The 254,716-nt window shown below is 49.5% G+C and overlaps 5 protein-coding genes and 1 non-coding gene across 11 annotated transcripts; 2 read left to right on the forward strand and 4 right to left on the reverse strand.

Moving 5' to 3' along the window:
* Positions 1–5,113: 5,113 nt before the first annotated feature.
* USP48 (ubiquitin specific peptidase 48) lies at positions 5,114–75,823 on the reverse strand. Of its 3 annotated transcripts, none has more exons than XM_037500660.1 (27): positions 75,489–75,823; positions 59,503–59,623; positions 57,867–58,023; positions 54,096–54,223; positions 53,632–53,756; positions 53,026–53,134; positions 50,841–50,974; positions 50,168–50,250; positions 44,310–44,489; positions 40,323–40,451; positions 39,264–39,413; positions 34,982–35,179; positions 33,712–33,826; positions 32,043–32,173; positions 29,007–29,078; positions 24,662–24,786; positions 24,391–24,513; positions 23,834–23,895; positions 23,425–23,535; positions 22,008–22,138; positions 21,692–21,798; positions 18,330–18,434; positions 13,977–14,132; positions 9,951–10,076; positions 8,439–8,487; positions 6,362–6,388; positions 5,114–5,334 (listed from the first exon to the last, which is right to left on the reverse strand). In XM_037500660.1, the coding sequence occupies exons 1-27, from the start codon at positions 75,620–75,622 to the stop codon at positions 5,312–5,314; spliced, it is 3,111 nt and encodes a 1,036-aa protein (XP_037356557.1). In that variant the 5' UTR covers positions 75,623–75,823; the 3' UTR covers positions 5,114–5,311. The 3 variants fall into 3 exon arrangements, with proteins under 3 accessions (XP_037356557.1, XP_037356558.1, XP_054546857.1); XM_037500661.1 differs by having other exon boundaries at positions 40,323–40,448; positions 75,489–75,809; XM_054690882.1 differs by lacking the exon at positions 44,310–44,489 and having other exon boundaries at positions 75,489–75,675.
* A 12,943-nt stretch (positions 75,824–88,766) lies between these two features.
* Positions 88,767–88,832, reverse strand: LOC119237350 (small nucleolar RNA SNORD104). The gene has a single exon (XR_005123287.1). It is a non-coding gene; the product is annotated as a small nucleolar RNA SNORD104 (small nucleolar RNA).
* Positions 88,833–91,467: 2,635 nt separating this feature from the next.
* On the forward strand, positions 91,468–101,197 carry LDLRAD2 (low density lipoprotein receptor class A domain containing 2). The gene is made up of 7 exons (XM_037499697.1): positions 91,468–91,549; positions 94,968–95,173; positions 95,206–95,425; positions 97,016–97,147; positions 100,399–100,560; positions 100,667–100,742; positions 101,176–101,197. Exons 1-7 carry the CDS (start codon positions 91,468–91,470, stop codon positions 101,195–101,197), a joined length of 900 nt encoding a protein of 299 aa, XP_037355594.1.
* HSPG2 (heparan sulfate proteoglycan 2) lies at positions 99,346–196,052 on the reverse strand. Of its 3 annotated transcripts, none has more exons than XM_037498667.2 (97): positions 195,962–196,052; positions 161,849–161,990; positions 161,290–161,334; positions 154,733–154,842; positions 154,576–154,634; positions 154,118–154,278; positions 152,179–152,307; positions 151,724–151,966; positions 151,516–151,635; positions 149,634–149,765; positions 149,376–149,520; positions 149,141–149,292; positions 148,902–149,048; positions 148,265–148,428; positions 147,611–147,790; positions 147,329–147,525; positions 147,074–147,221; positions 146,251–146,378; positions 145,806–145,892; positions 145,654–145,712; positions 145,428–145,495; positions 144,381–144,521; positions 144,107–144,283; positions 143,773–143,952; positions 143,512–143,630; positions 142,864–142,975; positions 142,580–142,693; positions 142,371–142,498; positions 141,934–142,020; positions 141,400–141,449; positions 140,996–141,090; positions 140,591–140,731; positions 140,043–140,234; positions 135,282–135,374; positions 134,865–134,945; positions 134,448–134,678; positions 133,062–133,175; positions 131,766–131,893; positions 131,545–131,631; positions 130,263–130,321; positions 129,884–130,051; positions 129,653–129,763; positions 127,938–128,038; positions 127,668–127,848; positions 126,663–126,788; positions 126,362–126,514; positions 126,126–126,268; positions 125,707–125,842; positions 125,469–125,623; positions 125,150–125,282; positions 124,340–124,485; positions 124,120–124,255; positions 123,506–123,657; positions 123,194–123,329; positions 122,952–123,103; positions 122,126–122,261; positions 121,831–121,982; positions 121,335–121,473; positions 121,090–121,241; positions 120,371–120,506; positions 120,098–120,249; positions 119,725–119,863; positions 118,981–119,132; positions 118,650–118,797; positions 117,535–117,686; positions 116,993–117,128; positions 116,520–116,671; positions 116,056–116,197; positions 115,820–115,960; positions 115,365–115,499; positions 114,946–115,127; positions 114,330–114,525; positions 113,910–114,089; positions 113,359–113,619; positions 112,072–112,270; positions 111,479–111,576; positions 110,824–111,090; positions 110,080–110,189; positions 109,752–109,899; positions 109,553–109,669; positions 108,768–108,879; positions 108,340–108,484; positions 108,159–108,258; positions 107,898–108,007; positions 107,668–107,776; positions 107,202–107,300; positions 106,640–106,861; positions 106,120–106,364; positions 105,593–105,764; positions 105,368–105,490; positions 105,217–105,270; positions 103,670–103,745; positions 103,510–103,588; positions 103,293–103,363; positions 103,034–103,117; positions 102,506–102,609; positions 99,346–102,356 (listed from the first exon to the last, which is right to left on the reverse strand). In XM_037498667.2, the coding sequence occupies exons 1-97, from the start codon at positions 196,025–196,027 to the stop codon at positions 102,184–102,186; spliced, it is 13,140 nt and encodes a 4,379-aa protein (XP_037354564.1). In that variant the 5' UTR covers positions 196,028–196,052; the 3' UTR covers positions 99,346–102,183. The 3 variants fall into 3 exon arrangements, with proteins under 3 accessions (XP_037354564.1, XP_037354565.1, XP_037354563.1); XM_037498668.2 differs by lacking the exon at positions 195,962–196,052 and adding an exon at positions 170,902–171,843; XM_037498666.2 differs by lacking the exon at positions 195,962–196,052 and adding an exon at positions 170,758–170,895.
* Positions 196,053–206,797: 10,745 nt separating this feature from the next.
* LOC119236258 (uncharacterized) lies at positions 206,798–209,130 on the reverse strand. Of its 2 annotated transcripts, none has more exons than XM_037499998.2 (2): positions 209,054–209,130; positions 206,798–207,809 (listed from the first exon to the last, which is right to left on the reverse strand). In XM_037499998.2, exon 2 carries the CDS (start codon positions 207,735–207,737, stop codon positions 206,907–206,909), a length of 831 nt encoding a protein of 276 aa, XP_037355895.1. In that variant the 5' UTR covers positions 207,738–207,809; positions 209,054–209,130; the 3' UTR covers positions 206,798–206,906. The 2 variants fall into 2 exon arrangements, with proteins under 2 accessions (XP_037355895.1, XP_037355896.1); XM_037499999.2 differs by lacking the exon at positions 209,054–209,130 and adding an exon at positions 208,761–208,943.
* A 16,583-nt stretch (positions 209,131–225,713) lies between these two features.
* On the forward strand, positions 225,714–233,335 carry LOC119236073 (proproteinase E-like). Its single transcript, XM_037499700.1, has 8 exons — positions 225,714–225,753; positions 226,697–226,782; positions 228,075–228,172; positions 228,289–228,423; positions 229,579–229,715; positions 230,033–230,175; positions 230,791–230,982; positions 233,288–233,335. Exons 1-8 carry the CDS (start codon positions 225,714–225,716, stop codon positions 233,333–233,335), a joined length of 879 nt encoding a protein of 292 aa, XP_037355597.1.
* Positions 233,336–254,716: the final 21,381 nt, after the last annotated feature.

Here is a 254,716-nt window from a genome sequence, read left to right on the forward strand (position 1 = left end):
AGCCTTGGTCACAGCAAAGTAATAGTGCTCTCCCCGGGGCTCTGCTGCCACAGAAGAGGGGCTGCTAGTGTTCATTTTCCTTAGGGGAACCTAGCACGGGGCACCGCAGGGAAACACCGGCCAGATCCGCTGCCTCGGGGAGTGGGAACACGCTAGCACTAATAAGGGTGATTTATATTCTGGGATCTGCGCAGTTTTAGGTAGACATAAGATCCAGCCCAGCCCGAGCTCTGGCTCCCACTAAGACAAAAATAAAGAATAAACTCGAATTCTCAACAGCCTAGCATGGCTGGGACCCTCTTCATGCAGAGAATCAGTGACCTGATACAGATGGGAAGAGCGGAAGCTGCAAACCAAGCAGACGACTCACAGAAGCGGATCAAAGTCCTTGCAGGCAGTTCAGCCGGGCGACTTTCCAAAGGCTGATGCCTTGAGTGCTTCCTCGGGGGAATGGGTGGGTGTGGGTGTGGGTGTGGAGCCGAGACGCAGTCCTACTGTCTCCTACCTAGTACATGTTTGACAACTGCTACGCACCCAACTTCCTTTTAGAGTGAACACTGGGGCCCAAAGGGGAACGCACTCGCCCATCATAAAGCGGTGGCAGTGGCTGAGCGCCCCCTCAGTTACACCAGAAAAGGGGGAGGGGAGTGCGAGGTGGCCGAGATACAAGAATGCAGAGGCCAATGTGCAGGTAGCTCAAGTCTACCCAAGCCTAACCCTGCTGGCTTTTCTGGGGCCTGTTCCCCACTTCCTGGCTACTTCCTCAGGCCCAGGGCCTGCCTGGCCTGGCAACGCTAGTGCAGACCTGACATTCAGGCTGCCAATCGAGTCGCTGCTAGGCGGCTGGCCCTCTCCCTGACCAAGAACAATTTCACTTCAAAGGCAATGGTGGAGGCAGGCTCAGCCAAGTCCTTGAAAGCAGAGCTTTTTTCCCCCCACCGCTCCCTGCAAGCTTGTTGGGGCGGGGGGAGGAGAATGAGGGTGGAACAGATGTGCCTTCTATTTGAGATCAATACAGTAATTACGTTGGACAAGCTCTTAGGACGAACTTCAGGGGATATTTAGACGATCTCTTGAATGAGAAAGTGTGAAGACAGTGGGGGAAGAGCCAGCATGTCACTTGTGCTGTGGGATGGAGGCCATTTGGCAGCGGGATCCATGGTCCTGCCTCTGCTGGATGGGACACAGCAAAAGGTCAGCACAGCGAAGAGCTGCTCCAGTCGCAGTTCTAAAGGCAGGCCAGTGTCGCCTAGAAGAGGCACGATGAGACGAGTCCCGCATCCCTTCTCCCCACCATCGAGTGGGGCGCAGGAGAGATGCTTACATCCTACCATATGAAGAAATGTCACCAACTTGCCTGCAACATATGCATTAAAAAAAAAAGCGCTGAATGTACATCAGTTAGAAGTCCGTGTACTTCATCAAGCTGGTCCTGTGGTTTACTTGTTAAGGGAGGGCCAGCACTGATGGTGCCTGTTTCATGTACTCTACTTTCGTGCATCATTATTCATTGGGTCTCAAGAAGTAAACAACGAGAAACAACAGTTCTCAGCTCAGGGTGGGGCCCTCTGCACTGATTCTTGGTGCTGCCGAGCCTATACAGCCCTGTATCCCAGGCTCGTGGCGCCTGGCCCTATGGCTCTTGCTAATGACAAAACACTGGAAGATGCCCCTCTGGGGTTAGGAACTGCCTGTCACAAAGACATTAATCTTCAGAGTTTTGAATATGTTTCACTGTGGCCCTGCAAACAGTCAAGGTGGTTTACTGTTGGGCCATTAGCTTCTATTTCCTTAGAGGTTGATAGGAAAGACTTACTAGAGAACAGAATGATTGGACACCAGCTTAGTCATCACTTTAGCTCTAAGGGCTTCCAGCTTAAGGTTAGTTCCAAAGCTCTCAGTTAAGGGGCTCCAGGTAGCTTAGCTATGTGGTTGGAAGACTTCTCTAAGGACTTGCACAAGACTGCAAGGCATTTCTTCACAAAGGTCAGTCTCTCTAATGACAAAGCGGTTTTACAAACCACGTATCCCAACTACTAATGGATCCTCAGTGCAGCATGGTAAGCAAGGCAGCAAATACTGCCCTGTTTTAAAGGGTAAGGAAATGAAGACAACGCTAAGGAACTTTCCTTGGTTACAAGGTAAATGGTGAAGTTATCTGGAACACAGGGGATCAAACTTCGAAAATTTGCCCTTCGAAATAGCTACTTGTGTAAATATGTGTGACCTGCACAGCCAGCAAGCCAGTTAACTCAACAGCCAGACCTGAAACATCCCTGCAAAGGTGGGGGATGTATGAGATGGAGAGGTTTTCTGTCTCCCTGCTGCGCCCGGCCCTTCCCTGGCACATGGCTGTTGTGCAGTGATTATCTGTCAAACAAAGTGGTACCATTTCACACGTTTATAATTTGCCTTTTAATGATTAAAGAGCCCAACAGTGTTGATAATCAAACCCCAGCTAATATCAGTGTCCATACAATGCCTGGGGGCTGGGATCAGCAAACTGCTAATTCTTTCAGAATTAGAATTTTAGCTGTTGAAAAAAACCCTAGACCTTATGGGGGATGGAATAGGGGCTGGCAAAGGGGTGAGAATCTCCTTAAAATGAAAAGCCTGGCTTTTCATCAGACTATGAACTCTGTTCACAATCCCCTGTAACCCTGAACAAACTGGGCATTTAAAGGCCAAAGACAAAGGATTTGATTCTGCTCCATGATTCCGTAACAGGAAAGACAGGCTTTAATGCTCATTTCACTCCAGCAGTTTGTTTAGACAGAGACAAATCATCCCTTGGGTATTTAAAACAGGTTATTCAATCCCAGCAGTAGCTTCAAATATTAACCAGGGTCTGATCAACAAGTCCATCACTATACAGATAAACCAATGGACATTAAAATAACAGATACACTCTGGATTATGACTGCATGGAAATAAAGGGACACTCATTTCTTTTTAATTTGGCAGAAAGGTATTGGTAATTCTAAACAACAGAGTTCATTATACACAGAAAGATACTTACTCCCCCAGGAAATAAAGACAGCCAAATGACCACAACTTGTACCAGGGTGGTATGCTGGACACATTAATTTGGGAGTAAGAAATGGTCAGAAATTAAATGGGGAAAACTGCAGGCTTCATAATACCTTCTACAGAAGACTGGACTGATTTAAAAAGCACATGCGCACCAACACAGAGCTCAGTGTGGGGAGGAGTCGGGGGACTCTGTGCTTAAGTGCCGCAGTCCAAAGACCACCAGTCTCCATCATTTGTAAATACAAACAAAATAAGAATTGAGGTTTAGGTCACAACTTGTACCGGTTTTCCCTGGACATATCAAAGACAGATATTGGTAAGCAGGTTGTATCTCTGAAGAATTACTTGTTCAGAGCAGGACGTTGTCCCATCCACTGTGACACAAATCCTCCATGGACCACTGCATCTGGTAGGAAGCTTAAAGCAAGGAAATCTAACAGAACTCTCTTCCCTCCCAGGATTATGGTGAGGGACGCAGTACTGAGACAAGTTTATCAGCCTGAGACCTGCAGAAGGCTGGCATTCTGTGCCATTGGGAAGGGAAAAAGACTCAAGTGACAAATCTTAAAACTCTTATTAACAGTAAATTGGAAAAAATAAATCAGATTCCTGGGGGTCATGAGCCTGTTTATTATCAATCCTGAGCAAGAACCTCCTATGGTCAAACAGTTTCTCTGTAGGGGCAGAGTAAGTGGCGCAGTGAGTTATTACTTTTCCACTCCAGCTTCCATTCTTAGAAGAGCAATAGAAGACTGAGTTCTGAAAATCAGGGTTCACAATATCCAACAACCTCAACTTTGAGTTCTTTCCCTGTCCCTGCCGCTGGCTGCTGTTTACCAGGATCCCAGGGGCAGCTCTCACGTTATCTACAGGTTCCTCAACCACCCCCATCTCCTCAATGGGCACAGTCTGATACTGTAGACAGAAAAACACAATCGAAACATAATTTAACCAAACACATGTAAATATTCTAATAAAGGGCCATTCAGAAGAGATGCCGCCAAGGTTACTACTGAAATTGGTATTATCTTGTCCCATCCCAATCCATTATTTGAGTTTAAATTTTCAGAAGAAAAAAAGAACCTTAGCACAAACCCAAGGCTAAACAAGTGTTACTAAGAGCAGTGCCTGAGCCAGTATCTCTGCCCCAAACAGAAAGCAATGGAACAAACACCAGTCTTAAGTTCCATTTAAAAATGCTTCAATACTCTTAAGAATATTGCTTCGGTTATTTGTTGCTAATAACAATAATCCTGAGTTGGATAAAGCAGTGTACCCATCCATCACTTTATACACAGTGATCTAAAAAATCCTTTTTGGGCATTTTGGAAGAAAGCTTTCCAAAGGAGAAGAAAGATCCAAGAAATGGTGAAGTTGGAAGGATGGAAATAAATTTTACAAAACCTTGTGTTATCCAAATGTACTTCAGTCCACTTTACTCTTCTGATAAGGTGGCCAGATTTTTCAAAGTGCAAGGTGTATGTGACTTCCCACTTCTGAATAACAACAAAAACTGGAGGAAGGTACTATCACAGGTAATAAAAACATTCGTCATCCTTTCTGAAACTCATAAAAGCAAACAGGCCTTTGAAGCCAAATATGAGAAACCATCCCTTGCTCACTGTAGGAGACATGCAGGTGCCCCCTCCTTTACCCAACACCGAGACAGAGCAGCAGGCAGCGTGGGGGGCAGGTGCACTGTAGCCAACACGGAGGAGTCTAATCTGAAGACACTTTTCCACAATTATGCCAAGTTCTTCACTTTCATGCTTTATTGAAAGTAAAATATGAATCAAAGACAGATATTGGTAAGCAGATTATGTCTCTAAAGAATTACTTTACTTCAGAGCAGGACGTTGTCCCATCTACTATGATACAAATCCTCCACGGACCACTGCATCTGGTAGGAAGCTTGAGCAAGGAAATATAACAGAACTTTCTTCCCTTCCAGGACTATAAATCTCATATGTAAACATGATTTACTGGTAACTGCTGCTAAGCTTGTTCAATCTTTACTTGCCCCATCCCTCCCAACACCCCACCCCCCCTTAAATATAAAATTTGAAACATTTCCTTCAAGTCTGATGTCCTTCAGTGCAATCTGCTTTATTTGACATAAGGCATTTGGGACAGTCGCTTTTGAATGATTATTCTGCCTTTTGGAAGAGTCATGTAATGCTTTCATTCTTAAATCCACCTTTTTGTTAATGCCCTAACATGTCAAACTCCTCTTCCCTTCTGGTCATTTCTTAGCAGTCAGCAAAAGCTGGTCAAAAGCTTAATGTCCAAGTAGACCAGTACCTGGGAAAAGAAACACACGTGGAGGTACAGTTGTGAACTAAAAATTATAGAGTTCAATGTATTCCTTTTGCCAAGAATGCGTATCAACAGGGAGTATCCAGTTTAATAAATGGGCACACCAGCCCCTCGATGTTGAAGGACAGAAAGGTATCAGCAGACTCCAGGCTTTCAGCTAAATCACATTTCGGCTAAAAGCCATGTGTTTCCTGTGCGTATTTTCACACAAGTTAATCAGATTTTATTGGTGCTTTCATTTGATGGCCATTTTTAACAAAGGAATTTTTGCTGTTTTGTTTTGCTTTAACCACATCAGGAGTTTCTTGTAGTGGTAACATATAACAACAGAGAGGCATTGAGAGGGAGGTTTGATTAGGCCAATAGCTTTGCTCACTCATTTGGCTGAGCAAAGAACCCCTGGAATTTGATTCACACTCACTCTGGCAAAATTACATTCTGCTATAAACCTCTGGAGCAGGTCACAAAGGATTAAAATGGCAACAGTTACATCTGCAAATGTCAAAGGTTTGCACTGATGAATTAATGGACGGTATATGAGAGCACACTGGAGCGGCCCAGAGGTAGAACATGGCATGGCCATATCACCGTCTAACCAAGAAATGCCTTGATTCTAAATAGTCTGATAAAATTCAGCAAATTTTTCTGTAATTCTCATCAGTCACACACAATTCTTTTGCTTTAAGATGGGACTGATAGGAGGAATAGGGAAAAGGTTAATGTAAATCTCAAAATGTTAGTGGCCAAACCTAGCGCCCCCCCACCCAAAAAAAGAGGAAATGGAATGAACATCTAGAGATAGACACTACAGGCCCTATACGAGGCCTGAGCTGAAAAAGATAACGAAGATGGTTGAGTTATTTAAAAAAAAATGCATTTAACAAAAGCTAATTTTAGTTATGAGAATCAGATTGAATTAAAATTTTAAAATCAAATGATAGCCCTCACTTTAATAGAAAATTAGAGTATGACTCTTGACATTCATGAACAAAACATGACAAATGTAACTTACCTTTAAACCCTTCTTCTGGCATACACACTGAGGGGAAAAAAAAGAATCCCAAATTGAAAAGACTATCAGGACAGACAGTAATAAGATCATTGCACTGCCTCAAGACCAAGGTGAAAGTGTCAAAACACTTTTAATTACCTTGCTCACCCATGATGAATTTTGAAGTTATTAACCAGTTATTAACCAGATGATCATCTTTGTTTTCAATTTTGTCAAAGCAGTGCACACTCATCACTTAGAACAAGGGCTGGAACTGGGGCCAACTTTTTGCATGAGCCCGGGAAAGCCTGATGGCCGTGGTGTCTCCCCTCTCCTGCTCCTGTTCCAGCTCTCTAAAAGGAACCTCCTGGACCCAAGCAGCAGTTTCCTCTGGCATTTTTCTCTCCCAATAACATTATATTGCTATTTCATAATTTTAATGTTAGTGACATCCATTAGCGTCAATGCAGATACATCTACCACTGCATACAAAAATTAACTTTTGTAACACCCAATCTCCTGACCAGTGACAGCTTTTGTTGTTAAACCAATCTCCAGTGTTCTCGTTTTTGACTCCATCAACATTTATCAAGTGGAGCCCTTTGGCCACCCTGGCCATGGTTCCTGGCTGCTCTGGTTTTTTAAGTCCTTTTGGGGCTGGTAAGGACTTCATATTTTTGTTTTTTTCCCTCTGCACCATTTCCAATTCAAGTGTAAACTCTTCAAGACTTAAATCTCCTAAAGACAGTCATGTATCATGTCTCCTTTCACTGGTGACATCCTTTGCCTTGGCCTGTATCCCACTGCGCCCATCTAGACAGGGTACTCCACTGCCTGCTGTGGAATTTCTGATCTGGAATTTCCCTTCACTGCCTTCTAAGACAGCTTGTTCCTGTGTTGGATGCCTGTTTCCTCATCTCATTGTTGACTTCATTCTCTGTTTACTCTCGTTTATGAAGAGCACATTCTCCCATAATATCTTTGCACATGAGAAATTTTCAGACCTGACGTGCTCAGCCATCAAGCGTGGGGATATCTACTAAGAGAACTCTCAACTGGAACTTGCTTCCCTCAGACTCCTGTGAGCATCATCCCATTAGTATGAAGTCTCATCCTTTGACTGTGACCATCCCACCCATACCCCCACCCCAAACTCCCTGTGTCTAGATGCTTCTAGAAATCCTCCAGCATTTCACCTACTATATCTGGCCCTTGGTGCAATAATTTTTTATTTTCATGAATTCTGTTCTCTGAATATTGGTTTTATATAGAGCCTAACTATTACTGCTTATTCTATTAGTCATAATTACATTTTTTTCATTATAAATTTTTAAGCTTTCTTAAGCTCTCTGTATTGCCTATTTCTTCTGCCAATGAGAACCTAATGCCAGGTTCTCATTCCTCAAATGTCTGGTTATCTTTGGATACCTCTTTCTCACTGTGTAAATGTCAGGTACCCAAAAAGAAGATAAACCTGAAGGTTCTGTTCAGTGAGTCTTGCTAGACTTCCCTGAAGGGCAGCTAGGAGATACATCAACACGGTGGCTTTTGTCTGTTTTGTTTTTAAATTGTTAGGGGAAGTCTCCCTAGCTGGTAGGAAACAGGTATTCTTACCTTTCTTGTTTAATGTCATCAAAGAGCTGAACACAGACTCTAGCTGTGCATCTTAGGTACAGATGTCAAAGAGGTAGTAGAATGGACATAAAAGGAGGGTGGTGTGGGGGCCTATGAGGCAGGGACTCATCTAATTGCTTCATATACACTTTTCAACCAAGTGCCCCATTTCTTAGGCTCATCTCTCACTCCCAGGAAGCTGCGGCTCTGGTTCCGCCATGCCTGCATGTATGAGGCTCTGCCACTTGAATCAGCTTTTGCTTCTTGCTCACCTCTCCCATTTGAGGCCTTATTTCTGTTTGTTTCTTCAAGTGAGCTAAAATACTGGCCTCTCTGCTTTGGATTTCCAAATTTTTTTGGAATCCTTTCAGATAAGAGTCTATTATAACAGATGTAGAAACTTTTTTCAAGGTTAAAAAGTTCAATATCTATCACCGTCTTCTAACAAGTTAATCAACATAATCCTAAAATGAATTGTCTTTACCTTGCATGACATCATCCATTGCAGCATAATCTGCAATTGGTTCATCAGCCTAGAAAACAAATGAAGACAAATCAAGACCATGGGGAGTGGGAGCCAGGAGGAGCAGCATTCCAGATCTCAGCACATGCAAGTCAAGCCCAAATAATTTAGCTACTAAGTTGCCACAATACACAAATATGTGGTGGCTTAAGCAGCAGCCAGGTATCTAAGATTAACAAAGGATGTCCTGCCACAGGTGTGACTTAATCCCTCCCCTCCCCAACCCACATGTTGATGTGGCATTGCTGTCTTGCTCCTAAAAACACCAGGAGAAATGAAACTGTTCAGACACCCAAGATACTAACATTGATTTAATCGACGTGTGTCAAGATACTGGTGAGGGCAACATGAGTTATGCACAAATAATCAGACTGGTCCGTGAAAATACCCAGTGGGCTAAAACACATATTGTCTCTCCTCATCACCAATAGCAAAATACCCAGTTCCTTTTTAGGGCAGAAGCCAACACTGGGTCTGAGCTCCTGGTAGGATGAGCTGCCAGGGCAGAGGGGCCAAGGCCAGCCAGCAGCTTACTCTGCTGCCATGGAAGGTATAAACCCTATCCATACTGGCTGTTTCTAGATCTTAGACAGGGTCCCTAGGATTCAGCAACTCGACAGCTTCTCAAAAGCACTCCACAGAAGCTAGCTGCAAGAAAAGTAAAAAAAAAAAACAAACAGAGCAGGAACGTGACAGGACGAGGGATGTGTGTGTCTAGGAGTAGTAAAGGGGCTGCTTCCTCACCTCCAAGACCTAACTTTAGCTCATCAAAACTGAAGTGCTAGGGTATGAAAAGCAAATATTTCACATTTCAAAAACCTAGCAATTATTCTACCAAAAGATGCAGTGGTGTGTGGCACAGAGTAGATCCTTCTAGCCACAGAGACATAAAAGAGGAAAAGGGTGGTGACTAATATTAGGCCCTTAGGCAAGGTAGAACTGGGTTAATGAGGCTGGTAAAATGATCCCTTGTGTTTGAAACTTTTCAGAATCTCCTCCCTTCCAAAACACCTTCTACTCTCCTAAATCCATTCAATTCAAAGCATATTTCTGTGACCTGGACAAGAATCCCATTGAGCCAACCAAATGTTACTTTGACTGCTGTGGCTGAGCCTGTCTTACATTTCTTTCCTAGCTTGCCTGGCTAGCACTTTTAAATCAACAAAGAAGGGGACACTTTAATAGTAGAAGTGGGGTTACATAATTCTACTGATTCAGAAATTAGGGAGATATAAAGGAGGAGGGTGAATCTACATCTGCTATTTTGAACAAAAATTATCAAGACCTCCTGTAAGTCTCCTGTCATGCAGCCAGAGCTGGAGAACCCAGTACAGCCAAAGCTCAGGGAAGCTGCCATATTACCACATACTGCCAAAGCCCTGGGGCCACTTGAACCACCATCTCACACAGTTTATACATTGTGATCATGATGAGGACCTTCTAGACTTCCTCAGGCAGGAAGCCGTTACCTACCTTCAACAAAATTACAGATTCAGGAATGACGCCCAACGTGCCGAGGGTGGCACAATCATCATTTAAAATCTTTCCATCAATTGAGAGATTCTGGTCAAAAGGAGCAACTGAAAACGCATGCATGATCTGTGCCAATATAAAACAAACAAGTTTGTATAAAGCAAAATACTGAGACTCATACCCTGTTTGAATAATGCACGGATTCTTTTAAAAAAGGCCCAGTATACAAAATATAATACTGGTTTGCAGTTAGCCCACTTGCCACATTCCTATGAGACTATAATCATAATATATCTAGAAACATCCTTAGGAGGTTTAGTAGGGAATCAGGAAATGATTATATCCAAAGATCTTTTTGTTCTACACCAAGGGTGGGAATGTGGGAAAATCGAAGGAGAAAGTGGGGATGGGCTGACAGGTGCTTGGTTAATAGGGAAAGGCCATCATTGTCACTCCTGCCAGGTCCAGGTCCTACGTCCTTAATAAACAAGTCCAAATTGTTTTAAGAGCATTTTTAAACCAACCTGTAGACTATATGGATTATACTTCTTTCTGTCTTAATCCCCTTAGTAAGCAGTCAGGATGACATAATTTAACTTTTGGGACTACCTATATCTTGAACTGAGTTCTTTGTTCTCTAGAAACAAAAACACGAATTTCCTGAAAGTAAGGATCACGAGCCCCACCCCAGTTTCTGGCCAAGTGTTAAAAAAATTAGATAAAAAAAAAAAAATTAAAAAAAAAAAATTAGATACACTCAGAAAGACTGTTGTGCATAATACTTAAACATAAAACTTAACTTTTGAGTTTCTAGGTAGTAATTATTCGCGGGGTCAGAAAGTAGTGGGTGCAGAGAGGCACATATGGTACCTTCAGTGTTCTAATCCTCCCCTCAGAGGGCCAGTTCAAGAGTACTCGTTTTGTTATGCTCCACAACGTAGTTACATATATGCATTGATCATATTCCACTAAATGTATCTTTGTACCAATATCCATGACATTATGAGAAAACATGCTACCTTACTATGCATATACTCTTTTTTTTTTTTTTTGAAGATTTATTTATTTATACAAGAACTGGGGTTACAGGTCAGAGGCACGGAGGGTGAGAGAATTCACCAGAGAGAGAGTGGGAAGCAGAACAAGCAGACCGACTGAAGACAATGCTGAGGGGAGCAGTGGGCGAGGCAGGAGAGGTCTGCCACGCCATGTTGGTTTCTCCTTGGCCGGCCGGGAATCGAACCCACGCTGCAGAGGCTGCGGGAAGCTTCACAGCGCAGCGCTCAATTCAACGTGCCACTGGGGAGGCCCTGCACTATACTCTTTGAATCTAAAAACACACAAAGAGCCTAGCAACAGTCCTGAACCAACTGTGTGTATAATAGTACCCAAGAGTTTTCCAAGATGGAAAGATTGTGACCAGGTAAGTGATTTTAACAATGGCACAAGGATTAACAACACTGGCCTTTCTAACTGTTGAGCCAGAATCTTATCTGGACTTCTCAAAAGGACATCAGGCCAAGAAGCAAGCGGTAACTGATTAGATATGGAGCTGAGTGCTCAGGTGCAATGATATCATCAATGGTCTGCTTGGGGAGCATAAGCCTTTTTCTGTGAGTGCGAAGGAGCCACCATGTGTCAGGGACTGTGCGGGGTGCTAGAAATATGAATAGTGAATAATCCTACCCTGGAGAGTCTCACAGGAGTGAGGGCAAACAAAGTGGTGAAAACACATAGAAGGTAAGTGCAAGATCTAGGGGGACAGAGAGGAGGTCTTCCGTTCTACGAGGGAAGCCAGGTTGCAGAAGAGGTGCTATGAGCAATGAGCACAATGTTCACAAGGGAGAGGAGGACATTTCAGAATGAAGGAACCAGCCAGCGCCATGGAGGCCTACGGTTCAACAACTCATAAACTCAGAGAATGTGTGGGTGCAACTGACATCACAGGGGTCTGTTCAACACGTGGGCGTGGAATTCCTGATCCACGGAACACGGCGGGAAGATGAACATGGTGTTCTTGAAGGTGAGTGCTCCTGCTACTGGCTGCAGCAGGTGGGGCTGAAATAAGGAGCTACAGAAGTAACTGGATTCTGCTGCTTGACATTTCACCTCTACGCCAAAATTTCTTCCTTTCTAAGGCAGGCAGTACCACCCACTCAACACCTATCTTTGGGAAAATGAAATAATATAATTAACAGTGAGCATCCTCTGAGAAAGGAGATGAATAAATTGTACTTCATGGAATCATGAATTAATAGCCAGGCAAAGCAAATTTCCTAACCATAAGTGGATTATGTCTAGAATAAAACATTCACAGTTTTACAAAGGATGCCATCCCATTAGCTTGGAAATGTAGTATCCCTGCAGGAAAGGTTCTATCAAACATAAAAAATGCATTATATGCCTTTGAGAAAAAAAAAAAAAGGAAAAAAAATCATCCACCACTGACTGAGGACCACAGGGAGGGTCCAGCACAAACTCCAATGTTATTTCACTGTCATGCAGAAAGGTCACCTCTAGTAGAAGTTTTCAAAAGGCCCACTGAGCAGTGAGGGGATACCGCATCTCATTGCCCTTTCTTTTGGCTCTGCTGGGATCCCAGAGATCCAGACAGTAAGAGTGGGAGGCCACTGTAAGGACTCCGCAGAGGAATCATCTGAGAAGTGCACCCTGGGGGGTTTCCTCCAAAAAGCTGCTGTCTTCTCTAACGACACATTTGTGCAAGTAACATGCTCCTAGATAGAGAGGTTATTTCTGCTGACTTTGATGTATTCTTTAAAAATGGTAGTCCACAATAAAGCAGTACAGGCTTTTAGATGTCTTTATCCACAGGGGCTCTTTTTTATATAAAGGTTTTGAATGTTCGAGGTTTACCACTGGCAGGCAGAAAACCACTGATAGAAACAAATTTTCTCTGATGTAAAAGGTACAATAACAGAGTAAAGATATTATGCCAACACATTTATTTTCAGAGCCGTGGGTTCAACCAAGGGAAATAACTGTTCTCAGGACAATCTGGAACATATAACACCCTCAAAGGAAGCCTGTACTTTTGCCTCAATTACAATGATAAATATCAGCAACAAGAAAAAAATGCACAACCAGTAAACAATGCCACATGAAAGCAGTGAAGAGGGGAAAGCTGGTCAATTTTTGGAATATATGTCAGTGACAAACACATTACGGGCCAGATTTTTTTGATGGACATCTTGAATTTATCAATTTCTTTCTGCTTATGTTTTCAAATACAACACTGAAATACTCATCTATAATCCTTCAGTATTGATACCAAGAAATAATGATATCATGAAACATTTTCACAAAGCCTCCATTACACATTCACTGGATTGATTTGCAAGACAATGTGAACTTACTGGCGGTAGGGGAGGCGGGGGATGGATGGACAACCTAAAATGAACCTTTATAAAACAATTTGGAAATACCACTCTATAAAGACAAGAAAAGGTAACTTAAAAAGTTCTATCAGAGACTTCTCTAACACGAAAAACACTGTGAGAAAAAAAAATTCTGACTCATGCAAATGAATAAACAGTCAAATGGTTGCCTTTTATCTCCCCTTAAATTTCGTATCTTGGTAACTGGCTCACATACCTATTAAATGGGCAAAGAAAAACATACAGCACAATAAAGTGAGAACAATTATCCTGAAACAGCCTCAACAAGTGGCAAGTGGTCTTCAATGATTCTCATTATTGGAAAGTACTCAAACCTTGCTCAAGTTTCCAGAATCCAAAATACGCTTTCATTTTCACAGAAAGAATCTTGGCTGTTTTGAAAACTTTTTAAACAAAAAGTTATTTTGAGCAGTCTTTTTAAAGAAAGAATTATTTTGAGGTCTTATGGGTTTTATTTTGATATCAAAAAAACTCATCTCCCAATGGCTTAAAACTGTGAACAGAGATGTTTAAAAGAGAAAGGAAACAGATAAACACAGTAGAAACCAAGAATCCACAGCAGCCCTCTGAAATCCAGAGCATACTTAAACAAATGTTATATTTTCCTCACCTGAATTTTTAATTCCTTTAATGTCTGATTAGCAGATACAAGAAGTGCTTTCTCACCACGAACTTTTCTATGTCGCATACTTCGTCGAATAACTTGCTTTTGATAGGCTATATAATTCTGATGGGATATCTTTTGTCGCTTTGTTCCTCCATTGCTCTATAATAAAGACAGGAAACAAAGAACTGAAATTATCCAGTGTGCCCCATACTCAGAAAATTCATGAGGCCAGCTAAAAGCAATTTACTTCTTGATCACTTAACCATTTCAAATTCAATGTAAGCAATGAGTGAAAACTCCTGAGCGGTTCTCAGTAGACTCATATGAGATTGTTTAAGATGGGAACGGATGAGTCATCTACATGCCTCTAAGTGCACATAAGTGCCAGAATTTTTTAAAATTAATATATAAAGGATTAAAAAAAAAAAGATTTATTTATTTATTTATGCAAGAACCGGGTACAGTCAGAAGCATGGGAGGGTGAGAGAATTCACCAGAGCCAGAGCAGGGAGCAGAGCAGGCAGAAGGACTGAAGTACACTGCTGAGGGGAGCAGCGGGCGGCAGGAGAGGTCTGCGCGCCATGTGGGACCCTCCTCTGGTGGCCGGGGAGCAGCCGGGGATCGAACCAGTGCTGCAGAGGCTGAGGGCAGTTTCGCAACCCGGCACTCAACCGCTGCGCCACCGGGGAGGCCCTAAAGGATATTTAAAAGCAAAATGTGTGACCTTAAGTCAGAAAAACACAAATCCTAAACTAAAAAAATTAAGATAACTAAGTTTAAGCCATAAATAACCTGAATTATATATTTTTAAACATTTTCTTCTCATTTCTGAGTCACAGAAGCTAAGTATTAATTGCCAAGAACTTTAAATTGAAAGATAGAACCGTAACCAAAGTTTAGCTAAAAACAGGTTGAGAGACTGTGTCTCATGACATGATCATGTATGTTAAACCTAGACATAGTGATATGAGGAGCTAATCAGCTGAATCCAGAACATGAAACAATCTACAACAAATCAGAACTGATCTCTAAGTCCACGTCAAAGGGGAAAAGACTGGTAACAGTCAAAGTGATACAAAACAATGCACTCTTTGATTGTATATTAGTTTGAGGGGGGGAATTAAGTTTAAATTATATTTGGGATTGCTAGATAAAATCTGTATATGAGTATCAGGTCACTGTCTTATACCTAGTGAACTCTCACGAGTTCACAATTTACCTAGAGATGGTTCAGCAAAAAGTCCAGATGTGCACGTGTAAGATGATATGTACTGTATTGTTTTAAGAAAATACAACAGATAAGAACCAAGCATCTTTACAATACTCCTACAAATAAATGCGTTGTCAGAAAGTTAACAACACATTATTCCTCTGCTATTCAGGTCAGGCGATGAAAGAAACATGATTCTAATATACCTATCTTTCCCCTGGTTTAATTAAATCTACATGAGGTGACCCCAAGGCAATGGCTCCAGTTACCACAGTGGTCCCGAGTGTCAGGCGCACAGAGGCACGGCACTCTAGGGTCACTATGGACAGATACCACATATTCATCACTGACAGAGATTTAGAGATTTACAAAGCAGAACAGAAAAGGGATGCAAACACAGGAGAGCATTTCTTCTGGGTGATATCAATGGGCTAAGCACAATACTAGTCCAGGTTCATCTCTAGCTGACTCTAAAATAATACATAGGTGATTCCGAAATCTGTAAAAGTTAAGTGAACATAGGAGTCTGGGAGGAGAGGGGAGAATTAAGGCTGATAAAATATCTTTCTCAACCTCAACTGTTTAAAGGTGAAACTGAATCTAATAATCAGGAATAGAAGGAAAAACATCTACAACACTGGAAATATAAAATATAACCAAATAACAACGTCCTGACGATTACGCAATATATATTTTTCAATGACTGATTTTAAAAGGGTCTAAAAGCTTTTTCCAGACTTCTTCCCCCCCCCCAGAATTAATTCTTTTCCCAAAAAAAAAAAAAAAAAAAAAAAAAAAGCCTTGGAATTTAAATACAACTTAGCCAACAAAAACCAGCTCACTGATTTTAGAAGGCTTTCAATTACCTAAGTGATAACCAGTACTGGGTGCATTATTAACCTAAATGGTAGATAAGGTCAAAGTCAAAGGAACTGGGCTGATACAGCTTAGAGAAAAGAGAAAAGGGGATTTGTGCATCTCCATTAAGGGCAAGCAGAAATGCATTTTTTATTATAGGGATTTAAAACAGCAACTACAGAAGCTATGATTGAGCTATGCTAACATATTACAAAGAAGAGGCTTGAGAAGTCTTGCATTCTGAAAAGGCTTGACATTTCTGGGACCATCTCCTCTTTTCTAAAAGAGATCCCACAAAAGAGGGATCTAAATAAGGGAGGTTACACTTGAGATTTTTTTGTGGGACAAAAATATTTAAAACATTCTGGAGCATTATAGCATCCAAACCAAGAGAAAGATACAAGAAAATTATAAAGTTAAAAAAATTACAGCATAAAAAAGCAATGTTTCCCAACATTCTTGATTATGTTTGTAAATGTAAAATCTGTTCTCATCCACAACTGAGGAAAGAAATTCCACATCCACTTTTTACAAACTGCTGTGGTTATGACCACAGTGAATAAAACATTCAAAAAGTTAGCTTCCTCCAAATCTAAAGATTTGAAAATGTAAAGAATTCTTTAAATAACTAGGGTACAAATGCAAACTTTGAAACAACAGAAACTGAGGAACAAGAACATCCATATTAAGCTTAGCAAACTAATTTACAAGGTTTACCAAAACACTATACTCCCAAGTGATTAACTCATTTTCTCAGGAGAAAATAACTTAAATATGGTACAGTCAGCCAAGCAAATGAAGAGAATGAAATCCTAAATCAGAATGGATATGTTCACTCAGACACATGTGTTTTTAATGCATAGACTGAAAAAGCAAGCTAAACTAGTTTGTAAATCTTGAGTAGATGGATGGAACATACAAGACAACAGGGACATGAAAAGGCATTGACAATGAACAAATTAGAAGGCAGCAAAGAGATGCTGGCACATGCCTATCAAGAGACACTGACTCAGCAATCGCTAAAAACCACCCCAAGAACAAAAGGGATATACATACAAAGATTTTATTTATGAAGGACAATATCCCCTCCAAGCTAAATATCTGCATTCCCATAAAATGTACAGATTTGGTTAACAATGATGCAAAAGGGGCCTCCAATACTGACAGACTAAAATACACACATGGAAGGACAACTCAAATACAAGTATGATCGCTGTCAGCAGGGTGTGCGCAAAGTACATGGTTTAGTTCTTTCATAGATGTTTTAAAGTTCACATTTTATGAGATCCAACAAGCCATGGAAAACAAATGCTGACAACTCTTTGTATAGGCCAGGAAACTACAAGTAACATTTACCTCAGGAGATCAAGATTCAAGTTAAGAGGGCTTTTTCAGACTCTTAATCATTGTTGAAAATGAAGTAACAGTGTCAGTATGTACAGACAGGCCAACAAGCCAGATTATCTCTGCTTCCTAACAGAGACGGCACATGGCCATTATAACCCGCTTACTCCTTCAGGGAGCAAGCTAACCACAATTTGACTGCCCTGTATTACACAAGTATAGAATGAAAACAATTATCTCATTTGTTAAAAACAAGCTTTAAGGCAGAACTGCATGAATTTTAAGATATTTAATGGAATGCCATGGAACACAGTGATCTTCTGAGAAACTGAAACTTCACTATTACCATACATTAACTAAAGATGCTCCCATGTTATTTGCCATCCTTTAGATAATTTTTCTCCCTATCACTATGAAGATGCAGACTATAATCAAACCAACAATTAACAGGTACAAAATCATAAAAGAACATACAAAAATCCGGAAATTTTAACAGAACAGTTTAAAATTCCATACAATGGAAAATGAAAGGCTAACGCTGATGCTGACTAGCACTGACTAACACCTCAGCGGCCTGAAACTCTATTAAAGCTATGACTCATACTGTGTCTAATGAGTGAAAAGTTGAGTTAAATGGTTATTTTCATACTTAAAGACTCCATGTTTCTTGCTAAGAAACAAATCAAGACACGGGTCCTGTCTCCCCTACCAGCTAAAAATTCAGGCTTTCTTACTTAATAGCAAGAAATATATTAATTTAGGAATAATGTAGCCCATAACTTTTTGTGAGAAATTAGGACAATGAGCATGCCATCACAAAACTAAGAAGAAAAAAAAAGACAGAAAGGGAGGTGAGAACAAACATCCCATACAGGGTCTAGAGGTGTCCAGGGCTACATCTCAGGACAAAAGGTATAATAATGAAAAGCAGCTTCCAAACGTACTTGATTAAAATCTGGATCTTTTTCTCCATCCGGTTTAGCTTCTTCCTTATCCTCCTCTGTTTCAGAACTACTCACATTCAGCTCTGGAGCAGAATCCTTCATCACCTGAATGTACCAGGAAAAGAGAAAAGTGGGTGAAACCCTAGGAAGGAATGCAAAAGCATGTTGTGTGGGTGGGGGCTTATATCCACAGGAGGGACGCCCATCCCTAGGATGGGATAACAAGTGGACAGTGAATCAAGACTTAAGGGCTCTCTGCTAGTCTGTGTTGTATGTTATTTTAAGAAGGTAGTTTCTACCCCATGACTTATTCTTGTATTTAGTGTGGTGACCATAATAAAGAGTCTCTACAGAAGTTACTGAGCTTTTACATGTTATTTTGCAGAACTTCAAACATGCTCTACATTTCTCCAGGGACATTGACTGTCATATTTTCAAGTTCTTAAGAAGTTCAGTGCTCATTAGGAAGGAGAAAGTGAAGGGTGGAGAAAGTGCTTTTTGTGGGCCTCCCTGGTGGCGCAGCGGTTGAGTGCTGGGTTGCAAAGCTGCCCGCAGCCTCTGCAGCGCTGGTTTGATCCCCGGCCGCTCCATGGCCACCAGACGAGGGTCCCACATGGTGCGCAGACCTCTCCTGCCGCCCTCTGCTCCCCTCAGCAGTGTACTTCGGTCCTTCTGCCTGCTCTGCTCCCTGCTCTGGCTCTGGCGAATTCTCTCACCCTCCCGCACTTCTGACTGTACCCAGTGCTTGTATAAATAAATAAGGCTTAAAAACAAACAAACAAATAAATAAATAAATCTTTAAAAAAAAAAGTGCTTTTTGTACTATGAAATACTCCCATCACACTCAAAATAATGAAATTCTACCAAACTGGACACTGTTTATACAGATAGCAATACATATACATGCCCTAATAGGTATAAAGAAGAAAATCTTAGGGGAAAAATTGAGACTAACTTCATTTTCTCAGCAAATTAGGAAGGAAAAGAGGGCCTCAATTTGACTTGCATGGCACAATACCCCAGACCTTTAGAGTGTGATTTGCATGTTTCTCTAGTAAAGCCATGGAAACAGATGAGCAAGATGTCCAGAGATCTGGGTGAGAATAATAAGTGCTCTGCTCCGTAAACCTACCCAAACCTTTCACCCTCACGTACCCTTGTGAATGAAGGAAAGGCCTCTAACTGGCCTTTTTATTCCTAGCAGGCCCGCCCTCACCAATTCCAACACAATGACCAAGGGGACCTTTCAAAGCATAGATCAGACAATACCATGACCAGACCTGAAATTCTCCAGTGCTTTTCACTTATACTTAGAACAAAATCCCAAATTCTGACTGAAATTAAAGAATTTGGTTCCTCATTCCATATCACTATCCCTCCTTGAAGATAATTCACCCTAGACCAGTGCTGTTTACTATGCGACCAGTGGCCACATGTGACTATTTAAATTGAAAAGAACTTAAAAATCCAGTTCAGGACCTCCCAGGTGGCCAGGGGTTAAGTCTCATTGCTATCACTGATATGGTCTGAGTCTGATCCCCAGCCAGGGAGCTAACCCACATATGGCATTAGCAGACCTCTCCTATCTCGCCCCATACTCCCCGCCTTAGCAGTGTATTTCAGTAATCTGCCTGTTCTGCTCCTTACTTTCTCTGGTGAGTCCTCTCACCCCCACACCTCCAGCCCACACCCCAGATTTTCTTGCAAAAATAATTAAATAAAATATTGTTAGTTTAGTCATATGCCAAGTGCCTTACAGTCACATGTGGCTTGTGGTTACCAGTTTACTGGGTAAATACAGAACATGTCTATCACTGCAGAGTGCTGCTGGACAGAAGTACCCTAGACACAATGATTTACCCTACTGCATGAGGATATTAGGTTTACCCTTTTCCTTAGATTCTAATTGCCTAGACCCCAGAGAGTTAATACTCAGATAAAACAACTTCTTTAAGAAGCCTGCAATACTGTGATTTATAGGAAAAATATACCATTGATCATTTAGTTGATCAAAATATACTTCTCATATGTACTTGGTCTTTATCCACAGTTTCTAAGAGCTCCCTAAAACTTGAAATTGCCTAAGTTTAGAGAGTGATAAAGGTGTCTCATTCTGTTGATGACGTGATTCTGGAAGCACCTAAAGATAAGGGCTGGTTGCTGGGAGAACCAAGCCTGATTAGAAGGTTGGAGCTGCCAGTCCCACCCTCTGACCTCCAAAGAGGGGAGAGGTTGAAATTTGAGTTCAATTGCCAATGGTGAATGAGTTAATCATGCCTGTATAATGAAACCTCCATAAAATTCCCAAAGGAGAGGGTTTTGAGAGCTTCCTGGTGAACAGATGAATTTTAGGGAAAGAATGGCATGCCAGAGAGGGCATGGAAACTACATTTTCCCAGACCTTGCCCTGTGCATGTCTTCCATTTGGCTACTCCTGAGTTGGAGCCTTTGTAATATATCAAATCTGAAGAAGGTATCCCGGGAAACTCTGATTCATAGCCAGTTAATCAGAAGCACAGGTAACCACCTCGGATTCGTGACTCACATCTGAAGAGGAAGAGGAAAATGGACTTGAGACTGAGCAAACCCTTAACCTGTGGAATCTGACACCATCTCCTGGCGGTAAGCTTCAGAATGGAGTTAAGTTCTTGGACATCCTACTGGTGGCTGAGAATTGCTTGTCACTATGGGGGAAGCCTCCATATACACTCGTTGGAGTACAGTCCAGGAAGCCAAAACTGACCTTTGACTATCTCTCTTCCTGATCAAATACTTCCACATCCACCTGTCAGTCTTTCACTTTACCCTACTCAATTTCCTTCCAAATACACCTTCCTGTATGAAATCATCTTATGAATTTATCCGTTTATTCTGTTTTTTAAAGACTTATTTATTTATTTATGCATGCAAGTACTAGGGAGTAAGTCAGAGGTGCGGGCGGTGAGATGATTCATCAGAGACAGAGTGGGGAGCAGAACAGGTGGATCCATTGACATACACTGCTGAGGGGAGCAGCAGAGGAGACATGGGAGGTCTGTTGTGCCACGTGGGTTAGCTCCCTGGCAGGGGATCAAATTCAGGTTGCAGTGGCTGGTGATAGCTTGAGAGCACTGAGACTTTAACTCCTATTGGTTTATTCTTGATCTTCCCCATTAGCCAACAACGTTCTTGAGGGCAGATTTGTCTTTTTCAACATATACCCAGCACCAAGATCACTCTCAGCAGACATTCAGTAAATATCTGTATATGAAGTTAGCTCTTAGGAAACAAAAATGTGATCCCCATCAGTCCTCAGTGAATGTCCAACAAGTTAAAAAGTGGGCTTGAACATTACTAGTCATGGCCACAAGAGGGACAAGTACCTTTTTATTATCCACAACTTTGTGGACATAGATGGTGGCTTGAGCGTATTCACGCAGGTCCCTCTGCTGCTGACACAGCAAGCCTTCTCTGCATTCCGGACAGAGTTCTTTAAAAAAGTAAAAATAGAAATGGCTGGGGAATTACTGTCAAAGAACCAAGGATCTAAAAGCATATATCAAATTTAGCAGTGAGTCTTCATTATTCTTTATTTTCCACCAATTGTTGCACTCTGCTGTATGCAAAAATAAGGAAATCTATTTACTAACAATAAATAAGTATTGAAAATAATGAGGTGATTCATGATAGAAAACTTACTAGGCTCAGAAATATACTGAGTTTCTGAAGGGTTCACATCTCCAACTTCAGTCCTCGTGATTTTAATCACATGATCCACTACAAAGAGCTTTTGAATCATTTGCCATTCAGTGGGCCATATGAGAGCTATACTGTGCAAAAAAACACAACATGCCTTAGGACACATGGAAATTAAAAGAACATAATCCATTAGTCTCCTAAACCCAAGTCATCAAAACCAGTACTTAATATGAAGGAATTAGAGCAACAGATAGATCACTGCGAAAAGTGAATAGTAGTTTCTCATACAAAGAAATGCTTTAATGACAGTGAAACTTAATGGACTGGAGTTACATGAATCAAGAAACCATCTCAAAAAGGCTAAATTAAATAAAACCTAGTTAGTTGCAGAGGATAAATATAGTATGATGCTATTTATAAAAAGTTGTTACAAATATGCAAAACACTACCACATATGTATTTATTTGTAAAAGGAATACTTTCTGAGACTGATAAACCTCAAATACAGGGAAGTGTTTGAGAAAGGGAGAAAAAGCTTAAGTACTAAGGGGCCACACCTTTGATTATATTTGAAATGTTGAACTTGTAAGCTGATAAATGGTATACATCTGTTTTATTGGGAGACAAGAGAGATGGGGAAAAAGGGCTGGGAAAAGAATCTAAAAGAAAGCATCTATTAACTCTAAGTCTCCTTAAATGACATGAAAGATTCAATACATGAACACTAAATTCCCTAACTTTAGCTTAGTCCCATTTTTCTTCCCTTAGTCCCAGCTTTTCTGTTTCAGTTTTCATCTTTTACAGATAATCTCAGAGATAGTCAATCTTCTTTGGTATAGCTATAAAAAAATTATTTCGAAACATAAAATGGCACCACCAGGGTGAATTTCATAGATGAGGCTTCCTGAGGTACTTGGAGAATGGAACAGAATTTTGATTTTAAGATCCTAAGAGTTGCAGATGACAGGCCCAGTGCCTCTGCTCTGGTGCCATGCTGCCTTCCACCACCTCCTCTACTTACTGAAGTATGGTGGCTGCAGAAGAAAAAAAAAAAAAAAAGCAAAAGCAAAACTATACACAAGACCCTATGCTATTGCTTATAAGATTCTGGAAAAGACATCCATCAAGCACACTGTATTGCTAACCAGCAGACTGGAAGGAGAAATCGGGGCACCAGGAAGAAGAAACCAAGAGCAAAGCAGGTTTAGGCAGCCTGCTGCCTTCTATGAAGAAACAGCCTTTCTCTTTAATAAAGACATGTGCTCACGCTAGTCTAGTGGTGGATATAAAAGGAACAACACAGTTCAGCAAAGAACTAGGTTCTTAAAATAGAATGTTTATGTCAGATAAGAAATCTCCTATACCTATCTTATTAATCATCAGAAGCAGAAAAACTACACTAAGAGAAGAAACTCACAGTTTAGAATCTTCTTTGGTCATGGAAGCGAATGTAAACATGAGTCCCCCGTGGGGACACAGGAGAGCGCTATTTCCCACCGATGACACAGGGCTACACCTCGCAGGTTTCCTACTCAGATGAAACAAGGAGGGATCAGTCTACTTCACCACTGCATGGCTAACAAGAATACTTTCAAGATAATCAGCTTCAAATTGAAATATTTAAAAGGCTATCAGTACTAAAATGAGTTTGAGGAATATTCATTTAACTCAACAGACAACTCCCAGTATATGCTACTAAAGGTAACTAAGAAAGGTACCATACATTCTTAAAAAGAAAGGTACCATACATTCTTAAAGAGTCCATACATTCTTAAAAAATACCCAAACCAACCAAAATTTGAAAATAGGAAATTTTTGGCTTCTACCTAACGAATTTTCTCCATTCTTCTACAAAAAATTGTGACACGATGTAGAGGACATCCGTATCCTAGAAGGAAAAAAAACACATGAAAGTTAACTACTGATTTACTATATTCTTTTTTAAAAAAAAATTATACATTTTTTACATCATTGTTCATTCTTTTTTATTACAGTGTTTGCTTTCTTTTCTCAGGTGTAGTCCCCGTAGAATTCCCACCACCAACCACCATAGTCCCTTGTGCTCCTCCCACCCCCACCTCAATCCTTCCACCTCCCCCTCCCCTGCAGAATGTCTCTGATTTATAGGATTCACTGTATTCTTAACCTATAGGGAAAACATTCTTCCTTTAGGGAAAGGTTTTCCTTTTCCAAGTTTTATATGTAAAATGGAAACACGGCCCTCTACCAAGAAATAGCAAGGTAGACCAAATCCCCCTGTGAGAAAGCTGAACAAGTGAGAATTAAGAGAAGCTTCTAGGCTGTTCTGAAACAGTTTATCAAGAATTGGGCATGAGCCTTAGGAAGGTAAGATAAATTCCACACTTTGTGGGGATCATTATACCTCTGGCCAGTTACTAAGACAAGGTCTGTTTTTGTCCTGGAACAAATTCGGAAGAGAAGTCTTTTGCTCATTTGCAATCATCTTATGTAAGGCTTCATTTTCTTCCCCTTCTCTTTCTAAAATCTGAAAGAGAATGAAGCAATCAACCATCTCCTGCTGACAGCAGACTTGCCCCCTCCCTACACCCCCATTATAAGTACAATGTTAACTCTGTGGAGAAGACAACTTGGGGAGGCGGGGGTCTCAGAGGTGTCAGAACAGCACTCAGTACCTTGCACTGTGAACAGCATTCTTTGTGACTTGGAAACTCAGGAGCCTTTGGGAAGTACTGCTGCAGTTTGCTCCAAGCCTCTTTTGAAACAAGTCTTCTGTCATTTTCAGATATGCACAACTCTCCTGAGTTAAAAAAAAAAATTACATATGAAAAAACTAGCTTTAGAAAAAGCCAATATACAGCCTCCCAAAACCCATTTCCTATTATTTAAAATTAAGATCTCCTTCCTTAGTTTCCAAAGACTAAGTTTAAATTTATTTAATTCTAAAGAACTTAGTCATTTCTTTATATCCGTAACCTAGGCGTATGGTTAGAAAATCAAGATAAAAACAAATGTATGGATCTAGAGGCGTTCATTTTCCGTCTGCTGGGTGTAGAGAATAAGGGGGCATCCAAGGCTGCCGCACCTCTATTCCATGGCAGGGATGATCTAACCCCATTCCACGTTCACCGACACGCTAAAACTACAATTCCCTGCGAACTTTACTTTCTGTCATTTGCATATGATACTTCTCTGAAATCATCCTGAATTGAGATGTATTTTCAAGGTTGTGTCTAGCTTTCTCAACCATCTTCTCTTAAATTATGGACTCAGAGTTATGGAGTAAAGCAATCTACTTTCCACTCAAAAGGCAATCTCCAGTCAAGACCCAGGTCATGCGGTACTACCCCATCACTCCATCCTGAGTCTAAATACCCGAAAGAGGATGAGACTAGTAGTCTCGCCAAGGAATGCCCAGAGGCAGCGGAGGCCCCCTCATGTCTGCTTACACATCTACATCTCACTGACCAGGACTTGTTTCAGCTGTTCCCAACTGAAAATCAGTGGACTGCATTTATGTACCAACATGTAATTTTTTTTAAAGGTTTATTTATTTATACAACAACTGGGGTGCAGACCAGATGTGCAGGAGGGTGAGAAGATTCACAAGAGACAGAGCGGGGAACAGAACAGGTAGACTGGCTGAAATACACTGCTGAGGGGAGCAGCGGGCACGACAGGAGAGGTCTGCTGTGCCATGTGGGACCCTCGCCGGCTGGCTGGCCAGGAACAAACCAGTGCTGCAGAGGCTGTGGACAGCTTCATAGAGCGGTGCTCAACTGCCTGCGCCAGCAGGGGAGGCCCCAACATGGATCTTTACCAAGAAAGTCATTTGTTTATTTCTGCACTCACAGACAAAGTTTATGTTTCTGTCAGGGTATCAAAGTCACTGGCTTCTTAAATTCAGTATCAACATTCTTTGCGTTACATGTTTTACATAACGAACTGAAAATGAGAGAAATTAATATACTCAGTCACCACAGCTGGTGAATGAAGATGGACTGTGAACCCAATTGGTCTCATTCAAACGCCATTCTAAAGGCTCACAAAACATCTTAACCTCTACCTTTCACCTCTTCTTGAGCTTTCAATAATACCAAGAAAAGATTACTTTGCTTTTTAATAAATCTATTACCAGAGAAAATAGGCCACAATATAAAAATTAACTTTGTAAACAGGCTGTTAACTTCAATTTCCTTCAATACTACAAAAACTTATTCCAATGATGCCTATCTCATCTCCTCAGACACAATTAGGAAACTTTTTTTTGGGGGGGGAGGGGAGGAGTGAGGCATTAATTTCATTATCAAACCATAACTTAGTATGTCTATATGATGAAATATAACAGCCATAAAGAAGTTTAAGGTATATTTCTAGGACCTGACCAAGAAAGACTCTCAAGGCAATTAAACTGCTTTCTTTGTTTCACTTTTCTTACATTTTGAAAGGACAAGTTTGTTAGGACAAGGAAAGGAGAAGACACAATGACACAAGACAATGACACCGAAGGAGCTGCTGCTGCTGCTTTGTGAAGGGAAAAGGCTGGTGAAAAGAAACACCTGCACAGCCACAGGCTGGAAAGAGAGCGGTTGTTTTCTTTTTTTAAAAAAACAGGAACGTCTCTAGGTATGTGGTATAACCAAATCTGGTCCAGAAAAGGAGACTGAAGGAAATACAAACTACACATCACATTTTTTTTCCAAGATTTATTTATGCATACAAGAACTGAGGTGTAGGCCAGAGGTGCAGGGGGGGAGAGGATTCACCAGAGACAGAGTGGGAAGCAGAACAGATCAATCTACGAAATACACTGATGAGGGGAGCAGCGGATGAGACAGGTGAGGTCTGCTGCTCAATGTGGGTCAGCTCCTTGGCTAGGGATTGAACTCATGCTGCAGTGGCTGGCGATAGCTTGACAGTGCTGAGACTTTAACCCCTGCACCACCAACGAGGCCCCCACATCACATTTTTAAATAGGATTCACAGATACTATCACAACACCATCAACACATCTTAGGAACAAGTTTTAATGTAAGCCTAAGAAGTCAAGTGGGTTTCTAAGTGAGGTTCAATATCCTGCACCCCGTGGATACAACAACCAATAGCTGGTATCCACAAAAACAACAGTGAGCATTATTCTCTTAAAATACTAAATGACAAGGCATGGCACCAAAATGCCACCAAGCTGCAACTCAAACTAAAGACATAGAAAAAAAAATTAGCTCTTATTGTACAATTTCTTAGAGACTGAGAAGTGCAGGATGAGTCCTGAAATCGCATTCAGTTCTGTTATGGCTTCTGGTCAAAACTGTAGTAGGGAAATGACAGGAGGAGATGGGAAGTGGAAGGATAGAGCTAAAGCCAGCAAGCTACATGATTAAGATGACAACCAGCACTCTGACACTGTTTCAACCAGCTGGGTGGCACAACAAGCATCTAACTTAGAATTTTTCTACAGGCTTCTGAACTTTTGAAATGATCCTACGCCCACACCTTGCTGTGAAGGTAAAGTAAAAGTGTTGTTATGAAAGCACAAGAGAAAAAAATCTACATTTGGCTCCTCATTTCACCTTCCAGGTTGACTCAACCTGTTTACCTTTCAAAAGGTCATGTCTTCTCTTCCACTGAGTGCCTACTGTGTACCACTAGCACAGGGCAGATGAACTTGGAGGCAGGGTTATGTGATGGGAAGGACAGGTGTACTTGGGATCCAGAGATCTGAGTCTGCATCCAAACATGAAACCCCCTTCCCAGTTGTATGGCCAGCAAATGAAAATACAACAGGGCTGGTAAGATAGAATGATGTGAGATAATGTCTGGCACTGACACAAGGACCCTTAAGTGACAACGATTATCACTAGTGTGATCAAGGATATAAAAGCACTAGTATGTGTGGTTAAGTCTCAGACATTATTCAATGGTTCATAACGAACCAAATGATGTAAGCACCAAATCAGAGCAACAAGAACTCTGAGTTAGCACTATTTTCACAAGAAATGCACAGATGTGGATTAAGAGCACTGATCACAGACACCCCAAATTCTCAGGGTACAGTTTTACTCAGGATAGAGTTTTAAAAAACAGGGCAGGGTAGGTTTGCACGGGCTTTAAAAATAGACAACTAGGGGCCTCCCTGCTCCCTGGTGGCCTAGGGTTAAGTCTCAGTGCTAAGTCTCCCACCACAACAGCCCTCCAAAGCATCCTGAGTTCAATACCTGGTCAGGGAGGTAACCCACATGGCACACGCAGTACGCCTCTCCTGTTCCACCTGCTGCTCCCCTTAGTAGTGTATTTCAGTAGATCTACCTCTTCTGCTCCCCACTCTGTCTCTGGTGAATCCTCTCACCCCTGCACCTATGGCCTAGACCCCAGTTCTTGTATACAAAAATAAATATTTTTAAAAAAATAATTAAAAGTAGACAATTATTTGACTTTCAGCATCTAATAAGAGTGCTAACAGAATGGAAAATCCTGACTCATGCCATGAGTCTCTTATAATAAAAAAAAAAATCACTTATTAGAAATGAGCACTAAAACCTAGTAAGAAATGCATAAATATGGAGGATTAATAAGGATTTGGAAATTATTGTTAAGAGTATATAATATGCAGGGCCTCCCTGGTGGTGCAGCGGTTGAGTGCTGGGCTGCAAAGATGCCCGCAGCATCTGCAGCGCAGGTTCAATCCCTGGCTGCCACATGGCACAGCAGACCTCTCCTGCCGCCCGCTGCTCCCCTCAGCAGTTCATTGTGTTAGTCTGCCTGTTCTGTTCCCCACTCTGGCTCTGGTGAATTCTCTCACCCTCCTGCGCTTCTGACTGTGCCCAGTGCTTATATAAATCTTTTTTTTTTTTTAAAGCAGGTAATAGAAGCTAACAGTTAAAATGGGTAAAAAACAGTAAAATTGAGAAAACCAGTTACTCCACAAAGGTGACCATTTCAGGGCCTAATCCCTAAAGAGAAAGTACAAGAAAGCAAATGCTAAATCAAACAAACAAGGGAAGATTCACATTCGTAGCTTACCATGTGGACAGAGAATGTCTTCGTTAAAATTTAGTTCCTCCTCCTCTTCTTTCCTTTCTTCCTTTGATTCATCTGATCAAAAGAAATATAGGTAATAATTTCTCTGGCAGCTGTAGTTAATGTTTAAAGTAGCAGAGATACTACTCTGCACAATTTGGAACAAAGAAAACTTTTAAGACATTCTAAAAATTAAAACCAAGTGATTCCTACACAGTTCTTCTGCTGTTATAGTTCTTTTCCTTAAAAGGAAAGAAAAATATCTGAATGGCAGTTTTAAAGATTTATGTCATGCGAGAAAAAGTATCTTTTTTTCAAATTAAAAATAATTTACATATCCTCTCATTAATTCTAGTCAAGGCATTGAGAGCATTGTTCATAAACCAAGTTAATCATCTACATGTCATGTCATTTTCACTTACCTGTTCTTTTTAGGAGTTGAACAAAAAGCTTTAGAAGCAAATGAAGTAAGGACTTAATATTTAACGCCAAACATATAATAAGAACTTAGTTTTCCTATGAACATTTGTCTTCCTATATCTACTTTTCTTACTTGTCTACACTGTATCACTACCAATTTGTAGTTGGGTATACCATGAACATGATCAAATAAAAGATGACTTAATTACCAGATTAAAATAGTTATCTATGGTTTCCTGGTTAAGTACACAATTTTTAATGCATTTATTATCTATAAATATTTACTAATCATTACAAAGTCCAAATAAAGAAACGGACAGAGGAAAGACATGATTAGGGAACTGTCTCCTCTCTGTCTCCACTGTCTTTCTTTTTTACTGTCATACACAAATACAAGAAACTTCCTAAATAAATGACAATGGTCAAACTCAAAGATTATTTTTAAAATGTAAGCCTTGAAACTGGCAACTCATTTTTCATATATCACACTAACAAAATTTAGTGACTCATGTACACTTCATATTTACAAAAGCATATCGAAACAAGCCCCAAATATAATTTCTGGAGGAATAATACCATGGTGTAGTGCATGTGACAATTATAAATTGGTATAGTCCACTAATCCATTAACTTTTAGGGATTTATTTCTCAGAAAGAAAAATATGCAAAGATGTAGGGTAAGGACACATAAGGAAGCTCAATGCATTTGTTTCTATTAGTAAAACTATAAAATACTGCAACTGATTTATTAAAGTTATGCATTCGCACAATGAAATGCAGTCACTAAATAAAAAGAAGTGTTTCTCATGTACCGCACTGAACTACGCCTGTATGGGTGCCATTCTGGAAAGCCACACTGACAATGATTATAGCTGATGAAAGGGCTCTCCCATTTGTTACTTATGAACTGATTCAAGTTTTTAAGACCTTTGAACAAAGGAAGGGGGAGAAGGCATATTACTCTATAAAGGCAGCATGAAAAATTTTCAAGTGAGGCCAACATCAAGGCACTTTCTATCATGGCATCCAACCTGACTTAATATGAAGGGTCACGCAGAAAAGAACACTAAATGTATACTGGATCATATGACACCACTAATATGGTTTTCATATGAGGTTAAAAAAATTTAAATGTTAAGTTCATTAAGTTATATAAAAATATTTTAACCAAAAGGAAATAAACTCTCCAAATGTGAAAATCTGATTATTTACTATCACAGCTTAAAACTAATAAATGGGGCCTCCCTGGTGGCGCACAGGGGTTGACACAACCTATGAAGCTATCCGTAGCCACTGCAGCACCGGTTTGATCCCTGGCCAGGGAGCTGCCCACATGGCGTAGCAGCCCTCTCCTGACTCGCCCGCTGTTCCCCTCAGCATTGCATTTCAGTCACTCTGCCTGTTCTGCTCCCCACTCTGTCAGTGGTAAATCCTCTCACGCCCTGCACCTCTGGCTGTTTCCCAGCTCTTGTATGCATAAATAAATATTTTAAAAAACTAACAATGGCCTTGATTTTTTTCCCCTCCCAAAGTAAGGTAGTTACACGGGGAGAGTCACACCAAAAAGTTAAAATATATAAAATATATAAATGCAGGAGATACAAACTATTTAAAGTAAAAGGCAGTAAGTATGAAGATAATAAAAATTATACAAAGATTGTGAAATACCATTGCTTCAATATAACATCGATAAGAAAAAAACAAAACAACAAAGTGACATTATTGGACACCTGCTTTTGTTATAAGCCATTCATATGTTTAAAGTCACGGTTTCTAAGACACTGCTGACATGAGAACTTACTGTTTATGTATGTAAATACTAACAAGTGTAGACAGGAAAGTAAAGTGAAACATTTACTTAAGAATCACATCTTGTATCTGAGTGAGTCAACTGATCAAGCCACTGGTTTCCATTTTAAATCTAAAGATAACTTTAAAAGCCAAATTAATTTCCCTTTGCTTGAGATTAACTAGACACCCTAAGCCCAAAGCAAACCAAGTTATAAAGAACCCCTCCTGTGAGCTGCTGAGCCCTAGGCTCAAAATCTCTCACTGTTTTGAGACATTCTGGAGAGCTTTAGGTTTAATAAAAAATGCATTTAAATTACACGGATAGGAATTAATGTGGTATAATTCACATCCACGAAAGTTTTAACACATTACCTTTTTTTTTTTTGTTATTGCATCCAATAGGTTTTTATTCCGTGTCTGTCTTATTCTTTTTTTTTTATTAGATAATAAATTTTATTGTTATATTCCCCATACAATTGCAGCGCCCCCATTCTGACCCCAATCCCTCCCCTCCCGCCCCTGCCCCCCTAAAAGTGTCTCTGGTTCATAGTTTTTTGTTGATTTTGATTTTCACTTTCTTATAGTTATTCATTTTCCTGGTCCCTTATTTAAGTTTTCTAGATTCCTGCTATGAGTGAGACCATCCGGTATTTTTCTTTTTCTTTTTGGCTTATTTCGCTGAGCAGGATCCCTTCCAGCGCCATCCATGTTGCTGCAAATTGCATGTGTTTATCTTTTTTGAATGCTGAGTAATATTCCATGGTATATATGTACCACATCTTCTTGATCCAGTCATCTATTTTTGGGCATTTGGGTTTAACACATTACCTTTATTCAAGGTATTGCCGTTCATCTTCCCATTGCTTTGGTCCGCTTCCCCATCTTGCTCATCTAGTTGTTCAAGAGCAAGCTGGCGCCAACTCCGCAAGGAGGACTTTCCCACCCAAAACCCGTCGTTGCTGTGGAACAGAAAATGTAAAATCAGGCAAGTTTCCTGCTGTCTGCCTCCCTTCCTTCCTTAGGTCACAACTAAAATGAATTAAACATTCAAATTCTCTTGTGCATATTTTTTTTTAAATTTTTTTTTTATTTTGCATACAAGAACTGGGGTACAGGCCAAAGGTGTGTGTGTGTGTGTGTGTGTGTGTGTGTGAGAGAGAGAGAGAGAGAGAGAAAGAGAGAGAGACAGGATTCACCAGAGACAGAGTGGGGAACAAAACAGGCAGGCAGACTGAAATACACTGCTGAGGGGAGCAGCGGGTGAGACAGGAAAGGTCTGCTGCGCCAGGTGGGCAGGTCCCTGGCCGGGGATCGAACTCGTGCTGCAGTGGCTGTGGATAGCTTCATAGTCTGTGTATTAACCCCTTGTGCTAGCAGGAAGGTCCTGTGCATATTTTTTAAGCTATTTAATATTTTTTTCCATCCTAAATCTTATCCTACCTTTCCTAACCCTCATTAAGATTCATGTCAATCACACTGATCAACTGGCCACTTTTCTTTCACTTGTTTACTACTTACAGCTGTGCTGAACTACTTACAGCTGTGCTGTTAAACACACACATAGGCACTTCCATACATACATCCATGTGTAGACAAACACACACACTCTTTTTTTTTTTTTTTTTTTAATTTTCTAGAGGCATGTCTTATTTATTTATTTATTTATTATTTGTTTGTTTGGTTGGTTTATACATGCACTGGGTACAGTCAGAAGCATGGGAGGGTGAGAGAATTCACCAGAGCCAGAGCAGGGAGCAGAGCAGGCAGAAGGACCGAAGTACACTGCTGAGGGGAGCAGCGGGCGGCAGGAGAGGTCTGCGCGCCATGTGGGACCCTCCTCCGGTGGCCGGGGAGCAGCCGGGGATCGAACCAGCTGCAGAGGCTGCAGTCAGCTTCGCAACCCAGCGCTCAACCGCTGCGCCACTGGGGAGGCCCAAACACACACACTCTTAAGGGATGCATTAGGCTATTAGGAGTGACCTCAATGGTTAACTAAATTAAACTTTGGAAAGTATTCAACTTTAACACAGACTTAATTTATCATCCATTAACCATCTGAATCTCTTGGTTCCTGAGAGTGGAGGTACTCTACGGAGTGGGGCTGGCCATCCTCCAAGTACCCTAGATGTTTCTGACGAGGATGCTCCACTGAATACTATTTGTTAACATCAGTTTCTCCAAGGGGACCTCCCCCTATATATGCTTTCTGTAATTCCATGCCAGTTCACAAGGTAACACTCTGCCTTCACATGGACGGACTCAGGCCCACATCTCTTCTACGTTTTAATGATGCAACAGTGACAAAAGCTATGTGACTCAGCTTACTTTATCGTTGCCACTATGGCAACCTTTGAAAAATGTAATCTGGCTCCATCATCCACTTCATCAACCTTTCCTCTAAAACTGCAAACATTGCATATATATATATATAATAAACTATTTGGTTATTACCTCTAAAGAAGTTTAGTTTATCATAAACGATATAGTGCTAACATACCCTTTAACTGTAGCTTTTAGCAGATTATTAACAGTTTTATAATCTTCATTTAGTTGGTTCTTCAAACGCAACACGCGACAACGTTCTACTACACATTCCTTACACAGGGCTTTCACTAGAGAAAGAGAATGAAAAGACATGTTCGTATACAGATATCCTGTAAGGAAATGTAAGACCTTCATAAAACAGAAGAATTCTAAACCAAAGTCAAAAATTCTGACAAAACAGCTAATTGGTATATATCCTAACTTTTTTGGTTATTATCAAGACACAATATTGTTAACTGCAGGAACAATGAGACAAAATGCTATAAATATGCTGATACAATCTATACCATTGGTTCGATACTTAATAAGGTTTAGAAGGAAATTTTCTAAGACCATAAATGAGGGGATTGACAAATCATCTGATAACTATAGATGTGTTGTTAATTGAGAGCTTCATGTAGGTATTATATACTGGAACACTTCAAAGCAGGGAAAAGAAAATCAAGGGCTCAACACAGTTCTGGGAGGTACATCACATGGGACAGCAAAAGATCCACTTGCTGCTGAGTTCATAGAATGTGAGTCCACAACAAAAACAAAAACTCTACATGTGTAGGAAAGGCCTGCAATGTAACAAAATGTGTTTGTATGTTCTAGCTTACATGCACTCAGAAAAAGAACACTTAATTTAGGGGGAAAAGTACATGGCAGGGGTGGTCATGCAATTTCATATATTAGACACTCACCTATAGATTGGGGGTGGAAGTTGAGGGCTGTATTGCCATTTCCCCCATTAAAAAGAGAGCTGTTTCAAAGAAAGCCAACCAGAATGAAAGTCTGTGGATACTAGGTGGTCATGGATAGCGCAACAGTCAAAGCAGAATCAGGCAGCCTCCATCCATAAGCTGTTACAAGCTACAAATCTCATGTGTTAAGTCACCTTTGCAGGGACTTAATAGGGGCAAGGACCTGAATCAAGGATTTTGATGAGTATTATGTGAAGTAACAGAATGCCACCAGATGGGTGTCTCAGAAGTGTCCTAATTTTGTCTAACTTGACAAGGAGGGCGAAACACAGTGAGCAGCTATCAGTTTCTTTTCTAATATTATGAATATGCCACGTATAGTGTTATTTAACTTCACCATATTTAGCAAATCCTTCTTGCAAAGTGTAAGGAACATTTATTTGGTCTACCATAATTTGGATCAAGTGATCATAAAGGTCCTATAATGATGACTTAAAGCAGGACTCCTTTGAAAACAGAGAAGACATCTCAAGTTACCAGTTAGTCTTGGTCCTCCTCCGTATCTACTGTAGAAAATGTCAGCCGCATATTCAGATATTCTCTTCATAATCGATATTTTATCAGGATGAAGTTTGTCATGGGAACATAGGCAGGCATGGTTATCAATAGGTTTGGTAGGTGTTGATTCATCCAACCACTTTTGTAGCCACTCAAGAGAGACAAATTCATATGGCTCTGAAGAAAGTAAGGGAAAGAGACTATGTATTTTTACAGCTTTGTGACTGATACATTCATTTTCCTCAAAACACAAAGCAAACTCTGTCCAAAATTAACAGAATCAAAAGAATCATTGTTTGGGGAAGACGTTGGATGAGAACCATACAAAGCTCCATTTAGATCTCACTCTTCTGAGGTCAAGGAGCTATACACGACCAGGACAAGTCTGCACAGTGCCCTATGAGATCGGCTGGTATTATTAACCACATTCTACAAAAGATGTATCCACAGAGAGAAGTGTCTTGCTTGACAGCAGAGCAGAGCTTTGGTCAGGACACCCATGGCTGTGGACTATAAGCCATGCTCCGTGATGGCTCACAAATCACATAACCTCATCCCCCACTACTTTCATAAACACTTTTCATTGACATGTGATAGACATCTGGAGATTTAAGCAAGAAGCCTTACTGGTTCTAAAGCTAGACATTAACCTCATCAGGTGTAATGGTACTTTTACAAGTGCGTTTCAACCACTGAACTTTTCTTCATCCATGATGATACCGATATTGAGCAAAAGGTATTTCATTTCCCCATCTACATCCGTATCATGATGTAGTAATCACATCATTAGGTATTTCAAGTAAGAAAGCTACTTGAAATCAATTTTAGGAAGCACACTGATGTGAATTATTAATTTTGAAGCTGCAAAAACCAGACACCTGAAAATGACTTTGTTTGGGAAAACAGAGTCCCAGAGTCCCTAAAAAGCCAAAATTAAGGATAAAGGGCCAGCTTTGATTACTTACAAAGATCTCCAGTGAGTCCCAGCATAAAACATAGAAGAAAACATACAGAGGTTGAATTTATTTATTTGTATTACGTACTACTTCTGATGAGATCTGAGGGATAGACAATTCAACTCAAAGTCCATTTTGACCAATTTTACACTTCCTTGAGAGATACAAGTCTAGAAAACTCCCATTTAACTTTAGTGTAGACATTTCAAGTTTTATAAAAACAAACTTTAAAATTATCAGTCCCTTATTTGTGCTATAACTTTTACATCATAAAATGAGAGCCTTCTGCTTGGTCAGCTTAGTGCAGCTGCAGAGGAGGAGTTCCTGGGCTGCAAATTGAGGCCCAGGTCTAATCCAACTTCTGCCACCAAGACACTGAACTTGAGCAAGTCACTTAAACTCTCTATGCTCAGGTCTTTTATTTGTAAAATGAAGGTAATAATACCTGCCTTCTACCTACCTCACAGGGATGTTGTTGAATGTTAAAGATAAGATATGTGAAGCATTTTGAGCTTTTTGGAAGAAAAGAGATATAGAAAAGTTAATTATACATTCACACAATATATAAAAGAGGAAACCTTAAGATTCAGTATAGGTAACATGGTTGTGGCATTTTACAACACATAAAGATATGATTAAATTCAAAATACCTCCCAGATTTGCCATTCATTAAATTGAATCAGCCAGGGACAGTTTACAGTGGGTATCTTAAGAATGCAAAGATAAATGATCCCTATCTAAAAGAGCAAAATAAAAATCCTAGCATCGCTAATCTTTCTATAAGGACAGTCACATAGATTAAATTATTTTTTGTAATTTCAAGGCTATCAAAGGAAGAGAAATAGGATTGTGACACACAGTAACGTGCAAGGCTAATTCACCCAGATGGCCTAGCCTCCCAGGCAGCTGGGGAGGGCTGAACAGGTAACACCTGCTATTGATAACGAAACAATAAGCCATTAAGAATCCTGACCTTTACCAGGAGTCTAGGAAAACTACAAGTGCTCAAAGGACTCCATGCCAAGGGGGGTTGTGTTGGCACTCAAACTCAGGGTGACTGTAACCCTGAGCCATGTAACAATGGATGTGACTCAAAGGCACCAAATTCAAGGGGGCACTTTTCAATCCCCTACTAGAGTTCCACAGAAATCTTCCCAAGGGAAGATTATTGTTTTGGTTTTGAGTAATTTGATACGAATGAATGTGAGACAGGATGATTAGAAGTATTGTGTACAATTTATATCCAAAGAAGAGAGCAGAGAATATAACTCTAGTTCTGATATATCTTAGTTATTAACTCAGCCAGTTGTCCAGATTTGGGGTGCCAGTTTTAGTGTGATGGGGACTTAGGGGAGGAAGAGGAACTGAGGACAAAGAACTAACTTTCTTTCCTTTTCCAATTGCATCATTATAAAAAGTTGCATCAATGTATCATAAGACCAGCCCTGACTTCAGGATGTAGCACAAGTCTCAACAATTAAGGCAGATTCTGCTTGTAGCAAAGTTTTACACCACAGATATTTCTGCACAAGAGAAAGACTCCTGGCAGGTTCTCAGAGATATTTTCTGCTATTTATAATCCAGAAGCCTCCTAAAGGCATGTGTTATCAATTACCAAATGGCATCAAGTGCTCTAAATAATTATTAAGTTGCAGATAAGCTGTATAAAATCTGCACTTTTGGCAAACCAGAAAAGCAAAGGAGAATGCACATTTTGGCTTTATGAATTTTTAAAATGCCTGGATTTTGAACAAGGAACTTTCTTTTGAAAAGATATTAGTTCCAGAAAGATCATAGAATCAAAAATATTTCAAATATACTTTACCTAGAGATAATTTAAGATTCGAGGTAATTTATCTTAATTTAAAGAAAAAGGGCCAAAAGGGTTCATGTTCACAGTGAGGCTTATATTTTACACTAAGCGATCCTTCTTTAAAAAGTATGGTCACAAACAAGGATAAGATATAGAAAATGTATAACAAAAAGACTTCTGTTGGCAAACAAAACAGGTCACTAGCATTGAAATACTACAACATTTCAGGACAACAAGGACTTTCTATTATGTAAATTCACTTCAAGTAGGAAAACTCATAAACCTCTAATGGGTGAAAGTATTAATACTATAAAGACAAAAAAAATAAAAGTAATATAAAGACAAATTCTAAGAAGCAGCACATGTTTGTATAGACTGAGTGAAAATAGCTGAGAAAAGCAGTGATAGAACACCTTTGAACCAGGCAGTCTTAAAGAGTGGTTCAAAATAGCATTTTACTTTGGACTCATTAAGCCGCCTCCTCACAGGAAACAATGAATAAAGTTCAGAAAATGAATTTCTAGGTCCCAATGCCTTTGAAAAATATTTACAGATTTGAATCATATGTTCATTTCCAGTAAAAGTAAGGTCAGCTTAATTTTAAATCCCAATCCTTGGGACAGAGTAATAACAGGTTACAAAGAAAGGTCAGATTCAAATTGAGTAGTACTTCAGACAGAACTTTTAGCAGCTATTCTTACATATTTAGCAATTTATCTTCATCTTATGTTTGAAGTTATACCAGTAATGGAAAACTAAGATATCAAAAAGACAAAGCCACAAGTACAATTAAGTATTTATTTTCTAAAATTATGATTAAATTGCCTCTCTTCTTTAGTAGGAGTCAGGTATAGGGAACTCAAGTCTATGAAATGACAAAGACAACATATTATAACAAATGGCATGCCAGCCTTAAAAAGTTGAAGTTTCCTTTTTGAGGCACTCAGAAAACTTGAATAAATATATACAATAAAGGGATGAGCTAGAGTATGTGGGATAATTCTTAAAAAATTAGGGGTCAGCAAAAAGCTTTCCTAGTCTTAATTTTTGATATTAAATTTGGAATCAAAAAATAGTATCATAATCAAGAGCACTCACATAAAATATGCCTATTACTGCATTAAGTGCTGTTATGACAAAGTATGCAAGGAAATTGGCATGTTGCTTCCACAACAGTAACCCAATTGGACTTTATGAACAAGTCATTATCTCAAAATATAGAAAAATCTACAGGAGTCATATATGCAGAGTGCTGACCTAAACCTTATAATTTATTAAGAGCTTCCCATTTTAAAAAGTACATGATAATGAAACTGATTTGGAATGCTACACATCAGGTTATTGTTTGTTTACATCGTGATTTTATAGTGCATAAGTTGGCATTAGTGGGTTATCGGAATGGGTGGGGGAAAATTTATTCATATACATTTGTGAACATAAGAGAAACAAGGCACTTAATGGCAACAGTGCTGTCCCAGAATATCTTACAGACCAGCTCCAGCAGGTAACCTTTGGTACAGCTCCTTAACCTCTTCGTGTTTTGCTTTTCCTTTATCCACACTTTGCTTACGCATCTCAGCCATTTCAATACACCATTCCTCAAACTTGGAATTATCCCGTTCAACCAGCTCTTGCAGAAAAGCTATTCAAAACAGAGAGACAAAGTAACTTTTTCAAAGGCATAAAACCATGTTGAACTCTGCATTATATCAATACTGGCTAAGAATTTCATGGCATCTTCCTACTGTGGTCTGTTAGAGACCTCCAACCTGAAAGCAGAAGAAAAATTGAAGACGGTCACTAGAATAAAACTAGGCGATTATCCCCACGCCTGGCTTCCCATGGCATCATCAGTCAATTGGAACCATCAAATGGCTAAGAAACACCACTTCAAAATAGATTTACTTATGCATACAAGAACTGGGGTACAGGCCAGAGGTGTGGGAGGGTGAGAGGATTTACCAGAGGCAGAGCGGGGAGCAGTACAGGCAGATGACCGAAATACACTGCTGAGGGGAGCTGTGGGCGAAACAGGAGAGGTCTGCCACGCCATGTGGGAATTTCTCTGGCCTACTGGGACTCAAACCTGTGCTGCAGAGACTGTGGACAGCTTCTTAGCACTGCACTCAACCCTCTGCACCACTGGGGAGGCCCGTGATCACACCTACTTTCAAAAGACATTTACCATTCACAACCAACCTCTCATAATAAACAAGTGGGCCTCCCTGGTGGTGCAGAGGTTAAAGTCTCAGCACTATCAAACTATCTATAGCATGAGTTTGATCCCCAGCTAGGTAGCTGACCCACATGGCGCAGTAGACCTCTCCTGTCTCACCCACTGCTACCCTCAGCAGTGTATTTCAGTAGCTCCGCCTGTTCTGCTCCCTGCTCTGTCTGTTGAATCCTCTTGCCCCCCTCACCTCTGACCTACACCCCAAATCTTATATGCATAAGTAAATCTTTAAAATAAACACACAAAAGCTACCTTTTCTTGTCTTTGACCATGATGTTCTAAAATATGAGCCTAATGTAATCCTGAAAAATCACTTACCTGGTACCTGAACAGTTGTGTTGGGTTTTTCTTGAGTTTGAAGTCTATAAACCAACATATACGCATTTCGAGAGCAGTGAGTTCTTTTGCCACACTTGGGTTTACGTGTCTGGGACTTAGAAGGTTCTGCTGAGGTATAGAAATGACTAAATTAGAATGCCTGTACTTCACTTAACATAGAACTAACACATTAAAAGGCACTACAAATTTATTAGGGTCACTAGAGTTCTGAATATATAAACAATTATACAACCCTTCAACTTTTGCATATTGTATTCCATTTTTAATAGATGAAAACTAAGTACTATTTTTCATGAGGACAAATCTAGAAAAAAAAGTATTACTACAATGAGTTCATTTTAATGTTGGTCTTAAATTATAAATATAAATTCACAGAATTTAATTATCCAAAGAAAATGGCACAGTCAAGAGATGAAGTGAAATGCTAACAGGCAGAGAGATTAGCCACTAATCTTTGTGAATTCAGTAGCAACAAGAAAATCTTATTAAGTGTTTTATATGGAAGTATCCCAGGGTAACCATCTAAGAGTTATGAGGTCATCAATAACTCTGAAGAAATCACTGAACAGGTCCTCAGTTCACTACATACTTTTCTACTCAATCTGCCTCTAAGTGAAGGTTTCAACTCTCCCGAGTTGTCCGTCTTCCACTTTACAAAAGGAAAATCTAACCTGTCACCCCATGACCAAAAAGTCTCATCTCATTAAAAGGGGTATTTACAATAAAATTATATTTTGTTTTCAATAAAACTTATAGCTTACTTAATATTGGTTTGATCAGTGTAGTGATATTTCTCATTTCCTTTATTGCTCAATCCAGAACAAATTTATCAGTATTTAGAACTTCACGATAAAGAAAAACCTATTATGTCATTAGACAAAATTCAGTAGGGTCAGTGTAATGATAAATCTTGTACAAGAGAAAAGGTAATGTTGAAAATATCATACCATTAAAAGAAAACCATGACCTGTTCACATGTCTTTGAAAATGACCTGGGTATCAAATCTCTATGTTATATAAGCTGGTACTCTTCAAATAGTGACATTGCAGTTTAAGTATACATATTGATAACTTGCCAGAAATTACATGATTTGGAGCTAAATTTATGATAAAAATCTGTATTTTAAAATTTGTGAAAATGTACAAAGTTGTTCTATAATCCTATGGGGCAAAAACAAAAAGACCTTAAGACCATGGTCTTAGGAAATTAAAACTCTCAGGGAACATGTTCAGGAAAAAGAAGGTGCATCATTTCTAGTTTAAAAAGTATATGGGGTCTCCCTGGTGGCAGGGGTTAAGACGCAACCTATGAAGCTGTCCGCAGCCTCTGCAGCACGAGTTTGGGCCCCCCGCCAGCCACGAAGCAACCCACATGGCGCAGCAGAGCTCTCCTGCTCGCCTACTGCTCCCCTCAGCAGTGTACTTCAGTCAATCTGCCTGTTCTGTTCCCCATTCTGTCTCTGGTGACTCCTCTCACCCCCACGCCCCTGGCCTGTACCCCAGCTCTTGTATGCATAAAATAAATCTTAAAAAAAAAATATATGGTGGGCCTCCCTGGCTAAAGACACAATGCTATCAAGCTATCACCACTGCAGTATGAGTTTGATCCCAGGTCAGGGAACTAACTAACACATACGGTGCAGCAGATCTCTACTGTCTCGCCTGCTCCTCCCCTCAGCAGTGTATTTCAGTGGATCCACCTGTTCTTCTCCCTGTGTCTCTAGTGAATCCTCTCATCCCCTACACCTCTGGCCTACATTCCAGTTCTTGTATGCATAAATAAGTAATAAATCTTTAAAAAGAATTAAAACAAAAAACCAAAAATGTTTATTTAAAAAAAGTCTGGGACCTCCCCGGTGGCACAGAGGGTTGAGCGCCTCGCTGTGAACTGTCCACAGCCTCTGCAGTGCAGGTTAGATTCCTGGCCGGCCAGGGAGACACCCACATGGCGCAGCAAACCTCTCCTGACTCGCCCGCTGTTCCCTTCAGCGGTGTCTTTGGTTTGTCTGCCTCTTCTGCTCCCAGCTCTGTCTCTGGTGAATTCTCTCACCCTCCCATGCCTCTGAATGACTAAAGAAATTTCATAAACAAGTATTTTCTGATTTTGATTAAAATAGATGAAAGTTGCAATGTAAAGTGCATATAACAATGAGAGGTATTAAAACACTGGATGAGATCCTGATTGGTATGGAGTCTCCTAAACCATTTTAAATTTTATGACTACCTATATACAGAAGACAGCAGCAGATTTAATGCTGCTTTTAATCCTACAATTATCTAAAATGAAGACAGATAAAAAAATCTCAATAAAGAATAGTAAGTAAAACTAATAGTTCTTGACAATTTAAAGGTACAACTCAGGGCCTCCCCTGGTGACACACGGGGTTTAGATGCAAGCTATGAAGCTGTCTGCAGCCACTGCTGCACAAGTTTGATCCCCGGCCAGGGAGTGACCCACATGGCACAGCAGACCTCTCCCTGCCTCGCCCGCTGCTCCCCTCAGCAGTGCATTTCAGTCAGTCTACCTGTTCTGTTCCCCACTCTGTCTCTGGTGAATTCTCACTCACACACACCCCCACACCTCTGGCCTGTACCCCAGTTCTTGTATGCATAAATAAACCTTTAAAAAAATAAAAATAAACGTACAACTCAACTGTGTTCCTAGTAAGAATATAGCAAGAAGAAAAAATAAGTAAATGTTAAGAATTTGAGTATTCCCGGGCCTCCCCGGTGGCGCAGCGGTTGAGCGCTGGGTTGCGAAGCTGCGCGCGGCCTCTGCGGCGCCGGTTCGATCCCCGGCTGCTCCCCGGCCACCAGAGGAGGGTCCCACATGGCGCGCAGACCTCTCCTGCCGCCCGCTGCTCCCCTCAGCAGTGTACTTCGGTCCTTCTGCCTGCTCTGCTCCCCACTCTGGCTCTGGTGAATTCTCTCGCCCTCCCGCGCTTCTGACTGTACCCAGTGCATGTATAAACAAAACAAACAAACAAACCAGCAAACAAATAAATAAAGCATGCCTCTGTAAAAAAAAAAAAAAAAAAAAAAAAAAAAATTTGAGTATTCCCACTTAAGTGGGAACAAGATGGCTGAATGTCTATAAATATCTAAATGTTACCTAAAAATAGAAAATACTTCTCTAAATGACAAGATTATAATCACATGATTACCCATGTGCCTTGAAAGCCAACACCAACTGCCATGCTCCCTCCCTGTCCAATGACCTTGGAAAAGTGGGTCTCACCCATTGAAAGAAATAGGGACAGGAGAAATACCCCTATTCCCATTCCTTTTCTCATCATTAGATGCAATAGTCTAAATCTCACCCCAAAGTAACGGGGTTAAAAAGTGAGATGGCGCTACTTGGAAGAACGGCTCCCTCATTCAAGGAATAATTAAGAATTCTGGTCTAAGAAAATTGAAGTGATGAGAGTTACATACCAGGATACTTATTTCCCAAAGTGCTTGTAATGGTAGACCTCATTACTACAGAAGAGCAAGCAGTTTGCTACCCCTACTCGGGCACTGCTCACCCTCCAAAGATGGGATAAGTGGGGAGGAGTACAGTTCTCAGAGCAAAGTTCCCCTGCTGGAATTATTTCCCAAAACTGAATTTCTAACTTAGAGAAAAGGACTATAAATCCTACTATATTAAATCTACAATTCATCATGGTAACATCCTACCATACTATCTGCTCCCTACTCCCAATAACCTAGTTATTCAAAATATTTGTCTTCAAACTACTGAAAACATGACCTTATAGAAACATCTCTGCAGAGAACAAAAACCCAACATTTTTTTTTAATTAAGACACTGCTAATGAAAGATGTTCAGATTTCATCTGTGTTCAAGGAATAGTAATATCTTTGATAGTCCATAATAACTATGGGTGATCATAACTTATCACAAATATTTCCAGTAAAAAAAAAAATTTATATTTTAAAAGGGCACTCACAACTTAAAGGTTTTACCTAGATCTTCCTCAATCCCTAGTTGTAATTTCTTCCCCTCCATCTTTTCTATGTCTTCATCATTAAACTTATACCATTCACCGGACTGTGGATCTTTCACATGGGCAATGTAGTGGCCAGAATAAGCACTCACTCCTCTGTGTATGAGGACTGCACTGAGTTCATACACATAGGACCCATCTAGAAAAAGGAGAAAGGAAAAGAAATTTTAGACAAAAATATCCTGAGACTGAATAGTATAAACTGCAATTCTTTATGTATTTGGTAGAATCAACATATCTTAGATACAAGATTTTAAAAAATTAATCTTACAAAATAACGTAGCTGACATTGTGTTAACCAGTTCACCTTGACTACCCATTCCTTCTACAAAACATACAGAAAGCAAGCTACGGCATTCTGTACAAAGCTCCAATACAATCTACCTTGCTCCTCTGTATAAACTGGCATATGCTCATGAAGAATCAGCTATTTATATGCTCCAAAAATTAATTACACAAACTAATGAGTGTGTGCTGTAATTTCCAAACATCTTACTTATATGTCCTTTGAAAGCACTTTTTCTTATATCACTTGCCTCAAATTTTTTCTGAAACTTTTTTCTAGAAACAATTGTTTGAAACCTATTTTCTTTTTTGATTTTTTTTTTACATTTATTTATTTATTTATTTATACAAGCACTGGGTACAGTCAGAAGTGCGGGAGGGTGAAAGAATTCACCAGAGCCAGAGCGGGGAACAGAACAGGCAGAAGGACCGAAGTACACCGCTGAGGGGAGCAGCGGGCGGCAGGAGAGGTCTGCGCGCCATGTGGGACCCTCCTCTGGTGGCCGGGGAGCAGCCGGGGATTGAACCGGCGCTGCAGAGGCTGTGGGCAGCTTCGCAACCCAGCGCTCAACAGCTGCGCCACCGGGGAGGCCCTTGAAACCTATTTTCTAACAAATATACTATTAACATTGTAAATATTCTTCTAAAATCTGCTCCTTGTGATGATGCGTAACAATTGTTAGTTTCTAGAAAAAAGTTTCAGAAGAAATTTGAGTCAAGTGATATGATATAAGAAAAAGTGCTTTCAGGGCCTTCCCTGGTGGCACGGCGGTTGAGTGCTGGGCTGTGAAAATGCCCGCAGCCTCTACAGCCGGTTCGATCCCCACCCGTTGAGGGTCCCGGTGAGGGTCTGGCGCGACAGACCTCTCCTGCCATGCCCGCCGCTCCCCTCAGCAGTGTATTTCCTCACTCTGCCTGTTAGGTTCCCCGCTCTGGCTCTGGTGAATTCTCTCACCCTCCCGCGCTTCTGACTGTACCCAGTGCTTGTATAAATAAATAATCTTAAAAAAAGAAAAAGTGCTTTCAAGGACATATAAGTAGTAAGATGTTTGGAAATTACAGGGGACAAAATTTAAAAAAATTAATTAAAACATTAAAAATTAATTCTGCATTCAAGATTTCCCCTAAGTATTCTAAGTTCCTATTCCACTTCAGTAAAATAAACAAAACCTACAAATCAGCTATATAGTACCAACGTGGTTTATGCAAGATAATACTACTCACAAACCAAAATATCAGCAAATGAATGAGCATTTACATTTTTTAGATAAAACAAACTTTGAAAAAAATCCTTTAAAGGGCCTCCCTGGTGGTGTAAGGAGTTAAGATGCAACCTATGAAGCTATCACCAGCCAGCTACTGCAGCACGAGTTCCATCCCCGGCCAAGGAGCTACCCACACAGGCGCAGCAGACCGCTCTTGACTCACCCGCTGCTCCCTCAGCAGTGTATTTCAGTTAATCTGCCTGTTCTGTTCCCCACTCTGTCTCTGGTGAATCCTCTCACCCTCACACCTCTAGCCTGTACCCCAGCTCTTGTATGCATAAATAAATAAATCTTTTAAAAAAAATCCTTTAAAGATTCTAAACTTACCAATTATAGAGGAGAAATTGTGTGTTGAAAAGACCACTTCTATTGCCCATCATATTGTTTAAACAAAAGATTAACAATCCCTGGTGGCGCAAGGGCTTAAGAAGCAACCTATGAAGCTATTCGCAGCCACTGCAACACAGGTCCGATCCCCGGCCAGGGAGCAACCCACATGGCACAGCAGACCTCTCCCGAATCACCCACTGTTCCCCTCATCAGTGTATATCAGTCTGCCTATTCTCTTCCCCACTGTCTCTGGTGAATCCTCACCCCCCCCGCATCTCTGGCCTGTACCCCAGCTCTTGTATGCATAAATAAATAAATCTTTTTTAAAAAAAGATTAACAATTCCATGCTACAGATAATATAACCACTTTTTTATTTTTTTTTCCTTTTTTTTTTTTTTTATTTTTATTTATTTTTTTTTAATAGAGGCATGCTTTATTTATTTGTTTGCTGGTTTGTTTGTTTGTTCTGTTCATACATGCACTGGGTACAGTCAGAAGCGCGGGAGGGTGAGAGAATTCACCAGAGCCAGAGTGGGGAGCAGAGCAGGCAGAAGGACCAAAGTACACTGCTGAGGGGAGCAGCGGGCGGCAGGAGAGGTCTGCACGCCATGTGGGACCCTCCTCTGGTGGCCGGGGAGCAGCCGGGGATCGAACCGGCGCCGCAGAGGCCGCGTGCAGCTTCGCAACCCAGCGCTCAACCGCTGCGCCACCGGGGAGGCCCCTATAACCACTTTTTTAAATGGAATTCTCCCCCCCACTAAAAAAAAAAAATATATATATATTATTTATTTATTTATTTATATAAGCACTGGGTACAGTCAGAAGCGCGGGAGGGTGAGAGAATTCACCAGAGCCAGAGCGGGGAGCAGAGCAGGCAGAAGGACCGAAGTACACTGCTGAGGGGAGCAGTGGGCGAGACAGGAGAGGTCTACTGCGCCCTGTGGGTAGGTAGCAACCTGGCCGGGGATCGAACTCGTACTGCAGTGGCTGGTGATGGCTTCACAGGCTGCATCTTAACCCCTTGCTCCACCAGTGAGGTCCACTAGTAACATTTAATATTCTTCTAAAAATGCTCCTAGTGATGACCCATAAGTACCACAATAATGTGAAGCACTCCTATATATTTGGACATTCAAACTGGTAATATTTTAGGGACATTATAAATAATTATTCTTGTAGTAAAAATCTTTGCCTGTATTTCAAACCATTTCATCTACAATAAACTATAATTTATTATAAATTTATTATATATAAATTATTATATAACATCCTTAACTGCAAGGAGTGAGTCAGAGTATGTATAGTCAATCACTCTTAAATCATGGACACTTGGCCAATGTTTTAGGCAGAGATAAGCAAGCTGACTGAAAGGACCAAGTCCCTGTACTCTTGTAGTTCAGTGAGACACGGTAATGCAAAACGACACTGGGACCAAAACCTACCTTAACTCGTCCCAGGTGAAACAAAATCAGTTATCGGATAAGATAAAAACATTTTAAGGGTCTCCCTGGTGGCACAGGCAGTTGAGCGCCACACTGTGAGGCTATCCGCAGCTACTGCAGCACGGGTTCAATCCTGGCCAGCCAACGAGAATCCCACATGGTGAAGCAGACCTCTCCAGTCTCGCCCACTGCTCCCCTCGGCAGTATTTCGTCAGTCTGCCTGTTCTGTTCCCCGCTCTATCTCTGGTGAATGCTCTCAACCTCACGCATCTGGCCTGAACCCCGGTTCTTGTATAAATAAATCTTTTTTAAAAAAAAAAAAACCACAACAAATTTTTAAGCTCTTTATGATGCACTGATTTGCTGGCAAGAATATAAAATAATTCTCAGGGCCTCCCTGATGGCGCAGGTGGTTGAGCACTGTGCTGTGAAGCTGTCCGCAGCCTCTGCAGTGCTGGTTTGATCCCCGCCGGCCTCGGAGCAACCCACATGGCAAGCAGACCTCTCCTGTCTTACCCACTGCTCCCCACAGCAGTGTACTTCGTCAGTCTGCCTGTTCTGTTCCCCGCTCTGCCTCTGGTGAAACCTCTCACCCTTCCGCACATCTGGCCTGTGCCCCAGCTCTTGTATATATAAAATAAATCTTTAAAATAATAATTCTCAGAAGCCAAATACTATATGAAAGCAAGAAGCTAGGGAAATGAAGACAGTGAAAACAATCTTCTAAAAGTATAAAATTGAACCATGAACTTAGTTTTTTTTCCCACATGTTAAGAGGCGTATAGAATCAGAGATTAAAGGAAGGTCTATGAGGGTGAGAAGTCTAGCTAGAGACCTCCCACCATTCAACTAGGGTTCTTCAGAAATAAGGAGAAATGCCTGTACATGAAACAGTAGGGAAAAGTTATCTGCCTTCTACCTACTTTGACAATTGTAATGAGAAATACATCCTTCCAAGTTCTTAAGAAGCTATCCCTCATGAATATTTCTGCCAAGAATTCACACTATGAAGTCGGAAAAACCTCAAGCCCAAAATTTAGCATGATGTCGTCCTGAGATGAATTATAATTTAGAGAAAGGGGGCCTCCCTGGTGTCCTACTGGTTAAGTCTCAGTGCTATCACTGCCACAGCCTGAGTTCAATCCCCAGCCAAGGAGCTAACACACATATGGCATAGCAGATCTCTCCTGTCTCACCCACTGCTCCCCTTAGCAATGTAAAATCCACATGTTTTGCTACCCATCTGTCTCTGGTGAATCCTCTCATCCTCTGCACCTCTGGCCTATACCCCAGTTCTACTGGGGGGTGGACTTAAGAGAAAAGGCCTATTGATATCAGAAATTTGATTTAGCAGAAATATCAGTCATTACATTAAGTGTAAATGGACTGGCTAGTCCATAGTCCAGTTAAAAGCTCAAGATTGGATTTTTCCTAGAAGATTTATTTATTTATGCATACAAGAGCTGGGGTACAGGCCAGAGATACGGGGGTGGGGGTGAAAGGATTCACCACAGAGAGTGGAGAACAGAACAGGCAGACTGACTGAAATACACTGCTGAGGGGAACAGAGGGCAAGGCAGGAGAGGTCCGCTGTGCCATGCGGGTTGCTCCCTGGCCGGCCGGGAATCGAACTCGTTCTGCAGAGGCTGCGGATTGTTTCATAGTGTGGTGCTTAACTCCTTGAGCCACCAGGGAGGCCCAAGATTGGATTAGTTTTGCATAAATTTGAAATTCTCCAAAATAAAGTTTGAGAGACAGATACCCATGGTGGTTTTTTTTCTCCAACTACCATCATCAACTGCCCAGACAGAGGAACAGGACGCAGAGAGGAAAATTTGATCTTGGGTTAGGTTTCCCCTGACAATTTCCCAGGAAGAAAAGGGTAAACTAAACCAGGTTTAACTCACAACATTATGTATTAAATACAATATTTTAATATAGAAATCAGAAGATTAATCTTTAAAGAGAAGTAAAACAGTCTTTCCAGTTGGGCAAGAGAAACAAAAGGGCAAGTTGCATGTTTTCTCTAACAAGAATCATCCTCTTGGTAAAGACGACCAAAAGAAATCAGCAGTAAATTACTTCTATGATGAGCATCTCAGAACTTCTCGGTGGTAACAAATAAAATTATAGCATAAACAATGAAATACCATGCTAACCAATGTTTTTGATATATACTTTTTTAAGTGAATGGGGGCAGCTCAGAATATTTTATGACGAATCACAGAAATAGTACTGAGACTAAGTATGGGTTCAGGAAGAAAAAAATACCTTTTTCACTATTTTATACTCTTAGTTAGATATTAATAAACCATCTGGTCTCTGCTATGTACTTACTCAAAGAAAACAGAAGTAACATCAGATCACCTCAAAAGCCTTAGTTCAGAGATTAGAAAATAAGATTTAGTAGTAAACTGCCATTCTGTAGGCATCACAAGTAGATCATCGTCTCTAAGCATAATAAAAAATTATCATTGCTCAGTAAAAATGTTACCTTTGTGTTCCACATAAGGCTCCATATCCAAAATTTCTGAGAAGCCAATGTAGGTGTTCAGTTTTTTCTTATGTCCAGTTTGCCTAACCAAAAGGAAAGTTTCATTTATTACTCATTGTATATTGACTGTATTGGTATTTACAGTCATGAAACTACAAAAGCTCTACTAGCTAATTTAATAGACTCAATGGTAACTAACTAGATTTCATTTAGCATGAGGGTGGGAAGTACTGTATTGAGTAGAAAAGGTACTTTATTTCTAGTTTTGTTCTAATTTATTCTAGCTCTAGTTCTTATTTTGAGAATGTCAAGGTAATTGATTTCCTCCCCAAATATCTTGCCTTTACCATGCAGTCTTTAATATTTCTTAGAATAAAAAACTGTCTACAATTCTAGTTCTCAACTACATCTGGCTGGCTTCTTTATGAAGTTGGTGATTACAAAACATAAGATAAAGACATTTCAAAATGACACCCTCCTCTTTTAACTTTCATTCTCAAATGTAGTTTCAAATTATCAGCATAAATTTGAAATTCTCTAAAATAAAGTCTGAGAGAGAGACACACACACCTATGATGGTGTTTTTCTCTAACTACCATCATCAACTGTAATTATTGTGTCTGTGTAAAGTCTGCACACACAATGAGCAACAGTACTCCTCACACACATTTACCTGTCAAAGACAAAGCGCATTAGCTGTAAATTTAAAGTGCAAGGAAGGCTAAGGAGTCGAATCTTCCTTGTTGCATTCTGTTTGCTTTGACAGTTTTCACAAAAGTATCGATTGTCTCCTTCTAATTTTTCTTCCTAAGCAGAAGGAAAAAGATATATTAGTTTAAAAAAATTAAAAGATGGAAAGATATTTTTAAGGTGATCAAATCTGGTGAAAAGCACCACTTTATTTTAATTAATATCTCCCATTCAAGGTGTTTCAAATCAAGCTACTAGGAATAATGAAAGATATATAAGGTAAAAAGCAATGCTTAGCAGCAGTATTAATTTCTACACAATGACATTTAAAATTAGTGTGGCTCTCTCCAAAATGTACTATTTAAAAATAAGCCTACTTCTGGGAATTCTAAGGAAGTTTAAGAAAGAAATACCATGATACAAAATTAATTGAAAAATGGGTGGAAACATATGGAGTATGTTTGAGTAAGTACATATGGACACCAGAATACAAAGTTTTACACACACGCACACACACGCACAATTTACACACACAGACAGACACACACAGTTCAAATTACTGAACCAGACGCATGAGAAAAAGCTGAAAGAGAAGCATGCGGAAATTCAACATTAAAGTTAATGGTAATTTCTCTTAAATTTTCCCTTTCATCTCCATAGCTTCCAGATAGATACAATTCTGACACCATCACCTTATTTGCTTCACTTAGCATCACCTTATTCGCTTCACTTAGGTACGACTATTTGCTTTTAACTCACTGACCAGTCTCCTCGCATCCTTCGTCAGCTATTCCCATCTCCCTCTTCTCTTAACGTTTGCATCCCAGGGATCAGTCTTGGTTTCTTCACTCCCTTGGTGATTTTATCCAATCCTGACTTCTCCCCTGAGCTCTACCTCTCAAATACAAAAGGCCCTAGGAGCAAATTCCTAATTGCGCTCAAACCTGTTCCTCCCAGTCTTTCCCATCCCAGGAAAAGCGAGGCCATTCTCCTAGTTACTCAGACCAAAACTTCAGTGATCACTGATACTTCACTTCTCTCCTTCTCCAACCCACACATTTTGGCAGATCTACTTTGAAAAAATATATATACAATCCAAACACTACTTTATAGCCTCTTCAGCTAACTCTCAGTCCAAGCCACCATCAACTCCTGTCTATCATACCCACCTTGAGCCTTCTCAAGATGGTACCGCTTACCCTGTTAAGACAGATTCTATCACTCCTGTGCTTACAACCTTTCAGTGGCATTGCATCCCACTCAAGGTGAAAGGCAAACCTCTGAAAAGGATGGCCAGGCCCTTCCTGATATAGCTTTAAGTTACCTCAAACTACATCTGCTGTCGTTCTCCCCTTGCTTATTCATTTCAGTCACACTGACTTCCTTGCTGTTCTTTACACAGTCAGGGATACACTCCTCTCAGATTCTGCTCCTGTTAGCCATCTCCCCAGACCACTATTCTCCCTGACTCTTACATGCCTCACTCCATCTTCAAATATTTTATCTGACCAACATCACTCTTGTACCCCTCTCCTTGCTTCATTTCTGTCTATAGCACTTTAATTATAGTTTAAATGCTATATATTTTACTGCCTTTCCACTGCACTAAAAGCTCCCTACAGGCAAAATACTGTTTTCACTCACTACTGTTATTCCCAACTTGAAAGAGTGTCTGATACTAGCTGACTAGATTCAATAGATGTGTACTTTAAGCAGGTAAATGGTTGTTGTGCTAAAGGAGTAGGAAAAGAACAAAAATATTTTAAGGTGGCTGAATAATAAGCTCAAAAGTTTCCTCATAGCTGCTCTTCACCCCAAACAAAAGGGATCCACTTCCTTATCTCTATATAACTCTAAAAAGACTGGAGAATGACCAATGACCATGCTGATATTAAAAATTTTGCATTCTTCAACACATTCTAGTTATCTAATGCAGAAAGTAAATTTATACATATGTAAGTTTACATATGAAATAACCAAAAATTATTTTAAGACACAGTTGGCTTCAATATTTTCTGATTTACAAAGTTTCTCTATATTGCTACAGAAACAGATACTTCTTGGGCAAGAAAGACTTAAGTAATGAATTTATCCATTAAATCAAAATACCATTCAGAATATTATCTAAATGTTAACAACCAGAAATAGATCCAACAAAATTTGAATACCTTCAAAAATTCTGAGATACAATCTGTTAACTGTTTGTGGCCTTGGATATTTAACTCCAGTTCATAAAACTTTGATAAAAGCTTGGACTCTCTGCCACACTGATTGCAACTATAATAAAACAGAGTGATAAAATTAAGATCAGAGTGGGAAAAGGCAATGGTCCTATAGCATTAATCCTAGAAGTAGAGAAAGAAACACTACTTTAGTTCTCTTCAACAGAAATTATTTACACCAAGTATACAGAAAACAAAACACAAAGTGATTGGTGAGGCTATATATTTTATGATTAGGAAAAATGTTTAAGTGTTTTACATTTCCTCTTGGAATTGCAGTGTGCTCCAATCTTACTCTTTCAGCTCATACCACAGAGCCATAGATGGAGTAAATGGCAAGTGCTCAACCACAATTCCCAATACCTGGTTGAGTTCAACTGCAAGTAACAAGTCAGTTGTTTACATGTTCCCATGGAAATAAATTTCTATAAATATTCCAGGTCCCATGATAACTCACTAAAGCTGTAACTTGGACTAGAACTAAAAATTAGGTAACAAATGAGCAGCAGTCTTGGAATAAAATGTACCACGAAAAAGCTGAAACACACTTACACAGTTACATAAGCATATTCTCCACAGAACTGCTGCTGAACAATGTTCCGCACATCTGGGTTCTTTTGTTTAGACAAAGTATCTTCCAAAAGAGACATAAAGAGCTTTGAAAACTCTTGGGCATCCTACAACAAAAGGCTGAATTAATTAAAAGAAAAATCATACCTCCTTTTCAACTTCTGACACAAATTGTAATAAAATATCTTAGAAATTATCTGTACTTTAAACTTAGGGTTCTCAAGCAAGGACTAGAGCTGTGTTGATCTCATCTGTGCCCACCTTTGAATTTTCAGAAATGGGATCAATTATTACATGTAATATACTGGACAGTAAATAAATGCTCCAATTAAAAACAGAAAAAAAATTTGATAAAGCATTTCACCTCATTTCTTTTAACAAACATCCAAGGACCATCTGATTATGTTCTTATATTTTAAAAAATAGATAAATAAAAGGTTTTTTACCTGCTGTTGTCCTGTGTCCAAGCCCAAGGCTTTAACAAATCCAGAGGGATCAATGTATCTCCTGTTACTATTTTGCAACAAGGCAAACAAGTACTGGAGATGCTCACAAATTGTTTGAGGTTCATAGTCTATTAAAAAGAAAAATATTTTTCAAAGTGCTGTTTTAAATATACTTTCTCTTCACCTGAGGATGTAATTAAAACACACTAACATCCAAGCTATAGCAATGTTTTATATTGTTCTAAAGCTTAAAAACAAACCAATTAGTCATCATGTCTTTTGTTAGTAATGAGGCAGTCATTCATATATATAACCTAAAGACAAGAGGCTAGCAATCATGACTACAGTTTCCAGAGTGTCAAGTCACCTGGAACATCAATTCCAGTAACAAAAGCCACACACTATATTTATCATTCGCATAAGATGGCCAAATGCTTTATTTCACTAATGTAGTCTTGCCACAAATAGAGCAAGTGACAGGAATCTCAACATAGCAATTAACTTCAGTGAAAAATACGACAACGCACTATTAAAATTCTAGAATTTTAGAACTGTAAGTTTTAATGAGTGGGTGGAATAAAGAAAGTGGGGGGGAGAGAAAACAGGAAGCATGGACCTCAAGAGCCAATTATTTTATTGCCTCTTAAGTCCAAATCCACCCCTCTTTGCCTACTCTATGACAGAGATGAGCTCTGTAACTCAGCTTTGTAGCTAAGGCAAGGTTAAGTCTTACCAGTAGAGGGCAGTGGAGGGCTCAGTTTTACCATCCTCATCAGTCTCCTAAGTGGGTGCAGCTTTCTCCAGGATCCCAGGTTATCGCAAGCTGAGCAGCTCCTGGGCTCAGTGAAATGCCTCTAGAGAGGCAATTCCTCTAACATGACCTGCTGGACTTGGTAGGGAGTTCTGAGGCTCCCTGTGTACCGGAGGGCCTCCCCGTGCTCCATTTGCAGCAGAGACCCTCATGAGGCATCCCAGCACCTTTTTTGCCATTCAGTGAACCCAGGCAGCACATACTCCAGAGAGGTCTAGAATGCAGCCTGGGCGGGAGAGTGAGAGGCTCTTCCTTGGGTGCACCCTTTCTGCTCTAGGGGAAGTGGCTGTACCCTTTATCTACTATTCTTTCATATCCTCTTCAATTCTTATTAGCCAATTCCCCCATTACTCCAATTTCCTGCTAATATTTCTTTATTCATTCTCTGTTCAAATTATTGTATGGTTTCTGTCTCCTGCAACTGACTGCCTTTTCACCTTATTTGCATGCAAGGACTTTGTAGACTATTAAAAGCTGTTCAATTAAGTGTTATCTACTCCAACTTCCTTCTATTTTAAATATTCTGTAAGATCAAAACAATTTATATTATGCTGGTCTTCCTACCGTTAAAATAAGGGAATGGCTGAGCTGGGAACAGAACTCAGATCCCATCATATTTCTAATATGGTTCCTTTCCACTCCGCTGTATTATTCGCTTATCAGAAAACAAGGTGAAAAACTTTGGTGAAATATAAACATTTCTGTGTTTAAGGTGAATCTTTACGATATACATTCAAGTCATAATATTGGCACATTATTTTATAAAATAGAAATTTAGTTTTCACTTGTTATCCAGCTGTCTACTCATCAGTGAACTTACATTTCAGGAAACAATGCTAAAAATTAAAAATAATCTTTTACATTACTCATCCTTTACATATACTATAACATTAAAAAATGTATGTTTTTAATCTAGATTTAAGTATTCAAAACTATAGAAATAAAGCTTTGAGGAGACAATCTTAAGAATTTTTAAGCACTGTGTCTTGAAGCAAAGCTTACTATTAATAAAACTGAGATTCTGGGGCCTCCCCAGTGGCGCAGCGGTTGAGCGCTGGGTTACAAAGCTGCCCGCAGCCTCTGCAGTGCCAGTTCAATCCCCAGCTGCTCCCCGGCCACCGGAGGAGGGTCCCGCATGGCGCGCAGACCTCTCCTGCCGCCCGCTGCTCCCGGTGTACTTCGGTCCTTCTGCCTGTATTCTGGCTCTGGTCTCTTCTGCTTCTGACTGTTGCTGTTCCCATTTCTATGCTCTGCCTGTTTTGTTCCCCATTCTGGCTCTGGTGAATTCTCTCACCCTCCCGTGCTTCTGACTGTACCCAGTGCTTGTATAAATAAATAAATAAAATCTTTAAAAAAATAAAATAAAATAAAACTGAGATTCTAAAGTACTGCATTTCTAGAGGGCCACAAGAACCTGTGGGGTTTACAAACCCTATCTTTTCTCTCTCAGAGCCAAAGTCGGGAGCCATTTGCAAAAAATAAAATCATGTTAAAGACAGCACACCAGGGGCCTCCCCTGGTGGCGCAGTGGTTGAGCGCTGGGCTGCAAGGCTGCCTGCTGGGCTGTTCATTCCCTGGCCAGCAGCGAGGGTCCCACAAAAAAAAATAAATAAAAATAAAAACCAGCATACCAGGAACCTCCCTGGTAGCACAAGGGGTTAAGACGCAACCTATGAAGCTATCTGCAGCCATTGAAGCACCAATTCAATACCTGTCCAGGGAGCTACCCACATGACACAGCAGACCTCTCCTGACTCACCTGCTGCTCCCCTCAGCAGTGTGTTTCAGTCAATCTGCCTGTTCAGTTCCCCATTCTGTCTCTGGTGAATCCTCTCACCTCCCACACCTGTGGTCTGTACCCCAATTCTTGTATGCATAAATAAATAAATCTTAAAAAAGACAGTACACCATACAGATGGGAGCAAGAGTGCATACAAAGTAACCCACTTGAAGCCCCCAAACCTATATAATCTTAAGACACTGAACTCCCCGTAGAGTTCAGCCCCAGTTCAGCTCCAGTTTGAGAAAAATCTTTTGTTTAGTCAAATTTTCACCTCAAAGTGAATATCTCTAAAATACAAAGTAATGTCAGTTAGAAACAATCCATAGTACACATGAAAAAAAAAAAAAAAGTACTATTCCAATAGGAATAGTGTGAAACTGAATCTCTGAATTTGCAATGAGTGTGCTGATTAAACCAAGGCTAGCGAGCGTAACCTTAATTTTAGATAGTATCAATTTAAGTCAGCTTATTTGGGATTCAGGACAAAAGACTGTCCTGTCTGTGGTTATACTTAAGTATTTATAAAGTCTCTCAAACTAGGCAAAAGTTACCTTTTCTGCTCTCTTGGACTGATTTCTATCAATCACTAAAATTAAGGGACTACAATTAAAATATTATTACAGGGCCTCCCCGGTGGCGCAGCGGTTGAGCGCTGGGTTGCGAAGCTGCCGGCGACCTCTGCAGCGCAGCGGTTCGATCCCCGGCTGCTCCCCGGCCACCGGAGGAGGGTCCCACATGGCGCGCAGACCTCTCCTGCCGCCTGCTGCTCCCCTCAGCAGTGTACTTCAGTCCTTCTGCCTGCTCTGCTCCCCGCTCTGGCTCTGGTGAATTCTCTCGCCCTCCCGCGCTTCTGACTGTACCCAGTGCACGTATAAACAAAACAAACAAACAAATAAATAAATAAATTAAACATGCCTCTATAAAAAAAAAAAAATATTATTACATATAGATTTTGTAAATACATGTGAATAATCAGATATACTTTTTCACTTGAATTAGTAAGTCATTTTGGTGCCTACATGATAAATATAAAGAAAAGGGGGGAAAGAGTTTTAAATTCTGATAACATTTATAAAGGACCTAGTGCCAGGCCAGCAGGCCCAGCACAGAAGCAACACTGGCAAGTTGCTTTCCCCTTGCTGGCTGGCACACCCTCCCAGCTCCCGTCCCCACTAACCTTTATCTTCTTGGATACCATCTCCCATCCTGTAGTCGCTACAGGTACTTGGACATAAGTACAGTGCCTGCCGAAGCTCCAAGTTGAGAAACCACACTTGAAGAAATGTATTGACGTAACAAGTAGCTCCAAGGTTTGTCAGGCCCACAAATGAGTTCTATAAACATATAAAATTTACACTTTTTAACATCAATTTCCCTTTAAACAAACAAAAATACATAGGGAGGATTTTTTAAATTACAGGTTAAAGATCTATTTGAACTTTCTCAACCAACATATAGCCTTAAGACACTTTTGGTCAGGGATTGTGCATACTTTTTTTTTTTTAACAATTTTTAAATTTATTTTATTTTTGCATAGAAGAGTTAGGGTGTAGACCAAAGGTGGGGAGAGGGGGCGAGAGGATTCACCAGAGACAGTGCGCAGAGCACAGGAGGCGGATTTACTGAAATACACTAAGGGGAGCAGTGGGCGAGACAGGAGGTCTGCTGCGCCATATGTGGATTAGCTCCCTGGTTGGGAATCAAACTCAGGCCATTGAGGTGATAGCACTGGGACTTAATCCCAGGCCACCCGGCGGCCTGATAGTGCATAATTTTCATGAAAGCACCAATCTGGGTAGACTAGAGTAGTAGGGAAGACTTAGCTTATCTCTAATCTTCTAGTCATCTTCCAGTCTTCTCCAGTCACTTAAGTCTAAAATTAGAACTGTGGCTCTAGGAAAGATAAGTTTGGAACATACATACATAGATAGGTGTTTTGTTTGCTATATGCTACACTATCTAACAACAAAGTAAACTTCCAGGAAAATTCCCTTTTATGTCCTGTGTATCTAGGAGACGGGTGGCAGAGGAAACTGGCTGCAATTTTTTCTAAAACTAGGTTAAGAATTCCTGAACTTACAAAGAATCATTCTTCATTTAGAGAAAGTATCCACACAGGTGACTATTTTGTAAAGGTGAGGCTTTATATTTAGAAAATACTAACATGCAATTAAAAAAAAACTTTTAATACCACTATTATATATAAAAATACAAACCAAAAAGAATCAAAGCAAAAATATTATGGGAGCTTATTTCCTTTATTTACCACTTCCTTTAAAAACATTCAATGTTGGGCCTCCCCGATGGCGCAGCGGATTGAGCGCAGCGCTGTGAAGCTGTCCGCAGCCTCTGCAGTGCAGGTTCGATTCCCAGACGGCCAGGAAGCAACCCACATGGCGCAGCAGACCTCTCCTCTCTCGCCCGCTGCTCCCCTCAGCAGTGTCTTCGGTCCCTCTGCCTGTTCTGTTCTCCCACTCTGTCTCTGGTGAATTCTCTCACCCTCCCGCACCTCTGTCCTATACCCCAGCTCTGGTATAAATAAAATAAATCTTACCAAAAATTCAATATTAAAACAATAATACAATTAGCAGTTAAACTATTATTTAAAGGCTTACTGGATTACATAACTACCTGCTTTAAAGCACACCATTAAGAACTATTCCAATTCAAGAGGTTTAGAGTTTTATGTTCCACTATTTATCTAAAAGTGGCATAGATTCCCTGGAATCAGCATCAGTTTCTGATCATAAGCACAAAACAAAAGCACATAAAAAAACACACACAGAGCAATCACTAGAAAAATGATAGCTTACCTTTTTTCTCCTCTCACAGTTGGGATCATCAATGTTATGAAAACTATTTTCATCTATTTCTCCTAACCAAATATGCTCACCAATGCCAACCAAGCAGTTGGGATTTCCTTTGCAGTTTCGTCTATAAAAAATATTATAGTTTAAATTTAAAATACCACAGTTCCATGACAAGAAATATGCAGATTAAAACTGTAACAATACACCATTTTACATCCATTTCTCTCTGTAAGATTAGCAAAACTGAGAAACCATAATGCCAGACTGTGAGGTTGTGAGGAAAACAGGTAACTTGAAGTTCTGCTGGGGGTGCAAATTGGGAAGACTTACATGGAGAGGAATTTTGTGAGTGTTCAACAAAAGATATATACATATATAGAAATATATAGATATATAGAGCAATCTGTAGATCTATATATCTATAGATAGCTCTACAACTATATATCTATCTATGTATCTATATATCTATAGATAGATCTATATCTATATATATACTTTTTGACAGAGAAATTTATAAGAACCCACTCTGAAAATCACCTCCTAATTCAAAAACACATGCACTAGGTTATTCATTACAGCATGTGTGTAATTGCAAAATATGGAAACAACCCAAATAAGCAAGCATAGGAAATATAGTATGTCCACATAATGGAGTACTACGTAACTGTCAAACAACAACAAAAATACACAATCTCTGTGAACTGGTATTATTTCCAGGATATATTATAGATTTATTTTTTTAGAGGCCTCCCTGGTAGCGCAAGGGATTAAGTCTCAGCACTATGAAGTTAACCGCAGCCACTGATGCACAAGTTTTGTCCCCGGCCAGGGAGCTACCCACATGGCGCAGCAGACCTCTCCTGTCTCGCCCACTGCTCCCCTCAGCAGTCAGTCTGCCTGTTCTGTTCCCCACTGTTTCTGGTGAGTTCTCTTTTTTTTTAAGTTTTTAAAAAAGATTTATTTATTTATGCATACATACATACATACATACAAGCTCTGGGTACAGTCAGAAGCGCAGGAGGGTGAGAGAATTCACCAGAGCCAGAGCAGGCAGCAGAGCAGTCAGAAGGACCAAAGCACACTGCTGAGGGGAGCAGCGGGCGGCAGGAGAGGTCTGCGCGCCATGTGGGACCCTCCGCTGTGGCCAGGGAGCAGCTGGGGATCAAACCAGCGCTGCAGAGGCTGCGGGCAGCTTCACAACCCAGCGCTCAACCGCTGCGCCACCGGGGAGGCCCTCTGGTGAATTCTCTTACCGTCCCTCCCCTCCCCCCCCCCCCCCCCCCCCGCACCTCTGGTCTGTACCCCAGTTCTTGTATGCATAAGCTCTTTGTAAGCCAACCTAAGCAGCATAGTATAGAAGCCTAGATAGAATCCCTCTGTAGAGGAAGAAAATCTCTCCCGTTCAGTTTCCAAAATCCCTAAACTCCATGTTAACACCTTTAGAAGTAGGGCACTGGTGTCAAATATCACCTACCATTCTTGTACCAATTATCTCACAGTAGAAAAAATATTTCTGCAACTCTCCTGCCTACCTATGACTATGCAGGTACCTCTCTTTTTCTCCTTTTCCAAATAAACACACCCCTTTAAAATATAAGAAAAAGAAAAGATATTTCTGCATACTTGTTTCTATCAATAGGTAATAAGAGATCAAAAAATGAGACAGGGACACATGTTTACATGGAAAAATATACCTGTTTAATGAATGAATACGCTCAATACCTTAACTCAGCATCTCAACTTGCTAACTTAGAAATCTAATAACTTTCAAGGTCACAAGTAGCCCCAATTTAATCTAGGTGAGTAGCATCTATTTCTTCTATGAATAGAAATTTCCTACAACCTTGTAACCGCACCTCCCCACCTGCCCACTCCCCACAGGTTTTCTTCCCAGAAATCCCTCATGCTGCCTACAGGGGATTCAGAGAAGAAAAACCAAATCATAAACAAAAGGTCTGAGGAGCCGTGGACCTGGGAGCTGCTGGCACACCTACTCGTGCAGGTCTCCAATGTGCACAGGTCGGTTGGCTTTTTTAAAAATAGGTTTTTGTTGGGCCTCCCCTGGTGGTGTAGCGGTTCAGCGCTGGGCTGCGAGGCTGCCCGCAGCCTCTGCAGCGCCGCCTGAGAGGGTCCCACAAAAAAAAAAGAAAAAAAAAGTTTTTGTTGCGATCGAGTTTTCAAGAATTTTCCCAGAGGCCTCCCTGGTGGCACAAGGGTTATTAAAGACAGGGCTACCAAGCTATCGTCAGCCACTGCAGCAAGAGTTTCATCCCTGGCCCCGGCCAGTCAGGGAGCAACCCACATGGTGCAGCAGACCTCTCCTGCCTTGCCTGCTGCTCCCCTCAGCAGTGTATTTCAGTACATCTGCCTGTTCTGCTCCTCACTCTCTTGGTGAATCTTCTCAGTCCCCCCCCCGCCCCCTGCACCTCTGGCTTACACCCCAGTTTTTGTATGCATAAATAAATCTTTAAAAAAAATTCTCCCAGGAGTCACCACATTTTCTCTTCCCCTGACTAGCCTTAAGAGATCTCTGAAAATGATACTCATTTGACCCTGAAACTCCTACAAAGTCATGCAAATCAGAGGCACAAGTCTTTGGGTTCACTTTAAGAACACTCCTGAAAATGCCTAGGCCATGGGGTGTGCATATCTGATGAGTCACCAAGCGTCTGAGGATGTCACTCTACAGAGCAGTGCCTGTGCCACTCTGCTGTCACAATGAAGGAGCAGGTAGGTGTGCCCAGGCCAAACACTGGGGCTGGACTGAGAGTTGGGGGCCCCAAAAGTGCTGAATTTTTACTGCACGTGCTTAAAAATGCAGAGGAATGCTGAACGTAAGGCTTTAGATGTGAAATCTCCGGTCAATGAGCACATCCACATGAACCAACCCCTTTCCCCCCTCCCCCCTGCATCTCCCCTTTCTTTTGGGAGATTGCCCAAAAGAAAAAGACTGCCCTAAAGAAACTGAAAAAATGAAAACTGACAGCTCAGGAATAAATTCAGCATAAAATAAATAAAAGTAAAGGCAGACACACAAAAAAAGGTTTTTGCTCTGTATACCAGATGCCTATTACTACAGGTACACATACCTACCCCCTGCTCCAGCCTTTTTTCCTCAGAAAAACAAGCTGTTCTTTCAGTTCCTGGTTCTAGCAGGAGCTGCTGAGAGGTGCTCCAAGCCCATTCACCTAAAACCCAAAATCTCTCAAGACATTTCAAATGGGAAGAAAGGGAAGGAAAAACAACCACAACACATCTTCAAGGGCAGACACTTCTGAAGGTTGGACCTGGGAAAAGGAAGTCAGCGAGCTGATCTGCATGAGAAGCAGGACTGGACAGAGGTTCAGACATTGTTGGCTACCACGTCCTCGCCAAACCCCCACATCCATGGTTTATCGCTCCAAAACTTCTCTGAATTCAACAACAACAACAAACCCTGGCTAGTCTCACAATGCCATGAGCTGTATCTGGGAAACCTAACTAGTAAATGTGAATTTGATAAAACTTTTTCTTTTATTAACATTCCTGGAGCCAACAATCTGAGTCTCTCTGACAGATCTACTTCTTGTATATGGTTTTGCCTCGTTCCCTCTGAAGTTTCTTTTAAGACCGGTTAGTACAGGGGGAACATTCAACACCAGAGAAATGCAAATTTAAAACAGCCATGAAAGATGTTTTCATTTATCCAATCAGCAAAAGTTTTCAGCAGTGAAACAGGGTAAAGCGAATCACTGTTTATTCATTATTAACAGCAGTAACTCAACAACCCTTTTGAAAAAACTTGACAAACTGTCTCAAAATGTTAAATGACATCAACAGTTTGTTTCAGTAAGTCTGCTTCTGGGCACATGTCCACAGACTATGAGAGGACACTGTGGGAATGAAACAGAATAATAAAAATTTTAATAGATACTCTTTCTAGGACTGAGTGATGTAAGAACACCAAGTGTCTAAAGCAGTACGCAGAGGACAGGCTTGAAAATGTCTGATATGACAAGCTAAGCATCTGTGATGTATTACATGCTACAATTTCATACCAACAAAACACCTTGGCAGCAGTATAAATGACTGAAACTGAACAAAGCCCGAGACAGCAATTTTCCTTGTAGAAGAAGATGAAATCCTAACCCAATTCAGGGGCAACGGGAATGGAGGAAAACTGAATTCAAGCCTATCGATGAAATGAAATCAACAGGACTTGGGGACAGATCAGATAGGGTAGGAACACAAGAGAAGGTCTCCATGCCTTCATTTTAAAACAAAGGGGACTAGTAAGTTGGGTGACCACTATACTTTTCTATTATAATTTCTCTGTAATTTGGATCCCCTTGGAAACTCAAGCACTTGAGTACATGCGAAACAGTGAGACCATTCATTCCGCTTGCTTAACCTCTAGTGAAAGCAGATTATGAAAACAGAGTGGAGGTGGTCCTAGGGAAGAGTCGGATTGTGACCAGCCTGGGTTATTGATGCTCAGTGTTACTGTGTGGTCACTTTCAAATTGCCATCAATAAATGTTGGCAGCATTAGCCCTCCACTAGATATGTCACAATGCACACATAAACAGAGTCACTATGTATAAATAAACCTAACATCTAGCACCTAGACTTTACGGCTTCACACTGTCAAACAGAGATTACTAGATTAGAATTACAGGATCCAAACAATACCAAAATTAAAGACAAAGCCCTGGGTATCAAAGAAGTATTCTCACAGTCAATGAGCACTTCAATCATGAATTAAACAGTTACAGGAAACCAGAAGTGATGTGGTGGCATTAAGCACAGGATGGCGCAGTAGAAATCTACAGGAGGGGAGGAAGTATTACCACTTGAGTCTCCACTGGCACACAGGAATTCACTAAGTGTGTGTGTTGGGGGGGAGGGGGTGCAAAAGAGCATTCTATGCAGGAGAGCACATGGCAAGACGGGAGAAGTAAGTCAGAGGAAGATCGGAAGATTGATAAAGACTTACAAGGCTCACAGGTCACGCTAAGGAAACCTTCCTGTGTACAATTCCACATAGCTGGAGCATTTGGGGAGTGAACTTGGAAGGCAAAAGAAGCTACAGAGTAGTCAAAGACTAAATGGATCATAGCAGACCTCACATACTACTGAAAGAGTATGGACTTTCTCTGATAAGCAACACGCAGCCACTATTAAGGTTTTAAGAATTGGATTTGAATTTTAGAATGTTCTTCTAATTAAGCTTCTCAGTCAGAATTGTCAAATTACCTGAAGAATTCATAATTTTGCTCTTTCAATGAGTGGCATTCTTATAAGCTTCTCCTGCTTTTTTTTTAATATTTATTTATTTTTATTTATACAAGCACTGGGTACAGTCAGAAGCGCGGGAGGGTGAGAGGATTCACCAGAGCCAGAGCGGGGAGCAGAGCAGGCAGAAGGACCGAAGTACACTGCTGAGGGGAGCAGCGGGCGGCAGGAGAGGTCTGCGCGCCAAGTGGGACCCTCCTCGGTGGCCGGGGAGCAGCCGGGGATCGAACTGGTGCCACAGAGGCTGCGGGCAGCTTCGCAACCCAGCGCTCAACCGCTGCACCACCGGGGAGGCCCTCCTCCTGCTTCTTAATAAGACAAGTTTTAAGCTTCTGAGTTTTTGTTTTTAAATGGGAGATTTTCCAAGTATAAACCCTGGCTGGCTCTTCTTCCAGACTTTTTTTTTGTGGGGGAATGGAGGTGGGGAGAGCATAAAGAAATTTTTTTTTAAAGATTTATTTATTTATTTATACAAGCACTGGGTACAGTCAGAAGCGCAGGAGGGTGAGAGAATCCACCAGAGCCAGAGCAGGGAGCAGAGCAGGCAGAAGGACTGAAGTACACTGCTGAGGGGGGCAGCGGGCGGCAGGAGAGGTCTGCGCGCCATGTGGGACCCTCCTCCGGTGGCCGGGGAGCAGCCGGGGATTGAACTGGTACTGCAGAGGCTGCAGGCAGCTTCGCAACCAAGTGCTCAACCGCTGCACCACCAGGGAAGCCCGAGAAAGAAATTTAAAGAGCATGCTGTTATAATAAAAGAGATGAGAAATGAGAATCTAAAGTGTAGAATAGTACAAGAAATTTTCGAGTTCAAATCAATACTACCTGTGGACTTTTTTTGTGGGGAGTAAGGGGAAAAGGTAAGAAAAAGAGGGTTTCATTTAAAATCTTGTACTTAAGGGGCCTCCCTGGTGGCGCAAGGGTTAAGACTCAACCTATGAGTTTGATTCCAGGCCAGCCAGGGAGCAACCCACAGGGCGCAGCAGACCTCTCCTGGCTCACCTGCTGCTCCCCTCAGCAGTGTACTTTGGTCAATCTGCCTGTTCTGTTCCCTGGTCTGTCTGGTGAATCCTCTCAACCCCCGCACCTCTGGCCTGTACCCCAGCTCTTGTATGTATAAATAAATAAATCTTTAGATAAAAAACAAAATAAAATCTTGTACTTAACAAAAGATGGGGATCTCCAAAGACAATGCTTTGCCAAGTCACATAGAGAAATTCACCAAAGGGAGGGGCCTCCCTGGTGGTACAAGAGGTTAAGACACAACCTATGAAGCTATTCACAGCCACTATAGGATGAGTTCAATCTCCAGCCAGGGAGCAACCCACATGACGCAGCAGACCTCTCCTGACTCACCCGCTGCTCCCCTCAGCAGTGTGTTTCAGTCAATCTGCCTGTTCTGCTCCCCACCCTCTCTAGTGAATCCTCTCACCCCCACCATCTCTGGCCTATGCCCCAGTTCTTGTATGCATAAATAAATAAATCTTTAAATATATATAAAAAAGACACAGCACTATGAAGCTATCTGCAGCCACTGCAGCACGAGTTGGATCCCAGACCAAGGAGGTGACCCACATGGCACAAAGGACCTCTCCTGTCTCGCCTGCTGCTCCCCTCAGCAGTGTATTTCAGTAGATCCACCTGTTCTGATCCCCACTCTGTCTCTGGTGAATCCTCTCACTACTCTTCCCCCCCCCCAACACTGGCCTATACCCCAGTTCTTGGATGCATAAATAAATCTTTAAAAAAAAAAATCAAGCAGGACAGAACACACATTTTATTTTTTTTATATATTTTAAAAAACATTACTTATTTATTTATTTATACAAGCACTGGATACAGTCAGAAGCACAGGAGGGTGAGAGAATTCACCAGAGCCAAAGCGAGGAACAGAACAGGCAGAGTGACAAAATACACTGCTGAGGGGAGCAGCGAGCATGGCAGGAGAGGTCTGCGCGCCATGTGGGACCCTTGCCAGTGGCTGGGGATCCAACCAGTGCTGCAGAGGCTGCAGGCAGCTTCGCAGCCCAGCGCTCAACCGCTGCGCCACCGGAGAGGCCCAGAACACACATTTTAAAGTAAAACTCCTGGGGGCCTCCGTGGTGGCGCAAGGGGTTAAGACCCAACCTATGAAGCTCACTGCAGCCACTACAGCATAAGTTCAATCCCCAGCCAGGGAGGTGACCCACATGGAGCAGCAACTTCTCCTGATTCACCCGCTGCTCCCCGTAGTGGTGTGCTATGGTCAATCTGCCTGTTCTGTTCCCCACTCTGTCTCTGGTGAATCCTCTCACCCCCCAAAACTCTGGCCTGTACCCTGGTTCTTGTATGTATAAATAAACAAATCTTAAAAAAAAAATTTTAAATAAAACTCCTGGACCTCCCTGGTGGTGCAGGGGTTAAAGACAGTGCTATCAAGCTATCTCCAGTCACTGCAGCATGAGTTTGATCCCCAGCCGGCCAGGAAACAACCCATATGGCACAGCAGACCTCTCCTGCCTTGCCCACTGCTCCCCTCAGCAGTGTATTTCAGTAGGTCCTCCTGTTCTGCTCCCCACTCTCTCAGTGAATTCTCATTCCCCCCCCACACACACACACCTCTAGCTTATGCAAAAATAAATCTTTTAAAAAACTAAAATAAAAAATAAAACTCCTAATACAATTAGAAGGGATTAAGGCCCACCAACTCTTAAATCATAAAGTTCCAAAAGTTAAAACAGTATGCTAGAATAAAAAGTTCAGAAACATAAGCACGTGGTGATTTAGCATGGAATAAAAGGCATGCAAGTCAAAGATAATAAGTGATGGTTGTGACAACCAGGCAGTGAGCTGGAAAAAGATAAAGTTGGACTCACACTTTACAGTATACTTAACTACAAATTCCAAATGGATCAAAGATTTAATTGTGAAATGAAACTTTAAGAGTACATCAGCAAATTTATTTTCATTGGCACGAAAAAGGACTTCCTATAATTCAAAAGTTAGACGATGAAATGGGATATGGCACAAAGGAAACCTGGACACCGGGGCTAACAAGAAGCAGGTTTATTGCACCGTTTCTGACTCAGCAGATTCGCATCCAAAGGCTGAGCCCTGTCTGCAGGAAGTCAGGGGCTTATATACACTTTCAGTTTCTACAAGGTTCCAGGTTGGTTTACATTGGCAGCTGTACATGGTCAGATATGAAGTGGCTACATACCAAGAGGTGAGTTGTATGGTGGCATACCAAGGAGTGAGTAAAGGGTCAGTAGTCATGATAACCCCCGCCCCCTAGGTCCATTCTGCCTCATGGCAGTACATGGTCTAACATGAAGCAGGATTTATACCAGGAACTGAGCAAAAAAAGGTTATTACTAAGATCCCCAGGCTGCTTATCTCAGGTAGCCATGCTTCAATAAGATCCATTAATTTAATTTCAAAAATGTCTGCATGGCAAGAACTCCATAAGCAAAGTCAAGAAAGAATATCATACTAAAAAAAATTTCATGCAAGGGCCTCCCTGGTGGCACAGGTGATAAAGTTTCAGTACTCTCAAGCTATTGCCAGCCATTGCAGCATGAGTTCAATTCCTAGTCAAGGAGCTGACCCACGTGGCACAGACCTCTCCTGTCTTGCCTGCTGCTCCCCTCAGTGTATTTCAATAGATCCACCTGTTCTTCTTTCTCCCCACTGTCTCTGGTGAATCCTCTCACCCCCTGCACCTCTGGCATACAACCCAGTTCTTATGCATACAAGAACTGGGGTACAGGCCAGAGGTGTGGGGGGGGCGGTGAGAGGATTTACCAGAGACAGAGGAGGGAACAGAACAGGCAGAATGACTTAAGTACACTGCTAAGGGGAGCAGCAGGCGAGTCAGGAGAGGGCCACTGCACCATGTGGGTAGCTCACTGGCCGGAGATTGAACTTGTGCTGCAGTGGCTGCAGTAAGCCTCAGAGTTGCATCCTAACCCCTTGCGCCACCAGGGAGGCCCTAAAAATTTTTTACATGCAACTCTTGTGACAGAAATAATCTTAGTACATAAAGAATTCCTGAGTTACATGAAAAAGTAATAGCAAAATAAAAAACAAGCAGAGGACACATAACAATTCAAAAAGAAATGCAAATGACCCTTACGTATGAAAAGCTATATACAATATGAGGAAAGCAAAGTGAAACTAAACAGACACCTTATGTGGTAGGTGCAGCTTATCAATTATTGCTCTCTCCTAGCTACTTCTTGGACACATGGAATCACAAAACAAACTCTAATCAATGAGTTATATTAGAAAAGATGGTTGTAATTCTAAAGCAAGAACTTGAGACCTGGAATTTAAATCCCTCCACCATTTCAAATGGGGGCTGCCACATTGGGATTCTACTGACTAGGACAAGCCAGCCTCCCCCAACTTCACTCACTCCTGACTCCCACCCCAACCTTCTTGTAGCTTAAGCCATATATAAACCTAAGTTGTTTTAAACCATTTAAATATTTGGGATTTATTTGTCACACAACACAATCTAATTCAGCATGCCTGACATATTTTGTCCTGTCTATCAGATTGACAAAAACATCAAAAAAGGCACTGGGGGAAAAAAGCAATCTCTCGCAATATACTGCTAGTTAGGCTAAAAAGCAGAATGATCTCTTTGGAGGCTCATTTCCATTATCTATCAAAACTACTAATGCATTATCCATAATACCCTGCAATCCCACAAGGGTCTTTATTCTACAGATTTCTACATGTTAAACTAACTTAGAATTAATGTTATTTATTGAAGGAAGGATAGAAAAAGACTGAATATAAATTCAAATCAATTTACAAGCAACTGGTTAAATAAAACAATAAATTCATGACAGCATACAATGTTACTATACATAAGACTGAGCATCCAAAGGAAAAATGCATGAAAATAACCAAAGACTACACATGAAAATTGAAAGCAACTTTTACACACAACTGTCAAAAGGGGTAAATAATCCAAATAGCCATCAATAAACAAATCCTACCATAGATTACTTACTCCCCTCAAAAAAACCGCTGCTACATCCAATATGATTCTCAAAACCATGATGTTGAGCAAAAGAATCCAAACACGAAAGTGCCTGCGTTTTAGCTCATCCCTGCTTCTCAAATTAAGAGTGCACATGGTGATATCAGACACCAGGTACCAGAAAACCCATGTATCATTACTGGAACCTAAACTTCAATTCCTTTTACTTAGAGGGGAATTTGTTCATGACACACAAAAACACACGAACTTATCTGTCAGATATATGAAAACCACAATGATACCATGACACATCATCTTCAAAATGACTAGATACTATCAGTGATGTAGCACATCAACTCACATAATGCTCATGAATGGTACAATCACTTTGGAACTAATTTGGTATTATCTACTGTGAAGTTAAATAAAAACTTCTGACCCAGCGATACCTGTCATCAAAAATGTGTACATCCCCAGAAGATACACACAAGAATGTAGACTGCAGCTTTATTCAAATACTGGAAAAATTCCAAATGACAATACCATTGGGAAAGATAGGGAAAGATAAAGTATATAAAAAGCCACCCAAAGGGGGAGATCCCATACCTCTAGATCACAATGTTGTAAACCAATGTTACCTCAATAAAAAAAAAAAGTAAAGTATATGAAAGGCATGGAATACTGCATAGCACTGAAAAGGAACACAGGAAGGCTTCCCACAATGTGGATGAACCTCACCCAGAGCAGCAAAAACCAGACACAAAAGGAATTACAGGGGCCTCCCTGGTGGCGCAAGGGGTTAAGCACAGCACTAAGAAGCAATCCGCAGCAGCACAAGTTCAGTTCCCCGCTGGCCAGGGAGCGCGACTCACATGGCGCAGTGGACCTCTCAGCAGTGTATTTCATTCAATCCTCCTGTTCTGTTCTCCACTCTGTCTCTGGTGAATCCTCTCACCCCTGCACCTCTGACCTGTACCCCAGCTCTTGTATGCACAAATAAATCTTTTTTTTTAAAAAAAAAAAAAAGGCCAAGGGAACAACAATGTATACAACTGTATACAAAGTTCAAAACAAGAAAAATAATATGATTTCCACCCTAAGGTAGTGGTTACTTTTGAGGAGCAGGGAGGAGAAAGTGATCAGTAAGAGGCAGAAAAGGAGACTGGGGAGCAGGGGAATGCTAGTAACATTTTTGTATCTGTAGTAGATACAATGTTCCCTTTGTGATAAGGCCTCCAGTGTAATCCCTATAATTTATGTGCTTTTCTATATGAAAAATAGCTTTTAATTAAATAAGAATCATTAGAAAATTCTTAAGAGAAATAAGAAGGGTCTTGCCTTATCAGGTATTTTAAAAATAATCCCAAATAATAGAACTATGGTCGTAGGACTGGGACATTGAGCCAAATCAATGGGAGAGATGATGGCTAAGAAATAAACCCAAAGACATAAGAATTTATCATATAAGTGACTTTTTTAACTAGTGGAAGGAAATGCTATATTATTCAATAGATGACTAAGAAAACTCAGTAGCTATTTGTACAAAGAAAAATAAAGTAAGGATAGATTCCCCTCTCTCATTCCCTTAATCAAATTCTAAAAGGACAAAGACTGAATGCATAAAATGGAACAATTAGTACTAAAATAATTATGTTGTTTGCTTATATCCCTCATCTTCTAAAATATATGACAGGGCCTCCCTGGGGGTGAAAGGGGTTAAGAGGCAACCTATGAAACTATCCGCAAGCCACTGCAGCACAAGTTCGATCCTCGGCCAGGGAGATACCCACATGGCCCAGCAGACCTCACCTCTCCTGTCTCGCCAGCTGCTCCCCTCAGCAGTGTATTTCAGTAGATCAGACTGTTCTGCTCCCCACTGTCTCTGGTGAATCCTCTCACCACCTCCACCCCTGCACCTCTGGCCTACACCCCAGCTCTTGTATGTATAAATAAATAAATCTTCAAAAAAATATTATTTTTTAGTTTAAAAAAATTGGACTTGAGGGCCTCCCCTGGTGGTGCAGCGGTTGAGCGCTGGGCCCAACGAGGGTCCCACATGGCGTGCAGACCTCTCCTGCTGCGCCCGTTGTTCCCCTCAGCAGTGTACTTCAGTCCTTCTGCCTGTTCTGCTCTCCGCTCTGGTGAATCCTCTCACCCTCCCAGTGCTTGTATAAATAAATAAATAAATAAATAAATAAATAAATAAATAAATAAATGTTTTAAAAAAATTGGACTTGATCTGTCAAAGTTAGCAAGGCGAAAGGTGGCAACAATGTGAGGGAAGCAGGACGGGTTCACCTAGTCTTTGAATATGGCTAAACACACCTTCAGTGCTGGCATCTTTTAACATAGTGTACACTATGAAAAAATGGATGTTATTAATTTGCTTCTTCTAAGAGTCAGGGGAAATTTATAAACTAAAGAGAAAGCAGGAATAAGTAGCCTTTGAGATTTAAATAAAAATTGCTTGGACCTCACAGTAGGCATGGTTTCAAAATCAGACTTAAGAAAGCTAAATTGGACTACATCAAAGCTAAAAACTTTTGAGCTGAAAAGACAATCCCTAACAGAATGAGAAAAGATTTGCAAACATGAGGCACTTGTATCCAAAATGTGAGAACTCTTACAGTTCAATAAAAATAAAAGACAACCCACTTTTTTAAATGGCCAAAGGAATTGGAATTATTCTAAAATAAATAAATAAATGGGTGGATGGATGGATGGATGGACATATTGAATGGGCAATAAACATGAAAAGATGCTCAACATTACTGGTCACCAAGGAAATGCAAGTCTAAACCACAGGAGAATCCACTTCACACAGTCAGGATGGCTACAAGTATAAAGAGAAACAAAAACAAGTGCAAGGCTGTGGAGAAATTGTAATCTCCATACACTGTATGTTAAATAGTACAATTTGGGAAAATAATTAGTTACTCAAAATGTCCAACATGATGTTATCATTATGCCCCAACAATTCCAATCCTACGAATCTACCCTAGAAAAATCAAAACATACCCCACAACATGCAAACTAAGAGTCACAGGAGCATTATTTACAGCAGCTAAAAAGTGGAAACAACCCAAATGGCCATCCATTAATAAGTATCTAAAAATGAGGTAGATACACAGAACGGAATATTATTCAGCAATAAACAGAAATTAGTTATTAGGAAAATGCAATCAAAACCACAATGAGATGTCAATGCAAACCCACCGGCTGGCAATTAACCAGAACTTAAATGTCAGGAGAAACTGGGCCTTCACACACTGCAGGTGGGAAGGTAAAGCGGCACGCAGCTGTGGAAACAGAATGGTGGCTCCACAGTTAAACACAATTACCACACGAACCAGGAACCCCACTAGTAGGTGCACAGCCCCCAGATCTAAAACCAGGTGTTCTAACAAAAACTTGTACATAAATGTTCATAGCAGCACTAATCTTATGGCCAAAAAGTGGCAACAACCAAAACGTCTATTAACTAGGTGAAGTGATGGATTTGTTAATTATCTTGGGCTTGGCAACCATTTTATAGTGTACATCAAATCACCACATTGTACACTTTAAATATATACAATTATATTTTTCAATTATTCCTGGGGAATGTTGAAGGAAATTTTTTAAGTCCTTCAACTTGAACAGATAAAGAAAATGTGGTATATCCAAACAATGGACTATTATTCAGCCATAAAGAGAGTTCAAATATTAATACACAATACTACAGCAAGATCCTAGAAAACATTATGCTAAATGAAAGCCAGACCCCAAAAAAAAACCGCCAGGAGCTGTGTAATTCCATTTATATGAAATACATAGATTAGAGAAGTGCTTGGAGACAGGGAGTTTCCTGGTTGCCTGGGGCTGGGCGGAAGGGGAAATGCGAAGTGCCTATTTAATGTAAATAAAGCTTCCTTTTAGAATGAAAAAAGTTCTAGATCCAACAATGGTGAGGTTTGCACAACATTGTAAATGTACTTAATGCTCCCATTATATACTTAAAATGTTAACTTCTGCACATTTTATTTATGCATACAAGAGCTTGGGTACAGGCCAGGTGAGTGGGGTGAGAGGATTCACCAGAGACAGAGTGGGGCTCAGAACAGGTGGATCTACTAAAAGATTGACCAAAGTATACTGCTGAGGGGAGCAGTGGGCGAGTCAGGAGAGGTCTGCCGTGCCATGTGGGTTGTGTCTTAAACCCTTGCGCCACCAGGGAGGCCCTACACACTTTTAAAAAAGATTTTTTAAAAATAAAATATTGACACATGTTACAACACAGATAATCCTTGAAACATGCCAAGTGAAATAAATAAGTCCATACATGAAATGTCCAGAATGGGCAAATTTAGAGGCAGAAAGTATATAGTTGGGTGCTGCTTGGAACTGGAGGGGGCAATGCACAGGGGTGAACTAAGAAATAACCTATTGATAAGTGTCATGGCTTTTTATTGTGGGAGGGGGTTGAGGGGGAGATGTCCTAAAAACAGATGGCTAAACCACCTTGAGAATATACAAATAACGAAAAAACACTGCATGGTACATCTTGAGTGGGTGAATCACAGGATATGCGAATGATATCTCAATACAGTTTTTAAGCTGCAGCTTAAAATTCACCTTTATGATATTCCCCTGATGGTGAGCTCAGCCTATTTCTACAGTTAAAGTCAGAACTATTCCTGTAAAGGTTTACATTTTTTGATTACTCTGGAACCTAATTAAGAAGCTGGCTGAAACTTAGCACTTTTTATTCTACACGGACTTCTGTCACTCCAATACTTACTACTGCTAGAGTGAGATTTGCCCTCTTCGCCAACTAGACGTGTGCCCGGCACCTGAATCATCCGTTTGTTTGCCAGTTTCCTGACTTGTTTCATGCTTCCAACTAGATCTTTTTCAAGTCCCACGATGGGACACTGACTTCCATTCCTGCCGAATCTCCCCCCCAGCGGAATGAAAAAACTCCAGAAAACCTTTACTAAAAACGCCGCTAAAAGGTTACTGAGCATGCCCGGCTTGGTCAAGTCAACCTAACAAGGTTCGGGAACAAAAACTATAGTTCCCGCGTTAAAAGCTGGAAAAACAGAAGAGACAAGCACAATGCCTGAGAATGCAAAGGCAAGGCAAGGTTTGAGGGCTAAGCAGCAGTGAAGGTCAGCACTTGCACAGCTCAAACTTGGTTCTCAGCAAGCGTGGCGGAGGGTCAGAAAGGCCACAACAAAACCAAGAAAAAAAAAAAAAAAAAAGCTTACAAATACTACAAAGCGAGGGGAGGTCAACTGGGGGGCGAAGGGTACCGATGACGTCGGCTAACCATACATTTTTCCAAAGCAGCCCTGGCCAAAATGATGAAAATGACCAAGCCTTCAGCGCCAACAGTAATGCAAGACATGCTGGGAGCAGCTCCCTTCCAAGAAGTTCCTTTTCCCAGTCGAAAAAGCCACGCCGTGGCCAAGATACACCAACCACCAGTGTTTGCTAAGCTCGCAGATCCTGCCTGTAGCCATCGCCACCGCCATCTTCTGAGATACGAACCCAGAACCCTTCCTCCGGGGCGTCCGGCAGCATCACCTCCGTGCAGAGCCCGGGAGGCTGCGCGCCGCAGCTCGCCGAGCCGGCGGGAGGGATGCAGCTCCCTGCGCCCCTCGGCGCCCGCGGGGTGCGCGCAGCCGGCTCCCCGACCCCAGCCCCGAGCCCCGCTCTCCAAGGGGCGGCGCGAGGGGGGCGCCAGGCCGGGGCGCGGGCCTCACCTGCACACGCCGCGGATGCAGGGCTCCAGCCAGATGCGGTAGGCGGTCTCGATGTGCTCCTGCGACACCTCCTCGGGCCGCACCGTCTCCGCCCAGCGCCAGGCCGCCTTCTCCAGCTGCAGCCGCGGAGCCATGGCCTCGGCCCAAGGAGCGCCTCCCGAGCCCGGCCGCCGCTGCCGTCGCTGCCGCCGCCCAAATAAGCTCCGCCACCTGCCAGCGAGGAGGACCGGGCGCTCCCTCAGCCAGCTGGCCAGTCAATCACCTGTGCGCGCCACTGCCGCCGCGCCCGCCCGCCCGCGCCCTGCCCGCACGACCGGCCGCAAAGCGCCGCCGCGGGCACCCGACACCCCCCGCGCCCGCGGACGTTGGAGGTGGACGCCCCGTCGCGCACGGCGCATGCGCCGCCCCAGCAGCCTTTGCACCTCCCGCGCCTCAGGCCCGGCCGGCGGAGGAAGGGGAAGCGGCCGTCGGCACCGTCTTGCCACGTCCTCAGCGGCGCTGCTGGGGAGCGGCGCGTCAGCACCTGTGCCCGGGAGCGGCCTGCGCGCCACCACGCTCACGGGCCCGCGCCGCGAGGGCGGAACGCTGTCGGCTCGCGCCCCCCGCCGCTGCCCCTTTAACTGTGGGCGGCTACTCTCACGCGAGAGGCTGCTCGACGCACACCATAGGTCCGCCGGGCTGCGGGGTGGGGCCTGACCCTGGGTCACCAAAGGAAAAAGGGTCGGGTCTCTGGGGGAAGATTTAACTTCACCAGAACCGGTTCCGACGCCTATCCCGCGCCCACCTGACGTCATGGGACGGTCCTGGCTTTTCCTGGGTTTGGAACTGGACTACGTGTCCCGGCATGCACTTCGTGCTGCCACTCACTGGGTGCGAGGGATGCTGGGATTTGTAGTCCTCGAAAGGCGGGGGGCGAGTTGGGCGGGAAGGTGGGAGATGCGGGACCCACGCGGGTGCCCCGGTTGGAGTTCTTTGATAGGCAAGGTCTTCCTGCAGCTGGTTGACCTCCGCGCTGTTGTTCTCCAAATGCTGATTTCCTAGTTCTTTGGAGAAATTCCTCTCTAGCTCCCGGGTGTAAAAACATTTCCTTTTTGCAACTCTGCCCTAGGGTATAAAGATTTGACTAATCAGAATGGTTTACAAACTGTAAAAGGCATTGCTATAGTGAGGATTTAAGGGCTTTGCATTTGAATGAGAGCACTACAGGGGTTCAAGCACTAATTTCTGACTCATCCGTTTACCTCTGGGTAACCTTGGACTCCGTGCTTAACGTGTGTTAAGACGACTAACGTTCACTGAAGGCTTGAAAATAAGATGTGGCGCTAACGTGGATGAGTTGAGGGCGGCACAAACACAAGATCCCCTTGCTAGCCTTGAAGTGAGTACTGGGAAGAGGCTTCCCAGAAGTGGTAACTTTTACGCCTAACCCTTAAAAGATAGAACACACCCTTCCAGACAAAGGGAACTACAAGGAGAAACTTCTAGATGTGAGGCCAGAATTCTGAGACTGGGAGAATTGAAAGTTAGGGCTTGAGAGGCTCCCCCACATTTGCCTTTATTTGAGAAAGTCAATGAAAGTTTTAAAGAGGGTGAGTAAACGTTTGTATTTTGTAGAACTTTCTCGATCTGGGTCAAGAGCAGAGCCAGAAAGACCTCTTAAAAGATTATAGACTAGGGAAAACAAAGGCCTGAACTGGGCCGTGTAGTAAGTATGGAGCAAGGAGACAAATTTCAAAGATATTTAGGACGTGGAATTGCTACAGCTTGCTGTCAGACTTATCAGTGTCTTTATCTTCCTCTCGTTTGACCTTCAAGCCTGGGTCATTGTCCTTGGTGCTTGGACTCCTTGTGTCAGCCATTGCCTCACTTAGCACGTGATAAAACTGTGAATGTTTTTCACCATCTTACTGCTACATGCCTGTTTTCTAACTTGGGTAATTAAATGAAACTTCTACCAAGTGAGATAAAAACTAGAAAAGCAGGCTTAGAAGGGGGTATGATTGCAGTTCTTAATAAGTTGCATTTCAGGTGCAACTTACTCAGACATGAGTGACTCTTGAGGGCTATATTGCTCTTGCATCCTGAATTCTTTAACCTTTACTGGAGCATTTTCATTAACATCCCAACTATACTGTAATTTCTCCCAAATTTAACAAACCCTTTCTTGACTCCCACATCCCACCTCCAGCTACTGTCCCATTTCTCTGCTCCCCTTTGTAACATAACTCCTGGAAAGACTTGTCTACATACTCCTCTTCAGTTCTCTTCCTCCTATTCTCCCTTCAATTCACTCCAAATCAGGCTCTTGACTTTGTTACCCCCAAAACCACTCATATGGTCACCAACTTTCTGCTCACAACCATTTGCTTGACCTGACTTCAGCATCAGACCCTCTCTCTTGCAAGCATTTTTTTTTAGAAGTTTTTTTTTAATATTTATTTATTTATGCATACAAGAACTGGGGTACAGGCCAGAGGTGTGGGGGGTGAGAGGATTTACCAGAGACAGAGTAGGGAACAGAACAGGCAGATTGACTGAAATACGCTGCTGAGGGGAGCAGTGGGCGAGTCAGGAGAGGTCTGCTGCACCATGTGGGATAGGACTCGTGCTGCAGTGGCTCCGGAAAGCTTCCTAGGTTGTGTCTTAACCCCTTGAGCCAGCAGGGAGGCCTGCAAGCACTTTCTTAACTTGCAGGACACCATTCTCTCCTGGGGTTCCCATCACTCCAGCCATTCTTTCTTGGTGTCCTTGCTGATTCTGTGTTACCGCTCTACCTATAAACTTGAGTGGCTCAGGGTCCTCCTTGGGCTTCTCCTCTAACTACATTTTCTCCCTTGGTGAGCTGATCTCCTGTGGCTTTCATTACATTACAGTTGTGTGATGACTCCCAAATTCATCTCTCTAGACCTCACCTTGCTCCTAAAATCCCAGATCTTTATATCTTGCTGCATCTTTGACATCTCCCAAGTGCAGTAGGTGTTTCCCACTTCAGAGGTCCAAAACATTTCCTTATTCTATTTCCAGCCCTTCTCCCCAAATATTCTTCTGCAGTCTTTCCCATCTCAGCAGGTGACAGCTTCATTCTCCTACAAACCTTAGAGATGGCTTGAATGTCTTTTTCTTATATCCCCATCTAGGCCTTCCACAATCCTGTCAGCTGTGCCTGCAAAATATACACAGAATGCAACCACTGTTAAAAAAAAAACAAAATTCAACCCAATAAATTTAGAAATCTAATTGGTTTTGTTAAAGGGACTCAAGAATTCAGCAGCATCTCAAACAGCTAGTACAAAGTGGAAAGTTTTTCAGTAGGGCAAAAAGAGGGTGGGATTATTTAGCAAAAGAAAGGATTGGTATAGGCACCAAGCCACCTTCCCTTGAGGCAAGGGAGGGACCCCTAGGCAGATGTCTGGCTATTGTTGGCCCAGACTGATCAGCATTACTTCCCGGGAGGGGTTGAAACGACAATTACAATAGACATTAAATCTTGTTTGGCGACATGGGTTTAGCACAAGTGTCTCCATTTTGGGCCAGTTTCTTTTTGTTTTTAATACACTACAGTTACCATTGCCACCCTGGTCTCACCCAGGGTTATTGCAAAATCTTCCTAACTGGTCTTCCTTGTCTTTACCTCTGACAGTTCTTGGCATGTAAGCCAGATGGACATTCCTCTACTCAAAAACCTCCAAAAACTTCCTCCCTCAGAATAAATAACAAATGCCCTCTCCTCTGTGCCTTGCTGCCCAGTACTCGTTGCCTACTGCTTTTCCTTCCCCCAGCTTTGTTCTGACAATGCTGTGGTCCTCCTTCAGGCCACAGAACTACTCAAGTAGCCTCCTGCCTCAGGGCCTCTCCTGTTTCTTTGGTCTAAAACACTTGCCCTGCACAGCCACTTGACAGGCTCCTTCACCTAACAAGTTTCAGGAGCAAAGGGAGGATCCTGGAAAGAAGGTCCAGAATGACTAATATTTAGATATAAAGAGAAGCAGAAAAATTGAATATGGAGAAAAGTTTCACGTCAATGGGGAGTCCCTTTTTTTCCTCTCCATTCTGAAAAACTTTCCCTTCATAGAAAAAATTTTGAAACAATTATCTACAACCAGCACTACCCAACAGAAACATATGAACCACTTACGTCATTTTAAATTTTCTATTAGCCATGTTTTTTAAAAAGATATTTATGCATACAAGAGCTGGAGTGTAGGCCAGAGGTATGCAGAGATGAGAGGATTCACCAGAGACACAGTGGGGAGCAGAATAGGCGGATCTGCTGAAATACACTGCTGAGGGGAGCAGCAGGCAAGACAGGAGAGGTCTGCTGCGCCATGTGTGTCAGCTCCCTGGCCAGGGATTGAACTCGTGCTGCAGTGGTTGCCGACAGCTTCATAGAGCTAAGACTTATGAACCCCTTGTGCCACCAGGGAGGCCCCTCTAGTAGCCATGTTTTAAAAGAGTAAAAAGCAGATGAAATTGATTTGAATAATACATGTAACCTAATATGTCCAAAATCTTTACATTCCTACATGAACTTGATATTTTTACTATATTAATGAGATTTCAACTTTTTTTCACATTTTGGAAATTAATGTACATTTTACACCTACAGCCCATCTCAATTCAAACTTGACACATCCAAGTGCTGACAGCCACAAGTGCTGTGTTGATGGTAGCAGGCAGCAAGGGTCTCTACCCTCCTGACTTCATCACCTTCTCACTCTTCATCTAGCTCCAACCTGGCTTATACTCATATCACTGCTGCTTTTATTGACTTCATGGTACCAGACCAGGGATCCCTTCTGGCCTTAGCAGCCACTAGCACAGATGACCACTCATACCGTCTTGAGAGGTCCTCCTCTTGGCTTCTGGGCAGTATCTCTGGGTTTTCTATCTCCCTCAGTGACTGCTCATCAGTGGACTTTGCTGCCTCTTCCCTCTGTACTGTCAGTGCAAAGGAGAATCTCATTTTCTGTGTGTGTCTACTCTGTACTCCACTACCTCACTTCTGACACCAGATGTGTGGGTTTTCCACACATCAAACAATTCTGCAACACCGGCTAGGTGTCTAACTCAGTTTTGACACTAATCGACCTGGAGATAGCATCAGAGCAAACAGGGTTCAGTTACTGACCTCAAACAAAAGGAATTTGTTATTCCAACAACACAGTAGGGTTTATTAGGAAACAACAGAGTAGATTGTAGAATATGTTCCCAGTGAGGCCCAAGTGGACTTCCTGGAATCCAAGACTAAGACTATCAATCCCTCATGTAACCACTACAGAACCGCTCGCTGTGTCCCTTTAGCAGAAATAACATCACCTGGGGTGAGGAAGCTGAAAGGTGTGCTGGGTCCATGGCCTGCTGGTTTGCACATGCCTAGGCACACTCCAGCATCTTGATCTCATTTAAATCAAGTTCTGAAGAATAAAGATCACAGGTCCCATAAGACTGCACACGTAGGGCTTCCCTGATGGCCTTGGGCTTCAGTGACAGCACTATCCCCACAATGGCCCACCACAGTGGCTGGCCTGAGTTCAATCTCTGGCCAGGACGCTGACTCACATGGCACAGCAGACCTCTCCTGTCTCACCCGCTGCTCCCCTCAGCAGTGTATTTCAGTCAGTCTGCCTGTTCTGTTCCCCACTCTGTCTCTGGTGAATCCTCTCACCACCACCCCCCCACCACCCCGCACCTCTGGCCTACACCCCGGTTCTTCTATGCATAAATAAATAAATCTTTAACAACAACAACAAAAAACCTGCACACAGACCCCTCCAGACACCAACTGACCAACTGCAAGGCCAGGTTCTCAGTTGAGCTTCTGACCATCTGGCTATATATCAGGGGTTTTCATGCCTCCTCTACTCCTTGGGTTTGATTAATTTGCTAGAAAGGCTGACAGAAATCAGGAAAACATTTCACCTATTAGTCATTTTACCTATTGCCTACTGGATATAACAGCCAGATGGAAGAGATGGATGGGACAAGAGCTTCTATGCCCTCCCCAGATATACCACCCTCTCAGCACCAGCTCTGCTCACCACCCAGAAGCTCTCTGAAACTTTTTGATTTTTACATTCATTATATAGCCATGGGTGATTAAATCATTGGCCTTTGGGAGCCTCCCTGGTGGCGCAGGGATTTTTAAATCTCAGCACTATCAAGCAGCATGAGTTCGATCCCCAGGCAGGGAAGACCTCTCCTGTGTTGCCTGCCGCTCCCCTCAGCAGTGTACTTCAGTAGATCTGCCTGTTCTGCTCCGCACTCTGTCTCTGATGAATCCTCTCACCTGCCCCTGCACCTCTGGCCTGTACCCCAGTTCTTGTATGCATAATGGCAACTGGGAGCAGAACAGGCGAATTGACTGAAACACGCTGCTGAGGAGAGCAGCGAGCGAGACAGGTGAGGTCTCCTGCACCATGTGGGTGCTCCCTGGCCAGGGATCGAACTCATGCTACAGTGACTATGGATATCTTCATAGGTTGCATCTTAACCCCTTGCGCCACCAGGAAGGCCCCATAAATAAATCTTTTTTAAAAAAATAAATAAATCATTGGCCTTTGGTGATTGAGTTCAATCTAAATAAAACCCTTCAGTGTCCCTTTCCTAGAGTAGAGGGGGGCTAATAGTTCCAGCTCTCTAGTCACGGTTTATTCCCCTAGCAACCAGTGCTTGTCCCTAGGTTACTTCCGAAGGGCTTGCCAAACTTCAACTCATTAATAAGTAAGTGTGCTTGAAAAGGGCTTGTTGGGAACAACAAAAGACACCTTCATCACTTATCACTTAGGGAAGCCCAAGAGCATTAGGAGCGCTGTGCCAGGAATAGAGTAAGACCAAATCTGTATTTCTTCATATGAATCACAGTGTCACAGCTGGAGTTTTTCTAACCCATATCTTGGGCCCTCTCCTAAATCAATAAAAAGAAAAGAATTAAGTATAAACATAAATCAGATCATGCTGTTAGAGGGCAGGGAGAGGGGCACCCCAGACCCCACAAACCTGACTGCTCTAAATAGGTTCTGCCATCTGCCACCATCTGCCACATCAATACAAAACATATGAGAAACTTTCATGGGAAGGAACTTTAATACAATTAGGAAACAATACAGGAAAGGCAAAGAATCTAGTTTCTAAATCAACCACCCAAAGTTACCCGTCCCCTCGTGGGTAAAAGTCCATCCAAATGGGATTGGCCCAGAGCAAGGCCCCAAAGCCTGCCCCAAGTCTAAAGCATCTTCCAGTGGGGACCCACAGAAAAGGGTCACAAACAACCAGACAAGTCTGGGAGGAAAAGAGCAAAATCAAAATCAAGACAAAAACCGCCATGGTTACCTCCCCACGGGTCTCTCACCCACATCTGTGTCACCCAGTCCACGACCAAAAGACAAGCGCAGTTTCTTCACATGTCTCTTGGCTCCATGTGCCTCCTCCAGGCCTCCTTCTGGCTCTCCATCCTGCTTCCTTCCTTCCTCAGTCCCCTCTGCAGCTTCTTCTCTCTCTGCTCAGCTCCACCCTCCCTTGGGTGGGGCAGGAACCTGGAACCTCCCCCTTTCCTGGGGACCACCCTGTTACAACGCCACTCTGTTTTGGCATTCCTTTGCACTTTTGTTTTTTTTAAGATTTATTTATTTACACATGCAAGAGCTGGGGCATAGGCCAGAGGTGTGGGGGGTGAGAAGATTCACTAGAGACAGAATAGAGAGCAGAACAGGTGGATCTACTGAAATACACTGCTGAGGGGAGTAGCAGGCAAGACAGGAGAGATCTGCAGCACTATGTGGGTAGCTCCCCGACCAGGGATCAAACATGTGCTGCAGTGACTGCCGATAGCTTCATGGTGCTGACGCTTAACCCCTTGCGCCACCAGGGAGACCCTCCTTTGTGCTTTTAATAAAATCTATTTTTTTATAATTTATAGGACTGCAATAGGCAGAATAACAGCCTCCACAAAGATTGTATACTGACTGCTTGTGTCCTCACCAGTCATATGTTAAATCCTAAGACCCAGTGTAATAGTTTTGGAGGTGTGCTTTTGGGGATTAGGTCATGAGAGTTAATTGAAATAATCCCCTCTCTGAAATGAATTCAAAATTTAAAAGTTTAGTGGCCTCCCTGGTGGTGCAGGGGTTAAGACAGCACCATCAAGCTATCGCCAGCCACTGCAGCTTGAGTTTGATTCCCAGTGGGCCAGGGAGCTACCCACATGGCACAGCAGACCTCTCCTGTCTCTCCCGCTGCTCCCCTCAGCAGTGTATTTCAGTAGGTCTGCCTGTTCTGCTCCCCACTCTCTCTAGTGAATCCTCTCACGCCCCACACCTCTGGCTTACACCCCAGTTCTTGCATGCATAAATAAATAAATCTTTAAAAAAAATTTTTAAAGTTCATTAAAGAGGTTGTTCAGAGCCCAGGAGGACCCAGACTTGGGGACAGTCAACAGATTTTTCTGAGTCACTGACCTGCACTCAGCTTTGTCTCAATTTAAAGTTATTTGTACAGAAAGAATATGTAATTGTTCTTTAGAAGGCATCTAGTTAAGGGGCCTCCCCAGTGGCGCAGTGTGTTGAGAGCTGTGAAGCTGTCCACAGCTTCTGCAGCACAGGTTCGATTCCCGGCTGGCCAGGGAGATTCCCACATGGCGTGGCAGACCTCTCCTGTCGTGCCCGCTGCTACCCTCAGCAGTGTGTTTCGGTCAGTCTGCCTGTTCTGTTCCCCACCCTGTCTCTGGTGAATCCTCTCACCCATGCCTCTGGCCTGTAGCCCAGCTCTTGTATAAAAATAAATATATCTTAAAAAAAAAAAAAAACTCTGTAGTTTCAAAAAAAAAAAAAAAAAGAAGGCATCTAGTTAATTTCTAACATTTTCTGTTAACGAAAGGTTGACTTCTAATTTTCTTAGTTAATGATAAAAGAGAAGCATAACTCATAACTTCAAAATGATCCCTTCATTTTATAAAGTCAATTCGGAGCTATTGTTAGTGTATGACCAAGTGGTCTCCCAGGACACCAAACTGTTAAGGGGTACACGCACTAAAAGGGGTCCAGCCATCTGCTACAGAAAAGCAAAGGAAGCAGACCCTTAGAGTGAAAGATCTTTAGTTTAGTGTGCATAGAAAGAGAAGAAAAAGGGGGCCTCCCTGGTGGCGCAAGGGGTTAAGATGCAACCTATGAAGCTGTCCACAGCCACTGCAGCATGAGTTTGATTCCTAGACAGGGAGTTACCCACATGGTGCAGCAGACCTCTCCTGACTTGCCCACTGCTCCCCTCAGCAGTGCATTTCAGTCAATCTGCCTGTTCTGTTCCCCACTCTGTCTCTGGTGAGTCCTCTCACCCCCACACCTCTGGCCTTTACCCCAGTTCTTGTGTGCATAAATAAATAAATCCTTAAAAAAAAAAAAGAAAGAGAAGAAAGAATATTCCTACTAATAGTTTCCCAATAAAACCCCAAAACAACTCATCCCCTTTTGGGCAAATGCCCAGTCAAATAGGGTTGGTCCAGAGCGGGACCACAGAGGCCCAAAAGCTTTCCATAATTCTACAGTAACATCTGGTGGGGAACCCCAAGAAAGGTGTTAGGCAGGTACAAGAGAGCTGGAACAGGACAGGCTCAAATTTCAAAATAGAGTAAAAATCAAGAGAATGGCCACCATTGTCTCTGCCAAGGACAGCCTCTCACGTGTCTCTCCCAAGTACCTCTTCCAAGTGTTTCTACATGCCTCTCCTCCAGGTGTCTTCTCCAAGTTTCCTTCCCAGCACTATAAGGGTGCAAGTAGAGCTACAGAAGCAAGAAAGCAGACTTGCCTGCCTTCCGCGTTATGTAGGTCCATCTGGCCACCCCTCATTCCCAGTAGCTCCCCCAGCAGGAAAGTCCAGTTCATGGCATACTGCCACTTTTAGTCCAAGGAGCTGCACATAAGTAGGGGCAGGGAAAATGGCACCTCCCCTTGACAGAGGCATATCTGTAACACTATCTGTGTCAGAAACAAATACACAGGCCCTTCATCACCTGACTACTTCTAACTCCAACTTCTGGTTTTGTCTTCATTCACTGTGCTTTAGCCCTCAGTATCCGAGTACTCTCCTGCCCAGGGCCTCTGCCTGTAATGTTCCTTCCTTGCTCTTAACTTTCAGCTGAAATGTCACCTCCACAGAGAAGGCCTCCCAGACCTGCTGGAGACCCCTAAGGTGTAAAGTGCTGAAGCAAGGAAAGTCTGAAGGTCATGACTGGAAGTCTGGTCAACATGGGCTGGGAAGACTGGCCCGTGTCCAGACTGTGATGTCCTTCCTTGTATCAGCAAAGCTAAGTTTAAAGGAGAAACAGGTGTGGGAATACAACAACCTGATAACGCAGAACCTTGGTGGTGAATGTGTGCCAGATTAATGCTCAATACCAAGAGAAAAAAATCATTGTCTTGTAACTAACCTAAAGGGGAGGGGGGCATTTTGTCTCAATAAAAATGAGTTGCACTGGCACTTGGGGCGCTTGAGCTTGGACTGCGAAGCCTTGTGTCCCCTGGGTCCTGCTTCTCTTAAACCCTATTTTGTGTCTGTTATTTCTTTGTTTCTCAGTTCTTTCAGATTCCTCTCCTCAACCCTGTTCACTGGAACAGGCCTCCGGCACTGATCAGCCTGTTAAGAATAGATAGTCCTGGGCCTCCCCGGTGGCGCAGCGGTTGAGCGCTGGGTTGCGAAGCTGCCCGCGGCCTCTGCGGCGCCGGTTCGATCCCCGCCCCCCGGCCACCGGAGGAGGATCCCACATGGTGCGCAGACCTCTCCTGCCACCCGCTGCTCCCCTCAGCAGTGTACTTCAGTCCTTCTGCCTGCTCTGCTCCCCGCTCTGGCTCTGGTGAATTCTCTCACCCTCCCGCGCTTCTGACTGTACCCAGTGCATGTATAAACAAAACAAACAAATATAATAAATAAATAAATAAAAACATGCCTCTATAAAAAAAAAAAAAAAAAAAAAAAAAGAATAGATAGTCCTGGGCCTCCCTGGTGGTGCAAGGCGTTAAGATGCAACCTATGAAGCTGTCTGCAACCTCTGCAGCACGAATTCGATTCCCGGCCTGCCAGGGAGTAACCCACATGGCGCAGCAGACCTCTCCTGACTCACCCCCTGCTCCCCTCAGCAGTATACTTCAATCAGTCTGCCTGTTCTGGTCCCCACTCTGTCTCTGGTGACTCCTCTCACCCCCGCACCTCTGGCCTACACCCCAGTTCTTGTATGCATACATCAATAAATCTTTGAAAAAAAAAATCATGTTTCAGTTTCAAGTAGTTTTTTTTCCTTGATGAGGGAGACTTGAATACTAAATGTTGTTAACAATTATTACTCATTTCACTAATACTTGTTAATTAGATTTCTCTCTTGGCATCTCTGCTCCAGAAGAGGCGGGTTCCCATGCTCTGTTCCCACGGCTCTGGCTCTTGCAACGCAGACTTGTACTTTTGTTTTGCTTGTCTTCTAGGCTCTGAGCTGCTTAAGGACAGACATGTCCTTACTGCTACCTCCCGCCCCCCCCCCCCAGCTCCTAGTGCAGGCCCAGGCACTTTAGAACTAGAACTAAGGTCAAAGTGGGATGATGTAATAAAAATGGGATCCAAAGCGCCTCAGACTCTAAGCTCCTGGACTCTGATAGGCAGCCAGTTCTAGCTGTGTCTCCCAATTCCTGGGCTCCTTTGAACAAATCTGAATCCCAAAATCAGTCTGGCCTTTTTTTTTTTTTTTTTTTTTTTTTGTGGGACCCTCGCCGGTGGCTGGGGAACGAACCGGCGCTGTAGAGGCTGCGGGCAGCCTGGCAGTCCAGTGCTCAACCGCTGCACCACCAGGGGAGGCCCAAATCAGTCTGGACTTTGACTTCCGCCTTCAGGAAAGGAGATGGTTACACTTGCCTCGGGGCTTGCAGTCCAAGCTCTGGGCCTGGAATTGGCATCAATGAGTATTTACTAATAGCTGATCAAACTCTAAATTGCATAAAAGAATGTGACAGATGAAATGTATGAGCCCATATCCAAGACTCAAGGGGGATGGAGAGGAAATTCCCTTAGGGATGACCCCACTGTACAGAATAAGGCACATTCATTGGGTGGGACAATTGTCCTTTCCGTCCCTAGTCAACTTAACTTGGGGAAGAAACCTTGAGATACTAAGCCCTTTCTTCTTAGCGAGCTGCCACCACCCCGGGCCTGTAAGCGAAGGGGTGTCCTGTAGCCTCGCAGCAGCAACTGTTTCAACAATGCAGCGAAACCCCAGTTGCGAAACCCCAGTTGGGGCTTGTTTTGCAAAAGGTGGTCAAAACTTTTTTGCAAAAGATTTGCCTCCTGACTCCCATTTTGCTTTTGTGGAAACCCCTCCCACTTATCTTACAGACGCAGCAGGCTTGACCAGAGAAAACCAGTTGGAATAGGAATGAACCTACTTTTGAAAGTGGGCTTCTGGGCACAAGCACAAGCGCCAAGGACACTGCGCTAGAGTGACCCTGTGATGTCTGAACCTTCCAAATCCCCCAAGGATAAATGTTAACCATCCCCATGCCCTCACCCCCAGAAGCACACGATCAGCCTGCGCGCTTGCCAACCATGAACTTTCTGTTTCCCTTTTCCCTTGACCTACCATTATTTCTCCCTGCCTTCCATCTACTTTTAAAAACCTGAGGGCATCCCCGGTGGCGCAGCGGTTGAGCGCTTGGTTGCGAAGCTGCCCGCGCCCTCTGCGACGCAGGTTCGATCCCCGGCTGCTCCCCGGCCACCGGAGGAGGGTCCCACATGGCGCGCAGACCTCTCCTGCCGCCCGCTGCTCCCCTCAGCAGTGTACTTCGGTCCTTCTGCCTGCTCTGCTCCCCGCTCTGGCTCTGGTGAATTCTCTCACCCTCCCGCGCTTCTGACTGTACCCAGTGCATGTATAAACAAACAAACAAACAAACAAACAAATAAATAAATAAAACATGCCTCTATTTAAAAAAAAAAAAAAAACCTGAGCCCCGTAACAGGACAGGCAGACAGACCTGAATACACTCCTACTCTTGCTTGGCCTCCCGATAAGTGCTTTCCACACTTGCAAAAGCGGGTCACAGAGTTTGGCTTACTGAGCGCAGCCGCCCACTTTCAGTTACTGCAGAGCAAGGAGCCTCCCCTGGAGTTGACCTTGACTGCCCCCTAGGGACAGGCTTTTCTCCAGAACGGAGAGGGCCCGCGGAATTCCCCAGGAGGGGGTTAGGACGCTGTGTAAGCCTGTGGTCCTCTCTCTCTCTCTCTCTCTCTCTCTCTCTCTCTTTTTTTTTTTTTGCTCAGACTCCAGCTCACATCACCCTCATCAGCAGTCTAATGCGTGGTGTAGAAAGTCATCACCGCGGGTACCCGCCGCTCGGCTACCAGAACCCAAATCCCGAGGGCAAACCTCCACTGCCCACCGTACACGGAGCCTCACCTCCGCAGCGGCAGAAAGCCAGCCATGGTCCTCTTTCATGTTCACTCCCTGGCAGTCTCACCTGTCTTATAACTTTACATACCACCCATGCGCTGACTACTCCCAACAATTAAACCCCCAGTCCGTGCTTCCCCCCCCCCCCCCCCCCCCCCCGGGCAGACCTGGAGATCCAAACACTACTTGTCATTATAGGGGTGCCAGGGAAAGTCTTCTACCCCTCTGGGTTCTTCTAGCAAACAATCAAATGAACATTAGACAGATGAACAAGAAAACCAGGACCTCCCTGGTGGCACAGAGGTTAAGTCATAGTGCTATCAAGCCAGCCACTGCAGTATGAGTTCGACCCCCAGCCAAGGTGCTGACCCACATGTGCAGCAGACCTCTCCTGACTCGCCTGCTGCTCCCCTCAGCAGTGTATTTCAGTAGATCCGCCTGTCCTGCTCCCCACTCTGTCTCTGGTGAATCTTCCCACCCCCTGCACCTCTGGCCTGTATGTACCCCAGTTCTTATATGCATAAATAAATCTTTTTTTTTAAGATTTATTTTTCTTAAAGATTGATTTATTTTACACAAGAACCAGGGTACAGGCCAGATGCAAGGGAGGGTGAGAGGATCCACCAGAGACAGAGTGGGGAGCGGGGAGCAGAACAGGTAGACTGATGAAATGTACTGCTGAGGGGAGCAGCGGGTAAGGCAGGAGAGGTTTGCTGCGCCATGTGGGTTGCTCCCTGGCCGGGGATTGAACTCATGTTGCAGAGGCTGCAGATAGCTTCATAGGTTGCATCAGTGGAATTATTTTTGTTAATTTGTTTCTTATTGTATATATGGTCCATTGGCCCCTGCTAAAATTGAGTTCCATGAATGACCTGTTGATCTCTGAACCCCTAAATCATAGCACAGTGCCTGGCCCAGAGCAGGCATCCAAAAGCTAAGAATGAAAGTGTGATGTTGAGCCAATAATCTTTTTTCTTTATTTCCCTATGTGTAAAAGAAAGGCCCTGGACCATCTCAGCCTTTTTCAAAACTTGCTACTGGCGCCTTCACCTATAAAACTAAAAATTTTCAAGCCTCAGTTCTTTCTTCTATAATATAGGAAAATAAGAGTTTCAACCTCGGGCCTCCCTGGTGGTGCAGGTGGTTGAGCACAGTGCTGTGAAGCTGTCCGCAGCCTCTGCAGTGCTGGTTCGATCCCCGCTGGCCATGGAGCAACCCACATGGCGGGGCAGACCTCTCCTGTCTCGCCTGCTGCTCCCCTCAGCAGTGTATATCGGTTGTTCTGCCGGTTCTGTTCCCCACTCTGTCCCTGGTGGATCCTCTCACCCTCCCGCGCATCTGGCTTGTACCCCGGTTCTTGTATAAATTAGAATAAATCTTAAAAAAAAAAAAAAGAGTTTCAACCTCACAGGTATTTTGTAAGGATTAATAACTTAATATAATGCGGGTACTTGGAATCCTGTCTGCCCAGTGCACGTTATGCTGGATGAAGCTATGGATGTCATCATTGTGTACCTTGAGGTAACCATGTTTCCAGAAGGCCCCAGCAACCCGTAAGACACCACCTCACAGTCTGGGACCCTATGGGAAGGTTAAACCCCATTGCTATCTAAAGGTTCTCTTCTAGGACTGACATTTGCCGCTCCCTTGACATCCTATGCATGTGAGGTCCAAGGCTAGGCCTGGGGGGCTCCATGAGGACACATGGTCTAAAAGATCTGCCATGGAGCTCAGGAAGCTGAAGTTTCAAAACCTGTCATTTGCACAGGAGAGGTCTGCCGTGCCCTGTGGGACCCTCGCCGGCCAGCCGGGATTGAACAGGTGCTGTAGAGGCTGCGGACAGCTTCATAGCTTAACGCTCAACTGAGTGTTGGGATCATTTGGGGAGATGTGATTGAGTGAGAGGGAGGGAAAGTGCTGACCCAGACTAGGTAATCAGCAAGTGCGATTTGAGAAGCGACTTGTAAGCTGAGACCAGAAAGACCTGAAGAAGGCAGCCATGGAAGGAGGGGTATGGGAGAGCACTGGGAGCGAGCTGGGAGTGCAAAGGCCCTGAGGCAGGAACACTTTGTTGCTAATAGAGCCAAAGGCTGGTCCAGAATTCTTTCACCATGTGCTGCTTCTGTAGGCCCTCACAGAGGCTCCTTGGAGTCCTGGGCCTCCTTTACGTCCTACGATGCCCACTTACCCAGGAAGGTAGCAGCTCTCTGAAGCCGTGCTCCCCCTCTCCCCAACAGCCCTGCTGCTGAACAGGATCTGAGTTTCCTGGTTCCTTTTCCCCAAGGAGTGAGCAGACAACCTCCCCCATCATCTCTCCAAGCTCCAGCCCAGGCCCCAAATCTCCCAGGCAACCCTGGACACAATCCTGATCTGAAGGAGGATCTGCAACTGAGAGCACATACATCAGTGTAAAGACACCCAGGAGCTGGGGGACCTGCCTCCCCTTGTTCCTGGTGACCTGCTGGCCTCTTGGCTAACTCGCAGGTCCCCGCATCCTGGTCTCCCCCAAGACCCCAGGTGAAGAGTCCACAGGTCTGCCTCGTTACTGGGCATAGCAGGACCTGGATGGAGGCTTGTCTGCTACAGTTGCCCCTCAGGCTGCTCCTGTTGGGGGCCGCTGTTCTGATTGTGTCTGCTCTGGACACAGGTGAGTATGAGGGGGGTCCATTGGGGTGGGCGGGAAGTTTGGGCCCCACCACCCTTAGAGGCTGGATTTCCCCAATCAGTCCTCACCTATATGGGCTGGGATCCCTTGAGTTGGGGGAGGTGGGGAAACCTTTTGCTTTATCTTGCCAGGCACCCCCTAAGTTCACCTCAAGCCCCTCTGGAAGGCTTGAGGTGACCCAGAAACAGGGACCTGGCAGTGTAAGGGACAGTTTTTGAGGTTTGGCAATGGAAAATATCATGGGCTTTGGAGTCAGAATCACTCACACCATTTCTTTCTACTCGAGATCATTGCTTCAACTCCCTGAGCCTTAGTGTCTTCAACAGTAAAATGGGAATAACAACAAGCCGTTGCTCTGTAAGAGATTATTATTGTGCATATGAAGATCTTGCAAGACACTTAGTGCCGGGCACACAGAAGGCACTACCTTTACCCACTCTCTGACCTCCCCCCATCTGTATGCCAGGGCTGACTCTGACTTTTTTTTTAAAGATTTATGCATAGGGCCTCCCCAGTGGTGCAGCAGTTGAGTGCTGGGTTGCGAAGCTGCCCGCGGGCCTCTGCGGTGCCGGTTCGATCCCCGGCTGCTCCCCGGCCACCAGAGGAGGGTCCCACAAGGCGCACAGACCTCTCCTGCCGCCCGCTGCTCCCCTCAGCAGTGTACTTCGGTCCTTCTGCCTGCTCTGCCTGCTCTGCTCCCGGCCCTGGCTCTGGTGAATTCTCTCACCCTCCCGCACTTCTGACTGTACCCAGTGCTTGTATAAATAAATAAATAAATAAATCTTTAAAAAAAAAAAAAAAAAAAAGTAGGTCAAACTTTAAAAAAAAAAAAATTAAATAAAAATAAAAATAAAGATTTATGCATACAAGAACTGGGATACAGGACAGATGTGTGTGTGTGGGGGGGGGGATGGTGGTGAGAGGAGTCACCAGAGACAGAGTGGGGAACAGTACAGGCACATTGACCGAAATACACTGTTGAGGGGAGCAGCGGGCGAGATGGGAGAGGTCTGCTGCGCCATGTGGGTCACCTCCCTGACTGGGGATCTAATTCATGCCTGTAGTAGCTGCTGATAGCTCCATAGTGCTGCATCTTAACCCCTTGCACCACTAGGGAGGCACCTGACTCTGACTTTCATAGGCCCACACAGATGCAGGAAAGTGCTCTCACATTCTGAGTCCTGATGGAAAATTTCTTCCCTGAAGCTTCACACCCAGGCTGGTCCTCAGGCACCTATCACACACCAAAAAAGTCACCTACTCTTCTCCCTCTAACCATAGGACACTTATTTCACTTAAGAAGAGCTCTTCGAGCATGGGCCTCCCTGGTGGCACAGGGGTTAAGTCTCAGCACTGTCAAGCTGTTGCCAGCCACTGCAGCACGAGTTCAATCCCCAGCCATGGAGCTACCCACATGGCATGACAGACCTCTCCTGTCTCACCCACTGCTTCCCTCAGCAGGTATTTCAGTCAAGCTGCCTGTTCTGTTCCCCACTCTGTCTCTGGTGAATCCTCTCAACAAACCCCCCCGCCCCCGCCTTTCTGCCCTACACCCCAGCTTTTGTATGCATAAATAAATCTTTAAAAAACAAAACAAGAGTGGGCACAGGTTGAGTCAGAGATGTTCATTCAGTAGTTTGAGTTGGAGCTTCCCCATCATGCTCATGACCTCATCCTGGCAGAATGGTTGCTAAGGCCCTGGGCATCACATCCACAGAACAGCTTTCAAAAGCAGGAAGAGGGCCTCCCCTGGTGGCGCAGCAGTTGAGCGCTGGGCTGCAAAGCTGCCCGCAGCCTCTGCAGAGCCGGTTCGATCCCTGGCCGCTGGTGAGGGTCCCACATAGTGCGACAGACCTTTCCTGCCGTGCCCGCTGTTCCCCTCAGCAGTGTACTTCATCAGTCTGCCTGTTCTGTTCCCTGCTCTGGCTCTGGTGAATTCTCTCACCTTCCCGCGCTTCTGACTGTACCCAGTGCTTGTATAAATAAATAAATCTTTAAAAAAAAAAAAAGGGCAGGAAGAACCTTCTTACCACACAGTTCTCCCTCTTTAAACAAACAAACAAACAAATAAATAAAACAACCAGGAACCTCTAATCCCAGGATCCTCCAGCAAACTTCTCCTTAAATCGCACTGGCCTGAACCAGGTCCCAAGCCAATCCCTAAAACTGGTGAAGTGAGTGAGAATTACAAGGCTTGGTTTAGGCCCGTCACGTGGGGTGCTGACATGCTGGTCCTTGACAGCTGAAGGAAATCAGGGTTCATTTAGCAAGGAGACACAGGGAATGGCTGCTGGATGGGTGGGTGTTAATCCACACCCCCTGCCCTCCTCCATTCTCATACTCTCTAACACTCATTCACCTCCAGGCACTGTCAGGACATGAACACATGTCCACAATCCTTTAGTTTCAAGTCCAGAATACAAACGCTTCTGCAAAGCAAATTTGCTCTTCAATAATTTACTGGCAGTGAGGCCTCCCTGGTGGCGCAGCAGTTGAGCGCTGGGTTGCGAGGCTGCCCGCAGCCTCTGCGGCGCCGGTTCGATCCCCGGCTGCTCCCCGGCCACCGGAGGAGGGTCCCACATGGCGGGCAGACCGCCCGCTGCTCCCCTCAGCAGTGTACCTCGGTCCTTCTGCCTGCTCTGCTCCCTGCTCTGGCTCTGGTGAATTCTCTCCCCCTCCCGCGCTTCTGACTGTACCCAGTGCATGTATAACCAAACAAACAAACAAAGAAACAAATAAATAAATAAATAAAGCATGCCTCTATTAAAAAAAAAAAAAACTTATAAAAAAAAATAATTTACTGGCAGCACCTGACCTGAACTGACAGGGTGCTGTTCATGTCATTATTTGCCCTCGAAAATAAGAGGGCTGCTGCAGAAGCCATTTGGGGTGCAACATAAAAAACCTTACATACATCATATTATCTTTCTAAAATCTGGAAAATTCTGAAGCACATCTTATCGTTTTGGGGTGTGTGTGTGTGTGTGTGTGTGTGTGAGAGAGAGAGCGAGAGAGAGAGGATCCACCAGAGACAGAGTGGGGAACAGAACAGGCAGAGTGACCAAAGTACACTGCTGAGGGGAGCAGCGGGTGAGTCAGGAGAGGTCTGCCTCGCCATGTGGGTTTCTCCCTGGTCGCCCGGGAATCGAACCGGAGCTGCAGAGGCTGTGGATTGCTTCATTGTGCCGTGCTTAACCCCTTGCGCCACCAGGGAGAACCGAGAACTTACATTATTTAATCCTCACAAAATTTTGACATTGCTTAATCACCCCCATTTTACCCATGAGGCAACTGAGGCTCCGAGAAGGCGAGTGACTTACTTGGGGTCACACAGCGAGCAGGGGCAGGGCCAGGCTGGGAACCTGGACGCGTGGTTCCAGGGTCCGTGCTTTTCGCGCAGCCGACCTGGTGGACCTCTGCGGGCAGACGCGGCAGGGGCCCGGGCTGCTGCTGCGCTCGCACTCCGCATCCCGCAGGTTCTACTTCGTGGCCCCCGACACCGACTGCGCGCTCTGGGTACGCGCGGCGGCCCCCGACGACAGCATCCGCTTCCAGTTCCGCTTCTTCCTGGTGTACAGCCTGACCCCCGCGCCCCCCGCGCCCCCCGCGCCCCGGGCGCCCCCGGCGGCCAACGCCAGCGCGTCTTCCCCGGAGCCGCCCGACCGTGCTTCCCGGGCTCCTACCTGCAGTTCTACGAGGGCCCTTCGGGGGCGCCCCGACCCCTGGGGGACCCGCTCTGCGGCCTGACCATCCCCGCCCCGGTGGCGTCCTCCGGACCCTTCCTGGGCCTGCGCCTGGTCACCAGAGGCCGCCAGCCCCGCGTGGACTTCGTGGGAGAAGTCACCTCTTTCCGTTTGGGTGGGTTGGGGCTGTTGTCCAAGACTGGGTCCTCTAGGCTGGGGTAGCTGCTCCCTGGAGCCACCACGGGGGCTCTTGGAACAGCAGAAGATGGAGGGGGCTGGGTCCTAAGAGGGTGAGCAGGTGGTGGCTGATTCCTGCCTTAGGGCGTCGCAGGACGGGACATTCCAGACCCAAAGAACCAATTCCACTATGTGTTCCGTGGATGTGGACAGCAGACACCTGCCAGCACCTGACCCTCACTCAGCCTGCACTCACAATTCCCACTCCCATGTACTTACACACCTCACACTCGAACTCCACACACTGCACGTGTTCGTCACATACACACAGCCCACAACCGAGCATATTTAGACGCCTTACACTCTACAACACACAGCCCATACATACGTGTCACGCCGCACACATGCACAGCTAACATCACACACACAGTGCCACCTTGCACACTTCCACACAACTCATCTAATGTTCTCACTCTGGCACCTCTGTCCTGGGCCAGCCCTTCTGATGTTTGACTAATTAGGGCTCTGGTGATTGTGACAGAGACCCACTTAAGCAAGGAAAGGAACTGATGTTAATAACCACGTGGGAAACAGTGCCTTCGGCTTTTGCATGGCTGATTTCATCCATTCCTCACAAACTCTCCTCTGCTGAGACTCTTACCCTCCTATTCACAGATGGGAAACAGCCTTGGGGAGATTAAGTGCCCAAGGCCTCCCTACTCTGACGTGAAAGAGCTGGCCTGTAACTGCTGGCGTCCCTCAAGCCGAGTTCAAGGCCTCAGCACAGTCAGTCCCTCAAGGATTAGACACAACCCGCTGATGTCACAGCAGAGGCTGTGTCCAGTGATGGAGAACAGATGAGCTGCCCAAGCCCAGGAGACTCCAAAACCTTGGAGAAGCTTTATAGCCCCTTAAAATATCCAGACTAGACAATTAAACATGGGATCGTGGAACTTCAGGACAAGAACACGGAGGTCTCCGAGATCCAGCACAGGTACACCAAGAACTAGCCCTTGCCCTCCAGGTCCTGGACAGTCCTTTAACACTGAGTTGGAAAATGTCCCCAGGTGTCTCTTCAGTCAAGTCCCACTTTTCTTTCTTCTACCCTGGGGTTGTGCATAGTGTGAATTTTTTTTATATTTATTAGAAGATTTGGGGTATAGGCCAGAGGTGTGGGGGGACTGAATTCCCTCTCTGCTGCTTAGATTCAAGCTGTGTAGTCTTGATCAAGGGACCCAACCTTCCTGTGCCTTCTCCTTCTCATTTCTAAAAAGTAGGGCTAATAGCAACATTTATCCCCCAGGACTATTGTGAGAACTTAATGAGCTGAGATGTGAATGAAGTGTTTACAAGGGCGCCTGGCATGGAATAGGGACTCAAAAACTGTCATCACCACCACCACCACCACCAATATCATCACACTCGTGATCACATACTTCTCTCCCATGAAAAGCTCATCCACACTGCCATCCACACGCACCTGGAAACAGCCCTCTTTGCTCACACCTCCCACATTTGCTCATTGCAGGGCCTTCTGTGTCATGGGAGACCCAACATACTCACCTCATGTGTCCCCTCTCCGTCCCAGGATCCTGCGGTGCCTACTTCCAGTGTCAGAACGGCGTGTGCATTCCCCCGAGCCTGGTGTGTGACCCCTGGGACATGGACAACTGTGGCGATGGCAGTGACCAGGCTTCCTGGCCGCCAGCCAGCTGCAGAGGTCAGTGGTGGGCACGCTCTGTGCCCTGCTGAGCCGTGAGGAGGGAAGTCCGGCTCTAATTTCCCTTCCCTGGGTCAGGGCTCCTGTGGGAAAGCTGGAGGCAGGGATAGCAGAGAATCCGGGGAAGCACACGGGGGAATGGATTTAGACCAGACTACCTGAGGATCAGAGCAATTTAGAGCAGGAACGATGCTAGAGACATCTACGCCAGCTGCTTCCAAATGATACTTAAGTGGTGGAAACTTTTCCTAAATGGAACTTTGCATCTCTCCTTAAAAGGAGAGATGTTTTATTTAAGTGAACTTGGGGGTGTTGATGTTCCACCAAGGAACCTGAACTTGACCCTCCACTAACCTTGAAAGCCCTTGATCTAGTTGGACTTCCACATTTTATAGACAGGGAAACTGAGGCCTTGGGAGGAGAAATGACTTGCCCCAGGTCATAGCTTATGAGTGGCCAAACTATGAGCATTCTTGGTTATGGATGGGGGACCAGGTCACCCAGGAAGATCCTTCCTGGAGATATGGAAATGCCCACCTCCTGATCAGGGCTGCCATGTACGATGAACAGGTTATTTAAGGTAAAAAAAGCACCTGGCTGAGTAGTGAATCCAGCTTCGGAGCACGCCACACCCTTACCTCTCAAGCCACACCTCAGAATCCTTTGTCGGAGGCTCCTTGTTCTCTCCCTGACACTTTGTGCTGTGAACACGGCTCCTCCATCCTCTCTTCCATCCCCTTCCGCCCACATGCTCAGTGGTGTCCTTTCTCTCGCCAGCTGGACTGTCTTTGAACTCCTGTTGCATAACTGCCTCCCTCCTTGGCATCACACGGATGTGCAGGCAGCCTCTCCCACCTGACTCGCCCCCAACTGAACTCCTGATCCGCAGCCCCAGCCCCCAATCCTGCTCCTCACCAGCTTCCCCTTCTTCCAAGCTGTTGAGTCACCTGCACCATCAGCATTTCCCTGATGTTTTTTTCCTAAGACCAGGGCTGTGGGTCAGACTGCAGAGGTCAAGGGCCATCCCACCGCATCACACCCAACCAAGGCAGTCACCGTGATCGTGATCCGTGACCGCTGATGCTAGCCTTGGCCTCGGGGGTGAGGTCATGTTTGTTAGGTTTCTCCACTGTTACTCTCTCTGCCTCCTCCTTCCACACCGTTGCCTTTGGAAGGAAGTCATTAGGTGCAGCCCACACTTATGGTGGAGCAGGGAGGCTTTTAAACTCTAAGTGACATCATGACTCCTGCTCAGCACCCTCCAGAGGCCTTGTCTCACTCAGCAAAAGCACAGCCTGCAGGGCCCACAGGCCTGGAGTCACCGCCCATGTCACCGCCCACGCTGCCTGCTCACTCCCTCGGCTCTTGTGCTGCTCTGGGCTCCGCCTGGAAGGCTCTCAGCGATTTCCATGCGGGTTCCTTTGTCCCCTGCAGGTCTCCGCTCAACACTCACCCACAGAGAGTGCTCATTGAAAAACAGGAGTCCTGTGTCCACCCACACATGAACCAACAAAATGCACATGTACACACGATGGAATATTATTCGGTCCTAAAAAGGAAGGGAATTCTGACACACATTATTATGTGGGTGGACCTGGAGGACATTATGCTGGGTGAAATAAGGGTCACCAACAGGGCAGTCTGCATGATTTCACTTTTCTCAGGTGCCTAGAACAGTCAGAGGCAGAAAGTAGGATGCTGCCAGGGGCTGTATGGAGGAGCGATGGGAGAGGTTCAATGGGTGAGTTTTAGTTTTGCAAGATGAAAATAATTCCGGCGATGACTGTACAATAGGAATATAGTTTATGCCGCTGACTGTCCACTTAAAAAAGTTAAGATGGTAAATTTTGTTTGGTATATTTTACTATAATAGAAAAAAACCAGGGCCTCCCTGGTGGTGCAAAGGGTTAAGCACAGCACTGTGAAGCAATCTGCAGCCTCTGCAACATGAGTTGGATCCCCCGCCAGCCAGGGAGCAGCCCACATGGTGCAGCAGACCTCTCCTGTCTCACCCGCTGCTCCCCTCAGCAGTGTATTTCAGTTAGTCTGCCTGTTCTGCTCCCCACTCTGTCTCTGGTGAATCCTCTCACCCCCCTGCACCTCTGGCCTGTACCCCAGTTCTTATATGTATAAATAAATCTTTAAAAAAATTTAAAAAATAGAAAGAAAACCAGCAACCCCGCCCCTAGCCCAACGCTCTACCCCTTTACCCTGCTTAATTTTTCTCCATAGCACCTGTCTCCATTTGACCTGAGCTTTCTGTATTGTGAACTTCCCACCCTAAAATGCCAATTCCAGAGATGACATTTTTGTGTATTTAGCTCATGGTCACATTTCCCAGTTCCTAGAGCAATGCCTGGGGTAGAGTAGTTGCAGAAATACTGGTCAAGTGAGTGGATGAATGGACCTCTCCATGTCTGTCTCCTTGTCTGTAAGGTGGGGTGATAAACCCAAGCTTTCAGAGTTGTCAGAAACTTTTTCTTTTTAAGATTTATTCATTTATACAAGAACCGGGGTACAGGCCAGAGGCGCGGGAGAGTGAGAGGATTCACTAGAGACAGAGTGGGGAACAGAACAGGCAGACTGATGAAATACACTGCTGAGGGGAGCAGCGGGTGCGACAGGAGAGGTCTGCTGCACCATGTGGGACCCTCGCCGCTTGGCCGGGATCGAAATGGCGCTGCAGAGGCTGCGGACAGCTTCCCAGTGCGGAGCTCACCTGCCTGCGCCATCGGGGAGGCCCGAGTTGTCAGAAACCTTAAGTGAATCGCCATAAGGGCTGGCCCTAGCGTGGTGCTCGGTACACAGAGAAGTCCTCCCACACTCCTGACTCTCCCCCCAGCTCTGGGGTCTGCGGGCACCCTCCGCACTGCGGCCAACAGGAGTCCCATCACAGACCTGGACCCCAAACAACCAGGCACAACTTGGGAAGGTCAGTGGCACTTGCTTTCCTTTCTTCCGCCAAGATCACGTGGTCCCTCTCCAGAGGATGTGAGCCCAGGCGAGGCCCGAGAGCTCTCCCTTTCCCAGGCCTTCACAGACACAGGCCTGGAGCAGGCAGCTGTGTGCAGGGCCCCCCAGCACTCCCTGTTCTGGAACCTGGGCAAGTGACTTAACCTCGCTGTGTCTCTCTCCCCTTATCTGTAAAGTGGAACCACTGATATTCAGAGAGGTCTGGGGACGGTTAAACTGGGCCTAGTCACGCCCGAGAAGGGGTAACGTCAGCATGTGGGCTCTCGTCTCCACTACAGGCCCCTCTCTGGTGCCCAGTCAAGCAGGGAGTATGCACGGTGATGCCGCCACGCTCCCGACTCTCCCACCAGCTCTGGGGTCTGCAGGCACCCTCCACACTGTGGCCGACAGGAGTCCCATTGCAGACCCGGACCCCAAACAACCAGGCATAACTCGGGAAGGTCAGTGGCACTTGCTTCCCCTCCTTCCACCAAGATCACGCAGTCCCCTCTCCAGAGGACACGAGCCCAGGCCAGACTCCAGTGCTCTCTCCCTTTCCTTCTACAGGTCCCCGACTGCAGGGGGTGGTGCTGGCCTCCTTGCTGATCCTGGCCTCCACCGGCCTCCTCGTGGGCCTCCTCTGGTGCTGCTGCTCCTCCAGTCGGCTGGCCTGCTGGGCTGGTGCCCGTGGCCTCAGTCTTGGCTGTACCATCTGTTACCTGAGTCCTGGTCGCGTGGCTCCAGGAGGGCTGCGGCCGCGTGGGCCAGCCTCCCAGGGTCAGGAAGGCCATCTCTAGAGAGGCTGCAGGCATTAGAGGCAGAAGGGTGGGCTCTGGGGTCAGACAGACCCCCACCCCACCCAAGGCCGTCGGCTTTTGGGCCTGACTCGTCTGCTCTCCTGGAGAGTGGGGGCTCCTGCCTCACAGGGTGATGTGATGGTCACAGGAGGTGAGGACCTGACCGCAGCTGGCATGAGGGCTGGCCCTCTGCTAGATGGGCCAAGAGCAGGGAGTGGGGTCCTCGCTCACTTCCAGACCGAACCGGCCCAGTTTTGCCCCATCCCTGTTCATCCTCAGGTCCCGCCCAACCAAGCCCTAGACCCAGGAGACGGCCCTGGCGGGGATAGCACCGTTTATTAAGAAAGATCAAGACAAAGACCACAGGAGGGTCCCTTCTAGCACACAAGAGGCCAGGTGTCCTGACCCCACAGTCTGGGGCTGCTGGTGGGGAGGGCGCTGTCTCCAGTTGGGCCCTCGGGCTCCCACAGATGGGGCAGGTCTGTCATGGCCCCTTCCGGCTCCTCCCAGTCACGAGTCCCCGCATCCCCTACTCAAGGCACTAACTTTTTTGATCACCAACACTCCCTCCCCCCATGTCCCCTGGGCCTTCACTTCCAGATCAGTGGGGGGATATGGCCTGGTGTGGGCGGGGGCCCTCTCAGTGCTGGGCTCTGCCTGTAGCAGCTCCTGGTAAGGGTGGGGGTGGTTTCCCTAGCAGCCCCAGAGGGCAGGGGTCCTAGGTGGCCATGGGGGTGGGGTGGGATGGGACGATGCAGGCCAGGAAGATTTGGCAGGAGGGGGCAGCTGGGACATGGGCTGGGTGGGGGCTGCCTGCTCATGGGTGAGCTGACTTTTGCTCCACAGCTGGCACTGAAGAGCTTTCCCAACCCAGAAGAGGGTGGCAAAGGCCCTGCCATGCCCTGCTCCAGGCTGGACGCAGAGGGTGGCTCTTGTAGGAACAAGGGCTGCTCAAGAGCTGCAGAGTGGGTGGCCCGGCTCTACCTTGGGGGCTCCATGGAGGGACAGTGGCGCAGTTCTGAGCCCACTCAGCCACCATGCCTGAGCCTAAGTCCGGGCGGCCCTCTGAGGCACTCGCTTCCATCCAACTGCCTTGCCTGCCGGCCTGTGGCTTGCCCAGGGATGTGAGTGGGGGTGACCCACCCCTCAGTCCAGCCCAGGGCAGTAGCAGCAAGCGTGGCATTGCCTCAGTTTCTTACAAAATATTCATAATAATATTAATAATAATATACTCGACATTGTGGGGCTGGGGCGCTGCCCGGGAGTCCATGTGGGTCAGGCCAGTGCCTACGAGGGGCAGGGGCGTGTGTTGGCCCCCTCCCGGGCGCTGTGCTGTAGGTCCAGTGGCTGTGGGGGCGGGGCGCCGGGCCGGGCACAGTGCAGCACCAGGTTCTTGATACAGCCCGTGATGCCCGAGGTGAACCTGCCCCCGGTCAGTGTGGCCACATTGGGGGCTCCACCTGTGGGGAAGGGAGAGGACCGGCCCATCAGCTCCAGGGGTCCCGTGTGAGGCACCAGGGCCATGTGCTGTAGCTCTGCAGGAGTCCCGCTTCCCTCCTGGCCCCAGGAGGGGCCTGATGCCTGCACAAGGCCTGAGCCCAGAACTTACCGATGTAGATGCTGCCCTTGGTGTTGACCGCCACGTTGGGGCCCGGGGACTGGCCGGTGACCAGCTCCTCGCCGTCCACCTGGATGGAGCCTCTCCGGCCCTTGCTGCGGTGGAATGGGGTCAGGTGTCTGAGCACCTACCCCTACCCTCCTGTGTCGGTCCCTTCCCTCCACCACTGACTCCAGACGGAGAAGTCGGCCCCACTGACCCCTGAGATCTTTTCTCCCTCCACTGGCGTGAGCTGGCTCCACAAATGCTGCTTCCAGGTCCCCCTCCCAGGTTTCTTCCATCCCCGAGTTGCTCACTCGCCTCCCCCCCATGGAGTGATGGTCCCGGGCGGGGGCAGGGGGGGTGAGGGAAGGACTTGACTGCTGTGCTGCCCCGGGGGGGGGGGTCTATGCTCTGCCTGGTGGGCTCTCCCGGACCCTGGCTTCAAGTTCTTATTTCCCAGAGCTCATGCCCGCCTCTCTGCAGTCCCCCTCTAGAATGCTGGGCCCCTCTCCGCAGTGCCTGGGTGGGTTCCCTTACCGCAGTGCCGTCACCCGATGCCACTCGCCGTCATTGATGGGGTCCTCAGAGACAAGATGCGCCTCCCCACTGCCCAGCTGGTAGCTGCAGTCACATAGGCCCAGAAAGTATGAGCTGGGGCAGGACTGCAGCACGGGTGGGAAGGCTGTGGTGGTGTGTGACTGGGACACTGGGAGCTATAGCTTCCCATAGAGGAGCCAGGGGACTGAGTAAAGGTGGCTGAGGGGGTGCCAGGGAAGGGTCAGGTGCCAGGACCCACCTGAAGACAAGGTGCCCATCCTGAAGCCCGAGACTGATGAAGTCCTGGCCTCGGCCAACCTCTCCCAGCTCCTGCCAGGGTAGCACAGGGTTTTTGGGGTGCTCAGCCTGGAGAACTGAGGTCCCCAGTGGCTGTGGTCACAGCCTTCTTCTTTCCCACTGCCCTGGCCACCAGGAGGCTGGAAGCGTGAGGTACTGGGCTGGATGTCCACACTTACCACGCCCTGCCAGAGCAGGAGGCCGCTGGGCGTGCTGCTCCGAACCTCCAGCTCGATGGTCTCGGGCACCTCGGGCAGGCTGTGGGGGAGCAGCAGGTGAGCACCTAACCTGCCACCCTCCTCCCCTGCAATCCACAAGCCCTTCCAACACCTTTCTCACCTCCTGGAGAAGACGCTGTTGGGGAGGGCTAGGAAGCCGTCATCATGGAAATAGGCTCCATACTGCCCAGGGGCATCTGCAGGGGAACGGGACGGTGAGACACCTGCTCGCCTGTATTGAGCATCCATCTCACCTCGGTTCCCCCGACCCCCACCTCTAGCCTGACGTGTACCTCCAAGAGGGCGATGACCCACAGTCCCTGGATACCCGGGAGGGCTGTGAACTTGGATGGAAAAACATCACAACTCACTGAAATTGAGCTGTCCCCAGTGATGTTGGGAGCCAGTGAACCAAGGGGCAGCAGCAAAACTGTGGCTTTGTCACTAGCAGGTGATGCTGTATCACGTTAGCAGGTGCAAATATTTTAAAACAATGTTCATGCTTGTTGACGCTAATTGGTAGCTGTTAGGCCTCTCATTGGATCTTATTATTTAATATGATAATAAAGCAGCACATATTGCAAATCAGAAACATTTAAGTATTTTGATGACCTTATGGAAGCATACTTTATTTATTTATTTATTTGTATTAATGATGTACCTTTATTTTTATTTAAGTATAATTGGCCCCCTTGGAATCCTATATATTTTAATTTATGAAGTGAGTAGGGTCCAGGTAGGGCAACCCCCATTTACCAAGTTTGACCCTGGGTTTAGCTCTGAAAGTGCCACATCTGGAGAAACCCATCAGGCCTGAGCAAACTAGGAGAGCTGGCCACCTAGGCCTATACGCATAAGAGGTCCAGAGCCCTTGTGCTTCCTCCATCACCCAGAGAGAGACTAGGTTCAGGGGGTGAAGGACTTGCCCAGGAGGTCAGGAGCCTGGATGGCAACCTGGGCCTTCATGTCCCATCTGCTCATACCCATCCAAGGCCAGTGCTGGCTACTGTGGGCCTGGTAGCTACAGGGGCAGGGGTAACAGCTAACATTTCCCAAGCTCCTACTGCATGCTAGAAACTGTGCAGGGTACAAACACCATTTCATTTAACTGAATCCGTATAATAATCCCATGACTTAGATATACTGTTAACAAGAGCTAACATTCTATACCCAATCTCTACCCACTAGATATTTTTCTAAGCATTTAAATATACTAAATAGATTTTTCTCTCACATAACATTTTATGTAAAATATTGTGGAAGGATGTTATTTCTTTCTATTTTATACATGAGAAAAGCAATGAACAGAGAGGTTAAGTGACTGATCAAAAGTCACACAGTTGGCAAATGTAAGTATAAGGTAAATAAGGCAGGACCCTCATTCTCACAGGTTCTACAGTCTTACTGCTCTCAGGGCGAGGATGGGCACACAGATGTTTGCTGATGGAAAGCATGAAGGCAGAGGAGGAGACCAGTCAGAGTGGTTCAAGGGGCTGCCCAAGGTGGCCTAGCCAGTATGGACAGGCAGGACCCAGCTCCTTTATTTTGCCAATCTGTGCCCAGCAGATTCCCACTTGGGCCCGTTGTAGTGGGAGAGGGGGCGGAAAGCCCGAAGCCAGGGAGGAGACAGCCCACTCGGCCTCTCTGGCTGCTAGAGCAAGTACGTACCGTTGCCCCCGCTGCCTTCGAGATGCCAGTCGGACTCTCTGCCATGTCCAGGGCCTATGGGGAAGACAGGGTTCAGTTGGTGGGCACAGATACCCATGAGTACCGGGTCCAGGGCCCCAAGAGGGCAGTGAAGAGAAGCGAGGGGTGTTACCTTGTTGGCAGCGTAGGCCAGAGAAGCCGGGGGGACAGAGGCAGCGGGTGCCCTGGCAGGTGCCCCCATGCAGGCAGGGTTCACGGAGTCGGCAGGGGTTCTCTTCGTGCTCACAGAGGTCTCCTGTGGGCCAGCGCAGGAATGAGGGAGCGGGCTGGAGGGGCGCTGACCCCCGGTACCACTCCCTCCCAGGGAGGTCCTCTGAGGACCCAGGCCGGCACACACCTTTGTAGCCATCTCGACACAGGCACTGGAACTCGTACTCTCCGGCGGGCATGCACGTGGCGCCGTGCTGGCAGGGCTGGCGCTCGCACGGGGAGCTGTCATAGCACTGCCCGATGCCCCGGCTGCCCAGGAAGCTGTAGGTGAGGTCCAGCCGCTTTCCATTCACTGACACCTGTGGGCACAGTGACATTGCGGGACTCAAGGGCTGCAGGAGGCAAAGGCACAGCTAGGCCAGCGGGGAGGAGGCAGCACAGAGCAGCTGGGAACCCAAGTTGGAACTGGTTGAGATTCTAGGGCAGGGGAGGGGGGACATGACACACATCCCTGCTGTGTGCCGGCACCATCCATCAGTGCAGTCAATCCTCAGTACAACCTTTCCAAGCAGGTATTGGTAGCCCCCTTTTTATAGAGGAAGAAACAGAGGCTCAGGGTGAGGGGTCTGATCCCCAGGACCCTGAGCTGGCTGTGGGTGGAGGGGCCCAGTCAGTACCCTCTCACCCACCCATGCTCCCGAGACTGTTCCTCACCTCGCCCACACAGCCCCGGAAGTGAGTGCTGACGTTGGCAGCTGGGGGCAGCTGCACGGAGGGCTCCACGCCACCCAGGTAGAGGAAGGTGTGCAGGTTGAGGCCCTGGCTCTTGCCCGGAGAGGAGCGCAGCACGGGGCGGCCGCCGTTCACCTGCAGTTTCCCATCCTTGTTGAGGCGCTCGGCAAACACGCGGTGCCAGCGGCCCAGGGCCAGCGGCTCGGGGCTCCGCAGGATGGCCAGCCCTGGGGAGGAAAATGGGTTGGGCTGGGCACGCAGATCACCCTGCCCTGCCCCGCCCTTGAGTGCTGAGCAGACAGAGGACTTTCTACTGTGTCCCGGTGTTGCAGGTCTAGGGACTTATCTTCCGTCACACCATGAGAGAAGGACGAGAAGGAACAGGGGGCACTTGGGGGGCTGACTTCCGAATTTATTCCTGTAAGCCTTCGTCAGACATGGAGCCGAGGGAGGCACAAAGCTTGACACCCAGAACCATGGGCATTTGGTGCCTGGTGCTCACCTGACCCCAGCTCGTAGCGGAACTCCAGGTGGCTGTCCACCAGCGCCAGGGACACGAAGTCCTCCACGGGCCCACTCTTCCCCCCACTGAACAGCAGGAGCCCATCTGGGGCCAGTGGCTTGAACTCCACATCCAGGTGCAGCTCGTGGTGCGTGTTGGTGAGAGCAGGCAGCGTCAGGTAGGAGCCAGTGCCCGACATGGAGGGGGTGGTCACTGTCACACCTGTAGCAGCCACAGCTCAGCTGGTCAGCGGGGATACCGCAACCCCTGACCACCCCGCTGTCCCTCCCAGAGGTGCAGGACAAGCTGAGCAACAGCAGCAGCAGGCAGAAGTCCCAGGCCCCGGCCCTGCCCACTAGCCTTGGAGGGGCCCAGTAACACGGGGCGCCCTTTGTGGATCTTCATGTGAAGAGTTCAGGCATAGCTCGAGCAGCTGACTTTGAGGCCCTCTAGATCTGAACAGTTTTACCATCCATAGGGCACATCATGCCCAGAGCGGCGCTGCCCAGCTACCCCGCCTGCCTGTCTGGGCTCCCAGGGGTTCAGGCCTGGCTCCACTTACCTTCCTCACACCTCAACCCCGAACGGCCCAGGTGACAGCGGCAGGTGTAGCCTTGGCCGTCAGGTCGGTTTACACAGGTGGCGTCGGGTCCACAGGCCTCTGGGGGGTCACAAGAGGCAGGGGAGGCATGGAGATGACTCAGGAGAAGGTGGGACCCTGCTCATCACACCCTGGGGGCTTGGCTAGTCAGGGAGGGTGGGGAGGTGGCTGGGTGGAGCCTTGGGCTGTCCAGAAGACTGAAGTGGCAGGTGGACTAGAGCAAAAGTGGAGGCTAGGGAAGAGGAGGGCATGGGGGGAAGGGAACAGGTGACCCCGTGGGGTGCTCTTGAAAGACCATCTGGACAGCATATGGGGTGGCAGGGATTGGGGTGAGCACCAGTTGCAGCTGGGGTGTGGGTGAATATGAAGGGGCAGCAAATGACAGAGGCAGGTCCTGGGGTGGCAGGGATGGGGACAGGGCACACACCTGGGTGGCAGTGCAGGGCCTGCGAGTGCTCACAGCGGCTGCCAGTGAAGCCGGCCTGGCAGATGCACACGTAGCTGCTGCTCTCTGAGTCCTGGCACTGGCCGCCGTTCTGCAAGGCAGCCCCCCAAAGTCGGGCCCAGAATGCTCTGGCCTCCCACACTCCCATGAAGCCAGCCAGGGTAAGGCCAGTGACCAGGGGCAGCCAGGTGATGTGGGCAGTGTGGGGTTACCTGGCAGGGCCGATCCCGACAGGTGGGGCAGTGGGAAATGCCGTGCGCTGTGAGGTTGAGGTCGTGGAAGACGATCTCTTCACCCTGGATGCGCAGCTCCCGGACACAACCTGGGCCGGGGGTGCAGGATGAGCAAGGATGGGGCCCTGGGCGGCCTGCCCAGCCCCAGCCCACACCTGGCAGTACCTCCCCAGCTCCCAAGGGCTCTGCCAGCCAGTCAGGTGAGGCATGGCCAGGGCTGGAGGGCGGAAGGGCGCTCACCTACAAAGCCGCTGCTCAGCCCCACCTTGGGGATGGCTCTGTAGTCGGGGTAGCCCCCCAGGTAGAGTTCCTCATTCAGGTCCAGGCCCTGGAACTTGCCCTGGGGAGTGGGGGGGGGTCAGGAATGGCAGGCAGAGGTTCAGGTGAGGGGGCTGGAAATAGGGGATGGGCCTGCTCTTACCTGGGAGGTCCCGTTGACAGGGGCCAGGTTGCCCACAATCAGGGAGCCGTGGGTGAGGCTTCGCAGCAGGGTCACAGTGTGGAATTGGCCCAGCGCCAGCGGAGTGGGGTGGCGGATGGTAGCCATGCCTGAGCCTGCATCAAACCTGCTCCGTGGGATGGGGGAGGGCAGGAAAGCGTAGATAGGGGTTGAGTAAGGGGCCAGCCTGGGCATTTTCTGTAGTCCCTGCCCTGCTTCCTTCTCACCTAATACCTGCCCCTTCCCTGCCCCTCCAGGCCTTCTCTTTCTGTGCACCCCTGCCCTGGGGCTTGTTCAGAGCAGCACCCCAGCCCAGGTCTTTGCACAACTCAACCCAGGGTGGGACATGCCTGTCTAAAGCTCCCCCCATCCGGCCCCCTCTCCGTGAATGGGGAGGCTGAGGTTCTCACCGGAACTCGGGCCTTCCGCCCACAAGGCCGAATGAAATGAAGTCAGGCTGCCTGTTGGCCAGGCTGGTGGGGCTCCCTGGGATCCGCTTCTGCCCATTGTACAGCAGCATCCCTGGGTGGGCAAGGTGGTGTGAGGCCCCCCAGCCACCACAGGCTTCCTGTCCCTCCTGCCCCAAGAAGAGCCACCCCAGCTAGTGAGCCTTTCCAGCCCTCGGCTCCTGCCCATCACCCGGCACAGCGAGGGCCGGGGGCAGTCAGGGAAGCCCCGCCGTGGCCCAGGATGGTGCCCCGAGGAGAAGGGCCTCGCCTAGAGCCCCTGGAGAGAAATGGAATCTGCCCCAGTCACACCGCGGGGTCTACCTGAAGGAGCAGAGGGAGGCAGACTCACCCGAGAAGAGGAGGAGGCCTGGACAGTGAAAGTCAGAGACCCGGAAGAGACGGAAGAGACAGAGAAACAGATGAGACAAAGAGAGGAGAGGGGGAGGGATGGGAGGACATGGAGGGGGTGGAAAGAACAGAGCCAGGGTGGGGAGAAGGGGCGGGACTGGGTGCTGATGCTCCCAGGCCAGGGGGACCATGGGGAAGCTCAAGAGGGGAGTATGGGGGGGGGGTGTGGGAGGCATGAGAGATGGCCCAGAGCGACTGCCCAGCAGCCTGGGGGCCCTGGGACAGGGAGGGCCACGGGAGGTGGTGAGACTGGGGCAGCCAGGGCTCATTGTGAGGGCAGTTACTCCAGGCCATCCCCTGCCCTGAGCCCCTCCAAATCAGCATCTCTCCCTGCTCACCATCAGCTGAGTCAGGCCGGAAAGTGATCTTGATCTCAAACTTCCTGTAGGCATCCTTGATGGTGGGCAGTGGCAGGAAGGAGCGGGGGGTCTGTGTGAAGTAGGGCACCACCCGCTCTGCAGCAGAGAGCACAGTTAGACGATGCCCAGCAGGGAGTGGGCACTGACAGTTCTGGAGGGGTGGTGGTTACTGTCTCACCTGGCACCTGCAAGTGGGCGAAGGCTTTGACCTTGCCCTGGCGGTTTGTGGCAGTACAGACGTAGGTGCCTGCGTCCTGGGGTCGCACCGAGGGCAGCACTAGCATGTTTTTCTCCAGGCGGCTGTCAGGTGGCAGGTTACCATCCAGCTGCAAACACACCCATACTTTGGACCCTGGCACCTCCACGGGGCCTCCTCCCATCTCTACCTCAGGGCTGCCCTCAAATGCTCAGCAAGTGCTCTGGGCCAAGCTTGGGCGATGACCTGGGGGCCTGAGATGGTGAAGACATGGCCCCTGCCCCTCAGGCTGGCCCCTGCTAGTATTTACCTTGCTCCAGGAGATATCAGGAGTGGGATAGCCAGAGGCCATGCAGGGGAAGACAGCGGTAGAACCAGCAGGCACGCGGACCTCTGGCGGCGTGGAAATCAGGGGCAGGGCTGTGGGAAGGGGAGGAGATACAGGCCATCAACCTGGTGACAGCCATCATGTGTGAGCCCGGTCTGTGCCCATGTCCCCATTTCACAGATGAGGCTTAGAGGGAAAGGTGGCTGTCCTGGTGAGAAGTGACAGTCAGGGCTCAGGGACAGGAACATTTGACTGCACCATTCGAGAAATTTCAACACACCTGGGCGGAATTGTGCAGTCCTCTGGGGACCTAGGATGGTACCAGGATGGTGTGGGTCAGTAGACTTGGAAGCAAGTCATATGTTTGGGGTAAAAAGGAATTGCCTCTAAAGAAAACACAGATTTGTGTTCACTCCTAGCTGTTTTATGTCTGTCGATGTCTCTGCCAATGAGGGGCTGCAGAGCAGGCACTCCTGTAGGTGAGGCCGTATCCACTTTCCTCCTGATCCCCCATGGCTTGCTTTTGCCTGCAAGTTCCAAGCTGCCCTAGGGTAACACTTTTATCTCCTGCAGACACCGTTCATTATGAACCTGCTCCTTTAAATGTACAACATAGAACATTCCCTGGGGAGCAGGAAGGAAGAAAAAAGCAGGCAAAGCAGGAGACAGCAGCAGGGGAGTCCCGCCGCACTCCTGGTTCCTTCCGAGAGCCCCACCAGCCCTCACCTTGTACCAGGAGTAGCACGTGGGACTGGGTGGACCCAGCGGGGTTGGTGGCGGTACAGCGGTACTGCCCCGCATCGGCCAGCTCCACCTGGGCGATCCTGATGATGCCTCCGTTCTGTACAATGCCAGGCCGCAGGCGCCCTCCAATTTTGCTCCATGTCACCTGAGGCTTGGGGTCACCCAGCGCCAGGCACTCAAACTCCACCGCGTGTCCAACCACCACAGTGTGCACGGAGGTCCGGATGTTGATCAGCACGGAGGGCAAGGCTGGGGGAGGAGGGAGGCAGAGGCAGAGTGAGGCCAGCTCGAGGCAGGAGAGACGGAGGCCAGCAAGAGACGGAGACTGCAGACGCCCCAGAAAAGGTGAGCCCTGGAGCCTAGGCGTTCACTCATTGTTGCATTCTCTTTTTCACACATTCACCTATTAACACCCTCACGTGTTTACTCCGTTTGCTTACTCGCTCGTGTATGCACCGAGTCAGCCCTCACTGGTTTGTCTGCGTACCCACTCACTCCACCCATCTCCCTTGCCATGTCAAACTCCCTGACTCTCTGCTAGACACAAGATAGAACTGGATAATTCTCTTTAGGGTCCAGGTCTGGGGCCCCTCTCCTGGCCCCTGGTCTCAGCAGAGGCCTGCAGCCACTCTCCTACCTTGGACAATCAACTGGGCACTGGCCTGGGCCCGTCCCCACGGTCCTTGGGCCTGGCAAATATACGTCCCTTGGCAGCTCTGGTCCAGGTTCTGGATTCTGTAGAGAAAAAAATAAGACAGTAGGGAGAAAAAATAACTAATGAGAGTGCTTTGCAATTTCGAGGGCGGTGACAGCGCCGCATAAACTAGTCCCCCAAGGGCCAGGCAACACGGACAGGGCGGGTGGATGTCACCGCCAAAGCCTTATGGTCTAGAGCTCAAGATCACAGTTATCAAGTAGCAGAGCTGAGATGGAGTCGTTTGTATCTATCTGGCCTCAGAGCCTGTCTTCTATCCTCTGAATAATAATCACAACAACAGTAATCACATCCATTTGGGCCACTGTTTACATAGGCCACCCCTGTGCTAAGCCTGTGTTGTATGAGACAGATAATCTCATTTCAGTGTTCTATGCCCACTGCACAGCTCAGAGCACTGAGGCCCAGGGGAGGCGAAGAGCTTCCCCGAGGATACCCTAAAAGTTAGTCTACCTCAGCCCTCCTGTGCAACTTGGGTTGGGGTGCCCATACAGTCCCTCCCCACCCCCACTCACCGGAGCACTCCATCCTGCACGCTGTGGTTAGGGGGCAACTGACCCCCTTCCTTGATCCAGCGGAGCTGGGTGCCCCTGTCACTGGGCACGGCACAGTGGAACTCGACACTCGCCCCAATGCTCTTGGTCTCTATCTGAGGTGTGATCTGAATGGTGGCCGTGGACCCGGCTGGGCTGGCGGGATGGGAGCCGGAAGGGCCTGTGGGAACACGTTCAGGTTGTGTGTGTGTGTGTGTGTGTGTGTGTCTGTGTGTGTGTGTGTTGCATGCACATTTGTGATATCCCTAAGGTCCCCAGGACCCAGGAAGTTTCCAAACATTCAAAGGCCATTTCCCGGCAGCCTCTCTGACCGGTCACTTGTACAGTCATTCAGCCAAGACATCTAAGAGCCTGAGGAGCACCAGGTTCTGTGCACCCACAAAATCCTGGCCTTTGGGAGGGGAGGGCAGCCTATAACAAGAGTGGGAGGGGCTGGTCTTGGGAAGATTTAGACACTGTAAGGAAGGGCAGTGGACGCGTCCAGCTATAGCCTAAAATAAGAGGATCCGTGATGAAGGCACATGCGTGTGCAAGGGCTGGGCGCAGATGCATGTTACCCTGTGTGAGGGGCCTGCTATCGCCACGGGCTTTATGTAAATGTATCTAAGTCAGTCTACGTGCCGGACCTGTTCTCCCCACTTTACAGGTGAAGAAACTAAGGCTTGGAGAGGGTTACTGACTTGGCCCAGGTCACATAACTAGCAAGGACCAAGCCATGAACTAAACCCAGACTCTTGGCCACTGGGCTACATGCTTTTTCTGCTTCTAGAATGTGGGCCCCCACAGCACTCGTTTGGCCTTGTGTCATTGACAGAGGAGACCATGGAGATGCTGGATTCTTTGGTCCACTAAATCCCCAGGGACATCGGGGGTGGGTGCTGCCCTGCCCTACACTCACTGTCTCCACTGTCCAATCACCCCCGTCTGTTCTGGGTCCTGTGGTGGAAAGATAAGGGGCTGCTGGAGATGACGGGCTCCGGGCTCTGCCTTGGGCATTTTCAGCCTGGCAGGTGAGGCAGGCTGGGGCACAAGGGTCAACAACAGCCACTGGCAATGCAAAGTCAATGTCAAGGGAAGGGGTACAGCAATGAGAGCAAGAGTTGCTGAGAACAGTATGGAGACCACAGGCCTGGAGGAGGCAGGCCTACCTCAGGCCTTGGGGAACTGGGGAGAGGAGGGCATTGTGGGGTAACAGAGGAGGGCATTTTTGCCCCAAGTGCAGGTCCCCACATGCCTGTAGCTGCTCACCTTGGACAAGCACCTGGGCGAAGGCCTCGGCAGTGCCCACCCTATTGGTGACCTGGCAGCGGTAGCGGCCTGAGTCCTCAGGAGACGCAGGCTCAAAGCGAAGTAGCTCGTTCCTGGTGATGGCTCTTGCGGGGAGGCTGCCGCCCACCCGGCTCCACTGGAAGGTGAGCGGGGGTGTCCCGTGCGCCACGCAGTGGAGCTGCACCATCTCCCCTGCCTGCACTGAGATGTGCTCTGGGATTGTGGTGGCATATGGTGGACCTGGGGTGGGGGATGCAGAAGTCAGGATGGGAGCAGGTGTCCAGCCCTGGTGACTTGCCAAAGGCCCAGAGAGGCTGAACGGTAAGTCCATAGGATTGGGGATGTGGGCAGCAGAGGTGCTAGAAGGGGGTGTGGGTGTTGGGGTAGGGTAGGCTCTGGGGACCAGAGATGCACAGGGCTCTGGATGGGTGTCCTGATGTTCTATCCAAGTGGAGCCTGGTGGGGAGTGGGGGCTCAGACCTCCATGCAGTACAGAGAATGGGGCCCAAGGAGGGAAAATGAGTCCTTACTCTCCACGTGCAGGGCGATGGTGGCTTCAGCATGCCCGGTAGGGCTGGTGGCGTTGCAGATGTACTGGCCCGAGTCTTGCTGGGCCACCCGGGGGATGATCAGTGTGTCACCTTCCAGCCGGTGCTGCCAGGGCAGCGGGGAGCGTAATTTGGACCAGTGGATGGTGGGCGTGGGGCTGCCTGTGGAGTGGAAGACAACAGAGGTTGCTGGGATGCTCAGGACCAGCTGGGGGTGGGGGTGGCAAGGAAGGACCCCGGGTGATCCTGCCCTTTCATGGGGGCACTAAGGCATTGGTGGGAGATGCCCAAACAGAGTCCCCTCCCTAAGCCTGTATCCTCCTATCCTCCACAGCTCTCTCATGTTTACAATTCAGGTCCCAAGGCGCCTGCTTTGCCCTGTGTGCCAGACCCAGTCCACACCTGTGGCTGAACAGCGCAGGGTAGCTGTGTGTCCAGCCTCCACGGTCAGCTCAACCTCTTCAACCTGGACCTGGGGGGCGCCTGGGGCCACGGCACCTGTATCCACAATCACCTCTACCCGCTTCTGGGCTGTGCCCAGTGCATTCTGAGCGAGGCACACGTAGGTGCCTGCATCTGATGGTTTAGCTGATGAAATCTGGAAGAAAGCAAGGAGGCAGGTTATGTGGGGGAGGGGGAACAGAGCTTGGCATCAGCCCCTAGTTCTGGCTTGGTTTTATTTCTTCCCTGTTTTTGCTCTCTTCTTTGGTTGGCTTCCAGAGAACTCACATATAAGACACCGTATTAGACCATCTGTCCCCTTGTTCATCATCTCACCCACCTGTCCCATCCACCCACCCAGCCAGCCATCTACCCACCTCCCACCTAACCACCTATCCACCACCCATCTACCCATTTCTCACCATCCACCGTGACCATCCCCCCTTTTCTCTCCATCCATTCTCACCCCCACCCACACACCACTCTTTCCTGAAAGCATCTGGTCAAGGATGGATCCTGGAGACAGCGTCAAACCCACAGAACAGCCTTGGCTTCTGGCCGGGGGGAGCCGCCTCACCTGCAGCATCGTGTGGCCGTCCATGAGCCCGTATGTCTGCTGTTCCAGGGTGGCAGAGGTGCCGATGCGGGTCCAGCGAGCAGAAGAGCGGGGTTCCCCAGCACTGACACACTCCAGGGTGATAGCCTTGCCCACTTTCACCCGCACAGGGCCCTCGGGGAGCACAGACACCACCGGGGGTCCTGCCCAGAGGAACAACACCACTGAGGCATGTGCAGGGCTCAATGGCCACTGGCAGTCGCAGCCCCCTCCTGAGTAACTGCCAGGTGGGCACTGGTCTCCCCCCTGCACCCATGTGGAAACTGAGGCTCAGAGAGGGAGAATGCACAAGAGAGGAGCAATGCAGGGGGCAGAATTTAAACTGGAGGTTCTGAGCTCAGAATCGGGAAGGCAGAGCTCACATGGCTGATGCCCCTCACCGTGCACGCTGAGGCTCACGACGCTCTGGGCCACGCCGTAGGCATTGGAGGCCACGCAACGGTAGGTGCCCTGGTTGCTGGGCCGGGTGCCCACGATGGTGATGATGGAGCCGTTGGGGCTGATGTGGACATTGTCTGTGGGATTGGCATGGGGGAGCTGATGGTCAGGGGGGTTGACCTCATGTGTTGGTGATATCAACAGATGCCCTTCCACGCCCTGCCCCTGACACCTCCAGTCTGCGTGTGTCCAGCTCAGCCACAGGTGACAGAGGAAAGAGCCCTTGGAGACTCCTGGGTCTAGCCCCCTCACCACACAGATGGAGACACCAAGGCCCCAGAGGGAAAGGGCCTTGCATAGGGTCACAGGGTGAGCCTGGTGCCATCGCGGCCTAGCCCTGCCCGCAGAGGGGAGCACCACGCACTCATGCCTCCAGCCCCACCATCCCGCCGCTCACCCTCCAGCTCTTGGTTCCGGGTCTTCCATTCAAGGCTGATGGGGGCCGCCCCGTCGTGGATGAGGCACTTGAAGCTGGCGTCTTGGCCCTGCTGCACAGTGCTGCTGGGTGGGTCAATGGAGATGACAGGGCTCCTGAGGCCTGGGGTGGGGGACAGAGGGCTGGCTCAGCAGGGCTGGGTGGGCTCCGCCCCCGGCCCCAGCCCCTCTTCTCCCCGAGTGACATGTGCCACTCACGGTAGGAGGACCCAGCACTCGGCGGGACGGTGACCGTGAAGGAGGCCTCCTGCTCGGGCCCCGAGCTGCCGACCACGCGGCACACGTATTCTCCGGAGTCCGCGGGGGACACGTGGTGGATGCGCAGCCGGGAGCCGTGGGCCTGTCAGAGTGGGGAGGGGCAGCCATCAGGCCGGAGCGCTCAGGACAGGGCACGTCTCTGAGTTCTCACGGGGCCTCAGGCTCCAGCTGGTGGGGAGGAAGCTTCATCTTTGGAGCCCTAGAAGTCCCACCCGCCCACTTTATAGAGCAAAGGGGTCAGGAAAGTCAGCAGCAGTCAGCAGAGACGCGCCAGGTCTCTTGACTCCCAGGCTGGCGAGCGCTTCCCCCCAATGTATTTTATTTATCCCCTGGGGTCCCCGAGCAGACTTGGGAGAGCAGGTGGGCTCTCTGCCCTGGACCCCTCCCACTGCTGGACGTTGTACCTGGTGCCGGGCGGGAAGGCTGCCCCCGCGCTTGAGCCATGTGACTTGGGCATGGGCCTGCCCAGGCACCACGCAGTTCAGGTCCAGAGTCTGCCCCTCGGCCACATGGGAGGAGGTGCCCTCAATGTAGATGGGCTGGGCCAGTCCTGGGGCTGCGGGCAGAGGGTGGGTGAGAGAGGGAGGCAAGGCTCCTGGGGCTGGAAGAGGGACTCTGTGGTGGGGGCAGGTACAAGCTGGTCCTCTGGGAGGGGCAGCAGTTTCAGAGGATGGACAAGGCTATGCTCCACAGACCTAAGAAGGGTCTGTGTTCCCTGGGCGTCCAGGTGCCAGCCATACCAAAGCCCAAGGCTGGTGAGCCCCAGTGGGTGGGGGAGGGGCTGGCGGCCGGTCCTGGAGGGGAGAGCCAGAGCTTGCTGGGGTAACTGGGAGGAGCAAGGCCAGGCCCCAGCAATGCTCCAGTGCCGGTCACTCACCAGGAATGGGGCTTGGGTTAGCGGCCTCGATGGTGACCAGGACAGAAGCCTTCAGGGAGCTGCCAGTCACCTGGCACGAGTACTCGCCAGAGTCAGCCGGGGACACCTGGTTCAGCCTCAGCAGGGGGCCGTGGACCTGGCAGACGAGAGTGGGGAGAGTGAGCTGGGGGACCCTTGGCCAGGGCCTTTAGATGCCCAGACCCTCTGGCCTTGCCCCCAGGGCAGTCCTGTACCCGTATGTAGGCATCCTGTCCAAGGTGACCCCCTCAACACTGTAACCCATGTTTACTATGACTTTTTTTTTTCTGGCAGGAGGAAGTCCAGGATCTCGAGGAAAAGGTGTCCTTTCCTAATTGGCACCAAGGTGGCACCAGGGGTGGCCCTGCCTTGCCCAGCCTGTTCTTGGCCTCCTGACTCCAAGTCAGCTCCTGACACAATTTCCCCGAAGTTCCAGATATTGAGGCCACCTTCTCACATTCAGGCAGGGATGCTGGGACAGGGGGTCGGGACTGCCCACGTTCTGCTTTCTGTAGCCCTCATACCTGGTGCCGGGCAGGGAGGTTGTCTCCACGCCTGTGCCATGTGATCTGGGCATGGGCCTGCCCGGGAACCACGCACTTCAGGTCCAGGGTCTGCCCTTCAGCCACGTGGGAGGAGGAGGTCTCGATGTGGATGGCTGGGGCTCCGCCAGGGGCTGGGGCACAGAGAGGTCGGTGAGTGAGCTGGCACTCCTACTCCTGTGCCCTCAGCCCTGCCCCTGCGTTCCCAGATGTTCAGACCAGAGGTCATCTGCAGAGGAGGCCTCAATGCCCCCCTTCCCAGGCCCCTGAGGCCCAGAGCAGGTGGGCTAGCCTGGTGGGTAAAGGCACCACATTCTCCTGGAGCCACCCCAGGTAATGGCCCCAACTCCTCCTTCTCCTGTGCTCCCAGCAAAATGGTAGCTCAGCTTGGGCCCAGGTATCTGGGCACAGATCACTAATGTTTCCCAGACTCAAGTAGTGTGGGGCTATGAACCTAGACTCCAGGCTGACTACCTGGGTTCAAAACCAAGCTCTGCCACTTATTAACTATCTGACTTCAGAAAGCTACTTCACTGCTCTGGGCCTCAGTGTCCCCACCTATAAAATGGAGAGCACATTCACACTTATCTCAGAGGAGGAAATGAACAGACAGGCAAAAACACAAGAGGGCCCAGCTCCTAGCAAGTGCTATATCAGTCACATCTGTCACTGATTCACGCACTGCTACCCTGATTTAGCCGTGTGCTCCCTGTGATAATCATTTTATGTTTTCCTTTTAATTGAGCCACTGAAAAAGTCTTAAATACTGGGTCCCATGTACAGGTAACAATATCCATGAAGCCATCACAAGTTTGATGGGTGGCTATGCTTTCCCCCTTACATGCCACTATCTATATAAATGATGTTTAACAGAGCACCACCAGCCTCACATCTGCCCAGAAGTGCAGTTCCAGGTGTAGGGAACTCATGGGATGGTGGTAAGAGGAGGAAAGTGGAACTGGGAGAGGCAATGTCCCTAGGGTGACATCCACGCCAATGCTCTCAGGCCCTACAGATGAACCCCACTTGACCTAGCTCCCCATCTCTGCCTACTGGTGTCCCTCTCAGCCTCCCAGTCCCACCACAGGGACCCTCACCAGGGGCAGGAACAGCGCTAGAGCCAGAGGCCTCGATGGTGACCAGGACAGAGGCCTCCAGAGAGCCGGAGCCACCCACCACGCGGCACACGTACTCGCCCGAGTCAGCTGGGGACACCTGGTGCAGCCGCAGCAACGAGCCATGCGCCTGAGCAGGGACAGGACGGGAGACAGGGCAGCAGAGTGAGATGGGCTCCTTGAAGGCCTGCAGTCAGGATCTCACCACTATGCACCCCACAGGGTTCCCAGCCTCCTTCCCGGGCAAAGCTTGAGGGTAGATTCCTAGCCAGGGCCTATATCCAGCCTCCCTCCCCCCATCCAGTGCCAGTACCTGGTGGCGAGCAGGGAGGCTGCCCCCTCGCTTATGCCAAGTGACCTGGGCGTGGGCCTGTCCAGCAACCACACAGTTCAGATCCAGGGTCTGCCCTTCAGCCACATGTGAAGAAGATGACTCAATTCTGATGGGCACGGCACTGCCAGGGACTGAGAGCACAGAAAGAGCAAGTTGGGGCTTTGACTATAGTCAGATTTGGGAACAACTGAGTTGGTGGGAGACTCCACAGTAGAAACCCCCATCCCTCAAGGCAATAATTAACAAAAGTTGGCAAGAGCTGACAAGTTAACACTTATTAGGCAGTTGCAGCTTGCCGGGTTCTGTTCTAAGCACGTCATATATATTACCTTATTTCATTATTACAAAGTCTGTAAACTTTGTGTCATAACAGAAATGTCCTATTATCTGCATTGTCCAATACAGTGGCCACCAGCTATACGAGGCTACCGAGCAATTGAAATGTGAGCATGTGCAGCTTAAAAGTGAACAGTTAAATTTGAAATAATTTAAAGTACCATAGGTGGTTAGTGGCCACCACACTGACAGCTTGACAGGGCTGGAATGGTTCATATCACCATTTCGCTAAGGAAACTGAAGCTGAGAGTAACTCCAAGTTCCTTAGTGGTGTAGGCAGGACTTGAACCCAGGCATCTTCTGCAGCGCCGTCTGTGGGCTCTGATTCCAGAGCTCTTTCTCCCCAGCGAGTCTCCCTGCCCCCTCCTGGTTCTTGGTTAAACTCACTGGAGGGGCTGCCAGCAGTGGGGGAGACCGAAACCATGATGGAGGTCTCCTGGGCATCGATGTTGTTGTTAGCTCGGCACACGTACTCGCCGGAGTCAGCCACGGACAGCTGGTACAGTCGCAGGCGGGAGCCATGGGCCTGGGAGCAGCAGGGGGAGAGAGGCCAGCCAGTCACTGGCTGGCTCAGGCCTCCTTTTTGGTCTCCCTCATCAGACCAGATCAGGAGGCTACTGTCTGTCTCCCAAGAGTGGGAAAAAGAATGTCCCAGGATTTCCAGTTAAGGCTTCAGGCACTTTTGCCCCGGGGCTTCCTGAGCACTGCCCACCCCATGAAGCAGCAGCTCTATTCCCAGGGCGAGGGCACCACATTGTACCTGGTGGCGGGAAGGAAGGCTTCCCCCACGCTTGTACCATGTGATGGTGGCCTGGGGCTGCCCAGCGACCACGCAGTTCAGTTCCAAGTTCTGTCCTTCAACCACTGTGGGGGATGAGGACTCGATCCTCATTGGTGGGGAGACGCTGGGCACTGGGGAGACAGTAAGAGAGACCACACAGGCCGAGTCAGACAAGGGTGTCACAGAGCAGGGACCTCTCTGCCTCCCCTGTACCCACTTGTGCGAGCCCCCCGCTCTATGCACTGCTCTCACCGTGGGAGGAGCCACTGCCCTGGATGGTGACAACGAGCGAGGTCTCCTGGGAGCCGGCACCGTTACTGACATGACACACATACTCGCCCGAGTCAGCAGGGGTCACCTGGGGGATCCGCAGCCGGGAGCCCACGATCTGAGGGAGAGAGGGTGTCGGTGGGTGGGGGAAGCACCTCTGTGCCTTGGAACTGAGCAGCCTCCCAACCCACATTTCCAGTGCCTCCCTGTCTTGCCTGGGGCCAGCTGCCAGCTCCTTCAGAACTCCCTCAGTGGCCTTCCTGAGGCTCCAGGCTGGGGTGGACTGCGGTCACCCCTGCAGAAAGCCCCCTGGGCCCTGCCTGGGTTCTCCAGTGCTCTGTGGCTACTATTATACTATCTGCATCGTCATTTCTGTCTCACCCTCTAGTCCACGAACACCCCCAGGGCAGGGACCTTTCTCAACTCATTTGGAATCCTCAGTGCCAGGCCAGGATCTTGGCCTGGAGTAGGTTCTCAGGGAAACTTAATGAGTGAGTAAATCAATGAATGCTCTGTTAAAATATAGGGTCCAACTAAGGGCAGGGGGACTTATCTCTGTATCCTCAGCATGAGTCCAAGGCACATCCAGCAAGAAGGTCAATGTTTGCTGAGTGACTAAATGAGCAATGTGGAGCTGAGTCCCAACTGCTGTCAGGGCTGGTGTGCCCTGCTTTAGCTCTCCCTGCCTGCTGTCTCCATACCTGGTGCCGGCTGGGCAGGCTGCCTCCACGCTTGTACCAGGTGATGGTGTGGGGGGCCTGACTGGCCACCAGGCAGTTGAGTTCCAGCATGTGTCCATTGGCTAGGGACGCTGAGGAGGACTCGATGCGGACGGGGTACACCACGCTCTGGGCTAGAGGCAGGCAGGAGCAGGGTGTGTTTGTGGCTAAGGGTGAAGTTGGGCCACTAACAGCCCCTCTCATTTGCTATGACCCCAGATACTCACTGTGGGAGGGGCCAAGGCGCTTTTGGATGGTGACAAGGACTGAGGCTTCCTGGATGCCTGAGCTGCTCACCACGCGACATACATACTCCCCAGAGTCTGCTGGGGTCACCTGGGGTAGCCGGAGCCTGGAGCCATGCACCTGGGAGAAGCAGGGTTGGGGGGTGCAGGCTCAGAGCCAGCACTGGGGCTTGTGGCAGACCCCTGCTCTCTTCCTGGGCTCCTCCCAGGCTGGCCCAGCTGGTGCTCTCGTGGAAGATCTCTGGGAGAACCACCATTCATGATCTTTCAATTCCCCTGGGAAGAAGTGGGAGACCCTGTCCACCAAGCAGTGTGAGCCCACTTGACAGATGAGGACACAGCATCAAAGAAGGCCTGAAACAGGCAAATAGCTGAACGGCCTCTAACTCGAACATGCCGGAATTCACAGCTCCTGCTACTTTCTCTGCAGTTACAAGGGTCTTCCAGCAGCCCTCCTGCTTTGGCTCCTGCCTCCTACCTGGTGCTGGGCAGGGAGGCTGCCACCACGCTTGTGCCATGTGACTTGGGCATGGGCCTGTCCAGAAACTAGGCAGTTGAGATCCAGAGTCTGCCCTTCAGCCACGTGTGAGGAGGAGGACTCAATCCGGACTGGTGGGGTGACCCCCAGTGCTGGGGACAAAGGACACAGAGTCAACCCCCTGCTGGGAGGGGACCTAGTGGAGGTAGGGGCTGTTGATCTCATAGGATCCTGCCGCTGCTGGAAGGGAGAGCCTGGCTGGGCCACTGCTCTTCCCTCCACCAGCACCACTCACCAGGCACAGAGCTTGCAGGCTCGATGGAGACTAGGACGGAGGCCTCCAGGGGCACAGAGCCCCCCACTACTCGGCACACATACTCGCCTGAGTCAGCCGGGGTCACCTGGTTTAGCCTCAGCAGTGAGCCGTGGGTCTGGCCAGAAGAGAGGTGAGGTCAGAGGGGGCCCCTGTGAGACTCTGGCACCTGCCCCTCTCTGGCCCACCCAGGCCTGACCAGAGCAGGATCCTGCTCAGGGATGGGGACATGAATGTCTTGCTCCAGGAGGGGGGCGCAGACAGGAAGAGCCACAGGGAGCTGGGCAGGCACTAATACCACTTTCCCCCAGTTCTAAGAGACTCTCTCAGGTGTCTGAAGTCAAGATGCATATTACAGTGAATAATCCCACAATTACAAGTGGCAGCTTTTCCCTTAGAGACCCAGAAAAATCATGCAATCAGTGGCATCCTAAATTCTATAATATACAATAATAATAGGTAAAGGGGTTATGGTAATAATTACAGCTCAGAGCACTTTCTAAGCGTCAGAGTTCTGAGCACATTGCATACATGTAATTCACTTTAACCAAAAAGAATTCTACAGGGCAGGTCCTATTACCAGTTTACAGATGCTGATGCTGTAAAATGTAACTTGCTTAGGGGCACGACTAACAAGCAGCAAAATCAGGATTCGTACCCAGGCTGGCCAGTCCTGAAGCTGCACACACCTTGTGCAGTGGGGTCCAGGTGTCCTGTCTCAGAGGAACCTCTAGTCCTCCCCATCCTTGACCTACACCCTTTCCCAACACTCAGTGTCCCCCTCCTGTTCTTGGCTCATTCACTGTACCTGGTGCCGGGCAGGGAGGCTGCCCCCACGCTTGTGCCATGTGATCTGGGCATGGGCCTGCCCGGGCACCACGCAGTTCAGGTCCAGGGTCTGCCCCTCTGCCACATGGGAGGAGGAGGACTCGATGCGGATGGGCTGGGAGCCACCAGGAGCTACGGTTAGAGTCACTGGTCATTGCAGCTCTTGGCAGCTGTCACCCTACTCCCCTTCTCTGTTCCAGCCCAGCCTGGGGCTCCACTCACGGTAGGCGAAGTTGGCCCCTTGGGTCCCTGCTACTGTGACCCTGAAGGAGGCCTCCACACCATTGCTGGCCCGGCAGACGTACTCGCCCGCGTCAGCTGGTGAAGCTTGGAAGATGTACAGACGGGAGCCACGGACCTGGCAGCCGTAAGCAGGGGTTTGAGTGGGAGTTGCATGGAGCCCAGGGAATGCCCCTATGCTGCTCCTCTGTCCAGGGAACTGCCAGTCCCTCACCGAGGGGCTGGGAACCCCATGGCCCACAGCCCATAGCTTAGCCCTGGGTAGCCCCCTGCCACCTCCTTGCCTCTGTGTACCTGGTGCCGGGCGGGGAGGCTGCCCCCGCGCTTGTACCAAGTGACCTGGGCGTGGGCCTGCCCTGCTACCACACAGTTCAGGTCCAGGGTCTGCCCCTCGGCCACAGTGGGGGATGAAGACTCAATCCTGACGGGAGGGACAGGTCCTGGGGCTGGGGAACAGAGGCAAAGATCATAGGTGTACCCCTAAGAAAGGGCAAGAACTGTCCACCCTGGAGCCAGCCCAGCCTTGTCTTCTGAGGCCAGGCCTATACTCTTTGGGGCCTGGTGGTGTAAGCTGGTGGTCCTCAGCTGAGCAAGCCAGAAGAGGAGAGACAGGCAGGAGGCAAGTTTTACAGAGGGGAAGAGGATATATGAGGTTGCGAGAGAGAGAGAGGATGAGGAGGCAGCACAAAGACAAAACAAAATAAAAAAAAAACCGTGGTGTGGCCAGAGAGAAGTGATGGGAAGATGGTGGATTGCTGAGAGCACTGAAGTCAGCTGGGCCTGGGCCAGCTCCAAGGTTGGTCCCCCCCTGCCCCTCCCCGCCTCCGCCCCCGTCAGCAAGAGAAGTCCCGAGGACCTCAGCGCCTGGCAAGACTCCCTGCTCCATCCCACCATGGGCAGTCACTCACCAGAGAGGGAGCCGGCAGGCTCAATGGAGACTAGCACAGAGGTCTCCTGGGGCCGAGAGCCAAGGACTACTCGGCAGAAGTACTCGCCCGAGTCAGCAGGGGACACCTGGTACAGTCGCAGCAACGAGCCATGGGTCTGAGTGTGAACAGGGGGGTTAGGAAGGGGCCAGAGTGGCCCTCTCCAACCCCTTCCACAGGCTGGTCCTGGGGGCTGCTGTACCTGGTGCCGGGCAGGGAGGCTGCCCCCACGCCTGTGCCAGGTGACCTGGGCGTGGGCCTGCCCGGGCACCACGCAGTTCAGATCCAGGGTCTGCCCTTCGGCCACGTGGGAGGAGGAGGGCTCGATGCGGATGGGCTGGGTGTTGCCTGGAAATGGGGTACAGAGGGGCTGGTCAAAGGCCTGGGCTTCTGCGCTCCAGCCCTGCAGTTGTGAGGCAGGAGGCCTTGGAACATGACCAGGTCCTCCTGGGCAGGCTGGCGGGAGTCCTTCCTGGGGCTGGGACCATGCTCAACATGGCCAGTCAGACTCTTCCCCAAAAGCGAGCTTGAGTCCCTTTGTCTACCCACGACCTCTGGCTCTGTAACGAGGTGCTCTGGCCTAAGGGAACCAAAGTCCTCTAGCGCCTAGGCTGGTGTCAGGATACGGACAATATCCTACCATCCCCTCTAAAATGCGAGTGCCAGGAGCTGACACCACATGGTGGTGGTACTGACTCCATTTCACAGATGAGCAAACTGAGGACCCAAAAGGAAAATTAAGCAGTTCCAGGCAGATGAGGGGCTGAGTCACCCAGATTAGCCTGACTCCCAACCCGGTGTTCAGCCCTGCCTCTGTGGCTCCCTGAGGAATTCTGAAAACAGAATGCTCACCATGGGGCCCAGGAAACCTCATCCACACGCTCAGTCTGTACCACTCTGAGCGGGAGTAGAGGGCCAAAGCCTGCCTAGCGTCCCCTCTTGTCCTGATGTCACTGAAGAGACCACAGGTCCCTTCCCTGGGGACACTGGGAGATGCCCTGCCCAGCCCCACCTGGCTCCTGGGAGCCGTGAACAGAGATGATGACGGAGGCCTCCTTGGGTCCCGACCCGTTCTCCACGCGGCACACGTATTCCCCAGAATCAGCTGGCGACACCTGGGGGAGTCGCAGGCGGGAGCCATGGACCTGGGCAGGGGGACAAAGGCATGATGATGTTGTCATCACTTCTGGGCCTCAGTGAGTCACTGCGCTCACTAGAGGCTCCACTCTGAGCTGCCCCATGAAAGCTGGGGATGGGGGGACAGGGCCACCGCCTGGCCATGTGAACCTCAGCCTCTGCCCAGGGCACTCCCAGGTCAGGGCCCCTCATACCTGGGTGCGGGGAGGCAGGCTGCCCTCTCGCTTGTACCACGTGACCTGGGCCTGGGTCTGTCCTGCCACCACACAGCTGAGGTCCAGCGTCTGCCCTTCAGTCATAGAAGGTGATGAAGTCTCGATCCTGACTGGGTGGGAGCTGGAACCGGAGGCTGCGGTGGGAGAACAGTGAGTAGGCCTCTGGGGAGCCCTGAATAGCTATTCCCACTTCCTCAGCCCCCAGGGGCCCCCGCACCTGCAAGGACGATCACTTCGATGCGGGCCTGGGCAGTGCCCGCGGGGCTGGTGGCCACACAGAGGTAGAAGCCAGCGTCGGCGGCCGTGATGGCTGGGATGAGCAGCGTGGCGATGTCGTTGCTTTCAGACCGGGCCTACCACACAAGAGGGGTTAGCCATCAAGGGGATGGAGGTGGCTGCAGGGGCTGCCAGTGCGGGCAGGTGAGGGGCCAGGCAGGCACAGAGTCAAGAGTACAACCAAGCACAGGCCCTGGCCAGGCACCATGGAGGGCAATGCCAGGCAGCAGAGCAGGGAGCTGAGAGCAGGCAGGATGCACCGCAGGCTGTCTGAGCAGGCTGCCATCTTGGTGACAGAAGCGAAGGGAGAAGAGGATTGGCGGGGGCCATGGGCAGAGTGGCCTGGCTATATTGCCTCACCTGCAGAGGGAGGCTGCCTCCTTCCTTCCTCCAGGTGATGGTGGCACTGGGGACACCCGTGGCCCTGCAGTACAGCCTGACAGTGTGGCCTTCCTGAACCTGGGTGCTCTCTGGGCTCACCTGGACCCTGGGCCCGCTGCCCCCTGCAGACAGAGCCCCATGAGAACCCCTGTCTGGGTTGCCCATGTGCTCTCACTCTGTCCCCACCAGACCCCGCCCATGCCCTGTCCTCTCACCATGCACGTGGAGCACGGCCCTGGCCATGTGCTGCCCAGCACTGCTGTGGGCTCGGCACAAGTACTGGGCCTGATCGGCGGGCTCAGTGGCTGGTAGGCGCAGGATGCCACCGTGGATTTGTGCCTTCTGCGGGAGCTGGCCGCCAGGGCCCCCTGGTGTGGAGAAGCAGGGTCAGCGCCCACTGGGACTGGCACTTCTTGGGCCCCTAGGGGCTGTAGACCTCACAGCCTAGATTCCTGGTGCAGGCCTCCCAGGCCAAGGGCAGCCAGGGCCCCAGAGTCATTCCTGCTGCGGTCTCACCTGACCACTCAATGGTGGGCGTGGGGTGCCCTGTGGCGCTGCAGCGGAACTCAGCCAGCTGCCCGGGCTGTACCGTGAGCTGCGGCGGGTGGATGGAGACCACAGGGGCAGACTGGGTGCCCGAGGCTGAGGAGAAAGAATACGAGGGGCGTGTTGCCTGACCAAAGGCTGCAACCTCCTGCTTCCATTCTTAGCCCTCCAGGCCATTTTCCATAGAGCACCCAGAGGGAGCTCTTAAAACAGTCATGGGATCTTGTTACTTCTCCACTTAAGAACTGTCTGTGGCTCTCTACAGCTTTTAGAATAAAACCCAAAGTCCTGCCGTGGCCCACCACATTCTGCGTGCACTCAACTCTGCCCACACAGTCAAGTTCCTCACCCACCCTCCCTTCCAGAGCTCCAGCCATGCTGGCCTTGCTGTTCTTCCTACCTCAGGGCCTGTGTACATGCTACTTCCTCTACCAGTTCTTTTTCTTTTTCTTTCTTTTTTTTTTTGTGGGATCGTCGCCGGCGGCCGGGGAACGAACCGGCGCTGCAGAGGCTGCGGGTAGCCTTGCAGCCCAGCGCTCAACCGCTGCACCACCAGGGGAGGCCCCTCTACCAGTTCTTTAAGCAGTCCAATACCTCCTCCCGCAGGTCTCAGCACAGATGTCCCCTCCTCCTGGAGGTCCTCCCTGACAACCCCACGTAGAAGTTCATTTTCTTCCCCTCATTTCTTACTCTCCCATTCCTATTTCTTCCTATCCTGGCACTCATTGCCAGGTGCAGTCATGTTGCTTTTTTCATTTGCTCCCATGCTTACTGTCTCCCTATGAGTACATGCATTGCGGGAGGGCAGAAGTTGTTTGTCTTTATCTCCCGCATTGTATCAGAGTCTAGGCCAGGGCCTGGCTCCTATACTGCAGATGCTCCAAGTGTCAGTTGAATGAAAAAATGGTTGTGAGTCTTGTGGGGTGTGGGGAAGGTTGGGCTCGGTGGGTCAGGTCTGGGAATAAGCCAACGTACCTTGCACATGCAGTGTGGCTGTGCCCTGGTCCATGGCGAACATGTTGGAGCCGGTGCACACGTAGGTGCCCGCGTCGCTCGGCTGCACATTGCGAATGGTCAAGATGCCATTGAAGTCCATGGCGCGGGCTGGCAGTTTCCCATTGTGCAGGCGGGTCCACACCAGGGTGTAAGCTGGAGACTGCAGGGAGGGCGAGGTGGTGGGGAATCAGCGTGGAGACTTGGAGACCCCAGAAGACAGGTGCTCCCTGATGACCCTCCCCTGCCCACCTTGCTCTTGGCTGTGCAGATGAAGGTGACGTCAGCTCCGGGGCGAACACTCTGGCTCCGCTGCTCCTCCACTGTCACTGTGATGGGCTTGCTCGGGGCCTCTGTGGGGATGGCAGCCCCGCTCCTGTGAGTGGGGTGCTAGCCCGGCCTGGTCTATGGCTACTCTCTCTCCATCCGTTCACCTGGGTATCACCTCTGTCCCAGGCGAATTTAGATTCCATCCCCCACCCTGGCACCACGCTCCCCAATGTCTACTTTCTTCCTGTTGGCACCAAGAGGCCAGCAGAGCCAGGGAATGATGGAGAACATCACACCCTGCCTCTTGGCTCCATTTCATGACCACAGACCGCAAATGAGCTCTGAGCACTTCACACTTCACTCCAACTGGGCTTCTCTGTCTGGTTCGAGTTTCTGCCTTCCCAAACAACTATTCACCTCCGCCCATTGCCTCCCCAACACCCCCTCCACTTTTACAGTTAATGGCTTCAACTCACCCTTGTTGAGAAAATTGAAACTACCAGTCTGGATTTTGCCCAACTTCCCAAAGGAACCCACCTTCCACCTTCCTGGTCCCCGGGGATAAGATTCTCCCCACCCCAGACACTCTATGTTGCAGGTGCAGGATCTCCCTGCCCAGGACTTCCTCCTTCTCTGGCTCCATCAGTCTCTTTCCTCCCTTCCCCACTGGATCATTCTGCTCCACAGACAAATGTGTTCTAGAATTCCAGCTCTGGAAAATGCACCTTGGCCCCATGTTCTCCCAGGTACTGCTCCATTTATTCACCTCCCTTGAGAGCCAAGACTCTTGAGAAATGTTTTCCACCTGTTCTTTGCCTCACTTCAGTTTGGTTTCTATCCCTTCCCTCACCGAAGATGTTGCTCCTAGCAGGGGTCCCAGTCAATGATCAGCAGGGCTCATTGGGGGATATGTGTACCCCACCTCTTTTGACCCTGGGGTAGGGTGACTCCAAAAGGCTTGTTTTATTCTGGGGTTTCCCTTGGCTTTTTTTTTTTTTTTTTTAAGATTTATCCATTTTTATACAAGAGCTGGGCTACCGGCCAGATGCGCGGGAGGGCAAGAGGACCCACCAGAGACAGAGTGGGGAACAGAACAGGCAGACTGACTGAAATATACTGCCAAGGGGAGCAGCAGGCGAGACAGGAGAGGTCTGCTTCGCCATGTTGGATTCTTGCCGGCTGGCCGGGATCAAACCCGCGCTGCAGAGGCTACGAACAGCTTCACAGTGTGGCGCTCAACCGTCTGTGCCACCAGGGAGGCCCTCCCTTGGCTTTATCAAGCAATAAGTCCTCACTGGGGAACCAGCTCCACAACACATGCTTTATTGGATGCCTCCCGATCTCTCCCAGTCTCACTTCACCTCTCAGACAAACTACTGTCACAATCTTGTCTCAGCTTCTGCTTCGGAGAGCCCGTAGGAAGACACTGCTATTGGGGCCTCTCTCCTCTAAGTAAGCGGCACCCCATTTGCCCAGCTGCTAGGACCAGACCCGCTGGGCATCCACCTAAACTTTTCTTTCCCTGAATGTCCACAATCAAGTCCTGTCAATTCTGCCTCAGAAACCAGCCTGGCCATCTCCACGGACAGTGCCCTGGTCTAGGCAACCACCCTCCCTCTGGCAGATGAGCGCACCAGCTGCTGGGTCTGAAGCCAGTCCAGGACAGGTGGCCTGGGGAAGGAGGTGGAGGGACTCACCAGTGACCAGCAGCTCTGCCCGGCTGGTATTGGCAAGATGGAGGTTACGGCAGGTGCAAATGTAGACTCCCGCATCTGAGGGCTGGATGCTGGGGAAATGGAGTTCGGAGCCTGGTGGGGAGGGGATGGGAGCTCATCAGTGCAGATGCACCCCCTGCCCCTGCCGTGTGTAGGGATGTGACCCTGGTAGGGAAGGGACTCCCCCTCCCACTGCAGGGTGGCTTGCATCACCTTGATGTCGCTGTTGGGTGCTGCTGGGCACTGGCTGTCCATCTTCACGAGACCAGTAGAAGTAGTGGGGTGGGGTCCCGCTGACCTGGCACCGCAGGGAGTGGGAGCCACCTTGGGGTACTATGCTCCGAGGAGGATGGACCCGGACCACCAGAGAGGCATGGTCAGCTGGGGGAGGGACAGGAGAGGCCATTCAGGCAGAGGTCCCCAGACCGCGGCCTTGTCTCAGAAATCTGCCCTGTTAAGCACTGGTGTGCTGCCCCCGCCCTTCCCCCACCTGCATCCCTCTGGTGCTGTTCTCCAGACTTAGTATTTCTCAAAACTCCCTGGACTCCCTGCCTTGCTCATCATCCTGACCCAAGGCCACAGTCCTACTTACCCTGTGGCAGACACCGGCTTCCCCGCACATTGGGGTTGCCCACATAACCTGGGGCACACCTGTAAGGAAGAACAAAAACCAGCTCTGTGAGTGCCAAGGGACCCAGGGGACTTGGGGAGTCAGAGGTCAGCCTGCTGCCAGGGTTGGGGAGGAGTCTCAGAGCTCTGGAATGACTTCAGAGACACAGAGGCCCAAGACAAGGTCTCAGTGACCTGAGCAAGGGGTGTATCAGAGAATGTCAGCAGGTTGGGTAATGTGGGTCTTTATTCCCTAGGGAAACAATCCTTCAACAAATGTTTACTGAGCAATTGCTCTGCTAGGTCATGGGAATACGCCAGTGACCACAATGGAGTCCCTGCTCCCAAAGAACTCACTATGAGAGCGAGGACACATGTGAGGTGGTGCAGGCATGGGGCACGGAGGCACTAACAGCTCTGGGCATCAGGAGGCTTCCTAAGGAAGGGGACTGCTGAGCTGGAATATTACTGTGGCACAGACTTCTCTTTAGAGAACTACCATGGTTTATAACTTCATATTTGCATGGTGGCTTGTCTCCCATTTAGGTGGTTTACTCCCTAAAGGCTGTGACCAGATGGACTTTGTTCACTACTTCATCTCCAACAGCCTGGCACACTGTAGGCGTTCAATAAAAAATTGCTGCATGAGGGCCTCACTGGTGACGCAGGCGTTACAGTCTCAGCTTTATTAAGCTATTGCCAGCCACTGCAGCATGAGTTCAATCCCCGGGCAGGAAGCTGACCCACATGGCACAGCAGACCTCTCCTGACTCACCCGCTGCTCCCCTCAGCAGTGTATTTCAGTAGATCTGCCTGTTCTGCTCCCCACTCTGTCTCTGGTGAATCCTCTCACCCCCTGTACCTCTGGCCTACACCCCAGTTCTTGTATGCATAAATAAATAAATCTTTTTAAAAAATTGCTGAATGAGTGAATGAAGCTGAGCCTTGAAGACTAAACAGAGTGAGACAAGAAGTGGAGGTCTGGGGGTGAAGAATGTTCTGTGCAGAGGGAACAGCACTTTCAAGACCTGGACATCAAGAAGTCAAGCCCAGCGAGAGTCCAGAGTTGGGTGCCAGAGTGCAACGGGACAGAAGCAAAAGGTTGCCTGAGGTGCCTGGACTTAAAGGAAGGACAAGGGGCACCTTGGAAGGGTTTTGGGCACGGGAGCGGCATGGTCCTGAGCAACTCCATCGGGGGCTTTCACCCAGGAGTGGATCAGATGCCCGCTCCCACCACCACCACTGCCTCCTATTTGCAAACTTACTGCTCGCAGTACTGGCCGGTGTAGCCAGGCTCACAGGCCGTGCAGCGGTACCCACCAGCTTCCAGACTCTCACAGGTGCGGGAGAACCTGGGATAGAGGTGGCAAAGGTCAGATCCTGGGGTGCCCATACCCCACCCTACTCCCTTCTGCCCCGAAAGCCAATGCAGTGCCCTCCACGCCCAGGTGGGCGTTCTCCTCTGGGCCTTGAGCAGGAGACCCACATGTTCTCTGGGTTGGTCAGTGGGCAGGCACAGGGCTGGCAGTCCTCGGGTGTCCCGGCTGTGGCATCTCCGTAGTAGCCAGGCGCACACAGCTGGCAGAACTCCCCGGCGGTGTTGTGCTGGCACTGCTGCAAGGCGAGGGGATGTCAGCCACATGCCACTTGGCAACACCTACCAAAAGCCTTACAACTCTGCATTCCCTTGACTTGGAAATCCCAAGCTTGTGAGCTTATCTTAAAGAAATAATCACAGAGGAGCATAAAGGTTTCACTGTAGAATGTTCAGTTTGGTGGTGTCTATAAAAGTGAAAGCTTGGAAGCAAACCTCATATCCATGAACAGGGAACTGGATATATTAAAAAAATATCCACCCAAATAGCTATCAAAAAGATGACGGTCATTGTATTTCTTACATTTTCCTATAAAAATACCTAGAATAGGACCTCCCCTGGTGGCGCAGTGGTTGAGCGCTGGGCTGCAAGGCTGCCTGCAGCCTCTGCAGCGCCGGTTCATTCCCCGGCCACCGGCGAGGGCCCCACCAAAAAAAAAAAAACAAAACCCTAGAATATCACAAGAAAGTAAAGATGTGTTCTCCGGGTCTTTGGGGGCAGAATTTTGAAAATACTGTTACATCATCATAACATGTGGATTTTACATTCTCCTCCAAGGAGATGCACATTTGTTTCATTAACTCAGCACATTCCTTGCCCGTGTGTGGTTTGTGGTTCTGTCAAACATCTGGTCCTGACCATATACCCTGAAGGGCTGGACACACACTATTCAGAAAAGTTCTGATGTAAAAATATAGTAAATGATATGGAACGATGTTCATGAATTTGTAAGTGAAAAAAGTTGATTACCCATGTTCATTTGTAAATCAGAAAGGATATGAAGCTGTGTAAATGTTTGCCACTAAAAAGAAGCCAAAAGCTCTATTCTACCCTTGACAGGGATTACCTCTAGGTGGGAGGCTTATAGGGAATTTTCACTTTCTTTTCTTTTGGGGTTCTCTCTCTAGTCTGGCTCTTTTACAAAGAACAGGTGTTACTTTGGGGATCAGAGACAGTAGCAACCAATGCGTCCTTTATAAAGAAGGATCTTATTCCATAGTTCTTGGCAACCCACCAGTCCTGCAGCCCCTTGGAGATCGGACGCTAGGGTGCATCACCCCACAGGCCAGGCCCTATGATCCTGCCCTAGACCCAGGTCTACTTGACAGAGCCCCTCCCTATCTGGCAGCCTGTGCTGGCGCCCCACCAGCCCCAGGCCGGCTGCCCCGGCCTTGCTTGTATCTTACCGAGCAGGCCCCGGTCTCTGGGTGGCACAGGTCCGAGTGGCCATTGCACTCACACAGCTCACATTGGCCGAGGTAGAGCCCACTCCCCGTGCGGGTGTAGCCCGAGGCACAGTCCTGGGGGGCGGGGGCCAGAGAGAATTGGTCTCCATCCTCAACAGGTTCCCATCTAGAGCCAACAGACCCCTCTCCCTTCATCCCCAACCCACCATCCAGACTCCATAGGCCCTTGGAGGCAACAGCCTCCGCCCCAGCCTCCCTTTCAACATCCCTCTTCCCATCACTGTCTTCATTTTATTGACACTCCAGAGCTGGGGTAGTTCCCGGCCCCCTCCTGCCTGGCATCTTCTGCCTCTCTGAATTTACTGAAATAATACATCATCCTTAATGGAGAACACTCCTCCACCCCCAGGATGTTGTCCAGGAAATTCTTCTGGCAGAATCTGTGCTGAAAACTTAACCCCTAGATGGACAAAGAGGGTTTAGGAGCCCTAGATCTGCAACAATCTTTATAGCTTGCTGATATTCACCAAATAAAGTGAAAAGGGCAGCACAGGCACAGTCAACGAGGCCTTTGCACATCCTGAATGAATCACCATGGGTTCTGTGAACAATGAATTTCTATTCACCAGCCCTTTGAAATCTCTCCAGGCCTCCCCTCTCCTACCATTTCAAAGGGATGTTTATAAATGGTTTGCTTTACTGCAGAAAACATGCACCAAGGATTTTGCTTTCCCTAGAGGTTCTCCTTTAAAATGTGTTAGATTTTATAACTTCTAGGATGTGAAGTTCAGCTCTCTGGCCCTGAAGGCTCTTGCGGCCACAGAAGCAAAGCTGCAGAGATGTGGTTTTCCCATGGGGAGTCCCTGAGTTGGGGCATTTATGTTCCACAACCTTCAAGCCCAGCACCTGGCTGAGCAGCCCCACCCTCTGCACTCTGTGATCTTCCTTCCCCAGCTCCTCACTGATGGATCATAAGCCTGGGATTTGGGGCGGTGGGGTGGGGGGCGGGTGCAGTCAGCTCAGGCCCTGCCCTCATGGACTTCAAAGTCTCCAGTGAAACCCTACAGATGCTCTCAGATGCTTCAACTGACAGCCCTGGCTCCCCTCCTCCCCCATGTCCCTGCCACTAAATGGGACTCTTCCGCTCCTGTCTCTGCCCCATTGCCTGGCAGAGGAACAGTCCTGGGTCCCAGCTGCCATCCTGCAGCACCCCCTCACAGTCTGGTACTCCCCACTTGACAGAGCCTCAGGGCTGTTGGGAGGAATAAATGAGGTAATGCAGAGTATGTGAAAGTTACGACAGCAGTCATGGGCCATGGAAATGGAGGTTGGTCAGTTACTGCCGAACTGTGCCCGAGCAGCGGTGTCTGGGCCGGCCACACTCACCTGGCAGGACAGACCGACATAGCCCGGGGGGCAGCGGCACTCCTCCACCTCGAGGGCCCGGGGTCCGTTTGAGGGCCCAGGCTGGGCTACCTCCAGGCTGACGGCGCTGATGCTGGCCGCCACCGGCACGGAGGAGAAGGTGGCCCGAACCAGCAGCTCGTCCAGGTCAGCCAACGCCATCAGGAGGTGCTCGCGTGTGGCCGGCTGCCCGTCAGGCCGTTGCCAGAATTCCTAGGGTAGGGGAATGATGGCAAGTGTGGGCACGGGGTGTTAGGGTTTGTGTACCCCTTCTGCAGCCCACCCTCACCCCAACTCCTGCCATCTGGGTGCTGGCCCAGGACTTTGGGGTGAGGCTGGAGGAGCAAGAGGCACGGCAGCTAGCGTTAAAGCAGGGCACATTGTGGCCAAGAGGCTCACCTCGTGGAACATGATCTCGTAGCTCTTCCTCTCTGGGCCCTGCGGTGCCGGTTGGGAGGCCACCAGCATGATGTTGTTGCCCTGGGGAAACCGCAGCTGGTTAGGAGAACTGAGGGGTTCTTGGCACAGAGGGCTCCCCCGCCAGTCCCAGCCTATTGCACCAGCCTCCATCCATCCTATATTCCAAGTTCTATGCCCAAAGGGATCAAGCACATGCTGCTGCCCTCTCTGCCAGCAGCTGGGCCTTTGCCTGGGTAGCATCCAACCAGGCCGTGGGCAGCAGCGAGGTAGCATCCAACCAACCCGGCAGCCTATGTCAGGCCGACGGTGGGCTGGCCTCGAAGGACAGAAACAGTGAGAGTGCCCCCTGGCTCCCACCGTCCACTCTGCCTGCCTAGGTGTAGTCTACGTGCTCACCGTGATCTGGACGTCAGGGTCTGAGAGCTGGCTGCCCTGCGGCCCCGCTGTGTAGGAGAGGGTGTAGCGCAGTCTCCCGCCATAAGCTGCTACCTGCAAGAAGGCAAGCCCTGGAGTCACAGCCTGACCTTGCCCTTCTCTGGGGGCAGGGGGTGAACATGTGTGCAGGTGGTGGGGCAGAGCCTCTGGAGCTTTTTTCACTGTGTGCACCAACCAGAGGCTGGTTGCATGGCCTGTGGGCTCCTGGGAGACAGGATTTCTCTCAGTTCTTTCCGGGGGCAATGACCCCAAGTAGCCACATTTCTGTTTTGGGAGTGTTCCTCATTGCCTTGACAATCCCAGCAAACAGCTCCAAGTCCCTTTCCATTGGAAGAAACTGCCCATAAAGCTCACAGGGGGAAGAACAGTGGCCACCATGGGGAGGAGCCGAAGGGTCTCAAGTTCTCAGCTGTACTCAGAAGCCATTTCCCTTCCTTTTGAAAACTGCAGTCCTGATTCCTTACTTTTTAAAAAAATTTTGAAGTAATTACTACATTAAATACAAAAATCCAAAGAGAAGTGATTAACTTGATAACAGAAGCTATGAAATGAGCTCTGACTTCCTTTCAAGGAAATTGTCCTATGTGCAGGCCTTGTGGTTTGTGGCCTGGTCCCCAGCCAGGCCTGGCCAACCTGCATATTCCACTGCTCCCCTCTGCCCCACCAGGGATGGACCTGGTACTGATGCTCCTTCTACTGGACCAGAGGAACTCCCTTTACTAGTCAGATTGGAGGCTGGAGAATGCCAACCGAGACAAAGAACTAATGAGCCCCTGGAGCCAACCATGCCTGAAACCACTGTGCTTGTATTGGCTTACATGAGCCAATATACTCAGTTACATGAGCCAGTAGATTCTTTGTTGCAGACAAACCGCTGGACTTGGGTTTTTTGTTGCTCACATTGGAGAAGCCCCCATGTTTGCCACAGGGGCCCCAGCAGGGCTTTCTTTCTCTTCTCTGTCACCACACGGGGTCAGATCTACCCTGTGTGTTTGTTCCATTGATGAGCATTTATTAAAAACCTACTGACTACATGCCAGGCTTTGGGCTATATAGGCCCTGAGGATGTTCTCCATAAGCTCGGGGTGGGGTAACGACACAACCATGGGACAACTGGCTTCCCATTACCTTTAGATGCCAGCAAGTTCACAGCAATGTCAAGGATCAGTCTGTAGGGTGACTACGAGAGCAGACTCTGTAGTCAGACCAAGGTTCAAATCCAGCTCTAAGGGTTGGGAAGCCTTGGACAAGTTACTTAACCTCTCTGAACACTACTTTCCTCCCATGAAAATGGAAGTAAGACTATGCCAACCTTGAAGGGTGTCTTGAGGATCAAGTTACATGGGCACATAAATACTGCCCCTGAGCTCGGAGACCTCACCCAGCCTCCTCTCCAGTACACCCAGCTCCGCTCTCAGCGTCAGTAGAGCTTTCCTGTCTTCACTTCCCTCCAACCTGGCTGCTTCTTTGAATATTTTATTGCATGTTCTGTGTATTATTAAGAGCATTCTAGATTGTTTTTTGGAACAATATGGAGGCCAGGCTCTTCTGCCTCCACACAATACCATGGAGAGTACATACTTAATGTGTGTGAATGAATGGATGTCGTGCCAAGAGCTAGGTCAGCGAACTGGGTACAGAGTAAAGGAAGCCCAAAGAAGGGGTGCTGATCTGTTAGGTGAGTCAGTCCCTCTGTGAGGGGCTGGTGGTTCACAGGATTCAATTTCAACCCTCTCTGGCCCTAATGTGGGACCCCAACAAAACCCTTCCCTGCCTGGGTCAACCCATTTGTATCATAAAGGACCCTCTGACATGGTCAGATTCTGTGATACCCTGCTCCCCCCCAACTTCTTGTTACCTTGTTCCCCAGGAAGGCTTTGGGCAGCTGCCAGTAATAGAGGCTTCCAGGAAGCAGAGAGAAGCCTTCATAGGAGAGAGAGAACTAGAACAGAAGCAAAGGCTGTGAGTGCTGAGGGAGCAGGTGGGGGTCAAGGGGAAGATGGTCCTGACGAGGGCGGGATGAACCCTGGAGGGGGATTGAGCAGGGCAGAAAGAGGGACCCCCAACACTCAGGTCCCAGCCTGCTGTTTGGATGACTTGTTCCCTCATCTGACTCAGATACCCGCCTACTCTCGCTGGTTGTGGTTTGGGTTGGTGTCTGCTTGTATCTGGTGTGTACCTTTTGTGAACCCCAAGATGGCTTATGCTGCATGCCAGAAAACATTTTTAGATTTAGGGGTGACTTTAGTGTACGTTAAAAACACAGCTAGCATAACTGTGCACAGGAGACTGCAGAAATGGCAGGATTTGTGGAGTTGGTGTAGAAACAACTGGAGCTGGGAAAACATGCTGAGCGGGGCCCCTTGGAGGGTGCCCTCACATACCTGGGAGCCTGCTGAGGAAGCCAGAGTAGCTGAGGAGGAGGAGGAAGAAGAGAGTGGGGCTGCTCGAAGAGCAGCTGCAGGCTGGGGATGGGGCACAAGTCCCCAGGGAGTGGGGTGGGGGTGGGCAGCAAAGCTGGAGAGGAGCTGCCAGATCTTGGCATCTATCCGCCTCTGGGCCTCGTCCACCTGGGGGGCCAGGAGAGGAAGGACGGAGGAGGGAGCGGAGGGACAGCAAGGACACTGTGAGCCTCTGCACCCCCTGGCCTCACCCAGCCCTAGCCAGCCAGCTGCTTCAGTGCCATAATGCTCTCTTGCTTCTCGGGACCCTGGCAGGATGATCCTGGATGGGCCAGCTGACTGTGAGCCATGATGATGGGGAGAAACCCCATGGGGTACCCAGCAAGAGAGGGGCAGACAGCTGTAGTGGCAGTTGTGGTGGGAGCGCTGTCCCTCAGACCCCCTCTCTATGTGTGACCATGATGCCCAAGCCACTCACGGCTGTGCAAGGTTTCTCACAGGCAACACTGGAATGAACTGGGCATCAGGCTGTGGCCAGGATAACAGCCAGAAAAGCCAGGGCCTCGGTTCAAGGCTCCGGCTTGGACTACGCTCTCTGGCCTCCTCCCTAGGGGCCCAGACATGGCCAGTCCCAATCAGGCCCTGAGTTACCTGTGAGAGCCTCTGCACCCAGCCCCTGCCCTCTGGGGGCCCCGAGATCCTCCCAGCTGTCATAGCTGTCCGCAGCTGATCCTCTGAGAGGGATGTGTGGTTCTGGTAGGTGGAGGGTGCAGGCTGGCTCAGATCTCCCAGAATCCAGAGCTGGAGCCCTGGGGAGTGCCCCCTCCCCGTACATATGGTGGTGAGAATGGCCCACACTGACTGGAGAGAAAACGCATGCTCCCTCTCTAGGCTGTCAGAGCATGATTAACTCCAGGCTGCTGGAGGGACATTTGCACACGGGGGTTGATGGAGGCTCCTTGGGAAGCAGTGCTGGAGTAACCTGGGGGGCAGGTGAGTTATGGGTTTAGCATCGAGTTAGTTTCCCCACCACTTTGGCCACCACTGCCCACAGCTGGCTGGTACCAGTACCAGTCCATGAGGCGTATAAGCTCACACTCCTCCTGGCCCTGAGTCCTGGCCAGGCAGGTCTGAGGCATGACAGTGCTCTCACAGGCTGTTGGGCACTGCCTGGGTTCATGCAGACCCACTGGGACCTGGGGCATCTCCCATGCAGGACTGAGAGCATCTAAGCACACACCATGCCCACGTCAGATAGACTTCACACCCCTCATATCTTGGGCCTACCTGGTGAGCCCGGCGCATCCGAGCAAAATATGCCTCCCTCTGTGGGGCACCATGAACACCAGAAAATGGAATAAGAGAGAAAGGTCTGAGAGTGCAGCACAGAAGGGAGGCAGAGAGACCAGGAGGAGGAAGAAGGGAGAAGGCACCAAAAGGCAGGCAGCCTGGAAGGGGGCTGGGATACTTGGGTCAGTGCATAGCACTCAACAGCATGGCCTCAGGACTCCCCTCCTCCGAGCCCCTGACCTTCCTGGGACCCTGGCCCTGAGCACTGGCCTCAGTTAGCAGGGGACTCCTATACTAAGAACCCCTTCCCTGGGTGCCTGCTCCAGGTACACATTTGAGCAGGCTGCCCCGGAGTCCGCCCCTTAGACCCTGCCCCCCACAATGTTGCCATCACCATTACCTGCCCACATGACCCTGGAGTGGAAGAGACAAGTTCACTGCTGACTAGTATAGTCTTTGAGGGTAGTCTGACCTGGGCTGGGATCCCAGCACACCCACCTACTGGCTGCAGGTGCTCAGGCAAGTTCCCTAACCTCCCTCCCCTGCGTTTCCTCATCTGTGGGATAGGACAGTAGCAGTCTCCAGCGAAAGTGCCTGTCGCAGAGTACCTGACCTAGAGTAAGAGTTCTTAGCACACCCAACAGCTGCACAGTGCCAACCAGCGGACGAGTGAACTTTGAGCGAGAAAATGAACGAAACGGAAATTGTGTCTCATCTGTCCTAGTGTTTGGAAGGCCTCAGCCGGGACCCGTGCTGACCAACTGCCTGAAAGCTAATAATCATTAGCGGGTGAGTACCATTTATGTGCCAGGTGTGAAGAGCCCCAGGCCTCCCGCCACCCAGAGCTGAGGTTTATCAAAAAACAACGAGTGGGAAGTGGCAGAGCTGGGTTCACACTGAGGCCTAGCTGGCTCCAAAGGTCACAAGCCTAACTACAACGTGGCCGAGGCACCTCTGAAGTCAACTCATGTCTGAGTTGGGCTCAGAGCTGGCAGGAGGGTGGCCTGTCAGCCCCTGCTGCGCTTCATACCTTGTCTCCCTGGTACGTCTCTGGCAGCTGCCAGTAGAAGGACTCGTGGCCGAGGTGGGCGAAGTTGCTGAAGGATAGCTGGGCCCCCTCGGGCACGGGCTCCACGGTAAAACCCCCCGTCAGGTGGCTGTTCCTTTGTGGGTTCACCAGAGCAAAGCCTTGGAAATCCCCGGGGGCAAAGTGGGTAGAGATCTGCCAGCAGAAGGAGAATGGGATGTCATCTTGGGCAGTGGGGCAGGCATTTGGGGGGGCATTAGAGTGGGTAAGGGGGGTTGCTGAGCTCAGGACTGGGACAAAAATAATGGGGGAATAGGGTGGACAATGGGGGGGACTGGCTCAGGGCTGAGAATGATAATGAGGTTGTGGAGAGGATACTGGGGTAGGGGCAAGGGTTGCCAGGATCTGTGCTCACATGGGAATAATAGAGGCATGGAGTGGGTATCCTCATAGGCAATAGAGACAATGCAGGGTCAGGCTTCTTGCCCTGAGGGCAAGTCAGGAGGAGGCAGGGGCCAGCCCCAGGGTGGGGGCAACTCACAGGCTCTTACCAGGTGGCGGGTGTAAGAGGAGCTGGCGCACTGCTGGGTGACGCCCATGCAGAAGCAGGTCAGGCAGCCATCAGGGTTCCTGGCACTCAGGTGGAAGTGGTGGGGTCGACAGTGGCTACAGGTGAGGCCTTCTACTTGGGCCTGGGTGGGCGAGATAGGAAGGGTGGGACTCTTGCACTCCTAACAGCAGCTTCTGAGGTCAGCCTTTGCAGACATTGCTGGTAGTCAAGGTGAACACCTGTTGCCCCCATGTCTGGACCCCAGTTCTTGTCAGATGTTGCCTGACTTCCCACCAGGTACCCAGCAATGGGGCAGAGACGGGCCCTCTAGGTAAGGAGGTGGGGGTTTGCAGAGATAGCCGTAGGGGGAGTTAGGGCCTCTGCAGGGGGCCAGCGCAGGACTCACCTTGCACTGGCACTGGCCAGCAGCGTCACACTGGCTGCCGATGCTGCCCTGGGGGTCGCAGCCACAGCCGTTCAGGTCTGGTATTTGGCCATCTCCTGAGACAGGGAGGCCACAGCTGGGATCCCAAGCCCACCACCCAAGACCCCCTTCCCACCGCCCTCTGGTCACCTGACTCACCACTGAGAGGGAATGCTTATTTCTGAACACCCCGCATGTTCACAGCAGGCTTCTGGGGTGGGCGGACATATTACTAACCCCATTCCCCAGACAAAGCAGCCGAGGCCCAGAAGGGTCAGGTCAGGCTGACCCTTGGCCCAGGCTGGCGGAAAACAAAGGCTCTGCCCTCGCTTAGCCCTGGGGGGAGACTGGGTAGCCCACCCCAAGGGCCTCCGGAGCCTACTCACTTCTGCATGGCTGGCCTTGGCTGGGATTGCCATAGTAACCGGGGGCACACCTAGGAAGAGAGCAAGCATTTGATGAATGGGGGCAGAAGCAGAGACTTGCGGGGAGCCTGCTGCACCGGGAGTGGGCCAGGCGGCCTCTACTGAACTCAGTGACCTCCCAGGTTGGGAGCAACAATCAGCCTGACTCACCCCATCACAGCCGGGGACAGGCGGGAAAAAGGCAGGGATATGTCCCAGGTCCCCGGGCCCCCAACCTAGCACCTCCAGCAAGAATGAGGGATTTTGTGGGGAGACTTTGCCCTCACTGAGCAGGGGTGCTGGGGGTTGGCGGTGGACTGCAGACTGGAATCTGAAGGCCTTGAATGTGGGCTATGGGGGGAGGCTTTCAGGGAGAGGAGCTGATTATCTCCTGGGGTCTGTGTGAGGTGAGACGGAGGCTCTGGTCCCTCTGGTCAGGAGGGCAGGGGCCAGCCTGAGGACTCCAGAGATAGTTCCTCCTGCACGACCCCCCACTTTGCCCACCCTGCACCTCACCTCTCACAGTGACGCCCACTGTGGCCTGGGGAGCACGCATCACAGGTGGGGTGGCCGTCTGTGTCCAGAAAGCAAGTGTGGGTGGCCCTGAGGGTGTGGAGGGCAAATTTCCAGTGAGAAGGGGGGCAGCCCTTCGTCCAGGGCAGGAGGTGGGGAGTGGGCATGGGAACTATGTGATGTGAGTGCCAGCTCCATGCCAGTTCTGTCCTGAGTTTATGTCCATCACCTCAATTGATGGGGCATTGGGGTGGGGCATCTCTGTCCCCAAATCACAGAGGAGGAAGCCAAGGCCAGGAGGGAAGTGCATCTCATGCCAAATTACACATGAGGAAGGGCAAGGGCAGGATTCAACCACTGCCTCTCAGAGGGGCCTGCTGGGAGGAAGATTCGGGAAAGGGGCAGGTGGACATCTCAGGAAAGGGCAGGGATGGACGCACTGGCCACTGGCGGGGGCTCCATAGCACGGGCACGGTTGGCAGTCCAGCGGCGTCCCCCTCTGGGCGTCCCCGTAGTACCCGGGCTGGCACTGCTCACACCGAGGACCCTCCGTGTGATGCTGGCAGCCCTGGAGGAGTAGAGATGGGTTAAGGCCAGGCTCCCAATGGCCACAGATCCCTGGGGTGGGAAGGAAGGCGGCGGGGCTCACCTGGCAGGCTCCTGTTTCGGGCTCACAGGCCTCCGAGTGACCATGGCAGCTGCATCGTTCACAGGTACCCAGGTAGAGGCCGCTGGGCATGCGTGTGTAGCCGGTGTCACAGTCCTGGGGGGCAGGAAGATGACAGTGAGGGGCTTCCCTGTCAGACTCAGAAGGGGGCAGGGACACTGGGTGGCCGGGCAGGGCGGGACTAGGGCGGTGGGGAGAGTGACAGAAGGCAGGGCCAGGGAGTACCAGGGAGGGAGCGGGCTGGATGGGTCAGGGTCAGGGCTCACCTGGCAGGAGGGGCCGCGGTACCCAGGTGGGCAGGTACACTGCTCCACCTCCAGGGCAGGATCCTGGCCCGTGTGCTCGGGCACAGCCACGTCCATGGTGATGCCAGAGACCCTGGAGTGACAGGCCCCCTGTGAATGTGCACTCCTTGGGGCCAGGCCTCTGTTTATCCCCAAATGCCCTGTCTTGGTGCTACTGGGGCCCCATACTGCCCAGCTGCTGACAGGGCTCCATGAATGGCTCACACAACTGCTTTCCCCAGGGCAATGAGCCTTCCTTGCCAGGTAGGTGAACTACCTGCTTCCCTGGAGTGACCAATGACAGACTGCCCAGGGTGCAAAAGCCCCTTTGTCTCAAAGCACGATGACCCTCAGAGCTCCGTGGGTGAAGCTGAGGCTAGAGGCCTCTTCCTCTCCCTCTCCCCACTCCAAGGTTCACCTTGCTTTGCTTTGAGGGAACCTGACCTAAGCCAAGCCCTGTGAGGGAAGCACTGTTATCATCTCCATTTTACAGAGGAGGAAAGGGAAGCAAAAGAGGGCCATGCGGCCAGTGTGTGGCAGAGCTGGCAGCCTGGCTCTTCCGCATCACCCCGCTTAAACTGGAGCCACAGTGCCATGCCCCCTCTGTCCTCCCGCCCGGGCCCCAGGCACCTGCTCTCAGCTGGCCGCTGGGTATAGGATGCCTGGATCAGGAGGGCATCAATACCCGCCAGCGCCATCAACAGGTGCTCCCGTGTGGCCGGCTGCCCGTCGGGCCGCTGCCAGGCTTGCTGCCAAGGAAATGATACAAGTGCTGCAAATCCGACATCCTGGCACACTGACACCCTTGAGTGAGGAGCAGGGGGCCTAACAGCCCCGGCCCTCCCAGCCCCACACCCCAGCCATGGAAGGTTCTGGGAGTGGCATGCTCACCTCCCGGAACGGCACGGTGAAGGTGCTGGGTTGGCCAGGAATAAGGTCCTGGGAGGTGTGATGCTCCAAGACGATGCCGTTGCCCTGGAGCACCACCAGGGGCTGCCGGTGTAGGGGCAGGGCGCCAGGGTGGGGCCGCTGGGTCACCGTGAAGCGCAACTCTCCTCCATAGGAGGTGACCTGGGGCACAGGGTGGACGGTGCTCAGCTGCACCCCGCCAGCGCTCCAGCCACCCTTCTCGGCTCCCAAGGCACCAGGCCTCTCCTGCTCCCAAGCCTTTGCTGTACTGGTCCTGCTGCCTGGAATTCCCCTTCTCTTCCCACCTGCTGCCTACCTTGTCCCCACGGAAGCGCAAAGGGAGGCTCCAGAAGTAGGGTCCGGTTAGGAGGTTGTGGAAGGAGGAAAAGACCAGTTCCCCGGGTGAGGGGGATGAGATGTCCTCGCTGGTGGTGTGGGTGCCTGCAGCGTTGGTCAGGCTGAACTGAGTGGGCTCCTCAGAGGTCCCGTGCACCTGGAGGGGAGAATAAGCCAGGATGGGGGCTGTGGGGTGGGAGACTGGGGCTCAGTGGTCCCACCTGTGTGCCCGCCCTCCTGCCGTGCATCAGTACCTGGTCTCGGCTCCAGGAGGAGCTGGTGCACTGGCGACTGACACCCATGCAGAAGCACTTGAGGCAGCCATCGGGGTTGTGGTTACTCAGGTGGAAAGAGCCAGCCACACACTCGTTGCACAGGCGCCCCACCACGTTGTTCTGCAGGCACAGAGCTGGGAGCTGCAGGGTGGCCCACGGTGGGGCTTCCTGGAGCTTCCTGGCTAATTCGCTCACATTCTACATGGGGACCCAAGGCCAAAGGGAGCCGTGGAAAGAACATAAGTAGAGGGGTTGCCACCATGTCAACAATTCCCAATTAATGGGAGCTTATACAACCAGACATTTTTCCCCTTTCTCTTTGGTTGCTAGAGGGCTCACAGATAAATTCAGAGGTGAAACATAGCCACTTGGGTAAATTAATGATTGCTACTATTCATATAGTGTTTCATGTACTGTGCTAGTTTCTGTTCAGTTATCTCATTTAAGCCCTCTAGATCCCTGGAGAGGTATGTGGCATCTCCATGCTTCACACGAGGAAACTGAGGCTCAGGGATGGGAAATGATTCACACGAGGTCGCCTGGCTTATTAATCCACCCTGAGAGTTAAGATCAGGAATACCTGATTTCAAAATCTGTCAGTTCTTTTTTCCACTGACACTTGATTCTCCCACTCTAAATGCAAATGACTTCCCTCCTCTGAGCCTTCATTTCCTTATCTGTAAATCGGGGATGCTAATACCTGCATTACTGTGTCAGCACGAGGATTAAGGTGTGGTCAAAGGTACAATCGGACACTACAGTTACACAAAGAAGACTGGCAAGGGATCTGGGACTTGGACCCAGGCCACCTGACTCCCCAACCAGCGCTCTCCAACCAGAGCTCCTTCCCTTTGCCAGGCTACCTTTTTGGAGGGGGAAGACGAACCAGCCAGGTCCATCTACCTCTGGCTCAGTCACCACCCACCAGCCAAGGAGCTACAGAGAGGAAGAAGCCTCCTTGCCCCATCTTCCAGCTTTGTGCCAGGACCCACGGCCGAGGGGCCGGGGCGAGGGGGCTACACGTACCTTACAAAGGCAGGTCTCCCCAGAGGTCCCTATGCTGCCTCGATTATCACAGCGCACAATCTCCTGGGCTGCAGGTACAAAGTGGGTGTCAGCAGGGCAGATGGAACGGACTACACAGTCTGGGCAGATGAGGGATAGCGGGCGACAGCTCCCAGAGGTTCATGGGATTTGGACTAGCCTCCAGGACTGGAGATCGGTCCCCAGAGATGGTGGCTATAATACTCACTGGTGGCCCTGCACTTTCCGCCTGGCTGAATGGGGTTGCCCACATATCCGGGGGCACAGCTGGGGGAGAGGTAGGATGGTCAGCGGCATTTCCATGTCCCCCCGTCCCCCAGTACAGCCTACTTCTCCCAGGCCCTGCCAGCAATTCCTCACCTCTCGCAGCGGCGGCCCGTGTAGCCTGGGGCACATGCGTCACATGTGGCTTGGCCATCTGTGTCCAGGAAGCAGGTATCTGAGAATCTGTGGGTATCAAGTGGACATAACACGGGGCAGGGCTGCAGTGGTGGGTCAGGTGAGGTCATAGGCTGTCACCCTGTGAAATGTCTGCTGTCCACAGGGACACAATAGGTTGTGAGGTATGATGTCATGTCTTTGTCCACTTGCTCTTGATCTACAGCCTCAGAGCAACATTAAGAAGACACATGGGTCCATTATATGGAAAAAGAAACTGAGGCCTGAACAGGTCAAGGGGCAGAAAACAACTGAGTGTCCACGATTTGAACCAAGGTCTCCCAGCTCCCTGCCCAGAGTGTGCCCCTAGCATGCTGCATGGCCCACACCCCCAGCCATAGCCGCCCCACCCCAAGCCGGGTCTGACCTGCGGGAGGTGTCGATGTACGGACAAGGGCAAGGTCGGCAGGCAGTGGCCGTGGCCTTTGTGGCATCCCCAAAGAAACCAGCTTTGCATTTGTTGCACTGTGGCCCCTCTGTGTTGTGTTGACAATTCTGAGAAAGGGGGAAGGGACAGCTTCAGGTTTAGCAGAGCAGTCCCCAGGCCCCAATGTGCAGCCACACTGGGCCAGATGGCTCTTTGAGGATGGGCCTTTAGGACTGTCTGGTTCAGCCTCCCCCACCATACTGGAATAACTCCACAGCTTTGCTGAGAGAGGAACAGCCGGCTGCCTCCAATGGCGAGTTCCTCACCTCACATGGTAGCTTTTCCCATCACAGCTTGCCTCCTTTAACCTGAGCTAAACCTGCATCACTTTCTAATCTACACCCACTCGCCAGTTCTTTCTCCTGGAGTCTTTTCCTTCTACGCCTGATAGTTTTTCAGGGACTTAGAGATAATAGTTTGCCCTGCTTGAGCCCTCCCTTCCAGCAGCTTTACAATCCTAGCTCCCTCCTCTATTCCTAAGAAATATATATAATTTATAGGATCTTACCACTTAGAGCTGCCCTGGTAAGGGCCAAGCTTTCCAAAGTACTCAGGATTGGTTTGACTAGGGTAGATGAAAATTAAGATCTTCACCTCCCTTAGTCGATATGCTATCTTTGTTAATATGTCCAGAGATTATGATAACCGGCAGCATGGTAGTCATTCTGGAGGTTTGTACTTAGCTTACAGACATAAGGAAGCCTCAATCTGGGGTCTGCCCCTGTTCCCAATCAATGTCCAAGTGTGAGTGGACACTACTTACCAGGCAGTGGCCATACACGGGATCACAGGAGCTGGCATGGCCATTGCAGTTACAGCCAGAGCAGGTGCCCAAGTAGGGCCCACCAGGCACTCGGGTGAAGTGGGCATCACAGCTCTCACAGGACAAGCCGGTGTAGCCAGCAGGGCACCTGTGGGGGCAGGATCAAGACAGGGCTGCAGGAACCAGGAGGGTCTGCTATTTCTCTCCTATCTTGGCCGGGGTCTTTGTGGCCCCCTGCCCTGTCGGGTCAGGCACCTGCATTCCTCCACACTGTGGGCACGGCCATGGCTGGTAGCATGGGAGACAGTGGTATCCATGATGATGTCGCTGAGCCCCACACTAGCCATCTTGGTGTTGTACACTGTCTGGATGAGCACGGCCTCCAGGCTCTGCAGCACCTGCAGCATCTCCGCCCGCTGCACTGGCCGACCAGACTCATGGACCCAGTGCTCCTGAACATGGACAAAGGTGGAGGGGTCACACATCAGCGCCCACACAGCCTGAACCCCCTTCTGAGGGGAGGTAGGCACCACCTACCTCAGAGAACTGGACCTGGCGCTGGTTCAGGGTGCCGGGTTGGGTGGGCGTGTGGCCTCGGGAGAGAAGGCGATACCCAGCACCCACGAGGACTACATCTGGCCGCTGCACTGGCTCCAGTGTGCCACGTGCTAGCTCGTAGTGCACCTTGTAGCGCAGGGAGCCACCGTAAGAGTCCACCTGGCCAAGACATGGTAGGTCATAGCAGGGCAGCTGTGGGCAAGCTGTATGCCTACTGTGTCCAGCTGCCCTCTCCTCCCTCCCTCTGTATACCTAGTGCTCCTGTGTGCCAGGCACTGAGCTGGGCACAGGAAGCAGAGATGGGTGGAACTTGGACTCTGCCTTTGGCATGCTCAGTCTGATTGAGGGGGAGTAGGATAATGCTGTGCAAAAGCAAAAGAGGCCAGAGGCAGGACACGAAACCTTATCCAGCAGCAGGGGAGTGACCCAGGGCCCTTCCCAAAAGCCAAATCAGCATTCCTCTCCACCTGAGAGCCCTGTGTAGGGGCCCTGTCCACAGGGGGCTGCATGGGGGTGTGACAACACCTTTCCCCCAGAGTTGAGTTGGCCCTGCTGGCTACTAGCTTCAGAGGGAGTGAAACCCCGGCAGTTTCTGGGGATGTGAGGCATGGTGGCAGCAGCCCAGCCCCTTACCTTGTTGCCCAAGAACTGCTCAGGCAGAGCCCAGAAGGAGTCATGGACCAGGAAGCGGCGAGACAGGTCGACCAGCTGGAACTCCTGCCTGGCAGTGTCAATCTGCAGCTGGGTGGAAGAGAGGGGGGGCATGCCGGGCTGCGAGGGCATCGTCACGTTCACGCCTGTGGGCAGTGAGAAGGAGGGGTGAGGGTTGTGGCAAGTACTAGAGACACCTGAGACACCCACCCTGAGGAGCAGTAACCTAGAAAAGATGGGAAAGTTCTGGGAGAAATTTTATTTAGACAATTTTAATCTCTCTTATAAAAGTACAAAACAAATGTACTTTATTTCATCTTTAGTTCTGGAGGTGTTGAAATATTCCTCAAAGGGTGCTCTGGGGGAAACCAGTGCTGTAGAATAGTATCTGGGAACCAAAGGGTCAAAGAAAGCTCACAGAGTTTCTTTGCTGCAGGACTTCTCAGAGCCTTTTGCTTGCCATTAGATCCATGGACTGTCAGGGCTGGAACAGCCCATAGGGGGCAGTAGAGAGCCACAAAGCTGATGAACAGGTGCCCAGACCTGGTTCTACCACTTTCCAGATGCGCCTTCTGCCCCCACAGCAGTTGCCCCCGCGCCGGGCCACCCACCCACGCACCCTTGAAGTCGTCAGGCTGGTCAAAGCGCAGTTGGATTTGGTCTCGGAAGCGGCGGCTACTCTGGCACACCCTGGTGACACCAAAGCAGAAGCAGGGCAGGCAGGAGGCGCTGTCTTCCAGGTAGAAGTGTCCTTCAGGACAGGGCCCTGAGGGGTGGCAGTGGGGTGGGTTGAAGCAGAGCACGGGCAGACCAGCCCACTCACCCCAGCCGGGGGCCTGCCCTGCCCCTCGGCTGTACCTCTCTGTGGGATGAGCTCTAGGACACCGTCAGGGATGCCGAACACCATGCCTCGGGCGTTCATGGCCTCACAGGTGTAGGCACCCTGGTCGGCCTCCTTCACATCGCGGATGGTCAGCGTGCCACGGCCTCTTTCGCTGGTCATTGTCACCCTGCGGGCCCCAGACAAAGGTGGGATCAGGCCTGGACCACCTGGACCAGCCTCCCTGCATCCTCAGCCCCCACCAGGCCGCACCTGGCATTAGACGGGATGTGGCCCCAGTTGAGCCTCCAGTTGATGATGGGGGTAGGGACCCCGATGGCCTCGCAGGTGAAGGTCACCGTCTGGCCCCGGGAAACCTGGATGGACTCCTGGGGAGGGGTCACCACCTGAGGGGGCACTGGGGAGAAGGGAGGAGGAGTGAGGGGTATGAGGAGCAGGGGGGAGGGGGGCTGAGAATGCAGAGGAGCACCCAGAACACAACCCCCAGTTTGCCCCCAGCTCCCTGCTCACTGCAGCCAATCTCGTCACTGCGATCGGGACAGTCACTCTCCTCGTCGCAGTGGAAGCTGGCCGGGATGCACGTGCTTGTGGAGACGCAGCGGAACTGGGTGGGCCCACAGACATCCTCGGGGCGCTTGGCGGCTGGGGGCAGAGGCAGGTGGTATGGGCAGAGGGGACCGCCCTCAGGGAAGGCCACCCCTATTCCCCTCCTACCTCCAACAACCCACCCTATCCACCTTCTCACAATACTGTCTGCGATGTCTGGGTGACCAGTTGGCCAGCCTACAGCTAGTCACATCACCCCACCCCCCACCCACTCATCTGCACTCCCCAAAACAGTTATACCTGGCATGCCATCGTCACTTAGGCCCTCCCACCCTCAGAAGCACAAGACCCCTGTCAAAGGCACAGCCCACGTGGCCAGGATCTTCAGACACCAGGTAATACCCGGTGCTGTTCTCTCCACCAGAAAGGCCTCACCACACACCTGGCACAGCCCAGACCTTGTTTGGTCCTGCCCAGAGGTGGCACCTGACCTGTGGACTGGCACCTGGAGTTGGCCTGGCACCTGGGCTGGGCCCCAGCTAGGCATCTGTAGGAGGCAGGGACTGTGTTCTTCCTCAGGGAGACTGAACTTGAGACAGACACACAGACAGGAATAGGGGTACAGAGAAGGAAGCAAGAGGAGCCCGCAAGGCACCATCTACTGACCCGCTCAGGAGCTTCTGTCCCAACATACGACGAGCCCCCAAGCCAAGAGGCCCCGTTCTCTTTCCTATACTCGGTCAGTAAGGGCTTGCCTTCCCTGGCTGCTCCCCAGCAGAGGCCTCTGAGAAGGGCTCCTCAACCACAGTCCCCAGAACTTTCACTCACAGGGGACAAGCTAAATGTAGAGCCCCGGGCAAGCGTCACCAACTCCGCCAGCCTGCGGCAGACACTGCCTCTCTCCAGCTGTGGAGTGGGGAGGTGAGGGAAGGCAAGGAGAGGCTGCACCAACAGACAGTAGTCATGCCCACATGCCCTCAGACACGTGACCCAGGCCCACAGAGAAACTGTTTGAAGATGATCCTGAGTTTTGAGGTAACAAGCCCCAGACTTCACCTCACAGGACACGACATGCAAGATGCTATCTGACTATGGTCTCTGGCTCTCCAGCCTCATCCATTTAACTGTCGTAACTGACTAGATGGATGATGAGCAATGGGTAGATGGATGGTTGTTTAGATGGACTGGCAGGAGGAAGGATGTTGGTTCTATGGATGGATGGATGGATAGATGGATGGAAGGAAAGATGGACCAACGGAAGGAAGGAAGGAAGGAAGGATGGATAAATGGATGGATGGATGGATGGATGGATGGATGGATGGATGGATGTATGGATGACAGATGGATGGATGGATGGAGATCTGGAAAGATGCACAATGGAAGGGCGGGTAGGGGGTTGAATGGACGACTGGATGGATAGATGGATAGATGGATGAAGAGCTGACAAGATGGAAGAACACACCAGCTCTAGATGAAAAACCTCTAGGTCCATAAAGGGAAGGCTGTGATGCACCCAGACATCAAAACACCACCACCAAACCCCAGTATATCAAGACCTCTTAGCCACTCACCTGACCCAGATGCCAGCATAAACAACAAAGAGAAGATTAATGGTAATAAAACATAGACAGGAAATAAAAATAAGCACAGGCATTCTAGCCACAGCTTGGTACCAAGGAGAGCTCAGAACCCAGGAGCCCTTCTTGCTGATGTCAAGAGAGATACACTGCAAAGCTTGTCCCCAGGGACTGCTCTGCCAGGGAGAGCAAACAAACCAGCCCAAGAAGGGACAGGCAGTGGAAGGAGGCCTGAAGGTTGGGGCGCCAGGGGGACCCAGGGCACTCACTGCAGTTGGCCTCATCAGTGCGGTCCTCACAGTCGTAGTCGCCATCACAGTGCCACAGCTTGAGGGCACAGTGCCCGTTTCCACAGGCAAATTCATTGGGCTCACAGGGCGGGGCAGGGCCTGGGTGGATCAGGCAGGGTTCAGCCAGCAGCCCTCCCCCGCCGGCTGGTGGCCTGCACCCCGATCCACACCCCCGCCCGGTCCTCACCGCAGTCCAGCTCATCACTGCCATCCTTGCAGTCCTCCTGCCCATCGCAGACATAGTCTTTGGGGATGCAGTGCCCGCTGTGGCACATGGCCTCATGGGGCCCACAGTGCAGAGTCCCGGGCAGATGGGGAAGCAGCTGCTGAGGGGTGGGGGTGACTGGTGGCTGCAATGTGGTTGTCTCTGGCCGGGGTGGTAAAGGTGATGTCTCCACCAGATGGGGTGGCGTGGAGCTGATGGGCTCCTCTGTGGGCAGAGCCCGCTTGGCGTTGGTACAGGGGGTGGTTCCTTACTCCGTGTACCTCCCTGTACCCCCGTACCTCCATGCCTCCCAGCTCCCAACCCTGTTATCACTCTTTCTGTGTCCCTGCCCACCTCCCTCCAGTTCTTCACAGCCCAGACTGACCCCTGGCCCTCCCTGGGAGTCCACAGGCATCGTGCCCCAGGCAGCCCCTCACCACAATCGAGCTCATCGGACATGTCCCTGCAGTCGGGTCTCCGGTCACAGCGGTACTCCAGAGGCACACACTCGTTGTGGCTGTGGCAGGCAAACTCGGCCTCAGTGCAGACTCTTGTATACTGGGGCACTGTGGGGGGCGGAGGCAGTCAGAAGGGCAGGTGAGGGTTAGTGGAAGGCGGCATGGATGCACAGGCACCACATGGGTGGCAGTGGGCTTTGGGGCCCTGTGTCAAGCCTTTTTGCTGCTGCTGATTCAGTGAAGGCAGGGAACATGTGACAGGCACATCCACAGCACACACGGGGCATGACGTGTGGCGGTGGCCTTACCCATCCCTAACACAGACCCCACATACTGTTAACATGCCACATGCATGCAACCATATCACGTCACACGCATGCAGGCCAGAACCTGGCCCGCAAGGACAAAGAGGGAGGGGAGAAGGGCAGCGGTGGGCGATGCCCCATCATCTTGCCCTCATCCTTTCTTCCCCTCTATTAACTTCTCTTGGTACCTGCTGGGCCAGGGTCTGGCTTATACTCTCACCTGGTGTCACCGCGGCCGCCACAGCGGCTGGGGGGGGCGGGGGTGTCTGTGCTGGAAAGGAAGGTGTGATCAGCAGCCATTCCACTTGGGACGTGGGGGCCGCAGGGCTGAGCAGCATGCATCCCACCATCCTTATTCAGGAAGTCTCATTGAAAAGAGGGAGAAGGGCCTGGTGGTGCAAGGGGTTAAGCACCGCACCATGAAGCAATTCACAGCTTCTGCAGCACGAGTTCAATTCCTGGCAGGCCAGGAAGAAATCCACATGGGAAGGCAGACCTCTCCTGTCTCGCCCGCAGCTCCCCTCAGCAGTGTACTTAGGTTAGTCTGCCTGTTCTGTTCCCCACTCTGTCTCTGGTGAGTCCTCTCGCCCCCCGCACCTCTGGCCTGTGCCCCAGCTCTTTTATGCATAAATAAATAAATCTTTTTTAAAGAAAAAAAGAGGGAAAAGAGGGCTGAACCCCCAGCAATATTGAGACCTGGGCCCAGGGATGCCAAAAGAGCAAACTTGATCTTCGGGCACATTAACTAAGGTTTTATGTGCAGAATGAAGGAGGTGATGGTTTCACTGTTTTTCTGATGGGGCTATACCAGGGAAGGGATGGAGTTTGTTCAGTTCTGGGTTCCACAGAGACAGGGATGGTAACATTTTCCACTCCCAGGGAGTAGAACCGAGATAGAGATGGGGCTATAGCCTGGTCTAGAGAAGAAAACACTTGGAGTAAAATGGGTAGTAGACGAACAATGAAAAGAAACCTGGGCTGATTGAGTATAAAGGCCAGGCCTTCACATCTAATGCTGTGTGACTTTGGGCCAGTTTCCTAGTCTTTCTGAGCCTCAGTTTCTCATCTCATCTTATCACAGGTTCTGGAAGATTAGCATAGACACAAGGCTTGGTTTAAATTTTGGTTATTCTACTAAATGCTTATCTGAATTTGGACAAGTTGTTTTTCCCTCCTAGGTCTCAGAAGCCTCGTGTCTAAAGCAGGAGGAATATCCACTTCACAGGAGTTGTTAAGAAAGCTTGGGAGGCTGCGAGGGGCCTTACAGAGTGGCTGGCATCTAGTCAGTGCTCAGGGAGCAATTGATGGTTATTACTAGACACAAAAGTGCTTTGGACCTGAAAATACTGTGTGAAGAAAGGAATTTTTTACCTCTTGTCTCAATATAAAGGTCTACAGAGAGACAGCAGAATTGTCTGAAGGACACATGTTAGAGGAGACAGATAATGCTCCACCAAAGCCAAGACTGCCATTGAGATGGATGCGCCAGGTATAGGAGGTGGTGGGTACCCTGTCCCTGGTGGTGGGTAAGCCCAAATTAGGAGCCTCCATGGTGGGAACACTGAGAGGGAGCCCCCATGAGCCTGGGAAGCTGGAGGAGGGCATGGGATTACCTGTGCCTAGACGTCGGAACTGGAATCCCTGGAGAGAGGTGGTGTAGGAGGCGATGGAGCCATTGGCGATGACCGAGCGCAGCACTTCCTCAATCTGAGCCCCGTCCGCATTCCCTTCTGAGCCCACGTCCAGTTCCACAAAGACCCAGCTGTCCAGCTTCCTAGGGATGGCAGGAGACAGGATGAGAAAGATACCTGCCATCCCAGCTCCTCCATTAGCTCCCTGCCTGATGCTCAGGCCTGAGCTGTGATTCCCCTGCTCCTGGATGGCCCGTACCCCAAGCAGGACAACTTAAGCTCCAGCTCATCCCTCCAATAACTCCTGAACTTCCACCTATGGGGATTCATCCCATTAGGCCCCTCCTGCCTCCACTCCTGGTGCCCAGGCCTCTGCCCATCTTGTTAGCCCTACCAGCTTACTCCCCAGTCCCTCACCAGCCCCCAGGGACCCTTCTCACTTGATGAACACGACATTGACAACCTGGTCTCCAGGAATCTTCAAGTACTCTGCCTCCAGCTGGAGAGGGACACAGCACCATCAGCCTCCAGGCACCTTTACCCCACCCTAACCCTGCCGCCACACCCAGGGCATGCCCCAAAGCCCCTTCACCTCACCGTGTTTACCACAGCCTCGGACACCTCTAGGAACTCCTTGGAGCTTGCATCCTCCAGCTGAGGGCTATAGTCGATGGAGCGAGTGAAATTTACCAGGGCCCGGAAATAAACTGCAGAAAGGAGAAGGGTGTCAGCAGGAAGGGCACAGCTGGCATGTGGTGGCCTCAGACATTTGGAAAAGTGGGTGGAAATGGAGGCACAATGCCCAGACATTTCTTGCTGAGGCTGACACTTGTGTGTCCACAGCTATGTCCAGCACGGCCCATAGGAATAGGTGTGTTGATGGACCTGGCAGGCCAGATCAGGGGTCAGGACCGAGGACCCAACCCACATGAGGGGTTTCATCTATGGGAAAATGTCCTGACCCAGAAACCAGGAGATGGGGAAGAAGAGGGATCCCCTGCTGCTCAGTGGCAGGAGAAGGAGTGGCTTCCGGGGGAGATTGGTCCAGATTACTCAGAGGGGATTCCCGTGAGTGACCCCAACTTGCTTTCCCACTCTCCCATAGCTCCAACTTCTTCTGAGTCTAGCTCAGTCATCACCTCCTTCAAAATGACTGCCTGAATTGCTCTCCTTACCTCCTCTGGCTCCTCCTGCCCCTCTGCTCCCCCCATCAGAGCATCCTTCCACCCCGCATTGCACAGCTCCTGCCTGCTCATACCTGGACCCGAGGACATCACAGTAGCAATAATGGGTCCTGAAATCAGCCACAGCCCAGGCACTGACCTCACCTCTCTGATCTCTGCTTCCTTCTCAGTAAAAGAGGGTATTTATTACATCTGCCACATCGGGTTGCACAGGGAACCCCTGGAATGCTGTCACATGTGCCATCTTGCTCTGCACTCACACCGGTGCTGGCATGGGGCAGGTGCTGGAGTGTCAGAGGCTGTTACTGCCTATACCTCTGCGCCATGAACTCGATGTGGGGAAGAACCTTGGGTGTCATTCTCCCCTGGATCCCCAGGCTCGTGTAGTGCCCAGTACACAGTAAATGACTAATAAGGGATGGCCGAATCAATTCATATAGATTGGTGTGACCATACACACACAACCAGTGTTTCTTAAATACCCACTAAATGTGACATTTTATACACATTCAATCTCATAATGTCCATGAGTTCATGAAGAAGCTATAAATACAAACTCATATGAGTGGCAAATGAGCTATCCATACACACACAGTGCTTAGAAGAGAGACTGACAAGCAGCAGATGCTGAATTAAGATTAAATCAGTTCATGCCATGTGCCTGTGGTGTACACAGACTAGTGTACACACAAACACACACAGCTGATCCTTTCTTGATGACCTACTATGTACAAGTTTTTTAAAATTATTTTTATCTTTGCATCAAAGAACTGGGTTGTAGGGCCTTCCTGGTAGCGCAAGGGGTTAAGTCTCAGCACTAGGAAGCTATCCACAGCCAATGCAGCACAAGTTCTATTCCCAGGCCAGCCAGCTGACCCACATGGTGCAGCAGACCTCTCCTGTCTTGCCTGCTGCTCCCCTCAATGGTGTATTTCAGTCAATCCACCTGTTCTGCTTCCTACTCTGTCTCTAGTGAATCCTCATCCCTCCTCCCCTTACCCCTGCTGCACCTCTGGCCTATCCCACAGCTCTTTTTTTTTTTTTTTTTTTATAGAGGCATGCTTTATTTATTTGTTTTGCTGGTTTGTTTGTTTGTTTTTTGTTTATACAAGCACTGGGTACAGTCAGAAGCACGGGAGGGTGAGAGAATTCACCAGAGCCAGAGCGGGGAGCAGAGCAGGCAGAAGGACCGAAGTACACTGCTGAGGGGAGCAGCGGGCGGCAGGAGAGGTCTGCGCGCCATGTGGGACCCTCCTCTGGTGGCCGGGAAGCAGCCGGGGATCGAACCGGCGCCGCAGAGGCCGCGCGCAGCTTCGTAACCCAGCGCTCAACCGCTGCGCCACCGGGGAGGCCCTATCCCACAGCTCTTATATGCATAAATAAATAAATGTTTTAAAAAAAAGAACTGGGGTACAGGCCAGAAGTGCAAGGGGTGAGAGGACTCATCAGAGACAGAGTGGGGAGCAAAACAGGCAGATCCACTGAAATACACTGCTAAGGGGAGCAGCGGGCGAGACAGGAGAGGTCTGCTCTGCCATGTGTGGGTCACCTCCCTGGCCGGGCATTGAACCCAGGCTGTAGCAGTGACAGCACTGAGACTTAACCCCTAGGCCAACAGGGAGGCCCTATGCACAAGTTTTTTATGCCTTAAGTCTTGTGATGTCTGTAAATTAAGGCATAAATTACAAATGCTAGGTTAATATGAATTAAAAACAAGTTTACAATCTGTACAAAGTGCTTACAACAGAGCCTGGCACATATGTGCCATATAATAGAAACTATTATTACATGAGAAGCAGTGCAGCTCAGCAGTCTCTGAGCAAATATGCTACTTGGTCACCCTGTGTGACCTTGATCGAGCTATTTAATCTCTCTGAGCCAGTGTCTTCAACTGCTAAATGGGATGCTAGTCACGCTCACCCTAGAGTGTTGTAAGGAAGATAAAGTACTTAAAACTTGACATGCACCCCACGTAGTAGTAGGGGGACCTGGGATTATTATCTCTGGTCTTGTAGCAAACCTGAGGGATGGCTTCGGTTACGTTACTTCCCATCTGTGAGGGTCATGTGTTGCTTTAACAAATCTACACTAGGGCCAACTATATGCCAAGTAGTGTTCTAGGGGCAGGGGACAGAGCAGTGAACCCCACAAATGACAAGTCTTGTCCCCACAGAGCTCACTTTCTAATGGGACGATGAAGGAGATAAAACAGAGGTGCAAGGACGACAAGGACTATGGAGAAAGGGAGGGCGGGGCAGAGTGGATGCCAGGGAAGCCTTTGCACAAAGGGGAGCCTTGAAGGAGAGAGTGAGCCATGGGAGATTTTGGGGAGCACATTCCAGGCAGAGGGAACAGCAGCTGCAGAGTCTCTGAGGCACATGTGCACTCAGAGAGGTGATGGAGGATTTGCTGGGCAGGGAGTGGCTTCGGCTGGGTCTGAGCTAGGCCTGACCTTCCAGTCGGCAACCACTCCCCTCCCAAGCCAAGACCCTTTCCCTTGGTGACCTGGACTGAGGCCTGGGGGTCAGGACAGGGCGGCCCAGCAAGGTCAGAGTGGACTTCTGCACCAAGGGAGGGGCCGTGAGGCAATGCCTCAACCACAGGGACCGTGATGGGCTTGGCTTCTCGGTGCAGGGAGGGTGGGGCTCTGAGGGCCAGACTGTTGGGGCCGTGAGCGTGGCCACAGAGGCCCCTTGTGAACAGGCACAGAGGCCCATTGAGAGTCCCCCAACTCCAGCCCCTGGCCTCAGCCCCATGGCCCAGCATAGGCTGGGAGGCAGGGCCTCTGCCCAGGAATGTGCCCACTCCCGGGGGAGGAGGCTGGGCCTCCACAAAGACCCTTTCTCCTAGGGCCTGGGAAGGGCATGGACCCTCCAGCCTGACCCACCACTGCCTTCTCCAGATCAGAGGCAGGTCAGGGCAAGCACCACCCCTCCCACCCTGAGCTGCCTCCCTATAGCCAGTGCCTAGGGTGGGGGCAGAAGGTGAGGCCCAAGTATTTCAGTCACCAGCTCCACAGCTGAGGCTGCTGGAAGGAGCGAGGCTGCCTGGTGGTGGCAGAATCCACTGGGTGCTTTCCTGGTCAGCCCTCGCCCTCCTGGCCCTTGTTCTAACACTCTCTGGAAAGCTCATTTGGAGGCTGGAGGGGTGAGAGGCCCAAAGCTTCCCTGCACCCAGGTGGGTTGGGGAACACAGACCTGACCAGCCATCTCCAGAGCCCATTAACCCCCAACATCTGATGCCCACTCCCTGCTCAACAGAACTCGCCCCACACACACCCAGGCCCCCAAGCCCAGTCTTTGATCCCTCCAGTTTCCTTGGGTGGACCAGAGATCAGTTGATAAAAGTTGCTAAGACGTGAGGGGTTGGGGGGTAACACCCCCATCCCTGTGTAACCAGCACCTCGTGGGGGAGGGATCTCAGTCTGAATTTAGATCCATGTGCCCAGGTGGGGCCTGGTATGTCCTGGCAGAGGCAGGGAGAAGGTGGGGTGAGGCAGTGGCAGGCCTGGTTCCAGACCCTGCGGGGAGGTGCCTCTGAGTCTCGCATGTGGCTAAAGGCAGGCTGGAGAGAAAGGAGAGGGAGGAGGAGGAGCTGAGAGAGGGACAGAGAAGAAGAAGTCCTCACCAGCTGGCAGCATCACTTACTGAGAGGGGACTCCTCATCAAGCTCCGGAACCATCATGCCAGCCACGGCAGGGGGGCTTGAGGAGGGCCCGGGGCCTGCAGAGGGGAGCAGTGGAGAGTGGGGAGAGCAGCGACAGACAGACAGGGAGGTTGAGGATCAGAGAGACAGACATGGTGGGAGGAACAGAGACAGCGAGAGAGGCAGGGATAGAGGCACAGAGAGATGGGGACAGAGAGATGGGGACAGAGATGGAGACAGACACAGGAATTAGGGGGAGAATGAAAGGGAAAAAAGGCAAGACAAAGCAAAAGGAAGAGAGGTAAGGCAGACATGGAGGCCGAGACGTGAAGCCAAACAGATGGAGGGATTAAGACAAAGACAGAGACAGGATGAGGCACAGATAAGACAGAGTTACAAGTAGGAGAGACAGGCCAAGGCCAGCGAGACATGGAGGCAGGCGGCAGAGTTGGACAGTCAAGAATGGGAAAGACAGAAAGAGACAGGTCAGAAGATGGAAGGAAAGGAATTACAGGGAGAGGGAGGCGGAGCCGAGAGATCACGGCCCTGATGAGGGACAGCAGAGGGAGGTGGCGTCTCAGGGACCATGCTCCAGGTCTGGTCTGGGGTTGGACCGGGGCCAGCAGGGGCATGGCACCTTCCCAGACAGTGCTGCCCATGGGCAAGGCTGAAGCAGGGGCCTCCCTGGTGGCGCAAGGGGTTAAGACACAGCACTATGAAGCTACCCTCAGCCACTGCAGCACGAGTTCAATCCCCAGTCAGGGAGGTGACCCACATGACACAGCAGGCCTCTCCTGCCTTGCCTGCTGCTCCCCTCAGCAGTGTATTTCAGTAGATCCACCTGTTCTGTTCCCCACTCTGTCTCTGGTGGATCCTCTTACCACCCACACACCTCTGACCTGTACCCCAGTTCTTGTATGCGTAAATAAATCTTTAAAAAAAAAAAAAAAAAAAAAAAGGCTGAAGCAGGTGCACGGAGACCCTGGGAGTCAGGGAGACACACCTGCTGCCCCCGGGGCTGAGATTCAGCCCATCTGCCTGGACCTGCCCAGGGGTGGCGGGCCAGAGCCAGCTCTTAGGCCTGGAGGGTCTAAGGTCCTGCATCTTTTCACAGATGGGCCCATTCACAGGAGAAGTTCCTGCCCTGCTCTTAGGCCTGCCCAGCAGCTGTCCCCACCTCCCCACCCCTTCTCCCACCTCTGGCCTCGCCTGCCCTCACAGCTGTTTCTCCAAGGGGGAGATGGGCTGGCAAACACCACTCAGAGTGGGCAGAGCTGCCACAGATGCAGGGGGAGAACTGGACCACGGCCTCGGCGGCAGGCCTGGCAGCATCAGCCCAACCCAGGCCATTCTGGGGTATGGGGCGTGTGCCTGAGGCCCACCTGATAGCTGCTCCAGGGCTGTACCCAGCCCCCCATGCATCCTGAAACTTGCGGAACACTACATGTGGAAAAGCTTCAGGCAACGTACGTCCTGGTGCTGGAGGTCACAGACAGGACCACTCCTCCCAGGCGCCCACCCTCCTTTCTGCTCTGGCCAAGTACGATGCCACCAGCTGAAGAGCAGCCGCCCTTCCCTCACCCCCAGAGGCCCAGGTCAGACTTGCCCCAGGCCTGTGGGGTGGGCAGCACTGGATGTCTCGGGGCTGCCCTGGGACCCAGCTCCATCCTTGGTCCTGACCACAGAGTACCCAGGTGCTGGCTCCCAGAGAGGGCAGCAGTAGCCGTGTGGAGCTGCAGGACCTTGTCACAGGGCAGTTCCTTCTCAAGCCAGAATCCCGGGATGGGAGGGAGCATGGACTCTGAGCCATGGTCCTGGTGCTGGACCAGCCCCTACTCTAACTGCAACTCCATGTGCTAGCAGAGTGGACAGCTGACGGACCTGAGTCTCTTCCCTCCACAAAGCCCAGCCCTCCCACCCAGCCCAGGGACCCTCGGCTTCCCAGCAGGTGACCCAAGCTAAGCAGCTTCCCTCCCAGGTCAGGGCGCGGCTGACTTTCCCCCTACCAGTCCTGGTGACCTGCCTGAAAGCCTCTGCCTGCGGCCCCAGCTCTGCCTGGGGCCCCAGCTCTGCAACAGTCACCCCCAAAAGGACTCTGGAGAAGGACCCCACAGCTGAGCCCACCCTGGGAGGAGAGAATAGCTGGTTTTCAGGCCCCATTGGCACTGGACATTTCCCAGCAAAGAACCTGGCCATCTCCAACCTTACAGGGACGTACCAACCACCCTACCGCAACCCCAAGGAGACCTCAGGCCCTCAGCCCAGGAGATTGGGCCTCTGAGGCTTCCCCGGAGGGCAGTCTATGGGATGCCCTTAGCAACTTACCCATCTGGAAGTCCCCACTGCCCAGGTCTCCACTGCCCAGGCCCTCTGCAAGCAAAAGAGATGTATTCAGTAACAACAAATGTCTGTGGCGCACCCCCTGGGTGACAGGCACTGTCCTGGGCACCTGGCATGCAGTGGAGGCCATGAAAATAGAACTGTTGCCACACCTCTCCCCATGCCTAGGGTGGGCTGGCCTATAAAAGTCAGCGTGGAGCCTCCAAGGAAGAGCATGTGGACAGGAGGGCCAGTTCAGACCAGCCTCCAGGAGCGGACAGGAGGTGACTTCACTGGGCACCACCCACCACTGCCCTGCCCAGTCCTGATCATCAGGGCTGCATGTGGTCTGCAGCACAGAGGAGCAGCCACCAGCCCAGGTCACAGAGGCAAGCGGAGGATCCTGGGATCAAGGGGACCAGGACTCAGGACGGACACAGCTCATAGCCCATCCTTTGAGGTACCACCTCAGGCAAACTTCCTGGGGCATCTTTAAGGACCACTGGGAAGAATCCTGACTTTGTCCCTTACCCTTCCACCTATTGTTACCAGACCCTCTGTTCACCTCCAGATGCCTCAGCTTCGTCAGCCAGCAAGTCCTCATCATCAGAAAGGTCTGGATAGCTCCAGCCAGCCCGGCCCATGGTGACCGTCTCCGCGTCTTCAGGCAGAGACAAGCCATCATATGCCCGCAGCCCTTGGGTCACCTGTGGGAGACCACACAGCAGACTTTATTACCCGCTCCAGTTGCCGCCAAGCCCTGGGCCCCTCACTTCAAGGGGGCCCAGAATCCCACCCAAAGCCCTTCTTGGTGGTTAAGTCAGACATGGCTTGGCTAAGAGATAGGTTGGGTCTGAACCACTGATTTTGACTCAGCCCCAAATCCCATGAGCCCCTGGAGGCTTCAGAGCCCAACCCTGCAAATTCACCGAGTTTGAATGAATCCTTAAATAAACAGATGGTAAAATTAAAACCATTTTGCTAAGTGATGACTCTTCTTTCTTTGGCAAAGACAAATTCAGCTAAACATCACCTTCTTGAATGGTTCATTAATAAAAAAGATAATTGACATACACAATGACCAGGATGAGTCCCAAACACATTATGCTAAACGGAAGCAGCCAGATGGGAAGACCATCCACTGCAGTGACAGGAAGATCACTTGTTGCCTGGGGCCAGGGCTTGGGGTACAGCTGACCAGGGAGGGGCACAGGGAAACTCTGGAAGCCACAGTTTCTGGGTACATGCATCTCATTCTCAGAATTGAACTGTACACTCAAAAGAACATATTTTATTGGATGTACGTTATACCTCAATGAAGATGACTAAAGAGGAAATCTCCTTGGGAGACTTTGCCCTAAATCTTTGCCCTTCACAGCCACCTTTGGGCCCAGGCTGGGCTCCAGGGTCTCCTGGGCACACACTGGGTTTGCACTTTCACTGGAATGGAAGCACCTTGAAGGTAGGGCCTGTTATTAAAACCTCTCTACCTTCTCAGCACCTCTGTTCAACAAATATTTGAATGAATGAATGAATGAACAGTCAAAAATCAGTCCTATCAATCCTGGCTATTTCCTGAAGGTGACTTGCTTTGGAGGGTTACCCCCCCCCCCCACGCAGGTATAGGCAATCTCCATTCCTAGGCTGAGAGCTCTCTGTAGGCAGAGGCTGGATACCATGTTTCGTGAAGATGCTGAGCCTTGTATAAGGTCTGCACTGCCCATGTTTCATTCCCTACTATGGTCTAACGCCCTTTCCCCCCACAATCCACGGGCAAATCCTGCCTCCTGTTCCCTTGCCCTTCCACACACTCCCTTTCTGGATAAGTACCATCCCTGTTCTGGAGGCCAGTAGACTTCTGGGCTGTGTCCACAGGGTTTGTATCCAGATGAGAGCATTCAAACTTTCCAGGAGCTGGTGATAAATGCAGATTCCTGTGACACTTCTCAGAGCCACTGAGTCAGGCCCTCTGCAGCCCAGGCAGGAGGGTTAGAATTGTGGGTGCCCAGGGGCTCTGATGTTCACAGCTTAAGAACCACAAGACCAGCCCCATGCCAAGGGTTCTCCCTCCTCTCCTGGGTAGGGGTAGAGGGCAATGCTCTCCTGGGGTGGGGCGTGGGTCCTGATTGACCTAAGGGGAGTGTGAGGTTAGGGCTGGTTAGCAGCACTGATACTGGGCAGAGGGGATTAGAGAGGCGGGTTTGTAGCCTCCCCATCTGGAGGGGCTCTCCCTCTCCCTCTGTGCCACTGCCACCTGCCCCCCCATACCAGCAAGGTCATGGAGGGTGTGTGGGGGGCACAAAGATCCTAGCTCCCCCTAGGCACTGCAGTCTGGAAAGGGAGGTTCTCGCAGGGAGCAGCAGTGGGGTGGGAGGGTGTATAGGGTTGCATGGAGGCGGGTGGTGGGGGAGGGGGTGTGTGGGGTGGCTCAGGACTGGACAGGAAATAGCAAACTAAGATTCAACTTGGAAAAAATGCCAGGAACACACATCTGCAGTGAAAGGGGAGACAGAATCCAGAGCATGTTGGGACCTGGACAGAAGTCTTCCCCATCCGGGTAAATCCAGGGAACGGGCCCTTCCACGTGCCAGCCTGCCCTTCCTGGCAGCCCCCTCCCCAGAGCCAGAGGGTCCAGAATCAAATCAGAGCCAGCAGCAAGGGACAAGCCAGAAAGAGCACAGACTTCCTTTTTGAAAAGCTGAAGATCAAAAGGTTGCAGCAGTTGTATTTCACATCTGGGAGTGGAGATGGAGCCAGACCGGAAAGAGGGTCCAGGAAAGAGCCAAAGGAGCCCGAGACTCAGCCATAGAAGGGAACTTGGATTCCTATCTGGAAAGTCCAGGGTCTGCTTGGGGAATAGAAAGAGCCAACATTTACTGAGCACTCACAATGCACAGGCACTCCTTTTATAAGGGTTAGCCCAGGTGACAGGCGCTGAACAGCCGCACGGTCCTGATGGGCTAACGGAGCAGAGACCGGTCACCTGCCTGGACATCTAGCAGGTAGCAGAGCTGGGATTCCAAGCCTGTGGTCCAGTGCCAAGGCCCAAGCGCTGACCACTGTGCTTTTACATCACCTCTGCAACCAGGGCTGTGCAGCGAGCCAGAACACAGGTCACTGGGAATCACTGTGCAAAGCCTCAACCACATGATTTTTTACAGTTTACAGAACATTTCCTCAGCCTCAGTGTCAGATGATCCTCTGGCAGGTGAGAATGGCCCCGTTTCACAGAAGAGAGAACAGGGCCAGAGAAGGATCTTGCACAAGTCCACAGGTGAGTGGCTTGCAGAGCCAGGACTCGGGGCTCTCCACTCCCACCCCTTGCTTGCCAGGAAAGGAGGTAGGGCCGGTGCTGGGCTCCAGGCTGGCCACGAGGCCTATGCAGAGGGTAGGGGCAGAAAATCCAGGGGTGTCCTCCCCCAACCAAGCAGCTCCCAAGATGGACCGGGGAATGCCTGCTCTTGGGTCCATGCAGCTGGGTACTAAGACTCCAAGGAGGACCATCAACAGCTCCAAGGTCAAAGGCAGAAATAGAACCCAGGTTTCCTGCCCCCAGCCCGTCTCCGGTAGTGATGCAGCAGGCTTCCTCCCAGAGGAACCCTGTACTCAGGCAGGCGTTGCAGCCGGATGGGGAGGCGGGGGAGGAGGGGTCCAGAGTCAGACCTGAGCCAGAGAGGAAGGAGCCAAGCTGTGAGGGGGATTTTCCAGAGGTTCCTGGTGGGGAAAAGGGGGAGAAGGGCAGCTGACTCATTTAGGTCAAGGCCAGAGGACTGTTCTTGCATGCTGGAAACAACTGCTTGGTGGGGGTGTCGACAGGGTGGCCCTCCATCGGGCATGCATTCCCTGAACACAGGTATAGGGAGGAAGAGGGCTGACAGGTAGGGCACCGGATAGGTGAGGGATGTCCGGGAGGCCCCTGCTCCTGGAGGTTGGGTTGTGTCCAGGCCCAGTTGGTGAGGATGATGATGTACAAGGGACTCCAGATCCAGGTCCCATAGAGACCTTTGGACACAAGGGACAGAGGCGCCTTGCCTGGTTTTATTTTTTGTTTGTTTGTTTGTTTGAAGATTTATTTATTCATGCATACAAGAACTGGGGTACAGGCCAGACAAGCAGGAAGGTGAGAGGACTCACCAGAGACAGAGCAGGGAGCAGAAGAGGCAGATGGACTGAAGACACGCTGAGTGGAGCAGCGGGCGAGGCAGGAGAGGTCTGCCGCACCATGTGGGATTCTGGCCGGCCGGCCAGGATTGAACCCACACTGCAGAGGCTGCTGCAGACAGCTTCACAGTGCGGCGCTCAACCACCCGCGCCACCAGGGGAGGCCCTTCTCACCTGGTTTTAAAAGGTGATTTAAAGTGAGGATTGTGGGTCTTTCATAGGCTACACACATAGATGTGGGTTTTGGTGTGACTAAAATCAAAGCTGTAGGAAGACAGCGGTACAGGAAAGAGATGGCACAGAACTGCCAGACTCCAGGCAGCCTGCTCTACATCAGGCACGTCCTTCGTGCTGTGGGGCCAGCTCAACCGATCCTCGGAGCAGCCCGGGGAGGGCGGCCCTGCGGGGCCACTATCCTTCCTCTGAAGTAAGGGAAATCCAAAGAGCTTGGGAAATCAAGTGCGCTTTTTTTTTTTTTTTTTTAAAGAAGTTTACAGCAGGGCCTTCTCGGTGGCACAGCAGGTTGAGCACCACGCTGTGACGCTGTCTGCAGCCTCTGCAGCCACAGGTTCGATTCCTGGCTGGCCAGGGAGAAACCCACATGGTGCAGCAGACCTCTCCTGCCTCGCCTGAGGCTCCCCTCAGCAGTGTCTTCAGTCCATCTGCCTCTTCTGCTCCCTGCTCTGTCTCTGGTGAATTCTCTCACCCTCCCATGCCTCTGACTATATCCCAGTTCTAGTATAAATAAATAAATCTTTAAAAAAAAAAAAAGTTTACAGCAATTGGGGCCTCTCCCATGGCACAGCGGGTTGAGCATCATGCTATGAAGCTGTCCGCAGCCTCTGCAGCACAGGTTCGATTCCTGGCCGGCCAAGGAGCAACCCACATGGCACGGCAGACCTCTCCTGCCTTGCCCGCTGCTCCCCTCAGCAGTATATTTAAGTTAGTCTGCCTGTTCTGCTCCTTGCTCTGTCTCTGGTGAATCCTCTCACCCTCCCATGCCTCTGGCCTATACCCCAGTTCTTGCATAAATAAATAAATCTTAAAAAAAAAAAAAAAAGAAAAAGAAGTTTACAGCAAGCTCACTTGGCGCCAAGTCCTGACCTGAACTGACAGGAAGCTATTAATAGCATATTCAGTCCACGTAGGGTGAACAGTTATACATTTGAGGCAGCAATATTAATGTGTTTGATTATGGGGTGTCGCCCCAGCCTCTGCTGAGGACGTCACATCACAGCTGGCACATGCTTGATGTCAATTTTCTCCAACTTGAAAACTTCTGAATTCCAAAAACACATCTGACTTCAAATGTTTCAGTTAAAGGATTGTGAGTGTGTATTATTTCCATTTTGCAGGTGAAGAAACTGAGGCTCTGAGAAGAGCATCTTTGTAAGTGGGATGAAAAGCACGTAAGGCACTCAGTGGGGTACCTCGTATACAGTATACAGTAAGCGCTCAATAAGCACAATAATTAGTACCATGCCAAGGGTACTAGTGCAGGGTAAGGGCGAGAGGTGGTGTGAATGATGCCTGGGAATGTGGGGTGTGGGTCCAGGCCTGCATCAGCCTTCAGGTCTGGGGTGGAGGTGGATGTCTGGCTCTACCCCGGGCCCTGGCCTGGCTGGCTGGGCAGGACCTGGCTGGGGGTGGGAGCAAAGCTTGTTTCCAAGGCTCAAATTATCTGCTTGCTCTGAGACTGACTCTGGGACTCACTGGGTGAAGACCAGTGGCTTCTCCGGAGACATTCTTCGCATGCCTTGGGCAGCCCGTCAGAGCCCCCTCCCCATGGCCAACGGCCTGGGGCTAAATCCCGTGTGTGTGCGTGCATGTGCGTGCATGCACGTGTGCACGCACACGTGCACGCACACACACACACATGCTGGGCAGTAAGGTCCTAGCACCACAGTGGTGGGTGGTGGGGGGGAGGGGAGTTGCTGGGGCTGCAGCTGCCTAGGGCAAGGCTCCAGGCATCTGGGCCTGGTGAGCTCACCCCATCAAAATCCAGAGACAGTGCGGAGGCTGGGGACAAACGAGCCCCTGCCTGCCCACCTGCCTCCTGCCAATAGACTCCTCCTCAGTGCCCCTTCCTCATCCAAGGCAGATGAATGAGCAGACGCCAAAACCCACAGCCCCCAAATCTCCAGGGAAAGACACCAACCCAGACAACCACAAAGATGCAGGGTTCCAGGTACTTCCACAATGAACGCTCCCCCCTTCTTGCCACAACTCAGGCCCCGTAGGCTGGTCAAGGTGCCCTGTGCATCCCTGGCTGCCCAGCACGTTGTCCACGGGCTGCAGATGGCAAAGGGGAAGGAATCTGTCGGGGCAGCATTTTGTTGTGTGAACTGCCAGGGGCCAGTGAGCAGACACAAAGGCCAAGAGGCCCTTAATCCCCTGGCAGGCTGAGAGAGGTGCCAGGCTGGAAAGGAGGTGGCCACAGCCTCCCCTGGCACGCATGCATTGCCCGTGCCACTGGGATGGCCTGCCAGCTCCCCACACCCAGGCTCCCAGGGTGAAGGCCCTTGGCCAGCTCGCTGGCCAGGCGGAACGATCCCCCAAGCAAGGAGAATGGCTCAGGCTCATCCCTGCGCCAGGTGCTGAGATAAGTAAGGTCTTTACAAGGTTTATCTCACACAAACCCACAAACCATGAGTCACAGGCTGGTGCACTCCCATTTCACAGATAAGAAAGGAGGCTCAGAGAGGTTAAGTCATGCAGCTACGGTCATGGGAATCTAGTCTGAAAGCAGCCTCCCCTGTACTCTGCTAGCTCCATGCACAGCTGCTGGCAGGCCCCTGCTTCTGACCCCTGCCCCGCGTCAGCTTACACCAGCTGGACCTAGAACAGCCCGCATTCCAGCAAGGGGAGGATCGGTGAGGCCTTCAACAGAGGACAAGGGAGCATGAAGCTGGGGCCTGGGGTCTCTCATCCCAGATCTTCCCTGAACTCCCCGTGTGGTCTGGGACAAGCCCCCCGGCACTCTCCCCTTTCTGCAAACAAGCCAGTCCCTCTGCCTCCTGTGCTGGGCTTGACACCGGTCATCTCAGTCGATGAGCACAAAAGCACCGGAAGGGGAGTGATTTCCTTGAGTTTTGGCCATCACAGCATCTTTGGAACATAAAACACAAAAATTTTCTGTAGTAGTAGACCCCTTCAGTCGAATGAGTGACTTACTAACAACCCTGAGGTAGACATGAGCCCATCTGACAGAACAAAGGGCTTCCCAAGATCACACAGCCGTGGAATGGCCACGATGATCTCTGAGCCTCAGTTTCCCCATCAGTAAAATCAAGCATGACACCTCATCCCAAGGGAAAGTGGGGCTGGATCACACAATCCCCGCAACCAGGCCTCAGTGCCTTCAGTGATAGAATTGGAGTAAACCCTGCTTGGTTATCCTCCAGCCTAGCACTGCTGGGAGAGGCCGGTGGGAGAAAAGCCATGTGTGGCTGGAGAACCTGAAATCGCTCCAGCCCTTTCCCTGGTGGACCTGACACAGGCTGTCCCAAAGGTCCCAACATGGAGTTGGGACATGCCCCCAAAGGCTCTGCTATTGCCATAACTCGGCAGGGCTCTCTGTCCTGAGTCCCAGAGACTGGCTGGCAGGGCAGGGAAGGCAGACTCTGCTCGACACCCTGATTCCAGGCCACCTCAGCAACTATCCAGCTGGGCAGTCTTGCTTCATCATCTGTAAAAAGGGGTCATCAATGAGACCTGCCCCCAAAGACTCAATTCAAGCTACGCTGACCTCTACCTATCAAGCACCTACCAGGTGTAGGGCCCTGGGGGGAGCAGGGGAGAAGACAGTCATCGAGCTCCACGTTCCTAGGGGGACGAGTCCATTAAACCAGGTGATGACACCGAATGTGTGGCGAGCTCTGCAGATGAAGGAGAGGGTGCTGGGACAGCCCAGAGGAGGCCTCCTCACGTAGCCAGGCAGGACAGGAATTGGGGGGCTTCCCAGGGAAATGGCAACCAGTTGGGTCTGAGAGATGATTTCGCCACAGTAGGTAGAGGAGGAGAGAGTGCACTCGGCAGCAGGCAGGGCACACGCAGGCCTAGAGGGCACACGGCATGGCGGAGGGACTGGATGAGGTTTGGTGCAGCAGGGCATGTGTGCTAGGTGGCAGGGGATCAAAGGAGAGCAACCCCAAATGGGATTTCCCACTTGAAGAGCAATGTGCTTTGTCACGGTGCTGGTCACAGCGCAGTCCTCCCGGTCCTTCCTGAGCCCCTGTACTCTCCTCCAGCCCCCATAGACACCCCAAGAATGGGCCGCCCCACGTGCTGAGTGAGCTGCCCACCAGTTTACAGGGAGAGAGCAGGAAGCCACTGGGAAATGCCCTGCTCCACCCGTCTGCCAGGTGCCGCCAAGGCATGAGGGTGGCCAAGCAGGAGCTGCTTCTGGGCCGGGCCGCCCAGCAAGAAAGTCCCTGAGGGTTGAACATTATCCGCCAAGCACTGTTGGTGCCAGCAGTGCCTGCGGTGTTCACGTGCCTGCCTCCTGCCCTCAGCACAGCCTGGCTCTCAAATTCTCCGGCTCCGGGGTGGCCTTGCTGCCATGGAGCACTGGTGCATTAGCAGTGGGACTTCAAGGCCGCACCAACCTGGCCCTCCGGCATCCACAGGTTTCATGAAGGAAGCCTCTAGCACAGTGCTAGACCTTCTGGAGGAGGGAGGCTGTGCCACAAATTTTGGTTGAAATGAGACAACACTAACAATAACGATCACTGAGTAAACCCACTACATCAGACCTTTCCATTGTTCTCAATTCACTGACGTGTTAGAAGAAAAACCCTCGTTCTGGCCAACCTGCCTATGCACACACACACAATGACACACCTTTCCAGCCTTCTTCTGTGTACTCCCCATTTCCTGCACGTTTCTCTCCTCCACAGTTTTCAAACACGCGGAGTCCCTTCCCACCTCAGGGCCTTTGCACTTGCTGCATCCCCTACTGGGACACTCAGTTAGGCTCCATCCCTCTCCAGCTCCTCTTTGCATTTGCAGCAAAGAGTCACCTCTGTTGACTCTGACCACATCCCAGCCCAGAATCTGTTAGAACCAGCTGTCACTTCCCTTACCCGGCTTCAGAGCACCTCACTGACACGTGCTCACCTATATTTACACACACACCTACTTATCACCTGTTTCCCCCAGCAGAACATCAGGCAGGGACTTTATCCATTTTGCTCATTGCTATACTCTAGCACCTAAAGGTTAACTGGCACATAATAAATGTTCAACAATATTTGTTGAATTAATTCACGAATGGAGTTTACAAAGGAGACAAGGCTCAGAAGGGTGACTTGCCTGCTGTCCGTTAGAGGCGTTGGGGCTTGAGTCAGACCCTAGGTCCTGATCCTGGATCTCTGCTACCTGAGTGCTCCTCCCAACCATCCCTAACGCCCCAGGCTTTCCAGCTGGAGTCCATCTGGGGGAACAGATGCTGCTCACCATCACTGAGGAGAGACCTGCTGGCTGCCCACCGGCATCTCGGAGTTGGGGGGTGGGCGGTGTCTCTGAGGCAAGCAGGGGCTGAAGCTCTGGCTCAGAGGCCTTGTGCCGGGCAGCCAGGCCCTGGTGACTCCACTCCCACTCGCTCCTGTGGGCATCAGCAGCAGGAAAAAACAGGCTGGAGCGGCAGCCCCACAGCTGCAGCCAAGGAGGCCAGCTCCCCCTGGCCCCCAGCCTTTCCTCATCTGCTTCCTGGAGGGGGGGAGGGGCAGGCAGGCCTGAACCCACAGCTGAAGACAGCCTGTGGGCAAGAGAGCTGAAAGAAAAGGGAGGGCCCTTTCTTTTGAAGTGCCCAGCCCCTCTGCTCAAGAGGAAAGTCCAGAGCACAGTGACTGGACAGGACTGGGAATGGGGGAGGTCCCACAGACAAACACATCTGGTAATGGCTGCTAAACGTGGCTGAGCCAGTTCCCCTAAGTCCAAGATGTCTCAAACACCAAGATGAGGGCAGCAGAGACTACTGCTTCTCAAACTTGCTTAAGTTGGAACACTTTTTCACACAGAGCTCCTGGGACTGGGGTTCCACAGAATGCATTTTAGCAATATCTACCCCAAATGCACTCCTTTCCCTCAGCCAGTTGGCAAACTAGCTCTCCCTAAGTACAGCCTTAGAAGTACAAGATGTGACCCCACAGGGGTTGTGAAAAGACAGAAGGGGTTGTTTCTTGAAGGCAAAAGGCCCAAGGCCCCATGAAATGAAGTGCTGGCGGAGGGAACGCAGGCCAGGTGACAGCTAGTTGGTGACAGGCGGGGCCTGTTCTCTCACGGTAACACCCTGTCGCCTGAGAAAACCCAGACAGGAGCTGCCCCTTCCCTCCCTGGCCATCAGCCTTCCCTCTCAGGTGATGAGCCCCAGCGGAGGAGGCAGACAGGGGGGCCCAGCGAAGAGGGGCCCTCATCCCCCAGGACCACGCAGGGAGTAGCCACGCAGGAGTGGAGGAGCTGAGTTCAGGGGAGGGTTCAGCTGCAGAGAAGGGGGCTGGAGCTCGCTGGGAGCCCCAGAGGCAGCGAGGGGTGGGGCGTGTGCTCTTCTGGGCCACTTGTGGGCCAGGGAGGGGCTGAGAAGGGGCTTTCAGCTCACCCACTCCCTTGGCTAAATCCTTTGCCTTTCTGGGCCCAAGCTCCCTCAGCCAAGTAATGGAGTGGGTCTAGATCTCCGGTTTCCAGGTGAGAGAACTCTCAAATGCTCAAACTCAGAGCAAATCCAATTTTCATTTTATGCTCTGACCTTCTTTAATGTCTGGCTCAGCCCCCGGTTAAGCTTGAGGCCATGAGTAAGTTACCATCTGTCCCTCTGTAAGATGGACATGACTCACAGTACCAGCAGCTACTTCATGGGGTTGTTGAGGATTAAATAAAAATGTAAAATGGGACAAAGAGCACAAGTACATGGAAAATGCTCTGTAAGTGTTTGCTGTGATTATGACTATGATTTTGTATTACTACTACAAGCTTTTCTAGTGTTACCACTATTTTGACTGAAATAAGGGTTTCGCTGCACAGTAATAATAAGTTTTAAAAGTTCTCAACTGAGATGATGCAAAGGCCTCTTCTGGCTTCCACGTTTAAGGAGAGTGAAATCCTGAAAATTCTGGGTTGTGACCACCACAATAAAGAGGGTGGGGCTGGAGCAGGGAATTACAAAGTGGAAACCCAGTCACAGGGAGCGAACGGTGGGGGCTGCCCAGCCAGAGGATGACTGCCCTCATCCTCACTGTTCATCTATTTTTATCTCCCCCACCACCCTGTTCCACAAAGACTCAAGCAGCTTATAAAGAGGCGCCCATAAGAGCAAGAGAAAATGAATGTAAGAGACTAATGTAAACTAAACAAATGTAAGAGGAACGCAGGTAGGACAGACATGGAGCCAGATGAGACAAGCAGCAGAAAGGCATAGGCCGAATGCTTGAGTTCTGGGAAAGTGACGGCTCGTTTGGCTCCAAGCTTTCCAGTGACCAATGGGAAGAAGGAAACCTGACCAGCCCCTGGATTTCATGTCCCATAAGGTCAAAACAAACCAGTTGCTTAGAAGAAGCACAACTATTCCTTATACTGAGAGCAGGCACTGTCTGGAGAGTAAAGGTTTGTCCGGTGCCCTTCTTTGCCCTTGTCGGTGGGGCTGGCCTCTCCTGAGTCCACTGACCATGACCCTTTGAGGCTGAAGTCAGGGATTGAGGCTACGGCAATGATCAAAGAGTCAGGAGTCTGGAATGGCGGTCCGGGGAGCCACCCCAGCATCCTTGATCTGGGCTGGATTACCCATCCCTCCCCAAGCCTAAACACAGCCAGTGCCCAAAATAGCTGGAGCAGGAGAAGGTGCCAGGAGGCCCTGGGCGGGGGCCTGGGCTAGGCCCACCCACAGGGGGTGGGGGGAAGCCGAAGGGCCAGTATGCACACATCCCCTGCGCACAAAGGAGCACCTTCACTTGGGGCACACGGCCCTCCCTGGAAGTCCCCCACCCACCAGGTTCCCCCCTCAGCTGCACGTTGCTCACGCAGAACTCAGGCAGCTGCTCCGCCCTTCCCACAAGGCGGGTCTTCCTACAGGAGCCAAATGGAAGTGTCTTTCCAGAAACACCACCGGCACCATATAGGGAAGTAGCTGGAGATTTCCTGCTCCCCATTTCTAGGATCAGGCTCCCTCAGGATCCTCTTGGGTCCCCCAGCTGCAAGCCTGGACAATGGGGGCTATTCTGGGCCACTTGGGTATTTAAAGTCCTGGCTGGGCTTTGTCCCTGAAGTAAAAAAGAAGGAGGCCTTGACCTGGACAAGACCTTCCTGAAATTGTTGCTGCCCAGACTGTGGTGGCTGCATCCCATACCATTCCCAATCTCTCCTGCCAGGCCCTGAGGTCCTTCGGGATGCAGCCAAGTGCCACCTCCTCCAGGAAGCCCTCAGGGCCACCACCCAAAACCCTCAGAAAAGCTGGGTCCTGGCTCCTCCTCTGACATCAATCTTCTCTGGGTCCCAGTTTTCTCATCTGAAAAATGTGAATAATACCAGTGTGTGTGTAAAAGTGACCGGAGGTTTCTATTATTAGATGAAGTCACGTCTCCCCAGCCACCATGTGGGATAGAATGTAAGCAGGAACATTCTACTCTGTTCTGTCGCTGCTCATTATTCAGCACCTGACACACATGTAGGTGCCAAATTAATAAATTTTTTCAACTGATAAAAATATTTGTGGAATGTGTCTATAGTTGCCATACAACCACCCACAGTGCTGGACACACAGGTGGCTAATACTCTGTGATAATATTAGTGGCTCTCATTTTGCACTTAGAACACGCTAAGTTCTTTTCTTTTTAATAATCAAATTATGTAGTATTTCTACTAAAATCAGGGGGACACAGATTAACTGAACTGTCTTGAACTTTGTGCTTTTCTTATGCCCATTAATATACAAAAGATACATGGACTTTTAAATTTAGGCAATTCTTTCCTACTGGAATGTGTTTCATTCAAATATACTACATTGTAATTTCCTGTAAGATAAAATATGGATCAGACAAGTAGGTAAATTTCCATTACTGAAATGGCAGTATAGACAAGCCATCATAGTTCTTTTTTTTTAAAATGGTCTCTAATGGCAATTTTGTACAGATCAACTAGAGAAACACAGAGGCACCAATAGAAAAAAATGGCAAGGATATGCATCAATGAAAAGTTAAGTAAGATGCCAAAGTGTTTGATCAACTTACATGAAGAAATACAACTTGAACAATAAACTCTCACTTCTGAAAATCACTAGGAAAAAACATGTTCTTTATTTTTTTGGGACTGGTGATTTACTGTGGTGTGATCTGGAGAATAACTCCTTTCCAAAAAACAATTTGGAGGCGTATCTTAAAAGCCTTTGAAATGCTCACATTCTTAGAAGCAGTAATTTGACTGTCCATAAATTTATCTTGGAGGCTAATCAAATGGATCTCCAAATATTTCTGTATAGGCATAGTCACTGTGTTATTTATAATAGCAAAATATAGTATGTGCATTCTGATGGTCAAAATAAAGGACAATTAGAATGTTCAGTGTATTTACATTATGAAGTAGATTAGCTTTATCCATTATACTTTATGCTAAGTTCTTCACATTGACTATCTCATTGAATTTGCTCAACGATCCCAAGAGGTGGGTATTATTATTATTTTATTTTAGAAGCAAGAAAATGAAAGTTCCATTCAAGCTGGTTAAGGAGCCTGAGGTCCTTACTCAATGGCCACACTGAGAGTCAGACCCATTGACCCCAAAGCCTCTGTCATCCTACACAAATACACCCCAAAGAAAGGAAGAGGGAGAACACTGAGGTGGAAGCAGGAGCCTGAACTCAGCTAAGTAGCTGTGTGACTTCAAGGAATTCACTAGGTCTCTCTGAATAAGTTCTCTCTTGGGGCTTCCCTGGTGGCGCAAGAGGTTAAACGTCAGCACTGTGAAGCAATCCGCAGCTATGCTACTGCAGCAAGAGTTTGATCCCGGACCAGGGAGCTGATCCACATGGCACAGCAGACCTCTCCTGTCTCGCCTGCTGCTCCCCTCAGCAGTGTATTTCAGTCACTCCGCCTGTTCTGCTCCCCACCTTGTCTCTGGTCAGTCCTCTCACTGCGCCCCATCCCCACCTCTGGCCTATACCCCTGTTCTTGTGTGCATAAATAAATGAATCTTTAAAAAAAAAAAGAATATGCTCTCTCTTTCATAAAAATATTAGGAGTATTAAATCCTATTTTTTTCAATTGTAGATGGCACAAAGGGATGTGACCATGTTCCCCAATGTTGGTACCAATCCCCCCACCCCAAGAGCAGTGGCTATGAAGGAGGGTGGGAAGATGTGGGGATGGGGGGAGGGTGCCCAGTGCTGGCTCTGGAACAAAGCCAAGCAGCTGCTGACAACAGCTGGTAAGAGTTCTGGGTCGGGCCCAAGCAGGGGGAGAAGGGCAGGATGGGAAGTCACCTCTGGCCCTCCTCGTCACCCTTCCCTGCAGACAGCTGCTGGGGCCTCAGGCCCAACAGCAGGAGGGGGTGGGAGCAGATTGGCTGGAGTCATATCAGTCCTCTTGCTGCCAAGTGTTCAAAACCCAGGGTGCCTGGCCCTGCTGGGCCCACTGGCCAGGACACAGGCCTCAGGCCCCACCCCACAACCCTTTACCCAGTTCCTTGGGAAGGCTGGGGTGAAGGTGGAGGGGCTGGAGCAAAGGTTTGTGGGTTAAGCATATCTTGCCTGGAGCCTGGGCTGCCCTAGAGACCCCGGTGGGAAGGTGGGATGGTGGTCCAAGGAGACGCCTCACAGTGTTCCTGGTGAATGGACCAGATACAGGTCCTTGAGGGAGGCTTTTGGAGGCTGTGAATTAGGCCCTGCCCGGCTCCACCCCAGGATCCTCTCAGCCCCCCCCCCCCACCCCCCCCCCCCCCCCCCCCCCCGCTCCACTCCCAGCTCAGTGCCAGTCCTTTCCAACCCGCTCCAGCCCACGCTGCTCTCGCTCCTCTGAACTCTTGTGCACCCGTAATTATAACTGGCCATATTTTCCGAAGCAAACATGGAAAAACAGTTTAACAAAGGATTCCTGGGCCACTTCCCATGTCAGAGGTGCTTGGGAGATGTAGTTTGGATGCACAGGTTTCAAATTTCTGGGACACATTTATAGTTTTTTAGAAAGATTACTATTTTAATTACATTTTATTGATAAATCAAAACTATCTGAGGAAACAGGTGATGGTCACCCCACACCACTTAGAGCTGACTGGACACCCTGACTGGCAACGTAACTGCTGTGCAGCCTTGGGCAAATCACTTGGCCTCTCTGAGCTTCTATTTCTGCATCAATAAATGGGAATGAAAATGGCCATTTCACAAGGCTGCAGTGAAGATTCAACAGGGCCACGTAAGAGCTTAGCTCAGCATCTGGCACTCACTAGGTGACTGTGTCACCTCTTCCCTGCCCTCCCCCAGTCAGCCAAGGGCCCGCATGCCAAGAGAGTGAGTCCGGCAGAAACCCCGGGAGAATAATTCCTACTCTGCCCCTTCAGGCTTGGCAGGCTCAAGAGAAACCTGCCTGGCAAAGGTTCCAAGGGATTCCGGATGGTGGGCTGTCAGGACTGCACCTAATCCAACACCCTCACTTCTCAGAAGGGGAAAATGGGGCCCAGAGAGGGCAAGTGAGGACCCCAAGGAGGACCAAGCAGTGATGGAGAGCCTGACACTGACAGCACACTGGGCAACTTTACCTCCTTGAGCCCCGCCCCAGGGTTGTGACAAGCATAGTTGGGTCACCGACATAGAACACTCAGAGGTGGCATGGCAAACCAAGAAGAACCCCCCCAGCAAGTGGGCGGCATAGCCACCAGACCTTGGACACAGGTCTCCTGGCTCCTACCACAGGGTCCTTTGCCTTCCATAATGTCAGCTCCTTCCCGGTCCTGATGGGCGGGCCCCCCACTCCAAGGCTGAGGTCAGGGCCACACAGAAGAGGATGGCATTAGTCTGGGTGTTTGTCAGGGGCTGATCAGGGCCCGAGACACTGGTCTTAACCCCTGGGACCAGGAGCTGTTCCCTGCAGCGGGTCCTAAGCCCCGTGCAGTCCAGCAGGAAGGGCTGCCAAGTGAGGGTGCGTGTCCTTGGCAGGAGAACTCAACCTCCTAGGGACTCGGGTTACCGGAAATGGTAAATCTCTTGCTGCCTGCCACCTCTGACCAGGAATGTCTGCTGCCTGAGGGAACATCCTGTCCACCTGCGCCCAGTCAGTCCAGGGAGAGCCCAGGACATGGGCCCACCTCCTCTCCCTGGCCCACCCCTCAGGTCTCAGGTTGGCCTCCAGGGCTCCCCAGCCAAAGGGCACCTGTCATCTCAAGGCAGTGGCGGCGGAGATAGGAAATCAATCCAGGAGAGAAGAGGGCTGGAAGGCACACACCAAAAAAGACTGAGTCACCCAAATTCTGATCCATTCAATCCTGTCAGACGTGGATTCTGAGCCCAGGTTTGGGGGAAGGCTTTGCTCTTGCTAACTCAACACAGGGAGGTGCACCGTGCAAGCTCTGGGGCAGGACTAAGCCTGAGGGAGGCCAAGTTCTGCCTCTTGCCAGCCAAGTGGCTTTGGGTCGTCACTGCAACACCACCCACCCCTCATCTCTGATGTGAAAGTGACAAGGCCGTGCCGGGGACCCTGGTAATTCATGCCGCTGAGCTGTGGGTCGCTGAACACAGGACCTGGCACCTAGAAAGGTCCCAATAAACAGTGGCTATCAGGTACTGGGAAGTACTGGGGAGGAGAGGGGAAATAACCAATAACTGGTGCGTGAGCAGTAGCAGGAGCTGTGCATGTTCTCTGCTCCTGCGGAGCTGATGCTGCTTGAAGTGACACAGACCTGTTAAATGGCAAGAGGGCTGAAAAGAAATGACAGCAGGTCAGGGGCTGGGAGTGGCTGGGTGGGGGTGCTACTTTACAGGTGGCACAGAGAGATGAGGAAGCCGGGGTATACATGGAGGAAGGCACAAAGAGTAGCAGCTGTAAAAGTCCCAAGGCAGGCGTATCCTTGGGAAGCTCTGGAATGGCCAAGAGGTCAGCTATCTAGCCTTCAAATGGCGCTGAGAGCAGGGTATAATTATCCCCATGCCCCAGAGAGGAACACAAAAGGCTCAGAGAGGCCTGCCCAAGGTACTGAGGGAGCAGTGGCAGGGCCAGAATTCCAACCTTCTCAGTAAAGTGTCCCAGGGCTACTTGGGAGGGACAGAAAGGAGAACAGCAACTAAGGTGTTTGAGTCCAGAGCTCTGATTCCTCCAGAAGGCTGCATGACCTCCTTGTAGGCCTCCGAGTCCTCAGCATTCATGGAGCAGCCATGCCAGCTTTGCCTACCTCCCAGGTAATGAGGGTGGTGGTCAAAAGAAGGGGGAGAAGAGAAAATGATGCTGGGACGTGGGAGGTGACTTTAAGTTTCACTGGCATCTCAGATACAAAGCTCCAACCTGGACAGCTTTGATCCCATGTGTTATAAACGCCATGTGCAGACCCTACTAACCTGAACCACCCAGAGCAACACCTTCCTGGTTCCCAAGTGTGTGCACCCTGCCCAGGCCTAGTCCCCACTCAGCAACCAGGCCCAGTCACAGCCAGGGATCTGGCCCTAACTCCAGCTCCGGGCAGCTGACATGCCACTCATCCCCAGGCCCCAGCCTAGGAACAGCTCTGGGTGTTCCACCAGGCAGAGGTCTGCATCAGCCTTGCTAACCAGGGGTGCCAAAGCAGGCCAGCTCTCATGGGCACTGGGCCAGACCCTGAAGTCCAGCCAAGTGCAAACAGCATGCTTGGCGCCCAAATACGGGCACGCTAAGTAGGCAGGCTGCCTACTGCCCCCGTCACAACAAACCATCATCCCCACCCTGCCGAGAGGGGCCTCAGGCAGCCGGAACCTCCACTGGGAATGGGGGCACAGCCAGGGGACACCTCCTTCCAACCGCCAGCCCAGCTGGCAATGAGCAGTGGGAATCATGGAGGCTGGACATGGAGATTCCAGATGCCAGCAGCTGAATGGGGAGATAGCGGAGGTGGGCTAAGGGGAGTAGGTGGGAAATTAAGGGGGAAAGGGTGGCCTAGATGGAGTCAAGTTGTGGACTTTTTAGCATTTTGGGAGAAGTGAGGTGAGCGGAGAATGAGAGCTTTCTGGCGGCTGAGGAAGGTGGGACAGGCAAGGCCTCCACCGAGGCTCAGGAGTTTCGCAGGCCTCCATAGCCTGGGGTTAGAAGCTGGGACAGGGAGCCAGTAAAAATAACAATAGCCATGCCTTATAGAAATATTCTGTATCTACATCGTCAATAAAGTAGCTACCAGCCACTTGTGGCTACTGAACACTAGAAATGCAGCTAGCGCAACCGAGAAATTCTATTTTTATTTAAAATTTAAAAAAATTAATTATAGCTTACATTTAAATAGTCCCATGTGGCTAGCATTTATATTATATAATAATAGAATACACCATCCCTAGTCCTTAATTCGAGCTTGGCACTAGAGTTGTCTCCATTTAACAAACAGGAATGGGGCTTGCCTACAGCCCCACAGCAGGTAAACCACAGAGGCAAAATCAGAATCAGGCCCAGCTCCTCCACTGAGCTCCCCACCCAGGGCCATTGTCAATACCGGAAAAGACTAACATGTACGTGTGTGATGATAAGGCTGCCCAATCGAGTCCCTTGCTTTTGGCCCAAATTCTGTCAATTATGCGGGTTATCATACACTGACCAGAGCTCGAATGGGTTACTTATAAAAGTATTGATTTCTGGACATGAAGAAAGGGCAGAATGATGATAGAATAATCCCAACTGGTTAAAGAGCCAAGTCTGTGAACACTGGGAATTTTCAGTGACAAGAAAGCTGGCTTGGCCTTGCCCGTTCTCATCCCTGCAGACCCCACACAACCCCCTCAGGTCCTGAGAACTGGAGGTCACTCTCTTGGGAACATGGCACATTTTCCTGCCTCTAGGCCTTTAGATATGCTGTTCCCTCCTCCTAGGATGCTGTTCCTGTGCCTCCCAATCTAATCTCCGCATTCATCCTCCAAGACCTGGCTCAATTCCTACCTCTACTCTGAAGTCTTCCTGTGCCCCACCAAAGACATCTTTCTTTTTTTATTATTATTTATTTATTTTTTTTTTAATTTATACAAGCACTGGGTACAGTCAGAAGCGCGGGAGGGTGAGAGAATTCACCAGAGCCAGAGCGGGGAGCAGAGAAGGCAGAAGGACCGAAGTACACTGCTGAGGGGAGCAGCGGGCGGCAGGAGAGGTCTGCGCGCCATGTGGGACCCTCCTCTGGTGGCCGGGGAGCAGCCGGGGATCGAACCTGCGTCGCAGAGGGCACGGGCAGCTTCGCAAACCAGCGCTCAACCACTTTGCCACCGGGGAAGCCCCCAAAGACATCTTTCTCCCTCAGATGTCTGAAGGATTTAATTTCTACCTGTTAGGGCACTCTGAAATATAGCCATTTGAGTAAAATGTCTACTCCCCTGCTGGAACCAGTTACTTGGGAACAGACATTAGGTTAGTGCTTTGATTTTCTTTTTGCTTTTTAGTTTACTGCCACCCCATTTTTATTGAGATATAATTAACATACAGCACTGTATAAGTTTAAGGTGTACAGGATGATTTCATACCTATATCATGAAATGATTTCCATAATAAAGTTTAGTTAGTAGCCATCATCTCATGTAGATACAAATTAAGAGAAAGAGAAAAAAAATTCTTTCCCTGAAATGTGAACTCTCAGTCTCTACTCCCTTAACAGTTTTCCTGTGTATCACACAGCAGTGTTACAAGAATCCTCATAATGTACATTACATCCCTGAGACTTATCCTATAACCAGAAGTTTGTATCCTCTGATCACCTTCCTCTAATTGGTTTTCATCCACGTTGGTGTTTTAAACATATATAAAACATACTTTAAAAAAGATTAACTTTTAGATACTTCCCTTTACCAAATAGCTAGTGGATAATAAACAAATATTTACTCCTTTGAATTGAATAATAATAGCATCACAGAAGACTGTCTTCTGGCTCTGTTCCATTCTACTGTGATTCTGATCAGTAAGTCCCTTCCCGGCTCCAGACTCCAGTGTGCAGATCTGTTAGTGGGGGCCAGAAGCTGTGGCCCCTTGGGGAGATTATTTGTACTTCTTACATTTAATGTGCCACACATTTGACAAATATTACATTCATAGCAATCCCACGAGATAGATATATTACTCGCCTTATTTTATAAAGGAGGAAATGGACAGGAAAACTAAGTACATAAATAAGATAATAAAGTCAAGTGCTTGGTACATAGTAAGTGCTAAATAAATTAGTAACAAGTCTTTTCCTCTACACTTGACCCTTGAACAACTCGGATTTGAACTGCATGGGGACACTTTTGCTTGGATTTTCTTGCTAACAGCTGATGCCAACTTAAGGTATTGATTAAAACAGTGCAATACTATAACTATATTTTATCTTCCTTATGACTTTCTAAATAACATTTTCTTCTGTGCGCTTATGGTCAGAATACAGCATATAGACATATAACGTGTATGTGTTAATTGTTTATCAACAGCAGGCTATTAGTTTTGGGAGACTCGAAAGATAGACAACACTCCAGCATCCAGAACCATGAGAGAGATAAATCTCTCAAGCATCCCATGTATGTATTTTGTGAAGGCAGCTTGTGCAGACTAAGACAACTCCCAATGACAAATTCGCTTACAATTTCTCACAACAGAAAACAAGACGTAACGGGCTACTGTGATAACTGTTTTTCCTAGGCTCTAATATATATCTTAGTTTTAGTCAAGAGATTGGCATTTAAAAAATCTACCTGTCAAAGGCTTCTAGTCATTTTGAAAAATAAAGATGTGAAGAAAATATGATCTTAAAAAACATATATGTGTGTGTGTGTGTGTGTGTGTGTGTGTATTTTTCTACTGGTTGGGGTTGGCCTCCCCAATCCTTGCAATGTTTAAGGGTCAGAACTGCAGGAAATTTAAGGTCCTTCCCCAGGCTGGGCAGCCTTGGAAAATAGATGTCCCTCAAATATTTGTTGCTAGATGGCCTCAGCCCCAAATGTACCAGTGAAAGGCAGGGTGATCCTAAGTCCAGGGAAGCCTCTGCTCTGACTCGCACTCCCCACTCTGGCCTGCCGGTCGTGGTCACTGTCTGTACCACAGGCCACGTCAGTAGAGAACCCCTTGCCAACCCTATCTCTAAGGATGGGGAGAACATTGGAAGACGACTCTCGTGCAGCGTGGGGACCCCATGGGTGAGCGGAGGGAATCTGATTAGGTCTCAGTGGCAAGGGATACTTGGCGTTCTCCAGTGTTGCCAGGGTCTTCAACATCCCACTTCTCTCCCTAAAAGTGGCCCACACCAAAAGAGAGGAGGGCGAGGCAGGATGTGGGCAGGGAATGCACACAGATGTTGCTCCTGCGTGGGCCATCTCCCCAGGCCCTGTTTTCAAGACTTTCTAATGATAACACTGTGATCCCTACATCACAGTGTGCTTTTCAAGAAAATTTGAGGTAATGTACACAAAACAGAGCTTCTCCAGCTTCAAAACATACAGGAACCTCTTGGGATCTTGGGATCTTGTGAGTCTGAAGATTCCGATGCAGTCAGGCTGGGTGGGGCCTGAGATTCTGCAATTCTGACAAACTGCCAGGTGAGCCCCAAGCCACTGCTGCATGGGCCACCTTTTGAGTCATGGGGACAGAATGGGATTAGAAAAATGCCTGGCATAGAGTAGTGCCCCCACCCATAAGCTTTTTCTTCTAGAGACGTGACCCTTAAGAAACATCTCTAGGGGGTTAGAATCATTATTTCTGTTAATACTGAGGTCCAGGGAGGCTGAATGACCTGCCCAAGCACAGAAGGCGAGAAAGAGGCAGCAGAGGGGTTCCAGGCCCAGTCTGCTGAGCCATCCTACCCATGAGTATGGCCCCCAAGCCCCACACACCAGCCCCGCCTCTCAGCCCAGCCACTGGCCACCGACCAGTCCTCTCCTGGGTCAGCCAGGCCTGTGGGCATGAGTCCAGGCTCTGACCAAAGAGACCTGGGGCCACTACCTCCAGTCCCGCAGCAGCAGCTTCCAGCGGCGCCCCCTCCACCACCTTATAAAGTGCCCGAGCTGCTCTTTTCCAAGTTGTATTTAATTTTACCCGGAGTGACGGTCCTCTGACCACAGCCGGTCCTCTGACCACAGCCGTGGCCGGCCAACAACTTCACACATTCCTTCTGGAGCAACATTACCTAATTTAACCATAGCCCCTGCTCTCCAGGGCTCAAAATAGCAGCTGCCAGTGGGGGAAAATGCCCTAACGTTATCAAAATAAATAATTCTCCTCCTCCCCCACCCTTGGCCTGCACCAGCCTCAGGACCCAGCCAGGGAGGAAGCATGCTACGAGGGCTGAGGTGGCCGAGGTGGGCCTAGGGAGCCCTCCACAGCTCCTTCTCTCCAGCCTTCCTCTCAGAGAGGTCCTCTCCTACATGTTTCTGGGATGTCTCTATTCCCCCAGCCCCCTTATTTACTCCCATTCATCTCACGGACCACTATTGCCCTGGTTATCCAAGACTAGGATTCAACTTTCACTCTTTCCTAATAACAAAAACTATAAAAATAGTAATTGCTACTATTCTCCAGGTATTAATTATGAGCTAAATACTTCCTACATCTTGCCTGGCCAACACCTGCAAATTTGAGAGATGGAATCTCAGATGAGAAACGGGTGCTGGGTGCTCAGTAAGATGAAGTGACTTGCCTGGGGTCAGAGAGCATGGGTGGCAGAGCTTGAGGGTGAGGAGCCAAGCGGAGGTGGCCCAAAGCCCGAACCTTCATACCACCTTCCGGCTGGGACTCCCGAGGGTCTGGGCCTGTTTGTGCTGGAAGGGGCTTGATCAGCTGGTATATTATATGCGTTCTGCTCACATGTTGACATCAACCACAGGGATCTATTACATCGTATTTCACATTTCATTCTGCACCTGTGGGCCCTAAGTTTGATCCCAGGATCCCAAAGGTGCAAGCTGCCTGTCAATCTGTGACTCCAAGACCCTCCTCCCTGCTCCCCCACCCACAGCAGGGCTGCCACATTAAAGTAGGGAAAACCCAGGTGCTGACATACCTCAGGTGCAGCCAGTGGTTCAGGAGCTGGGAGGGACAGCCTCCCCCATACCTGCTCTCCTCCTACACAGAGTAATCATTAACCTGGGTAGTGCCAGGCAGAGCATGGATGCAGGAGCCCAGGCTCTTGCATCTCTAAGGTCAGCTCCAGGCTCCTTCCCAGCTCAGGAGTTCTAGGGTCATCTTCTGAGGCACACAGTGGACTGGTCGGGTCCCTGTTACAGGGAGGACCTGGCTGACTAAGGTTGGCCAGGAAGGCTCAACCTGGTATCTGTAGGGCAGGTGGCCCAGCAGGCGCCCAGAGGGCCCTCACAGTCTAGGTCCTCTTAACTCTCAGCCCTACTTCCTCGCTCCCCTCTCAACATTATGAAGACCCCTAAGCTAAGAGAGATGGACAGAAGGATAGAGCCTGGGGCTGGGGCCTTCTGAAAAGAGGTGGGGGGAGACAGAGCAATACCAAGTTTACCTAGGACCAAATAGCAGGGGCAGTCTTGAAGAGGGGAAAAGAAAATCAGACTAATAGCTCCCATTTCATGTCTCCTGCCTATTCTGATTATAGGAGATTCACAAGATCTCTAATCTTGACCAAAACCACTGCAAAGAAGTATTACCATTCCCCCTGACAGATGAGGCCCAGAAAAGTTAAGCCACGAGCCCAGATCACACAGTGGTAAGTGATGAAGTTAAGACAGGACTCAGCCCCACTGGTCTCAAGTACAACCCGGAGGATCAACCAGAGCAGAATTAACTGATGGATGAAAGGAGTCTCTAAGTCCTGGCCAGAACCCCCAGGGAGGCCAGGGCTGGTGGGGGTGGTAGGGAGGGAGTCTGCCCTCCCCCCCATCTGAAGTGCCAGCTGAGGCTTCCAGCACCCTCCTGCGGGGTGGGGGATGGGGTGGGAGGGAGAACCACAGACCTTCTCCAGGTGGGGCCTCTTGGAGTATAGGAGAGAAGAGGATGGGACGGAGCAGCTCCCCTCCCCCAGGAGGTCACCAATCTCTGGCTCTCCAAACTCCTCCAGCCCCTAGAGAATTCCCTTCAATTGCTCAGGTGAAACCAAGGTGAGGCCCAAGCCGGCTGAAAGCTTTGATCTTATCACACATTCCTACTCCAGAGTCCCTGTCCTCCCAGCCCCCTCCACTCCCCCTACCAGGAGGTGGGAAACCAGGCTGACTTAACCCTTTCCTCCCATTCCTTAAGTCAAGTCCAGGCTTGAGCTGATCTCTGCTCCCCACGCCCCCATACACAACCCCCAGAAGAGAGGGAGGAAAGTGAAAAGCAGGAACTGCAGGACTCCCTCATTTCACAAATTCAGTGACACAGTACCCCAAGCCTGAGCTCTGCAGGCCGAGGCTTTATCTCCTAAATTAAAACAACCAGACTCAGTATAAATAGTCCTCACTATTTTTCACATCCATGAACTCAGCTGAGATTCTGACAACAGGCCCTCTCCCTGTTCTGGCCCAGGGGGGCCAGCTTCCTAGACCCTCTCTTCCCACAGCTAATTGCAAGGGAAACAGATCACAGCACTAACTGGAATAACAAGTGGGGACTGAGACAAAGTCTCAACGAACCCCCCCAGGTATCCCCCAGAGGTCATGTAGCCCTGAAAATTCTGAGAAATCTCTTCCTTGAAAACAGCCTGTCCCCCTCTCCTAGGTCACCACCCAGCTTGCCTCTCCCATCAGACTTATTTGGTGTTAATACCTAACACAGGACCAGCACAGAGCTGGCACTCCATAAATGTTTGCTGAATGAATGGATGAATGAGCTCAGAGATGTTAAGCGATTTGCTCTAGACCACACAGGCAGGGTCAGACATGCAGGAATTTATGATTCCTAGCCCCATGCTCACATGCTAAACATCCGGGGGCAGAGAGGCGAAATGATGTGGCCAGGTCCACAGGGACAGGCTAGGCTTCAGGGAGGCCTAAGGGAGCAGGGAGCCTGCTCCTTCATCCGCTTCCTTTGCTGGGGGCCTGGCACTTGCCAGCTGGTAGTGTCAAGGAAGGACAAGGTGGGCTTGGTGATGGGGTGGGCTCCGCAAGGTGGCTACCATGGCAAGCCCTGGACAACAGAGGACCAACTCAATTCAGGAGAAGCTGCCATTTCTCCAAGAACTCAATGTCATTTTCCTTGGAGATAAAGGGCAGCCTAAGAGAAAGGGGCCCATTTTGTGGGTAGGAAAAGCAAGACCCAGGGAAGAAGGGCCGGCAGTTGGCTGGCAACCCAGGGAGGCTCTGGCCTTGACCTCTAGCCTCCTGGTCTGTCCAGGTACAGGGTAGGGACTGGAATGGATGTCACTTCAGCTATCTGGTGACTTCCTTTCATTCTTTCCTCAGCGTTAAAGACTCCAGCAGCAGGCCAGGGCCTTCCTGCCTGCACACTTGACAACAATTCAAATCCAGAGACAATGGGGACGGCTTCTGGACCCCTGCCTCGGATACCTTTCTCTTCACCAGCCAGATCCTTCCGCCAAATTGATCTCTTCCTTCCCTGTCAATCTGCTATTGTCTGGACTTTGAGCTGCGCTGGGGACTTATGGTTTGTGGCTCCGACTTCCCCAGCAAGACCCAGAGCTTTGGAGACTAGAGACCATACTGCTAATGTCTTCCAGGAGCATTGACAGAGCTGGGTTCAACCATCCTCTGCACATGGCTGTGTGATCTTAGGCAAGTCACTACTGCCCTCTGAGCTGTTTCTCATGTGAGAAACAAAAGCATAATCCCAACTACATAGGAAATATGATAATGCAGCGGCACAGATGTCTGATACAATGTCTGGCACACAGTAGGCCTTCAGGCAATGAATGAGTGAGTAAACGAGCGAATGGACTCACTTATTTATTTAGTCTTCCATTGCACGGGAAGGTTTTAATCCCAATTTAGGACTTGTATATACATTCCACCTCCCAGCTGGGCCATGTATGCCAATATTGAGGTGGGAACAGGACTCAGAACAAGTCCCACTCAACAAAAATTCACTGAACTCTGACAGGGCAAAACCTATAGGCCCCAGAGGGAGCTGGGGACCTGACGGAGAGGGATCCAGATTCCCAACAGAAATCTGACAGAAAGCCAAATCCATCTCTCTGGGGAATGTTATAACTAAGCTGAGATGAAGGCCAAGGGAGAAAAGGCACCCACATCTGAGAAACAGGAGCTGGGTAAGCCCACATGGCAGGTTTGCAGCTTGCTGTATAGCTCCGCCAAGGCTGGCCCAGGCCACCTCCTCATGCAGCCTGCCCTGACTATTCCAGCCCTCCCAGATCATCCTCTCTGCACTTACAGGCAGGAAGGGACAACTTTGGAGTCAGACAACCTGGGCTCCACTCCCAGCAACACACATACCCCAAGATTTGGGCCTTTCAGGACAGTTCCTTTCTCTGTGCCTCCATTTCCCTCTCTGCACATGGCTGGGTGACCTTAGGCAAGTCACTGCTTGCCTAAGCAGTTTGGGACATGCCCTAGCATGTGAGTCAGTCCAACACTGTCACCATCCCCAAGCCATCCCCTCCATGGAGATAATAATACAACAGTACCTCGAAAGAGCCTTGTGTGGGGCTCAAGAGAAGGCGGTGACTTTAATCTAGAGGAGATGTGAATACCTGTTGAGCACTGGCTGACGAGGTGGGCGACTGAAGGCTCTGGGAGGAGACTCTGGGGGTGTCCCAGGCCAGGGAAAAGCCTGGTCTGTCCTCAGGAAACCCCTAGGTCTCTGTTCCTCTGGCCCAAGGGTCACAGGAAGGCAAATGTTGGAGAGGGAGAAAAGCTGTATGTGATAGGCTACTGGGGCTAGGATTCTTGAGGCCAGAACTTGTCTCCATCCAACCCAGAGAGGGATCCAAGAAGAGGCATGATCCCAGTTCCCAACTATTTGGAAACTGGAAGCGCCAAACAAGGAGAGGGATGAGTCAGCTGGATGAAGAAGGGAGGCCAGGGCCAGAGGAGGGGGCCAGAGCTAGCTCCTCAAGGCAGAGGCAAGCATGGGAGGAGGCGGAGGGAGAGTTGGGGCAAGGACCAGAGGGGCGCTGGGAGGCGGCCAGAGGCAGCTGGGAATTCCAGCATCTGTGGGATGGGAAATCACCTAAGGCTGCCTGAGTCCTACCCCAGCCTCTGGGACTGGGGTTGGGGGAAAGTTGGGGAGAGACGTCAAATGTTGAAAAGTGAAACACCTGGATGTGACCCACCTAGGAGGACTTCCCCAGCAGGGAGCGCAAACCCCAGGCACAGGGTGCAGGAGAGGCCACCCGGCACTTACTGGTGTCCCTTCCCCTGGAATCCTGCTGTTTCTCTGAGGCCCCCCTGGAGCCAAATTCAGAGCTTGCAGCCCCCCCCCCCACACCCCTGGCAAATGAGGGCCCTCTACAGGTTTCCCAGGGCTCCCAAGGCAAAGTCCTGCCTCCTGCAGAGCTAGACAGGGGAGAATGGGGCTGGGATGGGGTCACAGGAAACCCCCCTCTGCCGCTCCTCTTAAGATGCCTGAACATCCTTTCTGCACCCCAGGGAGCCACTTGGCCACACCTCTTATTGCTCAGAGCCCACCAAATGGACACATCTGGGAAGGGGAAAAGGCGTCCGCAGACTCCAGCCTTTCCCAGGCCACACCCTGGGGTGTGCCCCCCTCCTTTTCCCCCTCCAGGAAAGCACAATCAGGATGGAAGGGTGGACTCTGTCCTGCAGCTGTGGCCTCAGTGGGGGGAGGGGGGCAGTGACAGATCAGATGAAGTTACATCCGGGGCTCTCACACCGGGAAAGAACAGCAGGAGGGGGACGATCCCTTTACTTGGCCATTTGGTCAGCAAGTCCAGAGCAGGGTGTGGATCAGTAGGTGGCAGCAGTTCTGATCAGGAGGAGGTATGCCATGCTGGGCGCTGGGGAACCCTGAGTCTTGACCTCATGGGAGCAAGACTAACAGAGCAGCCAGACACCTGTCACATTCCAGACACCAAGACAGGTGCATCTACCTGGTCTCACACCCACCTGGGAAACAGGAATCACGATTCCCACATCTGAGGCTCAGGGAGATACAGCAACTTGCCCAAATTCCCACTGCCAGTCGGGGTGGAGCCAAAACTGGACCCTCGGAGCCACAACTTTCCTTCAACCACAGAGCCCAGAGAAAGGGGTTCCGAGTCAAGTAAGGGCACAGGCAAGTGGAACACAGCAGGGAGAGCTCCCTGCTCAGCCCACATGCTCCAGGGCTCAGCAGACAGCAGAGGCTGGAAGGACAGCTCCCCTGTGGCAGGGCCAGAAGCAGCCCCTTCCCAAGCCCCACTGAGGACTGTGGGCCTTCTCAGCCTCCTGGCTTCCTCAAGGTCACTGATGTATTTGCTTGATAAACGTACACCTACATGGATTAGTGCAGAGCAAACAGCAAAGAATAAAACCAGTCTCCAAGCTCCAGGAGCTTCCATTCCAGATTGGGGGGGGGCGGGATGGACAATAAACTCTCCAAATCAACACACAAATGAATGAGCTCAGGCTGTGGGATCCAAGAGATCAATGTCTGCAGCTCCACATGTCTATACAGTAAGGGCCGCCCCTGTATTTTGCAGCACAGGTGGATGGGGGTCAGCCCAACACTGCTCCCCTTTGCCAAGTTGTCTCCTCCACCATCTGCCATTCTCCATCACCCCCCCAAGCCCACGCCTTCTGTGGTTTTCCCATCTCATCGGCACAGCTCCATCATCTGGATGCTCTAGTCAGAGGCTGTGGAGATGTCCATGACTCCTCTCTGTCCCCCTGCACCCAGCCATCGGCAAACGCTGTTGCCCTCCCTGCAAAAGACTCAAGATGCAACCACTTCTTCCCACCTCCCTCACCCTGGTAGCAGCTCCCACTGCCTCCTTGCTTTTGCCCTTGAATATCCATGTTCTCTTCTCTACCTAGCAAGTGGTCTCTCATCTCACCCAGAGCAAACCCAAAGTCCTCCCAAGGCTGCAGCTCTGCCCCATGACCTCCTCTTGCCAACCCCTGGCCACATCTACCAAAATTCCCAAGGGCAGCTCATGCTGCTCCAGCCACAGAGGCCCTCTTGCTTTCCACAAACATGCCAAGCATGCCTCCGGGCCTTTGCACGAGCTCTCCTACCTGCCTGCCGTGCCTCTTCCCTAGAGATCTGCAGGGCCCACTTCCTTCAGATGCTTTCTGTTCAAATGTTATCAGGGCTCTACACCCTCCCTCCTCACTATCCTCTTCCCTGCTTTATCCCTCCGCCTGATATGATATTGTTTTAATCTGTCTCTCTACACTGGCTCCAAAGCAAGTTACCGAATAGGAAGAATTCGGCGCTTTTCCTTCCCCAGCTCCTAGAATACACTCAGATACCTAGAACATGCTTCATAACTGTCTTTTAATAAAGTTTCGGTGTGACACACACCTGCAGGGAACTTGACGGTGTTTAATTGCATGCACCATCTGCCCATTCATCCATTCAACATAGATCCGAGCCTTTGCGCCCCAGATGCCCCCCCTAAAATCCAGAACCACAATAAGACACCCTCCTCTGTGCCTCAGGGAAAGCCTTCTGGCATGAGCTGATCCCAAGGACACCTCAGGGATGCTAGGCGGCCTTGGGAGCACAGCTCTGGGGTCTCCGCAGTCCTGGCAAAGATGGGCATCAGGGCAAGGAGGGGAGGGTAAGTTGTGGGGGTGGCTGAGATGTGAAGGCCACACATTCCCAGGCCTCAAAGAACTGCCTTGTTCCAGGGCCTTCATGCCGGTGTCCCTGGCCCAACCACCCCCAGCAGCCATGAGCCACTCCCCTCTCAAGGCTGCTTTTGACACAAACCCGACGCCACTGGGCTGGGCAGTGAGGCTGGTGGCTCCCCGCGAAGCAAGTTCCACACATTCTTCTGGGTTTCAGTCAGCCAGCTCTGGGTGCCGGGGCGGCCAGCAGGCCCCAGCCAGGCCCTGGGAGCAGGGGGAGGCAGCAGGGCCAAAGAGGCCAAGGCCCGGGTTGTGGCAACTCTCCAGCAGGCCAGGACCTTCAGCCCAACCGCCCCCCTTTCTGACAGGGTTGAGATGAGGGGAGGGCCAGAGTGGACCCTGGGAGAAAGGGACAAGACTCAGCAGATCCTGGGGAAGCTACTGGAAGATGGGGCCACCCTCACCCCTCCTCCTCCAGCCTGACCCATCACAGCTGGGACTGAGCTGGGAAAGAGGCAACAGGCCAGGGAGGGCTGGAAGTCCTTCCCTCAAGCCTCAAGTGGTCTGAGGGTCCGGAACCCACATGTCTGGCCTCCAAGTTGCCGCTGAATCATTGCCCCAGATCTTTCCACAATCTGAGCAGTCCCTCCCGCCCTCTCTCCTAGGACTCCTGCCCCAAAGCCAGGCAGCCCTGAAGCTGCTGTAGATACTTTCTAAGCCTTGAACCCCCAGGGAACAGCCAAGGGAACTCAAAGGGTTCCAGGCAGGCGGCTAGTTGTTCTTTCCATTACCTCCCACATGGGATAAGGCCCAACCTGGCCTACTTGGGCCTCAAAGCCCCTGGATTTATATTCAATTGTCTATAGGGCCTCCGGGAACATTTGATGAGGAAATTAATTAATTGACGAGCCTACAAATGAACAGATAATCCCATAATGACCACCCTAGAGTTTTGCCTTTCTAGGCCCCTGTGGTGTCAGCCATTGCCAGGAGGCGGCAAGGTCAGGCACACCCATCCTGAGTGCCTCTCGGAGCCAGGCCCTGCCAGTCCTTCCCTGAGGTAGCCTCTGCACTACCAGGACCTGAGTGCTTGATTTTATCAACATCAATGACAACAGTTTCATCAACATCGAGAGTCTGTGCGCAAGTGGGACGTAGGCAGAAGAGTGACAGAAGCTCATGGGGCTTCAGAGTCAGCCTTGTGGTCCCTCCAAGGATGTGTGTGTGTCACTGGGCAAGTGTGTACCGCCCTGTGCCTCACTGTACTCTGAGATTGGGGACCACGCTAAGAGCTATCAGATAACACAGCCAACAGATTTACGTGCACTCACTACCTGCAGTGAACAAAAAGTACATGAGGTCCTGCTTTTGGGGAGCTTCAATGAGGGGGAGGGTAGCTAAACAAATAAATACATGCCAGACAGTGTCAAGAAAAATAAAGCAGTAAATAAAGGGGATAGTAAATGACAGGCAGAGCAGTTGAGGAATGGAAAGAAGTGAGGCGGAGGGTCACCTAGCTATTGGGGGACACGCATCCTAGGCAGCACGTGTAGAAGCAAAGGCCCAAAGGTGGGAGAGTGTTTGTCAGGTTTGAAAAGCAAAAGCTGGCACAGGCAGCAAGCAAGGGAAAAGTTGGCAGGAGGCGAGATTTGAGAAGGAGCAGGGGCTGCAAGGCCCGTGGGCTGCATGAAGTCAGGGCTTGGGTCTGATTGTGAGCAACAGGGGGAGGGCAGGAAATGTGAGGATGTGCAGGGGAGCCCTCCCTGTCAGACAGCGGACACCCCATCAATGTGAACTGTCCATATTCTTTTGTCCCCATCTGGCCTGGCACCCCAAGACTTCCCTCCTCACTGCTCCAAGCCCTGAACCCATTCACCTTCTGCCACCTTCCTTCCACCGTCTCCCAGGCTGGGCCTCAGACCCACAGATCCCAACTTGCCTGTGCTCAGCCTGAGAACAGGCCTGGGCTAAGCCAGGCGGAGGCCTCGACTCCCCAGACACTGGCAGCTCGGGCTAAGGTATGGGGTGGGTTGGGGGGTGGTTTCCATCTCTGCCCCTCCCAGTCACCTCCTCCCTCTATAGATGGAACTGCAGCCGTCCCTCTGGAAATCCTAGGGCACACTCACACTCCCAACCCAGCAGCAGGTCTGGAACATAGTGGGCAGGAGGGCCAGGGCGGGGGAAGGGCAGTCAGATAAGTCAAGGGGAAGGGAAGGCTGAGGTAATGCTGCCCCTGAGGGAAGGGGAGGCTCCTCCTTTTCCCGCCTGCCTGTAGCCTCCCCAGTAAAGGCAGGAAACAGGTATCTCAGTAACTTCCCTCTTCAGCCTAGAAAACACTGTAATCACCGAGGCGCTCTCCAGACGCCTGTCTCCTGGCAGGACCAGCCCCAAGAAAGGAAGGGCTAAGGCCCCAGCAGGAAGAAAACGGGTCACCAGGCTAAGGAAGGCCCTGAGTCACCCAGGCCCAGCCCCCTCCCCCAGCAAGCTCCCTACCACCTCTAAACTGAAATTACTCCCACGCTTAATCACAGACCACTGTGTCCTCCCCTCTCCTGCTCTAGGTGAGGGCCTGCACTTCCTAAAGTTCATCTTACCCTCTTCTGTGTCCTCCCCTTGCCTGCTCATTATGAACTGAAGGGCACAGAGATAAAGGATAGTGGACAAGGAGGAAGGAGCTCAAGGCTCCAGGCTCCAGGGCCAGGGGCTTAGTCACTTAAAACTTACAACAAGCTCCTCACCCCATTTTACAGATGTGGAAACTATAGGCTCTTGCCCCAGATGACACAGCTAGAAAGTGGCTGAGTTAGGATTGAAACTCCTGAGTGACTCCAGAGGCCCAGCTCTTTCCAGCCCCCCACCATCAGCCTGGGGTGCTACAGTGAAGACCTCAGTGTGGTGGTTGTGGGCTCAATGATCCCATAGGATGGGGGCTGCCTGTTTGCACATCTGAGTTGTGGGAAAGCCCAGGCAGGGTCTGTTCTTGTTCACCATAAACCCAGGCCCCTAGTGTTGAGCCATGTGCCAGGCACAGTAGGTGCTGAATGAATGAACCACTGAAGGCCACGACTGTCATGGAACACTGGTCAATGAGGACGTGCTGAATGAACAAGAGGATGAGATGACTGGCTGCCATCCGGAATTCCGTGGAAATTCCTCCCCCTCACAGGAAACAGTTCCAGGCCTTCCCCACTCCTGCTACCACAGAGCCCAAGTATACAAGAGCCCAGCGGGTATCAGGGGCCAGGGCTGAGGGAAGGTCAGGAAAAGAAGGCACCCCATGTGTAGGTGGGCACCTATTTTTTTTGAAAAGCTAGTATCAGTAGCAGGAGTTGCAAATTCAGCTCATGACTGGGCAGCAACTGGATGGCTCTGCTGGGTGTGCTGGTGGGAGACTGAGACAGAGGGCTGAAGAGGCCGCGCAGATGGGGAGAGGGGTGGGAGAGGTGCTGGGTGGGTAGGGCAAGAGAGGTGAGGAGTCAGTCAGGTCTGGGGTGGGGGCTATGAGTGACTCAGGAGGGCAGAGGTGAGAGAGCTGCGAGGGAAGGACAGGGAGTCAGTCACTGGGCAAACACAGGCCTGGTTTAGAAAAGTCCTCTTGGCTCTAAGAATAGGGACAGGAACAGCCCAGGACCACCTCAAAGAGGGTGGGGGTGGCTCTGTGGTTCACCATGGCAGGCCCAGCTCCTCTGCTGTGCCCCCACCCACATCTGCCACCAGCTCCCTGTCCACTGACCAACCCCGCCCTTCTCGAGTTCACTCAGGTCCTCAGAGCCTCTCCTGGCCAAGCCCCTTCTAGGCCTTGGGAGCCGAGGAATTCCCTTTTTCTCTGCATGAATCCATCCATGCTCAGAACAGAACACTCGGCTCTAGGGGTAGGACACCCTGCACCTTCAGGATCTAAGAAGGGGAAAACTGGGGAAACAGATCTGCTGAGGGATCATCACAGAACAGGCCCAGCAAACACCAGGCATTTTCATGCACATTCCATCTACTCTGGCCAACCACCTTCCAGCTATGCACTTGGAGGCCACGCATTTCGCCCTCCCTTGAGGCATGTGGGCTGGTCTCAGCGAGGTTAACTAGCTTGCCAGAAGTCACACAGGCACTAAGTGAAGAGCAGGGATTGATTCACATCCTAGGGTGTAAACTCCGGGGCCGTGGGTGTGCAGCACAAGCCTCAGAAGTGTGTCTAGAAGTGTTCTTTACTTGTGCCTGCCTAGCCACACGCTCCCCAACGGGACAGAATACATGGCAGGGCTCCACTGAGGACTGAGAGGGTCCCCATCACCACTGAGTAACACTTCTCCAAGCTGGCACAGAAAAAGGTGCCATCGTCCTGCCAAGTTCCCACTCTGCTCCAAGTTTCTCCGCCTAGTCCCCAAGAATGGCAGGCAGGGCCATGCCTGGCGCGACTCGCAGACGCGGCAACGTGGCCGGGCGACCCACGGACCCCCAGGCCCACCGGCCCTACGCGGACCGCCCCCACACCACGGCCACCCCCGGCGCCCCACCCCACAGGCCCATGCTGGAGGGAGGCGCCGGTCAGTGCTGGCCCGGGGTCCCTGGCGGGCACCACGGTCCCGGGCCAGGATCTCGGGCGCGCAGCCTCGGGCGCACCGGCCAACTTGGCTCGCGCGGCCAGCAGGCCCCGGCGCCCCCCGGCCCTGCGCCCCGGCGCCCCCGGCCCGCGCCCCTGCGCCCCTGCGCCCGCACACTCACCGCGAGCAGCTGCCCGTGCAGCAGCAGCAGCGCCAGGAACAGCGCGCCCGCCGCCCGCCGCCCCATGTCCCGGCCGGCTCGGCTCGCTCGCTCTCGGCGCCCGCCCGCAGCCGCCCGCCCGCCGGCCAGCCGAGTCCTCCGGGCGGCGCGGCCCGCTCCGCCGCCCCCACCCCGCCCGCCCGCCCCGCCCCCGCGGCCGCCCGCCCCGCCCCCCGCAGGCCCCGCCCCCGGCCGCGGCGCCCCGCTCGCCGCCGCCGGCCCCGCAGCCGCCTGGGCCTTTGTCTGGGCCCCCGCCCCGCCGCGCCGCCCGCGGCCCGCCCGGCTCCCCGCCAAACCCGGCCTGGAGCGTGGGATGGGATGGGGGCCGGGCCTGCGCGCGGGACCCCGCTCTGCCTCCAGGCGCACGCGCCCCCCGCACGCGCCAACGACGCCCCCAGCCTTCGGACGCTCGCACCCCCTTTCGCGCGGCCCAGAGGCGATGTTCTCACCCGCGGCTCGAGGACGCCCCGGAGCTCTGCGACTCCCCCCAACTTTACCACATGCGCCTCCACTTCACTCCTCGTTGACGCGCTGCCTGCCACCCGCGAGCGGGCGCTCCTCTTGCCCCCAGCTGTGAGACGCCAGCGACCTTCTGGCCGCGCAAGAACTTCGTCTCTTCAGAGCTGTCACCCCCGCGGGTGACACAGCAGCCGCAGCTGCGCACACCTGGCTGCTCACGTCCACACTTGCATGTGTACAGACTCAGGTGAATCCCAAGAAGGAAAACACACCTTGCCTCACATTCCTCACAGGTGCTTGCAGTTCACACACACCAGACACCACTCCTCGTGCTCGCGGAGGCCAGCGTTCCTAGGCTTCCTCACCCGGGAACGCGTGCGTTATACCGTGGGCACCCAGCACTCCAGATCACCCCCCTTGCACACGCACACCATCCGCTTAAATCACTCACAGAGGGGACCTCCCTGGTGGCGCAAGGGGTTAAGCACCACACTATGAAGCAATCGGCTGCCTCTGCAGCATGAGTTCGATTCCCCGGCCAGCCAGGGAGCTACCCACATGGCGCAGCAGACCTCTCCTGTCTCGCCTGCTGCTCCCCTCAGCAGTGTATTTCAGTCAGTCTGCCTGTTCTGCTCTCCACTCTGTCTCTGATGAATCCTCTCACACCCCGCATCTCTGGCCTGTACCCCAGGTCTTGTATGCATAAATAAATAAATAAATCTTTTTTTTAAAAAAGGTGTTTTAAAATACATAAATAAATAAATCACTCACAGAGCGGGAATTGTATGGGGTCTACAACCAAGATGAAAATGCATACATTGTGCAAAAATGAAAAATGATGTAATGATATATAAAATTAAAAAAAAAATCCCCCCCCAAAAAAATCATTCACAGACCAACTTTGATTCAGTGCCAGAGATGCACCAACTGGCACAGCTAGGCCCAGACACAAGCAAACCCTGCTAAAAGCCAATCACAGATGCTGGGGCGGTAAATCACAGTCCCTGATGATCCACCTCTGACACAGGCCAGCAGACAGCCGCCCAGCCCTGCCACGCGCCTCTCCACGCCCACGTTCAGAGCTCCTTTCTAGTCCCAGCTGATGGGTGGAGGGAAAACTGGGTGCGTGTGGGTGGTTTAGAGGGAACTCTTTGAGTAATGATAGAGGGAGGAGAATGAAAACTAAAGTTTCCATTGTTTCCTGTGAGTTGCTAGGTTCCAGCGACTCATGGCTGGGTTTGCAGCCAGGAGTGAGGTGAGCTGTGGACAGAAGGAAATGCCCGGCTAACTGGGCGCCACCAGACCTGGCTCCGGAAGGCATGTTCACTGTGATAGGGGCTGGCAAGCTCATGTTGGCATCCTGAACTCTATCCCAGATAAATGCCTCATCTCCTAAAGAGTGGGAGCTTTTCCACCCTGTGGGATTGTCTCTGGGGCACCAGCGAGAGTTGTAAGGGGCAGAAAGTACATCCACAGTGGCTCAGCCAAACCCCTGCCCCCAACTCAGATGCCAGGCACAGCACTGAATAAGGTCCATGTGCTCCACACAGCAGGACCCCTAATGTGAAGGATGGAAGGGGAAGATACTGCCCCTCCTCAGCCTGATGGAGAACCCTGCCCTCACCACCACACTGTGCAATCTTTTTTTTTTTTTTTTTTTTGTGGGACCCTCACCGGCGGCCGGGGAATGAACCAGCGCTGCAGAGGCTGCGGGCAGCCTGGCAGCCCAGCGCTCAACCACTACGCCACCAGGGGAGGCCCCCACTGTGGAATCTAGAGTCAGTTATTCAACCTCTCAGTGACAGCCTCATCATCTCATCATCTAAGATCTCCCTCATAGTGTTGTGAGAATTAAGATGAATTAATGTATTTATTTTTTAAGAACAGTTTCAGGCTCATGATCAGCACTAAGCGGTTGCCATTTCTCCTACTGTTTCTGAGTGAACTCCCAATCTGAGGGCGGTAGCACCCTACCCTCAGGGAGCCCCAGCCTGATGGAGGAGCAGCATCTGCCCCCAAGTGTTCTCCCAGCTGTCCTGGTCTAATGACCAGATGCAGGTCCCACCCCCAAGGATCTCCTGTCTGTGGGGTGAGTAGAGCTGGCCCTTGGGAGCTCCCAGTCTGATGAGGAAGGCCACAAAACTCTGCTGACTTCAGAGTTGGCAGGTGGCCAGCTGAGTGGCATGGTTTTTTCCAAGGCCTTGCCTATCCATGAAGGGTCAGCATCCGTGGAAAATAGCATTTCATGAGCTGCCTCAGTGTCTGTGCCCTACCTCAGGCCCTTTAAAGCCCAGAGCTTTGGCTTCTTGGATGACTTGCTCATGAGCAACGGGAAAAAGGGAACAAGCAACCCTTTGTAGATGTTTGGTCAAGTCTAAACCCGAGCTATAAGTCTTAATTCCTAAAAGAGTTTGGGGAAAGAGATGGGAAAGCTGACAGGGAGGGCAGGAAATCTGGCCTGGCTAAAAAGTCTTCCAGAGTAACCCCACCCACCTCTCAGCATTGGTCATCCACCTATTTATTCTGCATCTCTCCTTCCCACTAAGGGATTTGGCTGGCTCTGTTTTATTTTGCAGCCCTTGATATCTTTAGTAAATGTTCTCAAGTTGCTTTGTCTAGAGCCTGGCTCTCTCCTCATATGGCTTAGAAGAGGAGCAGAGGCCGGGCCTGCTGGCCTTTGCTGAGCAAGGAGGCGCCTGCGCTGTACATACACATACTCATACTCATAGCTCAGGGTGCTTGTCACAATCCAGGAGAGAAACAACTCAAGCCTCTCACAAGGTTCCTTAGATAAGGATAGACTACAAGAGTTTGGATAGGCAAGAGAGGTCAAACGATCTGGCTTCTGAGAAACAGTAGTTAGGGGGCTTCTGTACCAACGCCCAGAGCTTGTGGTTCACCTGTCTGCTGCTCCAGAATTGAGAAGACTCAGCTTCTCCTCCTGGCTCGCGCTGTTCCCCTAAATGGTCTCTCTGCCATAGAGCTGCTCACTGACCTCAGTGTCCTCCCTCCTTCCTTCCTTTCCCCCTCTCTCTCTCTTCCTAGTTCCTTCCTTCCTTCCAGACTGCAATGGACAGTTGGGCAGGTAGCTCACTGAACAAGGGTATGCAACCAAGGGAACCCTTTTGTGGCACTCGATCCACGCAGAGGGGATAACTTTTGTTAATGAGCAGGGGCCCTGTACGGGCCAGCTGGGGCTCTGCATTCATTCAATAAAGAAAGTAAATACTGGGCCTCCCTGGTGGCGCAAGGGGTTAAACTCCTCACTATGACGAAATCTGCAGCCTCTACAGCACGAGTTCGATCCCCAGCCTGCCATGGAGAAACCCACATGGCGCGGCAGACCTCTCCTGGCTCTCCCGCTGCTCCCCTCAGCAGTGTACTTCGGTTGATCTGTCTGTTCTGCTCCCCACTCTGCCTCTGGTGAGTCCTCTCACCCCCCATACCTCCGGCCTGTACCCCAGCTCTTGTATGCATAAATAAATAATTTTTTTTTTTTAAAAAAGAGAAAGTAAATGCCTATTGCATGAAGGATTCCAATCCCGTGTGGGAAAACAGATAGTGGCAGGGTAAGGCGATATCCCTGGGGAAGAATATGGACCTGGAACTTGGTATGAAAGGGGGTGGAGAAAGAAGAGATGAAGCAAGCAGATCAGTTGGAGCAGAGGAGGAAGGGCAGGATGGAGATGGTTCTAATCAGGCAGTTCCCAAGGAGAGGGAAGGAGCCCTTCAAGACCTGGGAGACAGAGTTCTGCCCATTTCTCCAGCCACATCCCTCCCCCAGTGTGGTCTCTACACATTCCCTTCCTTCTGCTGGAGTGCGTTTCCCTCCCGGCATGCATTCCCCTTCACCCTACTTTCCTTTAGAAATTGGCTTAAATCTCCAATCACCATGGAATCTGCCCCAGACCTCCCAGGCTATATCGTGCCAAAGCACACTCTGCTCCCCAGCCCCAACCCCCTGTGTTTCTCCCTCTTAACATTTTTGACAATTGCAGTACTTTGCAAGGTCCCATGAAGGCAGGAGCCACGCGGTCTCGTTTCTGTCTTAGCCCCAGCTGCAACTCCCGTGAAAAACAGTGTCTGGCACAGAGTTGGCACTTGCATCACTTTTACTTTTACTTTTATGAAAGAATAAGTTGTTTCAAGAAGGGCATGAGATGTAAATGCCCTCCTGGTTTGTACTCAGGGCAAAGATAAAGTCTCCTCGCTGTTTGATCAACATTGAATCTCATTGATCACTCCCATAGTCCTGGGTAATAGACAAGTGAGTACATGTTATTTCCACCCTTTTCAGACAAGGAAACTGAGGCTCAGGGGGTGAGAGATTACGCAGTACGTGGTGAAGCCAGGATTCACGTCCACTTCTCACTCTAGAATCCTCATTCTCAGTCAGACCCAGTTCTGAAAATGAACGTGATCCTTGTTCCCCTTCCTGCTTTCTCCCCACCAACCCTCATCTTTATAAATAAATCCCTTTCTTGCGTTCCTGCCTTAGGCCCCAGGCTCAGAGCGTGGGTCCCACACTGTGCCCTTGGGTCACGTTGGTGAAGAACTTTGGGAACCCTGTGCTCTTTTGAATATGTTGACCATCACAAGGGCCATCAACGCAGAAAATTTTCTGAGTAGGACCAGGAAAGTCTCCTGTCCAGCTATGTTCAAACTAGCATGCCTCAACATATTTGAGACCGAAACCCACTCATTTTTATGGACATAAAAAAAGCCTAACATCTCACAAGGCTGGTGTTTCTCATAACACTTTGTAAATACTTTCCCAGACCCTGGCTCCTGAATGGTGTCTTTAATTTGAATTTGTCACTGGGGGCCCCACCACCCCCTCACTCCCCTCCAGCCAGGCTGAAATTCTTGTGGCCTCCTTACACCCCCTCACATTCCTGCCCATGCACCCTGGCTCCACTGTAGAAGGCTTCTGTGTAGGGCTTGTAGTCGGAGCCCCGAAATGTTCATTTCCCCGTCCATGTGTGCATTTCACCCGAAGGGATCAATGTACGTACATGATTTCATGTCTTCCTTTTCTCACTTAATGTTATTTTTTCATAAATAGTTCTTTATGTCAGTAAGGATGAGTGCTACTTAAAAATGGCCAGGTGGATGGACAGGTGTCAGTCTCCGAACTGTTTATGACCCATCTGAGATAAGAAACTTGTTCAGAGTGTAAACTGTGTCACAAAGCACTTTGACCAGCTCAGATGACATCTTTCTCTTGCAATATTCGCCCTGGGTTGGAAGCAGCACCAGATTTACATTCTGGTAAATGCTTTATTGTAGATGGTAACATTAGCAATATGTGGACCAGCTTCTTTGAATTGCTCTCATATTGACTTTGCACATAAGATTACTGACATTGTGTTTCATCATCATCATACTTCGTTAACCCTGTCCTGTTGCTGGATGTCTAGGCTGTTTCCCGTGCCTTGTGATTAATAAACCATTGTATGAACAGACACACTTTCCAGCTCCTTGTTGTTTTTTTTAAGATTTATTTTTATTTATTTATTTAAACAAGAACTGGGGTGTAGGCCAGAGGTTCAAGGGGAATAGGGTGGTGAGAGGATCCACCAGAGACAGAGTGGGGAGCAGAACAGGTGGATCTACTGAAAAACACTGTTGAGGGGAGCAGCGGGCGAATCAGGAGGGGTCTGCTGTGCCATGTCGGTCGGCCCCCTGGCCAGGGTTCGAACTCATGCCCCAGTGGCTGGTGATAGCTTGATAGCGCTGAGACTTAAACCCCTGCACCACCAGGGAAGCCCACCAGCTCCCTCGGTTTTTAGAGCCAGCCAGGTGGGGTGGCCTGCACAGGGTACTGAGTGGTCGAGGCAGCCTCCCACCCAAGCCTCCTGACCCCCAGCCCCTGAGTTCCTTCCTCCCGCCTGCACAGACCTTTCTTCTGGGCAGCTCTTCCGTCCCTTTCATGCTTTTCTTTGCGCGACTACGCGCCTTCTGCAGTGTTCCCACATGTCTTTTGGAGCTTGAGAGAACTCCTTTTGGAATGTCCTGTGCCTTCTCCCTCAGAGTTCCCGGCTTTGTTCAATTGTTCATGAGAAATTCCTGCCCTGTTGGGAGGGGCCCGGAGGGCTGTTAAGAGAATTTGCCAAAAATGGTGGTACCAGCTCAGGCATAGCACATGTCTGAGGCTCTTTGCTCTTCCTGAGATTTCAACTTAAAAGGTGCCAGCGTGGATGCATGGGGTGGAGGAGGGTGGGGTGCTCCATTCTTAGTTAGAAGTTTCCCTTGTGGAGTAAGTAGACCAGCCTTGTGTAGACAGAAAAGACAGTACTGGCGAAAGTGGGTTTCAGGAATGGGGTGAGGGGCGGGCTGGGCTAAGGCTCAGAGGGTATGTTTGGAGGTGAGGAAAGGTTAGTGGTGGAGGGAGGGCAGGAAATAGGATGAGTGCAACTCTCCCGCAAGCACCTTGGTGATATTAAAGGCGCATTTATTTTCTAAAGCATAGATAGTGATACCAAGTTATCTGTTTGAAAAGGGCAACATTGGATTTCACAAATTTTAAAAATCATTCTAAAATCATGCCCTTAGACCCAGAATCACCCAGTGATGCAGGGACCAATGGACTGGGCAACGAAGACCATAGGTGACCTTGAGGAAATGTCTCTCTTTGCTTATTTCTCTCTTTTTTTAAGATTTATTTTTTATTTATACAGTTGCTGGGGTATATAAGCCAGAGGCACACGAGGGTGAGAGGATTCACCAGAGACAGAGCGGGGAGCAGAACAAGCAGACAGACTGAAAGCACTGCTGAGGGGAGCAGCGGGGGAGACAGGAGAGGTCTGCTGCGCCATGTGGGAATCTCCCTGGCTGGCCGGGAATCGAACCCTCACCGTGGAGGCTGCGGACAGCTTCACAGCACTGCGTTCAACCTGCTGCGCCACCAGGGAGGCCCTCTCTTTGCGTATTTCTTGGGAAGAACTTATGCCAGGTTATTGCTGCCCTGTTCAGAATGCTGGTGTTGGGGCAACCCAAACCTCCCAAGTTAGACACGAGCCTTGCTATGTCTACTTCACTGCATATCTTGGAGATCAAGATCAACCCCTTTCTTTTGGAATTCCTCAATAAAAACTGCAAAAGAAACCACACTTAAAAAAAAAATTAAGAAACCACGCTTTTGGTGGAAAGGGCATTGGTTGACGTTCAGACCCCTGGGTCAGAATCCCAACCCAGGATTCATGGACATGTCTCACTCTAAGACTCAGTGTCTGCCCCCCACCCCTTGCCCCATGAAAAATGGAAACTAAAACTTAAGCATCCAGGGACCTAAGGGCTGAGCCCATGTGTCAGACCTTGGCAGCAAGCCTGGCACACAGCATGGGTGCCCCATAAATGACGTACCTCTGCAGGCGTGAAGGACTTTCCTTGGCTACCCCCAGCCGCGGGGACACCTAGCTGCTTCTGTACACAAGGTGGCCAGCACAGCAGGCTGTGGCATTGTTCTGCAGTCCGCATGCTGTTTCCTGTTTACATGGCCCCTGCAGATGCATGACTCAAACAGTGGACATAGGGGCCTTCCTGTGGCCTCTGCATAGCTACACATAAGCAGAGGGTCTTTTCTAACTAACAGCTTTATTTTCTCTGGATTTGGGCTAAATGATCGGTGGAAGGGATTCGTTCATAAGCAATGAGTATCTACTCTGAGTAGTAATTTGGACCAAGCACAGAGATCCTGTCCCTGAAATTACAAGCCCATCTCCAACCAAGAGTCAAACATCATTCCAGCACCTACTATGCTATTATGTTCCGTCATGATATCTAACATGCATTGAGCACCCACTGTGTGCATTTATGGAGCACCTACTACTTACAAGATATTGTAAACATGAAGAGCATTATTATTGTGCATCCACTCTGCACACAGAGCTGCTGCGTTTGATACACTGTAAGCACCTTTATCATAATCACTTGCACGTGACCTCTCTCTATTCCTCAGTTTCCTCATCTTTAATTACGGACAAAAGGGGCTTCCTTAAAGGCTTGTATTAAAGATTAAATGAGTTAATACAAACAATGCACTTAAAATAATGCCTGTTGTTTACTTAAGAGTATAATAGATGTTGACTGCCATCCCTGATAGTTACTGAACTATTGCATGTGAGACATGATAGTCACTTTAATATCATGGTAGTTACTGTTGGTGAGCACATACTGGGTACAAGGCCCTGTAATCAACATCAATGTAATAAATGAACCCCTATTGTGAACTGGCCTAGATACTGGAGACTTGAGAGCAAGGGTCTCGCTCTCTGATTAGGGGAAGTGGTACTGTTTTGGAGTTGGGTGTCTCCAGGAGAGTCAGGGGTGAGATTCTTAGGCAAATATGACCTAGAGCAGGAATGGTATAGCTTTGAGTGGCCAGAAAATGGGTCTGGGGATCAGGATACTCTGGAATTATTTCTTGAGCTGGGCCAAAATGGTTTCTAACAAGCTATATTCTTGTGAATATTCATCTGAGCAATGGGTTACTGGGGGGCTAACCCCCTCCAACAAAGGCCAGGTCTTCATGACAAGGGAAGGGATTCAAGAGATAGAGAAAGGAGCATGTTCTACAATTGAGCTTAGGACCCAGGGAGGATCTCCCTTGTCCTCCAGAGATGGAAATAAATGAAAAGAGGGTGAATTCAGTGGGCTAGGTGTTCAGTACACCCCTCTTTCCTCCTGCCCTGGGACCATCGTGGTGATCTCATGGTGGGTATGTTCAGGCATGTTGTCTTCTCTACTCAGCCATGGGGTTTGGCCTTGGTAGGCCATTGCCTCCAAGAGCCATTGAACCTTGTGGATCTCTGGGTTCTGCATTATTTCAATGCCAGCCCCATTCTACACTCTGAGCTGCTATTTGCCCTCCAACTGCCAAGGAGTCAGGAGCTCTCCATCAAGAAAGACATGGGCTTGAAGTTCACAGTCACACAGAAATGGGTCCTGAGGCCTGAAATGGCCCTGAGCATCCTGGAAGATGGCTCAGGACTCAGGAGTTCTGGGGAGGGTGGGGGTTGGGGGGTGGAGGGCACTCTCAATATTCAACTCACAAAACTCCAGGTCTGGGAGGAGGAGAGACTCAGAAATAACAGATTCCAGGGCCCGGAGAAGCTGTTAGCCCGTGAAGTTATTAGCTCCACTCATATTGGAATAGTGGGACCAGGCTGGAGATCATCAAAGCTACCCCATTCATGGTACAGAAGGGGACAGACAGCTCTAAGAGGATGAGTGGTGCACCCAAGCTCTCAGGGCAAGTGAGTGGCAGAACTAGGCTGCCAGCGCACCTCCTCTGCCAGCAGGACGGTGCATAGCTGGGTGCCTGGTGCGGCAGCCTTTACGGAACCACATCAGCTAAGTCTCTAAGCTTTAGAGACCTCGGTGGCCCATGAAATAATTTCTCAGAACTTCCTGGCAAGAAATTCAGGTCCACTGCCTTCTGACCCTTCTTGGCCTCCCCTGGTCTAGACAGAACCACTCTCTTCAGAGATTTCCCTTCCAGGAAGGCCCCCAGCACCCACCATCTGTAACTATTCCCTAGGCCTCTCAACTGTCATCAGGGTGTGTCTCTACCACCACCAGGCTCTCATCCTGTATAGTCATCATTGTTACTATTACTTTTCTCTTTCTGCTCACATGGGACTGTGCTAAAATCAACAATCCCCCAAAATAGAAAAGTATGGCTAAAGATCAGGAATGGACAGCCAGTCTCTCTCTTTACCAAAGCAAAGAAAGCCAGGAACCTCCCCAGTGACACTTTCAAGATAGAAACCAGAGCTTCCAAACTCAGACCCGTGGGCTTCACATTGTACTCACAAGTATTTTCAGTGCCCAGAGTGCTGTGACATTCTGAACTTGGCCACTAACATATAAAAATCTGATTTCTGACTCCTTTTGAAAAGGCAACCATCCATTTGAAAGCAAGGTTACCTCCAGGTAGTCCCTCTCCCTTTAGCCACAGTCCCCACCACTCCCCCAGCCCGATTCACTCAGTAACTGTTACCTCCTGGGCCAACGGTTGAGTTTAGAATTCCCAGTCTAGGGCCTCCCTGGTGGCGCAGGCGGTTGAGCACAGCGCTGTGAAGCTGTCCGCAGCCGCTGCAGTGCTGGTTCGATCCCCTCCGGCCTCGGAGCAACCCACACGGCAAGCAGACCTCTCCTGTCTCGCCCGCTGCTCCCCTCAGCAGTGCATTTTGGTACCACTTTCTGTTCTGTTCCCCGCTCTGTCCCTGGTGAATCCTCTCAGCCTCCCGCGCATCTGGCCTGTAACCCGGTTCTTGTATAAATAAGATAAATCTTTAAAAAAAGGTACTTTATAAAAAAAAAAAAATTCCCAGTCTAAGCGACTGTTCCCCCAATGGAGCCTTGGAGCAAGCATTTCACCACAATTTATTTTCCGCAACTGCAGCCTGATGCACATGTGCCCATCTTATGGCTGGTGTTGATATCACCACCAGTTACAGGGTTTGGAGGTGAGCTCAGGAGCTCTCCAGCCCGAGCGGATTGCTTCCCAGAACTTGGGGAGGCGACCTAAGGAAAAGATCCCATTGCCAAACAAGGGGAGCTCAGGCAACTTTATCCCCGGCCTCTGTGGCAGCTGGGGAGTGAGGTTCCGGCTGTAGAGTCGGAGCGGGCTGCTCATGTTGGTGGCGTCATCCATGCCCTGCAAAGCACTGCCGTTCCTGGTGGACTGCACCATGCAGGTGCTGTGCTGGGAGGTGTGGGAGGCAGCTGTGCTGGTGCTGGTGTGAGAATAACTGGGGGGGTAGGGGTGGTCCTGCTGGTCCAGGCAGATGGAGTTGGCGGCTTGCTCCAGGTAGTTGGCTGCGAGCCTTGGTAGGCTCAGTGACGATTTGGTGCAGAAGGCGTTGGTGGATCTGTCGAGGTAGTTGATGCCTTTGATGATTTGGTCCAGGAAGGTGGGGTTGGGGGTGACTGAGGGACGATCTGTACAGGGCAGGCTATGGCCAGCAGGTTTTCTGACCTCCCTGGAGTAGTTCATCAGGTGACTTGTCTCCACACACTTGGAGTTGTAGGGTCTGCCCATGCAGATCCTCCTCACTGGAAGTTTCGGGGAGCAGAGGTTGTAGGGTTTCTCTGAAGGGCTGTTGTAGCTGCTGTACTCCAAACCACTGGGGGTGCGGGGGCGCTTGAAGCTGTTAGCCCCGCTCAGGTTGGGATAGTGGGACCAGGCTGGAGTCCGGCCCTTAAAGGACTCAATGTTGGGACGGCCCAAATGGCTGTAGGTGTTGGAGCTACTGCCCTGGTGTCCAGACATGGTCCTGGCTGAGCAGGTGAAGCTTCGTGGCACTGAACTACTGTGCGTTCCCTGGAGCCTGGTTCCCTGGGCCTGGCGAGGGCAGAGTCGGGTCAGCATCCTCGGCTCCCTGCCACATTCCCCCAGCCTTTCTCTCTGGTCTTCCCTCTGCCTCTAGAGCATCGACACCACCCTCCTCCCTGTCCTCACCCTCCAAGATTTAGGGATTTTCAAATAGGACAACAGACACCCTATTCTTCAGGAGAACACAAAGGTCAAGGACAAATCTCTAATGGTGAAATTCCAGGCACTGAGGTAGGCCTTTCAAACTAGTTGTCAACCCCACAGTACCGCTGATTTCAGTGTCTTAGAAGCGCTACGGTGCAGACTCTGCTCTCCGTGCCCAGGCTTTCGCTTGCGTCTTACATGTAATTCTCACCCCAAAGCAAGGAGGTAGCTACTATTCTATTCCTACTTGACAGATGGGGAAACTGAGTCTCTGACAGATGCCGTGACTCGCCTCTGAACACATAGCATCTAAGTGGTGGCACCAGAGGGTACTATCTTGGGTGAGTTTAGATGACCCCTGAAAGACAATGCTATGTTGTCAGGGTGACTTTGCACCCCCTGTTCTCCCAGTCTGCTAAGGAAGAATTCTTATCATACCTGCTCTGCCCACCAGGATGGGGACACAGTAGGGAGAATTGAATGGAGAGGGACTCTTGTATAACTCTGTCACTAAATTGATCCTGAGTTTATGAACCCCAAATGACAGTGGCATTACAAATGCAGGTGGCATTACAGGTCTACAAATGGGACCAGACTTGTGTGATCAGAACCTTCAAGTATGTTTGGTCTTGTTCCTCTGACAGTAGGGGCTCACCTCACCCACCCCAGGAGGGGAGGGGGCATCAGGATTCCTTCTCCTCCTGCACCCAAAGTGGACATTTCACAGGGACAATGGCCTGATGAGGCCAAAGAGAACCCCAATCTATTGAACCCTCTAACCCCAAGGTCCCTTGCTTCCCCAATACCCATGCCCACCAGAAGGAGAATTGACTTCTCTCCCCCACTGCTGCCCACTGGATGCGAATTTTCCACTTCTGCCTCGAGAGCAGAGCAGTATCTGAGCCTGTCACACCCGGAGCACAGCTGCCTGTCTCGCCCAGCTCATGGCCCCTCAGCTGCCCTTGTCCTTTGGGTCTGACATGCGTGGAATGTCCAGACCCTGTCTCTTCCCTCCCTGGTCCCCGCCCACCCCATCCCCTCCTCCGAGGGTCCCACAGCCCAGCCCAGTCCTCCCTGGTCACGTGGCCCCGGGCCCTTTCCACTCTCACTCTGTCTTTAGGAGGTAGATGACTCAAGCCCTCCACTTGCGCTCCACTGGGGGCACCCTCACGAGTCACTCCAGACTGTTGGCCATGTCATAGAATCACGGAATCCTCTGCCTGGGAGGGGCCTCGGGGGTCAACCCAGTCAGGCCCCCGCCCCAGCCCCCATCCCTTTAAGTGCTCCAGGACAGATGGGTCCTATTTTTAAAATGAGACCGAGGAGGTGGGGATGCTTTCCAGTGTTCCCTGTTATTTTGGGGGTGTTTAATTATGCTAACTTAGAAGTCTAATATAACTCCTGTTGGCATCAATTACTTGTTTCTTCACTGGGTCAGTAGACATTCACCAAGTCCCCTGAAAGCGTCGTTCCTTTGAGTGACCCACCTCGGGCATGACTGCTTTCTCCCCTCCTGTCCCCCATCGAGTGACCACCAGAGCACGCCGAGTGCCTCGGGGCCCTGGGCTAGACACTGAGGATTCCTTCGGAAGCCCCGTGTCCTTCATAGGGGCTGATCCACAGGGGCCACTCAGCACATATTAATGAGTGAAGAATTTCCCCCCCCCCGGTGGCGCAGCGAGCGCTGCCCGCAGCCTCTGCAGTGCCGGTTCGATCCCCGGCTGCTCCCCGGCCACCGGAGGAGGGTCCCACATGGCGCGCAGACCTCTCCTGCCGCCCGCTGCTCCCCTCAGCAGTGTACTTCGGTCCTTCTGCCTGTTCTGCATCCTGCTCTGACTCTGGTGAATTCTCTCCCCCTCCCGCGCTTCTGACTGTACCCAGTGCTTGTATGAATAAATAAATAAATAAATAAAAAAAAAGAATTTCCCCTTTGAGTTTAAGTCTTAGAGCTATCACCCTATCACAGCTACCGCCTAAGTTCAATCCCCAGCCAGAGAGGTGACCCACAGGGCTCGGCAGACCCCTCCTGTCTCGCCCGCTGCTCCCCTCAGCAGTGTATTTCAGTAGATCTGTCTGTTCTGCTCCCCACTCTGTGTCTGGGGAATCCTCTCACCCCCCCACTCCTCTGGTCTGTACCCCAGTTCTTGTATGCATAAATAAATAAATCTTTTTTAAAAAGAGAAAGAAAAAATGTGCTTCTCCATCATTTTCTTCCCTTGAATACTGAAAATACACTTTCACTTTCTATTTTGGAAAAATGTTCAAACCTAATGAAACCATCTAAGAACATGACACCCACAAGCTCTGCATCCAGGGGCACTAATCATGAATAATTGCCACTTTAATGTCCCAGGCCCCAACACACACACACACACACACACAGATTATTCTCTTTTTTAAAAATTATGCCTTTTAGGGCCTCCCCGGTGGTGCAGCGGTTGAGCGCTGGGTTGCGAAGCTGCCCGCGGCCTCTGCGGCGCCGGTTCGATCCCCGGCTGCTCCCCGGCCACCGGCGGAGGATCCCACATGGCGCGCAGACCTCTCCTGCCGCCCGCTGCTCCCCTCAGCAGTGTACTTCCCTCCTTCTGCCTGCTCTGCTCCCCGCTCTGGCTCTGGTGAATTCTCTCACCCTCCCGCGCTTCTGACTGTACCCAGTGCATGTATAAACAAAACAAAAAAAACAAACAAACAAAACTAATAAATAAATAAATAAATAAATAAATTATGCCTTTTATTCTGGTTCTTTTTTTTTAAATGTATGCATGCAAGAACTGGGGTGTAGGCCAGAGGTACAGGGGGTGAGAGGATTCACCAGAAAGAGTGGGAAGCAGGACAGGCAGATCCAGTGAGATACACTGCTGAGGGGAGCAGTGGGCGAGACAGGAGAGGTTTGCTGTGCTATGTGGGTCAGCTCCCTGCCTAGGGTTCGAACTCATACCCCTGCACCACTAGGAAGGCCCCATACAGATTATTCTTATTCTGAGAGTAACTTGCAGGCCTTGGCATCTTTTGTCCCTGAACACTTCTGTATCTCCTGTCTGCTGCGAGAACAAGGTCATATGCTTTCATGGCCACACCGCGATGACAGGGCAGTTAACCTTGACCCAGTAGCACTAGCTGACCTACAGCCTGTATCCACATTTCACCCACCCTCCCACTGCTGTTCCTCGAGGCATCCGTTTTCCACTCCAGGCTCAGGCGCTGCCTCTCTTGCTCACGTCTCACCCACCTCGAAAAACTGGATCCCGCCTCAGTCTCTTTTATGAAGACAGAAGTGCCAGAGAGCTGTTCTGGAGAATGCTCTCTAGTTTGGGCTTATCTGATGTTTCCTGATGATGAGATCCAGGGTCACAAAGCACTGTAACACAGAACTCTCCTTGTGGGTCCCCTGCCCCATAATCACTGAGTGAAGGGCCTTCTGCTCTAGGGTGTGGTGGTTATGGTGACTAAAATAGGGAACCAAGAGAAGGAATCAGACCCCTCCCCACCTGCCACCCTGTCCCAGAAGAAGTGGAATGTGGGGGACTCAGTGGACCAGGGAAGCTGTGTCAGCAGTTCCCTCGTGGGGCCAGAGCCAGGCCTAGCTCTGTGCTGGGCCTGGGCCTGGGGCTGGGCAGGCAGGCAGCCAGCCAGCGACAGGGCCGGGCCTCTGGGCCATTTGACCTGAAGGTACCCAGGCATCGAGATCACTGGCCGTTTCTGGCCTGGGCACTAAGAGCCTCTGGAAATAGCTCTAGGACAATTATTTCAGGAAGAGTGTGCTATTCTCCTCCTTCCCAGAAAGCCAGGCTGGGTCCTCTAAGATCAGAAATGTCTCTTCCCAACCACTTCAGCTTCAGGGGGCCGCGGAGGTCTTTAGGCCTACGAGGGGCTGGGAGTCTGCCCGCCTGGGGTGGGGTCAGGGGACACACAGCCCCATCCCTACAGGGGGGAGGGGTGGTTCTGTCCTCATGTCCTGCGTTGCAGGGCCCAGGCTGGAGTCAGGCGGGCAGGGCAGGCTGAGGTCCAGCTGACTCCAAGCCTGGGACACATGACGGTGGGACACCTGCCCCATCTCTTGCGCTGGCCCATCCTTGAGAAACCGTCACGGGTGGAGGGAGCACATACTATGTGCCAGAGAATCTGACATTGTGGGTGCCAGGCCCTTCACCCACACCCTCTCATTTAATCTTCACAGCACCCCTAAGGGGTAGGTAGTTTGTTTTCCAGAGGAGGTCATTGAGGTTCAGAGAGGGCAAGAGACTTGCCCAAGCTCACCCAGCAGCCGGCCTTATAAGCCAGACTTCTGGTTCTAGAAACTAAGGCTGTCCCCTGGTGGTGCAGCGTTTGAGTGCTGGGCTGCAAAGCTGCCCACAGCCTCTGTAGTGCCGGTTCGATCCCCGGCTGCCGGCGAGGGTCCCACATGGCTCGACAGACCTCTCCTGCCGCCCGCTGCTCCCCTCACCAGTGTATTTCATCAGTCTGCCTGTTCTGCTCCCTGCTCTGGCTCTGGTGTATTCTCTCACCCTCCCGCACTTCTGACTGTACCCAGTGCTTGCATAAATAAATAAATAAATAAACAATAGAAACTAAGGCTTAAGAGCTAAGTGAGGAAGAGGGTGTACCGCCCCTCCTCTCGGTGAGGACTCAGTGACTCTGTGAGCTGAGTGGCATTACAGGGGTCCAGCCTGGAGACATAGTCTGGTGGCAGCTGGAATCCCATCCCCTACTGAGACTCTTCCGCTCCCACCCTGCCAAGGCCAGCTGCCTCTCTCTCCTCAGCACTGCAGGGAGGGCTGCCAGGGCTCCTTAGCTCCATCCCGAATCAGCTGCTAATTGTGGGCTTTCCATCAGCTTTATCCCTCCTACTCTCCCCCCTTCTTCCCTTTCCCTGAAGTCCTACTCACATTCTTGTCCTCTCCTGTGCCCCACCAAGTAGGAGCCCTGTCCCCACCCGAAACTCACAGAATTTCTCCCGGGATCCCACAGAATGAAGGAACAGCCCCCTTCTCCAGAGATCTTAAGACCCTGCCCCACAGCACACAGGTTGCTCTCTAACCTCTCACCTATCGATAACTATCCCCTGGGCCTGAGTGGATGTCCCCCTAGGACGCCATGCAGATAAGGAGCAAGCCTAGCTCAGCAGCCACAGATGTGAGACACCCACATCAAGCCAGGAGACAGAGCCAAGAGCCCAAACTTTCGAAATTTCAGCTCTCCGCCCTGCCTAGAAGACTTATGTCCCAGCCTCAGGCTACTGTTGGCAGCATGACTCACCCAGGACCTTATCTGGTGTGGGACCAGCAGCCTGCAGGGCTGCAATTCCCCCCTGGGCTGGGATTCTGGCCCTCCCTTGCTACAGCCTTTCCCCCACCCAAGCACAATGAGTCACACACCTCATCCCTTAACACCCACAAGGATAAGGGCCCTCTGCTCACCAGCTGCCAGAACACTTTCCTGAGCCCACATGTGGCAGGCACAAGCCAGGACAGATCTGTGCTCTGGAGTACTGGAGCAGGTGTGACTTGGCAGGAGCCCCAGCCAGGAACTTCCCTTCTGCCAAGCCACCTCGGGGCTTTGGGAGTAGATCAGCCAATCTGGGAAGGGACAAAGTTCCCATCTTTATGGGGCCTGGGAAATTCCCTCTAAGGAGTGCGGGGGGTGATGGTCTTGGGCAGGATTATGCACCGCCTTGCTGAGAGAAGACGTCAGAAATGGGATAGCAAGCAACATGCGCTTGACCTTGGGTGACAAGTTGAACTTCTCCAAACCTCAATCTCTTGTTCTGTGAAATGGGGCTAAGGGGGTGCCCGGTGAACACTGCTGACTTGCAATAAGCTAGTGTTTATGAGATACCCCTCCCCATGTTCCAGGCACAGGGGAGCTGCAGTGGTGTGTAGGAGCCACCTGAGAGTCCATTGTTAAATAGTCAGGGATTTGGTGAACTGGTTGTTAAACCACTGGCAACTTGAAATCAGCCACAGTGGGAATATTTACACCACAGGCATTGGCAAATGCAACAAATCAGGGGTGTTGTTTTTTCTGTTTTGAGACCCAGTTTGTTAGGGGGAAAAGGATGTCCCAAAGCTAATTCCATACAGGCTTTGTGGACTCCACCCCCACCCCAGGTCAAAGCCAAAGACACTGGGAACTCCAAATCCCATCACCACCCAAGGGAAGGTGGCTGGGACCTGAGGGTGGGGTTAAGCAGCCAGGTGGATATAAAAGGCAGACACGTGGGCTTTGTGGGATCCCCATTTTTGCTCTCGGCCAGCTCACAGTGTCCGGCCAGCTCTGAGAGTGACTTTGGGTTTCCAGGTCGGCAGATCGGGTAGGACGCGTTAAAGACTTTATTTCCCTATTTTCTCCCTGAGTTGTACATTTTCCTTATTTCCTTTTCCCTTGTCAATAAACCTTTTATTAACCTTTTGTGTGTGTCTGTAGTGGAGTATTCATAAGTCCCTTTAAAGCGCGCGGGTGAGGACCCACAGCCAGGAACCCGTTTAATATCGGGGCTGCTCTATAACAAGTTCACCAGCATACCTTTGTAGCCATGTGACTGGCCAAATGACCTAATCTTTTTGAACCTGTTCACTTAAACATAAAACCATAACAAAGGGGCCTCCCTGGTGGCGCAAGGGGTTAAGCACTGCACTATGAGGCAATCCACAGCCTCTGCAGCATGGGTTCGATCCCCGGCCGGCCAGGGAGAAACCCACATGGTGCAGCAGACCTCTCCTGACTCGCCCGCTGCTCCCCTCAGCAGTGTACTTAGGTCAATCTGCCTGTTCTGTTCCCCACTCTGTCTCTGGTGAATCCTCTCACCCCGCACCCCCATCTCTGGCCTGTACCCCAGCTCTCATATGCATAAATAAATCAGCCTTAAAAAAAAATAACAATGATCTGTGTATATGGAATGCCTGTGTTACAGTTGCTGTGTATGATTTTATGTGTCAACTTGCCTGGGCCACCGGATGTCCAGATATCTGGTTAAACATGATCTCTGGGTGTGTCTCTGAGGGTGTAGCTGGTAGAGATTAGCATTGAAGTGGTGGGTAAAGCTAGTGACTCTCCCCAATATGGATGTGCAGTATCGTCTGTTGAGGGCTAACTAGAACAGACAGATAGAGGAAGGGTAAATTCTCTCTCTGACCAAATTAAGCTGGGACACTGATAATTTATTCTTTGTACTCCTGGTTCTTAGAATTCAGACTTGTACTAGAATCTACACCATCAGCTGTATGGCTGTCAGGTCTTTGATCTATAGCACTAGATTTCCTGGGTCTCCAGCCCGCAGGCAGCAGATTATGTAACTTCTCAGTATTTAGCTACCCATCCATCCATCCATCCATCCATCCATCCATCCATCCATCCATCCATCCATCCATCTTGAGTATATATAGCTAGAGGCTGAAAGTTTGTGACCCTCCCACTTAAATTCATAGTTGAAATCAAATCCCTAATATGACAGCATTAGGAGGTGGGACCTTTGGGAGGTGAGTACGTCCTGAGGGTGGGGCTTTCCTGAATGGTATTAGATACTCCAGGAAGGTCCCTCACACCTTCTGCCATTGGAGAACACTGTGAGAAAACAGAGAAAACATCTGTCTACCACCCAGGAAGTGGGATCTCATCAACACCCAATTTGCCCATGCCTTATTCTCAAACATCCCAGCCTCCAGCACAGTGAGAAATGTTTATTATATAAGTCATCCAGTCTCTAGCAGCCTGGACATGGACAAAGATATAGACATTTCCTGTGAGCTCAGTGTCTCCATAGAACACTGACTATGAAACTGTGCTAAGTCACATGTGTTAACTCATTTATTCTCATTATAACCGTGAGGTTGCAGCATCCATTTTTCAAATTAGAAACTGAAGGACATGAAGTAACTTACCACAGTCACAATGCAACTCTCCAGCACTCTACCTCTAACCACCACATCCGCTGCCTTGGGGGGATTGTCACAAGTGCCATTGATTAAGTATTTATGGAAAAAAAAAGAAGTATTTATGGAGTGGAGACACTGTGCTAAGACTTTTCCACACACAAGTGGGCCCAATGCCCTTCAGCCCCCTGGGGTTACCCTTCCTCAATGATCCAGCAAAATAGCTAAAGCCTTCATTCTATGTGCCTTGGGGAGTTCAGAGTCCCCTGCTGTATCTGAGGAAGCCCAGGGAGCTCTGATCTCTTGTCACCCCTTATGCTGAATCCCCTGTTCTGGGCCAATTCCCTTTTTCTGTGACTGTCATCTTCTCTCAGCAGAGTTGGCCCCCACTGTGGCCACCACTCCCTCCTCATCTGTGCCCTAAATCACAAGAGATTTGCAGCTGTTGTATGACAGGCTTTATAAAAGGCCCAGGCGACAGAGGGGATAACAGCACAGCATAGGCCAGAAATAGCCCAATACAGAATAAATGGCCATCACCCTCCTCTCTCCTCAGACCTGAGCCTCCCACCAAGCTCACAGGAGACCTTCCCCATCTCAGGGTCTCTTTGTCCCCATTCTGGGCACCCATCCCCACAGGCCTCCTGTGCCCCATGCTCAAGTGCTGGGTCAACATTTCTGGTTCTTCATTGTTCCCTTGACGGTCACCCTATCACACAAACCCTGCGGGGGTGCCATGGGTGTTATCCCAGCTGGAAAAATGCAGGTATCTTTGTCAAGGACATGCAACATGTCTGGAATTCAAACCAAGTCTTGTGCTGCCTAACTCCATTGTCCATGCTTTATCCAGATCAACCCCAAGAGCTGTGGGGGCATAAAAGTAAGAGGGGCTGATCCCAGTGGTGGTTCAGGAAGGCTTTAAGGCCTAGAAAGATGGAGAACATAGCAGCAGGCAGCACTGGAAGGCACTAGGAGAAGACACTGTAGGTCAAGACACTGAGGCTGCAGATTCCAGCTCTTCATTCTTCCCTGTTCCCCACCACATGCCTTTCTTGCACTTTTCTCTATCTTTCCATCAGTTCCACTCTAATCTGTCTGCTGTTCATTCATTCATGCATCATTCCATCCATTCATCCATCCATTCATTTATTAATTCATCCATTCATGTAACATGAACTGGGCACCAAGGCTCAGCAGGAGCCTGGGTGATGCAGCCCCTAGAATTGGCGGTGAGTGCATACATAAGCAAAACCCCCTTGAGGAACTCCTGAGACCTGTCCTCTCCCTCAAATACACAGAGACAAAACCAGGCAACCTGCTAGAAAACGAAACAAAACCTGAAGAAACCGTCATGGAGCTCTGACATCCCCTGCTGGTAATGTGAGGTATTACATCGGGGGCTGGAGCACCCTGGCATGACTTGGGGACAGAGTGACTCTGGCTCCCCTACTTCACTCCCCTGGCACCAGAAGTTCCTCTTTTGTGGCTCCTAAGGGGTGGGGGTTTTTGTCAGACTGTCAGACCCAAGCCAAAGGCGAGAGTAAGAAGCAGTGAAAGAAATTGTGGTGGATGGTGTGCCCCCCCAAATCCCAGTGTTGAAATTCTAACCCACGAGATGATGATATTGGGAGGTGGGGCTCTTTGAGTGGCAACCAGGCCACAAGGGTGGTCTCATGAATGGGGTTAGTGCCCTTAGGAGGAGAAACAGTAGCACTTCCATGTGAGGACTCACAAAGACGGCCATCTGCAAACCAGGCACTAGGTCTGCTGGCTCCTTGGTCTTGAACTTCAGGCCTCCAGAACAGCGGGAAATAAATGTCATTTAAGTCACTCTGTCTATGGTATCTTGTTACAAGAACCTCAGCCTGCTCAGGTAGAGATATTGGCTTGTTTGAATGAGGCGGAGGTGAGCTCTCTAACTTGTATGTGCTCTGGCATGTGTGTTGGGGAGGGAAGTAAATCGGGGAGCCAGACAGTTCTGAGCAGGTGCTCACGGGTACTGGGAGATGCACCCCCTACCACCCTTGATTACTCATGTGCCTGCATGAGTAATCCTGACGTGCACACAAGGTATTCTTCACACGAAGGTGGAACAGCTCTGAGGCCGTTCCTAGTGGGCCTGGTCTCAGCTTCCGTCATTTCGCTGTCCTGCATCCCTGCTCCCCTACCTGTGCTCCTCAGGATCACCTCCCAAATAACATACCTGCATGCACATCCTTGTTTGCAGGTCTGCTCCTGGGATGAGGAAGAAAGCAGCCCAGCAAAAGAGGCCAGTGCCCTGAGGCTGGCAGAGGTCAAAGATGGCAAAAGCCTGGGTCCATGTGACATCACTATATTAGCCAAGTCTGCCAGCTGTAACTGCCCCACCCCCACCTCCTGATTAGGTGAGAGGATGCTAAACATTTAAGTACATTTTAATGGAGTCATCTATTTCTTGTGGCTGAAAGTCTTCCTTTACACAAACCAGGCAACCTTCTAGAAATACCCATTCCACAAGAGCGTAGTCCATGTGACGTACAGGTGGTGGCCAGCCAGGTGAGGACCGAATGTGCCCAGCCATTCACTGTGAATCTGAGTGACGTCAACCCAGGAAATGGCTTGTTGCCTTGTAGATCCCCAGCTGCCAGACCCATCCTTGCTCTCTCAGATGGGACAGCCCACCGCAGGGATGGGAAGGAGACCCAGGATCAGGCCAGTGCCCCATTAGCCCTCTGTGGGCACAGCTGGGCTGAGTGTGCGTGCAGTGGCTGTCTATGTGTGCTGCACGCAGTGAGTGAGCGCCTGCTATGTGCAGGCCTGCTGAGTGCCTGATATATGCAGGCCTGTGTATCTAGAACACAGAATTGTGTGGTCTTGGCCTCCCTGCATACACTCTGGGTCCTAGGCTTCATCTTCCTGGAGCACCTCTCTCGTCCTCAGCCCATCTGCTTTTTCATTACCCCTGCCCTGGTTACCTGGACAATCTCTGTAGAATCTCACTAGTTCTCCGATAGTATTCTGCCTCCTGTTTGAACTATTTTCCTCTCAGCAGTCAGAGAGAGAGAGTCTGAAAACTTAAGCTGATCACGTTGTTCTCTTGCTGAAGACCCTCCAAAGGTCTGCCTTGGCTCCGAGAAGCCTGCCCTACAGAGGTCTCCAGTGCCGTCTCTCTGCTCCCTCCCACGGGATTTCCACCTCAGGTTCCTCCAGGTGCCATCACTATTGGGCCAAGGGAGTGGGGAGCGACTTGAAGTCCATCCCAGTGCTTGGCTACAATTTTTGATTGTTCACCTAGACAGGGCTTCCTGCTGCTTGCATCCAAAAACACTTGTGGTACTTGCTGTCAGAGACCAGTAGCCACAGAGCCACCCCCAACACCCATTCTCCTCTCTCCCAGGCTAAGAGGCATTTCCCTTTTGCTGGGGGCATTTCCTGGTCCCCCAGGCACTCAGGCGAGGCTGCAAACCCATGTCAGCAGTTGTATGCAGATTCCAGGTTGGGTGCTTAGAGATAAAGCTTGCCCTTTGTCTGGAATGTGGGTGTGGTGAAGTAGCTGGGGTGCGGTATTTTTCCTAGAGCCACAAACTGGGTTCCTTAAAAATATATTCTCTCATAGTTAGAGGCTAAAACTCTGAAAGCAAGGTGCAGGGGAATTGGTTCCTTCCAAGGGTGCTGGAGGAAGATCTGTCCCCGATCCCTCTCCTGGGCTGGGAGAGCTCCCCTCGCCGTGTCTCTCTGTATCTAAATTCCCCCTATCTATAAGGACACCAGTCTTATTGGATTAGGGTGCAGCTTAATGGTCTCATTTTAACTGATAATTACATCTGCATGACCCTATGTCCAATAAGCTTACAGTCTGAGGTCTGCAGGTTAGGACTTCAACATAAGAATGGGGGGACGAGGACACAACTGAATTTGAACTCCTAAGACATGCTTTGGATGAGGCATAGAAAGAGTGTTATAGAGCCACCCCGATATTAAACGGGTTCTTGGCTGTGGGTCCTCACCCGCGCGCTTTAAAGGGACTTATGAATACTCCACTACAGACACACACAAAAGGGTTAATAAAAGGTTTATTTACAAGAGAAAAAGAAATAAGGAAAATGTACAACTCAGGGAGAAAATAGGGAAATAAAGTCTTTAATGCGTCCTACCCGATCCGACGACCTGGAAACCCAAAGTCACTCTCAGAGCTGGCCGGATGCTGTGAGCTGGCCGAGAGCCCAAAAATGGAGAGCCCCCAAAGCCCACGTGTCTGCCTTTTGTATCCACCTGGCTGCTTAACCCCACCCTCAGGTCCCAGCCACCTTCCCTTTGGTGGTGATGGGATTTGGAGTTCCCAGTGTCTTTGGCTTTGACCTGGGGTGGGGGTGGAGTCCACAAAGCCTGTATGGAATTTGCTTTGGGACATCCTTTTCCCCCTAACAAGAGCAGCTGACTTCTCAGGGCAAAGTTGAGATGCCAGCTTGGACCGTGACACAAGAGGGGAAGAAATGTCTACCTCATTTGGGTCTCTCACCCCCTGCTGGCTAGGAGCTCAGGAGGATTTTGTCTCACAGAAGGGTCCCTGGTCACTGGGCAGTGCCTGGACTCCAGTAGGAGGTGTTCAGCAAATATCTGTTGCAAGTGCATGTGTTAGGAGGGCAGCAGAATAAGAGGGGGAAGGTTACACCTCCAGCCTCTCCTTCCCCACCATCCCCCATGGCAGTCTTGGGGTGGGGGTTCGCCCTACCCTTCCCCCAGCCTAGGAGGTATGGCACTGGCTGTGGGAAGAAGTTATCTCTGGCCCGATCCCTCCCCAGTGCCGCTGCCCAGCAATCTCCATGGGTTCCCACTGAGGTGGTGACGTCCTTGGGCCAAGAGCCATTGGCATGCTGTCTCAGCCCTGGGTGCCCTCTGTGACTTTTTGGTGCCACTAAAGGGCTAATGGGGCACTGGCCTGATCCTGGGTCTCCTTCCCATCCCTGCGGTGGGCTGTCCCATCTGAGAGAGCAAGGATGGGTCTGGCAGCTGGGGATCTACAGGGCAACAAGCCATTTCCTGGGTTGACATCACTCGGATACACAGTGAATGTTGGCACCATAAAGGCTCTGAGAAGTCCTGCAGGAAAGAACCATTCGCACTTTGCTGGCTTTCAAATTTCCTGATCTCATTTGACCTTTGATTCTTAAATGAGTGCCCAAAGGCACTCTGCTCTGAGAGCTGAGGCCACAACAATGGCCATAGGAGACAAATCCCTGCCTCACAGGGCTCCATTCTAGTGTATTCATTCATGCAGAACATCTATTAATATCTTCTAGAATGCTGCTCCTCAGAACCACCATCTGACACTGCTGCTGAGCTTCTCTGGACACGTAGAGCAGATGGGCTTCAGATGTGCCCTTTGTGAAGGTCAGGGTCAAGTGTAACTTGATGCAGGAGGACTCTTTTAGCTCCATCCATTCATTAGCTCCTCTTTTAGAGTAACATGTATATTGTTGAGTAGCTGCTGTGTGCCAGGCCTGCCCTGGATGATGGAAATTCAAAGGTAAAGAAGAGAAAGTTCTTGTCCTCGTGGAACATCTCATTGGTGGAAACTAGAAATAATAAATAAATAATAAATAATAAATAATGGGGATATTCCTCTTCTTCTAAGAAAAAGGCTCTCTAGCTGCCCCACCTTCCTGTTGCTCCCAAGACCTACCACTTAATTCTCTTACTCTCCCTCCTCCTCCCAACCTCTCTCCCATTCAGAAAATAGCTTGCTTTGCTTCAGGCTGAGGTCTGCCTGAGTTCTGGCCCCTCCAGCTTCCCTGAACAGCTCCCTCTTCCCAGGTCTTGGGAATAGTTCATCTTTTGGGATTTTGCTCCAGCTGCTCCTCAGCCAGAAGACCCCAGAAAGCCAATCAACAAGTAGCACAACTGGCAGTTTCCACCCTCAGGCCTTGGGAGTGAGGCTGCCCAACAGGGATTGAGATGGGGGTGGGGGGCGTGGTGTCATCCATCTCCCTTGGGACCAATAAGGGGTGGTCACATGGCTAGCTACAGAGCTAACAGACAGGCTGGGACCTGTTCAAGGTCACCTGGATAAAGGCTGGGGGGTACTTATTCAGTGGGGCTGGGGGAGGGAGCATGGCCCTTGGCTGTACCTTTGGGTCACCCTCTGCCAGGCCAAGAAGGAGTCCTGAGTTAGTCCTGGCTGTTCTCTGGGTCTTAAATCCTCTATCTGTCAGATAGAGAAGACAGATTAGATCATCTTTTAATCTGTTTCAGGCTTTCTGCAGTGGAATCTGGGCGTATCTGGGCCCCACTCCCCTCCTGGCCAGGTCCTCCGGCCCCTCCCTCTTTCTTCCTCATCCCAGGATCTAGGGAAAAGATTCTGAGCTTCAAAGCTGTACAAATAAACATGTCCAGGCCCACAGGGAACAGGGGGTAAGGGAGGGCATGGTTATTTTTATCCCAGTTTGAAGGATTTTCACAGCTGCTTCTGTTGTGTCCACACACTTTCCACGGGCCCAGGCTATTGGAGGAACAGATGTCACTGTGGGTACAACAGGAGGGGGTACCCTCCTAAAAGAAAACCTACCCAGCCCATGCCTGCCATGCCATCCTTAGGAGTCCATGGCCCCCCTCCCATGCCTCCAAACTGTAGTAGCCCCAGAGAAGGACTCTATAGGAGGCCAGGACCCCAGCAGGAAGGAGGGAGCAGGTCTAAGAGCACTGGGTGTGGAAAGTGACAGGAATCCCACAGAGCCAAGTGCCCTTGGCCAGCAATATCTACTAAGCACTAACAAAATGTCAGCCCTGGGCTACCAGGCTGTTTCCAGCCTGGACCTGCGAAGTCTTTTCTACAAATTTCTGTGAATTGGCATCACTGATTTTGTGCCAGGTGCTATGTGGCACATGTCACAGAGGTGACCCCAGGTACTGCTTGAGCTCCTCAGCATACCCTGTCCCACCCAAATCTTTCCATTTCCACCTCTGCTACTCCAGGCCAAGCCCCCACCCCCTGCCCAGGTGAATGGAATAGCTCCAGCAGGAGATACTCCCCCATAATCCTCCAGGGGCACCCAGGAAGAGGTGTTTGGAAAGTAGAAATGAGACCCCAGGTTCTTCTTCTCCTACTTAATCACCTCTTGCCATCACCTCCTCACCCCAAAATGATTTTCTCCTTATGCTTAGAATAAAGACTCAAGTCCTCCTTACCCTGACTTGCAAAGAAGTGCTACAGGGTCTGACCCAATTCCATTTCTCTCTCTTTGAATTTCAGGTAACAGGATTGGATTAATCATAATCTTCAGTCCATGACATACTCTCATTGTTTCAGGTATCATTAGCCTACCCATGGGCCACTTTTATTTATTGCCACATATGGTTATTCCAGTGATGTAGTGGCACCTTCAAAACCACATTCAACATAATGACACAGTGAGCTCAAAAGCATGGTGCTAAGTCAAAGACACCCAGGTCCATGAGATGCATATTGATTGCTTCCATTTGTACCTAAAGATTCTGGAAGAGGTGGAGCCTTCCTAGTGTCATAGGGGTTAAAGTCTATCACCAGCCACTGTGCCATGAATTAACCCATGTGGCGCAGCAGACCTCTCCTGTCTCACCCTCACCCCTGCTCCCCTCAGCAGTGTGTTTCAGTAGATCCACCTGTTCTGCTTCCCACTCTGTCTCTGGTGAATCCTCTCAACCCCCTCCCCTGCCCCCCCGCACCTCTGGCCTACACCCGAGTTCTTGTATGCATAAATAAATAAAATAAATCTAAAAAAAAAAAATCTAGAAGAGGCAACTAGAGTGTCAGGAAACAGATGACTGCCTGACGAATTCCAGGTGTGGGATGGGACAGAACATGAGCAGGACAGAGGGAAAATTCTGGCATAACGAAAATGTTCCATATCCTGATTGTGGTGGAGGCTACACCATTGTATATGTTGTCAGAATGGATTGATTTTAAAATTAAAACTGGTAAATTTTATTATATGTAAATTAACCTTCAGTAAAACCAAAACAAAACCCCAAAATCTCCCAATACAAAGCTGGAACTTCTAGCAACATCTACCCCAGCCCCTTGCTCCCACCCCAAACTTGAACTCCCCATTGTCTAGAATCCTATGTCCATCATGCTTTGTCCCCCTTTTTATGTAGTTTATTCTCCGATTTGTGTGTTTTCAGATGGTCAGTTGTTCTAATGCTATGGAAAAGTACTAAATGGCATTTTGATCTTCTGGGGGTCTTTTTTCTTTTCTTTTTTTTTTAAGGATTTATTTATTTACACATACAAGAACTGGGGTGCAGGCCAGAGGTATGGGGAATCAGAGGATACACCAGAGACAGAATGGGGAACAGAACAGGCATATTGACTGAAGTACAGTGCTGAGGGGAGCAGCGGGTGAGACAGGAGACGTCTGCTGTGCCATGTAGATCAGCTCCCTGGCCGGGGATTGAACTTGTGCTGCAGTGGCTGTGGATAGCTTCATAGTGCTGCATCTTAACCTCTTGCACCACCAGGGAGGACCCTGGGGATCTTTTTTCTTAATTGGTATTCCTAGGAATTACCTACCTTATGGCAAAGCATTGAGATTCGTTTTTTTTTGGCATATTCCAACATGTGAATATATCACACATATCTTTCCTTTTTCCTAAAAGCCATTCGAGTGGCTTTTAGGTTATTGCTGACTCCTGGGCAGAGGTGCAAGATTTTTTCCCAGTGTCGACACGGGTGGACCTGCCTAGGGGTGGAACTGCCTGGTGAATTCAGCTCCAGGAGTCAACTCTTCTTTGGCCTCATCTTCCACAACTCCCCACCCAGCCAGATCGAATACTGTCTCCAGCCACACCGGCCTCCTCTCCTTGAACAAGCCAAGCCCATTCAGCTTCTAGACCTTTGCACTTGCTGTCCAAAAGCCGGGGTGCTTTTCCTACAGGACTTCCCACTACTGGCTCCTGTTTAGCCCTTCGGACTCAACAAACACTACTTCCTCAGCCCAAATGTCACTCTCTCTGCTTCCCCCATCAATGAATAACTCATTCCCAACCAGTCACCCCTGATTTACTCTTTTCATAGCGGCTTCCACCATATTCAGAAACAGCCTTTCTTTATTCTTGTTGATTGTCATTGTCCACCTACTAGACTTGAGCTCCAGGGGTGTGGGGACAACTTGTCTTGGTCACAACTGCACCACTAGAGCAGCCTGATATAGAAAAAGTCCTTAATAAAAATCTTTTTATTGCACCTCCCTGGTGGCGCAAAGGGTTAAGACACAACCTATGAAGCTATCCACAGCCACTGCAGCATAAGTTCGATCCCCGGCCAGGGAGCTACCCACATGGCGTAGCAGACCTCTCCTGTCTCGCCTGCTGCTCCCCTTAGCAGTGTATTTCAGTCAATCTGCCTGTTCTGTTCCCCACTCTGTCTCTAGTGAATCCTCTCACCCCTCACGCCTATACCTCTGTTCTTGTATGTGTAAATAAATAAATCTTTAGAAAAAAAAAAAACCTTTTTATTGAGGTGGGTACTAACATCAATACCATGCAAGAGATGAGAAGTCAAGGCATGGAGAGGTTCTACCAGGTGCCCAAGGTCACAGACCCGATCCGAACCCAGGTCTGCCCAGCTCCAGAGCCCATGTTCTTCCCAGCAGAGGCGGGCTTGTTCTGATGTGTATTTTCCTTCTACCCCCCCCCCCCCCGTTATCAGTTGGCCATTCAATGCCACCTGTGCAGCCACACGTTGGAAGCAACCCTGGGCCATGCCATTGGTTGTCACTCTCCCATCTGAAGTGGGAGGAGGCTATGACCTTGGATTATGGGAAACCTGGCTTTCCAACCACCTGCTCTGGGAATGAGACCCAGCCCACCATGTCCTCCCCCCACTTTCTGTCCTCTATTAAAGCCCCAGACTTTGCCCGTCTTTCCTATCACCTCAAACCCCACAATGATCCGACTGCTGAGCTCTCTCCTGTTTGTGGGCCTCGGTAAGAACCCAACCTGTGTCTGTGCTGGACCGAATCAGGAGCCCCTAAAATGGCATCCACCTGGGTCTTGTGAACCCAACACCTGGTTGCATGGGAGGGTCTCAGCTTGTAACTGGGGCATGATGTTGGCAGTTCCAGCTTGGTGCTGGCAGGAGAATGGAGGGAGAGCTGTGGCTGGGCTGGCCAAAGAAAGAGGCAGAAAGACTCAGAAGGCTCTGGTGGGCATCCTTGATGGAATGGGCTCTGTGGTTAGCCTGTTGGGGCTGGCATTTCTGCTCCTCTGCTTTACACTCTGACTCCCCTCTCAGACTCTTCCTACCCTGCTCCATAGCCTGTGGTCTGGCCTTTTCCAGGTCTCTCTGCCATATTACGTTCTGCCTCTTCCAAGCAGCTTTCTTGGCTGATAATGCTAACAGATAGCATTTGTCAAGTGCTTACTATATGCTGGATATGACACTAAGGATTTTTTCTTATGTTATCTCATGTGATACAGCAGCTCTGGGAGGTCAGTCCTATTATCATCCCCATTTTACAGATAGGGAAACTGATGCAGGGAGAAGTAAAGTAACCCATCCTCGGGGAGGGGCAGGGCTGCACTTAGAACCCAGGCCGTCTTTCTCCAGGCTCCACTCTTCGGGAAGTGGCTGTCACTTCTCCGGGGATCCTGGAGCACCAGGAACCATTCTAAGCCATCAGCCCCTTCAATCCTGCTGTGGCAGGAGGCCAAGGTCCTCCCCACCCCTGACTCCTGGGACTCTGGGGACCCCCGGCTCTCATCCGAATGCTGACTGTTCATATGTGGTTCCCCAGGATCAGAGAAGGGGGGGGAGTGACTGGCACAAGGTCACACAGCAGTTGGGGTTCTGGCTGGGACTGGGACCCAGGCCCCTTCTTTCCTTTTGGGGACCCTCTGACTGATTGGCACCTCTACTCTCTCTTCCAGTCTCGGCCTGTGGCCGACCTAGCATCAACCCCGCAGTCCGCGTGGTCAATGGCGAGGATGCTATCCCCTACAGCTGGCCCTGGCAGGTAAGAGCGACTGTTCCTCACCACAGGCTCTGAACCCCACATTCTGATGACAACATGCCCCATCTTGACCCCACTGCTTTCTTTCCGGCATCCACTTTAGCTTCCAAAGTTCAGGAAACCCTTGGACAAGTTACTTCACCGAGAAGTTTTGCCCATTCAATTTCTGCTTCTCACGAGGCTACTTGCAAATTGAAAGTGGAATCTGGAAAGATGGCCATGCTTATCTCAAGGGATCGGTGCACTAATAGTGAAATTGCAGCCACTGTGATCTGGGAGGAAGATTTGGGGGGATTCATTTCTAGACTTCTTGAATATGTAACAAGGCTTTAAGGTCTGAGAGAAATAAAGGGATGGGGGGCCTTACAGAGGTCAGTGGGGGGATGAACAGAGGAATAGACTTGCATTCACAGAGGAGCCTCTAGCCATGTGTACCTGTTTAAATTTAAATTAATTAAAATTAAATAATGTTAAAATTCAGTTGCTTAATGCTAGCTGCATTTCAAATGCTCAGTAGCTACATGGGGTTAGTAGCTACCATATTGGACAGCAAAGATAAAGGACATTCCCATTATCACAGAAAATTCTATTGGATGCTATTGGGATACAGCAGGGGTTAGCTGATTTGTGCTATTAAGGACCAGAGAGTAAGTATTTTAACCTTCATCAGCCACATGTTCTCTATTGCAATGACCTAAATCTGTCCTTGTACCATGAAAGCAGAGACAGAGGACATAGTGACTGAGTGTGGCTTGGTTCTAAAATCTTATGTGCAAAGATCACAGGCCCAGGTTCAACGCATAGGCTATGGTTTGCAAACCCTTGGTTTAAAGGGAACTTTTGGAAATCAGAATATGTAGGAAGTGAGATGAGAGACAGAGGATAATGTGAAAAGAGAGACAGAGGATATGAAGGCTGGTGCCTCAGAGAGTCCAAGAGACCTTGAAAGAACTGATTCAGAAGAACTGGAGACCTGATAAAGCTGAGGGCCTTGGGGGCTCTCAAAAGGCAGAAGGCCTGGAGATCTCCTACAAGACAGAGAATGTTGGGGTCCCGGAGAGGTACTAGGACTGGCAGTTGAAGGGCCTTGGAAAGTCAGAATGTGATCCCAAGGGGAAAGTGACAGAGCCACGGAACAGTTGCACAGGTTGGGCACTGCTCAATCTAGAGAGTGCCATTCTTTTCTGCATGAATGATGCCCTCTAGAGTTATATAGGGCACAGCCTACACAGTCACGATGGCACCCCTCCATGTGGGGCCCAAACCACTCAGAGTCTTCCCTCCCTGGCCACCAGGTTTCCCTGCAGTATGAGAAGAATGGAGCCTTCCACCACACTTGCGGTGGCAGCCTCATTGCCCCTAACTGGGTCATGACCGCTGGCCATTGCATCTCGTGAGTGTTTTCACTTGCCCCTGTCCCCTGCATGAGACCCAGGCCAGGGCGGTGGGTGACTGGGAGGGAGGGAGAGAGGCCAGTCAAGTCCTGATTGACTTCACCCACCCCGGCAGGAGCTCCCTCACCTACCAGGTCGTGCTGGGCGAGTACAACCGGGCTGAGGAAGAGGGCCCCGAGCAGGTGATCCCCGTCAACTCCAACGAAATCTTTGTGCACCCCCTCTGGAATCCAAACTGCGTGGCCTGCGGGTGAGTGAACTCTCAGGTCTGGGGCCCAGGAACTTCTCTGATGGTCCTTCTGTGACCCAAAGCTGATTCCCAGAGACTCCCAGGGACAGTGGGGCCGGGTCCCACACAGTAAGGCTTCGAGTCAGCAGAGCCTTTAAAGACCATCAGGGAGGGGCAGGCAGCCCCCCAGACCACTTGGCTCTTCACATCAGAAGCCTGGACTCCTCTGGCACCCCCCATTCCAACCCTAGAGTTCCTCCATTCAACAGCCATTCACTCAGTGCATCCTGGATTCACGGCACTGTGGGCAGAAGGAGGAGCACTGGGCTGAGTTTGGCTCCAGCACTAAGTCACAGTGTGGCCTGGGCAAGTCACTGCCCTTCTCTGGGTCTCAGTTTCATCCTTAGTCAAGGGTGACCCTTCAGGGGTTCCTGGGTGGTTGAGGGCAAACCTTACGGAGGAGGACAGTTATGGGCCTCTTAAGCCTCTCCAGCACATGCAAATGGTCTATCTGGGTGACTCAGCACTTTTCTGATGAGAGGGCCTAAGAAGCGTGCAGAACCCTTAAACAGGGTCAGGTGCTTATCAAGGTCCTGCCTCATCCTCACGGGGCTCCAGGTTTAAGTGGAGAGAAAAATCAGACTCAGGTGCAGTGACTTGAATGACAAGCAGACACATGAAGATAGAGAGCAGCGGTTCCCAAAGTGTGGTCCCCAGGCCAGCAGTGTTGGCCTTTCCTGGAAGCTCATTAGAAATGGGAATCCGGGCCTCCCCTGGTGGCGCAGCGGTTGAGCGCTGGGTTGCGAGGCTGCCCGCAGCCTCTGCAGCGCCAGTTCGATCCCCTGCCACTGGCGAGGGTCCCACCAAAAAAAAAAAAGAAAGAAAGAAATGGGAATCCTTGGGTGTCAGCCCAGCCTTGCTGCATCAGAATCCTGGAGTGGGACCCGGAAAACTGTGGGTTCATCGATTCTGTGGGTTCATCGACTGAAGTGTATAAAGGCCAAGGTCAGAAGAGGCTGGAGGGCTTCCTAAAGTTTCCTTGCAGTGAGAATGTGTGGGATTTGGAAGGAACAGGAGAAGCGGGCCATCGAAGGGGAGGACTATCTGGAGCAAAGCTGGGAGGTGGGGCTTGGTCTGGAGCGCCAGGCTCCCCGATGACTCTTCCTTCATCCCCAGCAATGACATCGCCCTCGTCAAGCTGTCACGCAGCGCCCACCTCCGAGACACCGTCCAGCTTGCCTGCCTCCCTCCTGCTGGCGACATCCTGCCCAACGAGGCTCCCTGCTACATCAGTGGCTGGGGCCGTCTCTACAGTACGTGCTGACCCTCGGGCTAGCCTCAGGGACAGTGGGCAGGAAGGCAGGCTCTGGGGAGCTGGGGTGGAGGGAGCCCTTGCACTTTCTCCCATTCCTCCTCCAGTGCCACCTTCTCCCCCTAGCGTGAATGCGTGCAATCAGGGACATTATGGGGGACAATGCAGGCAGGACCCTATAACCCTATCAGGCCAGAAGAGTTGCCTGCCTCAATCCCCCACCCCCAGTCCATTCTGGAACTCCCAGCTCTGACTCCCTGACTCCAGTCTAAGCCCTGTACCCCCAGTACACCCCCTCAGTGCTCTCTGTCCTCACAGCTGGTGGGCCACTCCCTGACAAGCTGCAGCAGGCTCTGCTGCCCGTAGTGGACCATGAACACTGCTCCCAGTGGGACTGGTGGGGCAGCACTGTGAAGAACACCATGGTGTGCGCTGGCGGGGACATCCGCTCTGGCTGCAACGTGAGTTCTCACCTGCGGGGGTGGTGCAGGGGCCCGAGTTGCTCTGCAGAGAAGTATCTTGCCTGCTGGCCACATTCAGCCTCAAGAAAGGCAGGACTTGGAAGAAGTCAGGTTGGTCGGGAACCCCAGTCCTGGCCCGGGAGTCAGGACCCCACATTTAGTTCCCTCTCACACAATGATGGACCTGGGGCAAGAGGCTGTCCCTGGTCCTCAGGCCTCCCCATGGGCATAGCAAGGGATAGTGACACCATGATCTCTAAAGTCACCTTCAACTCTGTGGCCCTGAAGTTAAAATCATACATACAATTATAATTAACATGTGTGTCATTGTATTATGAGGTTGAATAATAATACTAATAATGGTAGCGGCAATGGGAACCACCATTTATTGATCGCTTCCTTTCTGCTAAGTATTGTGCTAAGACCCTATCTATCATTTCACTTAATTCTCACAAGATCCTACCCTGTAAGACAGACATTCTTCCCCATCACACAGGCACAATGAAGCTAAGAGAGGTCCAGTTAGATGGGGAGTTTCTGAAGTCCCCCAAATCAGAACCAACTCCTTAAAGCTCAGACATGGCTCAGTCCCCTACCGCTCTCTGATGATTCCAGGGTGACTCTGGAGGACCCCTCAACTGCCAGGCCGCAGACGGCAGCTGGCAGGTCCATGGCGTGACCAGCTTCGTCTCTGCTTGGGGCTGCAACACCCGCAAGAAGCCCACCGTGTTCACACGTGTGTCCGCTTTCAACGACTGGATCGAGGAGGTAAGCAGGCTGGCAGGCTGCGGGTGGGGGGCGCTCCAGGTGCTGACTTTTGAGAGTTGCCCGAGGGCAGATCCTGACGTTGCTGCAATATCAGCAGTGACGTGGCCCTTGGATGTTCCAAGGAATTTGGGGGTGTTTTCTGCTATAGCACAGCCCCAAGATCTTTTGTGGCTTCTGGGTAGAGCTTTGAACTCTAGCTGCATGCCTCATCAGGGGATGAGTGGTTAGGGAGAAATAATATTCACATGGTAATAACCACCTGTGATAAGCTGAACATGTGCCCAGCAGTGAGCTGAAGCCTTAGTAAATAGTTTAATGGAAAAATGCCATGAGGGACCTCCTTGGTGGCACAGGGGTTAAAAAACACAGCGCTATCAAGCTATTGCCAGCCACTGCAGCCTGAGCTGGATCCCTGGCCAGGGAGCTACCCACAGGGCACAGCAGACCTCTCCTGTGTCGCCCGCTGCTCCACGCAGCAGTGCATTTCCATAGATCACCTGTTCTGCTCCCCTCTCTGTCTCTGGTGAATCCTCCCATTCCCCACACGTCTGGCCTAGACCCCAGTTCTTGTATGCATAAATAAATGAATCTTTAAAAAACAAACAAACAAAAAACCGCCATGAGGTAAGGACTATCACTACCCCCACTATACAGAAATGAGGAAGCTGAGGCTCTGAGAGGTCCAGTCACGCTCCCAGGGTCACAGAGTAACGAGTGACAGGGTTGGGAATTGAACATAGTTCTATCTGGCTTCAGAACCTGTGCTCCCAACTAAACTATTCTGGGGTTCCCCCCCACCTTTCTTTTTTCAGATCATGGCAAACAACTAGAACCAAGGCCTGGATGGCAGTGCCAATTCACATTCTTTGCAAAAAATAAAGATCTCTTAGAAAATCCCAACTCAAGTCTTTCTTCCTTCTCTGACTCATTTCTCCCCCTCCAGCTATTTCTGAAATTTTATGTCTGATTTGTAGAGATGAGACCTGATCCAACCCTCTCATACGAAGATGAGAAAGAGGGGCGACCCAGAGAGAAGGGAGTGCTATGGGGTAACCAATCACCCCAGTTGCTTGGGACTGAGAATGTTCCTGGGACACAGGAATTTCAGTGCTAAGACCGGAGCATCCCGGGGCGTGGGTCACCTTAGTTTATCTCACCTCCCCCGATTGGCTTCTCAGTGCAGACACAAAATATGGTGGAATCTTTAGAAAAATGGACCTTGCCAGCCCCTTGGGAGGCTCAAGGGCCAGTGTTTTCTGTTTCCATTAATGGGCTGGGGAGGAGGGTTGCAGTCATTCATTCGACAAGTATTTCATTCCTGGTTCCTGAAGAGGGCTCGGGAGGATGACAATTATGGTTTCTGCCCTGAAATGGCTTCTTATTTAGATAGAAATAAGCACAGCAGAGTCACACACTTAACATTCACAAGACACCTTCTTTATAGAAAGATCAGGGCTGGGAATGCAGAGGAGAGTAGGTCAACTTTGGGGAGCCCCTTGCTGCAGGAGGCAGCAGACACACACGCAGATGTCCACATAGTGCCGATTACAAGGTCGGAGCCCAGTGAGATGTTGTCCAAAAGACTGCAGCTGTGCCCCCAGAAGCAATATGCAAACAGCAGAATTGCTCTACTCACATTCTCCTAAATACCATGCGAGCAAGCATGCCCCAGACCAGTCATGTTCATTAAATTTTTAATATTAATCGTGTCCCATCCCTTTCAAAATTATGTTTAGTTTTGGAAAGCTTAAAAAAATAACAACGGGCCTCCCTGGTGGCATAAGGGATTAAGTGTCAGCACTATGAAGCTATTGGCAGCCACTGCAGCACATGGCACAGCAGAGCTCTTCTGTCTCACCCGCTGCTCCCTTCGGCAATGGATTTCAGTAGAACCGCCTGTTCTGTTCCCCACTCTGTCTCTGGTGAATCCTCTCACCCCTGCACCTCTGGCCTGTACCCAGTTCTTGTATGCATAAATAAATAAATATATCTTAAAATAAAAACAAAGTTCTTCATTCTTAAAAAAAACCAGCAACAACAAAAAGAACACCCATGTGTTCTGCATCCCTCCAGGATGAACAACCACCACATTTTCGCCTGCTGTTTTCTAAAATATTAACTATAGTTAAGGTGGAGGGCCCTTTGCACTCTCCCCAGAGGTCAACATTATGGCTGTGGGGCTGTCCACCCAATATTACTGCTTTTCCTTTGGGGCAGATAATATGGAATAGCTCCTGCCTGCTCCCTTGATGTTGAATTTGGCCACATGGCTGCTTTGGCCAAGGGGAAGCTGTATATGACAGCGTGATTTGCTGAGCTCGCTTTCCCTCTCCCATGACAACAGGTCAGCTTGGACCTGGACGGAGGAGATGTGGAGCACAGCTTCCACTGACCCCCAGTGATGAATGTAAGCTCTTTTTAAAAGGCACTAAGATTTTTAAAGTTTGTTACAGCAGCGTGGACCTAATCTGTCCTAACTGATTAAATGAGTTTGGCATTTATCCTTCAATTCCATGATTGTATGTTTTTATCACATATATAAATATCCATCAACAATATATTACATCGTTTTGGATTTCTAAAAAATATATATGTGGCTTCCTGCTGCAGGATTATTCTACAACTTGCTACTTTCACCCAATATTTTGTTTTTGAAGATTATCCATGCTAATTTACATATCCCTAGTTCATTGCTGCTAGTTCTACATAGAATCCATTTGCACAATTACACTGGTTATTTATTCTTTTCTCCTTACTAAAGGACATTTACATCAGAGCCAATTTTTTTTGCGATTTCAAATAGTACTTTAATGAACATCCTTGGACATATCTCCAGGTGAACATCTGTGAGAGTGTCCCTAGGGTATTTTCCAAGAAATGGAATTGCTGAGTGGGAGTGTGGGCACATTTTCAACTTTACCAATTGCCAAATGGCTCCCCAAAGTGATTATATCAACAATACTGTTTAAAATTCCCTTTTTATTTCCTTTTTCCATCCACCATCCTCCCACAATGCATCTGCCCCACATTTGTCTTCTAAAACCACCCCTGGAATCTCAACCTTCCCCCACAAAACTCCCCTCCAGGACTTGCCCCCACTCCAGCATTTACAAAAGCCCAAAAAAGGGTCTGGCAAGGCCAGAATGAGAGATAACGAAGGAACTGAGTCAAGCAGAGCAGAGACCTCCGTCTCATGGGGTTTTGGGGGAGAAATGAGAGAAATTCTGGAAGCACATGTTAATCATTTGTATTGGGTAAGACAGGCCTACTGACATGTGTAACTGTCAAGTGTTCCCGAGGCACAGTAGGGCTACAAAAGTTGAGTATCTACTTCTTCTCAATGGGTCAGGAAAGGGCCTTAAATAATTTTCCCAAAACAGTTTTAGGATAAAGAGCAGTCAAACCTGTAAAATTCTATCCTCTGGCTGGACACTGGGCCCTCAGGGGAGCTCCATCCAGCTTCAGGAGAGGCCGAGAACTGCTGTGACCCCCTTTTCACCATACCTGGACATCAAAGAGTTAGGAAATCTTGCCTAAAAGTGCCAACAATTCAGTTTTTTTTTTTTAAACAAACAAACAACATTTCCAAGTCTTAACAATTCAACCTTAGAGTCAATAATTTTATTTTTTTTTTAAATGAAAGCTGCATGGTCTTTTTTTTTTTTTAAGATTTATTTATTTATTTATACAAGCACTGGGTACAGTCAGAAGCGCGGGAGGGTGAGAGGATTCACCAGAGCCAGAGCAGGGAGCAGAACAAGCAGAAGGACCGAAGTACACTGCTGAGGGGAGCAGCGGGCAGCAGGAGAGGTCTGCGCGCCATGTGGGACCCTCCTCTGGTGGCCAGGAGCAGCCGGGGATCGAACCGGCACTGCAGAGGCCGCGGGCAGCCTCGTAACCCAGCGCTCAACCGCTGTGCCACCAGGGAGGCCCAATTTTAATGTTTTGAGTAATAATTAGTGTCAATGTCAACAATTTTTTTCTTTCTACATCATGAAGATCAATGTACTTTTTGAAAAAGCACAATGTTAATACTTTAATTCTCCTTTTAAAAGTATAAAATATCAGCATTGAATGCTCTTTTTAATCACACAATTTTTAAAAAGATTTATTTTTTTAAAGATTTATTGATTGATTGATTGATTTATACATACATACATACAAGCACTGGGTACAGTCAGAAGTGCGGGAGGGTGAGAGAATTCACCAGAGCCAGAGCGGGGAGCAGAGCAGGCAGAAGGACTGAAGTACACTGCTGAGGGGAGCAGAGGGCGGCAGGAGAGGTCTGTGCGCCATGTGGGACCCTCCTCAGTTGGCTGGGGAGCAGCCGGGGAGCGAACCGGCGCAGCAGAGGTTGCAGGCAGCTTCACAACCCAGCGCTCAACTGCTGCACCACCGGGGAGGCCCAAAAGATTTATTTCTTTATTCATGCAAGAACTGGGGTGTAGACCAGAGGTGGGGGTGGTGGTGAGAGGATTCACCAGAGACAGAGTTGGGAGCACAACAGGCAGATCTATTGAAATACACTGCTGAGGGGAGAGGTGGACGAGACAGGAGAGGTCTGCTGCACCATGTGGGTTAGCCCCACAATTCCACTCTCTCTTCCTGTTTCAGAACATTGTTGGCTATATTTTAGAGATTTCCACTTTGGGAAAGATTTTTTTTTAATTTTTTAAAATTTTTAAATATTTTATTTTATATAATTCTTACATCATTTTTCATTTTTGCACAATATATGCATTTTCATTTTGGTTATATTCCCCATACAATTGCACCCCCCTTATTTTGACCCTAATCCTTCCTCTCCCTGTCCCCCCCACCCCCCCGCTGTAGTGTGTCTCTGGTTTATAGTTGCTTGTTGATTTTGATTTTTACTTTGTATTCATTAGTCTTTTGGGGAAAGATTTTTTAATTACCCATAGTTTAGAAACTTCCACTTTGCGATTTTTTGGAAATTATCCACATATCTATCTTACAGCTGTTATTATTTTGTTATGTGTCCTTCCACTTCCCCCTTTTTTCCCCCCATTTAGAAAATCTATCAACAGTCAGCTTCAATAGACGGGGACTAAGCACCAACTGGTACTCTGTGCCAGACAAGGGCAAAGGAAAATGACCTAAACTTGGGCAGGGCTCTCAGTAAGCTGGGAAGCTGACAGGTACACCCCAGTGGGAAAGAAAACTTGACCAGGGGTCTAATGGAGGACCAGAGTGATGTGACATTTGGGAGCTGGGGTCACACTAGGATAGAACTCTCCATGGTGCTCACATCTAGATGATTGAGGCATCAGGGAATTCCAGTAAACATGAATCTGTGGATTTGTTTTGTCCCTTAACAAAAAGAGATAGTGCTAGATCAGAGTGTCAGAAATGTTGTTGCTTGAGATTATGCCAGTGAGAACAGAACGTCCCCCTCTTGTCTAGTGAGTTGGAACCAAATTTGACACAGAGAAGCTGTCGGGATTACCAATCCAGATGCAGGGTGTCAGATAAGGGGTTTGAGGCACAATCGTTTGTATTTATCTTAACTTGGTAGTGTCCAAGGAAATAGGACTATGAGTTCATTTATCAGCACAATCCAGATGTTAACCTCTGGCCACCCAGCCAGGTTTGCTTTGAGTCTATCAACACTGCTTCATTTCAGTTTCACCTAAATTCCACCCTGCCCCTAAATCCTATGATATGCCTGTTCCTTCCTTTGTTATGCTGAGATACTCTGGGTGTAGTTCCCCTTGCTGCATCAAGTTTATAACCTAACTTTGTTAAACTACACCTGTGTCCCTGGGAGTCTCTATCAGACTGGCTTTATCATAAAATTCCAGTCTTCTCTTTTCGTTCATTCACTCATTGATTCCTTCAAGAAATGTTCATTCAGCTACACTCAGTTTTAGGTCCTGGAGACAAGGTGGTGACAGGACAGTTGGCCTTGGGAACCCTGTTTCTAGTGGATGAGACAGAAACTAAACAGGTCATTACAAAATAGGTAACAGTCTATGAAGGGGCTGGGTGCATGTCTTTAGAGGGGAGGCAGCAAAGACTGCTTTGACAGACAGAACCAGGCTTTGAGCTGGAATCTGGACAGATCTCAGGAAAAAGCACTAAAAGCAGACATCAGCAGCAGTGGTGCACACAAGCTTGCCTGTTAATGTTTGCAAAGTAACTAAAAGATCAGTGCACCTGGAGCAGAAAGAGGAGGGTTAGGATATGAACTGAGGTAGGGCAAAGTACAAAGTTCAAATGTTATCCTGAATGACACAATCCTAGGTAGAGACACAGTGCGTGTACTTTTCAAATGCATTTATAAACCTATACAATTGGAGTTGCTCTGGGATCCAAAGTGCCCTTCCCCCATACCTCACAGTATGAGAGGAAACCAAGAATTGGGAGTGAAAAGACAACTGCAGAGCCTCCCTGGTGGCACAGGGGTTAAAATCTTGGAGCTAGCAAGCTATAAGCAGCCACTGCACCATGAGTTCTATCCTTGACCTGGGAGCTGACCCACATTGTGCAGCAGACTTCTGTCTCACCTGCTGCTCCCCTCAGCAGTGTATTTCAGTCAACCCGCCTGCTCTGCTCCCCACTCTGTCTCTGAATCCTCTCACTCCCCTACACCTCTGCCCTACACCCCAGTTCTTATATGCATAAATAAGTCTTTAAAAAAAAAAAGACAACTGGAAGTCCTTATCTAGTCCCTCTGTTTCTACAGATGGGGAAGCCAAGGCTGAGAAGAGGTGAAATATGACAACTCCTTTACAGGAGTTGGTGAGGTAAAGGCCCACCATCACTGGGGATGTAGGTGGGTGTCGGGTCATACAGAGGCGCTCTGGCTCTTTCACCACCAGCGGGTGTAACTAATCATCTAGAAGTTTACTGGTCAGCAGTGAGAGTTCAGACAAAGGGCACATTTTCCCTTCCCCAGGGACACTGATTCTGCAAGAATAACCCAGCAAAGGGGTTTTAGGGTGCCTTTTAATTCCCTAGCTATTCCATTTGGATAGGCCATTTGGAAAGAGTGGGAAGAGCCATCCGACCACCTCTTCCTAACAATCAGCTACCTTCTCCTTAGGGTTAAGAGCGAGGTGGGAGGGATGCCTTGGAAGCATCTCTGCGCGCCTCTTCAGACTGTGCTATTTAACCTCTGTGCCCAGACTTAGAAGAAACCTAGACTCAAAGTGTAACAGGGTGGTCCCCAGGAAAGGGGGAGGTTCCAGGTTCCTGGAGCTGAGCAGGGAGAGAAGCTGCAGAGGAAAACTGAGGAAGGAAGCAGGATGGAGAGCCAGGAGACCTGGAGGAGGCACATGGAGCAGAGACACGTGAGAAGAAACTGCGCTTGCCTTTTGGTGGTGGACTGGTTGACACACATGAGGGTGAGACACCCGTGGCGAGGTGACAATGGTGGTTTTTATCTTGATTTTGCTCTTCCCTCCAGACTTGTCTGGTTGTTTCTGACCCTTTTCTGTGGGTTCCCACTGGAAGACGCTTTAGACTTGAGGCAGGCTTTGGGGCCTTGCTCTGGGCCAATGCCATTGGGATGGACGTTTACCCAGGAGGGGAAGGGTCACTCTGGGTGCTTGATTTAGAAACTATATTCTTTGCCTTTTCTGTATTGTTTCCTAATTGCATTAAAGTTCCTTCCCATGAAAGTCTCATATGTTTTGTGTTGCTGCAGCAGATGTCAGAACCTATTTAGAGCAGGCCGGTTGGGGGGGGGTCTGGGGTGCCCCCTCCCTGCCGTGTAACAAAAGCAGCTCAGTGTGACTGTAAACTGCAGTTCCTCCGCAGGGAAAGGTCGCGGGAGAGACACCCGGGCTAGGCTTTAACTTCCTCCACACACGGAGCCTCCCCTGGGCAGACTGTCACGCTCCCACAGGCTCACTTCCACCCGGGTACACCGAGGCACGGCTACTTATTGGCGGTGACCCTGCTCATCTGGAGCGATTCCAACGGGCCCCACCCAGCCCGGCCTGTGGGCAGCAGCCAGCCGAGCTTCTGTTCCAGCGGCTCCCCCTGGGCGGTGCGGAGGCGCGAGGGCGTCAGCTCAGGGCGGGGCGCTGACTCGCCTCCAGCCTCCTGGACGCTCTCAGTTCCCGCTTCATCCGCTTCCATTTCGCAACTGGCCAAAGACAAAGACAAAAAGAACTTTCCCGAAGCGGAAAGGCCGCCGGGCTGCCCCCCAAGGCCCCCCACGGCAGGAAGGACGCAGAGTCCCGAAACGGTTAACATCACAGGCGGCCGCGCAGCGCCCGGGCCTAGCGCGACGGCCTCTCGCCTGCCCCGCCTCGCCCCCCCCCCCCGCCCCCCCTCGCCCCCCCTCGCTCCCCCTCGCCCCCCCCTCGCTCCCCCTCGCTTCCCCTCCACTTCCCGCTTCCGGGCGGGGCGCGGCTTCCGCTTCCGGCGGCGGCTCCGAGCGCCGCGCCGGGCCTGGTTTTCCTCTCACGGAGGCGCGCGGGGGTCCGGGTCCCCGCGCGGGCGGCCCCCACGCCGAGGCGGCGCCCGCGCAGGTGAACGCCCCCCCCCGCCCCCGCTGGGTCTGTGGGGAGCCGGGAGGCTCCGCCCGGGGGGCCTGCGGGCAGCAGCTCGCGTGGGGAGCCCGGCCCTCTAGCCCTAGGAGGGCATTTTCCGGCCCGACGGCCTCTGAGCCGCGCCCAGGGCGTGGGAGGAGTCGGGCTCAGCTCCCCTCCCGGACGCCGAGGACTCTGTGCTGGGCTGAGTGGTCCCACCAGCCGCCACCAGCCCTGTGACCTTGGGCAAGTCCCTGTCTGAGCCTCAGTTTGCTTGCCAGTGAATGGAGGTGACTGACTGCCCTGGTGGGGGCCGGGGAGGTTGGGGTGAGGGGTGGCGGCTGCTGCGGAATGCCTGGCCCGGAAGATTCCACAGATACAGCGGTGGCTGTGCACAGAGACGGCGGGGCAGCAGAGCCGCAGCAAGGGCTGCACCGCAGTGGCCGAGAGGACCACGTAGAGGAAATGTAAAGTGCTCAACACAGTGTCATCTAGGAAATAAGTGCTCAGTCAAGTGGAGTTATTAACTGGTGCCGGTGAGCGTTGTCTGGCAGGTGGTCCTGTGAAAATGAGTGGCTAGGATTTATAAGCTGGGTGCTGCACCGGCCAGCTCCTTGCAGGGACAGCCTTGAGAGCCAGCCTGCTGACAGTCCACCATTGCTGAGAACTGAGATTGTAGAGACCTCCTGAGCTGGGCGCTAAAAGGATAAAAGGGTGTTTTCCTAAGTAGGTTAGGGGTTTTCCACTCAGAAAGGTTTGGGGCAGGCGGGGAAAGCCTGAAAAGATTTCTCAAGAACCTCTTGAGTTGTAGTGAAAGTACTGCGTGTGTAGACAGAAAACAATGCAGAGGACCTCCCTGATGGTGCAGAGTTTAAAGTCTCAGCGCCATCAAGCTGTCAACAGTCACTGTGGCCTGAGTTAGATCCCCGGCCAGGGAGGTAACCCACATGGCCCAGCAGACCTCTCCTGTCTCCCCTGCTGCTCCTCTTAGCAGTGTATTTCAGTAGATCCTCCTGTTCTGCTCCCCACTCTGTCTCTGGGGAATCCTTTCACCCCCACATGTCTGGCCTGCACCCCAAATCTTGTATGCAGAAATAAAGATAAATCTTTTAAAAAGGAAAACAATACAGAAAGAAAATGTTTTCTTCTACTGCTCGTGCCTCTCAAAAGGAAATACAAAGTATTTTTCTTTGATAACCTTTCAGGCATTTGTGACTAGACCAGGTCATATAACTTATGCATATGTATTATCAGTTTCCTCATGGGATCCTACTGCACTGATTGCCCTGCTCCTTGGTCATATGGCGATATGGGTAATTGTACTCACAGGCCAATTTCATTCTTTACAATGCTGCACAGTGGTTCACTGAGTGGCTGATAAGACTTTGTTTAATAATCATGTCCCTGTTAGTGCTCATTTAGGTTGTTCCCAAGATTTTGCTTTTCCACAATGCTTCAGCCAATCTTTCCTTGACTAAATATTTCCTTTTTATCTGAAGTCCTCCTGAGTTTGGGGAATATTTTGCTGTTGACCTTCTTGGCACCCTCGGTTATTAACTTGCTTGTGGGGATGAGCACACACTGTTGATCGAATCAAAACACAAACACGAGAAGAATCAGTGTACTCCAAGAATACCCGATCTAAAGTCAGTTGTAGACTCCTAGAAAATGAGTTGAGGAATCTTTAGAGAAATGGTGACAAGGAACTGAGAAGTCAGTGCTGGCAACTGGTCAGGTTGGTTGGCGATTGTTGGCCTCTGTCAGTTGTTACCCTGGAAACAGATTTGAGAGAATCTCTGGGGTGGGAGGGATTTTAAATGTCAGCACTTCTGCTCTATAGACTAGGGAGAGATTAATTAGTTCTTGGGGGAGGGGAGTTAATGAGAATCTTGAGCAGTGACTATCATAAGGGTTACACCCTTTGGACATTCCCTAATGTGAAAATGAAAGTCTTTTAAAAAAATAAACTAATATGGGATGTGATTTTCCTATAAATAACCCCTCTTGTGGACTGGAGCCCTAACCCAAATGTAGCAAAGCCTTTTTTTTCCCCTGGCATTTTACAGGTATTGGCTTGTAACCCCCATCCTCCTGTTGCAGCTGGTTTGCTAATCCTGGAGCTGTGAAGCAGCCAAGGAGTTGGAAGTCTACGGCGCATCTAAGAAGCTTTAATCCTAACATAGAAACTTTTTCTTTTTTTCTTTTTTAGGTTTAGGCTCTGCCCTGATGGTAGCTCCTATGGTACCTTTTAATACTTACTGTGCTTTCATCATCATGAAAGAGATGGAAGGGAGGAGAAAAGCTGGCAGAGTAGATGTAAACGAACAGGCTTTTTCTTCTCTATTTTAGCAAATGGACAAAATGGTTGGAGGAAACAAATAACCATACTTTAATAGCTCCCTGCCACATGTCATGTGCATGTATAATTTTTTGTTTTAATGTAAAATACATGGAGGAAAGAAATTCTAGCTAGCAAAACCAGCATTCTTCATTCTTTGCAGTTGGAGAATCTGCATTTTTCATTATGGTAAGCCATTGATAGATTTTCTTAGTTGTAGCAATTGACCCAAGAAGAGGAAAACAAAAAAAGAATTCTAGTGGTTTTATTAAATGCTATTAAGTTTGGAAAGCTGATGGAACATGGCTCTGGAGCAGATCCATGAAAATCAAGGTGGTTTTAGCAGCTTTTGTGGTCTCTTTTTGCTGACTCTGACTATTCTCTGCCTAGGAGTCTGAGACATCCTTTTCAGAGGCGCACAATGGAGACTGACCGGTACCCAGAGGCACAAGGAGATAGAGAAGTCCAGGATGATCAGATAAGGTCACCACCAAATGAGATGGTGGCTGAAGAGCCAGAAGTTGTCCTAATAGTGGCTCCCCAGGTCCAGGTTCCACCAGAGAACCTGGATGATGACTCTCTTGAAGACCTTGACACCGTTCCACAAAGGAATCCTTCCAACTCTGTGGCCTCCAAGCAAAGATTCAGGAAGTTCCACTATGAGGACTCAGCGGGGCCGAGGGATGTGCTGCGACATCTCCAGGAGCTTGCTGGACAGTGGCTGAGACCTGACATCCACACAAAGGAACAGATCGTGGAAATGCTAGTGCAGGAGCAATTCCAGGCTGTTCTCCCCGAGGAGCTCAGAGATCGGGTACAGAGATGTCAGCCTGGGATCAGAATCACTGGCTAAGTCTCGCTGCCTGCTGTGTGAGAAGTAGCCAAAGGTCTCTGGAGCAAGATCCAACTGCAGCCAGGGGAAGTCTGAACCTTGGTTTTCTTTGAGCTTTCCTTTAGTTAGTTATTATAAGAATCAATCAAAACCTATTTCTGGACCTCTCTTCGATGAGGCAGCTCTATTTTTTGGGACCATGAACTCCAGAAGGAATTTTTGTGCCGTCTTGTTAGGATAGTCAGCTTACTGCTTGTGCCTGCTCTGCTGAAATGCCTCCCTTTTTGCACTTTCTGTCATGCTTTAATATATTGTTTTTATGTATCCAAAGCGGTTATTGCTTTAACTTTCCAAATTCTTAATTTTCACAGGGGTACCATGATTAGAAGTTTCTGTAATTCCACCGGGGCCGAGGTGGAATTGAAATATTATGTCCTTGAAATATTAAAGTTTGGTCCTTAATAAAAATGTCCTGTGGCAATTTACTAGTTGAGCACTTAGTAGTCAGCATTTGAGAAAGGTGAGATAATTATCAATAATAGATGTGAGCTAGACGTAAGAACTATCACTATGGCATTTGCTGAGCAGGGAAAGAAATACTAACAGGCCTGGCCTATGTTTTCAAAGTCAGAATTTAAATTGGAGAAAACAGGGTCATAAGAGGTAAGTCACTCAGCTGATTTGCACTCTCCATTTCCGTCACCTTTGCTACATCTCATCTTCCTGGGAGAGAACTCCCTCTGAAGCCATCTGACAGTGCTGTCCTTTCCTGGCTCTCTGTGTGGACACTAGCCCTTTGGCCAACAGCAGAGGCAGGGCAGTAGCTGTGGTCATGACAGGCCGAGTAAACAGCAGCTGTTTCCCCAGCATGACCCAGGTCAGAGGAACCTTCTGCCTCTTGGCCTGCGTCTTTGCATTTGTAGATCTGCTCCAGTAACAAACTTGGTGCCAATCTGGAAACTAATCTTTTCGGATAGGGACTGGTTAACTTCACTACGGAACTCAAGTTTATGTTGCTGATACTTGTTTAGTATTTCCTGTGCCTTCAGGTCTGTTCTAGGGGCTAGAATACAAATATAAAATGCAGTGTTAAAAAAATGTATAGTTTTTGGGCCTCCTTGGTGATGCAAAGGGTTAAAACGCAACCTATGAAGCTATAAGCAGCCACTGCAGCACGAGTTCAATACCTGGCCAGGGAGCTACCCATGTGGCGCAGCAGACCTTTCCTGACTTGCCCGCTGCTCCCCTCAGCAGTGTTTTTCAGTCAGTCTGCCTGTTCTGTTCCCCACTCTGTCTCTGGTGAATCCTCTCAGCCCCTGCACCTCTAGCCTGTACCCCAGTTCTTGTATGCATAAATAAACAAATCTTTAAAAAAAAAATAAAATGATTAAAACTAGTCTCCGTTTTTATATCTCATTTTGAGAGAGCGTTAAGAAAATATATTTCCTATTTTAAAAAATACATTAAAAGCAGAGAGGAAATAGCCAAGTTGAGGAAGTGATATTTTAAGTAAACATTAGCGTGCATGGGAATGCAGAGGCATATAGTATTGGGGGGATAGTGAATATACAGATGAGTGAACTATGCCTTTTATTGGCTAGGGTAAGATTTTCTGTTCTTAACTTTTTAAAGATTTATTTTATTTATGCGTACATAAATAAAATAGGCCAGAGGTGTGAGGGAAGGCTGCAGAAAGCTTCACAGTGCTGTGCTTAACCCCTTGCGTCACCAGGGAAGCCCCACCTTAGGGATTTTATGGCAAAACAGCTGAGGTTTCCTGAAATGTCTAAACCACAGATTTTTCTCAACCTTGACACTTGGGACAGAATTCTTTTTTTGTGGGTGGCTTACCTGTGCATTGTAGGATAATCAGCAGCCTCTATGCTAGGTGCCAGTAGCATCCCTACTAACGCATGTGACAAGCAAAAGTGTCTCCAGTCTTTGCCAAAAGTAATTTCAAAAGTAAATTTGCCCAAGGTTTAGTAGGCTAATTCACAGGCCACAGATTGATAAGAGTCCTGCTTTCAAGGCCTCCCTGGTGGTGCAAGGGGTTAAGCACTGCACTATGAAGCAATCCGCAGCCTCTGCAGCACGAGTTCGATCCCCGGCCGGCCAGGGAGCAACCCACGGCTGGGAGCTACCCACATTGTGTAGCAGACCTCTCGTGTCTCGCCCGCTGCTCCCCTCAGCAGTGTATTTCATTCAGTCTGCCTGTTCTTTTCCCCACTCTGTGTCTGGTGAATCCTCTAATCCCCCGCATCTCTGGCCTGTAGCCCACCTCTTGTATGCATAAATAAATAAATCTTTAAAAAAAAAAATAAAAGTCCTGCTTTCAGGCTTGATGTTGAGAATGCCCTAGGGAAAATGGTACAAATTGGGCTTTCACCTATGACGTGTTCTACGATCAGATTAGGTTAATTGATGTTTTATTTAATCCTATCAGTCACATACATGAGTTCACCTATTCACGTAAAGAGACTTATTTTACAAATGAGAAAACAGACCCAACAGTTAAATATCATAGCAAGTAAGGACCTCCCTGGTGGTGCAAGGGGTTAAGCACAGCACTGTGAAGCTATTCTGCAGCCTCTGCAGCACTAGTTTGACTTCCTGTCAAACAGGGAGCTACCCACATGGCACAGCAGACCTCCCCTGTCTCGCCCACTGCTCCCCTCAGCAGTGTATTTCAGTCAGTCTGCCAGTTCTGTTCCCCATTCTGTCTCTGGTGAATCCTCTCATTCCCTGCATCTCTGTCCTGCACCCCAGTTCTGGTATACATAAATAAATAAATCCTAAAAAAAAAAACAAAACCATAGCAAGTAAGTGGTAGAACTAGAATCTGAGCCTTGAATTTCTGCTGCTTCATCTTAGACTTTTTCCATAATCTCTGGAAGTGTTAATTTATCAAGTATCTACAATTGAAAGCAACATTGCTTAGATTCATTTAATAGAGAAAAAGTGAAAAAACATACTTTCTAGGTAGCTCTTATTAGCATTTTTTAAGGTAAAAGAAATATTTGCATGTAGATAGAAAAATCCAACAGTACAGAGGGGTATAAAAGAAAAATTTATGTATCTGCCCAGAAAATAAGAATTACACATCTGCAAGCAATACACACCTTGTGAATACACACCTATCTCTTGTGATACTTTTGCAAAAATATGCCTGTGTGTGTTTGTTCTCCAGAGGTCTTTTTTTCCCACACCTATCATGCCATGAATTCATAAGGAAGGGGTTCACAGCAGCCCAGGCTCTTTCCCACTGGTTCTCACAAAGTGTGCTGCGCTGGGTGCAGAGTCCAAGTACCTTTTGGTTTCCTTTTTCCTCATCATTTACTTTCACATGTTCAGGAAGCTGTCTCAGCTCTTAGAGTGCTTAATATGCTCAATAGGAACATTAATTCCCTTGGCAAGGATCTTACCCTGTTTACTGCAGTGCCAGCTGCATGCTGGGTAATATAGACATTTCCAGTTTTGCCATGGTTACGTATGTAGGACATCCTTTGTGAACAGAGCCCATCGCCTTGGTGCCTACAATATCACCTTTCTTGTAGATTTGTGTGTATGTGGCCCAGAGAACTACTCCATGTTTTCTAAAAGGCCTTGAGAACACAGCCTGGTGCCTCTCCTTTTTCCCTTTGTGTTGGTTGTTTTGGCATCTTTCTGGAAGTTGGTGATTTTGAATAAAAGTCTAAAAGAATTTTTTAAATTTATTTTATTTATGCATACAAAAACTGGGGTGCAGGTCAGAGATGCAGGGGTTGAGAGGATTCACCAGAGACAAAGCAAGGAACAGAACAGGCCGATCTACTGAAATACACTGCTGAGGGGAGCAGTGGGCAAGACAGGAGAGGTCTGCTGCGCCATGTGGGTTAAATCCCTGACCGGGGATTGAACTCATGTTGCAGTGGCTGGTGATAGCTTGATAGTGCTGAGACTTAATTCCTTGCACCACCAGGGAGCCCCCAAAAGGCTTTAATTTTTTTTTCTTTGAACAGTAAAAAATGCAAAGGTAGAAGATTTAGATGTAGAGTTAAGCCTCCAAAGCAGAACTGAGATTTAGAGAGGTAAGTGACACCAGGGCTCACCTTTTTCTGAAGCAGAACAGGTACGCTTCCCAGCATCCTGTGTGCTAGTTCTTTCCCATGTGACTACCAATATCTGTCAATGTGATCTCCTGAATCAATCTAATGAGTGTTGTGGTTTTTTAAAAAAGATTTATTTAATTTTGCATACAAGAGCTGGGTGTAGGCCAGAGGTGCAGGGTGGTAAAAGGATTCACCAGAGACAGAGTGGGGAACAGAACAGGCAGATTGACTGAAATACACTGCTGAGGCGAGTCAGAAGAGGTCTGCTGCGCCATGTGGGTGGCTCCCTGACTGGGGATCAAACTTGTGCTGCAGTGACTGCCGATAGCTTCATATTGCTAAGGCTTAACCCCTTGTGCCCCCAGGGAGGCTCTCCTGAATAAGTCTAGACCCCATTTTAAAGAACCCTAAACATTTTCTTTAAGTGATAGGGGGGGACGGCCATGTGGAAGAGCTGTAGTGAACTCTTTCTACAATGTCTCATGTTTACGATTTTCTGGTTGTGAATATTTCAACTCCAAGTTCCACAAAGAATAATTTCATCTCATTATTGAAAAATGCTCCAAATGACTACTGGTAAAAACCAGCATTGGGACCACGAGGTAATAAGAGACTCCTAGCAACTGGCTAGGGCCATAGAAAAAAATATATCATCTGTTGGGCAGCTATTGCTTGAACACTGAGTGGGTACCAGGTCCTGGCTGCTGGAGAGAAGGCCACCTCCGGGCAATGTGGAGGCCCTGAGGAGTCTGGCATGTTGGTGACTGGAGAATTTAAGCATAACTGACCTCAGGAGTATCACGTGTGATCACTTTTCTCAGGCAGCTCACTACAACGCGCTTGACAATGACTTTACTATTTTGCTAAACATTTTCTTTCCACCCACTGCCGTGCATTTATTGGACATTTTCCCTTGGCCTGGAATGCCCCCACCCTCCCCCAATCTTTGCCAGCCTACTCCTATTCATGCTTCACCATGCTGATAAGCATGGTCACCTCCACATAGCCTTTGATTCCTGCCTTGAGTTGGCGTCCAAAGCCCTCCTTGTGAGCTCTGATAACTCTTTGGCTTTAGTTCTCGCTCAGTTCCTGTTCATTCAGGAAATATATATTATGTCCCCAAAATGTAATGTCTTGTTCTAAGTACCACACCGTAGTGCAGCTTCTAGCTTGTGTCCCCAGCAGATTGTGAGGTCCATGAAGAGGGAATCTCTATGTTCTTGGCCTCCAACCCAGGGGTAGCCCATGGTTGACCGGGAAGGGGCAGTGTAGTTTTTGTAGAAGACGTGTTTACTCCCTGATTTAAGGAGTAAATAACTAGAGATCAACGTTACGCTGTGGGCAGAGCAGGGGGTGAGATTATTAATTCTCATTCGAAGGCTGGAGATGGGAGTAAAAATACAACCCCATCCCCAATCCCCACCACCACCACCACCACACCCCCTGCCCCCCCACCCCAAAATGAGAGGCTCTCACTCAGTCCTCACTTGGGTGGCTGCCTTCCTTCTCCCTGCTCCTGACCTTGCAATCAGGTGAGGTTAACTGCCCCTTGGTTGTCTCTGCTTGAAAGCCCAAGGACCCTTTGGGTGCTTAGCAACAACCTGACTGCTCAGAAAGGCGATTTGGACGCTGGGTGTGTCTCCTGGGCAGGAAGCCACCGACACCACCGGGGCCTCCCCTTCACTTCCTCTGAGCCAAAACTCCGCCTCCAATTGGGGCCACCACTTAGTGTTTTGGAGCCCTGTTTTAGGAGCACAAAGGGGCAGTTTCCAGCACTTCCGGGGTGTGCTTCAGTCCACACACCTGCCTTGTTCTTATTTCCAGCTAGGATCCCCCAGCACCGCCACTAAATGCTATTGTATGTGAATTTGCTTGTTTAGGGGAAGATTCAGTTTGTGTTTTTTTCCCTCAGCTGACCTTTGGTCTCTTTTCTTTCGAGGCCCTCTCTCCAGCAGTACCATCTTCTCATTTCCATCCTTAACCTCTGTCCATAAAATCTCATTCTTTCCATCCCACTCCTCTGTCTTTTTCACAGCCACTATACCTCGTAACCAAGGCTTGCAAAAAATTTGGTATTTCTCAAAAAAGCACGTGTTTTGTTTTTTAGGTTACTACCACTGGTGTTGTGATCTTTAGCGGTTTTGTTTTTTAAAATTTAATCATGACGTGTATCCTGAAAGTGCTCACATCATACTTGTTGGACAATTTTCTCAGATTAACATGCAGTATTAACAGCACCTCAGATGCCTCCCTCCTGCCCTTTTCTAGTCATTAAACTCCTGAAAGTTAACTGCTATTTGGATTTCTATTGCCCTGGAATACAGGGGCCTGTCTCTGAGTCAAATGGAATCAGCAGTGTATCTATGCCCTTGTGTGTCTGGCTTCCTGTATTCAACGCGGTGTCTGTGAGTTTCATCTATTCCTAAGTATCCTGCCTTTCCATGCCCATGTACCTGGACAAGCCTGTTCTTTCTGCCAGGCCAGCGTGCCCCACCCTGGCCTGGCCAGTCTGTGCAAGTCCTGTAGACTCACATCAAACCTCTTCCTTTGGGAAACTTTCCCTCATTAACTCTGGGGTTGAATCCTAGCTCCTTCACTCACCAGCTATGTGATGCTGGGTAAGAGTTACTAACCTCAAGTCTCTTCTTTATTAAAGATCCTTTTTTTAAAAATATGTCAGCGTTCTTGTGAATTTTAAGTGAAATATACATATTAAATAGAAAGATGTCTGGAGCTTGGAGCATAGGAAATAAATATAAGTGTTAGATATAACTATTGTGAATACTCTTGCTTTTCTTAATTCCTTAGACCTTTGTACATACCCTTGTCCCAGCAGTTATTTTAATTGTTGTTTGTTATGCTATAAGGCCTTAATTCCTTGAGTAGGGGTTATATCTTCGCTCATTGTATTTCTTCAATAGATATTTATTCAATATACACTATATTCTAGTACTGAGGGTAACTAGATACTATATTCTAGTACTACAGTGGTGAAAGAAGTGCTTGAACTTACTTTTTAGTGGGAGGAGACAGAGTAAGAAAAGTAAAGGGTGAAAATTTTCAAGAGTGATAAGCACTCTAAAGGAAATTAAACTGTGATGTGACAGTGAGTTTGTGGGTGCTGGATGGAAAGGAAGACTTCTTGAAGAGGTGATATGTGAGCAAAGACCTGCAGGGTGAAGAGAGGCAGGCATGTGTAGAGTAGGAGTAAGAGCAGCAAGTGCAAAGGCGCTGAGGTACATACAGTTAGGTCTGAGGAACAATAAAGAAAGCAGCATGGTTGGAGCCCAGAGGATGAGTGCACAGATCCAGAGGGGGTGAGAAATATGGACAAAAGCCAGGAGAAGTCATTTTTTTTTTTTGAAAAGCACTCAGAGCATTTAATGAACCTTCCTCCAAGTGGCTTCAAGCTGCCAGGACACAGGCCCCTCCCACACCCTTAATCTTCTCCTCAGCTCTTCTACTGAAGAATTTGGCCTTGAGGATCACAGGCTGCTTTGGAAGCATTCCCTTCCCCAGAACTTTGTAGTAGCCCGCTCGCACCACATCAATGATGGGAGCAGCTCTGGTCTTATTTTTGGCAGCATTTACCTGAGTCTGCTCAGTGACCAAGGTCCACATTTTATCATGGTTGACAGTTGGGCAGAAGCTCTGATTCCTCTTTAAGTGGTAGTAGGGGCATGACTGGACACTGAGCAGGTTTCCTGATCCAGCAGACCGGGTAAAGGAAGAGTCAGAGTCCTCAGTGGTTTTGCAGGTTTTTATTGAGATTACCAGGTACACGGCAGGCAGGGGCGCTGGGGGACCTGTAGGCTGGCAGGCCTCCCAGCCCCCAGCAGGTCTTCACTCTGGGCTCTTGGGCCTTCTCTCACATTCTCTCTGCTCTTCCTATGGCTCTGCTTCTCTCTTGGCTTCTGCTGGCGTCCCCGTGACGCTGCTCTCAAAAGTCCAGTCTCAGCCCAGGTGAATCCCATCTACCTATGCCCACACCCTATTCCAGGCATGCATTCAGGACCGCAAGGATCCATCATCTATCCTGATGGCGGGAGGGCAGAAAAGCCTGACATTTTTCCTTACCCTACAGTGGTAATGCCTCATACCAACTTTCCCCAAGTAACCTGGGTGATATTTGTCAAAGTTGATCCTGTGATGACGCAGGCCACCAGCATTACCTCGGCCTCCAGGGTGCTTCTAGTGCTTTCTGATACAGCCGTGGCAGTGGCTCACGGCTCACATGGCCCTGAAGTTTCTGGGTCTTCCTCAGTCTGGATGGCCTGTTGGCGGCGCAGACGAAAGAGCCCAGGATAAGTCATTTAAGGGATTAAGTAGAGAGCACATTTTTGTCTCTGAGGTGCCTAGCACATAACAGATACTCATTGACATTTGAATATTGATTATAACAGGGCTTGCCATTTGGCCCCGGAGAATGTTCTTAGATCATTTCAAGTTCAAGTTTCATTGTTATGCTAAGTATACATGGTAGGGTTCCTCCTTCATGGGGATGGAGTTGTTCAGTTACTTCTAGACTTTTCTCTCCTCTACCTAGTCTCATTCATCCTTCTTCAATGACCCAGATTATCTCCACCAGATATGTAAGAGAGATGGAGGCAAGCCTGGGCCAGTTAGAGAAGAGTCAAGTAGGAAACAGGTTTGGTTAGTTTCTCTCCTTTCACTTGTCTCCAAGAAGGATCCAGGTACTTGGAGAAGTGTCACGCTGTGGCACAAAGTGTGGAAGGGGACTGAGCAGCAGAAGGGGCTGTGTGTGTGTGTTTGGGGGGGTCCCTCAATCAGAGATGGTGGAATAAATATAACTGCAGTAGTCATCACCCCTTATGGTGAGGCAGGGCCAGACCCGGAGAACATATGAAGTCCTAGCAGCTGAATGGGGCTTCTAGCTTCTCTTTCCCTGGGTCATGACCAGGGAAAGAGTCTTAGTGATAGGAATTTTGGCAACAACATCACATTTAGTAATAACAGTCAGACTGTATTTGAGTTTTATTTAGTCATTTCTAACTTTTTATGAAATACTATATTTGAGAAAAAACACAGGAACCAAACGTACAGAATAACAAGAATTATAAAGCAAATACTCAAGTCATCACCACCCAGGTCATGAAATAGATTGTAACCGAGACTGTCCTCTGGCAATGCCCCATCCCCTCCAGATCACAACCTCTTTCAGAGACAGCCAGTGACCAGATTTTTGGCCTTATCCAATCAGTTGAAGGCTTGAATAGAATGAAAACACTGACCCTTCCTTAAGTAAGGGAGAAATTTTCCTGGATTTGCATTTTGCTGAATCTCGAGCCTGTTGGTCTTTGTACTACAACTAAAACAGCAGCTTTTCTGGTTCTCAGGCCTCAAGACTTGGGGTGGAACTACACCAACAGCTTGCCAACACACTCTGTAGATCTTGGGACTTAAGGAGATAATTTTAGAAAGTCAGGTGGGTGCCAGGTCCCAGAGGAGAACCTAGAATGTCTGGTTAAAGGACTTTGAATTTTATTTTGAAGACAAGAAAATACTAAGGGTTCCTGCTCTGGGAAATGACTTAAGAGCTGAGGACTGGGAAGATGAAGACTGTGAGGCACAAAATGAACTAAAAGAGACTTTTAAAGGAAGCCTCTAGAAATTGGATACTAATTTTGTGGGTGCAGGATCTGTGATGTAGACAAGGTTGGGAGCCCTTGAATGTAAAGGGTGCAGAGTCAAATGCACATACAGGAAGTACAGGACCTGGAGCAGGTGGACACTGGAAGACAATTTCAGTGGTGCTGATGGGACTTCTGAGTATGTGGAAATTTGGAAATTGGGGTGGAAAGAGTAGAGATTTGGGTCAGCTACAGAAAGGGTGGTGGCAAGGACAGACAGGGACAGACGTGGGAGACAGGGATGTCAGAATAGTTCATGGAATCTTGCAGTTGTGACAACAATCTTTTTATCCTGGCTCAAGTGGTATAGAGAATTTATTGACTAAAGTGACTGAAAATTGTTTACTTTTTAAAAGTTGGATTTTGTTTAATTTTTTTTAAGTGAAAACTGAAACAAGACTGGATTCAAGGACTCAAAAAAATGTGAACAGAACTTGTTTCTCTGTCTCCACCTCTCAGTTCTGTTTTTCCCCTCTGTCTTGGTCTCATATTAGGCAATCTCTCTCCTTCCAGAGGGAAGATGGCTACTGCAAAGCCATGATTTCATCCTTCCCTCAGCAGATAGATATATTCAATCAGACAGCTCTAACCAAAGCCCCAGAATTGAATCTCATTGATTTTCATTGGGTCACGTGCCCGCTACTGAAATGCATTGGTAAGAGCGCTCTAAAATGTTCTGATTGATGATGATCATGTATCTATCTTTGCAACTGGGGTAGAGTCACCATCTCTAGAACCACAGGGATTGAGAATTGGGGAAGAAGCTGCTCCAGGAGAAAAGGAAGTGCTGTTACCAGAAGGAGGATGAATGGACACTGGGCTGGTAACCGCAGAGGATGAAGAGCTGGAGAACTGCAGGTTGCCCCTCTTGTTAAAATGAGGCAGCTGGCCTTTGGGATAATGGAGATGGGGCACTAGCAAGCCGGGGTCTGGGCCAATAGCAAAAGGAGAGGTAGATTGGGGCCAACTAATAATGCTACTGCCTTTTGGGGCCGTGAAAAGGTGGGGGAGGGTCCTTCTGACAAAAACCTGACACCATCATAGATAAAGTGTTAACTAACTCCTTGTCCTCAGAATAAAGGCAGGAAAAGTCAAGTATTTGGGTAACACCCCATCAAGATACTGCTGTTGATGGAAAGGGCAGACATTGTCTGGGGACATTCTTGATTTTGTGAGACAGGATGAAGGAAAGGTCACTGCTAACTAGGCCTGCAAAGAGAGAAAACATAACCAATTTCCCCTTACATTTAAGAAACCAACATTAAACAACAGTCAAAAGCAGGTTAAATTCCAACCGTAGGAGATTTATCAGGTAAATATTGTAATGCCCACATCATAGAATGCAGTCTTTAAAAATGATGCTTTATTTGACATAGGAAGATGTTCACAATGTAATTTTCAGAGAGAAAGGCAGATAAACAAATACGTATTTTTCTGACAAATATATATATGTATATCTACAAAGTTATGAACCAAAGTGTTAATTGTTGGTATCATAAGGGTAGGAGTATAGCTGCAGCTTATGACCTCCTATCTCTAGAATAAACTTCTTGGGTAGGGCCTCCCTGGTGGCTCAAGGGATTAAGCACAGCACAGTGAAGCTATCTGCAGCCTCTGCAGCACCAGTTCGATTCCCGGTCAGGGAGCTACCAACATGGAGCAGCAGATCTCTCCTGTCTCTCCTGCTGGTCCCCTCAGCAGTGTGTTTCAGTCAGTCTGCCTGTTCTGTTCCCCACTCTGTCTCTGGTGAATCCTCTCACCCCCTGCACTTCTGGCCTGTACCCCAGTTCTTGTATGCATAAATAAATAAATTAAAAAAAACCCCAAAACCTTTTGAGTTGTGGTGAATTAGAACCAGCCTCTGGGTCCAAGTCCCTGCCCTGCAACTGTGCCACTGGTGGGCTTGGTGACCTTGAGCAAGTCCCTTAACACTTCTAAACCTAGTTGAGACATCAATAAATGTGGGTAAGAGTTCTTAACTCATAGAATGAGTGTATTACTTTAGCCCCATGCCTACAGTATAGTAAACACTCAGAACAGAAGTTGTTCTCCTTGTATAATTTCAAATTCCAAAAGAAAATGATTATTAAATCAGACATATTAGAAATGTGTCTTGGTGAAATAGCTGTGGTAGTTTCAAAAAAATGAACTATGAAGATGGTTATTTTCCTCTAACCCTGCAAACCATCTGACGACAAGACAATGAAGGTTCTTATTCTCCTGAAGCTTGGCCATTAGCACGGAAAACATTGATGACCAGGTACTGTGAGGAAAGGGTGATCAGGAAGGCCGTGACTTTGTGGGCTGAAAGTCAACCGAAGGTCTGGTGCAGAAAAGAGTAGAGGAAACAGGACGTGCAAGGG

Source organism: Talpa occidentalis, unplaced genomic scaffold (assembly GCF_014898055.3).
Source record: "Talpa occidentalis isolate TD23 unplaced genomic scaffold, MPIMG_talOcc4v2.1 talOcc4.9, whole genome shotgun sequence".
In the NCBI taxonomy this organism is placed as follows: domain Eukaryota; kingdom Metazoa; phylum Chordata; class Mammalia; order Eulipotyphla; family Talpidae; genus Talpa; species Talpa occidentalis.

What these genes read in the sequence shown, in the direction of transcription:
- USP48 (XM_037500660.1), bottom strand. Translation starts at nt 75,622, where the DNA reads ATGGCTCCGCGGCTGCAGCTGGAGAAGGCGGCCTGGCGCTGGGCGGAG. An exon ending in GTATCTCAGAATTTTTGAAG is followed by an intron (nt 50,975 to 53,025) that starts GTATTCAAATTT and finishes CCTTCTGCTTAG; the next exon opens with GAAGAAAAATTAGAAGGAGA. An exon ending in TAAAGGAATTAAAAATTCAG is followed by an intron (nt 10,077 to 13,976) that starts GTGAGGAAAATA and finishes ATATTGGCACAG; the next exon opens with ATCATGCATGCGTTTTCAGT.
- LDLRAD2 (XM_037499697.1), top strand. Translation starts at nt 91,468, where the DNA reads ATGGAGGCTTGTCTGCTACAGTTGCCCCTCAGGCTGCTCCTGTTGGGG. An exon ending in TGTGTCTGCTCTGGACACAG is followed by an intron (nt 91,550 to 94,967) that starts GTGAGTATGAGG and finishes CTTTTCGCGCAG; the next exon opens with CCGACCTGGTGGACCTCTGC. An exon ending in CTCCTCGTGGGCCTCCTCTG is followed by an intron (nt 100,743 to 101,175) that starts GTGCTGCTGCTC and finishes GTTCATCCTCAG; the next exon opens with GTCCCGCCCAACCAAGCCCT.
- HSPG2 (XM_037498666.2), bottom strand. Translation starts at nt 170,844, where the DNA reads ATGGTTGGGAGGAGCACTCAGGTAGCAGAGATCCAGGATCAGGACCTA. An exon ending in GGCCGTGCTCCACGTGCATG is followed by an intron (nt 126,269 to 126,361) that starts GTGAGAGGACAG and finishes CTCTGTCTGCAG; the next exon opens with GGGGCAGCGGGCCCAGGGTC. An exon ending in ACCTCCCTGCCCGGCACCAG is followed by an intron (nt 117,129 to 117,534) that starts GTATGAGGGCTA and finishes CTCGTCTGCCAG; the next exon opens with GTCCACGGCCCCCTGCTGAG.
- LOC119236258 (XM_037499998.2), bottom strand. Translation starts at nt 207,737, where the DNA reads ATGTCTGGACACCAGGGCAGTAGCTCCAACACCTACAGCCATTTGGGC.
- LOC119236073 (XM_037499700.1), top strand. Translation starts at nt 225,714, where the DNA reads ATGATCCGACTGCTGAGCTCTCTCCTGTTTGTGGGCCTCG. An exon ending in CCTACAGCTGGCCCTGGCAG is followed by an intron (nt 226,783 to 228,074) that starts GTAAGAGCGACT and finishes CCTGGCCACCAG; the next exon opens with GTTTCCCTGCAGTATGAGAA. An exon ending in TGGCTGGGGCCGTCTCTACA is followed by an intron (nt 229,716 to 230,032) that starts GTACGTGCTGAC and finishes CTGTCCTCACAG; the next exon opens with CTGGTGGGCCACTCCCTGAC.